The sequence below is a fragment of the Anomaloglossus baeobatrachus genome, chromosome 4 (assembly GCF_048569485.1).
Source record: "Anomaloglossus baeobatrachus isolate aAnoBae1 chromosome 4, aAnoBae1.hap1, whole genome shotgun sequence".
NCBI classification, from domain to species: domain Eukaryota; kingdom Metazoa; phylum Chordata; class Amphibia; order Anura; family Aromobatidae; genus Anomaloglossus; species Anomaloglossus baeobatrachus.
Genome location: NC_134356.1, coordinates 222,026,721 through 222,277,128, shown reverse-complemented (window position 1 = coordinate 222,277,128; position 250,408 = coordinate 222,026,721). Strand labels below are relative to the sequence as shown.

General features: G+C 45.7%; 3 protein-coding genes across 5 annotated transcripts in view; 2 read left to right on the top strand and 1 right to left on the bottom strand.

The window, feature by feature from the left end:
- LOC142301390 (T-complex protein 11-like protein 2) overlaps window positions 1-36,712 on the top strand; it is a 43,268-nt gene extending 6,556 nt beyond the window's left edge. For both annotated transcript variants that reach the window (XM_075342385.1, XM_075342384.1), the window contains exons 2-10: window positions 2,998-3,165; window positions 16,251-16,383; window positions 20,981-21,101; window positions 21,404-21,624; window positions 27,200-27,336; window positions 29,144-29,325; window positions 29,404-29,576; window positions 29,660-29,832; window positions 33,466-36,712. In XM_075342385.1, coding sequence (XP_075198500.1) covers window positions 3,006-3,165; window positions 16,251-16,383; window positions 20,981-21,101; window positions 21,404-21,624; window positions 27,200-27,336; window positions 29,144-29,325; window positions 29,404-29,576; window positions 29,660-29,832; window positions 33,466-33,698 — 1,533 coding nt within the window. In that variant the 5' untranslated portion in view covers window positions 2,998-3,005 and the 3' untranslated portion in view covers window positions 33,699-36,712. The remainder of the gene's footprint in view (window positions 1-2,997; window positions 3,166-16,250; window positions 16,384-20,980; window positions 21,102-21,403; window positions 21,625-27,199; window positions 27,337-29,143; window positions 29,326-29,403; window positions 29,577-29,659; window positions 29,833-33,465) is intronic.
- Window positions 36,713-131,933: 95,221 nt separating this feature from the next.
- CCDC87 (coiled-coil domain containing 87) lies at window positions 131,934-231,302 on the top strand. 2 transcript variants are annotated; one of them, XM_075344682.1, is made up of 21 exons: window positions 131,934-132,002; window positions 142,326-142,503; window positions 152,434-152,511; window positions 155,966-156,108; window positions 158,371-158,621; window positions 164,532-164,763; window positions 166,574-166,661; window positions 166,903-166,985; window positions 167,267-167,421; window positions 168,766-168,907; window positions 171,613-171,810; window positions 181,795-181,911; window positions 182,875-183,011; window positions 197,573-197,687; window positions 199,028-199,128; window positions 204,971-205,086; window positions 215,208-215,251; window positions 222,049-222,186; window positions 222,893-223,007; window positions 225,032-225,174; window positions 229,742-231,302. In XM_075344682.1, exons 2-21 carry the CDS (start codon window positions 142,335-142,337, stop codon window positions 229,871-229,873), a joined length of 2,697 nt encoding a protein of 898 aa, XP_075200797.1. In that variant the 5' UTR covers window positions 131,934-132,002; window positions 142,326-142,334; the 3' UTR covers window positions 229,874-231,302. The 2 variants fall into 2 exon arrangements, with proteins under 2 accessions (XP_075200797.1, XP_075200798.1); XM_075344683.1 differs by lacking the exon at window positions 131,934-132,002 and adding an exon at window positions 142,223-142,242 and having other exon boundaries at window positions 229,742-231,301.
- LOC142301389 (uncharacterized) lies at window positions 186,442-195,409 on the bottom strand. The gene is made up of 2 exons (XM_075342383.1): window positions 195,275-195,409; window positions 186,442-190,038 (listed from the first exon to the last, which is right to left on the bottom strand). The coding sequence occupies exon 2, from the start codon at window positions 190,030-190,032 to the stop codon at window positions 187,387-187,389; it is 2,646 nt and encodes an 881-aa protein (XP_075198498.1). The 5' UTR covers window positions 190,033-190,038; window positions 195,275-195,409; the 3' UTR covers window positions 186,442-187,386.
- Window positions 231,303-250,408: the final 19,106 nt, after the last annotated feature.

Sequence of the window (250,408 nt, the reverse complement as noted above, 5' to 3'; positions counted from 1 at the left end):
GGGCCGGCTTTCCCCAGCTCCTTTTCGGGTGACTGACAGGTCTCTTGCTAACTACACACATGGGGGAGACCTGTCAGTCATCAGGAGTGGTGTGGGGAGAGGACAGCACTGGATCAGTCTCCTCTTACTATGGTCACCGCTGTTTTCTCTGAGACGCTCCACAGAACATGTACCTATCTGCAATCGCACAGCCAGGCGCTGATTCAGGCTGTCCATGGTTCTGGCAGCACACACCCGCTGACAGGTCCCCCTAATCTGGATAGGTATGTGGAGAATCCAGCAGTGTGTGCGCAGACAATGTTCTTGTCTCTATGGAACAGCGTGACTATTTCTGAGCTCCGTCCAGTGTTCTGGTATTAATATTCTGTTAATGGAAAACGGCTAAAAACACAATTTGAATCGTTCATTAGTCATTTAGAAAGAGTTGTGCTGGTTTGGTGAGATTAATTGAGGATGTACAGACAGTGTATATTACTATTTATCTCAGACAGCTCTGTGTGCCTTGCTCATGCAGGCGTTGCCGACTTCACACCAGTATTTTAACTGGTGGTGGTCTCAGGACCTGGACCCCCACGGATTTAGCCGTACTGTAATAACTTTTCTATGGTTACAGTTACACTTTTCAAACTATTGATTGCATGAGACAAATCCCACGTCTCAGGGGTACAGTATAGACTTACAGGAGCCTATGGAAGCATATTCAAAATGCGTACAGCTTAGTTGGTCAGCCATGGGCACATATTCAGGATTTTGTTATGTTCTAAGACAAAATCCAAAATCTGTGAGGTGGAAGTGAGGCTTCAGTCGCCACAAGGTACTGCACCTCACTTAAGGTACAGTACTCATCCTGGATCCAGAGGAGGTCGGTACCGGTTCCACAACACACCAACTCATACACACAACCAGGTTGGCCTCCCCACTGGGGACCAGCTAGGGTTGGGTCTTAAGGCAGCCACTAAACATGTGGGACTGACACCCACTAGCAACAGGGAACCGGAGGAGGAACAGCCGCCAGGGGGAATTAGGAGCAACACAACACTTTGGAGTTCTCCAGCAGGAGAGGAAGAGAGCAGTCTGGTTTTACCAGTGGCTCCGGTAGGACGCAGGAGTCAATACAGTCGCCTCATTGCTCCCTCTGGACCGGCGCAGTGCAGGATGCAGAATCCTAGGGTGGATTATACTTCAAGTTGTCCACCAAAATATGCAGGCCAGGGGTATTGCATGTCCCTCCGGCCCCTACAGTTCCCAGAGCACAGTGCTATATAGGATCCGGGGTTGTTTTCCAAGGCAGTCCCCATAACGGACCTGATCTGATATTTATGGTCATCAAAGAGGTGGAACCCCCCTTGAATGGTATTAGTGACCTCTCTGCATGCAGCAGTATGATCTTGGCTTCATGAGTATGATCTTGTTTCCCTCGTCATATACACTGGCATGGTGACATTGTTAGTGCCGTTAGACTTGATTGAAGGCTGCCTTTTTATGTAAGTGATTCTATCTTCGCACTTATAATGTGCTTTTCTGACACCACCCTTCCTGAGTAGACCAAACACAGCAGAAGCCTCTTCCTTTTTAGTGCTATGAATCGCAGCTATAATAAGCCTGCAGTTTATTTTGCCCAGTATTGAATTCTCCGGGACCTTCTGTGACCTCATGACTCAATTTACTACTGACCATCAGAGTGAAGTGCGCACAATATCTTCTTCAGGCAGATTCTGCATCGGAAACATTCAAAACCTTGCTGACAAGAATAAACATATACACAGCAAGCTGTTTTTACATAGAAATGCATATGCTCGGGCTTTTGAAGATCTTTTAATGGCTTCAGGTTTTTAAAAATGCCAAGTGGTTAAAAGACGTGACCTGTCCATTCTTCAGGTGTTTTCCGCCCAGAAGACTGTTCTTTAGGCCAGAGTCACACTTGCGAGTCTCGCATTGCACGGCCGCATACTCTCCGGACATGAGCGTCTCAGCTGCATAGAAATACAAGCAGCTGAGCAGCTCCTGCCCGGAGAGCAGCAGGCCGTGCAGAGTGATGCTTTGTGAGACCCACAAGTGACTCCAGCCTTACTTTACAAGTCAATGGGAAAACTCAAGACTCCTATTTGTAGCGTTGTGCCATTGTTTTTGCTTTTAAAATCTGCAGTGATTATATCATTATTCAGTGGAGTGAAGAAGAGTAAAAATGTCCCGAAAATGACAGCAAAGGAACACTTTACAAAAACCACGGCAAACAGTTCAAAAGCCGATGGCAGACAAAATCGTAGGAAAAAACCCGCTCAAGAAAAGACACAAGATGCTTCAGAAAGCTCTGACTTTTTATAGATAGATCCATTTCCCTCCCCTCACTGAAGTGTCGTTGTCTTCAAAAACTCGGCAGGTTCTCTTGGGTTTAAAACACGTGATGTGCACATAACTTTACACTCAGATTTCAATACTATCTGAAAGCTTGGTTTTCTAGTTACCCCTCTGGAAGGAATACTCGCGCTCGTCATTAATTTTGACAAGCCAGGGTTGTCTCCCACCCCAGGCTCTCCCCACTTTATTGCAGTTGGGCAAAAAATGGCGTGAACACCAGAAGTCACAAAAAATGTTTACATCTGTTTTTGCTGATGTGTGCATACTGCAAATCAGAGATATTTTAGGGGTGTGTGTATATAAGGCCGAAGTCACACTTGCGTATGACTCAGAGTCGCACATCGGCATCACTAGACACGGCCGCACACTCTCGGACAGAAGCGGGTCAGCTGCATAGAAATACATGCAGTAGACTCTCTCTTGTCCAAGAGTGTGCGGCCGTGTCGGGTGATGCCTATGCGAGACTCTGTCATACGCAAGTGTGACTCTGGCCTAAATACCCATATCTGAAGACAAGTTTAACTTCCCACGGTGGAGGTGTTAAGACATTTGAGTATTAATCAATTGCTGGTATTAAACTTGAAGAGAGTATGTGTGAATTTTATGATTATTACTAGTAAAATCTACCATCTTCTGTAGATATTAAAATGCCTCTCAGCGATGATAAACCCTTTGGAAATGAGGACCGCCTCAGCGATTCTGATGGATCACGACTGTCGGAAAGCATGGCTTGCTCATCCAGCGACAGCGATTCTCCACGAGGAAGTTTTACCAGCAACTCGTCCAGCAAGCATGCTTCTCCAGTGTGTAAGTCGGCTGTGGATGATCTTTACCATGACGCATGATTAGATTATGTAGTCCGGTGTTAGATCTTGTTTTTGTATACAGCCGTTGATGAGCATAACTGCTTCCTGTATATTACCTGAAAGGAATGTGCACATGTTCTAGTAGCGTTTTAACCTTCGTCCGGCTGAATAGGTACAATTTGTAACTAGTCCCGTTTTAAAAAGGCAATAATTTTTTTTTTTTTTTTTTTTTTTTTTTTTTTTCGAAAAGCCGTAGAGGGCTGAAATTTCGTGACATCTCAGCAGTTTTGATCCAGAATATATTGGCCAAATTTCAATAAAATATCTCCACCCCCTTCCAAGATAAGGGGTCGAGAAATTTTGGCAAAATTATGCAGCCTGACGAAGGTTAACATGAAGCATTAATTCTATACTTCACCATGGCTGGCTGAATATGTCCAGGACCGTGTAATTATCTAAAGTCAATAAGAAGTGAAATGGTCACATTGTAGAATAGACCTGGTTAATTTTAGGAATCAAACGGGAAGTAGTTAGTTATAGCTATATACTAGTGCATCTCTATAAATTAGAATACCATCAAAAAAAGTTAATTATTTCAGTAATTCAATGCAAAAAGGGAAAGGCATATAGTCATTACAAATAGAGTGATCTATTTCAAGTGTTTATTTCTGTTAATGTTGATGATTATGGCTTACAGCCAATGAAAACCCAAAAGTCATTATCTCCAGAAAATTAGAATAATTACCACAAAACACCTGCAAAGGCTTTCCAAACATTTAAAATGGTCCCTTAGTCTTGTTCAGTAGGCTACACAATCGTGGGGAAGACTGCTGACTTGACCGATGTCCAGAAGGCAGTCATTGACACTCCACAAGGAGAAGGTAAGCCACAAAAGGTCATTGCTAAAGAAGCTGGCCATTCAGAGTGCTGTATCCAAGCATATTACTGGAAAGTCGAGTGGAAGCAAAAAGTGTGGTAGAAAAAGGTGCACAAGCAACCGGGATAGCCGCAGCCTTAATAGGATTGTTAAGAAAAGGCCATTCAAAAATTGGGGGAGATTCACAAGGAGTGGACGGCTGCTGGAGTAAGTGCTTCAAGAGACACCACACGCAGACGTATCCACGGTGGCGTAATTAGAGTTAAATGGTCCCCGGTGCAAAGTTGGAACCACACACCTCCCCCTCCATCCTCAGGGTACAGGAAAATTACACTGACACTTGGCTCTTTCCCTCAGCACCCATCTTTCCCATACTCCGATATCCCGTTGATATAATATCCAATATTTTATAATGCATCTCAGTCCTCCATATATTATAATAAATGTCCCATTGTTCTCCATATTATAATATATTGCTCATAGTCTTCTATACGTTATAATGCACCCCAAAATAGTATTATGTACCATCATGTAGTAACCTACAGCTCCCATATCACTTAACGGACCCCATAACCCTCTGGCCACATTGATTAGATACATACTCACTCCTCGTTCCCCGCTGCGCTGGCCTCATATTATAATAATAATATTATTATTATTTATTCACTTATATAGCGCTATTAATTCCACAGCGCTTTATATACAATGGCAACACTGTCCCCATTGGGGCTCACAATGTAAGTTTCCTAACAGTATGTGTTTGGAGTGTGGGAGGAAACCGGAGAACGTGGAGGAAACCCACGCAAACACTGGGAGAACATACAAACTCCTTGCAGATGGTGTCCTTGGTGGGATTTGAACCCAGAACCCAGTGCTGCAAGACTGCAGTGCTAACCACTGAGCCACCGTGCCGGCTATCAGCGCATCCACCGTTTTGCTGCTCTGCTCATCTCAGCACAGCAGTGATGACATCACTGCTGTGCTATCAGAGGCAGAGAGTAGACACACAGCAGGAGAATGATGAGAGGAAGCATCTGAGATGCTAATACAATTGAAAGTGTGGTCCTTGGCGGGGAACCCATGCCAGCACTGTCATCTGGCTCCCTGAGTCACAGGCCTTACAGCAGTCACGTGGCCTGCAGCCATTGCCGATACACCACAGGCTGAGGTCCTCTGTCGCAATGGCGACATTCCCCCCCCCCCCCCCGCAACAGCAGTTGTTCTGCTCCTGCATATCCAAGACATGCGCTACAATGGTCACATTCCTTGTGTCAAGCCACTCATGATAATAAGTTTTTTTACCTGGGCCAAGGAGAAAAAGAACTGGACTGTTGCTCAGTGGTCCAAGGTGTTGTTTTCAGATGAATGTACATTTTACATTTCATTTGGAAATCGCGGTCCCAGAGTCTGGAGGAAGAGTGGAGAGGTCACAATCCAAGCTGCTTGAGGTCTAGTGTGAAGTTTACACAATCAGTGATGGTTTGGGGGCCATGTCATCTGCTGGTGTAGGTCCACTGTGTTTTATCAAGACCAAAGTCAGCGCAGCCGTCTACCAGGAAATTTTAGAGCACTTCATGCTTCCCTCTGCCGACAAGCTTTTTGGAGGTGGAAATTTCATTATCCAGCAGGACTTGGCTCCTGTCCACACTGCCAAAACTACTCAATACCTGGTTAATAACCACAGTATCACTGTGCGTGATTGGCCAGCAAACTCACTTGACCTAAACCCCATAGAGAATCTATGGGGTATTGTCAAGAGGAAGATGAAACATCAGGCCCAACAACGCAGATGAGCTGAAGGCTGCTATCAGAGCAACCTGGGCTTCCATAACACCTCAGCAGTGCCACAGGCTGATCGCCTCCATACCACGCCGCAATGATGCAGTAATTCATGAACAGGAGCCCTGACCAAGTATTGAGGCTGTACAGTACAGACTTTTCAGTAGGCGCTAACATTTGCATTTTAAATCATTTTTTCAGTTGGTCTTATATAATATTCTAATTTTCTGAGATAATGACTTTTGGGTTTTCATTGGCTGTAAGCCATAATCATCAACATTAACAGAAATCTACACTTGAAATAGATCACTCTGTGTGTAATGACTCTATATCATGTGTTTCCCTTTTTTGTATTGAATTACTGAAATTAACTTTTTGATATTCCAATTTATTGATTGACTTGTATATCAATTTAGTCACAGTCCTAACAGAAGCTGTTCTGCATCCCTTATACATAAAATGGAACAGTGCAATTCAGCTTAGTTTTTCCAGTCAAATATAAACACAGCACTTCTGTTTTTTGGCTGTTTTGTTTTTACCGGTAGTGTAAAAAAAAAAGTCTTAGATTTTTTTTTTTTTTTTTTTTTTTTTTTTTTTTTTACACTACCGGTTTCTCTCAAATATTCACAAATTTGTATAATCTGCACTTCTCTGCCAAAATAATCCATCCACCTCACAGGTGTGGCATGTCAGGATGCTGATTAGACTGCATGATTATTGCACAGGTGTGCCTTAGGCCAGTGTGCCCTCAACTCCAGTCCTCAAGGCCCACTAACAGTACATGTTTTAAGGATTTTTGTAGTATTGCACAGGTTTTGGAATAATCACCTGTGCAGGAGATTAAATTATCACCTGTGTAATCCAAAGAAATCCTGAAAACATCCACTGTTGGTGGGCCTTGAGGACTGGAGTTGGGGAACACTGTCTTAGGCTGGCCAAAATAAAGGATCACTCTAAAACGTACTGTTTTGAGGATTCACGGGGGTCAAAAACACAATCTGGATCTGGTTTGATAAGTTTGCCTCACGCAGTGCTGCACGTCACCTTCATTTAGCATTGATTGTGGCATGTTGGTCCACTCCTCTTCAATTACTGTGCGAAGTTGCTAGATATTGGCAGGAACTTTAACACACTGTTGTATTAGCTGATCCAGAGCATCCCAAACATGCTCAATGGGAGACATGTCTGGTGAGTATGCTGGTCATGCAAGAACTGGGATGTTTTAATCTTCCAGGAATTATGTGCAGATCCTTGCGATATGGGGCGCCGTGCATTATCAGAATTGCTGAGCGCAGATGGAAGAAGTCTCATGCCACTGAGCACTTCGTTGCATACAAAGATCCCTCGCCACTTTCAAGTCTGCACTCACTGTTGCAAAACAAACCTACTTTTCATCTCTCATATCTTTTCTATCTCACAACCCTAAACAGCTATTCAACACTTTCAATTCTCTCCTCCGTCCCCCAGCACCCCCTCCCTCCCCTTTCAGCTGAAGACTGCCTCTTTCTTCACGCAGAAGATTGACAACATCAGAGAAAGCTTTGGCCCACAGCCCCTCAACATAGCTACTCGGCACTCTTCCTCCAAATCCAGCTTCTCCCCCATGACAGAAAATCATCTTTCCACTCTACTCTCAAGATCACGTCTAACCACCTGTGCACTTGACCCGCTCCCGTCGCACCTCATCCCCAACATCACTGCAGTCCTCATCCCAGCCCTAACCCATATCTTCAACCTATCACTATCAACTGGTGTATTCCCTTCATGCTTTAAACATGCTTTGATCACACCCATCCTTAAAAAGCCCTCTCTTCACCCATCCTCTGTGTCTAGCTACTGCCCCATATCCCTTCTCCCTTATGCCTCAAAACTACTGGAACAGCATATCCATCTTGAATTGTCCTCATACCTCTCCTCCTGCTCCCTCTTTGATCGGCTACAATCTGGCTTCCGACCGCATCACTCTACTGAAACTGCCCTAACCAAAGTCACCAATGACCTACTAACTGCCAAAGCCAAGCGACACTTCTCCCTCCCTCCCCTCCCTCCCTCCCTCCCTCCCTCCTCCCACCCTCCTCCCACAGGTTCTCTCCTCCCTCCTCCCACAGGTTCTCTCCTCCCTCCTCCCACAGGTTCTCTCCTCCCTCCTCCCACAGGTTCTCTCCTCCCTCCTCCCACAGGTTCTCTCCTCCCTCCTCCCACAGGTTCTCTCCTCCCTCCTCCCACAGGTTCTCTCCTCCCTCCTCCCACAGGTTCTCTCCTCCCTCCTCCCACAGGTTCTCTCCTCCCTCCTCCCACAGGTTCTCTCCTCCCTCCTCCCACAGGTTCTCTCCTCCCTCCTCCCACAGGTTCTCTCCTCCCTCCTCCCACAGGTTCTCTCCTCCCTCCTCCCACAGGTTCTCTCCTCCCTCCTCCCACAGGTTCTCTCCTCCCTCCTCCCACAGGTTCTCTCCTCCCTCCTCCCACAGGTTCTCTCCTCCCTCCTCCCACAGGTTCTCTCCTCCCTCCTCCCTCAGGTTCTCTCCTCCCTCCGCTCTCCTCCCTCCTCCCTCCTCCCACAGGTTCTCTCCTCCCTCCTCCCACAGGTTCTCTCCTCACCCCCTCTCTCTCCTCACCCCCTCTCTCTCCTCACCCCCTCTCTCTCCTTTACACCCCCCCTCTCTCCTTTACACCCCCCCCCCCTCTCCCCTCCCACAGATTTGGCCCTATCTTGGATCTCTTCATACCTAACCGACTGAACTTTCAGCGTCTCCCACTCACACACCACCTCCTCATCCCACACTTTATCCGTTGGTGCCCCCCAAGGTTCAGTACTTGGACCCCTGCTGTTCTCAATCTACACCTTTTGGCCTGGGACAGCTAATAGTCCCACGGCTTTCAGTATCATCTCTGACGACGATACTCAGAGCTACCTCTCTGGACCTGACATTACCTCCTTACTAACCAAAATCCCACAATGTCTCTCTGCTATTTCATCCTTCTTTTCTGCATGATTCCTAAAGCTTAACATGGACAAAACAGAATTCATTGTCTTTCCTCCTCCACCAAGCCTATCCATCAAAGTTGATGGCTGCTCACTCTCCCCAGTCTCGCAAGCTCGTTGCCTTAGAGCAGAGTCAAGGGTTACTCCATCTTTCAGCACATCCAAGCCCTCTTCACCTCATGCTGACTACAACTCAAAAATATCTCCCGGATCCGTCCCTTCCTTAACCAAGAATCAGCAAAAACTATTATTATTATTATTATTATTATTATTATTATTATTATTATTATTATTAAATGCACTAATGTTTTATTTCTATAGCGCCAACATATTTTGCAGCGCTTTACAATTTAGAGGGAACATGTACAGACAATGAGACCATACAAAATTAAGATACCAAGAGGAGTGAGGGCCCTGCTCGTAAGCTTACAGTCTGAGGAAATAGGGGAGGCACAAAAGGTGAATGGGGGGGAGAAAAGCTTGTCATATATGGTCCAGCCATCGATTTAATAGGGTATTCAAAACCAGCTGCGTGAATCTGTCATCGGCCAGAATTTATACAGGTACAGGGGACAAGATTTGGAAGTAATTTTTTTTTTTTTTTTTTTTTTGCAGCAAAAGCGGATCCATTGCAAAGACGTTTTAATTTCAATGCATTTGCAATGGATGCGTGTCAACATGCATTTGCGTGCGTTATAGTGAGGATCCAGCGACTTGCAGTATATTAACATTTTTCAAAAACGCTACTTGTAGCGTTTTTGAGCTGTGTCCAAATACTGTTTGCCACTGGATCCTGACTATACTGCACGCAGGCGCATGTGAACGCTGGCATGCTGAGACCGGATCCTGTTGGGCAGAAACCAGCCTGGTGTGATCGCAGGGTCTCTCGGTCTGTCTCCTTGCGTTTGCATGCGTTCACCAATTAATCAACATGATCCAGTCACATGCAGTTTGCGGGGTTTTTTTTTTTGACTTCCTTAAAAAAAAAAGATTTTTGTGTACTCACCGTAAAATCTCTTTCTCTGAGTCTTCATTGGGGGACACAGGACCATGGGTTATGCTGCTGTCACTAGGAGGCTGACACTAAGTAGACATAAAAAGTTAGCTCCTCCCCAGCAGTATAACCCCTGAGCCGGAGGCGGACTCAATCAGTTTTGTGCACAAGCAGTAGGAGGAGAACCAAACAATCTTAGATAAGACAAGGAAAAAACTATAACCAATTAGACGTGCGAACAATGGCCTGTGAATAAGGCCACTGAGGCAACAGACATGTAAAATGTAACCCAAAAAACACAAGTAGGGTGGGTGCTGTGTCCCCCAATGAAGACTCAGAGAAAGAGATTTTACGGTGAGTACACAAAAATCTATCTTTCTCCATCGTTTCATTGGGGGACACAGGACCATGGGACGTCCAAAAGCAGTCCGTGGGTGGGAAGAGAACCATCACCGTAGATCGGTAGGAAACCGCTTCCTCCTGTCGGGCTTGACCCAGACCTACAGATACCTACCTTGTTACAGGCGTGCTACTGCCGCCCACAAGGATAACGGCAAGACTGGCCTCTGCCAAGCTTGGGTGTGAACCTGCTAGGAACTAGTAAGGTCTGCCGACTAGACCAGGTGGTGGCCCGGCAGACATCGGACCATCGACGTCTGAAGTCCAATCATCCAGGAGACTCCCCTTGGACGGTAGAAAAAAACGGCGGAGGTCCGTCTTCCATGCGATAGACTTCACCTATGGCGGAAAGGATCCATGTGGAAATCTTAGCCCTGGGCGCCGGCATGCGCCTCCTGGGACCGGGTGAAAGGATGAACTGTCTTGAAAAGATGAACTGACTGTCGGTGAAAACCGAAAAGTACGGTCCAGAGGACACAACTACTGAGAGCTCGAACCAGCTCAGGAACGAATTAGGCCCTTTTCAGGATGAGAAGGTACTAGGACCGAACCCGAAAACCCAATCTCCTTATCTGGAAGGAAGGCGGGCTGCCTTGTACCGAAAGGAGGGTAGTGGCCGGAGCACCCCCCTTTGCCCTGCTGGAGGACCCGGAAAAAAAGGGGGGAACAAAGGCAACAAGAGAGAGCTGTCCGCCCTGATGCCCCTTGAAAAAAGGAGACGGCCACGACGAGCCCACCTATCCAAAACAGGTGGGAGTAAGAAGCACTCGGAAAGGTTCAAACCGAGAGCCGTGAAATGAACCCATCGCTAGATTAAGGTCCCACGTTCCTAGTGGACGGTGATGCCGCCGAGCCAGATGGACGCTTCTCTGCGTGAAACTCTTGATCGTGGAACGAGAAGTGATACGTCTCTGAAACCGGAATGACCGCGTCGACAGCTGGCCCCTAGAGGGACGCGCTAGAAGCCGCATCCCGCTCTGACTGCCAACCTGGCAGTAGTGCAGGAAGGAAGAGAGAGAGAGAGAAAAGAAGTGCTCTTTACACCCCGGAGGAACTCCACCCGTGTGGTAATACATCTTCGAGGGAACCGGCTTCCCGGTCTACACATTGTCTGCATCCTTTTTGCCAATCGGCCTGTGCAAGCTAGAACCCGGGATCCGCTATTAAGGTCGTCAAACCTAGGGCTTCTAAGTCCTGGTGGAAGAGAGGGCCACGACACGAAAGAACTGGACGGTCTGGAAAGCGCCACATGGCATCCGCGAGTGGATTGAGTGAGTTCTGTGAACTATGCTCGCCTGGGCCCCTCCATAGGCACCTTCTGCCTTGGTCCATCTTGAGAACGCTCGAGATCATGGGAAGCCGTGGGAAGATGCCGGAGAGAATGAACTGGCATCACGGCCGGCCGAGGGCGTCGTCACCTAGCGCAGAGAGGGGGGCACCCTAGACGCGCCGTTGACTAGAAAGCTGGATCGGGGGCCAATAGGACCACTACTGGACGTCTTCTTTCGTCGTAGATCTTGCTGGAGACCTCCCTGTTGAGGAGCCAATTGCCTAGGCGAGGCCCTTCCCCGTCTAAACGTCCACGGTAGGGATGTGTACTGCCAAGATTAGAGCGCGACAAGATCCGGCCGGAGCTAGAACTTCTTGACCTGTTCCTTTGCCATGACACTTCCTGCGCCTCCCTGGTGGATGATGCACGCCACCGCTGTGGCATGATTCGACTGGAACCTGATCGGGCAACCTCGCCCCAGTGAAGAAAAAACGTAACCAGTCTAACCGGATGGATCTGAATTCCGGAATGCTGAAGGGGAGACCACACTCAAGGGGTGTCCCTCGGGACCGAGCTGTGGAAAGGTGGACAAGCCCACCCTAGCATAGGAGACTGGTAACGGCTGATGCTATTCTCCGGAGGAGACGGAGAGGGGATCTTCCCAGGGAACGGTTACGAAGACTGGTCCACTAGGAAGGGAATGGCGGGTCCCCGGGACAAACGGAAGCTATTTATCTCCGTTCTTCCGTGGGGACCTCTGGAAGGGCAAGGATGTAAACTGGTAAGTGTACCGCCGCTATCACCTCCACCAACCACTGCGGACTCGCCTACCGAACCCGACCTGGTGCGGGAAAGAAAACTACTCCTGCGTGAAGAGTAACTTCCCTTGGGCGGTCTCGAATAACATGCCTAAAGGGATGATCTACCGGGCCGGTGTCTGAAAGGACTCCAACCGGTAGATCAACTACCCTAGTAGCGAAAAAGTGACGATGACGGGGTCTAAACCCCAAGACGAGGATCCTTGAAGGAAGAAGTCTGGACCCCCAGGTCGTTTATGGGCGGAGTGACCGTAACGGCCCTGCAGAGTAGGATGTGCAGGAACAGGCGCCCTGATCCCCGCAAGCGCTCTTAAAAACTGGAATTGGCCGCTGCAATGCAAGGCGGAGGGACTGTTTGAGAGATAGAGGCGCCCTGACGGTTGCGGGTCGAACGGACTGGACCGAGCGTGAGGCGACGATCCTGAGCGTCTGGGCCGATGCTGGGAAGAGAAGTGCTCTTCCCTCACGTAGCCTAGGGGAAGATGTACGCTTCCCTCACGTAGCCTAAGGGATCCACTGGACTAACCTATTTCCGAAGGGACGGTCACCTAAAGGCAGAAGGAAAGTCAGCGACTCCTTAGATGTCGTCTCCGCGTTCCAGCTCCTGAGTCAGAGGCCTCGACGGGAGTCACACTGCTGCTACAGGCTCAGGCCGTGCGGCTGGTAAAACGCCAGGGCTATGATGAGAAGGTACTTACCGCAGATGTCCACCAGTTCTGAATCGGCAGAGATGGAATGTAGTCCGCTGCGTAGGGTGTCCGTGTAGTCCCTGAGAGACGTCACGTTAGGGATGATAAGCTAAGAGGAAACCAGGCGGGTGGATCACAGGGGGGCATGCCCCTTCTCCCCGAAGCCCCTTGGAGAATGGATAAAGACAATAACAAAATTTACCGCTGGTAACGTCCTGTCTGGATGGTGTCTGTGAAGGAGCAGTAACTCTGCGAACTATTGGATGTCCACTGCAAACATCATGGGTCCGTTAGGAAAGTCTTAAAGGAGACCTGTGTGCTCAGAGAAGAGAAGAGAACTATCCGTGCTCTTATGGTCTGACTCACCGTTTCCTCCCAGCTAATCGCCATGCGTCGAACCTCGGCGCCTGCTCGGAATCCAGCAGAGGTGGTACGTCTGGGTCATCACCAGAGAGGTCGGAAAGCTCCTGGACGAGCGGGAATTTTTGACCTGGGAATGAAGGAAAAACCAGGGGGAGGCGCCGAAGGCGAGACCTGGCGGGTCCGCTTCGAGCAGTGGATGAGGTCCCTGGTACGGGACTCGCCTCCCCCGGTGCGTGCCGGAGAGAAAAGGACTGTCCGTACCTTTTTAAGGCTTGACTCACCATCCTTACCAGGCTATTAGTCCTGCCCCAAACATCCGGGTCCTCCTGCTCGAAGTCCAGCAGAGGTGGAACGCCTGGGCCATCCCCCAGAGGTCGAAAGGCTACCAGAGGAGAGGCAGTCTGGACCTGGGGATTAAGGTGAAAACTGGGGGCGCAGACGACGAGACCTGGCGGGTCCGCCTTGGGCAGAGGAAAAAGGTCCCTGGTACGGGACTCATCTCCCCGGTTGCGCCAGTCTTGCGGATGGTACGACAGAGCGTCGGCCGGGGACGCAGCGCATGCGCACCCACCCGAGGGACGTAGGCGAGGGGATGTAGGGCCTGAGACAGGGCGCTAACCCGCCGGCAGGGGCGGGATACAGGGGCGTGCAGTGCCAGGGGCTGCGGTAGCTGTAAAACACTAATGTAACATCATTTGGGTAATTCACAACAGAGGGAACAGCCCATACTAACTGTATCTCTGATGCTAACCAAGAACCCGAAGGAGTGCTTGTAAGAGTTAATAAATATATATATAAATCTACCTTTACGTATTGAAATAAACTGAGCCCAGGAAAAGAAAAACAACCACTATCGTTAAATGAAGGTGGCTAATTTTGGTCAACTTTTCCCCCAGATATGAGGGTTGCTGCAGCCTCAGCAATCCGCAGAACAGGGGACTGCTATAATCCCTCTTTTCTACTTTTTTTTTTTTTTGTTATATAAAATGGATGCTGAGGAGGCTGGAGGCGGGCCTAGGAGAGCGGGAAAAAACCCTCCACCGCCCCCCCTGTGATGCCTGGGGCTGGGAGGGGGGTGGCGACCGAGCGGCCGGCGGCCAATAGCGCTGCGGCAGGAGGCGGGCCTAGGACGCCGGGGACAGGGCCGAAGCCGGGACCTAAATTTTTGAGCTGCCCGTGCAGGGAAGATACCGACCGGCTGCCCTGCCAGCGAACGGTGGCGGCGGCGCAGCCGCGATGACCGGATGCCGGCCGGAAGCTCCGTGCACGCCGCTGCACTCTGTCGCCCGATGTGGATCGGGGCGTCCGGTGACTAGGCCCAGACCGGGGCCTAAATTTCGCCGCCGGCCGAGGAGGGGAAGGTAGGAGAGGGTGTCCTACCTGGTCGGCGGCGGCGCCCCTGTCCAGTGTGCAGGCGTGGAGCTCTGCACCTGTTCCTGTGTGCTCCGCACCCTGGAGGAAAGGCTGCGGCACCAGGGAGAAGAAATAGGAAGGCAGGGAGGTGGACGCCAGTGGGGGGTGGGAGCCCCCTGTAAACGTAGCAGCGCTGCGGGCCCCAGCATACATCCAGACGCGCTGCAGAGGTCCAGCCCCTTCTGTATGCCCCTTACACCCTTTGGGGTGATACCGCAGGGTGTATAGGGGGTGCCCCGGAAGGTTCTGCCCCGCGTGCCGACCCGGGAGTGGTACCACGGAAATTGGACGGGGGAGAGGGCCCGACGTCTCAAGCCTCTGCGACCCAGGGGAGTGGTACCCACACGGGCTGCGAGAGCTGAGGTAGAGAAACGATACCTGTAGAGACAGAAGTACCACAGATGAGATCGACGAGCGTCGCCGAGAAAAAATTTAAAAAATACGCAAAAAAATCAAGTGGCTGAAGAGGGCCCAGCCGGCCCACATCAGCCTCCTACGACACTAAGCAAAAACTGATTGAGTCCGCCTCCGGCTCAGGGGTTATACTGCTGGGGAGGAGCTAACTTTTTATGTCTACTTAGTGTCAGCCTCCTAGTGACAGCAGCATAACCCATGGTCCTGTGTCCCCCAATGAAACGATGGAGAAACGCTTATTTTGAAACCAGCCTAACTTGGAGGTGAAGATGCTGGATGTGAAGGTCCTGGGCTGTGCGGTTACACGTGCTCTGCGGTTATGAGACCCATTGACTGTACTGGCAAATTCTCTGAAACGCCTCTAGAAACGGCTTATGGAAGAGAAATTAACATTCAATTCACGGGTAACAGCTCCGGTGGACACTCCTGCAGTCAGCATGCCAATTGCACACTCCCTCAAGACTGGTGGGGTGTGTGTGTGTGACAAAACTGCACATTTTAGAGTAGCCTTTAATTATGGCCAGCCAAAGGCACACCTGTGCAATAATCATGCTGTCTAATCAGCATCCAGATATGCCACACCTGTGAGATTTATGATAGATGGAATATCTCTGCAAAGCAGAATGGCTCACTAACTCAGATTTTTAGACAAAATTGTGAATAATATTTGACAGAAGAAAGGCTTTGAGTACAAAGAGAAAGTCTTAGATATTCAGCTCATGACAAATGGGAGCAAAAACAAGTGTTTGGGTTTCTGTTTTTGTGGGGGGGGGTGTGTGGGTTGTTTTTGGTTTTTTGTTTTTTTTTTCCAGTGTATTTACTGCTCATTGGTGGGGGTGCTGGATCCTATTGACCTTTTCAATGGCTAGAACCTGAATATAAAATGCCTGGACAACCCTTGTAAATCTAACTTGCATGGCTTAGAAACAAGTCAGTGATATTTTGCCGATTAGTGATGTTACTACCAACAGCAGCAAATAAATTTAATGATAAATATTAGACTGTTTTTGCTCTTCCTCGGACGTTTTGTAATTGCACTTTGTTCATATTTTCTATATTATTATATAATATTTTTTTTTATCTTTAGCAAGTCCACCAAGAACATCAACCTTTGAAGATGTTATGTCTACCACAAGAAACTTATCCAACTTACTAATAGCCCACGAAATTGTTGCAAATGAAAACTTCCATCTTGATACTATAGAACCCCCGAAAAACAGGTATTTCTTTTTTTTGTGTATATATGTACATATATATATATATATATATATATATATATATATATATATATATATATATATATATATATATATATATATATATATATATATATATATATATATATATATATATATATATATTTTATTTTTTTTTAATTTTTGTAATGCTGATGGCCCTGGCTTAGTAGACTTAGGGCGGCTTTGCACGTTGCGACATCGCAAGCCGATGCTGAGATAGCCCCCGTCGCAGGTACGATATCGTGTGATAGCTGGCGTAGCGAACATTATCGCTACGCCAGCTTCACATGCACTCACCTGCCCTGCGACCGTCGCTCTGGGCGGCGACCCGCCTCCTTCCTAAGGAGGCGGGTCGTGCAGCGTCATAGCGACGTCACACGGCAGGCGGCCAATAGCGGCGGAGGGGCGGAGATGAGCAGGATGTAAACATCCCGCCCACCTCCTTCCTTACGCATATCCTACAGAAGCCGCAGTGACGCCGGTAGGAGATGTTCCTCGCTCCTGCGACTTCACACACAGCGATGTGTGCTGCTGCAGGAGCGAGGAACAACATCTGACCGTCGCGTCAGCATAATTATGGATTACGCCGACGCTGCACCGATGATACGATTACGACGATTTTGCGCTCGTTAATCGGATCATCTAGGCTTTACACACTACGATGTCGCATGCGATGCCGGATGTGCGTCACTTTCAATTTGACCCCACCGACATAGCACCTGCGATGTCGTAGTGTGCAAAGCCCACCTAAGACTATCTGGAGAATTAGACGTGAACCACACATCCAAAAACCATCACTTTATCTAATGCTACTAGGCAAACCACCACCTTCATTATGTAGTAGTGTTCCCCATCTTGGGCCACATCCTGGCATATATGTCCCTAATCCTGGTATATATGCCTCCTGTTATGCCACTCACATAAAAAACCCAACTATTGTTATCACCTTCCATCTGCTCCCCCAATGCGCAGTGTTTTCTTCTGATGCCAGCAACTGACCCCGGTGTGTAAGGTGGGCAGCACATTATGTCCATGCCATGTGTCCTCAGTTACACGCCAATGTCAGCTGCCAGATAATCCAAAATTAATATTCACTGCTCCTCATGCCCCATGATTCCTCCCACCTCTTGGATAAATTCATTGTTTCTTTAATAGATGGCACATGCCAGTGTCCTGCAATGCCGACCCTGTGAACTGCTCCACCACACCAGCTCTTACACACTCACTCACACTCTAACAGCCAGTCGTGCACATCTCTACTATATCCCTCCCTGGTGTCATGTGACTCATGAATGGGGAGCACATGCTCTCATACTAGTCACTGGAAGTTCAGCATGGCTCCTCATAGCAAAGAATTCTTTGGGGATCTTTTAAAAAAAAATTGTTGCTCTACATAAAGTTGGCCTAGGATATAAATTACCAGCACCCTGAAACTGAGGTGCAGCACAGTGGCCAAGACCATACAGTGGTTTAACAAGACATTTCACTCAGAACAGGCCTCGCTATGGTCAGCCAAAGAAGTTGAAGGCATGTGCTCCACGTCATAGCGAGAGGTTGTATTTTCAAAATGAACGCATGAGAGCTGCCAGCATTGCTGCAGAGGTTACAGGAGTGGAGGGGTCGGGGGGGTGTTCGGTCTGTCAGGGCTCAGGACTATACGCCCCACACTGCATCTAATTGCTCTGTATGGCTGTCATCGCAGAAGGAAGCCTCTTCTAAAGATGATTAACAAAGCCCACAAACATTTTGCTGAAGACAAATAGACATGGATTACTGGAGTCATGCCCTATGGTCTAATGAGGAGTATAAAGCTTATTTGGTTGCGAATGTGTCAAGTGTGTGTCATGGTTTGGGGCTGCATGAGTGCTGCCGGCTGTAGGACGTTACAATTCATTGCAGTAACCATGAATGTCAACATATACTGTGACACTAAAGCAGAGCATGATCCCCCTCCCTTCAGAAACTGGGCCACAGGACAGTATTCCAATATAACGACCCCAAACACACCTTCAAGACAATCACTGCCTTGCTAAAGAAACTGGGGGTAAAGGAGCTACATCAATGGGCATCTTCAACCGAAAGGCAGAGGAGCATAAGTTCTCTAACATCCACCAGTTTGGAGTGGAAGAGGATTCCAGTGGCTCCTGTGAGGTTTTGGTAACCTCCATGCCCTCAAAACTATCATAAATCCAGGGCCCAAATTATAAAAATTCTTTATTGGTTCTACAAAAATATAAAACACCCAATAACCTACAATTGACAAAACCTATACAAAAATATAATTTAAGATGCCTAATAATTAAGGTTAGGGTCTTACATCCCCTATTATAGCCCTTGTATCTCCCTATGATGCACCACTACCTAACCACGGAGACCTCCCTAATGTTAGATCGGAATCCCTGCTCCACGAAGGCTATCCCTCTAATTGCACCTACAACTCCCTAATCTTAGCATGACCATATCCTACAACGACAGGAGGATACAAAACAGAGGTACGGTAGTATAAGGAGACAGTTCAGGGTAAAATAAGTACACCATTCATTCAGGACAATCTTGGACCCTATAAATGAATATACAGACTTAAATCAATGAGAGGAGGGAGGGGATTCCCAATTTTCCTCAATTACTCATATGTCACTTTTTCCAGGATTAATGGACACTCTGGGTTCTCTGTACCTTTTTATAACTGGTCATTATATTTTTATATATATATATATATATATATATATATATATATATATATATTATAATATAATATATAATATATTATAGATATATGGCCGGGGTTCCTTAGGAGGCCATAGTCATCTGATGTGAGGACAGCTGCAGGATTGCTCAAGCGATATGCGTGTGGCATGGGAGCGTATAGGAGTTTCTTTGTAGCTCCTGAGTATCAAACCCTATATCAGAACGTTGTACAGATCCTGCATATGGAGGGTTGATATTTTGCACCCCAGCGTATCTGATTATATTGTGGATTGAATCTGGCTTTTGAATAGAAGGCCTCCTGAGGAACCCCAGCCATGGAAGGGGGGTAATGCGTCGAGGCAGAGGCGAAAAATGAAATTTAAGATGACTCCTCAATGGGAAGGACTGTTATCTGATAGGTGACTCCAGATCTGTAAGGTCTTCCAATTGTGGAAAGACAAGAGCACCAATGATTTGGTTATACGAATTCCTGAGGAGTATACATCAACACAAATAAGAAGAGATGCTTGTGTACCTTATTTCATATGATATCTTGATGAGGCCTCCATGGTTAGGTAGTGGTATATCATAGGGAGATAACAGGGCTATAATAGGTGATGTGAGACACTAACCTTATTAATTATTAGGCATCTTAAATTATATTTTTGTATGTTTTGTCAATTGTATGTTATTGGGTGTTTTTTTTTTTGGTTTTTTTTTCCTTTATATTTTTGTAGAACCAATAAAGAACTATTTTTATAATTTGGGCCCTAGATTTGATAGTTGGATGAAAAGACTTTGATTATCCTTTTGTGGAAATTAATTTCCATGCCCTTGCCCAAGAAAGTTATGGCAGTGCTTGAAAATAATGGTAGCCACACAAAATATAGACCATTTCAACACCATTTTATTCATTTTTCTTTTAGGGGTGTACACCCTTTTGTTGCCAACAGTGTAAACATTAATGCCTGTGTGAGTTAGGCTAGTTTCACACTTGGGTTGAATGGCATCCTTTGCATTGCGTTGTGTGACGGATGCGTTGCATATAATGGCACAACGGATACAACGGATCATACAAAACAACGGAGAGCCTTTTTTTTTTTTTTTTTTTTTTTTTCTTCTTTAGTTTTACCGGCAGCAGACTATTGTGAACGATCAGCTGATCACCCAGCTGCCAGGCGCTCAGCATAGCGCCCTCACATGCCGCCGGCCGCTCAACTGAGCGTTCGGCCACCGAGAAACAAAATAAAGTTTCTGTGATTTTAAAAAAATAAAAATAAAAAAAAGAGCATGCGCAGTGAAAAATAAAAAAAAAAGGTTTCGGCCGCTCAAAAAAAGTTATATGTTGTGTTCCCTCCGGCCGACGCAGCGTCAAAATAACGACGCTGCGCCGTCCAGCGGATGCAACGCTGACACTTGCGTTACAGTGCGTCGTCCATACAACTCTATGGAGAATAGCGCAGTGCGTTAACGGACTGCGCTAGTCTCCATAGTGACGGACTGCGCTGAACTAAAGTGTGAAAGTACCCTTATTTAGAGGTCACACCAAATTTACACTGTTATACAAGCTGTACACTGTACATTGTATCAAAGTGTTACATCAGTGTTTGTAGTACAATATTTCCAAAAATGTGAGGGATGTAGTCACTTTTGGAACATGCTGTCTGAGTCTAATAAATTTTAAATAAATCTATATCATGTATGGGTGTTTTTTGTTTGTGTGGGTTTTTTTTTTCTTTTTTTTTTTTTTTTTTTTTTTCCAAGCCTTGAATAGAGCCTGCAAGATGCAGAAATAGAACAGTTGAATATTTTTTTATTTTTTTTTTCTTCAATTGAATCATATTATTCAGAAATGCATACATGAATCTTTACGGTTATGGTTATATTACAGTTTGGAAGAACGAGTAAAGCAGATTGTCCACAAAGCTTTCTGGGATAGCTTGGAATCAGAACTTAAGGAAGATCCTCCGGAGTATGAACATGCTATCAAGCTATTTGATGAGATAAAAGAGGTAATTATATCTACTGTAACTCCTTCACGTCCCATGATGTGTTATGACTTCATGGAGCAGGCGTATGCAGTGGGCTTAGAAACTCAATGCATGTCTATGAGAGCTTCGTTCTGGCTCTCCTAGACTTTCAGTGAGCGCTTCCGGTCAGAAGATGGCACTGCAGGAGCGGAGCTAGGCAGATAAAAGTGCCGGAGGGAGAGTATGAGATCGGGGGGCAAAGACCTTAGATTAAAAGCACCACTCCAGCAGTGAAAAAAAACAACAAATTCTGGACACATTTAATTTCAATATCTGTATTGCAGATTCTACTTTCCTTCTTAACTCCTGGCACAAACAGACTTCGGACCCAAATCTGTGAAGTTCTAGACGTGGACCTAATAAGACAACAGGCAGAACACAATGCTGTTGATATTCCAAAGCTTGGAAGTTATATCATCAATCTAATGTCCAAGTTATGTGCCCCTGTTAGAGATGATGATGTGAAGAAGCTCAAGGCCAGTGGAGACATTGTACAAATGCTGCGGTTAGTGCACATTCTTCTTTTATAGTTATAAAAACGGCAAATAGTGTTTTCTGTCCTAAGCAACAACACTGACTATGGATTATACCAGTTTTGGTGTTTTAGGATTTGATTCTGCGGAGGGCTCCCTTCTGGTAGCCTTAGTTGCCTCTTGTACTAGTTGTTATATTTGTTATGTGAGAATTTAGTTATGGCTGTACAATGATTGATTTAGAATGTAATTTATAAGTTGTCAGTTTTGGTGTTCCTATAATTGACTCTTCAAGGGTTTGTTCCATTTGGACATCATGTAAATTCACACGATCGAATACTACATTTCTACATACAGTTTCCTTTAATAATGAGAGTTAGTTGATGGAAGCATTAATTAGCTAAAACGCTTGCAATTGGTCTTCGATTACTAAGGCTGCTTCCATACATCAGTTTTCTTTTGCCATCAGGCACAATCCGGCAAAAACATGAAAAAACGGATCCGGCGTCTGTTGCCGCCGGATCCATTTTTTTTTTTTTTCCCCCCCCCATAGACTTTCATTAGCGCCGGATAGCCTTGCGTTTCATCCGTTTTTTTTTTTTGCTGGATCCATCAAAATGTGCCCCTGAAAAAGGTACCCGAAACGCGCGTCGGGCGTGGACCCTGGACCGGCTCCCTTGCTTACCTCGACTTCCGGTATGTACTTTCAATACTGATAGACCCAGTCTGGCCTTTGAGCACCCTGGGTCATTATTTCTCTATTACCCGGTTTCGTAGCTAGGTGAAGGGAGTTTACCTGCTATGTTTGGGGATAACCTATGGGTTATTTGAGCGGTAATCAGCCTCACTTCTCCCCAAGCATGGTCTCTATACCTGCTGTCCGGCCCTGGTCCCCACGTTGGTGAGGTTATAATGTCCTCTTACTGATGATTACTTGAATCAGGAGTATGTGTGTGCACTCCTGTTTTATTTGTGTTTGTCTATTTAATGAATAAAAGATTTTGGATAACTATATTCCATTGTGTGGTTTCACATATTTTGAAGCGTTAGTTCCCTGGCTAGTCTGCCCACTTTGCATGTTAGCACACCCCTGTGGGCTGGATTACATGCTTTACAATGCCCAGTTTTATCTGCATCTTTATTCAAAGCCGCACGCCTCTCAGCTCTGAGCGTTTGACGCCAGGTATATGCACCCGGGCTTCAGAGAATCTTCCTGCGCATGCTTGGAAGTTGTCCGCACTTCCGGTCATGCGCACTACTCTGAAGCTGGGTGTACGCGTCCTGGCTTCAGAGAGGTATTGTGTACATGACTGGAATCATGGCGCCGTCTGATAATGCCCAGTGAGCCTGCATACATCTGGTGTCAGACGCCCAATGCTGAGAGATACAAAGCTGCTTGTACTTGAATAGAGATGCAGATGACACTGGGCATTGTAAAATATGTTGTCATGGCCGCGAGGGTGTGAGAACATGCTAAGGGGGCAGACTAGCCAGGGTACTAACGACCCTGCGACTAGTCCCTGCGCTCATTAGCACCTCAAACTGTCTTTAGAAATACTTTTTATCTAGTTATCTTTGCCACTAGATGCTGGGACAGTTAGGCAAGGGTTATAGATATGCATTCAGAACTGCTTGTGCTTCTGGGCTCATATTGCACCTGACAGGTTCCCTTTAAATTAGCCCCACCGTGATGCGCCTGTACCTGGCTTGAATAGTCTGTGGTGACAATCCTTTGAATAAAATCTTAGCTATAATACAAAGTACACTACATGGACTTGTGTGGTGCTGTTTTTGGAAGAAACAATCTGTTCTTCTGATGCCCTGATTTTTAGTAAGAAAACAGACTAAGTGCAAAGTCTTCAGTAAAAGTAAAGTGCTCTTTAGATGCAACTACACATTTTTGGCCTGTGTAAAAGAAACCAGCGAAACACTGACACTGCACCCCTGCCTCTTCTTAAAAGAAGTGTATTTTGATGTGTGTAATATGTTCCGATGGCTTTTTGACCTTTTTGTACCAGGATCCTATCGGCTCATATACTGAGCTCCCTCCAGTGATTCCAGTAGTTTTGTTGATACAAGGAGAGTAAGTTTTGCTTCTGGGTTAGTGACTCCATACATCTACAAGCTGAACTTTCCAGCTGCTTGAAGGTCAAATCTGGAAGCTTAAGTGCAGTTATTAATAGTGCTGCACTCATCAGTTTATAAAAGGAGTGCCAGAAGGGCTGGTATGGTATTTCTGTCTGAGGCACTGGCTGTGCCGGTCTCTATATCTGACTAGTATTTGGGACATTTTATCTTTACAATCTTCAGAATTTAAAGGGACAAACTGGAATTATTTACTGCTAAAGTATTGAAGTTATAAGACCCTGATGGCCGTATTCTCAGTTACTTGTAAAAAACAAAACAAAAAAACAGAACTGTAGGACTCTACCTGCCCTCTTTGGGGTCAGGTGCTATATCTCTACCTGTTTGACTTCACCGCTGTTGACGAAATGTCACTGCCGCAGCCAATTGCTGAGCTCAGCAGCTCGTGCCATCTATGGTACCTCTGGAGAGCCGCTGAGCTCAGTGATTGGCTGCAGCTGAAAGGTCACATGAGCCAGGGCCACACGGGACTACTGCGATCCTCGCATGACACTCGGCTCACGCTGGCAGCACAGCAGAGCTGAGTGTCCCTGCTACTGAGATCCAATCTTGCGATCAGACCACAGCTGCGAGGGGCGGGTCGGTGCTGAGGAGAGGGGGGCGCCAGGCGCAGAGGAGGGGAGGGAGAGATTTCTCACTCTCTCCTCCGTTGTCAGCTATTGCCATTCTTGCTCTGCACTCGCATTACACCGGTGTACTGCGAGTGCAGTGCAATTTTTATTTTTTTTTTTCCTTTCTTCTCTTTCATACCCTGCCATTTATCTCTTAAAGGGCATACTCTTTTCTTAGGCCTAGCTTCAAAGAGACATGTATAATGGAGTGATGTAACCTATTTCCTACTACCTCCAGTCGCCACCAAATTTATATTTGAAGCATTTGTTGCTGCAGTCAATAGAAGTGTTTTAGCTTCTGCCATCCGTGCATATCTAAGTTGGAGATACTGAAAAAAACTGTAGTTATTTTGCAGGTCAAATATCTGTTTTTGTTTTTTGAAAGACTTTAAAAAATCCTCCCGCATATAATTGCGTTACTCTATTAATGCCTTTTATGTTCCCATATTTCAAACCCCTTTGGTGTGTCAATCTCTGGGTATTTACTCCAAATTAGAAAATAGTTGGTAAACCTTATCATTTCAGTTATTTTATCTTCCGTATTTTATCCATATAGACCATTGTCTATACGGGAAGGGTTAGGGGATGACAAAAAAATCTCCCAGAATTGTGTTTTGAATTAGATGATCAATTTTTACATTTTACCTCCTCATTATTGTCGAGGACTGTGATTGCATAGTGTATAAATCAATTCTTTATACTTTTATCTTACAAAACTTTATACTTGGGGATGATCCTATAATACAGGATGGCGACGAGAATCAAATTGGCTAAACCTTCTGTGATTGTTCAGGCTTGACCAGGAGCCGTTATGACATTTAATGTATTCATGTAAGTTCTGCCTAATACTATTGTTGGAATCCCACTAGAAGCGGGTGACATAGCTGCCACCAGTGAGGCCGGAAGTCATTTCAAGAGCTAATAAAAGTATAACTGCGGCCTTCTTTTTTGTACATCGATTTCCAGACATAATGAATGGTAAAAGCACATAGGAGCCAATACTCTCTACATGTCAGCCATTTTCTGAACTGAAGGCTCAGATTTTGTTTCTATAAGCTTTAAAGGGAACCAAACATCAGGATTTTCATGTATAAGGTGCAGCCAGTGCAGTACTGGCACTATCAGGCACATTGTGTACATACCATCAGGGGGCAGCTCGGGTGTTTAGGCTGTGAAATTCTACTTTTATAAAGTTTGAAAAATCAAGCACTTTTTGATTGACGTGTGCACCTTGCTGCTAATGTCCGGGCGTGTTATGCACGTGTATCCCCGCCCCCCCTGCCGACTGTTCCTCCCTCTCTTTGGTTGTATTCAAATTTCTCTCTTCAGAAACATGGCGCCGGAGTTGGCACCTGCGCATAGCGCTTATCTCCGGCGCCATGTTTCTGAATCCCGCAGTAGCTAGTATTACCTGCAGCTAAGATATCGTACCGTGCCAGCACAGCAGCCGCCTAGGACACCGGGACGCCACAGGAAAAAGCCGGCAGCAGCCTGCCAGCGACATTGGGGGTCAGGTGAGGTCAGTTCACAAATGGACTCACATGACCCCGTGACGGCAGTGCTGCGAGACTCGGTCACGGTGTCCTGGGGCGGCACGATATCGTAGCTGCAGGTAATACTAGCTACTGCGGCCTTCAGAAACATGGCGCCGGAGATAAGCGCTATGCGCATGTGCCAACTCCGGCGCCATGTTTCTGAAGAGAGAAATTTGAATACAACCAGAAAGAGGGAGGAACAGTTGGCGGGGGGGGCGGGGATACACGTGCATAACACGCCCGGACATTAGGAGAGTGGTGCACACGTCAATCAAAAAGTGCTTCATTTTTCAAACTTTATAAAGTTGGATTTCACAGCCTAAACACTCGAGCTGCCCCCTGATGGTATGTACACACTGTGCCTCATAGTGCCAGTACTGCACTGGCTGCACCTTTATATAGGAAAATGCTGATTTTTTTTTTTTTTTTTTTTCCCTTTTTAAATTGATGGAAGGAGAGATCTAGTTTTTTGTGACCCGTTTAGGTGGTATACCTTCCTCATTGTGGAGAGTGCCAATGTACTGTAGAGACTTGTATGTCAGGCAGTGCTCTCTGGGGAAGAGGTATATAAATTTCTTGGCCTAGAAGTCTCCTTATGCCAGCCTGTCTTTCCACACACAGAAACCTGTACCTCCGTAGACATCTGTCAAAGACCTTTTATGCAGCAAACGAGCATATTCCTGTAGACTGCTGAGTAACAAGAATTCTGAAACCATTGTCTGCAGATGACGGTTACACTGGTTACTAAAAAAAAACAAAACAGGTCCATCAAGTTCATGATAAATTATACATCATCTATCCCGGCATGCCATTATTCTGAGAAAAGCATTCGTCTGCTTAAATGCGGATATGGTGTCTCATTACTACCGCTTGTGGTTGGGCACTTTCCTTTGGCTGAATATTCTAAGTCATGCAGCAAGGATTGTCATGGAATCAATATTGACCTGTTGGGTGGCTAGGTCCATTAGATGGCTTTAGAGAGCCAGCTTTCTAATTCTTAGGGAAGTGCTAATTTGCATTGGCTTTTCTAAGGGATTAAGGCTGCCATACACATTAGAAGAAAGTCATCCGCACCCGCTGATATCGGTGGGATACGCCAACGGTCTAATATGTATGGGAGCCTCATGACTATATATTGGGAGAGAAGGATCCGACTTGTATTTCCAGTGTCCGATATGTTAATTCTCCTCTGGCCAGGTAGTGTACCTGGTTTTCAAAGCTAGCCGTCAAATCCTGTGCCTCGTTCTTGATATCAGAAGATTGTACTCATTATCTTGCTCCATTTAACTAATTTTTTTACCTTTTTGCATCATCAGGGATGTCTTCCACGTACTAGACCTCATGAAAATGGATATGGTGAATTATACGATCTACAACATTAGACCACAGCTCCAACGGCAGTTAGCAGAATATGAGCGAGTAAAATTCCAGGAAATACTTGAAAAATCACCCGGTTTGTATGATCGACCATGGCGTAACATTTGTTTGCTTGTATTATATATCCTAAAAGGGGTTGATCATGTTGTTTTTTTATTTGAACAGATGTGTTGAGGACATGATTTTGTTTCACTTAGTACTAATATATAAGTATTACAGATTCTTCTCCTTTACTTATTACCTTCATCAGACTGCACAGTTCTCCTGTTCTAAAAAGAAAAAATGGCTGCTGGTGGACGGTCATGTGACCAGATCAGTCCATCTGCCTCCAATTAAGCACCTTACATGGGAAAGCTATTTTTCCATTGGCAGGGCTAATGGCCAGGTCTGGTCACATGCTTCTTCACCAGCAGCCATTTTTAGAAAAGTAGAACTGTGCAGTCTTTGAGAAATGCTCTACTGGAGGAAAATCTGTAATGCTTATATTTATAAAAAGCAACAAATTTAGTGTCTGCAACACATTTGTAAAAAAAAAAAGTCATACATATTGCTTTAAAGGCCACGTTTATAAAGGCTTCATAAACTTATCTTTTAGAGACTCCCAAAAATGAATGAATATTAAAATCAATCTAAAATGTTTTTTCAAGATATAATACATATTTTATATTTAAATAAGTTAATAAAATATATTAAACTCCAGATTAACTATTGAAATTAAAAAAATTTATTTTTATAGCGTTAATTCCACAGCACTTTAGAGACCTGATCATCACTGTCCCCATTGGGGCTGACAATCTAGAGTCCCTATCTGTATGTCTTTGGAGTGTGGGAGGAAACCAGAGGAAACCCACACAAACACAGGGGGAACATACAAACTCCTTGCAGATGTTGTCCTTAGTGGGACTAAAACCCAGGACCCCAGCGCTGGAAGGCAACAGTGCGAACCACTGAGCCCTCGTGCTGACATATATATAGTGGAACCTTTTGTTTACGAGCATAGTCCGTTCTGGGAGTGTGCTTGTAAACTAAGTTACTCATCTAGCAAAGCAAAATTTCCCATAGGAAATAATGCAAGCTCAGACAATTCGTTCCACAACTTGTGCAATGTCCCATCCTGGTCCCCCTATTGTGCCATTCCACACACAACACAAACACGCGCACACACACACACACACACACATTATGCTCACCTTACCTTCCGTTCCATCGCCGGCCTCCTGGCTCTTGTAGTCCGCCGGTACAGGATGTGTATCGGGTAACCATCGCGACCGATGCCCCGGAGCTTCCGCTGCCAGAGCACGGATGTCAAAGGCAGGAGCCGCTTGCCTCTGATTGGCCAGCGCGCTGCCTTTTGAGTAGCGGATGACAGCAGACGTTCCTCAATTGTCGTGATGGTTACCACACATCCTGTACTGGCGAACTAAAAGAACCATGAGGCCAGCGATGGAATGGAAGGTAAGGTGAACATATGTGTGTGTTTTGTGCAGAGTGCAATAGCGGGTCAGAGTGCGGTTAAAGTACGGAACCGGAAGTGTGTGCGGTGAGTATTTGCTCGTACAGCAAAGCTTGCTCGTAAAGTGAATTACAAATTTACAGCAAGCTTTGCTCGTATAGCGAGATACTCGCAAACCGGTTTACTCGTAAACCGAGGTTCCACTGTATTAATGAATAGTCACTTTGTAGTGTATACAAAGTATTATTCTGTACCAGTGTGGCATCAATTTTTCCTTTTGTATGCATTGTAAAATTTGTGTAGTAACAGGTTTGCATTGCACCGTAGATCAGTATGTTGCTGGAGGAACCACTATTCGATAGGGGACAGTTATATAGTTGGGTGTAGTGGCTTTAGCGTATCCCCTAATCCTAATCTATCGTAATTGTAGATGCACTGAATCAGACCACCAAATGGATAGAGCAGGCTCTTAAGGATGCAGTAAAGGCAAAAGCTGAGGAGAGCACATCCGGTGCAAATGGAGTATCTGTAGACCACCTGAGCCCTACTTTGGTGCTAAACAGTGGTTTTGTGAAACTTCTGCATATGGACTATGACAGTGTTGTGCCAGAGGTAGGTGGATAGTATAAAATCCTGCCTTTTCTACAAGAATACAGGCTGGTGACAGAGTATTGATTTTCTTCTTTGCAGACAGTCATCGCAGATGACCTGCGTATTGTGGACCTAAAGAACAAGCTGCATGAAGTTAAGCTGGTAGCGTGTGTATGTCTTATCACCCAGAATGCCCTGGGCCCTGTAAGCACTACTGGTTTTATTGAACAAGTCAAAGAAATGGCAACTATTCTCCTTCAAGGCCTAAACAAGTAAGTGCCTTATCTGTCACTCATACTAATGGTACATTTGTATTTAATAAAAATAACAAACCATTCCCCCTTCATGTATTTAGAACCTTAAACTTAAAAGATCCTCTTGCTTCACTGAGTACCAAAATATCATATGAGATGAGCAAATCGCTGGCAGACAGAGGATTACCTGCACTTGGCGCGGAGGCTAAAAGTATCCTGGAAGGACAGATCTGCAGCCTGACGGAGAAGAACCACCCAATCTACAACCTAATTGGTATGTATGCCCCAAAACCATCCTTGTCTGAACTCTTGTCATTTCATTGTGTTTCTACAGCATTCAAAGGGAATATTTATCTTTCATTTGACAGCAATTAATATGGAAGAGGCCGCAATCTGCATAACCAGAGCAGAAAACCATCTTTTATAGTGGTTGTAACTTGCCTAATGCATAGACAATTTCTGCGTATGTTATTTATGCTGTAAATCTCCAAGCATAAACAGAACCTGTTTAAAATTACAAAATCATGCAAAGTAAAGACCTGCCTGGAATACTAAGTAAATTGATACCTTTGTTGAAGAAAAACACTTTGTTGCTCTTCTTTAATCAGCATTTGAAGTTTTCTATTAATTTTGCTTTCGGTGCCTAGGGGCTGGACTATACACTGGGTCTCCTCCTCCCTGTCTGTGATTCCCTGGCCCCCCTGCCTCCTCTGTTTTTGAAATTTCAGCAAAAACCTTAATTCACAAACCAGAGGCTGGCGGAGGCGCTGGGAAATCAAAGACTGGGAGGAGAAGACCCAGTGTATAGTCCGGCCCCCATGCACCAAAATCTAGCAGTAGACTTCAAATGGTGGTTAAAGAAGAACCACAAGGTGGATTTCTTCACAAAAGGTATCAGTTTGATCAGTATTACAGCCATATCTGTACATTACAAAATTGTACTGACAGGTTCTCTTTAACCCCCTTACCAGCATATGACATTTATGTCATATACCAGCTCCCTGACTTTTATTTGCAAGCAGAGACCCCATCTTTCCTGGCAGATGATGGCTATGATATTCAGACATTTGCCTTTGATAGTGGCACTTGTATTCCATGTGCCCCATTGTTGGGCTTGTGACTTGTTCGTGTGGCATGGAGGGGGTCTGCTGAAGTGACTTAAGCTGGGTTCACACATAGCGACAGCGACAACGACTTCGCTGTTACGTCACCATTTTCTGTGACGCAACAGCGACCTTGTAAGTCGCTGTTATGATCGCTGCTTCGCTGCTGCTTCTGTGGTGTTTGACAGCTATCGTAACGACAAGCATCGCTGTGCTACATGTGCAGGGAGCCGCGCACATTGCTTAGCGCTGGCTCCCTGCACTCCTAGCTACAGTACACATCGGGTTAATTACCCGATGTGTACTGCAGCTACATGTGCAGGGAGCCGGCAGCACAGGCAGCGTGAGAGCGGCGGACGCTGGTAACGAAGGTAAATATCTGGTAACCAGAGAAAGGTCTTCCCTTGGTTACCTGATGTTTACCCTGGTTACAGCTTACCGCAGCTGCCAGACGCCGGCTCCTGCTCACTTAATTTCGTCGCTTCTCTCGCTGTCACACACAGCGATGTGTGCGTCACAGCGGGAGAGCAACGACCAAAAAATGAAGCTGGACATTCAGCAACCGGCGACCTCACAGCAGGGGCCAGGTCGCTGCTGGATGTCACACACAGCGACAGCATGGGACGTCGCTGCAACGTCACAGAAAATGGTGACGTAGCAGCGTCGTCGTCGTGTGTGACACCACCCTTAGTCTAGTCACTTCTGCTATTCTCTGCCCCGGGCTGCATGACTGATAAGTCTTTCCATGTGTGTAATTATGTCTCATGCCTTTTTTAACTTTTTAGTTTATCTCAATTACTTAGCCTTGTTATTACTCTTAGCACACCATTATCACTATTGATATATTTTCATTCTGTACCTCTTATTGAATAATGCCTTTTGAGATGTATCCGAGGTTTGAAGTGCAGGTTTTATCAATTATATTTTAGTAAACCTTGCATTGTACAGAAACTGCTTTGTTCCAAAAGCGGTGTTTGGCTCTGTTAGTGTAAACTGCAGTACCACACACAACCTCCGAGCAGATGTGACACTGTTATTGGAAGAATGTTTAGTCGTATATGGACTAATCCTACAGTTGTGCTCAGATTATATAACTCAACAGATTTTTTACTTTCTTGGCCTTTTTTTTTTTTTTTTTTTTTTTTTATACCCCCCCCACTCATGATTAATGGTTGGGTGCAGCCATTTATTATCAAGCTACTGTGTTTTCTCTTTTTAAATCATAATGACAACCAAAAACATCCAAATGACCCTGATCAAAAGTTTACATACCATGGTTATTTTGGCCTGATAACCTGCACAGCAGTTGACACTCATGGGTTTGAATGGCTAATAAAGGTAACAGGTGAGGATGTGACCTTTTTGCTTTAATCAGTGTGTGTGCATAAAAGCTGAGTGTGTTTCTGGGATCCAGACAGACTCTTGGACCTTTCATCCAGTCACTGACGTTTCTGGATTGAGTCATGGGGACAGCAAAAGAATTGTCAATAGATTTACGGGAAGAGATAGTTGAACTGTATAAGACAGGAAAGAGATACAAAAAGATATCCAAGGAATTGATCATGCCAGTCAGCAGCATTCAAACTGTGATTAACAAAAGGAAAATCAGGGGCTCTGTTAAAACCAAACCACAATCTGGTAGACCAACAAAAATTTCAGCCACAGCTGCCAGAAAAACCTTTTGGGATGCAAAGAAAAAACCCACAAATAACATCAGCTAGAATACAGGACTCACTGAAAACTAGTGGTGTGGCTGTTTCAAGATGCACAATAAGGAGAAAAATGGGCTGCATGGTCGAGTCGCCAGAAGAAAGTCATTACTGCGCAAATGCCACAAAGTATCTTGCCTACAATTTGCCAAACAGCATAGACAAGCCTCCAAACTTCTGGAAGAAGGTAATTTTGAGTGAGGAGACCAAAATTGAATCAAACTGTTTGGCCACAACCATAAACGTTACACTTAAAGAGGTGTCAACAAGAGCTATGATGAAAGGAACACCATTCCTACTGTAAAGCATGGAGGTAGAGCGCTGATGTGGGGATATGTGAGCTACAAAGGCACAGGAAACTTGGTCAAAGTTGAAGGAAAGCTGAATGAAAGCATATTAGTGCAAATTTGCTTCCAGTATTTGCTAATAATCAGCCCGGAAGCTGCACATGGGACGTACTTGGACGTTCCAACATGACAACGATCCAAACCACAAGGCCAAGTCGACCTGTCATTAGCTACAGCAGAATAAAGTGAAGGTTCTGGAGTGGCCATCTCAGTCTCCTGACCGCAATATCATTGAGCCACTCTGGGGAGAACTCAAGCACGTAGTTCATGTAAGAAATTTTCAGGAACTGGAGGCTTTTTGCCAAGAAGAATGGGCAGCTTTATCTGAGAAAATTAAGAGTCTCATTCACAACTACAGCAAAAGACTTCAAGCTGTCATTGATGTTAGAGTGGGCAATACACGGTATTAAGATCTGGGGTATGCGAACTTTTTCATCAGGGTCATTTGGATGTTTTGGGTTGTCATCATGATTTAAAGGAAACAAAGAGGAAACACAGTAGTTTGACAAAATGCTTCACACAACCATTAACCATGAGGGGGAAAAAGGTTTTTGTGTTTATCATTCATATGCTCTGAAAAAAAAGGCCAAGAAAGCAAAAAAATCTGCCAGGGTATGTGAACTTTTGAGCACAACTGTATACAACTACTTGAAATTAAATTATATTGACCAATAACAAAATATCGCTGCGTACAATAAGTGGTTTAAGATTAATCAGTTATTTTAGTTCAGTCTTTCTTGTTTTCTAGAAAAACGGATCCAAGAGTACTTGACCACATTCCTTTGTCTTCCCCAACCATACAAGCAAGTTCCTCTACTTCCTGGAGGTCTTACACCAGTCCAGAAGGAAATGGAGTTCATCGGATTTCAGTATGCAAACATTGTCAGTTTCAACAAGCAAGTGTACGGACCTTTCTATGCCCAGATCTTCCGGAAGCTGCTATTCAGCCCACCACAAGGAGACAAAGCAGAGGCACAGTAGTAGACCGGGTAGCCATTAAATCAGTGCACTCCCCTCATGTACATAGTGGTTTCTAAACGGAAGAGGAAATCTACTTTTATAAAGAATTTTAACATGCATTATTCAGTAGAACCTACTGAATGTTAAAGTTTTATGTTTTTAAGGAAAGCAAGGGCAGTATTTTTTAGACAAGTAAAAGGCTATAGATTAAAGACCGTGGAAGGAGCCTAAAAATTACACTTTTTATTCCATGTGCACACATTGCAGATTTGGTTGCAGATATTCTGCAACCAGATCTGCCTCTATGGGCAGGAAAAATGCTGCAGCAAAAAAAAGTGCATTTTTGCTTTTTTTTTTTTTTTTTTTTTTTTTTATCTGCACCCAAATCTGCAAGGAAATAAATCCTGAACATGTGCACAACACTTCAGGATTCTCATAGACTTTGCCATAAAGGCTTCTTTGCAGATTTTGTGAAAATCTGCAATCAAAATTGCAACGTGTGCATAATATTGGGGTAGGAAACGGTTATCCTACATATTGGCAGTTTCTCCATGGCAATATATATTTAAACCTTGGTATATATTACATACTTGTGTATGTTACTGAGGCTCTAATGACTGTAACGTTTGTCAAATTATAGATGCCATGTGCCATTCTAACTCTGCCCGCACTTGTACATGAGTATTTTACATGTCATATAGTAATCGCGTTTGAGATATTTCTTTAGTTTCTCTCTTGATAGGATAGTAATGTCCTACCTGGCATTTCATAAATTACGAGCTGACATCTGAGCTGTTTTCAGATTCTAAATTCATGAATTGTTTTATAGTCTGTTGCCTGGCACCCTGCAAGTAGATTCCAGCTTCATACATGATATGACTGGCTTCTCTGATTTGTCTGAGCACTAGCCAGTAGAAGGTTAAACCAAAAGTGCTGCAGCAAGTCTTTGGGTACAATCAGTAATGGCAGCGTGTTGGACTCTGCATGCTTTTTCTGCCTTCAAAATGCTTTGTTGCACAGTGGATGGGATTTATAGAAATCTTCTGCCCACTGTGCTTCTTTTCTCCGCAGCGTAAACTCGTCTGTGGCCCAGCTTTCCAAGCCGCAACATGTCTGTTTATGCTTGCGGGGACTCAAGTGTTCTTCGCAGGGAGAACAGCGCAAAACTCCGCAGTACCCTAAACCCTGATCATGGGCACGAGCAGCTCTGATCTCCTGCGGACAACACTCGCGTTTCCGCATGAGAAGATACGCTGCATCCAGGACTCAGCATGTCCATATCGTGGGCTCATAACCTTAGGATTGGTTCAGGAATTGTGATCCTTCCAAATGTCAAAGGACAACTGCTCCCCCTGTCTGTGCCGGAACAGACACCATGCTGTTGTCAGCCTGTAGGCACAATATCCATTTTGGTCCGATTTTTAAAGTTAACCAGGACCACTATGGCAGAAGAAAAAATAAAAAATGGGTCAAGAAGTCAATGATGAATCTGTATTTGCCAACATTTGAGTCTACTGTCTTTATTAGGACCATTGCTATGTATTGTAGTGCTAAACATAGATGATCACTATGTGTTTCAGACCCCTTCATCAGGCATTTACAAATACCGGTGTTCTGTCTCTTCATCGGCACGTTTTAACCCCTGATTTTTTACATTTATATTTTTTATTAATATATTTAATCTAGTAAATGGTTTCTTTATACCAGGTTGAGTCATATAATTGACACACTTTAGACCTATATATTAGCATGCAGAAAGTAGATTTATAATGGTGGGACCCATCTAACGCCATTACATCTTCATAGCAGTGGAGAATAGTAATCATTGTACAGTGGTTGAACCTTGGATTACGAGCATAATTTGTTCCGGGAGTGTGCTCTTAAACAAAGTTACTCTTTAATATCAAAGCGAATTTTCCCATAGGAAATAATTGAAACACAGACAATTCGTTCCACAACCCAGAAATATTTGCTGTATTTATACAAACTTATTACAGTAATACAATGTACTGTATTCATATAAAATTATTACCGTACACTAATACAAAATACTGTACAGTAAAGAACATATAAAGCAAAGTAATCTGCACTTTAGCTTACAATAAAATTGGTGTGCGGAGGTACAGTATAAGCAATGTGCTGCACTGGTTATCAATAAGAGTGCAATACTATATCCACAAATGCAAATTGATAGACATGCTATATAGTATATACTGTACAATGGTATACAGTACAGAAAGTTACCGTCAGAGCGCGGTGAAAGGACAGAACCGGAAGTGTTCGCGGTGAGGATTTGCTCTTATTGCAAAGCATTGCTCTTAAACAAAGTTACACATTTGTAAAAAGCTTTGCTTGTCTTGCAAAACGCTCTCAAACCAAGTTACTCTTAATCCAAGGTTCCACTGTATTTCCTATATATTTCTAGTCTGAATATATATCTCCTTTTTTCTTTCCCTCTCCATAGTGTATTTCATTAATCGACCTTTAGTAAATAAGTCCCTATCTGCTCCCTAGAAGTAGAGCACTGCCGTGCTATGGGTGATGAGATTGTAGCTGGGTAGGCTATGCTTGGTAATCTCGCTGGTGTAGCTACAACGCGTTACTTTCTTTATGTAGAGAAAGTACATAATGTCTTTGGTGTGACCATGCAGTAATCTGTGATGGCTCCACATACGTTCACTTTTACCGCTCCCTTATTAATCTCCATTACCAGCTATCTTGGAGAGACCCTCCTACATTTACAGCTTCTTTATTATAATCCTTAGTCTGGTTGCACAGTGTAGCCTGCATGAACGCTTGTGCACAAATATGTTATGCATTTGTCAATATCATTTGGCTTGGCTTGGTTTTGCAGTATTTTCTTTCGTATTGTGGGAACATATAGATGCTTAAGATTGCATGTTGTAAGAGTTGATGTGAAATTCCCTTAGCTGGTCACTATTAACAATTCGTAATGTAATCTTCTCAAATCAGTTTCCTTTTTTATTTGCAAAACTTAATGGGAATCTGTCACCAGGTTTTGCCGCCTAATCTGAGAGCATCATAATGTAGAGAGAGAGACCCTGATTCCAGCAATGTCACTTACTGGGCTGTTCTCTGCTGCAGATATAGCAGTTAGTCCAGCATATTAATGATCTCTGTATATCTGCAGTACGACAAGTAGTCCTCTAATGATAGAATCATTGTTTAATCATTAGAGGACTACTTGTCGTACTGCAGGTAGTCCAGCATATTAATGATCTCTGTATATCTGCAGCAGAGAACAGCTCAGTAAGTGACACATTGCTGGAATCAGGGTCTCTGTCTCTACATTATGCTGCTCTCAGATGAGGAAACAGAAATTTGGTGACAGATTCCCTTTAATTACAAAACTGGTGTCTTTTTGATTTTTTTTTTTTTTTTTTTTTTTCCCTTCTCAGTCCCTCTATTGTGTTGTATAAAAAAAGTTGTGTGGAGTAATGCCCAGGCCAAGAGTTGGGCTGCACACACTGTGAATCACGTTGTGTGTTTTGTTTTGTTTTTTTTTGTTTTTTCTTTTGTGCTTGGTTTTCTCGCACACAGAGTTGTTCTGTGGAAGGAAAAAAAAAAACAACAAAACACCCAAACCGCTTGTCTGCACTGCCCTATTAATAATGTGTGATCTCCTTTGACAGCCCTCGGACTGACAATATAGAGATGCTTTTACATCTCCTTGTGATTCTATAATTAAAATTTTGGCATAATTTAGGATTTCTCCCCATCTGTGTTGGTTAAACTGGTTGGTTGTGTGAAAGATATATATATATATATATATATATATATATATATATATATATATATATATATATATATATATATATATATATATATATATATATATTATATATATATATATATATATATATAATTATATTATATTATATTATATTATATTATATTATATTATATTATATTATATTATATTATATTATATTATATTATATTATATTATATTATATTATATTATATTATATTATATTATATTATATTATATTATATTATATTATATTATATTATATTATATTATATTATATTATATTATATTATATTATATTATATTATATTATATTATATTATATTATATTATATTATATTATATTATATTATATTATATTATATTATATTATATTATATTATATTATATTATATTATATTATATTATATTATATTATATTATATTATATTATATTATATTATATTATATTATATTATATTATATTATATTATATTATATTATATTATATTATATTATATTATATTATATTATATTATATTATATTATATTATATTATATTATATTATATTATATTATATTATATTATATTATATTATATTATATTATATTATATTATATTATATTATATTATATTATATTATATTATATTATATTATATTATATTATATTATATTATATTATATTATATTATATTATATTATATTATATTATATTATATTATATTATATTATATTATATTATATTATATTATATTATATTATATTATATTATATTATATTATATTATATTATATTATATTATATTATATTATATTATATTATATTATATTATATTATATTATATTATATTATATTATATTATATTATATTATATTATATTATATTATATTATATTATATTATATTATATTATATTATATTATATTATATTATATTATATTATATTATATTATATTATATTATATTATATTATATTATATTATATTATATTATATTATATTATATTATATTATATTATATTATATTATATTATATTATATTATATTATATTATATTATATTATATTATATTATATTATATTATATTATATTATATTTTTGTTTAAAAACCTGGGCAAAGGAAAAGTTATGAAATAAACATAAACAGTAATCACCCACTGCTCCAGTGCCTCCCGACAGTCTTTATTTTCCATGGGTGACGCTGTACCGGCATCCTTCCTGTATGCACGCACTAGTCTTGGCTGTCATGTGTGGTGCATGCTGGCATCATCGCTAAAAATAGTGATTTTGTGGCAGAGGGTCAAGTACTGGAACTGCAAGTAAACTAGTTGTGGGAGCAGGACACTGGAGTAAGAACACTAAACATTTCAAGAGGCAATGCCAGCGAAAAATGTATTCCCTAATCAATGTGAATGTAGAGTTAGGTTGTCCCCTACTTTTACATTGATGGCCTATCCTTATCTTCTAATAGTGGCCACGGCCAAGTAATGCACATCCGCCTACTATGCAGATCAATTGGAAACAGATGTGTAGTACCCGGCCACTATCAGAAGACGAGTAGATTTAGAACTGAGCATTTCCGGCTGGGACCGAGAACAAATGATCAGCGGGGGTGGGGGGTGTTGGACCCCAGCCGATCAGACATTGATGACCTATCCTAAGGACAGGCCATCAATGTCAAAGTAGTGGACAACTCCATTTAAAGTCTTACTGATCGCAGTCTTCTCCAAGTTTCAGCACTGTTCCTATAATCTTCTGAACCTCTGCCCACAAATTCATAATGGCTAACTCATACAGCATCATAACAGGAATGTCATCAGAAAATGACCTAGTGTTTAAATCGGGGTTTCAAGATAGTTATAATTTGATTTTTGTTCAAAACTAAATTAGTAGCCTTGTAATTTTCACACTGGCCACTGGAGCTATTCTATACTCTTCTGTCGTTTTCAGCAAGGCACCTTATGAGATACAGAATTAAACAAAGTTCACATGTCCAGTAATCACCCATTTAGAACGGTAAAAGCGGCGAACAGTTTGCAAAAAAGATGTGCAGACACAACTCTTTTTGTGACTTTTTTAAAGAACACTGGACAATGAAGATTTTTGCTTTCTGAACACTTTTGGGTGCACCTTGTGTAATTTGAGCTGCTGCTAATGAAAATCACCTTGAAATTTTCCTGTCACATACCATTTTTTTTTTCTAAATTCTTCTGTTTTGAGTTTTTGGTTTTATTTATTATTTTTTTTCCCCTTCATATTGTCAGGCTCTCAATGTATTGTCCACAGTATATGTACCTTTTGCATCTCATTGAAGTTGCAAAACTTCAGTGGCATTGTTAGACTAGACACACCTAGACGTGTCTCGACGCTGCCTCCAGAGGCTTGCAAAGATTCTGCAAGATATATCAAGCAGCTGTAAACTACTACAGTACAATATGATTATAGCTAAAATCTCTCACCAGTGTCGGAACAGTTGCGATACCTTCTGCTACATTTGTGGAGAGTGCACCGCTCTCATCATGAAAGCATATGAGCTGTACTTTGGCGGTACGATTGGTGATCAAGACAAATCCTGGGTCCTCACATCTGTTGTGCAAGATGTGCTGTTGATATTAGAGGTTGGCTGACAGGTTTTCGCAAGTCCATGCCGTTTATTGTACCCATGCTATCTATGGTGAGAACAGAAGAATCATGTGACCGACTTACTTCTCTCTAACCAATGGCTCTGGTTTCTCTAAGACTAACAAATCAATTGAATATCCCAAACTGCTTTCAGCTATGAGACTATTGCCAGATGATGCCACTCTTCCAGTACCAAAGCCACCAGAGAAATGGAGTCTAGAGGCGGCAGCCGATGAAGATAGTGCAGTCTATGGGTCAGATATGGGGAACAATAATTCAGGCTTAGAGCCATGTATCTCTGGTGAGCCTCCTCTTTTATAACGCAGTGAGAACAAAGTAACTTGGTCTGGTACTTTGAATTTGCTTTTGACAAAACACAAGTTACTGGCTTCAAACGTTTGTCTTTCGACGCCACCAAGATGACTTAACAGTTCTTTTGAACAGGTTGACAACCTGTGCCTCTGCACTGACACTGACAAGTTGTTTGCAGTTTTGTGTTGTGAGCTTGAGCTGAAGCAGTGGAGTCTCTCATCAGTGTTAAGCCTCAAGGCGGTCTTATTACACAATGGTAATATTCATCCTTCAATACCTGTTGGCTATTCTGCACACAAGTACGAGAACATGGAAATGTTGTTGAAACACATCAGGTACAGCAACTGGAACATCTTCCCAGCTCTCAGAGTACTGGGTCTTCTGGAGGCGCTCCTGAAGTCAACAGAGCAGACCCTTTTGTTCGGAGTCAAATATCTCCTCCACATGACTGGTCTCTTCCACTCGGGAAGTCTCTCAGGGTGGGTGGCAGTCTTCTATTTTTCAAGGATGTGTGGTTTTCCGTAATAGACATCGTTTGGGTGTGAGAAATCATCTCTTAAGATTGCCAAATAGAATTTTGCTCCCTCCACCGCGTTTTTTAATTTTTTTCCATCCCATCTTCCAAAGGACCCCAGGATTCTTCAGGGCTATTCCGGGATCATCACTCCTGTCCTCTTGCAGGAATGCTTCTCCGGTTTCTACTCAAACCTTTTCATTGTCCCCAATAAGGACTAGGCTGTCCGTCCCATCCAGGATCTGCAGCTTTTGAACATGCACATCCGTCTCCGCCACTTCCGCATGGAGTTTAGTAATTTCTTCCATGGAGCCCAGGGCGTTTCTCTGCTCCTTGGATATCCAGGATGCCTACCTGCACATTCCCATCTTCCCTCCTCATCAGAGGTTCTTACGGTTCACTTTTCAGGGCCACCAGTTTTAGTTCACAGCCCTGCCATTCGGTCTTTCCACTGCACCCCAGGTTTTCACAAAGGTTATGGCTGCAGTAATGGCCCTTCTTCAGTCCTAGGGCATTCTAGTCATCCCTTACCTTGACGATCTGTCGATCAAGTCGGCATTTTTTCTGGAATGCAGCGAGAGTTTGCAGATTATCCTGGACACCCTGAGTTCTCTCTGCTGGATAGTGAACAGGGAGAAGTAATCTGACTCCTTCCCAATGTTTCATGTTCCTGGGTTTGTCCTTCGACACCAGAAGCGCCAAAATCTCTCTTCCCTGTGAGAAGTACTTGTCTCTCCTGAAGGGAATTCAGGCTCTCTTGCGTCCCCCTCTGCGCTCATTCCAGTTCTGCATGAGCGTCCTGGGCAAGATGGTAGCCACAATAGACGTGGTTCCTTTTGCTCAGTTCCACACTGGCCGTCTTCAGTGCGTTCTCCTTTCAGCATGGACCAGTCCACCCGTTCACTGGACTGACCACTGATGCTCCCTGGTCCAGTCATGCGGTCCCTCATTTGGTAGAAGCATTTACCCCTTCATCTTCCAGGGAAAGTCCTTCTTGACCATGGACACCAGTCTTCTTGGCTGGGTAGCGGCATTTCAGAACTTCATGGTTCAGGGTCGGTGAAGCCTTCAGGACTCCTCAGTCCCCATCAACATTCTGTAGCTCAGGGTCATTCGTCTTGCCTTCCTGCATTGGCAGAACATCCTTCTCGGTTGCCCGATCCCCGTCCAGTCAGACAACACTATGGCCGTGGCCTACATCAACTGCCAGGGAGGAACTCCAAGCCGATCTGTGATGGAAGAAGTGTCCCTGATTCTCGCTTGGGCTGATTTTTACACGTGCCAGCTATTTCAGCAGTTCACATTCCAGGAGTGGACAACTGGGCTGCCGACTTTCTCAATCGCAAGGGCCTCAACGTGGGAGAGTGGTCCCTGAGTCCGTCAGTCTTCCAGCAGATCTGCACCATGGGGGACCCCCAACGTGGATATGATGGCATCCAGGGGCACACCAAGGTCCCTCTGTTCATGGCCAGGTCAAGTGTTATGAACTGGTAACCGTGGATGATGACAAAAAATCCCATTTAATCAGGAAAAAACAAACACCAGACTAGTTGGAAACTAAGCTGACTGCAATCCCCTATCTATTGGAAAACACTAAAAGTAGCAGTGGGATGTTCCTAACACTCCTAGACACCTCGTCACTGCCGGAGAAACATGCTTCACCTCAAAGATAGAAATGAGGAATCCTAACTAACTTGCCTCGCAGCAGTTCCCAAAGGAATAGCAAGCCCCCAACAGGTAATGACTGTGATGTAAGAAACCACAATACACAGAAAATATAGATTAGCAAAGGTGAGGCCTGACTTACTAGATACAACAGGACAGAAAAGATAACTGATTGAGGCCAGCAAAAAACCCTGCGAAAAAAATACCAAACTCCTGTTAGAAAAAAAAGGCCCTAAGACCACAGTCTTTTCCCCACTATATCAGCTACTCTTGTGCCAGACACTTTAAACAGAACTGCAGATATAATAGGAAGACACAAAATCACAGAACAAATAATATATTAAAGTGCAAATAATCCAAATCCGAACAGGGAGAAACTCACTTTCTTGCTGAAGGAACTGCACTCCCAAAATAGCAGAGAGCCAGATCCTCACATACAAGAAAACAAACACCGAACAAAATGGAGAAAAAAAACAAAACACACCCATAGGTGCAAAACCAGCAATTAAGCAAAAACCTGCAGTCTTATCTGGAATGAATTCTGGAGCAGGATAAATTGAGGAAACTGAAGGACAAATTCCAAGCCATCTTCAGAGGCAGAAGAAAACCTTTAATCACCGGCAACAGTTAAGCAGAAACTGCTCTCCTATATACACCAGGCTGGTCAGCAATAGGACTTCCTGGATTCCCAATTAATACCAACACCTGTTTGATTCACAAATTCAGACTCTGCGTCATTACCATTCCTGGCCACCAGTGGGAGCTCCAAGCCAGTACCCACTCTGCTGACATTCACAACAGTCAAGAGATCCTCTGGCAGTTGGAATGGATTCCCTGGCGATGTCCTGGTCGCAATTCTCCCTTTCCTATCTGTTCCCTCCACTTCCCCTCATCCTCAGACTAATCAAGTCAGAGGGGGTTACGGTCATTCTCATCTCGCTGGATTGGTCCAGGAGACCCTGGTACGCCGAGCTTCATCTTCTCAACAAAGTCCTGTGGAAGCTTCCAGATTTCCTGGACCTTCTCTCTCAGGGCCTGATCTGCCACCAGGATTTTCAGTTGCTTAATTTAACAGCAAATCTGTTGAGGCCACAGTTCTGAGCTGTTCCGGTTTTTTTTTTTGGATACGGTCATCCAGATCATGATCAGAGCTCGGAAGGCCTTGTTTTTTCCGCGTCTATCATCGGACCTAGAAGGCCTTCAGATAGACCCTATGACCTTTTCCTTGCCTGTCCTCTTGTCTTTTCTGCAGTCTTGACAACGGCCTAGCTCTCTGTTACCTCAAGGGACAGGTATCTGCGCACTCTAGTCTCTTTTCAGCGTCTACCGGATTCCCATTCTCAGGTCAGTACCTTCCTCTTGTGGGGGTTGGGGGAGGTCACTCGTTCCGCCCCCTTCTCCCCCGTCTCATCTTTTGCCAGTGGATTCTTGGGACCTCCAACCTTGTAGAAGGTTGCCTTACCTTTTTTTTTTTTTTTTTTTTTTTTTTTTTTTTAGCAAAACACCAAAAACGTTTGTATCTGGGTATTATAGTAATGACCCAAACCAGAAACCTACTACAAATTTATAATATTTATTAAATACTTTTAAAGATTTTATTTTGTGGAGGTTTCTTGTTTGGTTCATGCCTTTTTGGTAGCCATCACGTCCATCAGAATGGATTCTGAACCGGCGTCTCTCTCCTATTGTTCCCCATACCTAATCTTCCACCAAGATAAGGTCGTTCTGCGCCCTGTTCCTTCCTTCCGAAGGTGCTTTCCTCGTTTCACGTTAACCAGGACATTATTCTCCCTTCTTTTTGCCCATCTCCCGTCCATCCTCGTGAGAAGTCACTCCATAACCTGACCCAGGTCAGGGCCCTCAAGATTTAGGTGTCCAGGACTGCTCTGTTCCGGTGATCAGACTCCCTATTTGTGCTCCCAGCTGGTCATCGCGGGGATCTTCCGGTCTACCATTTCTCACTGGATTCATTATGCCATCCTGGAAGCCTATCTCATTAGGGACAGAACACGCCCTCACCGGCTTACGGCTCATTCCCCTCGAGCAGTGGGGGCATCCTGGGCATTTAGTCATCAGGCTCCAGCATTTCAGCTCTGCAAAGCTGCTACCTGGTCCTCCATTCATACTTTTACAAAGTTCTACAGGGGTCACATCTACGCCTTATTGGATGCGAGCCTTGGTAGACGAGTCCTGTAGGCTGCAGTGGTCTGAGGCCTGACTTGAAGGCGCTATTCTGTGCCCACCCCTAGGGACTGCTTTTGAACATTCCATGGTCTTCTGGGTTCCTCCATGAAGCAAGAAAGTAGATTTTGGGTACTCGCCGCAAAATCTCTTGGAGCAATCACTGGGGGACACAGCAGCTGCCCCCTTTTTTTTTTTTTTTGTTTTTCATTTTAATTTTTTTTTCTGTTTGCTCTTCCTACTGCTTTCTTGCTGACTGGAGTTCTGTCTTCCAGTTGGAGGGTGTATGCAACTTCAGAAAAGCTAATTTATTTTTTTATTTATTTTTATTTGCTTGATGTTAGCCTCCTAGTGGTAGCAGCATACAGCAAATTGTCTACTGTGTCCCCCATAATGAAGGCTCCAAGAAAGAGATTTTATGGTGAGTACCCTCCTTTTTCTTCTTTTTTTTTTTTTTTTTTTTTAATTTTCACTTTGCCACATTTTTGGAATTTATCCCCCCCCCATTTTTCCAGTACACAATATGCTACAATGTAATGGTGTCATTCAAAAGTACAACTCGTCACGCAAAAAGGTAAGCCCTCATGGCAATATTGACGGAATAAGAAAGTTATGCCATTCAGAAGGGGGAGGGGGGAACAAAAATGAAAACGGAAAATCGCACAACTTTTTTTGACAATAGATTGCTGCTGGATCCGTTCTAACATGATTACTGGACATGTGAACTTGGCATTACAATGACAGATAATGCCGCTATACTCAACTGTAACACAGGATCCACCATTCACAATAAGTTATGTCACACCTCATCTTGCTTCCCCTCCCTTCACAATGACCTTTGCACATGCTCCCTAGATACTATAGTACAAAAGATATGATCTGACTCAGTCCATTGAAGTAAATGTTCATGTAGATATTCGGAATGAACAGTAAACCTGATTTATGGCTAATTCTGATGACACCTTCCCTTTTAAATCTGAGAGCTTCCATTGAGTCTCAGACTTAATCTGGAGTCACACTTGCGTGTGACTCGTGCGAGTATCGGATCACACTGCCCGGAACCGGACATGGCTCTCCTGACAGGAGCGGGTCAGCATCATAGAAATACATATAGCAGAGCCACTCCTGGCAGAAGAGAAGCCAGCCGGTCCGAGCACTGCGAACCGATACTCGCACTAGTCACACGCAAGTGTGACTCCAGCCTTACATTGAGAAGGAAACTACTGGTCCACAGAGAAGATGCTGTGTTCAGAAGAAGATTGCAACAAGGCTGAAAATTGTACTGTTACTGGTAAGTATTTTAAAGGGATCCTGTCACCAGACTTGGTGACTATAAGCTGCGGCCACCACCAGTGGGCTCTTGTATACAGCATTCTAACATGCTGTGTATAAGAGCCCAGGCCACTGTGTAGAACGTAAAAATGACTTAAGCGGTCGGTATGGCGCAGACAGGTTGGATGGGTGTCTCAGTTCTCACTGGCGCACTACAGTACTTTTATCTGCCCTGTTTAGAGCAGATCAAAGTGCGCGTGCACAGGACCTCAATGCCGGCACGTGTGCATGACATAGGACGCGTCATACACCCCGACTTCAGAAGGACAAAGATGGCTGAAAGGAGGCACCGCACCAGGAGAATGGAGCCACCCATCTGACCTGTCTGCACCACACCGCCCCTTAGGTGAGTATTATAAAGTGATATATTTATTTATTTTTTTACGTTCTACACAGCAGTCTGGGCTTTTATGTACAGCATTCTAACATGCTGTATATGAGTCTACTGGTGGTTGCCGCAGCTTATAGTCACCAAATCTGGTGACAGGTTCCCTTTAAATACATTCACAACAGTAACTAATACATACATACTATTAGGGAATAGGATTTTGCTAGGAGGGATTCTTTAACAGAGGAGGAATGCTTTTATTTTAAATTTCCTGTAACTAGTTTTTCTTTGTTTTATTGAAATCTCTTCTAAATTGTTTTCACCAGATACCCTCTTACCACCGAGCTACAAAATAGGTGATAACTTGTAGATCTGTGTAGTTCTGATCGCCAGAACGGGGAATTTTTATCCTCAATAGACTTCTGAATCTTCACGGGGCGCAATGTAAACTTTGTCAGGATTCTCTGATGCCGACTCCAGGAGCTGGCAGGCACGTGACCGCAAGTACATGATTTTCATACATGTATTCACATGCTAACTAGACATCCGCGGCCTTTCTCAATACAAGTGAATTGAGCGAGACTGGATATGACTAGTCGAAATGTGACCGGAAGCATACAAATCACATGCTTGTGGTCACATGGCCGTCATTTCCTGGTCCTGGAGGATACTACTACTATATTTTTTTGTGTGTGTGTGTGTGTGTGTGTGTGTGTGTGTGTGTGTGTGTGTGTGTGTGTGTGTGTGTTCTCTATCTATCCCTCCCACTTCCTTGCATTGTGATATGTGAGCGAACTAGAAAGTAGTCTAACTTTTCATTACATAGTTAGTTATTTATATCAATCAGGAAACCCCTGCAACAACCAAACTTAGACTAGAAATTTCAATACATTTGTGGTGTTAACCATCTCTTCGATACATTTCAATGTCCTTCATGGGAAAACAACACGAACTGGACATCCTATCCATTTCTCTTCTAAGCCAACATTAGAAATTTCTTTATGGTGCTTTTGATCCCAGAGAGAACATGAAATATAATTTCCTTTTTTGTTCATGCAATGTTTTATGTTTGTATATTTAGAAATAATGATGAAATAAAATATTAATGACATGTCTTTGTGTGACCGATGTTCCGTAATAGGAGATCTCGCAAACCATACACCTGAAGAATAAATCTCTTTATCTCAGAAGTTTAAATTCATATTAGAAATCCTGAACCCTTTCATAATAAAACTTACACAAAGGAGGAAGATGTTAGTGTGCAACGGAAACATAGCAACATGTAGCACTGCCTTAAAGAGATCCTTTCACCAGTTTTTGCCTTTATAAACTGTACATTCCTGCACATACTAGCAGCATAGCAGGAATGCATAAAAACGTGTTGCTGGTTCCACCCTCTTCCCCTTTCTTTTTGTCTAGTTGTGGATGTACAAGGCATTGAAACTGATGCTGCCTAATGTATTTAAAGGGAACCAAGCATCAGGATTTTCGTGTATAAGCTGCAGCCAGTGCAGTGCTGGCACTATCATGCACAGTGTGTACATACCATCAGGGGGCAGCTCGGGTGTTTAGGCAGTGAAATTCATCTTTATAAAGTTTGAAATTTCGTGCACTTTTTGATTGACGTGTGCACCTCTGTGTTAATGTCCGGGCGGGTTATGCAGGAGTTCCCCGCCCCCCCGCTGCCTGTTCCTCCCTCCCTCCGGCTGTCTGTAAAATGCTAATCTTCAGAAACATGGCGCCGGAGTGGGCCTCAGCGCATAGCGCTTATCTCCGGCGCCATGTTTCTGAAGCCCGCATTACACAGCTTGGTGTCTGCAGAACAGCTGATCGGAGGACGCGATCAGCTGTAGCTATGACGACGTGCCGCCTCAGGACACCGGGCCAGGACAGCAGCCTGCCAGCGACATCGGGGGTCAGGTGAGGTAAGTTCACAATGGACTCACATGACCCCGTGACGGCAGTGCTGCGAGACCCGGTCACGGTAGTGATATCGGGCGGCACTGTCTTCACGGGGTCAGGTGAAAGAAATTACTAGCACCTGTGATGTCATTGCCCCAGCAGGCACGCACACATTATACACACACTATATATATATATATATATATATATATACACACACCCACACTGCTGTGTGTGCGCCCCTGCGTTTACCTGGGCTCACCTTCTGAGTTCCAGGTCACTGCAGGAAAGCACTCACAGCTGTGTGTGTGTATAATGTGTGTATGCGCATGTGTGTATAATGTGTGTATGCGCATGTGTGTATAATGTGTGTATGCGCATGTGTGTATAATGTGTGTATGCGCATGTGTGTATAATGTGTGTATGCGCATGTGTGTATAATGTGTGTATGCGCATGTGTGTATGCGCATGTGTGTATAATGTGTGTATGCGCATGTGTGTATAATGTGTGTATGCGCATGTGTGTATAATGTGTGTATGCGCATGTGTGTATAATGTGTGTATGCGCATGTGTGTATAATGTGTGTATGCGCATGTGTGTATAATGTGTGTATGCGCATGTGTGTATAATGTGTGTATGCGCATGTGTGTATAATGTGTGTATGCGCGTGTGTATAATGTGTTTATGCGCGTGTGTATAATGTGTATGCGCGTGTGTATAATGTGTGTATGCGCATGTGTGTATAATGTGTTTATGCGCATGTGTGTATAATGTGTTTATGCGCGTGTGTATAATGTGTGTATGCGCGCGTGTATAATGTGTGTGCGCGCACGCGTGTATAATGTGTGTGCGTGCACGCGTGTATAATGTGTGTGCGCGCACGCGTGTATGTGTGTGCGCGCACGCGTGTATAATGTGTGTGTGTGTGTATAGTGTGTGTGTGTATATAGTGTGTGTATGTAGTGTATAGTGTGTGTGTATAGTGTGTGTGTGTATATAGTGTGTAGTGTGTGTATATAATGTGTGTGCGCGCGTGTGTGTATAATGTGTGTGTGCGCGCGTGTGTGTATAATGTGTGTGCGCGCGTATAATATGTGTGTGTGTGTGTGTGTGTGTGTGCGCGCGCGTATAATATGTGTGTGTGTGCGCGCGCGCGCCTCTCTGCTGGGGCAATGACGTCACAGGTGGAAGTGAGGGGCTGCTCTCACAATCAATGGGGGACTTTTAGTTCTGCTTTAAAGGGGTGGTTCACCCATTTTTTTTTTCTTTCCCCCAATGATCAGATGATATTGGATCCGGATTGGACGGCGCGGGACCCTAACCCAGGATTACTGCGGAGGGGGGTTTATTTCAATAAAGATGGAGTCACTAATTGTGTTGTGTTTTATTTCTAATAAAAATATTTTTCTGTGTGTTGTGTATTTTTTTTTTTTTTATCATTACTAGAAATTCATGGTGGCCATGTCTAATATTGGCGTGACACCATGAATTTCGGGCTTAGGGCTAGCTGATAATATACAGCTAGCCCTAACTCCATTATTACCCGGCTAGCCACCCGGCATCAGGGCAGCTGGAAGAGTTGGATACAGCGCCAGAAGATGGCGCTTCTATGAAAGCGCCATTTTCTGGGGTGGCTGCGGACTGCAATTCGCAGTGGGGGTGCCCAGAAAGCTTGGGCACCCTTCACTGTGGATTCCAATCCCCAGCTGCCTAGTTGTACCCGGCTGGACACCAAAATTAGGCGAAGCTCACGTCATTTTTTTTTTAAATTATTTCATGAAATTCATGAAATAAAAAAAAAAAGGGCTTCTCTATATTTTTGGTTCCCAGCCGGGTACAAATAGGCAGCTGGGGGTTTGGGGCAGCCCGTACCTGCCTGCTGTACCCGGCTAGCATACAAAAATATGGCGAGGCCCATGTCATTTTTTTTTCTTTTTGGGTAAAAAACTGCATACAGTCCTGGATGGAGGATGCTGAGCCTTGTAGTCCCATGCATGACAAGTAACAGTGTGGATTTTGGCTAAGTTCACACACTGCGTCGTTTTATTTAAGCGGTGTTTTTGTGCGTTTTTTTGCTTCAAAAAACCCCAAAATAACCATACGTGGCAAACAACAGACGCGTTTTTACCGGGTTTTGGTGCGTTTTTTGCTCTGTGTTTTTATGCTTTTTTTTATCAGAGAAAGATTGTTGAAAGAAAAAAAAAAAATAAAAAAGGTCTGAAGTAATTTCCTTCTTCAATATGTTCTTCATTCTCCACTAGTGTATGCAGGAGAGCATACAGCTGCAGAAGTACAGGGCTCAGCATGCTCTATCCAGGACTGTATGCTGGAGGGAGAGGCAGGGGGAGCAGAACTACAAGGCTCAGCATCCTCCATTCACTAGTGTATGCAGGAGAGCAGACAGCAGCTGCAGAACTACAAGCCTCAGTATCCTCCATTCACTAGTGTAAGCAGGAGAGAAGACAGCAGCTGCAGAACTACAAGGCTCAGCATACTCCATCCCGGACTGTATGCAGTTTTTTGCCAAAAAAGAAAAAAAAAATGACGTGGGCTTCGCCATATTTTTGTATGCTAGCCGGGTACAGCAGGCAGGTACGGGCTGCCCCCAACCCCTAGCTGCCTATTTGTACCCAGCTAGGAACCAAAAATATAGAGAAGCCCTTTTTTTTTTTTTTAATTATTTCATGAATTTCATGAAATAATAAATAAAAAAATGACGTGCGCTTCGCCTAATTTTGGTGTCCAGCCGGGTACAACTAGGCAGCTGGGGATTGGAATCCACAGTGCAGGGTGCCCATGCTTTCTGGGCACCCCCACTGCGAATTGCAGTCCGCAGCCACCCCAGAAAATGGCGCTTTCATAGAAGCGCCATCTTCTGGCGCTGTATCCAACTCTTCCAGCTGCCCTGATGCCGGGTGGCTAGCCGGGTAATAATGGAGTTAGGGCTAGCTGTATATTATCAGCTAGCCCTGAGCCCGAAATTCATGGTGTCACGCCAATATTAGACATGGCCACCATGAATTTCTAGTAATGATAAAAAAAAAAAAAAAAAAATGGGTGAACCACCCCTTTAAAGCAGAACTAAAAGTCCCCCATTGATTGTGAGAGCAGCCCCTCACTTCCACCTGTGACGTCATTGCCCCAGCAGAGAGGCGCGCGCGCACACACACACACATATTATACGCGCGCACACACATTATACACACACACGCGCGCACACATACACATTATACACACACACGCGCGCACACACACACACATACACACACGCGCGCACACACACACACACACGCGCATACACACACGCGCGCACACACATTATATACACACACTATACACACACTATACACTATACACACACACACTATACACACACACACTATACACACACACACACTATACACCCTATACACTATACACACACACACACACACTATACACACTATACACACACACTATACACACACACACACATACACGCGTGCGCACACATACACGTGTGCGCGCACACACACACATACACGTGTGTGCGCGCACACACATTATACACGCGTGCGCGCACACACATTATACACGCGCGCGCGCACACACATTATACACACGCGCATACACACATTATACACACACGCATACACACATTATACACACACACAGCTGTGAGTGCTTTCCTGCAGTGACCTGGAACTCAGAAGGTGAGCCCAGGTAAACGCAGGGGCGCACACACAGCAGTGTGGGTGTGTGTATATATATATATATATATATATATATAGTGTGTGTATAATGTGTGCGTGCCTGCTGGGGCAATGACATCACAGGTGCTAGTAATTTCTTTCACCTGACCCCGTGAAGACAGTGCCGCCCGATATCACTACCGTGACCGGGTCTCGCAGCACTGCCGTCACGGGGTCATGTGAGTCCATTGTGAACTTACCTCACCTGACCCCCGATGTCGCTGGCAGGCTGCTGTCCTGGCCCGGTGTCCTGAGGCGGCACGTCGTCATAGCTACAGCTGATCGCGTCCTCCGATCAGCTGTTCTGCAGACACCAAGCTGTGTAATGCGGGCTTCAGAAACATGGCGCCGGAGATAAGCGCTATGCGCTGAGGCCCACTCCGGCGCCATGTTTCTGAAGATTAGCATTTTACAGACAGCCGGAGCGAGGGAGGAACAGGCAGCGGGGGGGCGGGGAACACGTGCATAACCCGCCCGGACATCAGGAGAGAGGGAGGAACAGGCTGGTGGGGGGGCGGGGAACTCCTGCATAACCCGCCCGGACATTAACACAGAGGTGCACACGTCAATCAAAAAGTGCACGAAATTTCAAACTTTATAAAGATGAATTTCACTGCCTAAACACCCGAGCTGCCCCCTGATGGTATGTACACACTGTGCATGATAGTGCCAGCACTGCACTGGCTGCAGCTTATACACGAAAATCCTGATGCTTGGTTCCCTTTAATTATTTTATTTATATTTTTATTCAACTGGGTGGTTCATTTTGTTCAGCACTCTGGGCGTAAACTTTCATACTACTACGTCGCTGCACACAATCCTAAAAAACGGTAGTAAAAAGTAGAAACCGTTCTGACCTTTAAGGAACAACCATTGATGTCAGGAATTGTGCCAGTGTACCGCCCCAGCACCAGCAGCCAGGCTGTTCCTCGGATCTGCATCCGCAGTCGCTCGAGGGGTCTCTGGACCCGAGAGGGGAGGTTTGCAGGGACACCCGAAATAAAAGTGAGCATTTACAGGGGAGTTTGTGATTTGTAGTTCCTGACGCCAGCCATGGTATGTGGTAAGGTGAGAGACTACCGCTGCCCTTAAGGGCGCCCGGTGGCGGCGGAATGGCAGCTGGATATTTAACCCCTCCGTGGGTAGGGGGATGATACCTCGGGGCTTGGCGAATGTGAGCTGGGAGTTTCCTTGGGGAGGAAAGGGGTCACTGCGTACTCACTCAGTCCAATAATGCTGACACCGACAACTTGTAAACCAGAATTCGTAGCACCTCTTTAGCCAGGAGGGAGCACACCGGGATCCCGTGCCCGATGGTGTTGCCTGTTAGCCTGTGACCTTGACCTTTTGGCACCTTGTTCTACAGTTGGTCCCTTTTAGCTTGGAACTGAACGGGTCCCGCTCACCCGTATGGCTAACGGAGTGAGCTTGCTCTCAGGGTTCATGCTTGGGATTTTCTGGCTGTATAGTGGGAAAGTCCTATCCCACTCGTTGCGCTAGTACCCCGATTTTTAGAGCGGGTGGAGGGCAAGTCTTGAAGGCCTCATCCTCGTCAGGTAAATTACCAGGACGCGTGAAGCTACTTCCCGGCCTAGGGTCCACGTACGCTGTCATGCACTGGCCCCAGCCCGGAGAAAGCTCAAGGCCACCGGCTGCCCTGCTTGGCAGTTCCGTGCCCCTTGACACAGTTCCCTGCGACCGGGGTTCCAGCTCCTACCAGGCCCAGACCAACGTCTGCCACCTAGTAACTGAGGAGCCCAGCTCCCTGACCTCTCCACACGAGAGTCACCACTCAACACTCACTGCAACTGTCTCCTAACACTCCTGACCTCCCCTTACCAACCCCCTAAGTGGCCAGCCCTATTCCCTTCAGGCTATGCACTGGTGTGTCTGGTGGGTGTGGTGCAGAATGTTTCTAGGAATTTGATTAGCTTGTTCTTGGCAACACCACAGGCTAGGGATCCGTAACCAAGGAGGATTGGATACTGTGCTGAAGGGCAGATTGCACAATACCCTGTGACTACCTGATAGGCCAGGACGTCACATTCCCCCTTGGTTAAACATAGCTCGTCCCTGAGCTACAGGACACCAGAGGTTTATTTTTTTTTTTTTTTTTTTTATTTTTATTAACAGGTTCCATCCCACACAGGGGAGGCACTTCACTTAAACGTTACCAAACATTAATTGAATTTGTCTCTCAACGGCGGGACGCTACCAGTTTTGGTGGCAGCGGAGACCCAACCTACTCCGTTGCAGCCCCTTCCTGTGACAGTCCAGTCCCAATGTCCCGGATCCCAATAACGCGCCACCCAAACAAGCTGACCCCCTGGGAACCTATCCGCGGGTCCGTGACCAGTTTAAGGTCCCGGGTGTTGTCTTTGGACGACTCTGGTTGGCACATGTGTGTACAATACACACGTTCGTGTTGGTCACGCCAGTCCTATGACCATGGTCCATATTTTACTTATATCTATAAAAACAACAGAGTCCATGTACCGGTTGTACACTCTGAAAAGGAATCTAGTGGTTAATCAAGTAACTTCTTCGTTCATTTGAAATTATTCAGCATTCATTTACTAACATTTTCTACATAGAAAATAACAAACTGTGAAAAACAATAAACGAAAGCACCGATAACTAACAATTCTATGGCATCGTTAAACTACTGGCATTATAACATTTTTAACACTAGTGCCGCTCACTGGGAGGCTGGTAGTCGACGGCGGCGGCTGGTACTACTCGCTCATCAACTATAGCGAGCCGCTTCACATCTAGGGCATACCAGCCCCGCTCACCCCAATGTCGGGTGTAACTGGCCACCTCTCCCGCCTCCAGGTTGCGGCCTGGATGGCCACTCGGGAGATGTTGCCCAATATCTCTCCGAGCGACAAACACCTCTTCTGAGAGATCTGCTTCCCAGAGGAAACCCCACCCTTTCTCGGGGTTAAACCGCCTGACTTACCCTCTGCGCTGCGGCCCTCGGACACGGAAGGTAGCTTTTCTCAAGTGCTCCTTCTCTCTCTCTTAGCTCAGGCAAGCATCTCTCGTCGTTGTTGGGCTGGCGTCGTCATCTGTCGCTGGTTTCGTTCCCAGTAGGGGGCGTTAACGGCCAGCTTCAGGTCCGTAACTGGCTCTGGCTTTAGGTGAACTCTTGCGGCCCTAACAGCCGTCGTGATGCCGTGCGGCAGTGGAACCGGTGGTGCTGTAGGTTCCACTTCTGTAGCTTTAAGTAGAAAGACCGACTGCTCCGCAGCTGGGATTGCAGGGTCCGGGTGTTCCACCTATGAGGACTGGCCCAGTGATGTGGCCGGGTCTGGTCTGGCCGAGCACAGGACGACCGCTGTCATGACTGGGATGATGGTCGAGATCACGGTCTCTGTAACTGGATCTTCATACTTAAGTACTGCAGGTTCCGCTGCCGGGATTGGTGTGGGCAGCTCGGCGTCCGCCGAGGACTGGGTAGCGACGGTGGAATGCTCGCCGAGAATGGGGGCGGTCCGGATCCCTCAGCCGCAGTGGCCGGATTAGGGTAATCCCAACAGTGACTGGGTAACCGCTTACCCTCTCTTCTCATGGGACTTCCATCTCACGGACTCGCACCACCATCGCCAGGCCCCTAATCTATTGCCTCCAGTGATTCAATATGAAGAGGAACTGCGTCCGCATTCTCCTGCACAATTGTTCCGTCTCTTCCTCTATCCATGTCGCGGTCCCGGGAACAGCACGTTCCAGTGACAAGTCTCGCTCTGCCATCTTGCCTCTGCGTTGTCCAGGAAGGTTATGGCAGAGTCCTGGCGTCCCTGCTTCACTTCCGCTCTTGTTACATTCCGGCACGCCCCCACGGTTTTCACTTTGCACTCTTTCGCGCGCTGTGGCCCTCTGGGAACTTCCAGTTCTAGCCTGACAAGCAAGACGAAGGGCGGTGCTTAGGCTTCACGCGCTTTCTCGGGAAACTGCGTTTTGGCGCGAAAAGATTGCGGAAAATGGCGGAATTGGCGGGAAACAGAATCTTGACTCGCGGTTTTCGGCTTTCAAGTCACACGTCACTCAGGTAAGTGGGTCCTGCTCGTATCCTGTTGGTGACGCCAGGTTTTTCAAGGTGTATCTCCCCAGCGCCAGCAGCCAGCTTGCTGCTCCGATCCGGATCCGCGGTGGCTTGAGGGGTCTCCAGATCAGAGAGGGGGGGTTGCATGGACACCCGAAATGAAAGAGGGTATTTACAGGGTGTTTTTGATTGTAGTTTGTAACGCCACCCATAGTATGTGGTAAGGTGAGATACCACCGCTGCTGTTAAGGGCACCCGGTGGCGGTGGAATGGCAGCTGAATGGTTAACCCCTCTGTGGGTAGGGGGATGATGCCCTGGGGCTTGGAGATGGTGAGCTGGGAGTTCCGATGGGGAGGAAAGGGGTCACTACATACTCACTCAGTCCAATAATGCTGACACCGACAACTTGTAAACCAGAATTCGTAGCACCTCTGTAGCCAGGAGGGAGTACGCCGGGATCCCGTGCCCGATGGTGTTGCTTGTGACCTTGACCTTGGCACCTTGTTCTACAGTTGGTCCCTTTTCAGCTTGGAACTAAACGGGTTCCGCTCACCCGTATGGCTAACGGAGTGAGCTTGCTCTCAGGGTTCATTATTGGGATTTTTTGGACTGTATAGTGGGAAAGTCCTATCCCTCTCGTTGCGCTAGTACCCCAATTTTTGGAGCGGGTGGAGGGCGAGTCTTGAAGGCCTCGTCTTCGTCTGGTAATTTACCAGGACGCGTAAAGCTACTTCCCATCCTAGTGTCCACGTACCCCGTCGTGCCCTGGCCACTGCCCGGAGAAAGCTCAAGGCTGCCCTGCTCGGCAGTTCCGTGCCCCTTGACACAGTCCCCTGCGACCGGGGTTCCAGCTCCTACCAGGCCCAGACCAACGTCTGCCACCTAATAACTGAGGAGCCCAGCTCCCTGACCTCTCCACACGAGAGTCACCACTCAACACTCACTGCAACTGTCTCCTAACACTCCTGTCCTCCCCTTACAAACTCCCCAAGTGGCCAGCCCTATTCCCTTCAGGCTGTCCACTGGTGTGTCTGGTGGGTGTGGTGCAGAATATTTCTAGGATTTTGATTAGCTTGTTCTTGTCAATACCACAGGCTAGGGATCCGTAACCAAGGAGGACTGGATACTGTGCTGAAGGGCAGATTGCACAATACCCTGTGACGACCTGATAGGCCAGGGCGTCACACCAGCATGGCCTCTCACACCAGGTGCTCATTCACATGTCCGTTTTTTTTCTCGTATGAATAAATGCGATCAATGGTTCTTAGAGTCCATATAACAGTGGTGTCCATTTTGGAATGTAACCCTGCATTAATTTTGTCTCCTTTTTATAGTGTTATGGTTTGTATTTGAAGATACATTTTCCAACACTAGCTGAAATTCCAGCTATCTCTGGCGGAGCACTCTATGGTTTCCAAGCTTCCTACTGAGAAGAAATGCAATGTCCATTTCCCCCACTCTTCTCCCCCCGGCAGTATGCCACACTATTTTAATCAAAAGCTCAAGATATATAAACACATTAGTTTAAATTTAATATCCAATTTTATATAGTTGATTGGTTGCATTTCAATCAGTTGTAAAATGCTAATTTGGCCAATAAGATGTTTGTTTTGTACACTATCTTTTTGCTACACCTTTAAAAAAAGGTTAATGTATAAATGTTTTTACTTTTGTCATACTTGCATCTCTGCTGGTATGTGTGACTATTCCCTCCGTCGACCGTATTCATCTGAGACACGAGGCGGACCCCTCTTCAGTTGGTCCCCATAGCTGACTGCTGTGACCTACTCGTACCTGTGATAGCCTATGAGGCCATTCACATATTTGTGATTATTTTGCTAGAAGTCCTTGGACTATCGTAGAGACGTGTGGTTTTGATCTTTTGGGTTGGATTAAAAATCTGCAATGCCAGGCTATGGGTCCCTTGGATGACATCGGAGTGCAGTTTGATTTCCGCAGCCTGTCAGAGGAGAAGGGGGAGAAATATAGTTTTGGGGTTTTTTTTTTTTTTTTGTAAACCTCTTCCTCCCCAACGTACAAGAAGAACTGACGCTCAGACAAAAAAATGTGTCCGTTTTTCCGTATATGGAAAATATTGCCATATTCACATGGCAGTATGCAGTTAGTATTTCAGGGCTCATTCAGACCCTTTGCTCAGACACTCATATATTTAAGTCACATTCTGGCCGTAGCCTTGTGATCCTCCTTTAGATGGTTCTACTCCTTCATTGGCACCAACACATTATGGGTGTCGGGTCCGAGCATTCCTACATGAACAGTGTCCTGAAAAGTAGATTGGTCATCGTGGGCCAGTTGAATGGCCACCAAGGTCTCCTGATGTGACCCCCTTAGACTTTTATCTTGGGGTTTTCTGAAGGCAATTGTCTATGCTGTGAAGACACAAGATGTGCAGCATCTGAAACAACGGATACTGGAAGCCTGTGCTAGCATTTCTTCTGCGGTGTTGCTATTAGTGTGTCAAGAGTGGGAGAAGAGGGTTGCATTGACAAGCCAAAACAATGGGCAGCACTTTGAACACATTTAATAAGTGGTCATAAAATTTGTAAATCACTAATGAACGAATAAAATTACATTAAAACCAAGCACACCATTGTTTTACTTGTGAAATTCTCAATAAGCTTGATGTGTTACATGACCTTCTTCCCATTGGGGGGAAAAAAAAAGTTGTATCCAAAATGGCTGACTTCAAAATAGCTGCCATGGTCACCCATCTTGAAATATTTCGCCCCTCCCATATACTAATCAGCCACAAACAGGAAGTTGATATCACCAACTTACATCATCCCATTTTATTTAGGTGTATCCATATAAATTGCCCACACTGGACATATAGGCACATATACTATTTATGCACAGATACACATATACTATATACACGCATCATATGTACAGTGGGGAAAAAAAGTATTTAGTAAGCCACCAGTTGTGCAAGTTCTTCCACTTAAAAGATGAGGCCTGTAATTGACATCATAGGTAGACCACAACTATGAAGGACAAAATGAGAAAACAAATCCAGAAAATCACCTGTCTGATTTGGCAAGATTTGATGTTTTGCAAATTAAGGTGGAAAATAAGTATTTAGTCACCTAAAAACATGCAAGATTTTTGGCTCTCACAGACCTGTAACTACTCCTTTAAAAGGCCCCTCTGTCCTCCACTCATTACCTGTAGTAATGGCACCTGTTTGAACTTATCAGTATAAAAGATACCTGTCCACAACCTCAGTCACACTCCAAACTCCACTATGGTGAAGACCAAAGAGTTGTCAAAAGACACCAGAAACAAAATTGTAGCCCTGCACCATGCTGGGAAGACTGAATCTGCAATAGGCAAGCAGCTTGGTGTGATGACATCAACTGTGGGAGCAATAATAAGAAAATGGAAGACATACAAGACCACTGATAATCTCCCTTGATCTGGGGCTTCATGCAAGATCTCACCCCGTGGGGTCAAAATGATCACAAGAACGGTGAGCAAAAATTCCAGAACCACACGGGGGGACCTAGTGAATGACCTGCATAGAGCTGGGACCACCGTAACAAAGGCTACCATCAGTAACACACTATATCGTCAGGGACTTAGATCCTGCAGTGACAGACGTGTTCCACTGCTTAAGCCAATACATGTCCGGGCCCGTCTGAAGTTTGCTAGAGAGCATTTGGATTATCCAAAAGAGTATTGGGAGAATGTCATATGGTCTGATGAAACCAAAGTAAAACTGTTTGGTAGAAACACAACTCGTCGTGTTTGGAGGAGACAAAATGCTGAGTTGCATCCAAAGAACACCATACATACTGTGAAGCATGGGGGTGGCAACATCATGCTTTGGGGCTGTTTCTCTGCAAAGGTACCAGGACGACTGATCCGTGTTCATGAAAGAATGAATGGGGCCATGAATCGTGAGATTTTGAGTGCAAACCTCCTTCCATCAGTAAGGGCACTGAAGATGAAGCGTGGCTGGGTCTTTCAGCATGATAATGATCCCAAGCACACCACCTGGGCAACGAAGTAGTGGATTTGTAAGAAGCATATGATGGTCCTGGAGTGGCCTAGCCAGTTTCCAGATCTCAACCCCATAGAAAACCTTTGGAGGGATTTAAAAGTCAATGTTGCCCAGCGACAGGCCCAAAACATCACTGCTCTAGAGGAGATCTGCATGGAGGAATGGGCCAACATACCATCAACAGTGTGTGCCATCCTTATGAAGACTTACAGAAAGTGTTTGACTTCTGTCATTGTCAACAAAACCTATACCTATAGATAACAAAACATTGAGATGAAGTTTTGTTATTGACTAGTGACGGGCGAACCCAAACTAATGTTTGGGGTCCGTACCGAACACATAGTGTTTGCATGCGGTCCCGAACACGAGTTTTCCTGGGAAACTTGTGTTACAGTTCAGATCCAGTCCAGGTGCTATAAAAAAAAAGCACATTATATAAAAACATTATGATTATACTTAACAGTCCCACGACGTGTCCTGCAGACCCGCTATCACTCGGCCGCTTCTGCTTCCGATCATTTAACTTCCGGCGGTATTCACTTCACTGCTAGTCACTCGGCAGTTTTTGGATTTTTTCCACTGTGTTCGCGGTGATGTCAGAGTTCACCCTAGTCTATGAGCCATGGAGTTGATTGAACTTTGACTGTCATGTGCGGGTCTCATATCGGTATCACACGGCACGGCGCACTCTCTCCTGACAGGAGCTGGTCAGCTGCATGTATTTCCATGCAGCTGAGGCGCTCCTGTCAGGAGAGTGTGTGCCGTCCCGGGTGATACCAATGTGAGATTCGCAGAAGTCATACGCAAGTGGAATCATATCCTCCCTGTTAGCCTGCTTCTCGCTCTTTAGAGATGCTTGTCTGTACAGAGTGATGAAGCAGAGCTGACATTGCTCTCCCTGTGGACTACGTCAGACTATGGATTTTTTAATAATAAAAATCGAGTCTCAATGTTTTGGGGTTTTTTTTTGTTTCTAATAAATGTGTTTTTTGTTTTGTTTACTGTTTATTAGAAATTCATGGTGGCCAAGTCAAATTTGGCATGACACCATGAATTTCGGGCTTAGTACCGGCTGAGAATACAAAGCTATTAACCCCTTTTATTACCCAGCGTGCTACCGCCACCAGGGCCACAGGACGAGTCGGATAAATGCCTGGAAAAGGCGCTAAGAAATAATGCGCCATTTCTAGGGTATACTGCAGGCTACCATAACTGATTTAATGAGCCATTTGAAGTTTCATTGTACTGTCTGTGTGTACTTACATGTGCAATGCTTGGGCCGTACCACGCTGAGAATCCCAGCCCCCAGCTGCCTGGTTTTACCTGACTGACGATCAAAATATGGTGGGAGCCTATGCATTTTTTTTTTGTTTTTTTTTAATAATGGGCTTCTCTGTATTTTGATTGCCAGCCAAGGTAAAGCCAGGCAGATGGGAGTGGCAGCTCGTAGCCATCCGCTTTATCTGTGCTGAGCAAAAATACTGCGGAGTGCTACGTCACTTTTTTAAATTATATATTTATTTTTACACTACTATATGTGTGAGGGACCCAACAGCCAATCTCAGACGCTGTCACGCAGAATGGGCATCTGTGATTGGCTGTTAGAGTAACCTGGAATCTGCCCAGACATTCTACTGTGGATACTATAATGTGTGGGCTGGTTTCAGGTTACTCCAGCATCTAATTTCTAGTAAACAGTGAAAAAAACCCACAACACAATTTTTTTTATATTAGAAATAAAACAAAAAAGCAAAACATTTAGACTTATATAATAAAAGAAATCCTTAGCGCGACGTAGTCCACAGGGAGAGCAATGTCAGCTCTGCTTCTTTGCTTTGTACAGACAGGCGTCTGTACAGAGCGAGAAGCTGGCTGATAGTGATAGTGACAGCTAAGCCATGGACTCGGGTGAACCCTGACGTCCCCACGAACATGGCCGAAAAAAAATCAAAGACTGCTGGGTGACAAGCAGTGGAGTGAATACCCCTGTAAGTTAATGATTGGACCCGGAAACAGAAGCAGCTGGAAGACAGTCTGCAGGATGCGTCACGAGACCTGTAAATATAATGACAATGTTTATTATTAACGATATTCTTTATCTTACAGCCCAGGCCCCTCCCCCCGCCCCATCCCATAACTGTAAAGTCTAAGCTTGGGGTTTGGACACAAGGTCGTGTTATCTCCGACCCCGAAGTCGACTTTACAAAAAGTGGGCGAGGACCGATCACGAACACTGGGGGGGGGGGGGGGGGGGTTCGCCCATCACTATTATTGACCAAATGCTTATTTTCCACCATAGTTTTCAAAAAAAATCTTGCCAAATCAGACAAGGTGATTTTCTGGATTTGTTTTCTCATATTGTCCCTCTTAGTTGTGGTCTACCTATGATGTCAATTACAGGCCTCTCACATCTTTTTACATGGGAGAACTTGCACAATTAGTGGTTGACTGAATACAGTCATATGAAAAAGTTTGGGCACCCCTATTAATGTTAACCTTTTTTCTTTATAACAATTTGGGTTTTTGCAACAGCTATTTCAGTTTCATATATAATAACTGATGGACTGAGTAATATTTCTGGATTGAAATGAGGTTTATTGTACTAACAGAAAATGTGCAATCCGCATTTAAACAAAATTTGACCGGTGCAAAAGTATGGGCACCTCAACATAAAAGTGACAGTAATATTTTGTAGATCCTCCTTTTGCAAAAATAACAGCCTCTAGTCACTTCCTGTAGCTTTTAATGAGTTCCTGGATCCTGGATGAAGGTATATTTGACCATTCCTGTTTACAAAACAATTCCAGTTCAGTTAAGTTTGATGGTCGCCGAGTATGGACAGTACGCTTCAAATCATCCCACATGATATTCAGGTCTGGGGACTGGGGTGGCCATTCCAGAACATTGTAATTGTTCCTCTGCATGAATGCCTGAGTAGATTAGGAGCGGTGTTTTGGATCATTGTCTTGCTGAAATATCCATCCCCTGCGTAACTTCAACTTCGTAACTGCTTCTTGCACATTTATTGTCAAGAATCTGCTGATACTGAGTTGAATCCATGCGACCCTCAACTTTAACAAGATTCCCGGTGCCGGCATTGGTCACACAGCCCCAAAGCATGATAGAACCTCCACCAAATTTTACTGTGGGTAGCAAGTGCTTTTCTTGGAATGCCGTGTTTTTTTGCCTCCATGCATAATGCCTTTTTGTATGACCAAACAACTCAATCTTTGTTTCATCAGTCCACAGGACCTTCTTCCAAAATGGAACTGGCTTGTCCAAATGTGCTTTTGCATACCTCAGGCGACTCTGTTTGTGGCGTGCTTGCAGAAACTGCTTCTTTCGCATCACTCTCCCATACAGCTTCTCCTTGTGCAACGTGCGCTGTATTGTTGACCGATGCACATTGACACCATCTGCAGCAAGATGATGCTGCAGGTCTTTGGAGGTGGTCTGTGGATTTTCCTTGACTGTTCTCACCATTCTTCTTCTCTGCCTTTCTAATATTTTTCTTGGCCTGCCACTTCTGGGCTTAACAAGAACTTTGTTAACTTGTTAAGTTAACAAGAACCTGTGTTCTTCCATTTCCTTACTATGTTCCTCACAGTGGAAACTGACAGTTTAAATCTCTGAGACAATTTTTTGTATCCTTCCCCTGAACAACTATGTTGAATAATCTCTGTTTTCAGATCATTTGAGAGTTGTTTTGAGGAGCCCATTATGCCACTCTTCATAGGAGATTCACATAGGAGACCAACTTGCAAGTGGCCACCTTAAATACCTTTTCTCATGATTGGGTACACCTGCCTGTGAAGTTCAAAGCTCAATGAGGTTACAAAACCAATTTAGTGCTTTAGTAAGTCAGTAAAAAGTAGTTAGGAGTGTTCAAATCAAGAAATTGATAAGGGTGCCCATACTTTTGCACCGGTCAAATTTAGTTTAAATGCGGATTGCACATTTTCTGTTAGTACAATAAACCTCATTTCAATCCAGAAATATTACGGAGTCCATCAGTTATTAGATATATGAAACTGAAATAGCTGTTGCAAAAGCACAAATTGTTATAAAGAAAAAAGGTTAACATTAATAGGGGTGCCCAAACTTTTTCATATGACTGTACTTTTTTTTTCCCCGCTGTATATTCACATATACACATACTATTGTGAAAATATAAAATATTTTTCTATATGCTTCTCTACTGTGAGAGTACTATATATAATATAATTTCTTTGTTTTTTTTTTTATATAACCACTATATACCTTTCTATAACCAAGTTTTCTTTTGTATATGAGAAGCATGATGGAGTTTTAAAGCCTGCAGCTGATGTCTGATATATATTTCAGTCTGTTTTCTGGTTACTGCAGCATATCAGGAAAAGTATGTGTACGTCAAGGTCACCAGCTGAAGACTGATCTAATGCAACGGAATACAGACGTGATGAGAGACTGGCTATCTTGTGCAAGTTCAAATTCATGGCTGAGATGTTATGTGCCAGAAAAATTGCAAGAGATGGAGTCGGGCAAAATGGAGGTGCTGCAGAGGAAGTTCCAAAATGGATACACGTCACAGACTTTTTGCATATTTTTAATATAGCCAATGCCATACTTAGGAATTTTACTAAAAAATGAACCCATAACTGTTCTCTATAAAAGGCTTGTGTAATAAAAAAAATAATAAAGCACTCGGATGTACACCTCCTCATACCACTGAACGGGGAGCTTATACCAGCGATATGTTGTTTCTTCTATTTCCTCCTAGCTAGCATTCAGTAATGCTTGATTTGAGATTTCAGCAGACATTCGCTGTTAAGAAGATGATTTCCAAAACTATGGAATTTCTCCTTGACACTAAATATATACATACACATGCACAATTATATAAAGCAACATAAGTATGAAAAAACAAACCGACACATCCAACAAGTATATACTCCCCTCTCTGTTAATTCATAAGTTGGTGATGACCCGAGGAGTTATTCCTGCTTTTTCTCTCCTGCTGTGGATGTGCAGCCTCCATCTTCCTGCTATCCCCTCAGCTTTGCCCTCAACTCCCGCAGAAATCAGCTCCTCTTTGGCTGCGGCCTCCATCCTCTCCTGAGTAGTGAGTCCCGACATTTTCTCCCCGCACTGTTACCCATGGGAGGGGCAGACTGTACTGCAGAGTGCTGAGCAGAGCTGAAAGTTGCAGGGTGCTTTCCATAAGAACGGTCTCTTCCTGGTTCAGGGGCCCATCAGGTTCACCAGTTTTGTGGTGAGTCCGTCAGAACCCGAGTTCTACAATATTCCTTTACTTTTGAGTGGTCCCTTCCCCTCTGGGCTCTGCACCAGCTATATGTCCGCCACTGGGTCACAGAGTGATGACCTCCTCACACTGCTGCACTCTGGGCCAGATGATGCGCCGTCGCTCTGCTCTGCTCCACTCACCTTGCCTGCAGCACACATGACTAATTTGCTTGCGATGAATTTGAAGTGCTTCGCCTGCAACTTAGTGATGTGTTGTAGTGGCCAAAGCGACACTGTTGGGCCCCTCTGCTGTAGCTGTGACTGGGGCCTGTGCATAAATAGTATGTGTATATGTGCCTGTGTGTATACATAGTATATGTGCTTGTGTGTGTGTATACAGGGTAGCCCATTTATATGGATACACTTAAATAACATGGGAATAGCTGGTGATATCAACTTCCTAATTGTGGCTCATTAGTATATGGGAGGGGGGAACTTTTCAAGATGGGTGATGACCATGGTGGCCATTTTGAAGTTGGCCATTTTGGATCCAACTTTATTTTTTCCAGACATGTAACACATCAAACTTATTGAAAATCTCACAATGAAAACAATGGTATGCTTGGTTTTAATGTAACTTTATTCGTTCATTAGTTATTTACAATTTAAAATGTGTTCAAAGTGCTGCCCATTGTGTTGGATTGTCAAGCAACCCTCTTCTCCCACTCTTGACACACTGATAGCAACACCGCAGAAGAAATGCAAGCACAGGCTTCCAGTATCCGTTGTTTCAGATGCTGCACATCTTGTGTCTTCACAGCATAGACAATTGCCTTCAAATGACCCCAAAGATGAAAATCTATGTGGGTCAGATCGGGAGACCTTGGTGGCCATTCAGCTGGCCCACGATGACTAATGCACTTTTCAGGACACTGTTCATGTAGGAATGCCCGGACCTGACACCCATATTATACAGAGGGGCAGTGTGTGTGGAGTATTATATAGAGGGGCAGTGTGTGTGGGAGGATATTATAAAGAGAGGCTGCTTGTGTGAGGGCATACTATGCAGAGGGGCAGCGTATGTAAGGTAAATTATAGGGGGCAGTGTGTGTGTGTGGGACATTATACAGAGGAGCAGTGTTTGTGGAGTGGATATTATACAGAGGAGCAGTGTTTGTGGAGGGGATATTATACAGAGGAGCAGTGTTTGTGGAGGGGATATTATACAGAGGGGCAGTGTGTGGGGAGGATATTATACAGAGGGGCAGTGTGTGTGGGGGGATATACAGAGGTGCAGTGTGTGTGTGAGGTATACACAGGGACAGTGTGGGGAGGATATTATACAAAAGGGTACTGTGTGGGGAGGATATTATACAGAGGGGCAGTGTGTGGGGGTATTATACACGGAGGCTGTGTGCATGGGAGAGATATACAGAGGGGCATTTTGTGGGGGGTATATTATACATAGGGGCAGTGTGGGAGAGATATTATGGAGAAGGGCGGTGTAGGGGGTGTATTAATTTTCTGAGGGAAGTACTTCACTCTCTGGAATAACTTCAAAAAGTGCTGACATTTTTGGCTATCGCTCTGTGTGTGTGTGTGTGTGTGTGTGTGTGTGTGTGTGTATGTAATATATATATTGTAAATATGTACACTGTACACTGTAAATATGTTTTTCCAAGAGCGGCAGTGAGACTGTGGAAGGTATGAAGGGTGGAGGTGGAGCTGGGATGGAGGCTCAAGGAAGCCACAAAATTTTAACAGTATGGGGCCCTGAAATTCCTAGTGGCGGCCCTGGTCACAATACTTTGCCAAATATTTGAGGGGGGTTCCTGTAGGGTCATCATTCTGGGCAAGTCGAAGATACTGCGAAATAAGTCACTGTGGGGTATCATAGTGTTTGTGGGGCAATTTTATTGGCATCATTCTTTATGGGTGCAATGAAAGGGAAATCTAGGAGCTTCAATAGAAAGAGAATTCATTAGTAAAGTTGGGAGATACAGTGCCTACAAGTAGTCTTCAACCCCCTGCAGATTTAGCAGGTTTGATAAGATGCAAATAAGTTAGAGCCTGCAAACTTCAAACAAGAGCAGGATTTATTAACAGATGCATAAATCTTACAAACCAACAAGTTATGTTGCTCAGTTAAATTTTAATAAATTTTCAACATAAAAGTGTGGGTCAATTATTATTCAACCCCTAGGTTTAATATTTTGTGGAATAACCCTTGTTTGCAATTACAGCTAATAATCATCTTTTATAAGACCTGATCAGGCCGGCACAGGTCTCTGGAGTTATCTTGGCCCACTCCTCCATGCAGATCTTCTCCAAGTTATCTAGGTTCTTTGGGTGTCTCATGTGGACTTTAATCTTGAGCTCCTTCCACAAGTTTTCAATTGGGTTAAGGTCAGGAGAATGACTAGGCCACTGCAACCCCTTGATTTTTTCCCTCTTGAACCAGGCCTTGGTTTTCTTGGCTGTGTGCTTTGGGTCGTTGTCTTGTTGGAAGATGAAATGACGACCCATCTTAAGATCCTTGATGGAGGAGCGGAGGTTCTTGGCCAAAATCTCCAGGTAGGCCGTGCTATCCATCTTCCCATGGATGCGGACCAGATGGCCAGGCCCCTTGGCTGAGAAACAGCCCCACAGCATGATGCTGCCACCACCATGCTTGACTGTAGGGATGGTATTCTTGGGGTCGTATGCAGTGCCATCCAGTCTCCAAATGTCACGTGTGTGGTTGGCACCAAAGATCTCGATCTTGGTCTCATCAGACCAGAGAACCTTGAACCAGTCTGTCTCAGAGTCCTCCAAGTGATCATAAGCAAACTGTAGACGAGCCTTGACATGACGCTTTGAAAGTAAAGGTACCTTACGGGCTCGTCTGGAACGGAGACCATTGCGGTGGAGTACGTTACTTATGGTATTGACTGAAACCAATGTCCCCACTGCCATGAGATCTTCCCGGAGCTCCTTCCTTGTTGTCCTTGGGTTAGCCTTGATTCTTCAGACAAGCCTGGCCTCGACACGGGTGGAAACTTTCAAAGGCTGTCCAGGCCATGGAAGGCTAACAGTAGTTCCATAAGCCTTCCACTTCCGGATGATGCTCCCAACAGTGGAGACAGGTAGGCCCAACTCCTTGGAAAGGGTTTTGTACCCCTTGCCAGCCTTGTGACCCTCCACGATCTTGTCTCTGATGGCCTTGGAATGCTCCTTTGTCTTTCCCATATTGACCAAGTATGAGTGCTGTTCACGAGTTTGGGGAGGGTCTTAATTAGTCAAAAAAGGCTGGAAAAAGAGATAATTAATCCAAACATGTGAAGCTCATTGTTCTTTGTGCCTGAAATACTTCTTAATACTTTAGGGGAACCAAACAGAATTCTTGTGGTTTGAGGGGTTGAATAATAAATGACCCTCTGAATAAACTTTTCACAATTTAAAAAAAAAAAGAAATAACATTCTTTTTTGCTGCAGTGCATTTCACACTTCCAGGCTGATCTACAGTCCAAATGTCACAATGCCAAGTTAATTCCGAATGTGTAAACCTGCTAAATCTGCAGGGGGTTGAATACTACTTGTAGGCACTGTATGTTCTTATGTGACCCAGTCGAATATTACTTTGGTTTTTTTTGGGGGGGAGGGGGGAAGAATTAGGGCTTTTGTTATGGGGCCCCATGATTTCAGTGCACGCCCCTGCTATCTTTCTATTGTGTCTCTCTGTCTGTCTGTCTGTCTATCTACACTATGTTCCAAATTATTATGCAAATTAGATTTAAATGTCATATCGAATAATTTTTTTTTCAATGAAACTCATTGATGGTATTGTGTCTCAGGGATCACTGAACTCAAACTCAGATACCTGTTATAATTAGTTTGCCAGGTGAGCCCAATAAAAAGAAAACTGGATGTTCCACAATATTAAGCAGGCCACAGTTTTCAAGTAACATGGGAATGGAAAATGATCTCTCTGCTGCTGAAAAGCACCAAATAGTGCAATGCTTTCGACAAGGGATGAAAACATTAGATATTTCATGAAAACTTAAAGCGTGATCATTGTACTGTGAAGAGATTTGTGGCTGATTCTGAGCACATACGTGTTCATGCTGATAAAGGCAGAATGAGGAAGGTTTCTGCCAGGCAAGTTCATCGGATTAAGAGAGCAGCTGCTAAAAAGCCATTACAAACCAGCAAACAGATCGTTGAAGCTGCTGGTGCCTCTGGAGACCCTCGAACCTCAAGGTGTAGGATCCTTCAAAGGCTTGCTGTGGTGCATAAACCTACTATTCAGCCACCCCTAACTGGTGTTCACAAGCAGAAACGGTTGCAGTGGGCCCAGACATACATGAAGACTAATTTTCAAACAGTCTTGTTTACTGATGAGTGTCGAGCAACCCTGGATGGTCCAGATGGATGGAGTAGTGGATGGTTGGTGGATGGCCACCATGTCCCAACAAGGCTGCGACGTCAGCAAGGAGGTGGAAGAGTCATGTTTTGGGCCGGAATCATGGGGAGACATCTGGTAGGCCACTTTAGTGTTCTTGAAGGTGTGAAAATGACCTCTGCTAAGTATATAGAGTTTCTGACTGACAACTTTCTTCCATGGTACAAAAAGCAGAAGCAAAATCATCTTCATGCATAAGAATGCACCATCTCATGCTGCAAAGAATACCTCTGTGTCATGTGTCATTGGCTGCTATGGGCATAAAAAGAGATAAACTCATGGTGTGGCCACTATCTTCCACTGACCTCAATGCTATAGAGAACCTTTGGAGTATCATCAAGCAAAAGATCTATGAGGGTGGGAGGCGGTTCACATCAATACAGCAGCTCTGGGAGGCTATTCTGACATCATGCAAAGAAATTCAAGCGGAAATTCCCCAAAAACTCACAAGTTCAATGGATGCAAGAATTGTGAAGGTGATATCAATGAAGGGTTCCTATGTTAACATGTAATTTGGCCTATTAGGATGTTTTGGATTTAAATAGCTTTTTATTTCAGTGAATGTGACCTCCTAATACTGCAAATTCAACAAATGAGCATTTTCAGTTCTTTAAAATATATAAAATGTTTAGAAACTCTGCTGTGCCTAATAATTTGGAACAGTGCATTTTGAGGTTTTTTTTTTAATTCTGAAGATTATACTGTTATCATTGGGAGGTTTCTTCAAAAAAATTCAATGTATACTCTAACGGGTGATGACTTTTATTAGACTGACTGTCATTTGCACCGACCATTTAGGAAAATCAGTGAAAAATATAATTTGCATAATAATTTGGAACATGGTGTATCTATCTATCTATAGCTTGAATGTTTGTGAATCCTGCAGAATCTATATATATATAATTGCCTTATTAAATTGTGTCACGTGACAGTGTCACCGTAAGTGTCATAAAAGTGACAACTGTCGGATTGGCCGTTGGGCTCGGCCTGGCCCCGCCCCCCCACGGATTGGCAGCTCGCCTCGGCCTGGCCCCGCCCCCACATGGATTAGCCGCTCGCCCTGGACCTCCGCACGCATCGCCCGCTCCAGCGTACACCGGCTCCCGGTACACATGTGCAGGTAGCCGGAATACGCTGACGCCTCGCCCGCTCAGCCCCGCTCCAGCGTACACCGGCTCCCGGGACACATGTGCAGGGAACCGGCATATGCTGCAGTCAATAATGAAGTGTCATGCAGTGGTGAAAGAGTTAAAGACACTGCAAGACACTTCATTATAGGCAGCGGGCACCCCCAGAAGAGGGAAGACAGAAGAAAGAAGACCCCGCAGTCATACTCACCAGACGCCGACCGGGAGCAGGTGAGCGCATCAAGGTCCTGCAGCGGCGGAACACACACACACGCATACACACACACACACATAAGAACAGACACACACACATCAGATCACACTCACTCTCACACACACCTCACACACATCAGATCGCATCCACACACAACAACATCCAGTGATATCGCTTACTTCTCGGCGGCGATACTGTGCGTGCAGTGACCTTCCAGGACCTGCCGGAGGATCACATGGCCGGAAGCATGTGGTATCTCCGGAGGTTGTGAGTGTGTGAGCGTGTATGTGCGATATCGTCAGTGTGTGTGTGCGTGTATGCGATCGGGTGTGTGCATGTGTTCTGATGTGTGAGTGTCGGCAGAGGAGCACGGCGTGCAGCACAGCTGCTGGGACCGCCCACCGGAGGGCACAGGGAGAAGTGGGGTGTGAGTGTATGCGATCAGATGTGTGCGTGTATACTGTCTGATGTGTGACTGTGGAGCACGATGTGGAGTGCGCAGCATGGGGGATGGAGCACAATGGGGGGTGCGCAGCATGGGGGATGGAGCACGATAGGGGGTGCGCAGCATGGGGGATGGAGCACGATGGGGGGTGCGCAGCATGGGGGATGGAGCACGATGGGGAGTGCGCAGCATGGGGGATGGAGCACGATGGGAGTGCGCAGCATGGGGGATGGAGCACGATGGGGGGTGCGCAGCATGGGGGATGGAGCACGATAGGGGATGGAGCACGATGGGGGGTGCGCAACATGGGGGACGGAGCACGATGGGGGGTGCGCTGCATGGGGGATGGAGCACGATGGGGGGTGCGCAGCATGGGGGATGGAGCACGATGGGGATGCGCAGCATGGGGGATGGAGCACGATGGGGAGTGTGCAGCATGGGGGATGGAGCACGATGAGGGGTGCGCAGCATGGGGGATGGAGCACGATGGGGAGTGCGCAGCATGGGGGATGGAGCACAATGGGGAGTGCGGAGCATGGGGGATGGAACACGATGGGGAGTGCGCAGCATGGGGGATGGAGCACGATGGGGGGTGCGCAGCATGGGGGATGGAGCACGATGGGGGGTGCGCAGCATGGGGGATGGAGCACGATGGGAGTGCGCAGCATGGGGGATGGAGCACGAAGGGGGGTGCGCAGCATGGGGGATGGAGCACGATGGGGAGTGCGCAGCATGGGGGATGGAGCACGATGGGGGGTGCGCAGCATGGGGGATGGAGCACGATGGGGGGTGCGCAGCATGGGGGATGGAGCACGATGGGGGGTGCGCAGCATGGGGGATGGAGCACGATGGGGGGTGTGCAGTATGGGGGATGGAGAACGATGGGGGTGCACACTTCCCCCCCAAAACACACACACAGCGCCACACGCGCACCGCACAACACACCACACACACACACTGGGAACCACAAACACCGCCCTACACAGACAACGCTGCACACACACAACACCCAACACACAAACACCGCGGCATGCACAAATATACGCACATACCGCGCAACACACACACTGCACAAAACATACCTCCCCCAAAACACACACACGCACTGCACACCCACACAAACCGCGCAACACACACAGCACCACACACACAGAATGCTGTAGACACACAGCGCTCCACAAACAACGCAACACACACAACGCAACACACATACAACACCGCTCTCACACACACACCCACCCAGAACATTTACAGTGCCCTACACAAACACTGGCAACTACACACAACGATATCGATATATATAACAAAAAACATACATTAACTACACAATAAATTCTAGAATACCCGATGCGTTAGAATCGGGCCACCTTCTAGTATTCCATATTTCTGCATAAATTAAACTAGAGTTGAATATCACATACGTCTTAACCCCTTTGCAACATTGGACTTACTGGTGCGTCCAGGGGCGGAACAATCGCAGTCACAGGGGTCGCCACTGCGACCGAGCCAGGGGCTCATGGGGCCCCAGAAACTCAGCACTTCTTTCAGCATAATGTGCGTCCAAGTGCACAGATCCAGCTGAAATAAATTGCAGCATTGACTGTCTGGTCAATGCGCTGCAAATTGCAGCGTCACAAGAGGCAGCAGCCATCCTGGAGCTCACTCATATCCCGGCTACTAAAGCAATTGTATATTCACTGCTCTCCCCCCAATAATCCCGCCCACCTCTTTACAGTGAAGCTGATGCTGAGAAGTGGGCGGGCTTATGGGCGGGGAGAGCAGTAATAGCAGCACAGTGATCACCGGGCTGCAAGCTTTGTACATCTACTGGACAATGGATGTCCCACTGGGCCCCTGACAGTCTCTCCTCCACCATACAGTGCATATGCTGCATGTTCCATCCATCATAGGAGGGGAAAAATGCTGAGCCATCCCCTATCTACACTCACTTCTCTGGAGCCTCACAGGAGTAAGCCCCGCCTACTCGGAGTAAGCCTCGCCCACCGGCACGGAGCTGCTGTGGAATCTCAGGCCTGTGCAGGGAGTGCTGCAAAAATATGAGACTTTTGAGATTATATCCCGCTCTCCTGTGCTGCCATTGCTCTAGACAGGAGTAGTAGGAGGGGAGGCTCCAGAGGAACACAATGTGACTAGAAGTGTGTACTGGAGCTCCCTGAATGATGAATCTAGCCTCACTGCTCTCTTCTATCCTCCTATTTGCCTCTCACAGCTGCACTCTTCAGCCCCCTCCCATACAGCTACACTCTCCTACCACCCCTCCCCAACAGCTGCACTCTCCTGCCCCCCCTCCCCCACAGCTGCACTCTCCTGCCCCCCCTCCCCCACAGCTGCACTCTCCTGCCCCCTCCCCCACAGCTGCACTCTCCTTCCCCCTCCCCCACAGCTGCACTCTCCTGCCCCCCTCCCCCACAGCTACACTCTCCTGTCCCCCTCCACCACTACCCTCTTCTATCATCCTATTTGCCTCTCACAGCTGCAGTGTCCTGCCCCCCTCCCCTACAGCTGAACTCTCCTGCCCCTTCCCCACTGCCCTGTAACTTATGATATGCCTCACTGCTGTCCTGTGATGGCGGTCGGGTATCCTCATCTTCATGTTTTGCTGTCACACATCCGGTTTTCTTATTTCTTTGTATATACAGTGTGTACAAAATGCTCACATATACAGTATATAAAAGTCTAGTGTATATAGCTGCATTTGTGTGAAGGTGTACATGTGTGGCATTTTTAAAATTCAGATACTAAAAAAGAATTAATACTAAAAGGGCCAAAAACCCTCTTAAAAATATCAAAACTTGTGTATCATTAAAAAAACTACCATTTTTAGATGCAACATGAATAAATCTATAATGTTATTTATAGCACAAATATAATGTACAGAAAAAGAAGATGGATAGGGCTATATACCAGGATGTGGGACAAAGAAACAAGAATGGGATGGGAAAGCTGAGTGCTGAGGGAAAGAGGCTCTTTCCCTCAGCACCCAGCTTTCCCATGCTCTGCTATACATTCAGCACCCAGCTTCCCATGCTCTGATATCCCTCAGAACCCAGATTTAATATATTCTGATATCTATCCTGTCCTCAGCGCCCAGCTGATGCTGGGTGCTGGGTCACCCACCCATGCTTTGCTATACATCTTTCTCTTAACACTCAACTTTCCCATATTTTGCTATACATCTTTCCCTCACCACCGATTTCCCATGCTCTGATATCAAGGGCAAGCTGAGTGCTGAGGAAAAGTTGTATAGCAGAGGATTGGAAACCTGGGTGCTGAGGACAAGATGGATATCAGAACATGGAAAGCTGGGTACTGAGGGGAAAAAGGGATATCGGAGCATGGGAAAGCTGGGTGCTGAGGGAAAGAGCCAAGTGTCAGCGTAATCATCCTGTACTCTGAGAGGGGGCCCTAGTCCTAATTTTGCACGGGGCTCATCGAACTCTAGTTACGCCAATGTCCGATCTATCAAAATATAAAATAAATTAATCCGATCGGGGAACAGCGTAACGGAAAAAAACAAATCAGAACACCAGAATTATGGTTTTTTTTGGCAGCTGCTACATTACAATAAAATGCAATAAGAGGCGGAAAAATCGCATCTACCCAAAAATGGTATCAGGAGGAACGCCAGCTCAGGGCAAAAAGAATACGCTCTAACACAGCCCCAGATACCAAAAAATGAGAACGCTTCGAGTCTCAGGAAACTAGTGCCAGAAGGAAAAAAAATGTGGTTTTTTTTTACAAACTTCTGATTTTTTTTTTCACCAATTAACTAAAAGAAAAACTATACATGTTTGGTATCTATTATATATTATACTGCACATAATAGTCCTCCAAATAGTATAATACCCCCCAGAGTCCTCCATATATTATACTGAATCCCCCATAGTCCTCCATGTATTATAATGCATCCATAATCCGCCATATATTATAATGCACCCCATAGTCCTCCATATATTATAATGCACCCCCCATAGTCCTCCATATATTATAATGCACCCCCCATAGTCCTCCATATATTATAATGTACCCCCATAGTCCTCCATATATTGTAATACAACCCCATAGTCCTCCATATATTATAATGTACCCCCATAGTCCTCCATATATTGTAATACAACCCCATAGTGCTCTGTAAATTATAATGCAACCCCCATAGTCCTCTGTATATTATACTGCAGCCCCTATAGTCCTCCATATATTATAATTCAGCCCCCATAATCCTCCATATATTATAATGCAACCCTCATAGTCCTTTATATATTATAATGCAGCCCCCATAGTCCTCCATATATTATAATGCACCCTTCATAGTCCTTTATATATTATAATGCAGCCCCCATAATCCTCCATATATTATAATGCACCCATAATCCTCCATATATTATAATGTACCCCCATAGTCCTCCATATATTGTAATACAACCCCATAGTCCTCCATATATTATAATGCACCCCCCATAGTCCTCCATATATTATAATGCACCCCCCATAGTCCTCCATATATTATAATGTACCCCCATAGTCCTCCATATATTGTAATACAACCCCATAGTCCTCCATATATTATAATGTACCCCCATAGTCCTCCATATATTGTAATACAACCCCATAGTGCTCTGTAAATTATAATGCAACCCCCATAGTCCTCTGTATATTATACTGCAGCCCCTATAGTCCTCCATATATTATAATTCAGCCCCCATAATCCTCCATATATTATAATGCAACCCTCATAGTCCTTTATATATTATAATGCAGCCCCCATAGTCCTCCATATATTATAATGCACCCTTCATAGTCCTTTATATATTATAATGCAGCCCCCATAATCCTCCATATATTATAATGCACCCATAATCCTCCATATATTATAATGTACCCATAGTCCTCCAAATATTATAATGCACACCCCATAGTCCTCCATATAGTATAAAAAAAACAACTTTAAAAAGGAATTTGAAACAATAATCAAATCTGGTGATCCACTTATGGAAGTATATTAGAGGAAACATACACCATCTTGGATGCAGTACTTGTCTACAACAGGTAAATGTTTTCTTAGTATTAGGCAGTTATGATACATCACAGGGCACATGACATCATAGACATCGAATGACATCACAATGGGTATAGAATGTACAAAGTTCTGCACCGGAGCCATCTTTTGCCATTAGGACCTGACAGCCAGGAGGGGACAAGTGCAGGTAGGTGGCTCTTTACTAATTGGGGGAGGTGGCAGCTAAAACCTATTGTAATCAGTTGTTATTGCTCTGGGAAGTAGCAACCCCTATAGGACACATGCGGTATTACGGCCCCTAATAGAAGAGTGATTGCAATAAAACAGGTTTATGAGGTATTCCAAAACATGACTTACTAATTACACTGGCTCCCCACTATGAAGCCCACGCTCCATGACATCCATGCATATGTACATATGTATATACAAACAGATATAATACACGTGTCTCCATTTTTGGGTAGCATTGCCATCTTACGTGGACCAATTATAGCATTTTGGAACAGAAATCGAGTAGCAAATGCTATTACTCTTTGGTGTCAGCTCTTTTGTCCCTATTGAATGAGTGGTTGATCTGGGAGTTGTTGTTTACACTGGTCAGGAGCAGCAATATGGTGTCCTGAGTTTTCCTTTAGTACATAGGGCACGAGATAATATGGATTAATATAGAAGGGTCCCTTTAAATGTGTGGCTCATGATTTTAAAATGAGGCAGGGATTTTTGTCTGTTTATTAAATTAACTGTTTCTTGATGTTGTAAACTTGATCTATTTAACAGCAGTGATGGCTCTGATGAAATCACAGGTCACATGACATCACCGACATTCCGTGACATCACAATTGCAATAGAATGTACAGAGTTCTAATCCAGAGTCACTTTGTGTTTCTAGACCCTGACGGCACGAAGGTGACAAGTCCAGGGAAGTATGTCGTTTCAGTTTTGGGGGCCTGTTCACATATTATGTAGCGGGGGGAGGAGGTTGTTCACAATTGAACCATTTACCCCTCAAAAATCTCAGCTGACACCTCTGTGATGTGCTCCTTGCTGTCATTGTCGAGATGAAGCCTTCACAGATAAACATTTCTAAGAAATATCTCTTAGGCTTCACTCCGACGTCCCTGTTTGTTTTTTTTGCATCTGAGAAAAAAAAATGAAAAAAATTGGGCCGTGTTGGGTACAATTTTTAACCATTTTTTGTTTTGGTCAGAGCGTCCGCCTGTACCATCAGTGTAACCTCTTTATTTTATTATATGCAAAAAAGTGATTGGGAAGCTAAGACCCAGCAGAGCCTAACCGGTTGGGCAGCTAGGACCCGGCAGAGCTGAACTGGATGGGTAGCTGGGAGCCGGCAGAGCATAACTAGTTGGGCAGCTGAGACCCGGCAGAGCCTAACTGGTTGGGCAGCTGGGACCCGGCAGAGCCTAACTGGTTAGGCAGCTGGGACCTGGCAGAGCCTAACTGGTTGGGCAGCTGGGACCCGGTAGAGCCTAACTGGTTGGGCAGCTGGGACCCGGCAGAGCCTAATTGGTTGGGCAGCAGGGACCCGGCAGAGCCTAACTGGTTGGGCAGCTGGGACCTGGCAGAGCCTAACTGGTTGGGCCGCTGGAACCCGGCAGAGCCTAACTGGTTGGGCCGCTGGAACCCGGCAGAGCCTAACTCGTTGGGCAGAAGGGACCCGGAGAAGCCTAACTGGTTGGGCAGCTGGTACCCGGCAGAGCCTAACTGGTTTGGCTGCTGAAACTTGCAGAACCTAACTGGTTGGGCAGCAGAGACTCGGCAAAGCCTAACTGGTTGAGCAGCTGGTACCCACCAGAGCCTAACTGGTTGGGCAGCTGGGACCCGGCAGAGCCTAACTAGTTGGGAAGCTGGGACCCGGCAGAGCCTAACTGGTTGGGCAGCTGGAACCTGGCAGAGCCTAACTGGTTAGGTAGCTGGGACCCGGCAGAGCCTAACTGGTTGGACAGCTGGGACCTCGCAGAGCCTAACTGGTTGGGCAGCAGGGACCCGGCAAAGCCTAACTGGTTGGTCAGCTGGTACCCGCCAAAGCCTAACTGGTTGGGCAGCTGGTACCCGCGAGAGCCTAACTGGTTGGGCAGCTGGGACCCGGCAGAGCCTAAAGCGGGCTTTACACGCTACAATATTTCTAGCAATTGCTAGCGATATCGTACGCAAAATCACTCACCCCCGTCGTGCATGCGATATCGTGTGATCGCTACCGCAGCGAACATTATCGCTACGGCAGCGTAACACGCACTTACCTGGTCGGCGGCGTCTGACTGCCGAACAATTCCTCCCTCAAGGTGTCACGGCGACGTCACTAAGCGGCCGGCCAATCAAAGCGGAGGGACGGAGATGAGCGGGACGAACATCCCGCCCACCTCCTTCCTTCCTCATTGTGAGCGGGACACAAGTAAGGTGAGGTTCCTCGCTCCTGCAGTGTCACACACAGCGATGTGTGCTGCCACAGGAACGAGGAACAACATTTATAAACAACCATTAACAATTTTTGGTTTTAGGACGACTTCTCCATGGCGAACGATTTTCACCACTTTGTAGGACGTTTAAGGTCGCTGATAAGTGTTACACGCTGCGATACCGTTAATAACGCTGGATGTGCGTCACTAATGACGTGACCCCGACGATAAAACATTAACGATATCGTAGCGTGTAAAGCCCCCTTAACAGGTTGGGCAGCTGGGACCCGGCAGAGCCTATCTGGTTGGGCAGCTGGGAGCCGGCATAGCCTAACTGGTTGGGCAGCTGGGACTCGGGCAGAGCCTAACTGGTTGGGCAGCTGGGACCTGGAAGAGCCTAACTGGTTGGGTAACTGGGAACCGGCAAAGCCTAACTGGTTGGGCAGCTGGGACCCGGCAGAGCCTAACGGGTTGGGCAGCTGGGACCCGGCAGAGCCTAACTGGTTGGGCAGCCTGGACCCGCCAGAGCCTAACTGGTTGGGCAGCTGGGACCCGGCAGAGCCTAACTGGTTGGGCATCTGGGACCTGGTAGAGCCTAACTGGTTGGGCAGCTGGGACCCGACAGAGCCTAACTGGTTGGGCAGAAGGAACCCGGCAAATCCTAACTCGTTGGGCAGCTGGTACCTGCCACAGCCTAACTGGTTGGGCAGCTGGGACCTGCAGAGCCTAACTGGTTGGGCAGCTGGGACCCGGCAAAGCCTAACTGTTTGGGCAGCTGGGACCCGGCAGAGCCTAACTGGTTGGGAAGCTGGGACCCGGCAGAGCTTAACTGGTTGGGCAGCTGGGACTCGGTAGAGCCTAACTGGTTGGGCAGAAGGGACCCGGAAAAGCCTAACTGGTTGGGCAGCTGGTACCCACGAGAGCCTAACTGGTTGGGCAGCTGGGACCCGGCAGAGCCTAAAGCGGGCTTAACACGCTACGATATTTCTAGCAATTGCTAGCGATATCGTACGCAAAAGCACCTACCCCCGTCGTGCATGCGATATTATGTGATCGCTGCCGCAGCGAACATTATCGCTACGGCAGTGTCACACGCACTTACCTGGTGGGCGTCGTCGCTGTGACTGCTGAACAATCCCTCCCTCAAGGGGGTGGTGCGTTCGGCGTCACGGCAACGTCACGGCGACATCAATAAGCGACCGGCCAATCAAAGCGGAGGGGCGGAGATGAGTGGGAAAGAACATCCCGCCCACCTTCTTCCTACCTCATTGCGGGCGGGACGCAGGTCCTGCGGTGTCACACACAGCGATGTGTGCTGCCGCAGGAACGAGGAACAACATCTATAAACAACCATTAACAATTTTTGGTTTTAGGACGACCTCTCCATGGTGAACGATTTTCACCACTTTAGAGCTGGTTAAAAATATGAAAACTCCCCCACCCACAAAAGTTCAAATCACTCCACTTTTGCTCCATTAAAAAGAAAACAATGCAAAAAATACACATATTTTATATCACTACGTTCAGAAATGTCCAATCTATCAAAATATAAAATAAATTAATCCGATCGGTGAACAGCGTACCAAAAAAAACCAAATCAGAACACCAGAATTATGGGGTTTTTTGGCAGCTGCTACATTAAAATAAAATGCAATAAGAGGCGGAAAAATCGGATCTACCCAAAAATGGTATCAGGAGGAACGCCAGCTCAGGGCAAAAAGAATACGCTCTAACACAGCCCAAGATACCAAAAAATGAGAACGATTCGAGTCTCGGGAAAATAGCGCCAGAAGGAAAAAAATGTGTTTTTTTTACAAACTTCTGATTTTTTTTTCACCAATTAACTGAAAGAAAAACTATACATGTTTGGTATCTATTATATATTATACTGCACACCATAGTCCTCCAAATAGTATAATACCCCCCAGAGTCCTCCATATATTATACTGAATCCCCTATAGTCCTCCATGCATTATAATGCATCCATAATCCGCCATATATTATAATGCACCCCCCATAGTCCTCTATATATTATAATGCACCCCCCATAGTCCTTCATATATTATAATGTACCCCCAAAGTCCTCCATATATTGCCATACAACCCCATAGTGCTCTGAATATTATAATGCACCCCCCATAGTCCTCTGTATATTATACTGCAGCCCCCATAGTCCTCCATATATTATAATTCAGCCCCCATAATCCTCCATATATTATAATGCACCCCTCATAGTCCTTTATATATTATAATGCAGCCCCCATAGTCCTCCATATATTATAATGCACCCATAATCCTCCATATATTATAATGTACCCATAGTCCTCCAAATATTATAATGCACACCCCATAGTCCTCCATATAGTATAAAAAAAAACAACTTTAAAAAGGAATTTGACACAATAATCAAATCTGGTGATCCACTTATAGAAGTATATTAGAGGAAACATACACCATCTTGGATACAGTACTTGTCTACAACAGGTAAATGTTTTCTTAGTATTAGGCAGTTATGATACATCACAGGGCACATGACATCATAGACATCGAATGACATCACAATGGGTATGGAATGTACAAAGTTCTGCACCGGAGCCATCTTTTGCCATTAGGACCTGACAGCCAGGAGGGGACAAGTGCAGGTAGGTGGCTCTTTACTAATTGGGGGAGGTGGCAGCTAAAACCTATTGTAATCAGTTGTTATTGCTCTGGGAAGTAGCAACCCCTATAGGACACATGCGGTATTACGGCCCCTAATAGAAGAGTGATTGCAGTAAAACAGGTTTATGGGGTCTTCCAAAACACGACTTGCCAATTACACTGGCTCCCCACTATGAAGCCCACGCTCCATGACATCCATGCATATGTACATATATATATATATATATATATATATACACAGATATAATACACGTGTCTCCATTTTTGGGTAGCTTTGCCATCTTACGTGGACCAATTATAGCATTTTGGAACAGAAATCGAGTAGCAAATGCTATTACTCTTTGGTGTCAGCTCTTTTGTCCCTATTGAATGAGTGGTTGATCTGGGAGTTGTTGTTTACACTGGTCAGGTGCAGCAATATGGTGTCCTCAGTTTTCCTTTATATCATAGGGCATGATATAATGTGGATTAATATAGAAGGGTCCCTTTAAATGTGTGGCTCATGATTTTAAAATGAGGCAGGGATTTTTGTCTGTTTATTAAATTAACTCTTTCTTGATGTTGTAAACTTGATCTATTTAACAGCAGTGATGGCTCTGATGACATCACAGGTCACATGACATCACCGACATTCCGTGACATCACAATTGTAATAGAATGTACAGAGTTCTAATCCAGAGTCACTTTGTGTTTCTAGACCCTGATGGCACGAAGGTGACAAGTCCAGGGAAGTATCTCGTTTCAGTTTTGGAGGCCTGTTCACATATTATGTAGCGGGGGGAGGGGGTTGTTCACAATTGAACCATTTACCCCTCAAATATCTCAGATGACACCTCTGTGATGTGCTCCTTGCTGTCATTGTCGAGATGAAGCCTTCACAGAAAAACATTTCTAAGAAATATCTCTTAAGCCTGCTTTACACCAGACAATCTATCGTGCGAGAGATCGTCGGGGTCACGGTTTTTGTGATGCACATCCGGCATCGCTGGCGATGCCGGCCTGTGTGACACCTCCTAGCGACGCAGTATCGCTCACAAATCGTGAGTCGTGTACTGCTCGCTAGGTTCCATAATATCGTTTAATTTAGTAATTCATCGTTTCCGGGGTAGCACACGCCGCTCCGTGTGACACCCCGGGAACGATGAACAGCAGCTCACCTGCGTCACGCGGCCGCAGCCGGCTATGTGAAGGAAGGAGGTGGGCGGGATATTTATGTCCCGCTCATCTCCGCCCCTCCACTTCCATTGGCCGGCGGCCGTTTGACGTCGCTGTGACGCCGAACGTCCCTCCCACTCCAGGAAGTGGACGTTCGCCGCCCACAGCGAGGTCGCACGAGAGGTAAGTATGTGTGACGGGGGTTACTGACCTTGTGCGACTCGGGCAGCGATTTGCCCTAGACGCAAAAAGGACGGGGGCGGGTACGATCGATTGTGAAATTGCACAATCGGTCGTACCGTGTAAAGCAGCCTTTAGGCTTCACTCCGACGTCCCTGTTTGGTTTTTTGCATCTGAGAAAAAAAAAAAAAAAATTGGGCCGTGTTGGGTACAATTTTTAACCATTTTTTGTTTTGGTCTGAGCGGCCACCTGTACCATCAGTGTAACCTCTTTATTTTCTCATATGCAAAAAAGTGATTGGGAAGCTAGGACCCAGCAGAGCCGAACCGGTTGGGCAGCTAGAACCCAGCAGAGCTGAACTGGATAGGCAGCTGGGACCCGGCAGAGCCTAACTGGTTGGGCAGCAGGGACCCGGCAGAGCCTAACTGATTGGGCAGCTGGGACCCGGCAGAGCCTAACTGATTGGGCAGCTGGGACCCGGCAGAGCCTAACTGGTTGGGCAGCTGGGACCCGGCAGAGCCTAACTGGTTGGGCAGCTGGGACCCGGCAGAGCCTAACTGGTTGGGCAGCTGGGACCCGGCAGAGTCTAACTGGTTGAGCAGCTGGGACCCGGCAGAGCCTAACTGGTTGGGCAGCTGGGACCCGGCAGACCCTAACTGGTTGGGCAGCTGGGACCTGGTAGAGCCTAACTGGTTGGGCAGCTGGGACCCGGCAGAGCCTAACTGGTTGGGCAGAAGGAACCCGGCAAAGCCTAACTCATTGGGCAGCTGGTACCTGCCAGAGCCTAACTGGTTGGGCAGCGGGGACCCGACAGAACCTAACTGGTTGGGCAGCTGGGACCCGGCAGAGCCTAACTGGTTGGGCAGCTGGGACCCGGCAGAGCCTAACTGGTTGGGCAGCTGGGACCCGGCAGAGCCTAACTGGTTGGGCAGAAGGAACCCGGCAAAGCCTAACTCGTTGGGCAGCTGGTACCTGCCAGAGCCTAACTGGTTGGGCAGCTGGGACCCGACAGAGCCTAACTGGTTGGACAGCTGGGACCCGCCAGAGCCTAACTGGTTGGGCAGCTGGGACCCGGCAGAGCCAAACTGGTTGGGCAGCTGGGACCCGGCAGAGCCTAACTGGTTGGGCAGAAGGAACCCGGCAAAGCCTAACTCGTTGGGCAGCTGGTACCTGCCAGAGCCTAACTGGTTGGGCAGCAGGGACCCGGCAAAGCCTAACTGGTTGGGCAGCTGGGACCCGGCAGATCCTATCTGGTTGGGAAGCTGGGACCCGGCAGAGCCTAACTGGTTGGGCAGCTGGGACCCGGCAGAGCTTAACTGGTTGGGTAGCTGGGACTCGGTAGAGCCTAACTCGTTCGGCAGCTGGTACCTGCCAGAGCCTAACTGGTTGGGCAGCTGGGACCTGCAGAGCCTAACTGGTTAGGCAGCAGGGACCCGGCAAAGCCTAACTGGTTGGGCAGCTGGGACCCGGCAGATCCTATCTGGTTGGGAAGCTGGGACCCGGCAGAGCCTAACTGGTTGGGCAGCTGGAACCCGGCAGAGCTTAACTGGTTGGGTAGCTGGGACTCGGTAGAGCCTAACTGGTTGGGCAGAAGGGACCCAGAAAAGCCTAACTGGTTGGGCAGCTGGTACCCGCCAGAGCCTAACTAGTTGGGCAGCTGGGACCCGGCAGAGCCTAACTGGTTGGGCAGCTGGGACCTGGCAGAGCCTAACTGGTTGGGCCGCTGGGACCTGGCAGAGCCTAACTGGTTGGGCCGCTGGGACCCAGCAGAGCCTAAAGCGGGATTTAGACGCTACGATATTTCTAGCAATTGGTGGAGATATCGTACGCAAAAGCACCTACCCCCGTCGTGCATGCGATATTGTGTGATTGCTGCCACAGCGAACATTATCGCTACGGCAGCGTCACACGCACTTACCTGGTCAGCATCGTCGCTGTGAGTGCCGAACAATCCCTCCCTCAAGGGGGTGGTACGTTCGGCGTCACGGCGACGTCACCGCGACGTCACTAAGCGGCCGGCCTATCAAAGCGGAGGGGCGGAGATGAGCGGGACGAACATCCCGCCCACCTTCTTCCTTCCTCATTGCGGGCGGGACGCAGGTAAGGTGAGGTTCCTCGCTCCTGCGGTGTCACACACAGCGATGTGTGCTGCCGCAAAAACGAGGAACAACATCTTTAATCAACCATTAACAATTTTTGGTTTTAGGACGACCTCTCCATGGTGAACGATTTTCACCACTTTAGAGCTGGTTAAAAATATGAAAACTCCCCTACCCACAAAAGTTCAAATCACTCCACTTTTGCTCCATTAAAAAGAAAACAATACAAAATATACACATATTTGGTATCACTGCGTTCAGAAATGTCCAATCTATCAAAATATAAAATAAATTAATCCGATCGGTGAACAGCGTAACAAAAAAAACCAAATCAGAACACCAGAATTATGGGTTTTTTTGGCAGCTGCTACATTACAATAAAATACAATAAAAGGCGGAAAAATCGCATCTACCCAAAAATGGTATCAGGAGGAACGCCAGCTCAGGGCAAAAAAATACGCTCTAACACAGCCCAAGATACCAAAAAATGAGAACGATTCGAGTCTCGGGAAAATAGCGCCAGAAGGAAAAAAATGTGTTTTTTTTTACAAACTTCTGATTTTTTTTTCACCAATTAACTGAAAGAAAAACTATACATGTTTGGTATCTATTATATATTATACTGCACACCATAGTCCTCCAAATAGTATAATACCCCCCAGAGTCCTCCATATATTATACTGAATCCCCCATAGTCCTCTATATATTATAATGCATCCATAATCCGCCATATATTATAATGCACTCCATAGTCCTCTATATACAGTCATATGAAAAAGTTTGGGCACCCCTATTAATGTTAACCTTTTTTCTTTATAACAATTTGGGTTTTTGCAACAGCTATTTCAGTTTCATATATCTAATAACTGATGGACTATGTAATATTTCTGGATTGAAATGAGGTTTATTGTACTAACAGAAAATGTGCAATCCGCATTTAACCCCTTTAGCCCAAAGCCTATTTTGACCCTAAAGACCAGGACATTTTTTGCAATTTTGACCAGTGTCACTTTATGAGGTTATAACTCTGGAACGCTTCAACGGATCCCGGTGATTCTGACATTGTTTTCTCGTGTCATATTGGGCTTCATGTTAGTGGTAAATTTAGACCGATATTTTTTTGCGTTTCTTTGTTAAAAAAACGGAAATTTCGCGAAAAGTTTAAAAATTTTGTAATTTTCAAACTTTTAATTTTTATGCTCTAAAACCAACGAGACATATGACACAAAATAATTGATAAATAACATTTCCCACATGTCTACTTTACATCAGAACAATTTTGGGAAAAAAAAAATAAAAATTTAAGGAAGTTATAGGGGTTCAAAGTTTATGAGCAATTTCTCATTTTTACAACAAAATTTACAAAGCCACTTTTTTTAGGGACCACATCACATTTGAAGCGATTTTGAAAGGTCTACATGACACAAAACACCCAAAAGTGACACCATTCCAAAAACGGCACCCCTCAGGCTACTCAAAACCACATTCAAGAAGGTTATTAACCCTTCAGGTGCTTCACAGTAACTAAAGCAATGTGGAAGGAAAAAATTAACATTTTACTTTTTACAACAAAAATGTTAGTTTAGCCTCAAATATTGCATATTCACAAGGGTAGCAGGATTAAATGAACCCCCAAAGTTTGTTGGGCAATTTCTTCTGAGCACGCAGATACCTCATATGTGGCGAAAAACCACTGTTTGGGCGCACGGCAGGACTCGGAAGGGAAGGAGCGCCATTTGACTTTTTTAACAGAAAATTAGCTAGAATCATTAACCGCACCATGTTGCGTTTGGAGAGCCCCTGAGGTACCGAAACAGTGGAGCTCCCCCACACGTGACCCCATTTTGGAAACTAGACACCTCATGGAATTTATCTAGATGTTTATTGAGCACTTTGAACCTCTCGGGGCTTCACAAAAGTTAATAGAGTTGAACCGTGAAAATAAAAAAAAAATTTTTTACCACAAAATTGTTACTTCAACCAGGTAGCTTTTTTTTCACAAGGGTATCAGGAAAAATTGCACCATACAATGTATTGTGCAATTTCTCCTGAGTACACAGACACCTCATATGTGGTGGAAATCAAATGTTTGGGTGCACAGCAGGGCTCAGAATGCAAGGAGCGTCATTTGACGTTTCAAACGCAAAATTGTCTGGGATAATTAGCCTATTCCATGTTGTGTTTGGAGACCCCCTGAGGTGCCGAAACGGTGGAGCTCCCCCACATGTGACCCCATTTTGGAAACTAGACCCCCATGGCATAGAAAAAAAAATAGGGCGCATGCACAAATGTTCTGCAAAAAAGGGGGGGCACTAGGTGGGATGGAAAAAAGAAGTCCTGTCCAAAGTCGAGTACGACTGCAGGACGATTGCTGATCAGGTACCTAATTGTTCAAGTTTTGTTTTGTTTTTTTTTATTTGGGGAGCACAAAAAAAAGCAAAAACTAGAGCAACAATTACATACCTGATCAGCCAATCACGTACCTGATCAGCACTTGGCGGAAAGCAGGTGGGGGAGGAGGGGGGGAGAGGGAGTGGGAGATGTGATTGGGGATAGTTAGAAAAGAGCCACGAACAATACTTACAGGATGGATCAGAACTGCGGCAGATGGGGGGGGGGGCGGCAGATGGGGGGGCAGCGGCATATAAAGGGAGCATCTGTGAATGTGAGACGGCGGCGGCTGGGATAGGATGGGGGTGGATGGGAGAGGGCGCAATGGATGCAGGATCGGCAGAGGATGGGGGGGAAGGGGGTATGGGGGGATAGGAGGGAAGGGGTGTGGGAGGTGAGATTGGGGATAGTTACCCTACAGGATGGATCTAGGCAGCAGGATCACAGGAGATGAAGGAGGCAGCAGATCGGGGAGGGTGAGAGGTTGGAGAGGGAGCGCAGCGCAGATCACGGAGGAGACAGGTGAGCAGAGCACAGATCACGGGGGTGAGAGGTGAGGGAGCACAGATCACGGGGGTGAGAGGGGAGGGAGCACAGATCACGGGGGTGACGGGGAGGGAGCACACATCACGGGGGTGACAGGGGAGGGAGCACACATCACGGGGGTGACAGGGGAGGGAGCACACATCACGGGGGTGACAGGGGAGGGAGCACACATCACGGGGGTGACAGGGGAGGGAGCACACATCACGGGGGTGACAGGGGAGGGAGCACACATCACGGGGGTGACAAGGGAGGGAGCACACATCACGGGGGTGACAGGTGAGGGAGCACACATCACGGGGGTGACAGGGGAGGGAGCACACATCATGAAGGTGACAGGGGAGGGAGCACACATCACGGGGGTGACAGGGGAGGGAGCACACATCACGGGGGTGACAGGGGAGGGAGCACACATCACGGGGGTGACAGGGGAGGGAGCACACATCACGGGGGTGACAGGGGAGGGAGCAAACATCACAGGGGTGACAGGTGAGGGAGCACAGATCACGAGGGTGACAGGTGAGGGAGCACAGATCACGGGGGTGAAAGGGGAGGGAGCACAGATCACGGGGGTGACAGGGGAGGGAGCGTACATCACGGGGGTGACAGGGAAGGGAGCACACATCACGGGGGTGACAGGTGAGGGAGCACAGATCACGGGGGTGACAGGGGAGGGAGCGCACATCACGGGGGTGACAGGTGAGGGAGCACAGACCACGGGGGTGACAGGTGAGGGAGCACAGATCACGGGGGTTACAGGGGAGGGAGGACAGATCACGGGGGTGACAGGGGAGGGAGCACACATCACGGGGGTGACAGGGGAGGGAGCACACATCACGGGGGTGACAGGGGAGGGAGCGCACATCACAGGGGTGACAGGTGAGGGAGCGCACATCACGGGGGTGACAGGGGAGGGAGCGCACATCACGGGGTGACAGGGGAGGGAGCACAGATCACGGGGGTGACAGGGGAGAGAGCGCACATCACAGGGGTGACAGGGGAGGGAGCGCACATCACGGGGGTGACAGGGGAGGGAGCGCACATCACGGGGGTGACAGGGGAGGGAGCGCACATCATGGGGGTGAGAGGTGGGGGGTAGCGGGCAGCACATCACGGAGGGGAGGGGGCGAGCAGCACATTACAGAGGGGGTGAGCAGCACATAACGGAGGGGAGGGGGCGGGCATCACATAACGGAGGAGAGGGGGCGGGCAGCACATAACGGAGGAGAGGGGGCGGGGCCGGGCAGCACATAACGGAGGAGCGGGGGCGGGGCCGGGCAGCACATAATGGAGAGGGGGCGGGGGCGGGCAGCACATAACGGAGGAGAGGGGGCAGGGCCGGGCAGCACATAACAGAGGTGAGGAACGCGCAGCACATAACCAAGGAGAGGGGGCGGGGCCGGGCAGCACATAAGGAAGGAGAGGGGGGCGGGCAGCCGATCACGAGTGGCGGGGGCTGGCAGCACATCACGGAGGTGAGGGGGCGGGCAGACGATCACGAGGGGGAGGGGCCGGGCAGCAGATCGGGGGGAGCGGTGGCACTGTGGTAGATGGAGGGCGGCGGCGGCGGACCGGGAGGCTTTTCGCCGGTTTCATACAGTGCAATGGCAGCGCGGCAACTTCCGGGTCCCATGCTCCGGTCACATAACAGCATGGGACCGGAGCTTGTCGCACTGCCATTGCACTGTATACACTCACTGTGCTGGTGTGCTGCTGGGACCGACAAGTGAAGCTGATGGGGGCGGTCACCGGCAACAGGTCCACTGTGATTGGAGAGATCGGTCACAAGGCCGATCTCTCCAATCAGAGCTACTGGAGCTGGGGGCAGGTGATCCAGTGAGGTCACCTAACTCCAGCCAATGGCCAGTGCTACAGCTGCACTGACCGTGGCTGGATTTCAATGTTTCAGTCACTTTAAATGGCTGGAACATTACAGTGGCTGTGATTGGTTGAGCGGCGTTCGTCAGCCAATCACAGCCTCCGTAGGTCCGGGGAGGAGGCACCACCCCTCCTGAGGTCAAGTACAGGTCCCCTCCTCCCCGAATCTGTGGTTTTTGTTAGCCGATAGCAGTCACCGGAGGCTCCGGTGCCACGATTCCGCCATGACGGAAAGATCCGTCCTTGGTCGTTAAGGCCCAGGGCACCATGACGGAAAGATCCGTCCATGGTCGTGAAGGAGTTAAACAAAATTTGAACGGTGCAAAAGTATGGGCACCTCAACATAAAAGTGACATTAATATTTTGTAGATCCTCCTTTTGCAAAAATAACAGCCTCTAGTTGCTTCCTGTAGCTTTTAATAAGTTTCTGGATCCTGGATGAAGGTATATTTGGCCATTCCTGTTTACAAAACAATTCCAGTTCAGTTAAGTTTGATGGTCGCCGAGCATTGACAGCACGCTTCAAATCATCCCACAGATGTTCAATGATATTCAGGTCTGGGGACTGGGATGGCCATTCCAGAACATTGTAATTGTTCCTCTGCATGAATGCCTGAGTAGATTTGGAGCGGTGTTTTGGATCATTGTCTTGCTGAAATATCCATCCCCTGCGTAACTTCAACTTCGTCACTGATTCTTGCACATTATTGTCAAGAATCTGCTGATACTGAGTTAAATCCATGCGACACTCAACTTTAACAAGATTCCCGATGCCGGCATTGGCCACACAGCCCCAAAGCATGATGGAACCTCCACCAAATTTTACTGTGGGTAGCAAGTGCTTTTTTTGGAATGCCATGTTTTTTTGCCTCCATGCATAACGCCTTTTTGTATGACCAAACAACTCAATCTTTGTTTCATCAGTCCACAGGACCTTCTTCCAAAATGTAACTGGCTTGTCCAAATGTGCTTTTGCATACCTCAGGCGACTCTGTGGCGTGCTTGCAGAAACGGCTTCTCTCGCATCACTCTCCCATACAGCTTCTCCTTGTGCAAAATGCGCTGTATTGTTGACCGATGCACATTGACACCATCTGCAGCAAGATGATGCTGCAGGTCTTTGGAGGTAGTCTGTGGATTGTCCTTGACTGTTCTCACCATTCTTCTCTGCCTTTCTGATATTTTTCTTGGCCTGCCACTTCTGGGCTTAACAAGAACTGTACCTGTGTTCTTCCATTTCCTTACTATGTTCCTCACAGTGGAAACTGACAGTTTAAATCTCTGAGACAACTTTTTGTATCCTTCCCCTGAACAACTATATTGAATAATCTTTGTTTTAAGATCATTTGAGAGTTGTTTTGAGGAGCCCATGATGCCACTCTTCATAGGAGATTCAAATAGGAGAACAACTTACAAGTGGCCACCTTAAATACCTTTTCTCATGATTGGATACACCTGCCTATGAAGTTCAAAGATCAGTGAGGTTACAAAACCAATTTAGTGCTTTAGTAAGTCAGTAAAAAGTAGTTAGGAGTGTTCAAATCAAGAAATTGATAAGGGTGCCCATACTTTTGCACCGGTCAAATTTAGTTTAAATGCGGATTGCACATTTTTCTGTTAGTACAATAAACCTCATTTCAATCCAGAAATATTACTCAGTCCATCAGTTATTAGATATATGAAACTGAAATAGCTGTTGCAAAAACCCAAATTGTTATAAAGAAAAAAGGTTAACATTATTAGGGGTGCCCAAACTTTTTCATATGACTGTTTTATAATGCACCCTCCATAGTCCTCCATATATTATAATGCACCCCCCATAGTCGTCTATATATTATAATGCACCCTCCATAGTCCTCCATATATTATAATGCACCCCCCATAGTCCTTCATATATTATAATGTACCACCATAGTCCTCCATATATTGTAATACAACCCCATAGTGCTCTGTATATTATAATGCACCCCCCATAGTCCTCTGTATATTATACTGCAGCCCCCATAGTCCTCCATATATTATAATTCAGCCCCCATAATCCTCCATATATTATAATGCACCCATAATCCTCCTTATATTATAATGTACCGATAGTCCTCCAAATATTATAATGCACACCCCATAGTCCTCCATATAGTATAAAAAAAACAACTTTAAAAAGGAATTTGACACAATAATCAAATCTGGTGATCCACTTATGGAAGTATATTAAAGGAAACATACACCATCTTGGATACAGTACTTGTCTACAACAGGTAATTGTTTTCTTAGTATTAGGCAGTTATGATACATCACAGGGCACATGACATCATAGACATCGAATGACATCACAATGGGTATAGAATGTACAAAGTTCTGCACCGGAGCCATCTTTTGCCATTAGGACCTGACAGCCAGGAGGGGACAAGTGCAGGTAGGTGGCTCTTTACTAATTGGGGGAGGTGGCAGCTAAAACCTATTGTAATCAGTTGTTATTGCTCTGGGAAGTAGCAACCCCTATAGGACACATGCGGTATTACGGCCCCTAATAGAAGAGTGATTGCAGTAAAACAGGTTTATGGGGTCTTCCAAAACACGACTTGCCAATTACACTGGCTCCCCACTATGAAGCCCACGCTCCATGAAATCCATGCATATGTACATATGTATATACAGTTAGGTCCAGAAATATTTGGACAGTGACAAAAGTTTTGTTATTTTAGCTGTTTACAAAAACATGACATCCATGCATATGTACATATATATATATACACAGATATAATACACGTGTCTCCATTTTTGGGTAGCTTTGCCATCTTACGTGGACCAATTATAGCATTTTGGAACAGAAATCGAGTAGCAAATGCTATTACTCTTTGGTGTCAGCTCTTTTGTCCCTATTGAATGAGTGGTTGATCTGGGAGTTGTTGTTTACACTGGTCAGGTGCAGCAATATGGTGTCCTCAGTTTTCCTTTATATCATAGGGCATGATATAATGTGGATTAATATAGAAGGGTCCCTTTAAATGTGTGGCTCATGATTTTAAAATGAGGCAGGGATTTTTGTCTGTTTATTAAATCAACTCTTTCTTGATGTTGTAAACTTGATCTATTTAACAGCAGTGATGGCTCTGATGACATCACAGGTCACATGACATCACCGACATTCCGTGACATCACAATTGTAATAGAATGTACAGAGTTCTAATCCAGAGTCACTTTGTGTTTCTAGACCCTGATGGCACGAAGGTGACAAGTCCAGGGAAGTATCTCGTTTCAGTTTTGGGGGCCTGTTCACATATTATGTAGCGGGGGGAGGGGGTTGTTCACAATTGAACCATTTACCCCTCAAAAATCTCAGCTGACACCTCTGTGATGTGCTCCTTGCTGTCATTGTCGAGATGAAGCCTTCACAGAAAAACATTTCTAAGAAATATCTCTTAGGCTTCACTCCGATGTCCCTGTTTGGTTTTTTTGCATCTAAGAAAAAAAATGAAAAAAATTGAGCCGTTGTGGGTACAGTTTTTAACCATTTTTTGTTTTGGTCTGAGCGGCCACCTGTACCATCAGTGTAACCTCTTTATTTTCTCATATGCAAAAAAGTGATTGGGAAGATAGGACCCAACAGAGCCGAACCAGTTGCGCAGCTAGGACCCGGCAGAGCCTAACTGGTTGGGCAGCTGGGACTCGGCAGAGCCTAACTGGTTGGGCAGCTGGGACCCGGCAGAGCCTAACTGGTTGGGCAGCTGGGACCCGGCAGAGCCTAACTGGTTGGGTAGCTGGGACCCGGAAGAGCCTAACTGGTTGGGTAGGTGGGACCCGGCAGAGCCTAACTGGTTGGACAGCTGGGACCTGGCAGAGCCTAACTGGTTGGGCAGCAGGGACCCAGCAAAGCCTAAATGGTTGGGCAGCTGGGACCCGCCAGAGCCTAACTGGTTGGGCAGCTGGGACCTGCAGAGCCTAACTGGTTGGGCAGCTGGTACCCGCGAGAGCCTAACTGGTTGGGCAGCTGGGACCCGGCAGAGCCTAAAGCGGGCTTTACACGCTACGATATTTCTAGCAATTGCTAGCGATATCGTACGCAAAGCACCCGCCCCCGTCGTACATGCGATATCGTGTAATGGCTGCTGCAGCAAACATTATCGCTACGGCCGCGTCACACGCACTTACCTAGTCGGCGTCGGCGCTCTGACTGCCGAACAATCCCTCCCTCAAGGGGGTGGTGCGTTCGGCGTCACGGCAACGTCACTAAGCGGCCGGCCAATCAAAGCGGAGGGGCAGAGATGAGCGGGACAAACATCCCGCCCACCCCCTTCCTTCCACATTGCGAGCGGGACGCAGGTAACGTGAGGTTCCTCGCTCCTGCAGTGTCACACAGAGCGATGTGTGCTGCCGCAGGAACGAGGAACAACATTTATAAACAACCATTAAAAATTTTTGGTTTTAGGACGACCTCTCCATGGTGAGCAATTTTCACCACTTTGGAGGACGTTTAAGGTCGCTGATAAGTGTTACACGCTGCGATACCGTTAATGACGCCGGATGTGCGTCACTAACGACGTGACCCCGACGATAAAACATTAACGACATCGTAGCGTGTAAAGCCCCCTTAACAGGTTGGGCAGCTGAGACCTGGCATAGCCTAACTGGTTGGGCAGCTGGGACCCGGCATAGCCTAACTGGTTGGGCAGCTGGGACTCGGGCAGAGCCTAACTGGTTGGGCAGCTGGGACCTGGAAGAGCCTAACTGGTTGGGTAGCTGGGACCCGGCAGAGCCTAACTAGTTGAGCAGCTGGGACCCGGCAGAGCCTAACTGGTTGGGCAGCTGGGACCCACCAGAGCCTAACTGGTTGGGCAGCTGGGACCCGGCAGAGCCTAACTGGTTGGGCAGCTGGGACTCGGTAGAGCCTAACTGGTTGGGCAGAAGAAACCCGGCAAAGCCTAACTCGTTGGGCAGCTGGGACCTGGCAGAGCCTAACTGGTTGGGCAGCTGGGACCCGGCAGAAACTAAAGCGGGCTTTACACACTACGATATTTCTAGCAATTGCTAGCGATATCGTACGCAAAAGCACCCACCCCCGTCGTGCATGCGATATTGTGTGATCGCTGCCGCAGCGAACATTATCGCTTTGGCAGCGTCACACGCACTTACCTGGTCGGCATCGTCGCTGTGAGTGCTGAACAATCCCTCCCTCAAGGGGATGGTGTGTTCGGCGTCACGGCGACGTCACCTCGACGTCACTAAGCGGCCGGACAATCAAAGCGGAGGGGCAGAGATGAGCGGGACGAACATCCCGCCCACCTCCTTCCTTCCTCATTGCAGGTGGGACGCAGGTAAGGTGAGGTTCCTCGCTCCTGCGGTGTAACACACAGCGATGTGTGCTGCCGCAGGAACGAGGAACAACATCTTTAATCAACCATTAACAATTTTTGGTTTTAGGACGACCTCTCCATGGTGAACGATTTTCACCACTTTAGAGCTGGTTAAAAATATGAAAACTCCCCCACCCACAAAAGTTCAAATCACTCCACTTTTGCTCCATTAAAAAGAAAACAATGCAAAAAATACACATATTTGGTATCACTGCGTTCAGAAATGTCCAATCTATCAAAATATAAAATAAATTAATCCGATCGGTGAACAGCGTAACAAAAAAAAAACAACAAATCAGAACACCAGAATTCTGGGTTCTTTTGGCAGCTGCTACATCACAATAAAATACAATAAGAGGCGGAAAAATCGCATCTACCCAAAAATGGTAACAGGAGAAACGCCAGCTCAGGGCAAAAAGAATACGCTGTAACACAGCCCAAGATACCAAAAAATGAGAACGCTTCGAGTCTCGGGAAAATAGCGCCAGAAGGAAACAAATGTGTTTTTTTACAAACTTCTGATTTTTTTTTCACCAGTTAACTAAAAGAAAAACTATACATGTTTGGTATCTATTATATATTATACTGCACACCATAGTCCTCCAAATAGTATAATACTCCCCAGAGTCCTCCATATATTATACTGAATCCCCTATAGTCCTCTATATATTATAATGCATCCATAATCCGCCATATATTATAGTGCACCCCATAGTCCTCCATATATTATAATGCACCCTCCATAGTCCTGAATATATTATAATGCACCCCCCATAGTCCTTCATATATTATAATGTACCCCCATAGTCCTTCATATATTATAATGTACCCCCATAGTCCTCCATATATTGTAATGCAACCCCATAGTGCTCTGTATATTATAATGCAACCCCCATAGTCCTCTGTATATTATACTGCAGCCCCCATAGTCCTCCATATATTATAATTCAGCCCCCATAATCCTCCATATATTATAATGCACCCCTCATAGTCCTTTATATATTATAAAGCAGCCCCCATAGTCCTCCATATATTATAATGCACCCATAATCCTCCATATATTATAATGTACCCATAGTCCTCCAAATATTATAATGCACACCCCATAGTCCTCCATATAGTAGAAGAAAAACAACTTTAAAAAGCAATTTGACACAATAATCAAATCTGGTGATCCACTTATGGAAGTATATTAGAGGAAACATACACCATCTTGGATACAGTACTTGTCTACAACAGGTAAATGTTTTCTTAGTATTAGGCAGTTATGATACATTACAGGGCACATGACATCATAGACATCGAATGACATCACAATGGGTATGGAATGTACAAAGTTCTGCACCGGAGCCATCTTTTGCCATTAGGACCTGACAGCCAGGAGGGGACAAGTGCAGGTAGGTGGCTCTTTACTAATTGGGGGAGGTGGCAGCTAAAACCTATTGTAATCAGTTGTTATTGCTCTGGGAAGTAGCAACCCCTATAGGACACATGCGGTATTACGGCCCCTAATAGAAGAGTGATTGCAGTAAAACAGGTTTATGGGGTCTTCCAAAACACGACTTGCCAATTACACTGGCTCCCCACTATGAAGCCCACGCTCCATGAAATCCATGCATATGTACATATGTATATACAGTTAGGTCCAGAAATATTTGGACAGTGACAAAAGTTTTGTTATTTTAGCTGTTTACAAAAACATGTTCAGAAATACAATTATATATATAATATGGGCTGAAAGTGCACACTCCCAGCTGCAATATGAGAGTTTTCACATCCAAATCGGAGAAAGGGTTTAGGAATCATAGCTCTGTAATGCATAGCCTCCTCTTTTTCAAGGGACCAAAAGTAATTGGACAAGGGACTCTAAGGGCTGCAATTAACTCTGAAGGCGTCTCCCTCGTTAACCTGTAATCAATGAAGTAGTTAAAAGGTCTGGGGTTGATTACAGGTGTGTGGTTTTGCATTTGGAAGCTGTTGCTGTGACCAGACAACATGCGGTTTAAGGAACTCTCAATTGAGGTGAAGCAGAACATCCTGAGGCTGAAAAAAAAGAAAAAATCCATCAGAGAGATAGCAGACATGCTTGGAGTAGCAAAATCAACAGTCGGGTACATTCTGAGAAAAAATGAATTGACTGGTGAGCTTGGGAACTCAAAAAGGCCTGGGCGTCCACGGATGACAACAGTGGTGGATGATCGCTGCATACTTTCTAAGAAATATCTTTTAGGCTTCACTCCGACGTCCCTGTTTGGCTTTTTTGCATCTGAGAAAAAAAATGAAAAAAATTGGGCCGTGCTGGGTACAATTTTTAACCATTTTTTGTTTTGGTCTGAGCGGCCACCTGTACCATCAGTGTAACCTCTTTATTTTCTCATATGCAAAAAAGTGATTGGGAAGCTAGAACCCAGCAGAGCCGAACTCGATGGGCAGCTGGGACCCGGCAGAGCCGAACTGGATGGGCAGCTGGGAGTCGGCAGAGCCTAACTAGTTGAGCAGCTGGGACCCGGCAGAGCCTAACTGGTTGGGCAGCTGGGATCTGGCAGAGCCTACTGGTTGGGCAGCTGGGACCCGGCAGAGCCTAACTGGTTGGGCAGCTGGGACCCGGCAGAGCCTAACTGGTTTGGCAGCTGCGACCCGGCAGAGCCTAACTGGTTGGACAGCTGGGACCCAGCAGAATCTAACTGGTTGGGCAGCTGGGACCCGGCAAAGCCTAACTGGTTTGGCAGAAGGGACCCGGCAAAGCCTAACTGGTTGGGCAGCTGGTACCCGCCAGAGCCTAAGTGGTTGGGCAGCTGGAACCCTGCAGAGCCTAACTGGTTGGGCTACTGGGACCCGGCAGAGCCTAACTAGTTGGGCAGCTGGGACCCGGCAGAGCCTAACTGGATTGGTAGCTGGGACCCGGCAGAGCCTAACTGGTTGGACAGCTGGGACCCAGTAGAGCCTAACTGGTTGGGCTCTGGGACCCGGCAAAGCCTAACTGGTTGGGCAGAAGGGACCCGGCAAAGCCTAACTGGTTGGGCAGCTGGTAACTGCCAGAGCCTAACTGGTTGGGCAGCTGGGACCTGCAGAGCCTAACTTGTTGGGCAGCTGGGACTCGGCAGAGCCTAACTGGTTGGGCAGAAGGGACCCGGAAAAGCCTAACTGGTTGGGCAGCTGGTACCCACCAGAGCCTAACTGGTTGGGCAGCTGGGACCTGCAGAGCCTAACTGGTTGGGTCGCAGGGACCCGGCAAAGCCTAACTGGTTGGGCAGCTGGTACCCGGCAGAGCCTAACTGGTTGGGCAGCTGGAACCCGGCAGAGCCTAACTGGTTGGGCAGCTGGGACCCGGCAGAGCTTAACTGGTTGGGCAGCTGGGACTCGGTAGAGCCTAACTGGTTGGACAGCTGGGACCTGGCAGAGCCTAACCGGTTGGGCAGCAGGGACCCGGCAAAGCCTAACTGGTTTGGCAGCTGGTACCCACCAGAGCCTAACTGGTTGGGCAGCTGGGACCAGCGAGAGCCTAACTGGTTGGGCAGCTGGGACCCGGCAGAGCCTAATTGGTTTGGTAGCTGGAACCCGGCAGAGCCTAACTGGTTGGACAGCTGGGACCCAGTAGAGCCTAACTGGTTGGGCAGCTGGGACCCGGCAAAGCCTAACTGGTTGGGCAGAAGGGACCCGGCAAAGCCTAACTGGTTGGGCAGCTGGTACCTGCCAGAGCCTAACTGGTTGGGCAGCTGGGACCTGCAGAGCCTAACTTGTTGGGCAGCTGGGACTCGGCAGAGCCTAACTGGTTGGGCAGAAGGGACCCGGAAAAGCCTAACTGGTTGGGCAGCTGGTACCCACCAGAGCCTAACTGGTTGGGCAGCTGGGACCTGCAGAGCCTAACTGGTTGGGTCGCAGGGACCCGGCAAAGCCTAACTGGTTGGGCAGCTGGTACCCGGCAGAGCCTAACTGGTTGGGCAGCTGGAACCTGGCAGAGCCTAACTGGTTGGGCAGCTGGGACCCGGTAGAGCTTAACTGGTTGGGCAGCTGGGACTCGGTAGAGCCTAACTGGTTGGACAGCTGGGACCTGGCAGAGCCTAACCGGTTGGGCAGCAGGGACCCGGCAAAGCCTAACTGGTTGGGCAGCTGGTACCCGCCAGAGCCTAACTGGTTGGGCAGCTGGGACCAGCGAGAGCCTAACTGGTTGGGCAGCTGGGACCTGGCAGAGCCTATTGCGGGCTTTACACGCTAAGATATTTCTAGCAATTGCTAGCGATATCGTACGCAAAAGCACCCGCCCCCGTCGTGCATGCAATATCGTGTGATCGCTGCCGCAGCGAACATTATCGCTACGGCAGCGTCACACGCACTTACCTGGTCGGCGGCGTAGTTGTGACTGCCGAACAATCCCTCCCTCAAGGGGGTGTTGCGTTCGGCGTGACGGCGACGTCACTGCGACGTCACTAAGCGGCTGGCCAATCAAAGCGGAGGGGCGGAGATGAGCGGGACGAACATCCCGCCCACCTCCTTCCTTCCTCATTGCGGGCGGGACGCAGGTAAGGTGAGGCTCCTTGCTCCTGCGGTGTCACACACAGCGATGGTTGCTGCTGCAGGAACGAGGAACAACATCTATAAACAACCATTAACAATTTTTGCATTTAGGACGACCTCTCCATGGTGAACGATTTTCACCACTTTGGAGGACGTTTAAGGTCGCTGATAAGTGTTACACACTGCGATACCGTTAATGCCTAACTGGTTTGGCATCTGGGACCCGGCAGAGCCTAACTGGTTGGGCAGCTGGGACCCGGCAGAGCCTAACTTGTTGGGCAGCTGGGACCTGGCAGAGCCTAACTGGTTGGGCAGCTGGGACCCGGCAGAGCCTAACTGGTTTGGCAGCTGGTACCCGCCAGAGCCTAACTGGTTGGGCAGCTGGGACCTGCAAAGCGTAACTTGTTCGGCAGCAGGAACCCGGCAGAGCCTAACTGGTTGGGCAGCTGGGACCCGGCAGAGCCTAACTGGTTGGGCAGCTGGGACCCGGCAGAGCCTAACTGGTTGGGCAGCTGGTACCCACCAGAGCCTAACTGGTTGGGCAGCTGGGACCTGCAGAGCCTAACTGGTTGGGCAGCAGGAACCCGGCAAAGCCTAACTGGTTGAGCAGCTGGGACCTGGCAGAGCCTAACTGGTTGGGCAGCTGGGACCCGGCAAAGCCTAACTGGTTGGGCAGCTGGGACCCGGCAGAGCCTAACTGGTTGGGCAGCAGGGACCCGGCAGAGCCTAAGTGGTTGGGCAGCTGGGACCTGCAGAGCCTAACTGGTTGGGCAGCTGGGACCCGACAGAGCCTAACTGGTTCGGCAGCTGGGACCCGGCAGAGCTTAACTGGTTGGGCAGCTGGGACCCGGCAGAGCCTAACTGGTTGGGCAGCTGGGACCCGGCAGAGCCTAAGTGGTTGGGCAGCTGGGACCCGGCAGAGCCTAACTGGTTGGGCAGCTGAGACCTGCAGAGCCTAACTGGTTGGGCAGCAGGGACCCGGCAGAGCCTAACTGGTTGGGCAGCTGGGACCCGGCAGAGCCTAACTGGTTGGGCAGCAGGGACCCGGCAGAGCCTAACTGGTTGGGCAGCAGGGACCCGGCAGAGCCTAACTGGTTGGGCAGCAGGGACCCGGCAGAGCCTAACTGGTTGGGCAGCTGGGACCCGGCAGAGCCTAACTGGTTGGGCAGCTGGTACCCGCCAGAGCCTAACTGGTTGGGCAGCTGGGACCTGCAGAGCCTAACTGGTTGGGCAGCAGGGACCAAGCAGAACTTAACTGGTTGGGCAGCTGGGACCCAGCAGAGCCTAACTGGTTGGGCAGCTGGGACCCGGCAGAGCTGGTTGGGCAGCTGGGACCCGGCAGAGCCGAACTGGATGGGCTGCTGGGATCCGGCAGAGCATAACTAGTTGGGCAGCTGGGACCCAGCAGAACTGAACTGATTGGATTTAGAAGAGCCTCAAAATTCGGACAGTCTTACTGTATCTGGGATAGTGGGAATATCCATTACCATATCCAAAGCAGGTGGAATTGTACATTACGAGGGGATATTGGACTGCACAGGGCCCATATATTGTTCTGACACAGGGACCATTTCCTGTCTGTGTCCTGTCTGTGTCCTTTTCCTGTCTGTGTCCTTTTCCAGTCTGTGTCCACTCCTGATGTACAGATATACAGCAATATGCAGCAGGACAGATGAAATCCAGGGAAATATCCGATCGCCAGAACTGGGGTCAGGAAGGAATTTTTTTCCCCCCTGAGGTAGAACTCTCCGGGGGGTTTCTTCGCCTTCCTCTGGATCTTTGGGTCCGGTGGCTCGCTTCAGGTCTGCAATGTCCACAGCAAGTTCTGTGGTCTCCATCAGGGTCAGACCTGAGAGTCACTGAGACCCTTGTGTAATTTATTAAAGGCCCGGTAATATTTTCATTACAATGTTGCTTATTGCTATTCTAATAAAAAAAATATATTTGACAGATAATATATTGTGTTGTGTGTTTTATTTGGCTGCACTTAACCCTACACAGTGACAATCGCACAAAACTCCACAGCCAGAACCAGATATGGCTGCCGATCCGCCATCTAATAAAGTGTCTTATCTGCAGGTGGGGTACAAAGAAATGGGGCCCCATTGTAGAAATTCTATTGCCCCTCCCCAAGGAAAAAAAATATATGTATCCACCTGGGTCACAGAAAAACATATTTCACAACTTTATAGCCCTTACAAAGTAATGTGCCCCCTATTGAAGCCCCTAGATTCCCCTCTCATTTTACCCATGAGGTATGATTCCAACAAAAGTGCCCCACAAAACAGTGTGTGTTCCCCCACAGTGAATGCCGCCACATGCCCATTATAATTACCCTATTGTGGACCCGTTAACTATCTGGCAAAGTATGGTGACCCCAACACAGAATGATCCCACAAGTGACGACCCCCCCCCCCCAAACAGCTCTCCATGCAGTATAGTGGGCTTACATATAGTTAAGGTCCAGTCACACTAAGCAACTTACCAGCGATCCCAACAACGATAGGGATCACTGGTAAGTTGCTAGGAGGTTGCTGGTGAGATGTCACACTGCGACGCTCCAGCGATCCCACCAGCAACCTGACCTGGCAGGGATCGCTGGAGCGTCGCTACACGAGTTGCTGGTGAGCTCACCAGCAACCAGTGACCAGCCCCCAGCGCCGCGTGGAAGATGCTGCGCTTGGTAACTAAGGTAAATATTGGGTAACCAACCCGATATTTACCTTGGTTACCAGCGCACGGAGCTACACGTGCAGAGAGCAGGGAGCAGCGCACACTGAGCGCTGGCTCCCTGCTCTCCTAGTTACAGCACACATCGGGTTAATTACCCGATGTGTACTGCAGCTAAATGTGCACAGAGCAGGGAGCAGCGCACAATGCTTAGCGCTGGCTCCCTGCTCTCCTAGCTACAGCACACATCGGGTTAATTAACCCGATGTGTGCTGCAGCTACATGTGCACAGAGCAGGAGCCGGCAGCACAGGCAGTGAGAGCGGCGGAGGCTGGTAACAAAGGTAAATATCGGGTAACCAAGGACAGGGCTTCTTGGTTACCCGATGTTAACTGTGGTTACCAGCCTCCGCAGAAGCCGGCTCCTGCTGCCTGCACATTTAGTTGTTGCTGTCACACACAGCGATCTTCGCTTCACAGCGGGACAGCAACAACTAAAAAATGGCCCAGGACATTCAGCAACAACCAACGACCTCACAGCAGGGGCCAGGTTGTTGCTGGATGTCACACACAGCAACATCGCTAGCAACGTCACAAAAGTTGTTCGTTAGCAGCGATGTTGCTAGCGATGTTGCTTAGTGTGACGGGGCCTTTAGTCACAAAAAACACCTTAACAATGTCATTTTATTTCCCCACTCAAGGTGAAGCTTCAAATAACTATAAGTCTCACCATAGTCTGAATATAGGTGTTCAGACAATTGAAGCTTGTAAATCACAGTGTGTCATCATAATCCATGCACATATAAATAACTAGATGAATATAAGGTGCCCCATGCTGAATGATAATAGTACCAATTTATATGAATCACTAAAAAGCACAATGATTATGTCTATTAATGCTCCAAATTTGTGGCCAAATATGTTAGGTCACCCAAGACCTTACAGATATAGGAGTCACATAAACAAAATCAGTACATACTTGTGATAGCTGGCAGCTTGAGCCATGTCCCTCTACCCCAATGTACGTTTCGCCTCTTCCTCTTCGGGGGCATCAGTAAAAGGGTTATGATGTTTTGAACTTTTGACTTTCAGGCTCCATATCTCACTGACTACTACAGTTTTGAATGTGAGATGGCCTTCATTTTATAGACAATCATCTTGGCCAACTCATACATAAATTTGAGTACTTGCAACTATTTTGCATATGATTAGTTATGCAGATTCTTGTCATGTCACTGCATTGTTACTATTTTGCTCCTAGTGGTGAATTTTTGTTTTTTTCTGTATACTACAAATTACAATCTGTTCTCATATTCCCTAATAGCTCAGTGCGTTATTAGGTTGACTCCCAGGTGAAAGGTCACTGGTTCGAATTGAGGAGCAGCAATGAAGATTTCCCAATAAATGAGAATCAGCATCATCTAGCTCATCAATAGCGATCTCTCAGCCAAGAAAATTGCCAAACTGCATCATGTGAGTGCCATGACAGTTGGAAGAATATGAAATGAAGTCTATCCATCCATTCAAAAGCCAAGAGGTGGACGTCCAGGCAACATATCGGAGTCAACAAGTCGGCTCATCACAAGGTCTATCAGTTCTGGTGGGACAAATATGGGCATGGAGGAAGCTTTGTATGCTTCATAATAGTGAGATTACAGACGTCCTTGCAAGCACCGTGCGATGTACGTTACATAAGTCTGGGATGGTGGCCTTAAAAAAAAGGAATTCGAAGCCTTGGCTTCAGTATTGTCATAAGAAACATTGGCTCAAGTAAAATAAAAATTAAAATTTAGATTTTTAGGAGCAAAACAGTAACAATGCAGCGACATGACAAAAACCTACATAACTAATCTTATACTAAATACTTGCAAGTCAAATTTATATATGAGATAGCCAAGATGATTGGCTATAAAATGAAGGTTGTCTCGCGCTGAAAGCTGCAGTGGATAGCGAGATATGGAGCCAGAAAGTCAAAAGTTCAAATCATTGTTACTAGTGATGAGAGAGCACTATGATGCTCAGGTGCTCAATACTCGTAATGAGCAGTTGGACGCTCGGACGGTCTTGACTCGTGTACAGAGTATGATAGAAGTCAATGGGATACTCAAGCATTTTTCTGCAAGATATTTAGGAGAAATGCTAGTGTTCCCTACTTACTTTATGCTCGGTAGACGAGTTGAGACCGTTCGAGCGTCCGATGGTAGTGCCCAGTCATCACTAGTTACGAGTCCCGAGCAAGGTAGTGCTCGCTCGTCACTAGATATGAGTACAGAGCACCCGCATGGCAGTGGTCGCTCATCACTAGTTATGAGTACCGAGCACCCATGCATGATAGTGCTCACTTATCACTAGTTATGAGTATTGGGCACCCGAGCAAGGTAGTTCCCGCTCATCACTAGTTATCAGTGTGCCGCCCCCGTGCCAGCAGCCGGGCTGCTCGGATCCGGATCCACGGTGGCTCGAGGGGTCTCCATTCCCGGGGGTCATGCGGCCACTCAAATGAAGGGGGTATTTACAGGGGATTGTGTTAAAGTTCGTGGTGACTCCACCCGTGGTATGTGGTAATGTGGAGTACCACCGCTGCAGTTGGGAGTACCAGTGTGCGATGGAATGGGACAGCCAGGTGTTAGAACCCTCTACGGGTAGGGGGAATGCCCGGGACTCGGTGATGGGATTCGAGGAGTGCCATTGGGTGTGAAAGGGGCAGTGGCGTAGCAAATTTGTTGCCCCCCTCCGTTGGCCGTCGATAATCCAGAAACCTTCAAAAATCTGGAAAGCCATTAAAATATTTATTTTTCATCGAACTACAATCAAAGATCTAATTGTAGACTGCTGCTATTAGTCCTAGACTTTCACCTTTTTACACACATATGTAGGCCTATTATACACACACAGCTCTGCTGCATACATACAGACACACACACACACACACACAGCTCTGTTGCATACATACAGTCACACACACAGCTGTTATGATCCGGAACCATGGAAGACAACCATAAATCATTGGTAAAAGGTGACAAGAGCATTGGCAACTAATCAACTAATCTGGCCGCCATCCCCTTACTAACCATCACAACTAGAAGTAGCCGAGGGGTGAACTAACATCCTGTGCACCGCAAACCCAGCTGGAGAACTAGCTATCCTAAAGGAAGGAAAGATGAATAACTCTCTGCCTCAGAAAATAGATAAAGAATAGCAAGCCCCCCACATTCAAAGACTGCGGTGATATAGGAAAACACAATACACAGATAGATGATAGGCTTAGCAAAAGATGAGGCCCTACCGACTAAATAGGACAGGACAGGAAAGGGACTGATGGTGGCCAGAGAAAAACCCTGCAAAAATCCAACAACCTGATAGTACAAAAAAGCCCTCAGATCGCTAGATCTGAACCCGGTCCTATACCAGGCGCTCTTGTCATACCAATGAACAAAAAGCAGGAACCATTACAAATTCAAGAAGCAACAAACACATGGACTTATAGGAGCAATACTCCAAACATAGCTGCAGGGAGCTTTCCAGCTAAGCAACTGAGAGGAAAGATCCCTGCATGCAAATAAACTGAAAACAACCACAGCAAATGACAAACTCAGATAAGAACAAAAAGAACCAAACAAAAATAAAGAGCCAAGCACTTATCTGGGGTAGATGTGGTCTGGAGCAGGATGAAGCAGGCTGGTGAACAAAGAACAACTGACATCCGGCATAGCCTGCTATCAGACCAGGGTTTAAATAAGCAGAGAGTTAGCAATGGAAACGCCCATTGCTCAACACACCTGGTCTCTGTCCAAACCATTCCTGGCCACAAGAGGGAGCCTCACAGCAGCCAAAGCATAACTGACATTCACAACAGTACCCCCCCCCTTGAGGAGGGGTCACCGAACCCTCACCAATGCCACCGGGTCGCTCAGGATGAGCATGATGGAAGGCGCGAACCAACCTGTCCGCATGAATGTCAGAAGCCACAACCCAAGAGTTATCCTCCTGCCCATAACTCTTCCATTTCACAAGGTACTGAAGCTGTCGCCTACTGCGACGGGAATCCAGAATTGTTTCAACCTCATACTCCAGATCCCCTTGTACCAAAACAGGGTCAGGAGGCGCTGCTGCAGGAACTGTTGGCTCCACATGTTTCTTCAACAAGGACTTATGGAAGACATTGTGAATCTTAAATGACACAGGCAGAGTCAAACGGAAAGATACGAGGTTGATAATCTCCGAAATCTTATAAGGTCCAATAAATCTGGGCTTAAATTTAGGAGATGGAACTCTCATAGGAATATTTTTAGAGGACAACCACACCATGTCCTCCACTTTAAACCGGGGACCAACAGTCCGACGCCGGTTGGCAAACTTTTGGGCAGTTTCTTGGGACTGAAACAATTTATCCACTACCTGCCCCCAAATCTAAATTAAACAAGAAAAGAACTGGAGCTTACAAGGGCTGTTCATATAAAACATCAAAAAGCTTTATTATATACATTTTTTTTAAAAATTGGGTTTCAATTATTTCAGAAAAAGTACATATGTAGTGCTAATAGCGGACAAGGTGAAATACCACATATAAGTGGGGGAGCAAAGGTGAAAAACACCCCAAATAGGGAGGTAATCTCAGCAGGGACAAAGGATCATAAATAGTCACAAGTGGCTGGCTAGAAAATATGGCGCCTCTGTCCTGATGAGGTACATGAAGACGTATAGCCAAGTCGGCATAAATCCATTGGACAGGGCAGAGGCACCAGAGACCAGACCAGTCATATAAAGAAGATCCAAAAACAATCCCACAACTTACACATAGTCAAGAGGGTGATCACCAGAGCGTCCCACACCAGTGAGAGGAGCCTTCTACGCGCGTTTCGCACGAGTTACATCTGCTGGCTTCATCAGGGAAGGTGTACGGCAATTGCCGTTCAAGGACCTTAAATTAGAGGTCACATGACCTCATTGGGCAGACCAGGACCTGGAAAATGTGTCCCAGCCAATCGGATCCCCGTTGCCTTCATAGGACCTTCTTACAGTAATAATCCATTGTGGTTTGCTTGTCGGACCTGGACCTGACATCGGTTCTGGAAAATTGTTCACACATGATTCCCCTATGATATGGACGTACTGTCACTTTAAGAAGATCTCCTCATAATAATTCCTTTGTTCTTTTATGTATTGTTGTTTTTGATGCTAATGTTATTTATGCCATTGCAGTCTTATTTATGGGATAGCATGGATATTTATTTATTGTCCACTCTGACTTTTTTCAATTTTCCAGCCATCCGCCCGTCCCGCCCTCTGGTTGCTGTGCGCGCTCCCATCGCGCGGTGATTTGTCCCCACTGCCTGCCCGGCGTCCTTTGGGGTGGGGGGGGATGCTGTGGACCCCTGGGCCCGGGGGCCCGCCACGTCCCCCCTCGCCGGACTGCCGGGGATTGTTTGCGCGCCATCATGGCAACCCGACTGGCTGATTGACGGGCTCTGGCTGGGAGCTGTGTCCCGCCCTCTGATCACCGTGCCCCGTGCGCGCCGCTCGCCTGCCTTGCCCGCCCCTTGGCCGTCCTTGTTTGGTGGGGGTGGCCTTGGGGCACGGATTTACTGTGCTCCGGGCCTCCTCTCCCATTGGGCGGCTGTGGGGCGTGTGACGCTGGGCGCGCGGCGCGCGTGTGCGCGCCAACGGGGATCCGATTGGCTGGGACACATTTTCCAGGTCCTGGTCTGCCCAATGAGGTCATGTGACCTCTAATTTAAGGTCCTTGAACGGCAATTGCCGTACACCTTCCCTGATGAAGCCAGCAGATGTAACTCGTGCGAAACGCGCGTAGGAAGGCTCCTCTCACTGGTGTGGGACGCTCTGGTGATCACCCTCTTGACTATGTGTAAGTTGTGGGATTGTTTTTGGATCTTCTTTATATGACTGGTCTGGTCTCTGGTGCCTCTGCCCTGTCCAATGGATTTATGCCGACTTGGCTATACGTCTTCATGTACCTCATCAGGACAGAGGCGCCATATTTTCTAGCCAGCCACTTGTGACTATTTATGATCCTTTGTCCCTGCTGAGATTACCTCCCTATTTGGGGTGTTTTTCACCTTTGCTCCCCCACTTATATGTGGTATTTCACCTTGTCCGCTATTAGCACTACATATGTACTTTTTCTGAAATAATTGAAACCCAATTTTTTAAAAAAATTTATATAATAAAGCTTTTTGATGTTTTATACGAACAGCCCTTGTAAGCTCCAGTTCTTTTCTTGTTTAATCATGTGCCTTATGGAGTGGCGTTTATTTTGACGCGAGATGTGCTTTGGTTCAATGTTTTTGTGTCTCATGCTCTTTCTTGTGTTATTCACAGCACAGTCTCGAACAATGATGAACTTCAAAGCCCGCGAGGAGGCGTGGCTTAGTAAAATTAACGAAGTGCTAAAAGGTGAACCCACAGGGGTTTTGGAAAGTAATGGTGCATGTACTAGGGATTTGTGCAATAAGATGACAGAGTTACTCAAGAAACGGATTAGGATTTGGCTAAATTGTACGTTTTTAGAGAGATATGTGGATATGTGGAACTCGGTTTAATTCCGAGGGGACTACGAGTTCAAGTCTTTCCCTCCTTCCCTATTCAGAATGATGAGTTTAAAAGTAAATGGGAGAATGCTGCCTCCGATTGTTCCAGGCAATTTCTTCAACTCTTAATTGGGCTGAATAAGGAGACCCTTACTACCCTGGAAGGTGATATTAATTCACTGCAGGCCGACATAGAAAAAAATATGACAACAGTGGCGATCAATAAGTTTAATGAAGGTCTTGATTTGGAAATTGAGAAATTGAGCAAAGAGGTTCAAGATACTAAGATCCGTAAATTACAAAGAGACCTGGATGACAGACGTCAGAATAAGATGTATAAATGGAGGGGCGGTGGAGACAGATTTAAACCGTATCAACGCCCACGTTTTGGGGGATCAAGATCTGGCTCCATCTCATCCTGTACGTCAGGTGAAGAAAGTGGTCTTTCCAGCAGCATTACTGTACCTGGAAGGGGTAATCAGAGCCAAATGTCTTGGGATAACCGACTGCGTCAACCCAAAAAGAGGGGTGCTGGCAGACCTAAAGATATTGGTTTGGCCGAAGGCCCCCAGGTAATAAACCTGTCCAAACATATTTTGTCAACGGCACAATTGCAGGTTTTGAGCAAGGGTTTAACATTCTCCCCCACTAACACCTTTGATTTGTTTACAGCCCTGAAGGATCTTCACCTTTTCTCCCGGAAGCTGATCCTTCATAAGCTACATTCCAAGTCACCGACAGGAGACACCGATCTTGCTATGGGGCAGAGTGCAACACAGATTTTGGAGGATCTCTCAGAAGAACCACCATCTCAGCTGCCAGGTGAGTTTCCCACCTCATTGGGGCCTAGATCCACGACTTTCCCCCCCTTGTCTCTGTGCCCGGCGGTGGAGATTTTTACTCGCCTCGTTACTGAAAACTTGCGGGGTATCTCCACCCGCCGATCACGGGACAATTTAACTGCAGTCCAGAGGAAAGCCTTGAGAGAACTGGGCAATATGAATGATGTCATATTCAAGGCCGCAGACAAGGGGGGTAATATCGTGGTTTGGCCAGTGGATCTTTACGAGAGGGAGGCCCACAGGCAGCTGAGAGATAGAGAGACATATGGTAGATTGGACTCCTCACCTTTGATTTCATTCTCTGCCCAATTATACCTCATCCTCAATGATGCCCTAGACCAAGGAATTATAACCAAGAGGGTCTTTGATGGGTTATTTGTGAAGTATCCTAAAATTCCAACCTTTTACCTGTTACCCAAGGTCCACAAGGACCCCATCAATCCACCCGGTCGGCCCATCGTTTCAGGGATGGAGGGGTTATGCAGTCCCATCTGTCAATTTATTGACTATTATTTAAAACCCTTGGTGGAGACCCTTCCATCCTACGTTAGGGACACGACCGAGGTTCTTAATAGACTTGATGGGGTTCATGTGGACCCAGGGACCCTCTTGGTGGTGGCTGATATAGAGTCTTTATATACGTGTATCAGCCACGACGATGGCCTGAGAGCAGCTCGTTTCTTTTTGGGAATGAGCAATTGGGATGGACGCATCTGTGAGCTGGTCCTTGAACTTCTTGACTATGTACTCACCCACAACTTCTTCGTCTTTAAAGATAGATTCTATCTGCAGAGGCGGGGGACCGCTATGGGCGCGGCCTGTGCACCTTCGTACGCAAACCTCTTTCTCGGTTTCTGGGAGAGGGGTTTGTTTGTTGACGGAGGTGCATGGGCCGCCCCCATGGTGTCTATGTGGGTGAGGTACATTGATGATCTACTGATCATCTGGCAGGGTACCATCTCTCAACTCAGGCTTTTCATGGACCAGCTCAATACAAACAATTATAACATCAAATTGACATATAGTTTCAGTGACAGTGGAGTTGAGTTTTTGGATATCAAGATTACTGCAGATGAGTTTGGGGCTTTACAGACGGATGTGTATAGAAAACCGACGTCTGTGAATGCCCTACTCCATGCCACCTCTGCTCATACCAACTCCACTGTACGCGCCATCCCAATCGGTCAGTATCTCAGGGTGAGACGACTCTGCTCTCAGGACAACGTTTTTAAACAGCAGGCAGATGATTTGAGGATGAGGTTTAAAAACAGAGGTTATGGAAATCGGGCTTTGAAACATGCCTACCAGAGAGCAAGATCGGTGTCTAGGGATGATTTGCTACACGGGAGGAAGGGTGAAACCAGGCCTGTGGAAAATATAAGGTTCATCTCCACATTTAATGCCAAATGGCAGGAGATGAGGGGAATCCTGACCAAATTTTGGCCGATCCTCCAATCGGATCCCTCCTTGAAGTCACGGCTACCCCCTGTACCCCTGATGACTGCCAGACGATGTAGAAATCTTAAGGACTACTTGGTCAAAAGCCATTATATACCACCTGTGACCAGTAGTCCATTTGGCTCGTCTGGACCTATTAAAGGTTGCTTCCCTTGTGGCCGTTGTGTTTCCTGCCCGAATGTCTCCCGCTGCTCCTCTTTTCATGCCAGTGATGGGATGAAAAACTTCTCTATAAAAGAACATATTTCTTGTACTACCATCAACGTCATCTATTATGCAACATGCGATTGTAATAAGATCTATATAGGTATGACGTCAAGGGAATTAAGAGTAAGAGTAAGGGAGCATGTGAGGGACATTCGGGCGGCAACCACAGTGACCAATGTGGCAGAATTAAAAACTATACCGCGCCACTTTAAGTTGGTTCATGGATGCAACCCTAGATCTTTCATGGTCAGGGGTATAGACGTGATTCATTGTGGGATAAGGGGGGGGAATGTTAAAAAACTTTTGGCCCAACGTGAACTAAAATGGATCACCATTTTGGACACAGTAACACCCAAGGGCCTTAATGAGGCTCTAAACTTTGCCCCCTTTTTTATGAGGAATCCTTTCCATGTACTGCACCATTCCTTTTCTTTTTTAATTTAGGGAATTTTTTTAATTACATTTTTTAATTGGTTTCTTTTGTCCCCATTGCTCATTTTCAGTGTTCTAAATTCATCCTTTTGCCTTCATAGGACCTTCTTACAGTAATAATCCATTGTGGTTTGCTTGTCGGACCTGGACCTGACATCGGTTCTGGAAAATTGTTCACACATGATTCCCCTATGATATGGACGTACTGTCACTTTAAGAAGATCTCCTCATAATAATTCCTTTGTTCTTTTATTTTATGTATTGTTGTTTTTGATGCTAATGTTATTTATGCCATTGCAGTCTTATTTATGGGATAGCATGGATATTTATTTATTGTCCACTCTGACTTTTTTCAATTTTCCAGCCATCCGCCCGTCCCGCCCTCTGGTTGCTGTGCGCGCTCCCATCGCGCGGTGATTTGTCCCCACTGCCTGCCCGGCGTCCTTTGGGGTGGGGGGGGATGCTGTGGACCCCTGGGCCCGGGGGCCCGCCGCGTCCCCCCTCGCCGGACTGCCGGGGATTTGGTGCGGATTGTCGCCGCGCGTTGTTTGCGCGCCGTCATGGCAACCCGACTGGCTGATTGACGGGCTCTGGCTGGGAGCTGTGTCCCGCCCTCTGATCACCGTGCCCCGTGCGCGCCGCTCGCCTGCCTTGCCCGCCCCTTGGCCGTCCTTGTTTGGTGGGGGTGGCCTTGGGGCACGGATTTACTGTGCTCCGGGCCTCCTCTCCCATTGGGCGGCTGTGGGGCGTGTGACGCTGGGCGCGCGGCGCGCGTGCGCGCCAACGGGGATCCGATTGGCTGGGACACATTTTCCAGGTCCTGGTCTGCCCAATGAGGTCATGTGACCTCTAATTTAAGGTCCTTGAACGGCAATTGCCGTACACCTTCCCTGATGAAGCCAGCAGATGTAACTCGTGCGAAACGCGCGTAGGAAGGCTCCTCTCACTGGTGTGGGACGCTCTGGTGATCACCCTCTTGACTATGTGTAAGTTGTGGGATTGTTTTTGGATCTTCTTTATATGACTGGTCTGGTCTCTGGTGCCTCTGCCCTGTCCAATGGATTTATGCCGACTTGGCTATACGTCTTCATGTACCTCATCAGGACAGAGGCGCCATATTTTCTAGCCAGCCACTTGTGACTATTTATGATCCTTTGTCCCTGCTGAGATTACCTCCCTATTTGGGGTGTTTTTCACCTTTGCTCCCCCACTTATATGTGGTATTTCACCTTGTCCGCTATTAGCACTACATATGTACTTTTTCTGAAATAATTGAAACCCAATTTTTTAAAAAAATTTATATAATAAAGCTTTTTGATGTTTTATACGAACAGCCCTTGTAAGCTCCAGTTCTTTTCTTGTTTAATCATGTGCCTTATGGAGTGGCGTTTATTTTGACGCGAGATGTGCTTTGGTTCAATGTTTTTGTGTCTCCTGCCCCCAAATCTGTTGCATTCTGTGTACCACCGAATCCACCCCTGGACAGTCAGATGCCTCCAGCTGCCCCGAGAGGAACCTGAGGTGATACCCAAAATTGCAGAAAAAGGGGGACACCAATGTGGTAGAGCTAGCTCTATTGTTAAGGGCAAATTCAGCCAAAGGCAAAAACGAAACCCAGTCATCCTGATCCGCAGAAACAAAACACCGTAAATAGGTCTCCAGGGTCTGGTTAGCCCTTGCAGTCTGACCGTTGGTCTGAGGATGAAACGCCGAGGAGAAAGACAGCTGAACACCCAATTTGTAACAAAAAAATCCTCCAAAACCTGGATACAAACTGCACCCCTCTGTCAGAAACAATGTTTTCGTGAATACCATGCAAACGAACAACATGTTGGAAAAACAAAGGCACCAACTCTGATGAAGACGGCAACTTAGATAGGGGAACCAAGTGGACCATCCTGGAGAATCTATCACAGATCACCCAAATCACAGTCATTTTCTGAGAGACGGGAAGCTCTGAAATAAAATCCATAGAGATGTGGGTCCAAGGTTTCTTAGGTACCGACAAAGGCAATAAAAGCCCACTAGAATGTGAACAACAGGGCTTGGACCTAGAACAAACTCCACACGACTGCACAAAACGACGGACATCCCGGGACAGGGAAGGCCACCAAAAAGAGCATCTCACAAGATCCCGAGTACCAAAAATGCCAGGATGACCCGCCAAAACAGAGCAATGAACCTCAGAGACAACTCGGTTTCTCCATTGGTCCGGGACAAACAGTTTCCCCGTAAGACATCTCTCAGGTTTATATCCCTGAAATTTCGCCAGTACCAACCGCAGATCAGGCGAAATGGCCGAGAAAACTACACCATCATTCAGGATAGTAGACGGCTCGACAACCTCCAAAGAATCAGCACAAAAACTCCTGGAAAGGGCATCGGCCTTAACATTCTTGGTGCCTGGCAAAAAAGAGACCACAAAATTAAACCGGGTAAAAAACAAAGCCCACCTGGCCTGCCGAGGATTCAACCTCTTGGCAGATTCCAGATAGGTAACATTCTTGTGGTCCGTAAGCACCACAACTTGATGTCTAGCTCCCTCCAACCAATGTCTCCACTCTTCAAATGCCCACTTCATAGCCAACAATTCCCGGTTCCCCACATCATAATTCCGTTCAGAAGGAGCAAACTTTCGAGAGAAAAAGGCACAGGGCTTAAGTTTACCCGAAGTAGCGTCTCGTTGAGACAGAACAACTCCTGCTCCGATCTCTGAGGCATCGATCTCAACCTGAAATGGGCGAGACACATCAGGTTGCTGCAGGACTGGGGCAGAAGTGAATCGCCTTTTAAGCTCCTGGAAGGCCACAATCGCCTCTGGGGTCCAGTGCTCAGCATCAGCTCCCTTCTTGGTCAAATCTGTCAGAGGTTTGACAATGGCAGAAAAATTGGCTATCAATTTACGGTAAAAATTAGCAAACCCCAAAAACTGCTGCAGGGATTTTAGAGAAGTCGGTTGTACCCAGTCGTAAATAGCCTGAACCTTAACCGGGTCCATTTCGATAGCGGAGGGAGACAAGATGAAACCCAAAAAGGAAATCCTTTGCACCCCAAAGAGGCACTTTGACCCCTTAACGTACAGTGCATGATCCTTAAGTATCTGAAAAACAGCCCGTACTTGCCCAACATGAGAGTCCCAATCATCAGAAAAAATCAAGATGTCATCCAAATATACAATCAAAAACTACCGATAAGGTCCCGAAAAATATCATTCATGAAGGCCTGGAAGACGGAGGGTGCATTAGTGAGCCCAAAAGGCATCACTAGGTACTCAAAATGCCCCTCAAGAGTATTAAAAGCCGTCTTCCATTCATCACCCTGCTTAATACGGATGAGATTATATGCACTCTTGAGATCCAGTTTCGTAAACCATTTGGCACTCTTCACTCTAGAGAAAAGATCAGACATCAGAGGCAAAGGGTACTGATATTTGATCGTAATTTTATTAAGAAGACAGTAATCAATACAAGGCCTCAATGACCCATCTTTCTTAGCAACAAAGAAAAAGCCAGCACCCAAAGGAGAAGAAGAGGGCCGAATGTGACCCTTCTCCAATGATTCCCTGATGTATGACCGCATGGCATCATGTTCGGGCACAGACAAGTTGAAAATCCGCCCCTTGGGAAATTTACAACCCGGCACCAGCTCAATGGCACAGTCACAGTCCCGGTGTGGGGGCAGAGAATCAGATTCCTGGTCATTAAATACATCACGGAAATCAGACAGGAAGGCCGGAACATCAACTGCCTGAGCAGACGTGGATGACACAGAAAGGTGATATAGGAAAACACAATACACAGATAGATGATAGGATTAGCAAAAGGTGAGGCCCTACTGACTAAATAGGACAGGACAGGAAAGGGACTGATGGTGGCCAGAGAAAAACCCTGCAAAAATCCAACAACCTGATAGTACAAAAAAGCCCTCAGATCGCTAGATCTGAACTCCGTCCTATACCAGACGCTCTTGTCATACCAATGAACAGAAAGCAGGAACCATTACAAATTCAAGAAGCAACAAACACATGGACTTATAGGAGCAATACTCCAAGCATAGCTGCAGGGATCTTTCCAGCTAAGCAACTGAGAGGGAAGATCCCTGCATGCAAATAAACTGAAAACAACCACAGCAAATGACAAACTCAGATAAGAACAAAAAGAACCAAACAAAAATAAAGAGCCAAGCACTTATCTGGGGTAGATGTGGTCTGGAGCAGGATGAAGCAGGCTGGTGAACAAAGGACAACTGACATCCGGCATAGCCTGCTATCAGACCAGGGTTTAAATAAGCAGAGAGTTAGCAATGGAAACGCCCATTGCTCAACACACCTGGTCTCTGTCCAAACCATTCCTGGCCACAAGAGGGAGCCTCACAGCAGCCAAAGCATAACTGACATTCACAACACACAGCTCTGCTACATACATACAGACAGACATACAGCTCTGCTGCATACATACAGACACACACAGCTCTGCTACATACACACACACACAGCTCTACTGCATACATACAGACAGACACACAACTCTGCTGCATACATACAGACGCACACAACTCTGCTGCATACATACATAGACAGAAACACGCAACTCAGGATTGGAGGATTGCTGATGTGGTACTGATATTTAAGAAAGGTAAGAGGGTAGATCCAGGCAACTACCGTCCAGTAAGCCTGACATCAGTAGTATGCAAAGTTTTTGAGGGCATTTTAAGGGATGACATGCAAAAATATATTGCAGAAAATAATATGATAACTGACAAACAGCATGGATTCATGAAAGATAAGTCGTGTCTAACCAACCTGTTGGGGTTCTATGAGGGGGTAAGTTCAAACCTGGATATTGGTAATGCAGCTGATGTGATTTATTTGGACTTTGCAAAGGCATTTGATACTGTACCACATAATAGCCTTATACTAAAGCTCCAGAAGCAAGGACTAGGGGACACAATATGCAACTGGGTAAGGAATTGGCTAAAAGATAGGAAACAAAGAGTAGTCATAAATGGTACATTCTCTAAATGGGCTGTAGTCAGCAGTGGGGTGCCGCAGGGATCTGTGCTTGGACCGATTCTTTTTACTCTCTTTATTAATGACCTTGTGGATGGGATTGATAGTACAGTGTCAGTCTTTGCCGATGACACCAAACTATGTAGGATATTAAAAACTGACCTGGATAGTACAATATTACAAAAAGATCTGGATAAGATGTCAGAATGGGCAGATACTTGGCAAATGAGATTTAATGTTGATAAATGTAAAGTAATGCACCTAGGACGGAGTAATCCTATAGCTGCATATACATTAAATGGAAGTAAACTCGGGACTACAGAACAGGAGAAGGACTTGGGTATTCTCATTACAAATAAGCTGAGCAGCAGCACTCAATGTCAAGCAGCAGCTGCTAAAGCAAACAAGATTTTAGGGTGTATAAAAAGAGAGATTAGATCCCGTGATCTCAACGTATTGTTACCCCTCTATAAATCACTTGTAAGGCCACATCTGGAATACGGGATCCAGTTTTGGGCTCCACATTTTAAAAAGGACATTCAGAAGTTAGAGTCAGTTCAAAGGCGGGCAACTAGACTATTACAAGGAATGGAAGGCCTCCCATATGATGACAGGTTGAAAAAGTTAGATATGTTTAGCTTAGAAAAAAGACGTCTCAGAGGAGATCTCATTTATATGTATAAATACATGTGTGGTCAATATAAAGGACTGGCACATGACTTATTCCTTCCAAAGACAGTACTAAGGACTAGGGGGCACTCACTGCGAGTGGAAGAAAAGCGATTCCGAAACTTAAATAGGAAAGGGTTCTTTACAGTTAGAGCGGTCAGACTGTGGAATGCCCTACCACAAGAGGTAGTAATGGCAGATACTATAACAGCTTTTAAAAAAGGGCTGGATGATTTCCTCAGTACACAAAACATTGTTGGTTATAAATGACTTAGTGACTAAATGTAGAACTGGTGGAGGAAGGTTGAACTAGATGGACCTAGGTCTTTTTTCAACCTAAGTAACTATAGAACTATGTAACTATGTAACTCTGCTGCATACATACAGACACACACAGCTCTACTGCATACAGACATACAGACACACAACTCTGCTGCATACAGACACACACAACTCTGCTGCATACATACAGACACACACAACTCTGTTGCATACATACAGATACACACAACTCTGCTGCATACATACAGACACACACAACTCTGCTGCATACATACAGATGGACACACACAACTCTGCTGCATACATACAGACAGACACACACAACTCTGCTGCATACAGACGGACACACACAATTCTGCTGCATACATACACACACAACACCGCTGCATACATACATACATACATACAGACACACACAACTCTGCTGCATACATACATACACACACAACTCTGCTGCATACATACAGACACACACAACTCTGCTGCATATATACAGACACACACAACTCTGCTGCATACATACAGACACACACAACTCTGCTGCATACATACAGAGAAACACACACAACTCTGCTGCATACATACAGACAGACACACACAACTCTGCTGCATACATACAGACAGACACACACAACTCTGCTGCATACATAGACAAACACACACAACTGCTGCATACATACATACAGAGACACGAAACTCTGCTGCACATATAGACACACACTCGGCTCTTGGGGGCCCACACACGTGGCTCTTGGGGGCCCGCACACGCGGCTCCGGGGGGCAGGGCATACACCTGGGGGGAGAAGCCCATACAGCTCACTGGAACCCATAAACCGGGTGGCTGAGAGGGAACATACAGATCGAGGGGGCGGGGTGTAGCACTTACCGCTCGGTCACGGAAGAGAGGGGGCCCACACAGCACCGGAGGTCGCTGGCTGGCACTGCGCCTCATTCATCTGTGGGACTGAGCAGGCCGCACGGTAGCTCCGCCCACAGATGAAGCTCAAACCAGGAGGACGCTCTGGTCTGCGCGCCTTAAAGGGATGGCAGCCACAGTTTCCTGCCAAGGACTGTGGTCCCCGGAACTCGGCACGAGGGCAGCAGAACTGAAGGCGAGTGGCCAAAATGCCGCCCCCCTGACATGTGCCGCCCGGGGTGGACCATCCCCTCCGCCCCCCCTTTGCTACCCCACTGGAAGGAGGTCACATTCGTACTCACTCAGTCCATTAAACCAACAACTGGGTAAACCAAAGTTCTGTATACCGCTGCCGCTGAGGGGAGCTAGTTCGGGTCCCGTCCCCAATGGTGCTGCCTGGTGATCCGTGACCTTCCTCCTGGCACTAAGTTTACTTCTCTGTTGGTCCTGGTAGTATGGAACTAGTCGGGTCCCGCTCCCCACTATGGCTAAGTGTGGGAGCTTGCTCTCAGGGTTCATGCTTGGGATTTTCTGGACCGTTTTGGTGGAAAGTCATGTCCCTCTCATTGCACTAGTACCCTGATTTTGGAGCAGGTGGAGAGCGGATCTTGAAGGCTCCATTCTCGTCGGGTAAATTGTCAGGTTGCCTGAAGGTGCTCGCTGACCTAGGGTCCACGTACCCCGTCGTGCCCTGGTCGAAGCTCGGTGATGGTGCAAGGCCACCGGCTGTCCTCCTTGACAGTTCCATGCCCCTTGCCATGATCCCCTGCGACCGGGGGTCCAGCTCCTGTAGGCCCAGACCACCGTCTGCTACGTAGATGGCTTCTTAGAAGCCCGGCTCCTGACCTCCTCTCTCCTTCACTTCGAACACTTCACTCTCGACTTTCTCTCCTGACGTCCCCTTACCAACCCCCCAAGTGGGCGACCCTATTCCACTCAGGCCGTCCACTGGTGTGTCTGGTGGGTGGGTGTGGTGCAGAGTGTACCAAGGATTTTAATTAGCTGATGTAGTTTTGGACCCATAACCAAGAAGGATGTGGATATTGCACGGGAGGGCAGATTGTACAATACCCTGTGACGACTTGATAGTCCAGGGGCGTCACACCAGTATCAAGCATGGTAGTGCCCACTCATCACTAGTTACGAGTACCGAGCACCTGAGCATGGTAGTGCTCGATCATCACTAGTTATGAGTACTGAGCACCCAAGTATGCTAGTGCTCGCTCATTACTAGTTGTTATCCTTTTGCTTGTCAGTTTAACCCTCATATCATTTAGTTTTTTTCCTCTCAGTGTGGTTTTGATTTTTGAAGCCTCAGAATAATCCATGTGACAAATGGGAATATATTAAATCCCATAGCTGGAGGGTATAGGGAACTATGAGAAATAGGACAAAAACTAAGTGCTAATATGAGCAAACCTTTATATTAAGGTGTAGGAACCATAACAGAGGATTTCATATATGTACTTAACCCCTCTAAAGGGAACCTGTCAGCAGAAATTTTGCACTAAATCTAAAAGATTCCCTTTCTGCAGCTCCTGGGTTCATCTGGCCAGCGCTTGCGCAGAACGGTAGAGGCAGAGGGGAAAGCGCGGGCACGAGATTATGGGTGGGTACTTGCTGATGAAAATCACAGCGCCGCCCATAATCTCATGCCTGCGCAACACGTCACCAGCGGTCACACTGTGCACAGTGCACAGTCCCGCTGTAATGTCCTGGTGGTGGATTCACTAGATCGTGCACCGGACTCCCCCAGTGAGGCAACCCGGAGCTAACCCCTATACAGGGACTGTCCGATCACCCCACCAGAGGGCCTAGGTGCACGCCAGCCGGAACACTAGGGGTACGAGTCCTTCAGGGATTTGCAGGAAATGTCTCTGGGTCCAAAGGCACCGTGGGCAGGATGGATGGTGGGAACCGGGTTCAGGTGCTGGGTAGGAACAGCAGACGGGGTCCGGGTCCAGTGAGCCGTGCAGGTGGATGTACCAGGTGGAGCCGGTGATCGGTGACGGAAATGGGCCGATGGAAGATAACGGGATCCTCAGCAGACGGTCACCGGGACACTTCCTGGAGAACCGGTAGTCAGGCCCAGCGGACGGAGTCTGTGGACGAGACAGGGTTAAGGGAGAGACAAAGCACAAGGGGACCTGAGCACCTAGCTTGGGGAACACGTTGATCAGGAACCGCCCACCAGAAAAGGGAAGTCTTACATACCCTGTACCTGTATCTTGTCATATCCTGTTTCCAGGATGCTGGCCCTTTAATACAAGGTGAGTAAGCGAGCGAGCGCCCTAATGCGCATGCGCGAGGCTCAGGTGTCGGAGGCCAGTACAGGACGCTGTGAAGGAGATGCAGGGGAGCCAGACAGCGTGTTCTGGATCGCAGGAGGACGCCAGAGCCGGCGGGCGGGAGGCATGGAGGACGCAGAGGAGGGGGAGTGAGAGGAGCAGCCGCAGGCAGAGGGACTGGGGGCCGGAGCGGTGAGTGGCAGGTGGTTCCGGGGACCGGGAAGTGTGACACCCGCTAGAGTGGCACAGCGCATGTGCGAGACCTCGGGCGCACTGAGCGACGTCCTGAGGTATGAAATTGAGCGATGGGGAACAGCGTAAAGCAGCAGGAGACAGAATAACGGACAACAGACAGCCCGCCCCCGTGTACAATTAACAAGATTTGCATACAAAAAGGTACCACTTTATAAAGTATTTATTTTGGGCTAAAAGGGGGCACAAAAACTATAGGAATCTTGCTAGAATGCAGCCCAGGAGCTGCAGAAGGGGAAACTTTTAGGTTTAGTGCAAAATTTCTGCTGACAGGTTCCCTTTAAGACCAAGCCAATCTGACATTTATTTATTTTTTTTCCATCTACCATTAAAGGTAATTCAGCTCACGAGGAAGATATATATATATCTATATAAATAAAAAATACAGACCAAAAGTTTGGACACACCTTCTCATTCAAAGAGTTTTCTTTATTTTCATGACTCTGAAAATTGTAGATTCACATTGAAGGCATCAAAACTATGAATTAACACACGTGGAATGAAATACTTAACAAAAAAGTATGAAACAACTGAAAATATGTCTTATATTCTAGGTTCTTCAAAGAAGCCATCGATTACTGCTTTGCACACTCTTGGCATTCTCTTGATGAGTTTCAAGAGGTAGTCACCGGAAATGGTTTTCACTTCACAGGTGTGCCCTGTCAGGTTTAATAAGTGGGATTTCTTGCCTTATAAATGGGGTTGTGATCATCAGTTGTGTTGTGCAGAAGTCTGGTGGATGCACAGCTGATAGTCGTACTGAATAGACTGTTAGAATTTATATTATGGCAAGAAAAAGCAGCTAAGTAAAGAAAAACGAGTGGCTATCATTACTTTAAGAAATGAAGGTCAGTCAGTGTGAAAAATTGGGAAAACTTTGAAAGTGTCCCCAAATGCAGTGGCAAAAACCATCAAACATTACAAAGAAACTGGCTCACATGAGGACCACCCCAGGAAAGGAAGACCAAGAGTCACCTCTGCTGCGGAGGATAAGTTTATTCGAGTCAACAGCCTCAGAAATCGCAAGTTAACAGCAGCTCAGAGTAGACACCAGGTCAACGCCACACAGAGTTCTAGCAGCAGACACATCTCTAGAACAACTGTTAAGAGGAGACTTTGTGCAGCAGGCCTTCATGGTAAAATAGCTGCTAGGAAACCACTGCTAAGGACAGGCAACAAGCAGAAGAGACTTGTTTGGGCTAAAGAACACAAGGAATAGACATTAGACCAGTGGAAATCTGTGCTGTGGTCTGATGAGTCCAAATTTGAGATCTTTGAATCCAATCACCTTGTCTTTGTGTGCGACACAGAAAAGGTGAATGGATGGACTCTACATGCCTGGTTCCCACCGTGAAGCATGGAGGAGGAGGTGTGATGGTGTGGGGGTGCTTTGCTGGTGACACTGTTGGGGATTTATTCAAAACTGAAGGCATACTGAACCAGCATGGCTACCAGAGCATCTTGCAGCGGCATGCTATTCCATCCGAATTGCATTTAGTTGGACCATCATTTATTTTTCAACAGGACAATGACCACAAACACACCTCTTGGCTGTGTAAGGGCTATTTGACTAAGAAGGAGAGTGATGGGGTGTTACGCCAGATGACCTGGTCTCCACAGTCACCCGACCTGAACCCAATCGAGATGGTTTGGGGTGAGCTGGACCGCAGAGTGAAGGCAAAAGGGCCAACAAGTGCTAAGCATCTCTGGGAACTCCTTCAAGACTGTTGGAAGACCATTTCCAGTGACTACCTCTTGAAGCTCATCAAGAAAATGCCAAGAGTGTGCAAAGCAGTAATCAAAGCAAAAGGTGGCTACTTTGAAGAACCTAGAATATAAGACATATTTTCAGTTGTTTCACACTTTTTTTGTTAAGTATTTCATTCCACGTGTGTTAATTCAAAGTTTTGATGCCTTCAATGTGAATCTACAATTTTCAGAGTCATGAAAATAAAGAAAACTCTTTGAATGAGAAGGTGTGTCCAAACGTTTGGTCTATACTGTATACCAGAAAGGGTCTAGTATAAGGACATGTATACCATGATGGGGAAATACCAGGATGGGACACGTATTTACCAGGAAGCGCCCAGGATGGGGACCAGAATGAGGACATATGTGACGCCCTGGCCTATCAGGTCGTCACAAGGGTGCCGTGCAATCTGCCTTTCTGCATGGTACCCGCTACTCTTTGGTTACGGGTCCTGTCACTTTGGTGTTGCTATCAACAGGTGTACACAAATCCTGAGGAACACTCTGTACCACACCCACCAAACACCCATTGGGCAGCTTGAGGGGAATAGGGCCACACAGATGGAGGTCTGGTAGAAGGAGGGCAGAAGTGAGTGCAGAGAGTGAGTTGTAGAGAGTGGAGGTGGAAGGAGAGACAGTGGTGACAGTCCAGGTCACGCTGTGGAGCTGGGTACAGGAGACCCGTCCCAGGTGCCAGACGTTGGCCTGGCCAGAAGGAGCTGGAACCCCGGTCGCAAGGGGTAGTAGCAGGGAGTGCGGTGCTGCTACAGAGAGCAGGCTGGCTGCCTTGTGCTAGAACCGGGCAGGAACCAGGGCACGACGGAATACGCAGACCCTAGGCTGGGAAGTAGCTTCACGCAGCCCAGTAATTCACCCGACGGGAACGGAATCTTCAGGAACCGTTCCCCACCCGCTCCAGAATTGGGGTACTAGCGCAAGGAGGGGGATAGGACTTCCCACAACTGTCCAGAAAATCCCAAGGGTGAACCCTGAGAGCAAGCTCACCCTGCTAGCCACGCAGGTGAGCGGGACCCGAAACGCTTCAAGTGTAAGGGATCCACACGTAGGACACACAGTGCCAAGGGACAAGGCTTCAGGTCAACAAGCAGCACCAAGAGGACACGGACCCAGCGTGCCTGTACAAGGACCACAGAGTGCCCAAGAGTTTGGTTTACCTGGTGTCAGCGTCAGTGACTTTGGACTGTGTGACTACACGTTACCCCCCTTGCACCCGATAGATTCCCAACGCCATCCATCATGTGCCCCGGGACACCACTCCCCTGCCCACGGAGGGGTTAACAACTTCTGCTGCCACGCACCAGTGTTCCTGGGCTCCCCAAATCAGCAGCGGTGGTCTCTCACATTACCACACACCGTGGGTGGCGTCACGAACACTATCCCAAGATACAAAAACTCCCCCTTTTTATTTCGAGAGGCAGCGCGACCCTGCCTCGGGTCCGGAGACCCCTTGAGCCACTGCGGATCCGGGTCCGAGCAGCCCGTCGGCTGTCGCGGGGGCGGCACACATATATATTAAGATGGAGATATATATACCAAGAAAGGGGTCAAGGATAAGGACATGTATACCAGGATGCGGGAAGGATGAGGACATATATACGAGGATGGTGGACATATATACCAGGATAGACTCCATAATGAGAACATATATACCAAGATGGATTTATGTATACCAGGATGGGGACATAAACTGACCCTTAGGCTAGGGGACCCTATGCTATCCCTAATGTCAGGGATACATCTAAAAGTGGGGATGCCTGAGTCTCCTTACTGGCCCTGCTCCTGAGCAGCCCTGATCAGATACCCCATACCCCCGGGCGGAACCGGGACAGGAGGGAGAATAAACCTACAAAAATAGACTGTTCGAGCTAACCACAACTCTCTCACACAGCACGTGCTCACAGAAGTAGTCAATAAAACACACAGAACAACACAGTGTAACCTATAGCTATCATAGGTAGAAGATTTCTTCCAGCTTAAATATGAGAGAAGCAGATGTGATTGGCTTCCTCACAACATGTGATGAAAAGAGCCTAATAATCAGGCTAGAAAAGGTTAACTCTTGCTAGCCTGACCATGACTGAGTATACACAGCAGGTCGATGCGCAAGTCTGCCTGTGTTGATCAGAGACACAAGAGAAACCATCGGCAGAGCGTTAGAATCTCCACTGTGTTCACATATCCGTGTATTCTTGTCTACCGAGTGTCTACACAAAATCACAGTGACATGATCTGAGTCACAGATCAAACTCAACAATTGTGGTCTATGGGTCCGTCTGCAAAAGTGGATCACACTTGGACACTTGTGTGTTGTCCATTTTTCACATTAATGGCTGTATGTTGAGTTAAGGCTACTTTACACACTGCGATATCGGTCCCGATATCGCTAGTGTGGGTAGCCGCCCCCATCTGTTGCGCGACACGGGCAAATCGCTGCCCGTGCCGCACAACATCGCCCAGACCGGTCACACATACATACCTGTCCGGCGACGTCGCTGTGACGGGCGAACCGCCTCCTTTCTAAGGGGGCGGTCCGTGCGGTGTCACAGCGACGTCACTGAACCGCCGCCCAATAGCAGCGGAGGGGCGGAGCTGAGCGGGACGTAACATCCCGCCCACCTCCTTCCTTCCTCACAGCGGCCGGGAGGCAGGTAAGGGGAGCTTCCTCGTTCCTGCGGCGTCACACGCAGCGATGTGTGCTGCCGCAGGAACGAGGAACAACCTCGTTACTGCTGCAGTAACGAGATTTGAGAATGGACCCCCGTGTCGCCGATTAGCGATTTTGCACGTTTTTGCAACGATGCAAAATCGCTTATCGGTGTTACACGCAACGGCATCGCTAATGCGGCCGGATGTGCGTCACGAATTCCGTGACCCCAACGAGTTCGCATTAGCGATGTCGCAGCGTGTAAAGCCCGCTTAAGGCTACTTTCACACTTGCGTTGAACGGCATCCGTTGCATTGTGTTGTGTGACGGATGCGTTTCATATAATGGCACAACGGATGCAACGGATAGTACAAAACAACGGAAAGCTTTTTTTTTTTATTTATTTTTTTTTATTTTTTTTTTCTTCTTCACAGTTTTACCGGCAGCAGACTATTGCGAACGATCATCTAATCACCCGGCGGCCGGGCGCTCAGCTGATCGCTCTCAATAGCCGGCTGCCGGGCGCTCAGCAGAGCGCTCTCAATAGCCGGCAGTCGGGGGCGCTCAGCTGAGAGCTCTCACATGCCGGCGGCCGGGGGCGCTCAGCTGAGCGCTCTCACATGTCGGCGGCCGGGCGCTCAGCTGAGCGCTCTCACATGTCGGAGGCCGGGCGCTCAGCTGACAGCTCTCACATGCCCGCAGCCGGGCACTCAGCTGAACGTTCGGCCACCGAGAAACAAAATAAAGTTTCTGTGATTTAAAAAAAAAAAAAAATGAGCATGCGCAGTGAAAAATAAAGAATTCCGCCGCTCAAAAAAAGTTACATGCTGCGTTCATTCCGCCCGACGCAGCGTCAAAATAACGACGCTGCGTCGTCCAGCGGATGCAATGCTGACACTTGCGTTACAGTGCGTCCTCCATACAAGTCTATGGAGAATAGCGCAGTGCGTTAACGGACTGCGCTATTCTCCATAGTGATGGACTGCGCTGAACGCAAGTGTGAAAGTACCCTTTTTTAGAGGACACACCAAATTTACACTGTTATACAAGCTGTACACTGTACATTGTATCAATGTGTTATATCTTCAGTGCTGTACCATGAAAAGATGTAATAAAATATTTACAAACGTGTGGGGTGTACTCACTTTTGTGCTATACTGTATATCCAAGGGATGTTGTCGTATACAGCGACATCTATCGCCTACACACCCATTGTAAAAAAAACCTGGAAACAGTGGGGTACATGTTAATTACCTTATGTATCTGCCTATACCACACAGCAAAAAAAGGTATACCAACGAAGGACATTGATAGGTGACTGGGGCGTATGAAGGCATTTGATGTATCCGCCATGCTTTCCCGCTGCATACGCCAAACCCACACTACAGACGCAAAGGGACAGGGCCGCTAGCCCCGAGCCTTTATTACATGGCGATCAGAGCTGTCCCCCGTCATTGGCGCTTGTATGTGGTGAGGGCACGCCCTTGGCACTGGCATGGCTTATGCTGACTGGTGGTGGCACTGGCATGGCTTATGCTGATTGGGGGTAGCACTGGCATTGCGTATGCTGATTGGGGGTGGCACTGGCATGGCTTATGCTTATTGGGGGTAGCACTGGCATGGCTTATGCTGACAGGCGGTGGCACTGGCATGGCTTATGCTGACTGGCGGTGGCACTGGCATGGCTTATGCTGATTGGGGGTAGCACTGGCATGGCTTATGCTGACTGGCGGTGGCACTGGCATGGCTTATGCTGACTGGCGGTGGCACTGGCATGGCTTATGCTGATTGGGGTGGCGCTGGCATGGTTTATGCTGATTGGGGGTGGTACTGGCATGGCTTATGCTGACTGGGGGTGGCACTGGCATGGCTTATGCTGACTGGCAGTGGCACTGGCATGGCTTATGCTGATTGGGGTGGCACTGGCATGGTTTATACTGATTGGGGGTGGTACTGGCATGGCTTATGCTGACTGGGGGTGGCACTGGCATGGCTTATGCTGACTGGGGGTGGCACTGGCATGGCTTATGCTCATTGGGAGTGCCGCAATTCGTACAAAACTCTGTGTGACACACATATATACCAGGATGGGCCCAGGATTTGGGCATGTATACCAGGATGGGGACATACATACCAGGATAGGGACATATAAACTCAGATGGGGGACATATATATCAGGATTGGGACATATATATAGTACCAGGAAGGTCACAGGATGCGGACATCTATACCAGGAGAGGAGCAGGATGGGGACATATATACCAGGAAGGGGACATATATGGAAGGCACATATAACACAATAGACTTGTAAATATTTCCCCCATCCTGGTATATAAGGATGGGGGAAATATACCAGGATGGGGACATATATACCTGGATGGGGACATATGTACCAGAATTGTAAACATTTACATTCCAAGATGGTGCCTATAATGTGAGACATGTATAACAAGCTAGGAAACTTACATACCATCATGGGGGAAATACAGTGCCTTGCGAAAGTATTCAGCCACCTTGAATTTTTCAACCTTTTCTCACATTTCAGGCTTCAAACATAAAGATAAAAATTTTAAATTAATGGTGAAGAATCAACAAGTGGGACACAATTGTGAAGGTGAACGATATTTATTGCTTATTTTAAATTTTTGTAAAAAAAACAAATTGAAAATTGGGGCGTGCAATATTATTCGTCCCCTGAAAATTAATACTTTGTAGCGCCACCTTTTGCTGTGATTACAGCTGCAAGTCGCTTGGGGTATGTGTCTATCAGTTTTGCACATCGAGAAACTGAAATTCTTGCCCATTCTTCCTTTGTAAACAGCTGGAGCTGAGTGAGGTTGGATGGAGAGCGTTTGTGAACAGCAGTTTTCAGCTCTTTCCACAGATTCTCGACTGGATTCAGGTCTGGACTTTGACTTGGCCATTCTAACACCTGGATACATTTATTTGTGAGCCATTCCATTGTAGATTTTGCTTCATGTTTTGGATCATTGTCTTGTTGAAAGACAAATCTCCATCCCAGCCTCAGGTCTTTTGCAGACTCCAACAGGTTTTCTTCAAGAATGGTCCTGTATTTGGCTTCATCTATCTTCCCATCAATTTTAATCATCTTCCCTGTCCCTGCTAAAGGAAAGCAGGCCCAAAACCCAGGGCTGTGGAGTCGGAGTCGGAGTCGTGGAGTCGGAGTCGGAGCTCATTTTGGTGGAGTCGGAGTCGGTATAAAATGCACCGACTCCGACTCCTAAAATATATAATAAATTGGGGACAGGAGTGCAATGCAGAATGTGCTGAATATTTTACTAAATAATAACATTTAGTATAATGCTTATATTTAAGTGAAAAATTTATTGTAGTACAATGTGAACATCAGACATTTAATTGTTTTTATGATACAATAATCAAGATATTTGGATAGAACATAAAATATTTATTGGAATACAACTTTAGAACACAAAAAACTAATAAATTGTAAATATGTAAAATATATATATATATATATATATATATATACAGTGTATATACACACACAAGATATATATGTAATCTACTGTATATTACATAGTGTATTACATATTTACAATTTATTACAGTTTTTTGTGTTCTAAAGTTGTATTCCAATAAATATATTTTATGTTCTATCCAAATATCTTGATTATTGTATCATAAAAATTATTAAATGTCTGATGTTCACATACACATATTCATGTACTACAATAAATTTTTCACCTAACTATAAGCAATATATGTAGGAGTCGGAGTCGGAGCCGGAGTCGGAGTCGGAGCCGGAGTCGGAGTCGGTGCAAGAGAATTTGAGGAGTCGGAGTCGGAGTCGAAGGTTTGGCTTACCGACTCCACAGCCCTGCCAAAACCATGATGCTGCCACCACCATGTTGGACAGTGGGGATGGTGTGTTCAGGGTGATGATCTGTGTTGCTTTTACGCCAAACATATCGTTTAGCATTGTGCCCAAAAAGTTCTATTTTGGTTTCATCTGACCAGAGCATCTTCTTCCACATGTTTGGTGTGTGTCCCAGGTGGCTTTTGGCAAACTTTAAACAACACTTTTTATGGATATCTTTGAGAAAAGGCTTTCTTCTTGCCATTCTTCCATAAAGGCCAGATTTGTGCAGTGTACGACTGATTGTTGTCCAATGGACAGACTCTCCCACCTCAGCTGTAGATCTCTGCAGTTCATCCAGAGTGATCATGGGCCTCTTGGCTGCATCTGATCAGTCTTCTTCTTGTTTGAGATGAATGTTTGGATGGACGACAAGGGCTTGGTAGATTTGCAGTGGTATGATATTCCTTCCATTTCAATATGATTGCTAGCACAGTGCTCCTTGCTATGTTTAAAGTTTTGGAAATCTTTTTGTAACCAAATCCAGCTTTAAACTTTTCCACAACAGTATCACGGGCCTGCCTGTTGTGTTCCTTGGTCTTCATGATGCTCTCACACTGAGACTATCACAGAGCAGGTGCACTTATACGGAGACTTGATTACACACAGGTGGCTTATATTTATCATCATCAGTCATTTAGGACAACACTGGATCATTCAGAGATCCTCAATGAACTTCTGGAGTGAGTTTGCTGCAGTGAAAGTAAAGGGGATGAATAATATTGAACGCCCCGATTTTCAGTTTTTTATAAAAATTTTAAATAAGCAATAAATATCATTCAATTTCACAATTGTGTCCCACTTGTTGTTGATTCTTCACCATTAATTTAACATTTTTATCTTTATGTTTGAAGCCTGAAATGTGGGAAAAGGTTTAAAAATTCAAGGGGGCTGACTACTTTCGCAAGGCACTGTGTATATATATATATATATATATATATATATATATACATATATATATATATATATAAAGTTATATACTGTATATACCAGACCAGGGTGGGGGACAAATGTACCAGGATGGGGAACATATATCAGGATGGGGACATATATACTAGGACAGATCTACCAGGAAGGGGCCCAGGATGTTACTAGATAATGAAGGGGGGGGGGGGAGGTGCAACTTGCTTGTCTTTACAGGATTAAAGGCTGCTTTACACGGTACAACCGATTGTGCAATTTCACAATCGATCGTACCCGCCCCCGTCCTTTTTGCGTCACGGGCAAATCGCTGCCCATGTCGCACAATGTCAGTAACCCCCGTCACACATACTTACCTCTCGTGCGACCACGCTGTGGGCAGAGAACGTCCACTTCCTGGAGTGGGAGGGACGTTCGGCGTCACAGCGACGTCACACGGCCGCCGGCCAATGGAAGCGGAGGGGCGGAGATGAGCGGGACGTAAACATCCCACCCACCTCCTTCCTTCCACATAGAGCCGGCGGCGGCCGCGTGACGCAGGTGAGCTGCTGTTCATCGTTCCCGGGGTGTCACACGGAGCGGCGTGTGCTACCCCGGAAACGATGAACTACTAAATTAAACGATATTATGGAACCTAGCGAGCAGTACACGACTCACGATTTGTGAGCGATACTGCGTCGCTAGGAGGTGTCACACAGCCCGGCATCGCCAGCGATGCCGGATGTGCGTCACAAAAACCGTGACCCCGACGATCTATCGCACGATAGATTGCCTGGTGTAAAGCAGCCTTTAGAATGCTACATTCACCTATACATCTGACGAGAATGGGGGCCCCAAACTTTTCATCGGGGCCCATCAGGCTGTAATTATGTTACTGGTTCAGCCTCTCCCTGTGAAACTATGGCGGCACTGGTGGGGACCATACTGTAACTCTTTCTATTCTGCCAATGCTGAACAGTCAGGGCTGTGTGTAATGTTTTATATTACAAAAAGTGCTAATAAAAATGCATGTTTTATTAATAACAAAAATAAATTAATTTTGCTGAATTTATTAGCCATATAGAAATTCAAAACATTTTTTTTTAAAAAAAGTACAATTTTTGATATTTGCTTCATTAAAAACTATTAAAAAAAAGCATTAAAAAGCCATGAAATCATCACCCACATATACATATCCAGCGCCGTTCTGTGTGGAGTGGAGGTCCTCACTCCTGTCTCCTCACCAGTGGGCTGTCCACAGTGCAGGTGCTGGGAGGAGACCCTCACCGTGCAGCTCCAGTCTAGACGCTGCCCCCCGGTATGGCGCCGTCCCGTTCACTCCCGTCACTCGGCACCTCCCTCCTCCTCCTCCCCCTCTCCAGCGCTGTGTTAGTCGTCTCATAGCAACAAGCCCCGGCGAGTCTGGATGGCAGCTCTGTGCCCGCACAATACCGCAGGTACGTGTATGAACGGCTCCCTACAGGGAGGGTCACAGAGGGAGCGTTATCTGCGGTGGTGACATATCTGTACTGGGGACAGTGGCCTCATATGGGCACAGTCCTTACATTTTGCCAATGCTCCTCTGTCTGCTATATAGAAATTCTGATTATTGTGAATATTTTTTAGGCTTACACTCGATACATCTGGGGCGGCTACCTACACCCATGCATTAGCATGAAAGATGGCACATTCTTCCACCATGCATCCTTCAAAAGCAGTGTCATTAAACATGGGCAGATGTTTTCCACATGTAAGAGGCAGTCAGTGCCCACAGGTGCCACCCCCAGTCAGCATAAGCCATGCCAGTGCCACCCCCAGTCAGCATAAGCCATGCCAGTGCCACCCCCAGTCAGCATAAGCCATGCCAGTGCTACCCCCAATCAGCATAAGCCATGCCAGTGCCACCGCCAGTCAGCATAAGCCATGCCAGTGCCACCGCCTGTCAGCATAAGCCATGCCAGTGCTACCCCCAATAAGCATAAGCCATGCCAGTGCCACCCCCAATCAGCATACGCAATGCCAGTGCTACCCCCAATCAGCATAAGCCATGCCAGTGCCACCGCCAGTCAGCATAAGCCATGCCAGTGCCACTCTCAGTCAGCATAAGCCATGCCAGTGCTACCACCAGTCAGCATAAGCCATGCCAGTGCCACTCTCAGTCAGCATAAGCCATGCCAGTGCCACCCCCAGTCAGCATAAGCCATGCCAGTGCCACTCTCAGTCAGCATAAGCCATGCCAGTGCCACCCCCAGTCAGCATAAGCCATGCCAGTGCCACCCCCAGTCAGCATAAGCCATGCCAGTGCCACCCTCAGTCAGCATAAGCCATGCCAGTGCCACCCTCAGTCAGCATAAGTCATACCAGTGCCACCCTCAGTCAGCATAAGCCATGCCAGTGCCACCCCCAGTCAGGATAAGCCATGCCAGTGCCACCCTCAGTCAGCATAAGTCATACCAGTGCCACCCCCAGTCAGCATAAGCCATGCAGTGCCACCCTCAGTCAGCATAAGCCATGCCAGTGCCACCCCCTGTCAGCATAAGCCATGCCAGTGCCACCCCCAGTCAGCATAAGCCATGCCAGTGCTACCAACCGTCAGCATAAGCCATGCCAGTGCCACCCTCAGTCAGCATAAGCCATGCCAGTGCCAATCCCAGTCAGCATAAGCCATGCCAGTGCTACCACCAGTCAGCATAAGCCATGCAGTGCCACCCCCAGTCAGCATAAGCCATGCAGTGCTACCACCAGTCAGCATAAGCCATACCAGTGCAACCACCAGTTAGCATAAGCCATGCCAGTGCCACCCCCAGTCAGCATAAGCCATGCCAGTGCCACCCCCAGTCAGCATAAGCCATGCCAGTGCCACCCCCAGTCAGCATAAGCCATACCAGTGCTACCACCAGTCAGCATAAGCCATACCAGTGCTACCACCAGTCAGCATAAGCCATGCCAGTGCCACCCCCAGTCAGCATAAGCCATGCCAGTGCCACCCCCAGTCAGCATAAGCCATGCCAGTGCTACCCCCAATCAGCATAAGCCATGCCAGTGCCACCGCCAGTCAGCATAAGCCATGCCAGTGCCACCGCCTGTCAGCATAAGCCATGCCAGTGCTACCCCCAATAAGCATAAGCCATGCCAGTGCCACCCCCAATCAGCATACGCAATGCCAGTGCTACCCCCAATCAGCATAAGCCATGCCAGTGCCACCGCCAGTCAGCATAAGCCATGCCAGTGCCACTCTCAGTCAGCATAAGCCATGCCAGTGCTACCACCAGTCAGCATAAGCCATGCCAGTGCCACTCTCAGTCAGCATAAGCCATGCCAGTGCCACCCCCAGTCAGCATAAGCCATGCCAGTGCCACTCTCAGTCAGCATAAGCCATGCCAGTGCCACCCCCAGTCAGCATAAGCCATGCCAGTGCCACCCCCAGTCAGCATAAGCCATGCCAGTGCCACCCTCAGTCAGCATAAGCCATGCCAGTGCCACCCTCAGTCAGCATAAGTCATACCAGTGCCACCCTCAGTCAGCATAAGCCATGCCAGTGCCACCCCCAGTCAGGATAAGCCATGCCAGTGCCACCCTCAGTCAGCATAAGTCATACCAGTGCCACCCCCAGTCAGCATAAGCCATGCAGTGCCACCCTCAGTCAGCATAAGCCATGCCAGTGCCACCCCCTGTCAGCATAAGCCATGCCAGTGCCACCCCCAGTCAGCATAAGCCATGCCAGTGCTACCAACCGTCAGCATAAGCCATGCCAGTGCCACCCTCAGTCAGCATAAGCCATGCCAGTGCCAATCCCAGTCAGCATAAGCCATGCCAGTGCTACCACCAGTCAGCATAAGCCATGCAGTGCCACCCCCAGTCAGCATAAGCCATGCAGTGTTACCACCAGTCAGCATAAGCCATACCAGTGCAACCACCAGTTAGCATAAGCCATGCCAGTGCCACCCCCAGTCAGCATAAGCCATGCCAGTGCCACCCCCAGTCAGCATAAGCCATGCCAGTGCCACCCCCAGTCAGCATAAGCCATACCAGTGCTACCACCAGTCAGCATAAGCCATACCAGTGCTACCACCAGTCAGCATAAGCCATGCCAGTGCCACCCCCAGTCAGCATAAGCCATGCCAGTGCCACCTTCAGTCAGCATAAGCCATGCCAGTGCCACCCTCAGTCAGCATGTCATACCAGCACCACCCCCAGTCAGCATAAGCCATGCCAGTGCCCACAGGTGCCACCCCCAGTCAGCATAAGCCATGCCAGTGCTACCACCAGTCAGCATAAGCCATGCAGTGCTACCACCAGTCAGCATAAGCCATACCAGTGCAACCACCAGTCAGCATAAGCCATGCCAGTGCCACTCTCAGTCAGCATAAGCCATGCCAGTGCCACCCCCAGTCAGCATAAGCCATGCCAGTGCCACCCCCAGTCAGCATAAGCCATGCCAGTGCCACCCCCAGTCAGCATAAGCCATGCCAGTGCCACCCCCAGTCAGCATAAGCCATGCCAGTGCTACCACCAGTCAGCATAAGCCATGCAGTGCTACCACCAGTCAGCATAAGCCATACCAGTGCAACCACCAGTCAGCATAAGCCATGCCAGTGCCACTCTCAGTCAGCATAAGCCATGCCAGTGCTACCACCAGTCAGCATAAGCCATGCCAGTGCCACTCTCAGTCAGCATAAGCCATGCCAGTGCCACCCCCAGTCAGCATAAGCCATGCCAGTGCCACCCCCAGTCAGCATAAGCCATGCCAGTGCCACCCTCAGTCAGCATAAGCCATGCCAGTGCCACCCTCAGTCAGCATAAGTCATACCAGTGCCACCCTCAGTCAGCATAAGCCATGCCAGTGCCACCCCCAGTCAGGATAAGCCATGCCAGTGCCACCCTCAGTCAGCATAAGTCATACCAGTGCCACCCCCAGTCAGCATAAGCCATGCAGTGCCACCCTCAGTCAGCATAAGCCATGCCAGTGCCACCCCCTGTCAGCATAAGCCATGCCAGTGCCACCCCCAGTCAGCATAAGCCATGCCAGTGCTACCAACCGTCAGCATAAGCCATGCCAGTGCCACCCTCAGTCAGCATAAGCCATGCCAGTGCCAATCCCAGTCAGCATAAGCCATGCCAGTGCTACCACCAGTCAGCATAAGCCATGCAGTGCCACCCCCAGTCAGCATAAGCCATGCAGTGCTACCACCAGTCAGCATAAGCCATGCAGTGCTACCACCAGTCAGCATAAGCCATGCAGTGCCACCCCCAGTCAGCATAAGCCATGCCAGTGCCACCCCCTGTCAGCATAAGCCATGCCAGTGCCACCCCCAGTCAGCATAAGCCATGCCAGTGCTACCAACCGTCAGCATAAGCCATGCCAGTGCCACCCTCAGTCAGCATAAGCCATGCCAGTGCCAATCCCAGTCAGCATAAGCCATGCCAGTGCTACCACCAGTCAGCATAAGCCATGCAGTGCCACCCCCAGTCAGCATAAGCCATGCAGTGCTACCACCAGTCAGCATAAGCCATGCAGTGCCACCCCCAGTCAGCATAAGCCATGCAGTGCCACCCCCAGTCAGCATAAGCCATGCAGTGCAACCACCAGTTAGCATAAGCCATGCCAGTGCCACCCCCAGTCAGCATAAGCCATACCAGTGCTACCACCAGTCAGCATAAGCCATACCAGTGCTACCACCAGTCAGCATAAGCCATGCCAGTGCCACCCCCAGTCAGCATAAGCCATGCCAGTGCCACCTTCAGTCAGCATAAGCCATGCCAGTGCCACCCTCAGTCAGCATGTCATACCAGCGCCACCCCCAGTCAGCATAAGCCATGCCAGTGCCCACAGGTGCCACCCCCAGTCAGCATAAGCCATGCCAGTGCTACCACCAGTCAGCATAAGCCATGCAGTGCTACCACCAGTCAGCATAAGCCATACCAGTGCAACCACCAGTCAGCATAAGCCATGCCAGTGCCACTCTCAGTCAGCATAAGCCATGCCAGTGCCACCCCCAGTCAGCATAAGCCATGCCAGTGCCACCCCCAGTCAGCATAAGCCATGCCAGTGCCACCCCAAGTCAGCATAAGCCATGCCAGTGCTACCACCAGTCAGCATAAGCCATACCAGTGCAACCACCAGTCAGCATAAGCCATGCCAGTGCCACTCTCAGTCAGCATAAGCCATGCCAGTGCTACCACCAGTCAGCATAAGCCATGCCAGTGCCACTCTCAGTCAGCATAAGCCATGCCAGTGCCACCCCCAGTCAGCATAAGCCATGCCAGTGCCACTCTCAGTCAGCATAAGCCATGCCAGTGCCACCCCCAGTCAGCATAAGCCATGCCAGTGCCACCCCCAGTCAGCATAAGCCATGCCAGTGCCACCCCCAGTCAGCATAAGCCATGCCAGTGCCACCCCCAGTCAGCATAAGCCATGCCAGTGCTACCCCCAGTCAGCATAAGCCATGCCAGTGCTACCCCCAGTCAGCATAAGCCATGCCAGTGCTACCCCCAGTCAGCATAAGCCATGCCAGTGCTACCCCCAGTCAGCATAAGCCATGCCAGTGCTACCACCAGTCAGCATAAGCCATGCCAGTGCCACTCTCAGTCAGCATAAGCCATGCCAGTGCCACCCCCAGTCAGCATAAGCCATGCCAGTGCCACTCTCAGTCAGCATAAGCCATGCCAGTGCCACCCCCAGTCAGCATAAGCCATGCCAGTGCCACCCCCAGTCAGCATAAGCCATGCCAGTGCCACCCCCAGTCAGCATAAGCCATGCCAGTGCCACCCCCAGTCAGCATAAGCCATGCCAGTGCCACTCTCAGTCAGCATAACCCATACCAGTGTCACCCCTGTCAGTATAAGCCATACCATTGCCAGGCGTGCCCTCACTACATACAAGCGCCAATGACATGGCACAGCTCTGATCGCCATGTAATAAAGGCTCGGGGCTAGCGGCCCTGTCCCTTTGCGTCTGTAGTGTGGGTTTGCCGTATGCAGCGGGAAAGCATGGAGGATACATCTAATGCCTTCGTACGCCTGAGTCCTTCATTGGTAAGCTTTTTTGGCTTTGTGGGACAGACAGAGGTATAAAGTAATATAATATTTACCTGCTAGTTTCCTTTTTTTACGATGGGTATGTAAGCGATAGATGCTGCTGTATACGATAACTTCCCTTGGATATACAGTATAACTCAAAAGTGAGTACACCCCGCACATTGTTGTAAATATTTTATTATATCTTTTGATGGGACAGCACTGAATATATGACACTCTGATACAATGGGAAGTAGTCAGTGTACAGCTTGTATAACAGTGTATATAACACAACACAAAGCCATGAATGTGTAAAGTGGAGAACACATGGATGTATCCGAGTGCCATCCACTTTTGTTCATAGACCCATAGACCAGCATTGTTTAGTTTGATCTGTGACTCGGATCAAAATCAGACAGACACTCGATCACCAGCAGCACACGGATATGTGAACAGGACCGTACACTATAATGTGTGCGGATTTCTGTTTTACACGTTGCGTTGTTAGTTGCGGTTTTATGGGTTTTTTTGTATGGAAAAATCAATGGCACCAGATGGAAGCTGTAAGGAGTACATAATACTATTCACACCAACGCTTATTTTTTTGTAATACCTATTTACACAACAAAGCTGCAATTTTTGGTGTTTTAAGCTTGTTCAGCCACTTTTATAAAATATGGGTCCAACAAATTCACCAGAAAGTTAAATTATCACTTAAATTATTAGGCCGGTTTCACACTTGTGTTCAATGCTATCCGCCGCTATGGAGAATAGCGCAGTCCGTTAACGCACTGCGCTATTCTCGATAGACTTGTATGGATGACGCACTGTAACGCAAGTATCTGCGTTGCATCCGCTGCACGACGCAGCGTCGTTATTTTAACACTGCGTCGGGCAGAAGGAACGCTGCATGTAGCGTTTTTTGTTTTGTTAAAATATCGCACCTTGACGGATTCCGTTAGTATCCGCCAAGGTGTGTAATGATTGTCTATGGCAGCGGATATCGCCGCAATGCGGTAAGCGTCACGTTCTACTGAGCATGCTCAGCATGTCCAGCAGAACGATCTAGATCGTTTAAAATCACTCCTGGTCTCTCTCCCCCCTCTCTCATACTCACCGGTCACTAGCACGGTGCTGCACGGCTGTCACAAAGCTCCGGCGGCTTTTCCTCTTTTGAAAATGCCTGAAGGCTGGTATTCTCAGGATGGGGAGCCCCACGTTATGGGGAGCCCGCCAGCCTAACAATATCAGCCAGCAGCCGCCTGGAATTGCCGCATCCATTAGATGCGACAGTCCCGGGACTCTACCTGGCTCATCCCGAATTGCCCTGGTGCGGTGGCAATCGGAGTAATAAGGAATTAAATGTCAGCTTATAGCTGCCACTAAGTCCTAGCTTAATCATGGCAGGCGTCTTCCCCAGATACCTTCCATGATTAACCTGTAAGTGAAAGTAAATAAACACAAACACCCGAAAAAATCGTTTATTTGGAATAAAAGACAAAAAAACACCCTCTTTCCCCTCTTTATTAATCCACAAATACCCCTCCAGGTCCGGCGTAATCCACACGAGGTCCTGCGACGCTTTCAGCACTGCTACATGAAGCTGACAGGAGCGGCAGTAGAACACGACCGCTCTGTGTCAGCTCCACGCAGCAACTGAAGTGAGCCACGCGATCAGCTGTACCCTCATTCAGGTGACCCGCGGACACAGCTCTCGGGTGGAGGACTGCAGCTGTGGCCGCTGGTCACCTGAATTACGGCACAGCTGATCGCGCGGCTCACTGCAGTCACACAGGGGATTTGCGGTTACCTCTCTCTCTCTCCTCCCGACCGCAAATCCCCTGAGTGTCTTCAGTGAGCCGCGCGATCAGCTGTGCCCTCATTCAGGTGACCCGTGGACACAGATCTCGGGTGGAGGACTTCAGCTGTGGCCGCGGGTCACCTGAGTTACAGCACAGCTGATCGCGCGGCTCACTGAGGTCACTCAGGGGATTTGCGGTCACTTCTCTCTCTCCTCCCGACCGCAAATCTCCTTTCCCGGCGAAACATTAAAAAAGAAACAAAACGCAAAACGTTCTTTTAAAGGAATCCGTTACCTTTATTAGTACACTATTTGCAACGCATCCGTCACATGCGTCACACAACGCACTGTGACGGATGCCTCACAACGCAAATGTGAAACCGGCATTATGTCTCTGGTGCACAGCATTCAGAACACTGCTTGAACCGACTTTTAATCAAGACTGGTATATTAAAGGAAATCTGTCATCAAATTTTTGCCACCTAATCTGAGAGCAGCGTAATGTGGGGCAGAGACCCTGATTCCAGCGATGTGTCACTTACTGGGCTGCTTACTGTAGTTTTGATATAATCACTTATTAATCAGCAGTAGATTATCATTAGAGGACTACTTGGCCTGCAGAATATATTCATGAGCTTTGTATAACTGCTAGATCTGCAGCAGAGAAAACATTGATTTTATCAAAATAACAGGAAACAGCTCAGTAAGTGACACATCACTGGAATCAGGGTCTCTGTCTCTATATTATACTGCTCTCAGATGACAGGTAGCAAAAAGCTGTTGGCAAATTCCCTTTAAATTTCAGTCTTTTTGCAATACCCTCAATATGATTTTTAGCCGCCGCTGCTGTCGCTGTCCTCCAGGGCGGATGGTTGTAGCAGCTATTTCTGCTCCTCACAGGTGGAGCGAGCCCCGGGGAGGATGATTAAGGAAGTAGTATTGGCGGGCACCAAAGCGCGGGGCGCCGGGAAGGACAAGCGGACACAGTCTCTGCGGGTTCAAGGTTTCTTTTACTCACAGTTCCAGTTCGCCCAGGAGATACCAGTCACCGCCGTGATGTGCCCCAGTCGATCCCGAGCAATTTGAGGTCACCACCGGTATTCCCACAGTGTGTCCTTTCTGGTCAGGGTCCCTCCAATCCCGGTGTAGGTGGAATGTGGAATGGGCTGCGGGTGTTTCCTGCACTCTCAGCAGACCCTGGAATCCCATGTAGCTGTGAGAACCCGGGCCGAGCAGCTGGCACCAAGCCACGGGTCTTGCAGTGCTCCTAGAAGTGTGAAGGTAGAAAGAATATTACTGGACCAAAGTCCCGACTGTGCTCCTCATCCCAAGCTGTGCCCGGGGCTAACTGACTATGTGTGTAAATGCTCCTTTCCTTTTCCCCATGTGGTGCCCGCCCTCCAGGTGTCTGTTGTACTGCCCCCGTAGCAGCAGCCGAGCCGCTCGGATCCGGAGCTGCGGTGGCTCAAAGGGTCCCCGGACCCGGGGGTCCACGCGGACACTCGAATCAAAAAGGAGTGGGGGAGTATATACACGGGATTAGGAAAGTTCGTGACGCCACCCACGGTGCGTGGTAAGTTAGGGTACCACCGCTGCTGTTGGGGACGCCCGATGGCGATGGTATGGCAGCAAGGTGTTTTAAACCCCTCCATGGTAGGGTTTTTTTGTCCCGGGAGCCCGGTGATGGTGATGTAGGGGTGCCGTTGGGGTAGGAAAAAGGTTTTTCAGGGTACTTACTCAGTCCAGAAATAATCACACCGACAGCTTGTAAACCAGAGTTCTGAGCACCACTGCAGCTGGGAGTGAGCACTCTTGGGTCCGTGCCCTTGCTGTAGCGGTTAGTCTGTGACCCTTTCCTTGGCACCTGTGTTTTTTTCTTTGGACCCTCAAGCCTGAAACTTTTTGGGTCCCGCTCACCCGTATGGCTAATAGAGTGAGCTTGCTCTCAGGGTTCACACGTAGGATTTCTTTGGACTGTATTGGGAAAGTCCTATTCCATCGGTGCGCTAGTACCCCGATTTTGGAGCAGGTTGGGGATGACACTTGAAGTCTTCACCCCCATCTGGTAAATTGCCAGGACGCGTGAAGCTACTTCCTGTCCTAGGGTCCACGTATCCCGTCGTGCCCTGGCCCCTGCCAGGTGATAGCTCAAGGCCGTTCTCCTCGGCAGTCCGTTCCCCCTGACACTATTGCCTGCGACCGGGATTCCAGCTCCTACCAGGCCCAGACCAACGTATGCCACCGAGTTCTAAAGAGCCCTGCTCCGTGACCTCTCCTCCCGAGAGTCACTGCACCTCCTTCCACTACCACTTCACTTCTCTTCACTTTCCAACCCCCCATGTGGGCAGCCCTATTCCCTTCAGGCCCCCCAATGGTGTGTCTGGTGGGTACAGTGTAAAGTGTTCCTAGGGTTTTGATTGGCTCAGCTGTTAGCAACACCAAAGGACCAGGACCCGTCCCGTAACCAAGGACGGTCGATACTGTGCTGAAGGGCTCATTGCACAATACCCTGTGACAACCTGATAGGCCAGGGCGTCACACTGTCCTAGTGACCGGGAAAGTCCCATGCTTTATGATGGACATCCCCCTATCTATCCCAGGCCAACCCCTGGTGGGAAAGCACCTAACTGTGTTTTGTGTGTGAATGTGAGAAACACCAGTGATTAACCTCTCCTTACCTGGGATCAGTACCACATCTTAAGGGAGATGCAGTACCCTGTGGCGACTGAAGCCTCAGGGGTGCCACACTCACCTGGTACAGGAGACAAAAAACTGGAATAAAGACTGTGATGAATTCCAATCTAAGTAGATTACAAATGAATGATCAGTTGACTTATGTAAGAAAAAAAAAGAAACCAACCTTTTTGATCTTATCAGTGGTACAGTCATCAGAGCTATTTTTTTTTACCCAGAAAAGGCATAAGACCTTTATATATTAAACTTTATCCTTTGTTGTACATAGATCTGTAAGATGATAAAAGATGCAGGAAATCTCAGATCTCTCTGGACGAAGCCAAAACACAGCTCAGACAGACACGAGAACCTCGATAGCAAGAAACTATATCAGCTGTACAATGACGTCCTGCAGCCTCTCTCCCTATTCTCCAACCCAACAGAGCAGACGGGATCTGAGCGGAAAGGTTAGTACTGTCACATTTTACCATTCTGACCCTTTACCCTATGTGGTTTATGTTGATGAAAAAACACGTATGCTCTAGCATTCCTGTAAATCCTTTCATTTCTTGCTTTTGCTGAGTATACAGCAGAAATAGTGCCATTCGCTGACAGCGATCAGTTTTGGGTTCATGAATGGTATTAGTCCAATTACACACTTTGAGTATTTGGTGGTCACAATGTGACTGCAGAATAGCGAGGGACCGGGGCTCCTATGCTGTCCCTCACACTAGGGGAACCTACGCTATTCCTAACCTCAGAATTATCCCTTTTGATGTAAATGCCTGAGTCTTGTGCCTGGGTATTCTCCTGACCAGATCTAATCTGTTAAACCCCCCCCAGGGAAGGAAGGGGCAGAAGTGTGATGCCAACACAGATTAAGTCAGGCAGGGAATATCCAAGACTCAAACACACTGCAACCACACAGGAAGAAACAATAAGGAGAAAAGCAAAAGCAGGAGGGCAGAAACAAAAGGACAGCAAGGGTTAACACCACAATTGCTCACAGCAATAAAGTACAACAACCACCAGTAAGTCTGGATCACAACACCTCACCAGACCAGTATAGGTTAACTATAGCTGGCATTAGTGGAATAGTCCAGCCAGTATAATTAGGAGGGAAGCAAATGTGACTGGTTCCACCACAGCATGTGATCAAAGAAGACAAACAAGCAGCCCAGCAGAGATTAAGGGGTACTTTGCACGCTGGGTCATTCCACATCAAGTGGACCAGTTTTAAAAATCGTCCCCACTCGACCTGCTCCGATTTTGCTGAAAATTTATAAGGATGTACATGTATGTTTGAAAAGAGGTTCTGTAAATTTTTAGGGCCAGATCTCAAATACATTGGGCACTGTTGACCTTTCACTGGAGGCCCCCCCAAGCCTGCGGCTTCAGCTAAGAGGATTTTGCAAACTTTGGCACATAGCCATTAGAGTTCTATACTGGCTATGATGCTGAAATTTGGCATACTACCTCAACTTTTGCTGCTAAACGCGATAAAATTATTACCGGCTATGACAAAACAATATTTCGGCCGCAATTTTGTGTCAAAGTAGCTTGTAAAACGCCTCGCAAAAAATGCATGCCTAACTTTGCCCATATATAACTCAAGACCAAAAACCAATAGTAACTGGTGCTTTGCCCTGTACAACAAACATCTTCATGACTTTGCATTGCTGCAATATCACGGTCAAAGCATATGTATTTGTGGAAATATTCACACCCACATATGATGAAAAACTTAAAAAACCTGAATTTTACCTATTTTTAGGTCAAATTTCTCAAAAAGGGTACCCCTAAAATATATTAATTCTGTTATCATTTGAAAGAGCACATTTTTCTCTACAAGGATCATTGGGGGTTTTTTTGGAGTCTCTCAGTTTAAGAAAAGAAAAATGCTACTGAACATGGTGTTATGTATGCACGTAATGCATTGATTTTGTGTTAGATTTTCAGATTCTTATCACATGTTACAGAGTTGTATTGTTGCTAGCAATGTCTATTATAATCAAAAACCTATAAACCTTTTTATTTCTGAAAAGTTATTGACTAATAATAATAACTAATAATAACTAATCAGTGATTGCTCACAACATGACACACAGCGACCTGTATAACGATGAGCGACCTGTATAGGAGGTCATTGTTAGGTGTCAAACAAAGCGATGTGTCCTGCCCGGCAGGACATCACCTTTGAGTTTCAATAATTTTTATTGTACTTTAAATTTAAACATATATTACATAGTGCGCTGCATTTATAAATTTGTTTAAATACGTTATGAATAGGTATACATACATTTAGCATTTAGTATTTTTATGGGGTAAGGAATGAGAAGTTGGGGAGGGTAAATTAGGGAAGAAGAACTTTATTGGGGGCAGACTTGGAAGGACCAAGGAAAATAATAGAAGGGTAAGTGGTAAAGGGAGACTTAACCTTAATAAAAAAGATTATAAAAGTAAAAAAAAAGAAAAAAAGAATGAAATAAAGAAGAGACAGAAAAAGAGGGAAAAGGTTGGGTAAGTGAGACAGAAGTGTTTTTTTGTTTTGTATCTTTGGAGTAGTGTCTTTGAGAAATCTATAAATTTAATTAGATTGTCAAAGAGTAGTAGATATCGCCCTATATAGTTTAGGATTCAATAGTCATCCAGTATCTATTACATTTTTTAACCAAACTCCCCATCTTTTATGGTAAAAGCCAAATGAATTATTAAATATACCATGTTTCCTTTCAAATTTGTGGTGTAATATGAGCTTGTTGTTAATTTCCATTATATTTAGTATATTGTCACTATTCCAATTAGCTGCAATGGAATTTTTTATTAGGAGGAGAATATGAATAATAATCGGAATATGACATGGGTTAATGGATTCTAGGTCTAGGTTGAGAGTAGAGCCATTTGAGGTGTTATTTTAATTTTAGAATGTGTCATTTTATTTATCAAATTAGTAGCTTCTGTCCAAGTGCTTCATATTTTTGGGCATTCTCAGAATATGCGTATGAGCGTGCCTTTTGTCTTTACATCCTCTCCAGCAAAGGGGGAAAATTTTATTATTAATTTTATTAAGTCTTGCCGGGGTGTAATACCAGCGAGTCAGTAGCTTATAAAACGATTTGTGCAATAAGGAACAAATGTTAGAAGAATATATCGCTTTTAAAGAGAAAATCCATTTCTCCTCAGGAATTTCTATATTTAAGTTCTTCTCCCATTTTACCATATAACGTAGCTTTTCAAATTTTAAATCTTTATTGAAAAATGTTAAAGTTGTCTGGTGTTCCAAATGTCATTTAGATCGCAAAAAAGAGCACTAACTATTTCTGGGATGTGAGAATTGTTTTTTTTTAAAGTTTTGAGAGGGAATATCTCAAAGTTAACAGAAGTTTAAAGTCTGGGTCTAGTAGTTTATATTTTAATTTTAGGTCCAGAAATGAAACTAAGTCTGAATCATTATGTAGATCCTGGATAAATTTTATACCTTGTTTAGTCCATTATTTTGGAATTTCTGTTTTTGATAAATATGCCAAGAATTGTATAGGAAAATTTTTTATTTGATTATATTTTTGGATTTTTTTTTCTCGTTTTACAAAGGTTTTTCCATATTAATAGTGTGGATGATATAGTTGAGAAAGGAGGTAGGGGTAGATTGGGATTTTGAATATGGAGTAGGATGAGTTGGCCTAAAGGGGAGTAGTTATTCAAAGATAATTCTAAGCCCATCCACGGAACTGAATAATTATTGATGATCCAATCACGACTTTGTTTAATTATATTAGTTTCATAGTATCCAACTAGGCTAGGTAAACTATAGCCACCTCTTTCTTTGTCGCTCCATTGGGAGACCCAGACAATTGGGTGTATAGCTTCTGCCTCCGGAGGCCACACAAAGTATTACACTGAAAAGTGTAACCCCTCCCCTCTGCCTATACACCATCCCGTGCATCACGGGCTCCTCAGTTTTATGCTTTGTGTGGAAGGAGGCACACATCCACTCATGCATCCCATTTTAGTCAGCAGCAGCTGCTGATTTTATCGGTTGGAAGAAAAGAGGGCCCCCACAGGGCCCCCGGCATGCTCCCTTCTCACCCCACTACGTCGGCGGTGCTGTTAAGGTTGAGGTACCCATTGCGGGTACAGAGGCTGGAGCCACATGCCGTTTTCCTTCACCATCCCTTAGAGGCTCTGGGAGAAGTGGGATCCTGACCGGTCATCCATTCACTGGGACCGGGCTCCCTCCGCAGCCCCTGTGGGAATCTGCCGGACAGGAGTCTATGTATCCTCAGGGACAGGGCCCTGCATCTTAAGGTACTCTGTGTCCCCATGGGGACTGTGCATGAAGCGCTTGTTTCACAGACGCTGCAGCAGCTGCTAGTTTGTGAAGACCGGGACTTCCGCGCCGACCGAGCCTGTTTGTCGGCCGCAGTATTAAATTTAGTCCCCGGCTTCATTGCGGCCTAGTACCATAACTCCCGCCCCCGGGCCTGCCAGTCAGGGGTAAGGGCAGGATGGTCGACCTGACGTCGGCAGTGAGGGCTGGAGCATACTTTAGGTTTCCTCCCCCCCCTTCACTGATCACTGTGGGGCCCCAGATTCCCGCACTTTATTAGTCGCCGCCCACGGCTCCCTCCTCCCCTGAGAGCTCCGGCAGCCATTTTTACACATTCTGCCGGTGGAGGATTTCAGGAACGAGCTCTGCAGCTCTGGGAGACCTAAGGCAGGGAATCTGGTGGACACACACTCCGCTTTGGGCGGTCGGTAAGCCACACCGGTCACCCGGTGCTGGTCCCCCTAGGGTGCCGGAGTATATATATATATATTTGTATATATTTTCTCTGTTCGGCCGGGTTGTTTACTTTTGGCTATATACCCTCAGTGATCACTCTCCTAGGAGACAACAGCATGTCGTCCACAAGGAGCAAGGGCGCTAAGGCAAAGGGTTTTTTTGCAACCTGTACTTCTTGTGGGGCTATGTTACCTGCGGGTTCCACCTACCCTCACTGTGAGCAATGCTCGACCCCTGTTGCACTTGCTCAGCCGGAGCCTCGGTCACTAGTGGGCCCCTCGGATCAGGCAGACCCTCCTGCTTCCACTGTCCAGGCGGCAGGGACAGAGTTTGCAGTTTTTGCTAAGAAACTCTCTGAGTTGCTTTCACAATCCATGGCTCAGTCTATGGACAAATGGTCTGCCAAGCTACTAGAAGCCTTGCAGTCCAGACCGGTCCTTACACAGGCCCCAGGCACTGTTGGATCATCGCCTCCAGGCCCCTCTCGGTCTGCGGCGCAGCGTGCTCCTGGGGAGGCCCCTAGGTCTCACGTGGAGGACTCCTGCACGGACCACAGTCCCAGACCGGCTAAGCGGGCTCGCTGGGAATCTTCCCCGACTTCCTCACGCTGCTCGGGGTCTCAGCTTGAGGACTCTCTGGAGGACGAGGCGGACGTCGCAACTCAGGGCTCTGACCCTGACGTTGCCCTCAATCTTGATACACCTGAGGGGGACGCCTTAGTAAATGATCTTATATCGTCCATCAACCAGGTGCTAGATCTTTCTCCCCCACCTCCACCTATAGAGGAGTCGGCTTCGCAGCAGGAGAAACACCAGTTTAGGTTTCCCAAACGTACACGGAGTGCGTTTTTCGATCACTCTAACTTCAGAGATGCTGTCCAGAAGCACAGAGCATTTCCGGACAAGCGCTTTACTAAGCGCCTTAATGACACACGTTACCCCTTCCCCTCTGACGTAGTTAAGGGTTGGGCTCAGTGTCCCAAGGTGGATCCTCCAGTCTCTAGACTGGCGGCTAGATCTGTAGTATCAGTTGCAGATGGCTCATCGCTCAAGGATGCCACTGACAGGCAGATAGAGCTCCTGGTGAAATCCATCTATGAAGCCACAGGCGCGTCTTTTGCCCCGGCCTTTGCAGCCGTGTGGGCACTCCAAGCTATCTCAGCTTGTCTGTCTGAGATTAATGCGGTCACACGTACCTCTGCTCCGCAAGTTGCGTCTTTGACTTCTCAGGCGTCGGCTTTTTCGTCCTACGCCATGAACGCCGTCCTGGACTCTGCTAGCCGTACAGCGGTAGCATCCGCTAATTCGGTGGCAGTCCGCAGGGCCATGTGGCTACATGAATGGAAGGCAGACTCTGCTTCCAAGAAGTTCTTAACCGGTTTGCCGTTTTCTGGCGACCGATTGTTTGGCGAACGATTGGATGAAATTATTAAGGAATCCAAGGGAAAGGACTCGTCCTTACCCCAGTCCAAACCGAAGAGACCTCAGCAATGTGCCGATCGCACCCGAACATCAACGCTTCCTGCGTTTCGCCATCGGGGACGAACACCTTCAGTTCGTGGCACTGCCTTTCGGCCTGGCGACAGCCCCACGGGTCTTCACCAAGGTCATGGCATCCGTTGTGGCGGTCCTACACTCTCAGGGACACTCGGTGATCCCTTACTTAGACAATCTCCTAGTCAGGGCACCCTCCCGGGTGGCGTGTCAACACAGCCTGACCGTCGCTCTGGCGACTCTCCAGCAGTTCGGGTGGCTCATCAACTTCCCAAAGTCCAAGTTGACACCGACCCAATCACTGACTTACCTCGGGATGGAGTTTCATACTCACTCAGCGGTACTCAAGCTACCGCTGGACAAACAGCTTTCGCTGCAGACAGGGGTACAATCTCTTCTTCGGGGTCAGTCACACCCCTTGAGGCGCCTCATGCACTTCCTGGGGAAGATGGTGGCAGCAATGGAGGCAGTGCCCTTCGCGCAGTTCCATCTGCGCCCACTCCAATGGGACATTCTCCGCAAATGGGACAGGAGGTCGACGTCCCTCGACAGGAACGTCTCTCTTTCCCTTGCAGCCAAAACCTCTCTTCAGTGGTGGCTTCTTCCCACTTCTCTATCACAGGGAAAATCCTTCCTGCCCCCATCCTGGGCTGTGGTCACGACGGACGCGAGCCTGTCAGGGTGGGGAGCGGTTTTTCTCCACCACAGGGCTCAGGGAACCTGGACTCCGAAAGAGTCTTCCCTTCAGATCAATGTTCTGGAGATAAGGGCAGTGTACCTAGCCCTAAAGGCGTTCCATCGGTGGCTGGAGGGCAGGCAGATCCGCATACAGTCGGACAACGCCACGGCGGTCGCGTACATCAACCACCAGGGCGGCACGCGCAGCCGTCAAGCCTTCCAGGAAGTCCGGCGGATTCTGCTGTGGGCGGAAGCCACAGCCTCCACCATCTCCGCAGTTCACATCCCGGGCGTAGAAAACTGGGAAGCAGTTTTTCTCAGTCGTCAGGGCATGGATGCGGGGGAATGGTCTCTTCACCCAGACGTGTTTCGAGAGATCTGTCGCCGCTGGGGAACGCCGGACGTCGATCTCATGGCGTCACGGCACAACAACAAGGTCCCGGCCTTCATGGCACGGTCTCAAGATCACAGAGCTCTGGCGGCGGACGCGTTAGTTCAGGATTGGTCGCAGTTTCGACTCCCTTATGTGTTTCCTCCTCTGGCGATGTTGCCCAGAGTGTTACGCAAGATCAGATCCGACTGTCGTCGCGCCATTCTCGTCGCTCCAGATTGGCCGAGGCGGTCGTGGTACCCGGATCTGTGGCATCTCACGGTGGGTCAGCCGTGGGTGCTTCCAGACCGCACAGACCTGCTGTCACAAGGGCCGTTTTTCCATCTGAATTCTGCGGCCCTCAACCTGACTGTGTGGCCATTGAGTCCTGGCTCCTAGCGTCGTCGGGTTTATCTCAGGATGTCATTGCCACCATGAGACAGGCCAGAAAACCAACGTCTGCCAAGATCTATTACAGGTCGTGGTGGATCTTCTTGTCCTGGTGCTCTGATAAGGGTTTTACTCCCTGGCCTTTTGCCTTACCTATTTTTCTTTCATTCCTTCAATCCGGAATGGACAAGGGTTTATCACTCGGCTCTCTCAAGGGACAAGTATCGGCGCTCTCAATATTTTTTCAAAAGCGCCTGGCAAGGCTTCCGCAGGTCCGCACGTTCCTGCAGGGAGTTTGCCACATAGTTCCACCGTACAAGCGTCCGCTGGAACCCTGGGACCTTAACAGGGTGTTAATGGCTCTTCAAAACCACCTTTCGAGCCGCTGAGGGATGTCTCTTTATCACGTCTTTCGCAGAAGGTGGCATTTCTTGTGGCAATTACCTCACTCCGAAGAGTGTCGGAGCTTGCAGCGCTGTCATGCAAATCCCCTTTCCTGGTTTTTCACCAGGATAAGGTGGTTCTGCGTCCTGTCCCGGAGTTTCTCCCTAAGGTGGTATCTCCTTGTCATCTCAATCAGGATATCTCCTTACCGTCATTTTGCCCTCATCCAGTTCACCAGTGTGAAAAGGATTTGCATTCATTAGATCTAGTGAGAGCACTCCGGCTCTACGTGTCTCGCACGGCGCCCCTGCGCCGTTCAGATGCGCTCTTTGTCCTGGTCGCTGGCCAGCGTAAGGGTTCGCAGGCTTCCAAGTCAACTTTGGCTCGGTGGATCAAGGAACCGATTCTTGAAGCCTACCATTCTTCGGGGCTTCCTCTTCCTTCGGGCCTGAAAGCCCATTCTACCAGAGCCGTGGGTGCGTCCTGGGCATTGCGACACCGGGCTACGGCTCAGCAGGTGTGTCAGGCAGCTACCTGGTCTAGTCTGCACACCTTCACAAAACACTATCAAGTGCATACCTATGCTTCGGCAGATGCCAGTCTAGGTAGGCGAGTCCTTCAGGCGGTGGTTGCCCACCTGTAGGAAGGGGTCGTTTTCGGCTCTCTTTTATTGAGGTATTCTTTTACCCACCCAGGGACTGCTTTTGGACGTCCCAATTGTCTGGGTCTCCCAATGGAGCGACAAAGAAGAAGGGAATTTTGTTTACTTACCGTAAATTCCTTTTCTTCTAGCTCCTATTGGGAGACCCAGCACCCGCCCCTGTTCCCTTCGGGCTGGTTGTTCTTTTGTTCATGTTGAATTGTTCTTTTGGTTATGGTTTCAGTTCTCCGAACATCCTTCGGATTGAATTTACCCCAGACCAATTTATAAGTTTCCTCCTTCCTGCTTTTGCACCAAAACTGAGGAGCCCGTGATGCACGGGAGGGTGTATAGGCAGAGGGGAGGGGTTACACTTTTCAGTGTAATACTTTGTGTGGCCTCCGGAGGCAGAAGCTATACACCCAATTGTCTGGGTCTCCCAATAGGAGCTAGAAGAAAAGGAATTTACGGTAAGTAAACAAAATTCCCTTCTTTTTTATCTTTCATTAAAACATTGTTGCTAATTCTAGGTTTCTTTTTATTCCAGATCAAATTACTTAGTATGCCTTGTAGATTACTTAAGTGTTTGGTTGGGATGGTTAAAGGGATTGCTCTGAAGTAATAAAGAATTTTTGGTAATATTATCATTTTTAGGGATATGATTTTACCTAGCCATGTAATTTTATTTTTAATAATGTTGGAAAAATTATTTTTTATTATATGTGTAAGGTTTCTCATGTGTGCCTCAATGAGAGTTTCCACAGGACATCACCTTTGAAAAAATGGTCCGGACCCTTCTGCAAGGACTAGCGATCTCACAGCAGGGGCCTGATCGCTGGTAGGTGTCACACATAACAAGATCGCTGCTGCGTCACAGAAACCGTGACGAAACAACGATCTCGTTAGTGATCTCGTTAGCGGTATTGTTGTGTGTGATGGGGACTTAAGTGTCTATTGTTCTCCACAGAGCGTGTCTCGTTTACACAGGGTGATGCACGGTTAAGAATGCTGTGCTAGAGTTAATTTAACTGAATAAACGAGACATCGGGTGAGCAGCAGCCTGTTTACACACCTAGATAGTCGTGAAACGAACGTTTTTAACAATGCTTGCTCGCGATTATCTTGTACTGTAAATATTCATTTAGTCACAATGCCCCTGTGCAGAAGCGAGGGTTCTGGGGAACATATAGTCCTGTTTGTTACCAGGGACACAGTCTGACTGTCTTCTTTCTTCACAAGCGCGTCGTTGCCTTCGCTCCTGCACAGCGCTCCTGCACAGCTCTCTCACTGTGACTCGCAGGAGTGAGGGGACCAAAGCACTGCGTAGATCTGTACTTAAGATATGGTGTACAAAGCTATGCAATTGATAAAGCACACTTTACGACCTTTGGCCTGCATGAAGGCAGCAAAATAACGTAATTAAACCTAATACAAAATTAATAAATTGGAAAAAAATGTAGTTACTCTTTAAGAACAACCTGAAATTTGAATATAATACAAATAAAATCTTATTAGGTGCCAAATTATACATTTCCAGAATGACAATGCAAATGTATTTTTATATATAGTAGCTGTTATCCAATCCAAAATGTGTTTTATCCTTAGGTTGTGTAACTGATAATATCTGATTTATCTAATATGTTGTTTTTCCGATTACAGACACCAATCAGGAAAAGAAACAATTAATAGAAAAGAAGATTAACCTAAAAGAGAAAGTCATCCACAGTGTTTGTAGTGGTAAGTTTTATATAGATGTGGTGGAGAGCACGGGGCAGGTAGTATGTAGTAGTCGTGGTAGCAGGGGAACAACAGGTCGCAGCACAACCTGTCATTAACCCCTCACCTCCCCGTCGCGGCACCACACACAGGAGGACACAGTAACAGTCTCTGGCACTTTTCTGCTTCAGACAATAAAGTTCACGCTCAGTTCTTTCTTAAACACTTCCAACTTTATTTCTGGGATACAGCTTCGGTCTGAATCTTGCCGACACCGGTATACGTCTCACAGGGGTTTCTTCTATTCACATGAAACAGTTGCAGCAATCGGTCTTCTGGCACCTGGGCACCATCTACAGTCTAAAGCCCTTCATTTCCCTCACTCCACTTCATGCCAACTGTCAGACTAAACCCCTCTCCGTGGGGGACGCGGTTCCGCCATCTGTCCAGGATCCCGCATGTCGCAGCCGTGGGGGTGACCCATAGGGTCAGGATCTGTTGCTTGGGACATCTTACATCTACATCTCCCTGGTCCCTCTCCTCCTGTCCACTATCCACTCTTCCTTAAATACCCTTAATTCTACTCCTCCTGCCTACCAGGGTGCCAGGACATGTCCAAAGCAACACTACCACCTGGTGGCGAAATCACACAAGCAAGGCATTTACTGTTATTACACAGGACAGTGGTGTGCCGGGTACAGATGCATGGGTGCACTTAAACCTTAACCCCCCTACATAGATGCCAGTGTTCAGCTAAACCAATCTAAGGGTATGTTCACACAAAGGCTTTTCAGGCAAATTTCACCTGAATGCGCCTGAAAAAAAACCCCACTGAAAAACATACCAAAAAGAATGTATGGCTGCACAGTAATGTCAAACCGACTTGCTGTGTATAAGTTCCATCTTTTGTAACTTCTTTTAACCCCTTCAAAAGCCATGAAGCGTCTTATAAGAAGTGATGAGTCCATTCTTCAGATGACTTGGAAGCCGCCATTATCCTATATATGAAATAATAAAAAAAAGCTGTTGCAAAGACGGCACAAAAGATGTCAAAGAACACACCTCAAGAAAGACACTGCTGGCGTTTTCTTGAAATATCTTCTTCAAAAAGGATACGTGTATGCTGGCATGTAAAAGACGTTGTGTGAACATACCCTAACTACCCTAACTCTTTAAACAGCAATTAAATGATTAAATTATTGATTACCAAGAACAATAAACCTCTAGTCTCCTGTACACTGAACCATTAATGATAAAAGCCCAGTATGTGATGTCAGAATAGTACATCATCGACTGGGTCAAGATATTATTAGTTGGATGGGCCCCTCCGTTTGTCCAGGGCCCCGACACTTGCCCAGGTGCGCAAGGTGGTGACATCTGCACTGGTTGGATCATTAGAGGCAGGAATTAACACTATTACTGTGGGCTAATATGAGTATATCCACATGTACCCTTCAAATATATATGAAACATATACAGAAACAGTACACATACAAATACAGTATGTATCATTCATATACTTTTATTCAATATTATTAGCTAAAATACATAAGTGAGGGTTAATAAAAGGTACATAAACAAAGCAAAAAAAGACACATGAAAGGCAAAAGCCCGTTCCTGTGGTAGTAAATACAACAGTCACAGCAAGTTGTATGTATAATGCATTTCAGTATGAAGTGATCAATAATTTTAACTGTTTGATATATACAACAATGCAATATAGTAAGTACAGGTAAAAAATAATACACAATACGGCAAAAATCCAATAAGTAGAATAAAAGACTCCTGTGCATCTTATAGATGAGGTCATGCACACTATCAGGGCAGAAGAGCAATCACTTCCACCTTGCAGAAATTGCAGATAGGAACGCCATTAGGTTTCACCACTGACACTTGTTCTTCGGCCTCCCTCGACATGCACAGTGCTTAGGGGATTTATGAGCTGCAATCATTATATACCACTGGATTACCAATAACTTGCCTGTGCTGGTAAAGATTTGCCAAATAATAGTTTACTGAATGGGCGCACATTCTGGTATAGGTGGTAGATATTTTCATGGGATGGGGGATAACACAGATATGCAAAGAGCAGCAGGAAGAAAAGTTGTGGTCTGCATCACATACATAATTCTAAGGGGTACTTTGCACACTACGACATCGCAAGCCGATGCTTGCGATGCCGAGCGCGATAGTCCCCGCCCACGTCGCAGCTGCAATGTCGTAGTGTGCAAAGTACCCCTTACTCTAAGGGCTCTTCTCCACTTGCAATTTCTATGTGCGAGTGCGATCAGATCAGAAAATCGGATCGCACTCGCACCAGTGTTAATCAATGAGGCCGTGTCCTCTTGCTAAATGTTTTACGGCATGTCTCGTGCTCTCGGCGAAATCGCAGCATGCTGCGATTTCACCGAGTCTCAGCTTCGCACCCCCATGCAATCCTATGGGAGCGAGAAAAAAATCAGAATCCGGGTGGCATGCGCATGTCATACAGATGGCATACGCATGTCAAATGGATCCTTGACACTTGCATACTGCGTCAGACTGGCTACCGGAGGAATCTCCAGTAATACCAGGCCTGGCAGCGGTTACATGCACTGAACTCTGGAGCTGTCACCTGAGCTCCAGAGTGCAGCCAGAACAGCGAGCGCTGAGTGATTGATTCCCCGGTGATTGCTGTTCAGCTCAGCACAGCTGCAGACAGACCGGGCTGATCTCTGGAGCTCAGGTGACAGCTCTGGAGTTCAGTGCAGATAACCGCGGCCAGGACTGGTAATACTGGAGATTCCTCCGGTAGCCAGTCTGATGCAGAATGCATAAACACTCACATAGCACTTGCATGACGCTCGCATGTCATACGGATGCTATGTGAGGAAAAAAACACACACCGTACGCAGACCACACGCAGGACACTCGACTCACTCGAGTGTCGCTGTGAATTTGTAAACGCAAGTGGAGAAGAGCCCTACAAGTAACTCACTTTCACTAGAAAAATTAGAATTAAGGGATACTTGCTGCAGTTTTGATAAAATACCTGTTTTCTCTGCTGCAGATCTAGCAGTTCTCTGAATACTGCACTCTGTATAAAAGCCCCCACACCACTGATTGGCAGCTTTCTGTGTACACATAAGCAGAAAGCTGCCAATCAGTGATGGGGCAGGGTTACTAAGAGCAGCAGGACTATGGTATGAGACAACTAGTTCTCTAGTGATAATATCTTGCTGATAAAACATTGATTTTATTGAAACTACAACAAACTGTCCAGTAAGTGACTGATCACTAAAATCAGGGTCTCTGCCATTACTGCTGCTCTAAGATTAAACAGCTAAAATCCTGCTGATAGGATTCCATTTAAATAAAGGAACACTGTATATATAGCTTAGTAGTATTAATAGAAAGTTAGCTTACTTTTAAATTGTATAAATACATAACAATTAAAAATATATGTAATAAATTAATGACATGTCTATTTCTGTAGATGAGATATATGGACCCCCAGTGGCCCCATTCATGAAGGATGTGTGTGCCGTTTCTGCAGATGTTCTGTGCAACATTATTAGAAGGCGGCTACATCATATCTCAGAAGTGAACGCCATCTCCACAGAGATACATCAGATATTTGTATGTACTGTACTATGTGTGTCATTGGATTTAATCCCTGTGCTTGTATGCTACGTGCGATAGTTCTACAAATATCAACACATTTGTGTACAAAGTCTTGAGCCCCATCCCCACAAAAGGGAGAAATCAGCAAGTTAACGCATTTCCCTCTCATGTCAAACTGTTTCACACATTATGTTTTGAAACACCAGTCATAATTAGAGATGGGTGAACCCACAAATGCTTGTGTTCGGTCGGATTTAACAAAAAAAAGTCCGGTTCGGGACGGGACTTGATCCAAACGACCCTGGATGCCGAACCCCATATAAGTCTAAGGGACCCAAACTTAAGTGTTATAAAATTGTGTTAGTAAGGTCTAGGGGGCTATAAAGGAAAGCAAAACGAAGATTAAAGCAGGACAATTATACTTACTGAGTTTCTGTGTGACTGTCAGACTGTTTCCAGGTCCACTCATTAAATCTCATGAATATTCACTGATTATCCCTCCCACCCTTTGTCACAGTATCTGTGATTGGTTGCAGTGAGACTGTCGGCGTCTCTGAATGGTTGCCCTCACAGTAGCCCTCATACATCTGCATCTCCTAGTAGAAAAACGCTGTAAAACACGTGATGCGTTTTTGACTCGTTTTTTGATGCGTTTTTCTGCCAGGAGATGCAGAAATGCTGTCTGGGCATCAAAATACAGGGGACTCTGCGCCATTTTTTCCAATAATTTATTTATATTCATACTCGCCTTCGAGGATTAAGACAGTTAGTAGTAGGGCAATCATATTTTTTTTTACCTAGGTGGCCATACTCGCACAGTAACATGGACTTCCCTGAGAAGTCCATGTTTGGGGTTCGTGTATGGACACTAGATCTGTCAGATTTACCTTTTTCTATAGTACTATAAGTGTTGGATGCCACGTCTTTTTAAAACCATTCAATCAACGTAAATATATGCATATATGTCTGCATGCAGCTGCCTACTGTTTTTCAGTTACATACTTTTAGGTGCCTATACTCCATCAATAGCTTAACTTTTGTCTGACAGCCATTTTTTCCCACCCAATACTTATGTGGTCTTTGTGGCCTAATATACAGTGTGTCCACCCATATCCTGTCCACCGCCATTAACTTGAGAACGTCAGCAGCTATAGGCATAGAAGTGGTGTCTAGGTTTAGTAAAGTAGCCATGCGCTACGCAATGAAACCTCCTAAAGCACCACCTGGTGGAAAACAACGGAGTTAGCATTTTTATCTCGAGACGGAACGAGATAGAGAAAAAAAAGTGAATTACAAAGTTGTAGGGCATCATCAATTCAATACGAATCGACACCTTGCATACAGAAATGCTATGATTAGAACGTGTAAAACTCACAAGGCTGTGGACGTGAAGCGATACCTCATGGAGACCTTCCTACAAGTCATTGGGTATGGTGGCTGTGTGGAGTGGCCTCCACGCTCACCTGACCTGACCCCACTGGACTTCTTTCTGTGAGGTCACATCAAACAGCAGGAGTAATCGAACCCTCCATCAACATTGCAGGACCTACGACGACGTATCACAGAAGCTTGTGCAAACGTGTCACCTACCATATTGCACATCGTGCAGCAAGATACAGTAGGCTGTCCAGAGTCCAGAGGTGCATTGCAGCTGACGGTGGCCACTTTTAGCATCAGAGTTAAATGAGCGCCATATGCGTGACCAGCATTCAATGTTTTGGGGGTGGGGTCAAGGGTTTCATATCATAACAATTCTGTATGCAAGGTGTCGATTCGTATTGAATTGATGATGCCCTACAATTTTTTAATTTACTTTTTTTCTCTATCTCGTTCCGTTTTCAAGATAAAAATGCTAACTCTGTTGTTTTCCACCAGGTGGCGCAATAGGTGGTTTAATTGCGTAGCGAATGGCTACTTTACTATACCTAGACACCACTTCTATGCCTATAGCTGCCGCCGTTATCAAGTTAATGGCGGTGGACAGGATATGGGTGGACACACTGTATATGTGTTTTGATTTGGGACATAAGCTCTTTTTGATTGACAGTTCAATTATGAGCTTGTAAGTGCTGCACAGATTTGGCAACTGCCATAACAGTGACCAATCCCATAGGCAGTAAGCTGTATACATTAAAATTATAAAATTCTAATGGAGGGGAATTTTAAAAACGTAGTAAATAACAAAAATGCCTGTTTTCACAATCACTTTCCAACAACAGCTATCAGTGAAGATGGGAATAACTCTTTGACTATGTGCTCCGTTTTCGTCACCTACAGGAGGAGGTCATTCTCAGTGAGGTAAAGGCGGCCTGGGTCAACATTCCAGATGTTCTGTGCACCGGAGTAATAACAAAAAATGAGAAGCGGCGACTTCACAAGCGTCTCATCACCCACATCATGATTGTCTCCGAGGAGCTGTTCTTGTACTACTTGCACAAAATGGAGAAGGACGATTCGCACTCTGTGTTTTCTGAAGAAGCCAATCTGACACGGTTCAAAGCGCAACTGTTACTTGACTGCTCCAAATTGTGCGTCCAACCAGTCATCTATATCCTATTGTAAAATTGAAAAGTTGAATTGAATGAGGAATTCAAAGAGTTCAGGTTACTTAAATGATGTAGTTATTCTTCAAGATAGTCCAGTCTTCACATGCCAAGGTGGTCATACACAATAGATGTATGTGGGCCAACTTAACAATAATCTCATGTGTATGCTGGTGTCCAAGCTTTTAAATCATAGGAACTCCCATGTCTACCATTGTGGAAAATAAGGATTAGGCATGTTATATACTAGTATGCCTGATCTATTGTACTCAAAGTAGAGAAGCCATTTTCTGAGGTGTCTTGTAGTGGCAATGTAATGCTTTTAAAGGGGTTGTCCCATGAACAAATTCAATTTTAACCAATAGACCTTGTAATTAAAATAAGTTCCATAATTGGATGTGTTTAAAAAAATGTTCCTCTGCTGAGATAATCTTATAAATGTGCCCCTGCTTTGTACACTGGATATCAAAATTAGAGAACAACATACAATTTCCTAAATGTTAAGGTCATTGTGTCGTCCAAAGTGATTATGTCCTAACATGAGGAAACTCGCAGTATTTTAAGCTTATTTCATAAATTGAATTTATTCTAAAGCACAAAATTAAAATGTAAATGAAAAAGAACACTGAGCAAAATTAGAGAACACTTTCAGATACCTGCAGGTTATTGGTGTTAATCTGGCACGTGGTGCTAATATTCGTAATATCTGACAGACCCTATTTAACTGGCAGCCTAACTTTCCAGTTTGCATTGACTTTGCAAAAATGGTGTGCCACTCCAAAGTGACTGAAATCCTTCAGCAGCAGGTTGTCCAGATGAAGGCCAAAGGTGTCACCCTATCAGCCACAGCAAGAGAAGTTGGTCATTCCAAGTCTGTGATTTTGAGAATATTCCATCTGTACAACATCACAAACTCTTTCAAGTCTCTCAAGAAGGCTGGTCGCCTCCGAAAGACAAATGTGAAATGACAGGATAATGTTGAGAATCTTCATGATTAATCATTTCAACATTGCAGCTGGAATTGCTGGCTAGTTCAGCATTGAACAGGGTAAGGATCTGTCTCATCATGCAGTGTCATAACGTTTAAAAGCATTGGGACTGAAAGCCCACTCTGCAGTGACCAACCCTCTCATTAGCAGAAAGAATCAAAAGGCTAGACTCACCTTTGGTGAGGAACATGTTGTGTGGACAGAGGAGGAGTGGTCCACAGTTCATTTTAGTGATGAAAGCAAGTTTAATATATTTGGGTCTGATGGGAAACATTATGTTCGTCAACAAACTAGGGAAAGATTGAACCCAAAGTGTGTTAAGAAGTCAGTGGAAGGTGGTGGAGGAAGTGTCATGGTTTGGGGAATGTTTTCTGCAGCAGGAGGTGGACCTCTCATACAGCTACATGACAGAGTGAAAGCAAGTGTGTATCAGAACCCTCTTCAATAACACGTGGTTCCTTACTTGGGTTCATCACTCAATCAGCCAGCAATTTTCATGCAGGACAATGTCCCCTGTCACACTGCAAAGCGGGTAAAGCAGTTCCTTGAAACAGAAAATATCAAAACAATGAAATGGCCAGCCCAGAGTCCTGATCTAAACCCAATAGAAAACATCTGGAAAAACCTTGGTGACAAAGTTATGCCCAAGAAACCCACAACAGTCAAAGAACTGTGGAAGAGACTGGTAGAAGAGTGGACCAAAATCACACCAGAGCAGTGTGAGAGGCTAGTGATGTCCTGTGGCTGGCAGATGTGCTGAAGTCATTCACAGCAACATCCTGCACTCGTCCTACTGATTGGTGACTGTTGTTACTTTCAGAAAATGTACTTATTTTTCTGTGCTTGTTGTTTTCTAATTATGATCATCACGTTTTGGGCAAAATAAAGGTTTATGTTGATAAACTTTGGATCTTTTGTAAAACACTGTTCTAGTGGCATGGTGTACCCCTTACAAAAAATCCTTCAAATGTTGATCAATGTAGATTATTTCTGCAAGTGATCATAAATTGTTCTCTAATTTTGATCTCTAGTGTACTGTGTAATGGCTGTGTCTGACCTTGGCATGGGAGGAAGCAAAAGATTATTCAGAGAGGACAACATGGGATCTCAGATTACTGTTTCTTTGAGGTAAAATATAGTTCTTTCTTCCTCCCCGACCCAGGAGATGTGGGATGATCAGAGCATGTCCCTGTACGGTCAGACACGACCATTACACAGTACACAGCAGGGGCATAGATATAAGATTATCTCAGCACAGGGACGTTTTTTTTAAACACATCCAATTGTGGAAATTATTATTGTTCCAAGCTCTATTGATTAAAATATAGTAGTTTGTTTTGAAAAAGGGTTCGGTCCAAACCTGAAACGCTTCAATAAAAACTACTTGAACTTTTCCAAGAATAGAGATCTACTCTTCAACAGCAGCACAGTCAGTATTATAAAACTATACCTCTATCATTTATGGTTTCACATACAGAAGAGGCTCTTCCTTCTGTCGGCATGACTGCAGCAACTAATTATAACAGCATTTAATGTAGTAGTGCCAGCAACAACCCCATCAGGTGAGTGTGACGCACTGGGCAAGCCAGGGGTCACAGGTCATGACACCACCACACACACCCCACATTCCCTGCAGGAACACCAAGGTCAAAACACAAAATCCTTGTTGCCTTCCTCCAGGGGCTGATGTCCACACCAGGGGGTGGGCCAGGCGGTTGGCTCCGCCCACCGAGGAGTTCACAGTCCTGGAGGCGGGCAAACCAGGAGTTGAAGTTTAGAGTTTGAAGTGAGAGGGAGGTGGTAGAGGAGCTAGAGAGAGGAGTTTGAAGTGAGGGAGAAGGTGACAGCAACAGAACCTGAAGTTGGTCCGGCTGTGTGCCCCGGGCTGAGACAGCAAGGTTGGCAGACGGCGGTGACCGTCTGCAGGAGAGGCTGATCGGAGGTTGCCGAAAGGACCGTGGACGGGTGGTGGCCCGGCGGTACCGGAGCGGTATACGAAGAGAAGCCAGCACCATTGGCAGGGGCCTTTCGGATCCCGGCAAGGCTAGGAGTCGCCGTGAATTTGCCAAATCCGTCAGTGAAGGGGACCTCCTGGGTCTCCCAACAGCCAAAGTCCCGATTGAAGGCAACCGTCCAACCATATTAGAGAGACACTGCCACCGCCAAGGCACCAGTTTCTCAGGGCCAGCGCCCTGGGGAGCGGGTTACCGGTGGGAATCCATCGCTACCAACAACCGTATTTAGGTGCAGGAAAGAGACAGTCACCGCTAACTTGCAGGGAACATCAACACCGCAGCCGTCCGAGGGAGCCGTCCAACCAGCCGCTTCTTTACCGTGAACTGTGTCATCATCCTTGGGCTGAGTGAGTACCTCCGTGCCATGCGGCACAGTGCTGCCCCTGCGCCCCTGCACCTCAACAGGCCCCATAACCCGCCTGTCAACCACTCTAACTCTCCATCATCGGGCCCCGGGACAACCAACCCCTACCCACGGAGGGGAGAACTAACAACTCTGCTGCTCCCTGTCACCGCTCCCGGGATCCCCATACAGAGCAGCGGTAGTGTCCACACAATCACCACAACCGTGGGTGGCGTCACGGACAATAAATCCCCAAAACCAATCCCCTTTTCACTCACGGGCGAGGAGCGTCGCTCGAGTCCCCGGGATCCGGCCCATCGCTCGAGCCACCGAGCAGCGGAGGCCGCAGCGGCAGCCGGACCCGAGCAGTGGGAGAGCGCAGCGTCCCCTCCTCCGCCCGCGACATGAGCACTTCCTCACCCCTTATTCCCATTTATCGCACAGAGTTATCCTATGTGCTCTTTTTTTGCTTTTTCACAATTTTGCATAGACTGCTTATCAGAATCTTATCGGCACTCTCCGTTGCCAGCGGTGGCAGCAGGCAGGCGTAAATACTAAATTCTGAGCTGCTGGGTCTTCTGATATTGGCTGGGTAATGCACATCCGCCTTCTATTGATTTGAATGGGAGTCGGATGTGCAGTACCAGGCCACAGCTGCTATCAGAAGATGGGCGGCTCTGAAACTGAACATTTCCGGCCACCTGCTGTCGCCTCTGGCACTGATACCAGCTGATCGGCGGGTGTGCGGGGTGTCAGACCCCGGCCGATCAGACATTGATGAGCTATCCTAAGGATAGGCCATCAATGTAAACGTAGTGGATAAACTCTTTAAAAGTTCAATCCTCACTACTGCCCAGTTTTGACTATAGCATTTTGTTCAGATTTCTATCAAGTTTAATATTGTCATGGAGATATTATATGGCTTAAATGTACAATATATGCCATCTATAGAACTGTAAGGCTGTGTGTGCATGTTACGTTTTTTTCATGCGTTTACGCAGTGTTTTAAACTGCAGCGTAAATATATGCGTTGTGCGTCCCCAACAAAATCTATGAGAATTAAGCAAAGTCCATGCGCACGTTGCGTTTTAAAACACAGCATTTTGGATGCCAAATTTTTGATAAAATCGATGCGTTCTAAAAAGCAACATGTCACTTCTTTTGTGCGTTTTGGATGCTTTCCCACTCTGTCTGTGGAACAGCAAGCATCCAGAACGCATCCAATCTGCATTCAAAATGCATTCAAGATTCAACATCCAAAACGCAGCGTTTTGACTGCGTTTTGAAACGCACATGCAGTGACAAAACGCTGCAGATTATTTGTCAAGCTAGAACGCAACATGTGCACATACCCTAACTGTAAAGCTCCAAATTGCTGTTGTTCAAACAAAAGTTGGCCAATTGTTTGGCCAGCTGCTGTATCGCCCAACTCACCCATCTGTGTTCTCTATGAGAGAGCCACACGAAGACATCAATGGCAGTGGTTTATATCTTAGAGAAGAAGAGGATTAGGCCCCTTTCACACATCAGTTTTTTCTCATCAGTCACAATCTATTTTGTGACTGATGTGACGGATCCAGTGCAGATTGTGGTGAAACTGATGCGATGGATTCAGTAAAAAAAACGGATCCGTCGTACCACTTTTTTTCATGCCAAAGGTTATTTGCTGATGAAAACCTATAAGATAGAGAGAGAGGGATAGAAGGAGGGAGAGAGACAGAGAGAGAGAGGGATAGAGGGAGGGAGAGAGACAGAGAGAGAGAGGGGGGGATAGAGGGAGAGAGACAGAGAGAGAGGGATAGAGGGAGGGAGGGAGAGAGAGAGACTTTTTCTGATCAGATTGGAATTTACACATCTAAGCATGCTCAGTTACAAAAAGACGGATTCGGCGCCGGAATCCGTCATTTGATGGATTGCGACAGATCCTGTGCCCATAGGCTTCCATTATAACAAATGATGGACGACGACTGTTTTGTCGCTGTCCGTTTTTTTGACGCACACAAAAACATTCCTATGGACGTCGGTTACGTCGGCGAGATAAACTTCTTTGGACTGATACGTCGCACGATGGATGAAACGTTAGGCCATCCGTCGCAATCTGTCGCTAATACAAGTTAATGGGAAAAAAACAGATCCAACTCTGGATCCGTTTTTTTTCACAAAACGACGGATTGTGACCGATGGCAAAAAAAATGATGTGTGAAAGGGGCCTTAAAGGCCACTTTACACACAGAGATAAATCTGCGGCAGATCTGTGGTTGCAGTGAAATTGTGGACAGTCAGTGCCAGGTTTGTGGCTGTGTACAAATGGAACAATATGTCCATGATTTCACTGCAACCACAGATCTGCCAAAGATTTATCTCTGTGTGTAAAGTGGCCTTAACAGTCTGAAATAGGATATCCTGGGTTCTTCTGTTTCACCATCGGGGAAAAATTGCAATGGTGAGTTTATCAAGTCTAATATGCACCCATGGGGGCCTTAAGCCTTTAGTAGTCATTAGTTCAAGTTACCACTAAGATACTTATCCAAATTTCATTTTCTTTTAGTATGAATGTGTTTTCTGTTAGACATTACCTGATTACCGAGATAAAGGAACTGGAGGAGAAACAGCTATTGCACGTTGACACCCAAGAGGCCTTCTACAATCATGAGTATGCTCATATGGAGAAAGGTCAATATAAAAAGTGCAGTCCCAATTTGACTATGGAATATTTTGTAAGATTGGGCAGACCTGAGATTGTAGTGCACAAAGAGAAAAGGGAAACAGATCTTATGCAGGTAACATCCAATCTATCTGTCTATCGAATTGTCTATGTCAGATCTATCTTCTGACAATGAGAGCTTTTCATGATTTTAGGCCCAGTATCATGTAACCATTTATTCTGGAAAGCCTTTTTGTGACTTGTATGATCCACCGGAGACAGAGACATTTCTTAATTTCAATGGCCATAACAAATTAGTATGCTATAGTTCAGTAGCACAATAAAATTCATTGATGATTATTGGGATAACAAAGCTGAGCTTAGACCTCATTCAGATGTTTAAAGGGCATCTGTCAGTAGTGAATAAAATTATATTTTGTTATCTGCGATCTTCGGTCTTATTATAGAAGAATCTATTTTTTTCTTATATTCAAATAACATGTTACGATCTATGAGCCAGACAAGAGATATGCATGACTGTCTGCCTTCAGAGCTTATTTTACATAAAAGGGGCAGTACCAGTGTGAGACATGTAATGACTGATACTTTGCTCTCATAATCACACACAGCTCTTCAGTGAGATCAAAACTAAAACAGAACAGCAGAAGTGAAATTTTCCTATTATAAAAACATTTGCAGCTTCAGTCATCCTCTCATAGTGCTGTCAGCTCTGACGCAGACCTGTGTCTGATTATAACCAACACAGTACAGCAGAGTTGAACTCTGTCTCATTACAAATACAACAAACAAAGACATTGTCATGTTTCTGCAATGGTCACAATTTCAGTATTAACGCCTGAGTAACCAATTCAAAAGCAAATTGAATTCTCCAATGCTGGCTGCTGCTTTAACTTTAGATTTACTACTGTATGGGCAGTTTTACATTATAATTTATAAATGTTAAAAGTATAACATTAGTAGAATGTTCACTCCCATTGAAAAGTACAGGTAAAATATATCGTTGTACCGTGTTAGCCAGTAGAGATAAAAAATTGTTTAAAAGAACTGAACTCCTCAGTGGTTGATACCTTTTAATGGCTAACTGAAGAGATGGTAATAATAGCAAGCTTTCAAGACTACTCAGGTCTCTTCATCAGGCATGGTATAACACAAAATATGAAGAGTCACATATTTATACACAACAGGACATAGAATGGAGCAGTAAATAAAACAAGTTATGTGAAGCAGAACGATCAGTATGGCAAGAGAACAAACTGTGTGAAAGCAGTGTGAAAGTTTTATTATCCTCTGATTGGGGTCTGGTCTGGGCTGTCAAGCCCCCAGATACTCTGAGGTGCACATTTCTTAATTGATGCAAAAAGACATAAATCCATGTAACACATTCATTCCTGTTCTGAATGTGTCAAAGGTCATCATTGAAAGGAAATTTCAAGTCCCAGAGAGACAGAAGAGTCTGGGAGTACAAACTTATGATGACCTTTGACACATTCAGAGCAGCAATGAATGTGTCACATGGATTTATGTCTTCTTACATCAATTAAGAAATGTGCTCCTCAGAGCATCTGGGGGCATCCCAGCTCTGGACCAGACCCCAATCAGAGGACAATAAAACTTTCACACTGCTTATCTATGAACTGCTGCAATATTTATGGTCACAACAGTTTGTCCTCTTCCCATACTGATAGTTCTGCTTCACATAGCTTGTCTTCTTTCCTGCTCCATTCTATGTCCTGTTGTGTATAAATATGTGACTCTTCAGATTTTGTGTTATATTGAGCCTGATGAAGGGACTTGTGTAGTCTCGAAAGCTTGCTATTATTACCATCTTTTCCAGTTAGCCATTAAAAGGTATCAACCACTGAGGACTTCAGTTCTTTTAAACAATTTTTTATTGAAAAGTACAAAATATGTTTGAATCTTTGCAGCTTAATAACATAAAGCGATTGGATATAGAAAAGGTGCATATGCTAATTCCCAAACAAGAAGACCGCCGATTTCTTAAAAATATCCAATGTAAGTATTACTAACTTTGTCCTGTGTACACATAGCATTACATCTAGTGTTATAATATGGCCTCACTGTTATATATGGAATGTTTGGTCTTGGCTTTTGGTAGTACAGTAATCTGGACATACATTTCTATATCTCCATATCTTACATATTTATACTGGAACAATGTACAATAATTAAACCTCATTGTAATGGCAAAATGTACATTATGGTAACAACACCTTGTCTGCTGGTTTCCTCACAGGTGAAGCAGTAACCACACCATGTCCAACTCTACATGAAGTAGACCATGAAACCGAACACAGCCACAGTCATCCAAGTCTAAAGGTTCTTCTCTTTTTTTGGGGTTTGTTCCCCTGTGTTTTACATTACATGTCTGATGCTTTTGTGCATGAGATGGCTTTTATGGAACCCCTGGATTTTTTCACATTTTCTGAAATTACACTTGCTTAAGGCCACTTTACACACAGAGTTAAATCTGCGGCAGATCTGTGGTTGCAGTGAAATTGTGGACTGCATTATTGCTCTGCACTCGCAGATTGTACAGAAACATAATACAGTAATACGAAAAAATGGCAAATGTTACATTATAAAACTTTGTATTATAGAAATCAGTATCCTGCCCTAATTTGAGGACTGGTGACCTCCTGGTGGATGAATTGAGGATAACTTTTAAGCATCGTGCAGCTGAATGTCCGGGCATTATTGTTGCAGTAGAAGTAGCAGACATCAAGGGCAATCCCTTAAAAGAAGATCTCCGAAGGTACCAGTGTTTTTACATTAGTGATCATCCCAAAGATAAATATGGTTGAAGTCATCAAATCTTGAACCTATTGTCGTCACTCCATCTTCCTAAAATCAATACTTTATTGCAAATCTATGAGCAACTATGACAATTAAATCAGCAAATCACTGCACTGACGTGTTTCGGAAGACAACTCCTTAATCATGGATGATTCTATGGCTAAGGCTGTATTCCTTATTTTAAAGCCATGGCGTGGTGCTTTTAAAAGGTAAAGCACCACTCCATGGTTGTTGTTTTTTTTTTTTCAGCACTATAGTGGTGCTTTAAATCTAAGATCCCTGCCCCTGAATTTATTCTTACCCTCTGGCATTTTCTTTTCATCTTTTTTCGGCGGCACTCTAGTGTCACAGTGCCATTTTATGCCCTTAATGTCTGACTGTCTCGAAGTCAGTAGTTATATTAGAAGTGTTCAATGCAACTCTATGAGAGCCAGAGTGAGGCCAGAATGAGGTTCTCATAGAGTTGTGTTAAATTGTGACCTCTGGCACACAAAATGAAACACTGTAGTTCCTGGAAGATCAAAAACTGCTTGACACCGACGGGAGCGATGTTGATAACAGATGAAGACGCTGGAGGGTGAATAGAGGAAAGGGGGAAGGGAACCTAGATTTAAGTATCACTCCAGCGGTGAAATATAAAAAAAAATGCTGAATTGGTGCTTTAAATATTTTTATTTTCATTATATTTCTCAAGTAACTGATATATTATCCCCAGTTACAGGGGAAATGTGGCAGATCTTTGATTGTGTTGTGATTTTTGCACATGGATTTCCAATAAATTATTGATCTTATTAAGACGGAGTGCTGTTATTTTTTTATTATTTTTGACTTTTCCTATGTTTGCTCATGCTGCCATGCACCCAGGATGTTATAGATGTATGTGGTGAGACGACATTTTTGGTTTGAAACTGAAAACTAATTCTCAGCATTATTACTAAGTTTTATTTGGGGATTATTCTAAAATTCATATTATTTAAGCTTCGTACTGCTGAATAGGTACAATTGTAACTATTCCCTTTTTAAATTGCAATAATTTTTTTTTTTCGAAAAGCCGTAGAGGGCTGATATTTCGGGACATCTCAGCAGTTTTGGTCCAGAATATATTGGCCAAATTTCAATAAAATATCTCCACCCCCTTCCGAGATAAGGGGTCGAGAAATTTTGGCAAAATTATGCAGCCTGACAAAGGTTAAAATGAATAAATTACAATAAATTTGATGTAGAAACCGTAAGACTCATTTTATCTATAGCTGGCTCAATGCTGAAGTGTTCTAGTGTTATTGCTGACATTCATGTCTTTAAGGTTATTAGAAGACTCCATATTGGAGATGAATGACCAAGAAAAAAGCTTCTGTAGTGAAGAGGAGATTCCTCCGTTAATTAGAGCTATAGCTCCTGGAAACACAAATACGGCGAAACGACAGAAGATGGAAGCTTTACTACAGGTGGATTCACAATTTTCATTCAGCTTCATAACATAATTAAGAGCTGTATGCTTTGTTTTCTGGCACAATTCGCTAAAACGTGTGAACTTGTGGCAGGAGATTAATAATGTACCCCTATGTATGGGCACTAGTTCCAACGCATTAGGGCGTACCTTGGTCCAGATGGCATGGCACTGCATCTCTGAATGACAAGGAGGAACATTGTTTAACCAGTTTAAGACTGGGCCATTTACCTCTATTTCTCACCAGGCAAACCTGGAAAATAAATGGCCTTCCTTTGCAGGGAAACAGGATACTCAGTCCTAGCAAAGAGAATACAGTGGTAATCCAGCATGGAGATTTTACACAGGAGGACACCTTACCTCCACACACAGACAGCTAATGAATTCACCTAAACTTTCTCATGTCTACCATACCACATCCTGTGGTGCAGATATGTGAGCAGCCAGTCCCACCCATCTCGCTGACCGCTCATAAACCTGGCTCTTGTCAGCCCCATTAACTCTCTCAGTACTATAAGCACTAGAGCTAGCTTCCAGGTTTACATCACAGAGGATAACCACCTCTGTGATACATATATCCCTCCATGACATGTCCGGCGACCATAATACAGGTGATATTGGTTTGAAAATATGGGAAATAATTGTATGTTTTTCCCATTTCGTTTAGGACCACAAAAGATCACTAAAATACTTTTTTAAAAAATGCTCCCATTTTGTAACAATTATTATTCTTATATATCGAACTTTTAAAAATATGAGGGCATAGGTTTTTACAGCATTTTGGAATGGCAGCCTACTGCTGTCTACATAGCAGAGGTGTCTTGGTCTACTATGACCCAGCAGCTGCTGCTCCCTCTTATATACAGTGATTACAGGACTGCTGAGTATGGAGGATAAAGTGCTGCCAGCACTTCTTATTAGGTCCCCTTCACACATCCATACAAAAAACGAACGTTTTGCACGATCCGTGGTATATGTGCGTATATATGTGTCCCTGTGTGCTATTTGTGTGACACACGGACACCATGATTTGGTATACTTACCTGTTTCCAGTGCAGGTGTCACACTTGCTTCCGAGTCCGCAGTGAGTGCAGTGAATATTGATGAGCACAATGAGCGGGCCCAAAAGCAAGTGTTACAGCAGAGCTGGAGACAGGTAAGTATAATTTATTTATTTATTTAAAATGACATGGTTTTCTCTGGTACGTGTCACACTGATGTAAAATGGATCACATCAGTATGCGGTCCGTGTGACACCCGTGCTGCCGGCAGAAAACAGACATGTCGACGTGTGGACCACACGCGTGTCCGTGTGAAAACATTGACATGTGCGCAAACCCATTGAACTTAATTGTGGAGACACGGGGCTCAGTTAGTGCTTTTGTCCGCTGCCCAGCTGCCTTTAGAAAGACAGCATGGCCCAGGGCTCATCCCAATGGAACGCACGACCTCCTTAACCGTGGGCGGAACACTACTCAGACAACACAGGGTGAGGGAATCACAATATTAAGACTTTATTGGATCCCCAAACAATTAACGGCACATAGCACATAACCAGCAAAACACACAAATGTAACAGGCAACAGTGTCTCACCCTTCCGCTGGCTCACCAGGGATTTAGAATGTCCATTCCTCAGAGGTTCCAGGGCTACTTACTCCAATCCAGCAGCACCCCGCTTTTGGCAGGCACCCACCGAGACTGGAATAACGCCAGATTTAGGAAGCTGGCAGAGGTCTGCAAAGTCTGTAGCCAGGTGACCAAATTGTCCCAACCTGGGTTTCTTCCTTAAGTAGTCCTTGGTATGATTATACAATCCTGGCAGCTGGAGTCGAAATTCCTAGACTGTGGTTATGGTCTCCAACCGGAATCGGAGTCCCTAGGTTGAAGTCATGTAGCCAAGTGTTCCTCTAGTCGGAGCCAAAGTCCCTAGACCGAGTCCACAAGGTATCCTGGTTCTGATCCTTTAGTCAGCTCCTAAGAGCTTAGACTGGATCATGCGACATCCAACAACCACTGGTGACTTAAGGAAGTCCCCTTTTTATAGCCATAGCCTTCCCTTTGGATATAATGTGACCTTATCGGATTGGTTGTACAAGGTTGCTTCTCTTATTGGATGAATTTCAAGCTGCATGGATAATGTTCATTTAAATGATGTGGATAGCAAGACTGAGGATATCTACATGAAGTCTGCAAGTCAGAGACTAGACAATGGCTACTAAGGTAATTTACATTAGATTAGCAATACACAACTACATTACAATGATTGGTCAGAAGGGTCTGGTCCCAAACAATAGTTTAGCAAACATGAGTTAACACACAGAAGAACAATACGTCTGGCTGAATTTTAAAAAACTTTAACCCATGCTAGGCATTGGGTGTCCATGTCGTCACATTAATGGGTCTACTTGTGTCTGTGTCGCTCGTACGTGCGGATACAAACGTCACACGTACCGGAAACACGGACGTGTGAAGGGGCCTTACTGTGTACAAAATCATTTCACCCGAAGAACAAGCATTTTGCTCATTCATCGGCTTATCAGCATCCTGTTTATGTATGACGAAAATCTGAATTGAGCGTTTTTATCAACATTTGTCTGCGATCTTGCAATGTAAATGCCTCTTTAGTCAATATACATGTTGCATTGTAAAAAAAAGGTGATCCCCCTCCTATATTAATATGTATGAATTTTTCTTCCCACTAGGATTTAAACAAGGGCCCAGGACAACGTAAAGAGAGACAGACAGAAACCTGTGTCCATCCGCAGCCTTTCACAATTGATGTGCAGCTTAATAACAGGCCACTAGTCAGAAAAGCAGATGTGCAGGCCTCCGACAGAATATATACAGGTGTAACCGAAATTCAGAAATACCCCCCACTGTACAATGACTTTGCATCAGAAGTAAGTATTCTAGACTAGAAGGTGGCCCGATTCTAACGCATCGGGTATTCTAGAATTTATTGTGTAGTTAATGTATGTTTTTTGTTATATATATAGATGTTGTTGTGTGTAGTTGCCAGTGTTTGTGTAGGGCACTGTAAATGTTCTGGGTGTTGTCTGGGTGTGGGGGTGTGTGAGAGCGGTGTTGTATGTGTGTTGCGTTGTGTGTGTTGCGTTGTTTGTGGAGCGCTGTGTGTCTGCAGCGTTCTGTGTGTGTGGTCCTGTGTGTGTTGCGCGGTTTGTGTGGGTATGGAGTGCGTGTGTGTGTTTTGGGGGAGGTATGTTTTGTGCAGTGTGTGTGTTGCGTGGTATGTGCGTATATTTGTGTATGCCGCGGTGTTTGTGTGTTGGGTGTTGTGTGTGTGCGGCGTTGTCTGTGTGTGGGTGTCTGTGTAGGTCGGTGTTTGTGGTTCCCAGTGTGTGTGTGTGGTGTGTTGTGCGGTGCGCGTGTGGCGCTGTGTGTGTGTTTTGTGGGGAGGTGTGCACCCCCATCGTGCTCCATCCCCCATGCTGCGCACCCCCCATCGTGCTCCATCCCCCATGCTGCGCACCCCCCATTGTGCTCCATCCCCCATGCTGCGCACCCCCCATCATGCTCCATCCCCCATGCTGCGCACCCCCACCGTGCTCCATCCCCCATGCTGCGCACTCCCCATCATGCTCCATCCCCCATGCTGCGCACTCCCCATCGTGCTCCATCCCTCATGCTGCGCACCCTCCATCGTGCTCCATCCCCCATGCTGCGCACCCCCCATCGTGCTCCATGCCCCATGCTGCGCACCCCCCATCGTGCTCCATCCCCCTTGCTGTGCACCCCCCATGCTGCTCACCCCCATCGTGCTCCATCCCCCATGCTGCGCACCCCCCATCGTGCTCCATCCCCCATGCTGCGCACCCCCCATCGTGCTCCATCCCCCATGCTGCGCACCCCCATCGTGCTGCATCCCCCATGCTGCGCACTCCCCATCGTGCTCCACAGTCACACATCAGACAGTAGACACGCACACATCTGATCGCATACACTCACACCCCACTTCTCCCTGTGCCCTCCAGTGGGCGGTCCCAGCAGCTGTGCTGCACGCCGTGCTCCTCTGCCGACACTCACAGATCCGATCGCATACACTTACACATCAGAACACACGCACACATCCGATCGCATACACTCAGACATCCGATCGCATACACGCACACATCCGATCGCATACACGCACACACACTGACGATATCGCACATACGCGCTCACACACTCACAACATCCGGAGATACCACATGCTTCCGGCCATGTGATCCTCCGGCAGGTCCTGGAAGGTCACTGCACGCACAGTATCGCCGCCGAGAAGTAAGCGATATCACTGGATGTTGTGAGTGTGTGGATGCGATCTGATGTGTGTGTGAGGTGTGTGTGAGAGTGAGTGAGTGTGATCTGATGTGTGTGTGTCTGTTCTTATGTGTGTGTGTGTGTGTGTTCCGCCGCTGCAGGACCTTGATGCGCTCACCTGCTCCCGGTCGGCGTCTGGTGAGTATGACTGCGGGGTCTTCTTTCTTCTGTCTTCTCTCTTCTGGGGGTGCCCGCTGCCTATAATGAAGTGTCTTGCAGTGTCTTTAACTCTTTCACCCCTGCATGACACTTCATTATTGACCGCAGCGTATGCCGGCTCCCTGCATATGTGTACCGGGAGCCGGTGTACGCTGGAGCGGGCGATGCGTGCGGAGGGCCAGGGCGAGCGCGGGGCCAGGCCAAGGCGAGCGGCCAATCCGTGGGGGGGGGGGCCAGGCCGAGCCTAGCGGCCAATCCGACAGTTGTCATGCTAACGACACTGTCACGGTGACACAATTTTGGAGCAAGACAGACAGACAAACAGAGAGACAGACAGAATAAGGCAATTATATATATAGATACGAAGGGAAGATCTGCAGTACGTGGTATTCTGGACGAGAAAAAATGATTTTATTTTCTGAATGTAAATCTTGATAAAAAGCTAGTTATGTTTTCATTATAAAATATTCATGTGATATAACCTTTGGACAAAGTGGTATTCTGCAATGGCTTAGTATGGGGGGCTGCAGTTGTTATTGCTAAGGGCACAAAATTCTTAGGGGCAAGTATTCAAATTGTCTCTTCAGGGAGGAAGGAGACAAACTCTGCTGCCACCTATTGGAAGTAGCAATCTTAAAAGTCGAAAGGGGCAAGTACAAATTTATATTTTTTTCTTTTTAACGTTTACGAGTATGTGCACACAGTTCGTTTCCTTATGCAGTTTTTGATGCACTTTTATTAAAATCTGCACCAAAATCTGCATGGCTATCCACAAGTCAGCAAAGTGTATGAGATTTCTGAATTCTGTGCACACATTGCTTTTTTTTTTCCCTTGCAGATTTGGTGCAGCATGTCAATTGTTGGGGCGATTTTTCCTATGGTTTTTAGCCCTTCGAGCCATTTACTTCACTGAAAAAAACACACCAAGACTGGACCAAAACCACATGCATTATTTTAGTGCGTTTTTCTGCCACAAAGTGCAGATTTGATGCAGAAAATTTCTGCACCAAATCTGCAGGATGTGCACATAGCCTAAACCTTTCAGAAGCGGTATCACTAGCACAAAAGATCCAGGGCAGTATACATGCCCAAGAATTGTGTCCTGGTGCACTGGATGAAGCAGATACTGCTAAATACTTTGGTATATTACAGATGTAACTGCACCCCACCACGCAAAAATGCAGCAAAAATGCAACAAAAAAAGCAGCAAAAAATGCACTCAAATGGCATTTTTACTGGGTTAGGGAACGTAATACTTGACCTTCCCTGGGCCCAGGCAACTCATGCCACATCACTAGTATATTGGATCTGTTTTTGTGGCATGTGAGTTTCTACTGTACGTCCATATGCCTTCAGTTTACATGGAGTTTTTGCTGTTAAATATTGTATACATGTGACTGCAAATAAATCATCGGAAGCTATAGTGTCCCCTAGAAGCAATGTGGATTGGCACGGTTTCAAAAAAATATATGGCTTTTATTTTATTTTAAAAATATGGAGACCATAGTGCCTTATTTGTCATCTCCAAATAATATATTTTAATATTATAATTCCCTAAAAAGTATGTGTGATTGAAGAAATCACATACCACTACTCAACCTTATTATAAAGCCTGTGTATTACTTACTGGGCTGCTTGCTGCAGTTTTTATAAAATTACTGTTTTATCTGCTGCAGATCTACCAGATCTCTGAGTGCTGACCTCTGTATAACCCCACCCACACCACTGATTGGCAGTGTTCTGTGTACACTGTGCATAGGCAGAAAGCTACCTATCAGTGATGGGATGGGGTTATACAGAGTTCATGAATATAGAAAGTTACATGGCAGCAAGTTTTTATAGTCCTCTAATGATAATCTTCTGATAAAACAGTGATTTTATTAAATCTACAGCAAGCAGCCCAATAAGTGACACATCGCTGGAATCAGGGTCTATATCTACACTGCTCTCAGATTAGGTGGCAAATTCCTTTTAAGACATTTTTATGAATACAATAAATGAGCATTAGAAAATTCACGTTATACCACAATATATTATCAAAATACACATTTGTAATTCTAACATATACCTGTAGGTGGCAGTAGTAAGACACTAAACAGTAGTGTGAATTAATTGCTGATCTAAAAGTGGGAATCATAATTAAATAAATAAATAAATCTTTATTTTTATATAGCGCTAACATATTCTGCAGCGCTTTACATTCATCAGGAACACTGTCCCCATTGGGACTCACAATCTAAGGTCCCTATCTGTATGTCTTTGGAGTGTGGGAGGAAACCGGAGAACCCAGAGGAAACCCACACAAACATGTGGAGAACATACAAACTCCTTGCAGATGGTGTCCTTAGTGGGACTTGAACCCAGGACCCAGCGCTGCAAGACTTCAGTGCTAACCACTGAGCCACCGTGCCTCCTGATGATAATTGAAAACTAGTGTAAAACCATTAGTGGTGACATTAACAACAAATAATAGGCCTGTGTTACTTTCTGTTTATGATGCAGTGCAAAAAATTAACAATTCACAGCTTTCTTGTGGTACTTTCTGCTTAGACCCCTTATCAGAGGACTCTCACCTAGACAAATCCTATCTCCTGCTTTACAATGATGAGGGGCAAACACCTAGGAACACGTGTTTGTAAATAGAATATCTGGTTTGTGATTAGGCCTTTCAAGGGTTGATAATGACTTTTAGGATTGCTATATCCAATAGGTGGCACTAGAGTTCCTGACCTTCCTCTTTGAAAAGGATATTTGCAAGTTTCATTATGTAATATGATACAACTGTAACCAAAACCTCTGAATTAGCTAAAGGAGACAACTTTGCAAGTTCTCTTAGGCTGCTTTCACACCTCCGGTTTTAGCAGAGCTGGCCAATCCGGCTCTAACACCTATGCAACGGATGCGGCGACAATACCGCATCTTTTGCATACGTTTTTGACATGCGGCCCGTCCGGTTTTTGCCGCTTGCGGCACGCTACTGATCATGCGCAGTGGAAAAAATCCGCATGCGGCGTCCATAGGCATGCATTGCAAATCGCGCCGCATCGACCGGATTCGGCGCGATGCGGGGTTTTTTTGCCGGACAAAAAACGTGCCAGGCAGCGTTCCATCCGGCCGCCGCATCGGGTAAATCTGCCGCATGCGGCAAAAACCGGACCGAACGCAAGCCCATGCGGCACAATACGGCACTAATGTAAGTCTATGCAACCGGCGGCAAAAAAGAACGGTTGCGTTTTTTCTACAAAGCGCCAGATTGTGCCGCACAGGAAAAAACGGAGGTGTGAAAGCAGCCTTAGGAGTCAACAGTTTTTATAAAAGACCTACATGTTTCCATGTTAATGACGACAAACAAAATCTGATTCTGCAGCTGTGAATTCAGTGAGTTATCATGCAGAGGACAGATAAGAGAGTATGTCAGGTGCCACAGGGATTGTTTGTTGTGTGTCACCATGCAGATTTATAGACCAACATAGACACAAAACTGTAGGGATTTTTGTTTAGGGCTATCTGCAAATTTGCTTCAGTTTTGAATTTAAATGCATTGATGCGAATTTAAATGCATTGAGGGTATTGAAAAAGTGGTAGGTCGTGGTGGAAGTTGTTTATATCAGCAAGAGCATTGGGAGCATCAGCTTACTACGATAGATGCAGTGCCTTCCCTTAAAATGTGGCACTGGACCCAACTGGCCAACCGGAATTTCCCTTGGTAGAGCCAATGCCCAATCTGAACCTGCACTGGTTCAAAATAAAGCAAGCAGAATTAAAGCACCACTCCACCATTTTTTTTTCTTTGCACCTCTGGAGTGGTGCTTTAAATCTGTCGTATGCCCTCTTTCTTATACTCCCCTTCCATCTGCTTCATCTTTTTCCAGTGCTACTCTTGTTGGTCTCCTGTTATTTGTCAACTGCTGGCAGCTCCAGTGTTTGCTGGGAGTCACAACTCAATAATAGTCTATGAGAGCCTCGTTCTTGTCCCTTTCTGGCTCTCATAGACTTGCATTGGGAAGTTGTGACGTAACTTCTGACTTTCAGTCAGTCAGAAGTTATGGGCACAAGATAGCCGTATTCTGGCAGGAGAATGCACATCATATACTCGGAGCCACGTGACCGTCATTCCCAGCTCTGACACCGCAGAGTGCGTGCGATGTGAGGATTCATAGTCACATAGAGTGACTGCTGACTTATGGATTTAGACTGGACAACCCCTTTAACTGTATGTTCCAGGAAGTATTAGAATAAAACAGTAGCCGCGGATGATTGACACATTTGTATAGGAAGTGCCCTGAGCAATCGTTAGTTCAGTTTGCAGCCGGTTGGACATTATACTATGATCTGGCACATTCCTGACTCTATGCAGTTTTCCTGGTAAGGGAGCGGTAGCTGATTCACAGCTAGGTTACTGATGAATTGTACTTATGTACATATTTTTTTTTTATTTTCTCCAGACAACTTTGAACACCATATTCTTGTTTATATAGCAATAACCTTCATTAAATGGTTAAGTCCAGATATGACAGATATCTTCACCACTGATTTTGCTGTATATTTGCGGGGTTCACATGGCACAATCTCAGATAGATGACCAGAGATCAGCTACATGTAAGCCAATTGGCAGCCATTTAATGGCCCGTTTAGCCAAGCTGATCTCCCTTCTATGAACACACAGCGATTGTTAATAGGAAAAACAAAGTGCTGCCGTGTACAATGATTTTTAAGCCTGCTTAAAATTATTGCATCTGATGAACAAGCATTTTGCTCATTTGTCTAGTGATTGCTGTCTTGTTTATATGGGCCAATAATTGGGGAACAAGCAATTTGGGAGAGGAGAATTCATAAAATCATCAGTCTGGGACATAGTGAAATGTCACAGATTTTACATATTGTAATGCGTAAAGGGGTTTTCCACTACTAATGTGACCCCATTTATTTTATCCTAACTATTCCTAATTAACGCTTTCCTAATATACTTCTGCTACCTATGTTGCTCCTGGAAACTGCTCTCTGCAGCTACTATATTCCTATCTTGATGTTCTGGTTTTGATCCTTTTGGTCGGGAGACCGGAATTGGACCAAAGCAGCACATCACTGGCGGGGGCAGGGCTGCCTCTCTGTGAGTGACAGTAGTCTGAGCACACATGCCCAGATCACATTTCACTCTCCTCTCAGTGCCCACTAGTGTTGTGCCCTTCTCAATTGGTCTGATTCCAGTGTGCAGTTGGAAGGATCAAAGGTAAAACAACAATAAAGGTTTTTACCAGCCTGTTAGAGATAAGATTACAAGAGCAGAATAGATAGCAGAAGTATATTGGAAAACTGTTAGTTAAGGTGCTGTCACACATAGCGACGCAGCAGCGATCATGACCAGTGATCTGACCTTATCAGGATCGCTGCTGCGTCGTTACATGGTCGCTGGTGAGCTGTCAAACAGGCAGATCTCACCAGCGACCAGTGACCAGCCCCCAGCCAGCAGCGACGCGTGGAAGCGTAACTAAGGTAAATATCGGGTAACCAAGGAAAGCACTTCTCTTGGTTACCCGATATTTACCTTAGTTACTAGCTTCCGCCGCTCTCACGCTGCCAGTGCCGGCTCCCTGTTCCCTGCACTCCTAGCCAGAGTACACATCGGCTTAATTACCCGATGTGTACTCCAGCTACGTATGCAGGGAGCCGGCACTGGCAGCGTGAGAGCGGCGGACGCTAGTAACTAAGGTAAATATCGGGTAACCAAGGAAAGGGCTTCTTGGTTACCCGATGTTTACCGTGGTTACAGCTTACCACATGCTGCCAGATGCCGGCTCCCTGCTCCCTGCTCGCTTCAGTTCGTCGCTCTCTCGCTGTCACACACAGCGATGTGTGCTTCACAGCGGGAGAGCAATGTCCAAAAAATGAAGCAGGACATTCAGCAACAACCAGCGATCTCACATCAGGGGCCAGGCCGTTGCTGGATGTCACACACAGCGACAGCAACGGGACGTTGCTGCTACGTCACAGAAAATGTTGACTTAGCAGCGACGCCGTTGTCGTCGTTGCTGTGTGTGACACAACCATAAGGCCCCCTTCACACGCACATGTCTCCTGTACGTGTTAGGTCAGTTCCTGCACGTACCGGAGACACGGGCACACGTAGACCCATTCAAATCAATGGGTCTGCGCACACGTGCGTGTTTTGCCATGGAACGTGTGTTGTTTTGCCATGGAACGTGTGTACGTGTGGAGCAGATGTGAAGCCCCACAGGTGTAGTGTCGGTGCATTACCTTCAGGGACTCCACTCGGCTGGATCTCGTCACAGGTAGGGAATCTTCTATTTGTCGTGACGCCACTCTCAGTATTGCGGTCAGTGGGGACCGCCACTGCAGGTTCAGGGACGCCTGGGGCTGATGGTGGGTGCAGTTAGTTGGAATAGCCTCCTGAGAGTGAGGCAAGCCCCAGGGCCCGGTGTGGGTGCGTAGTACCACAAGGCGCAGAATAACTCCACACACGCAGAGTGTCTTTCAGGGTTTTTACTCACTTCAGATGGCAGGGTGAGTAACCCGGGCGTAGCTGGGATGAACCAGGCTGGAACCAGGTATCCTTCAGGCTGACTTCTGATGGTGACTACCAACTCGCCTTCCTTAGCCCTTGGTGGTTTGGGGTAACCCCGACTTTTAGTCCCTATGGGGGTCACCCAGGGAAGTTGCTGAAGCCTCACTCCCCTTCGTTTGCCGTATGCTTGTTGCCTGGGCCAGATCACTCCAGCTGCTTGCCTCCTGTGAGCTATGGGCCCTAACTGTGGCTACGTGGCTGCGGCTTTTGTGGTGTTGTGGCGTGGGCTTTGAGAGCCCCACACCGGCAGGTTTAGCAAAAGAAAGCTGGATCTATCTCCGCTTCGGGATCTGCCGCCCGTTTGGGCCTGGTACTCCCTAGCAGTCTCCTTACTTCCCACTCCGTGCTCTCTCTCTAGCTGAGATGGGTTTCGGGTAGCACTCCTAGTTGACCGTTCTCCCCCGTCGGTAGCCACTGCGCGGACGCTGTCAGACTACAGCAGCCCAGGGGAAGGGGTCAGCTCTCCTCGGAGCTCCCTGGACTCTGCACTGAACCGGCTCACATCTGGGACCTTCACTGCTGCTCCTGTCAGAGCTTCACTTTCCTGCTCCTCACTCCTCCACACTCTGCTGCAGACTCCTTACTCCTCCTTCTCTTTTCCCTTTTGTGCCTGCCTACGCCACCTAGCAACCAGACTCTCTTACCACACCCCTTGAGAGGAGATGGAGGCTTTTGGCCCCCTCCACTATTCCAGTGAAGGTGAAGGCTTTTCCCCCTCCTGGGATCCCCAGGGGTCCTCTCATGGGTACATGTGTGAGACCTGATCACTATGCGCCTGTGTACCACACCCCGGTCAGCCTTCTGGATTACCTGTATTGTACTGTCCCCAGCATGGGTGCAGTACTCAGTGGTGCCTGACCAGGTCAGGGGCGCCACACATACTCGTGTTCGTGTGTTCCACACATAGACATGTCCACGTTTTCTCCGGCATCACGGGTGTCACACGGCCCGCATATGGACCACACGGATGTAGTGTGGATGCGGTCCCGTGTTACACGCACTGGCAAAAACTCACGTGTCAGAGAAAAAAATAACAAATCTTTACTCACCTTCTCCAGCCCTCCTGTCTCTGCCGCTGCTGTCACTTGCTGCCGACCGCCGCTCATTATGCTCATTTAATATTCACTTCACTGCGGCCGGAAGCAGCAGCAGCGGGGAGTCGGCAGGACCACAGACAGTAACACCAGGGACAGGTGAGTTGAAAGTTCCCGTTCTCTGTGTGTTATCACGGATAACACACGGAGAACACACGTGTGCCATAAACACGGCACACGGAGGGGAAAACGCACCTTTGACACGTCCGTGAAACACGTGCGTGATTTTCACGGATGTGTGAAGGGGGCCTTAGGAAGAGTTAGGATAAAAGAAAGGAGATCACATTAGTAGTGGGAAAACCTCTTTAAGACCCATTCGACAGTCCGATAATTGGGGAATAAGTGGTGATTAGCATTCTTGTTTCTAATTATCGGTCAGTTTAAATAGGCCTTTAGCATCACAATGTGTAAAATCTATGACAATTCATCACTTCCCAGATTTCATATTAGTAGGTAAAGCTCTGTGCAAACATTGAGATAGGAAAAAATGCTGAGAGCCTCTTGAATTGTTAGTGTTAGAGGAGTACTCAAGTATAAAACACTAGGCCTGATGAATTCCCCCCATAGTATCTTGTGGGTGTTAGTCGGTGAGAAAAATGGAAATGTTCAAACTGGTTTCCTTACATACTGATTTTACGAGGCAGAAAAACATTACTGAGTACTATTAGAAAAGAGAGAACTAAAACATTTTGTGATTTTTTTAAAGCTGAAAAAGTAGTTTTTCATTACAGATTGAGGTTGCTACTGTGAGGAAATTGGACAGAAACCTATACGTTGGACAAGAACTTCAAGAAGTTTATACAGAACTCACACAGAATATTTCCACTGACCACTTGAGGTTTGATCAGGTATTTCATTCACGTTATGTGACTACATAAACATCAGAGTATTAATGGAATTTATCCATGTTGCTAAGCATTTAAGTCTGGGGCCACATGAGCGTATGGCATGCGATGCAAGTGCCTTAGATGCGATATACTAGTTCCTGCTCTGCTGCTAGTGTAAGTTGAGTGTCATGCCACTGTCATCTGATCCTACGATCGGATCACTACTGCGGAGGAGAGGGCGGGCGCTGCGGAGGAGAGAGAGGGATTAATCTTCTATCTGCTCCATTGCCAGCTAATGCTATTATCGCACTGCACTCTGGTATCATCCGAGTGCAATGCAATGTTTCACTCGAACCCATAGACTTTTATGGGTGCGAGTGAATACGGATCGGATTCCACCTGCAGCATGCTGGTTTTCTTGGTCTGATTAGGGCTGAGAAAATAATCGTAGATGGGAACAGCCCCATAGAGTAACATGAGTCCGGGTGGAATGCAATTTTATTTATCACATTCCACTTGTTCCGTTTTATTCACCGTATATCCTAGCCCTAATTCTCAAACTGAGGGATATTTACAACCTTTCCCTCAATACACCTGATCAGAACAGCACAAAAATCCTCCCATGTTCACTTCCACGCTCTACTTATTTTTGTTGTCCAGATGATTTTGTGAACAAGTGGAAGTGTTTGCTGGTATGACTTGCCATTTCTTTGAATCAAATAAGAAAAGCAAAGCCAATTGTTATAGTTTAGAATGCATAGCGAATACTGTGCAAATTGATAATACAATGTTACAGTATATAGTTATAGCAACTGTAAAATGGTCTTTTGTGCCTTAATATTGAACTTCAAAGATTATTATTATTTCTATTATAAGAGTATTTAGCATCTCATAAAAAGAATTGCCAAAATGTCCACTGCCTCCAGATTGATGTATTTTTTGGATGCTATCCCGGCCTGACTTGTCCTATTTTTCATGTTTAAGGATTTAGACTTTGAACCATATGCAACAAAAGTGAATATTTCCTCATGTGCAGCTTCCTCAACGCTGACAAAGAAGATAGGTCAGCGTGTAATTAACAAGGAACTGAACTCTCTTGGTTCCAGTGATAAGTGTGAAAGGTAAAGTCTTAAAGTGCTCTTTTTTAGCTGCCGCTGCTATACCTTCCTATGTGCCGTATACATGCACACTCTATATTGCAGTAAGTTACCTCCAGACAACTCTACTGGCAGTTTTTCTCTCGATAATAAAAGGATTAGGCATTTAAATTCAACAGGTATAAGCCTTTTTTTACTGGCATAAAGTACTGTGCAAATGTTTTAGGCAGGTGCGGAAAAAATGGCTGCAAAGTAGAAATGCTTTAAAAAAATGTGTTTATATTTTTTCTTTACAAAAGGCAAAGTGGATGAACAAAAGAGAAATCTAAATTAATTCAGTATTTGATGTGACTATCCGTGGCCTTCAAAATAACATTAATTCTTCTATACGCTGCATACGCTGAGTTTGAAAGAACTTATCAGGGAGGTTATTCCAAACATCATGGTTGAACTAACCACTTATCTTCTGTGGATGTAGGTTGTGCAGATCTTCTGTCTCTTCATTTAAATGGAACCTGTCTCTAGGCTTTTCCCCTTTAGGCTGTACCCACCACCAGTCAGCCCATATATATTGCATTCTACAATACTGTATATAAGAGCCCAGGCCGCTCTGTAGAACGTAAAAAAGACCTTTTTTATACTCACCTAGGGGGCGGTCGGGTCCGATGGGCGTCTCTGGTCTGTCAGGTACCTCCTCTATCCCTTCTATCACCATCCTCCTTCCATGCTCTGTGTGGATGACGCATCCTACCTCATCCATACAGAGTCCACCATTGCGCTCCTGCGCTCTTTGATCAGACCTGCTGAGGGAAGAGCAAAGTACTGTAATGCGCAGGTGCAGGGAAAGGTCAAAGACCGCCTGCGAATGCTTACTACAATACTTTGATCTGCAGGGCAGATCAAAATATGTGTACTCAGGAGCACAATAGCAGATGGCAGACTCTGTGTGGATGACGTAGGACGCGTTATCGACGTAGAGCAACGAAGGAGGACGCCAATGCAAGGAAGAGAGGAGGTTCTGGACTGAGACCAGCAAAGCCCATCAGACGCAACCGCCCCGCAGGTAAGTATAATAAAAGCTGTTTTGTATGTTATACAGAATGGCCTGGGTACTTATATACAGTATTCTATAATGCTGTATGTAAGTAAGATCTGACTGGTGATGGTTGCAGCTTATAGGGGGCAAATCTTGTGACAGGTTCCTTTTAATCTCAGACTCAATGATGTTGAGATCATGGCTCAGTGGGGACCACATGATCACTTCCAGGACTCCTTGTTCTGTAAGCTGAAGATGTGACGCCCTGGCCTATCAGGTCGTCACAGGGTATTGTGCAATCTGCTCTTCTGCACAGTATCCACATCCTCCTTGGTTACGGGTCCCTGGCCTTTGGTATTGCTAAGAACAAGCTAATCAAAATCCTAGAAACACTCTGCACCACACCCACCAGACACACCAATGGGTAGCCTGAAGGGAATAGGGCTGCCCACTTGGGAGGTTGGTTAGGGAGGGTCAGGAGCAGACAGTTGAGAGAGGTGTAGCGTTGGAGGAGGTTGGGAGCAGGGCTCCTTGAGAATACTAGGTGGCAGACGTTGGTCTGGGCCTGGTAGAAGCTGGAACCCCAGTCGCAGGGGATCGTGACAAGGGGCACGGAACTGCCAAAGAGGGCAACCGGCGGCCTTGTGCCATCTCAGGGCAGCGGCCAGGGCACGACGGGGTACATGGACTCTAGGCCGGGAAGTAGCTTCAAGTGTCCTGGTAATTCACCCGACGAGGACGGAGCCTTCAAGATTCGTTCTCCACCCGATCCTAAATCGGGGTACTAGCACAACGAGGGGAATAGGACTTTCCCAATACACAGTCCAGAAAATCCCAAGCGAGAACCCTGAGAGCAAGCTCACTCCATTAGCCATACGGGTGAGCGGGACCAGACAAGTTCTATACTTCAGGGGCCAAACAGTAGAAAGGTGCCAAGGCAAAGGTCACAGGCTAACAAGCAACACCAACGGGCACGGGATCCAGTCGTGCTCCCTCCCTGCTGCAGCGATGCTGAGAACTTTGGTTTACAAGTTGTCGGTGTCAGCGTCATTGGACTGAGTGAGTACGCAGTGACCCTTACCTCCCCAATGGTATCCCTTTGTCAGCTTCACCGAGGCCCGGGACATTCCCCCCTACCCACGGAGGGGTTAAACACCTGGCTTCCATCCCATCGCCACTAGGTGCTCCCAAAGGCAGTGGTGGTACTCCACCTTACCACACACTGTGGGTGGCGTCACAAACTTTAAACACACAACCCCCTGTAAATACCCCCTTTTTATTTCGAGTGACTGCACGACCCCTCCCGGGTCCGGAGACCCCTCGAGCCACTGCGGATCCGGATCCGAGCAGTTCTGGCTGCTGATGCTGGGGCGGCACAAAGACGGTTCTCAATGACATTGGCTTTATTTTTGGGATCATTGTCATGCTCCAGGACAAATTTGGAGCCAATCAGACACCTCCCTGATATCACATGAAAAATAAGTGTTTGCTTGTATTTTTCAACATTGAGGACATCATTTAATCTGGAGCAAATCCCCAACTCCATTTACTGAATTGCAGCCCCAAATTTACAAGGACCCTACACCATGCTTCACTATTGCCTGTAGACCCTTATTATACCACCACTCTAACAATTTGGCGGACAAACTGCCTTACTTTACAGCCAAGTATTTCTTATTTTGACTCATCTGTTCAGAGCAACTGCTGTAATTTTTCTGCACCCAAGTTCCTTTTTTCATGAATAGTTGAGTCACTTAGTCTTATTTCCATGTCAAAGGTATGGGTTTTTGACCGTTATTCCGTCAGGAAAACCACTTCTGGCCAAACTCCTCCAAATAGCAGGTGTGTGGGGCTTGGTCCCTCTGGTTGCTGTCATTTCTGAGTTGATGGCACTGCTGGGCATCTTCTGGTATCAAATGGAGAATAAGCATGATGCATTTTTCATCTACTACACTAAATTTTTTTGACCAACTACTGAGTGTAGGGTTTTCAACATTACCCTTTTTCTTGGTTCAGGAAAAATACAGGCAAATACTTATCAACCATGCAATATCATCAGAAGGATTTATGCAAGCCTACATCTACAGAAGATCCCTGGTTAGTTCTCTAAGATATTTGGAACAATCTCCCTGATAAATTTATTCAAAAACTGAGTGCAAGTGTGGCACCCCTGGGCTTCAGGCGCCACCGGGTATTCCACCACTTTTCAGGGGTAATATCTATCCCGGGTCAGGAGGGGGTTAACCTGCCGGTGCCTTCACAAAACACACAAACAACAGTAAGGTGCTTACTCACAGGGTATTGGACTAGGGCAGACAGGATAGTTAGCCATCAAGAAGCATGGAACTTTCCCAGTCACTGGGACAACCACTGGGGGTAGAAGTAGGCGCAACCAATACACTGACAGGAGAACTGTTAAATAATGGGTTTACGGCGACAACTGCATAGCCAGTATATAATGATTGGAGCGAAGATAGGTCAAAAACATATTATGGATTTATTCAGATAAGAATTGGAGGGTTACAGTCATTAGAGAAAAATAACTGTCTTGGCTTGAGTTAATAGATGGAGACAGATAGAAAAAAATAACAGTTCATATATCTTACATCGTTGTGTGTGTAAGTCGTCTCGGGATGGTCTGTAGATGGTCTGGTCGGATGGGTCCGTCTTTCTCCTGTCACCTTCTGCCTCTCCCTCCTTCTCCCCCTACCTTTGAAGTGTGGGCTTCTTTTATAACCCAAAACCCCTCCTCTGGATTGTCCTTATCTCTTTACATGGTAACACAAAAACTGACTATCCTTAATTTAGGTTTAGCATTACATCATGTCACGTGGTACATTTTACCCGCGAAATAAGTGTACTTGCGCACTAGAGACCTGTAACAAAACCTACTTCAATCTATATATATATATATAGAAACCCTTTGAGGCTCGCTGAGCTTTGACCTCAGTGTAACAGTAACTTACAGTAAAACGTTTCTCATAGCTATTTCAGTTCTTAGCCCAACATTCTAAACAATATATAGCACTACTTTGACAACTTTGACAAACAATGTCAGATGGCTTTGATGGACGACTAACAGATGAGTTTGGTTCTTACCATCTCAAACTCTTGGTTTAGCATTTTCCAACACACAGGCATCCTTAAAGGGATGGGCGATAATATACATATATTTATGAATATATGTAATCCAGTCTATGAATCAATCTCCATAAACTCACTATTTTACAGTCCCCCCTTATATGGAAGTTTGATGAACCCCGGGAAACCCTAACTCAATCGTGTCATCATTCGTATCACATACATTCTTGTTGGAAATTCTAGACCAATATTTGACTTGATAAACCAATCTGCAACTTTCTGTCAAAAAGTCATCTTGCGATTTAACATTCCTCTAAGAATGTTATCTTCCTTTTTCATTCCTATTTTTATGTTCCTATATATCTTCTGAATTCTACACATCACAAAAACTTGATATATAATACACATCAAAACTAATAAAAATATGATTATGATGGGATTAAATAAAACATTACCAACCGCTGACTGAAAAGATGACTTAGACCAGGAATGTACAGATTTACTAAAACTCTTCCACCAAGTTCTACCTGACATTCCATTCCATTCGTGTTCAATATCACTTAATTCACCTTGTTCATGCCTGAATATAATTTCTGCTTCCTTTAACTGTTTCGTTAATAAATCTAACAAACCCTTATCCTTCTTTATTTCACTTGTCCACATATCCCAAGGAAAATCATTTATCTGTGATAAATTGAATTGTATCGGAAATGCCGTTAAGTTTCTCTTTCCTATAGAAGTGATATTAAAACTTCCTTCCTTCTTTGAAAGAGATCTCACATCTCCTTCTATACAATACAAACCCATAGGTAGGTTTTCCTTATGTACACAAGTAGAATAGTAAACAGAAACCTTCTCTGTCTCAGACATGACCTGAAAACATATCTTAGTTGGACTTACTGGAGTCACCAGATCATGTAATGTCTGTACAGTCTCTATTCTCGCATGACAAGAAGAATGATTATGAAAACATGAATGATAAATCACCTTATCCTGTCCAGGTAAACACATCACCTTAGAAACAAAATGCAAACATGAAGAAATGTCTACTTGTTCAGTGTTCACTCCATCAAATGCAAAATCTGTGTACTGCAGTTGATAGAACACTTGTTGTGTGTTGCTCACAGGTATACCCAAAACTGTAACAGGAACAATAGTCCCCTCTCTTCCAATCACCGGGATTAGCGATGTGCCAACACAAATGTTTCGTTCACATCCTAACCACTTATTTACCCACAAATCCGTATGATTCAATGCAAAATCATACTCTACAGGTAAATTTCGCAGTATTCCCAGTGGAGTAATTCCACTCTGTAAAGCTTGTGCAATCAACTTTAAATTAGAAGAGTACTCTACCTGTATCTCCAGGCACGCTTTAGCCACTTGTGTTTCGTGTGTGCTTTCCACGAGAGCTAATGTAGCATCCTGTAGATGTGACACGGTAGAGCCTAGTACAGCAGCTGTATTCATTACCATCTTTTCAAGAAGTTGATTCAGACTCTTCTGAACCTTTACACCTTTTCCTCCAATAAAACCAATATTATCCAAATCTGACTTAAGTGTCTGTATATTCATGGCATTAGTCAGACTTCCCACTGTCCCAATTCCTCCCAGAATTCCTTCTAACACTCCTCTCTTACTCCTAGTCTGAGCTGTTCTTTTCCCAAACCACTGTTCTATCCCCATCTCCATGTTTATGAGATGTGATTGACACTGAGGAAACCTGGTAGAGATCTTCCAATGAGACATATTGAAAGTCCACACCATTGTCATAAATTCTCCATCCCTTAATAAGGACTTGGACTGAAATTGATTAATTTGGAAAGGAGAAGACGGCATGAACCTCGTGTCTGTGCATGCACTATCTGCTGCTGACCAAATATTCACACTAACGTCTTTACAATGTCTGTAATGTGTCTTTGTTTCAACGCAACACTGGTAAACTCCAGAGTCCCTGGAAGATGGATTTTCTATGGAAAAAATGAACGTATCATCCATCCACCTGATATTACCAATCTGACCTCTGTGAATGACATTAGTTGGACTGTTTAAAAAACTTCCCAAAAATGATGAATTTTTGGTCCATGTCAACAAAGACTCAGAAGGCAATTTCAACCTTGTGTTACATTTTAACATTATGGGTAATGTATTTACTTTATTATGTACTGTCTGTGGTGAAACCCTTATTTCCGGAACTATAGTGTTAGTAGCGGTAAACACTACAGATACCTGAACTTGCACAGGTTCCCGTGTTATCTGGAAATTCCATGTTTTGACCCAATCTTTATCTCCTTCTGTGATGGAGAGTAAAGAAGGATCCAGAATTTTCCCAAAAACCTGAGTTTTTAACAAAATTTCTGTTTTGGATCTTCCAAACTTTCCCTTTGCAATCATGTCATTTGTAATATCACCGGACCATACAGCAGGTTCATCACCTCTGATCTCTATGTTCCAGTATAGTACATCTGTAGGAGAACATTCCCATGTACCAGTTTTATTATTGTGTACATATTCTCCTTGTAATTGTGTGAATCTAGTTTTAGGTCCTGCAATAGCATGTAATATTATGTCTGTGTCGTGTATGAAATGTAATTCAATGCAACATTTTGTTCCATATCCCATGCAGATATTTCCTGTTATCTCCACAGAATTGTCCGTGATGTCCTCTGTCAGTAAGTTCCGTGTATCTGATCCTCTTGGTCTTCGAGAATGTTGAATCTCTCTAGTCCGTTCATTCACATCATTGGCGATTGTTCCTTGATGTAACATGTAAACAATGACGAAAATAAAGCAAAGCAGCAGGAACGTAGATCCCATCACGTAGAAGCTTGTCTTGAGCTTGGGAAGATGTTCTTTCTCCAGAAGGCTTGATGTCATCTTTCCTTCACAGTCTTTAGGTTCTTTATTCCAGTTCGTATAGGAATCCATTTCTTCCTGGAAAGAAATGCAGTATCATTATTTTGTCACAAATATTTTGCACTGGTCAACGTGAACCCACACTTTTTGTGTTTTCCGGGTCTTTTTTACCACATTTGACACTCGGTGCACAAGAATCATGACTTGTCCCATAGTCTCAAGGACTTCAAAAGGACCTTCCCAATTACACTCCCATGGTCCACTCTTGCGAAAGGTTTTGATCATCACTAGAGCACCTTTCTTGAATTTGGACTCATAGGGTGGCTCCTTTTTCTGCATTCTCGATGCCGCATATGGCAGAATCGCTTTCAGGTTCTCCTGTAGCGATCTCAACCATTGGGACCTTGAGATAGCATCTTTTTGTGGAGTGGATAAAAATGGCTCATGTGGGAACCACAATGGCATTTTTCTTCCCGTCATCAACTCAAACGGAGTGAATTGAGTTGTAGAAGAGATTGAACCTCTTATACTCATCAGTATGAAAGGAACCTTGTCAACCCAAGTGTTACCTTTGTCCAAAAGCATCTTTGCAATTCTGGACTTGATTGTCCTATTCATTCTTTCCACAATTCCCGCAGATTGTGGATGATAGGGGACATGAAATTGCTGTCGCGCCCCTAGAATAGCACAAGCAGTTTGCATGATTTTACCTGTGAAGTGGCTACCTCGATCGGAGGTAATCATCCTTGGGATCCCCCAAGTACAAAAGACATGTTGTACCAATTCCCTTGCTGTGGACAAAGCATCATCTTTCCTAACAGGTAATATTTCTACCCATTTTGAGAACACATCTACCACAATCAATGCATACCTGAGACCATGTTTACCTGAGGGTAAAGGACCAATATAGTCTATCTGCAGTGTAGACCATGGACCATCTGCAGGTGCGATCCGTAGAAGTGGTGGCTTCTGTCCTTTAGGTCTTGGATTTATTTGGGCACAAATGAGACATGATAGTACAACACTTTGAACTGTTTCGTCCATTTTTTCCCAATAAAATTTCTCCTTGAGAATGACTAACAACTTCTGTTGTCCCAAGTGACCTAAACTCTCATGGTTGTATCGAGTGAATTCTACCTGTAGATGTTTTGGTACAACTGGACGCAATTCTTCATTTGAACTGTGACACAAAACCCCATTTTCACAGATGAAAGGAGGTTTTGGATCATCCAGAAAAATAACAAGAGAAGGATCTTTTCTCTGTTCCTCTGCAAATGAAGGTATGTACGTGTCTGCTCTCTGAACCGCTGAATTCTCAGAGGGTTCAGAGTCAAACACTTCCTCTCCTGTCAGGGCAGCTTCTTTGGCTAGAGCATCTGCGGTTGCATTTCCTACAGATAACTCATCATCAGATCTTTGATGTGCAGCGACTTTCACTATAGCAAATCTATTTGGGGCCCTAGATGCCATCTCAAAAATTGATTCTAGAGTTTCGCGGTGCAGCAAGGCTTTGTTGGACGAGTCCACGTAGCCTCTCCTTTCCCAAACAGGCAGGTAATCGGTTAGGGATCTGACAACATAGGAGCTATCACTGTAGATTACCATTGGAGTTTGATCATCAGCTTCATTCAGCTGTAGGACCATTCTTACCGCTTCTATCTCTGCCCTTTGAGCTGAGAAATGACTCGGTAACTTGTGTTTTACCACTTGTCCTCGCTTGGAATAGAAAATTCCATATCCTGTGTGATAGTGTCCTTCCAGAAAAAATCTAGAACCGTCTACAAACACAGGTTCATCTCCGTCTTCCGACTGTCGTCTGAAGAGAGATGGACTTGGTTCATGGAACGTTTCTATGCAATCATGGGTTTGTCCTTCATACTGCATCAATTGAGGAAGAACATACTTGGCCTTATAATCTACCTCAATTTGATTTGGAGACAATGAGAGCAACCAATGGGCAAATCTCTGATTTGACACACCTGGGATGTTTTTCTCAAAGAGAAGTTTCAGTGTGGAATGTGGCGTTTGGAGAATAACCTTTTGGAACCCGATGATGTGTTGAGTGATTTTTATCGCAAAATACACTCCCACCAGGTGTCTTGCGCACACCTCAAACCCCCTCTCAACAGGTGAGAGAAGCTTAGAGAAGTACCCCAAGATTCTCCATTCCCCCCCTTGCAGCTGCAGCAAAACCACAGAGATACTTGTCTCTGAAGTGTGTGCTTGAAGCGCAAAAGGTGCGTTCTTTTCCACCATACTTAACGCAGGTGCGTGTTGTAGATCATGTTTCAATTGTGTGAAGGCTTTTTCCTGTTCAACACTCCAGGGACCAAAATAATCATCATTGTCACCTTTTAAAAGATCATACAAAGGTCTGGCTTTGTCAGCAAAATTTTCAATGAAATCCCTTGAGTAATTTACAAGTCCTAAAAAATGTCTTAGTGCCTTGTGTGATGTTGGAATTGGAAGAGATGCAATTGCCTCTATTCTGTCCTGTAGGGGTCGCCGTGTACCTGGACTTAGCAGAACTCCTAAAAACCTGACCTCAGTCTGCATCAGCTTGACCTTTTTGGTATTCAGTTTTAAACCTGCATCATGCAGCAGCTCAAACAATTCTGCAAGCAAGATCACGTGCATCTCCTCATTCTCCGTGCTCAACAAGATATCGTCCACATATTGCAATAAACATTCCGGACGAGAAAATTTCGACAAAACGTTCGCTAGCGCCTGATGAAAAATGCTTGGCGACATACTTGCCCCCTGAGGAAGCCTACAGCATACATATTGCTGATCGAGGTGGTTGAATGCAAATCGATATTGGCAACTTTGCTCAATCGGTATACTGAAAAAACCATTACTGATATCCAATACTGAGAAATACCTTGCCTTAGCATCCAATCTCGACATCATGTCATGTGTATCAGCTACAATCGGTGCTACATTGGGAGTACACTTATTGAACATCCTCAAGTCCAACAACATCCTATAGCTACCATCGCTTTTCAGAACACACCACAATGGATTGTTACAAACCGAATTTGCCTTTCGTATGACACCTTGAGCCAACAATTCCTGTATAATCTTCGACATCGGAGCAACTGACTCCGGAGGCAACTTATACTGACGCTGAGGAGGTGGGTCTCGGCCTTCAATTTTGACAATTACATCCTTCATTGTTCCAACCTCATTCCTGTACTGAGCCCATAAAGAAGGAAACCGCTGTACTAACTCAGTCAATACTTCGTCACCACCAGTTTCAGGCCACAAATGATCTGCTGACACTACATCGGTCAAACAAATGGTCCCGACATGACTATATTCATCTGGATCAATAACTACCGCCTTACAACCGCTAGAATCTTTCCATACTGTTTTGTTACCCAAATCAATAATCCAGCCATGCTTTTCCATAAAATCAGTGCCAATTATATTCTCAGTATCCTGACAACACCAAATATCCATTTTCGTTTTCAAAAAACCAGGTATTTCCAAAGAAACATCCTGCGCTAAAGTCACCTTTGTTCCATTTTTACCACTGAAACCAACAATTGTGCATACAGGGGAATCTGGCTTTAAATGTAAATCAACATTTGTGACACTCAATTGCGCACCTGTATCAAGGAGAAATGTTACTTCCTGACCTTCAAGATTTACCTTTAAAAATGGTCGACCACAGCTATCCATTGAAACTCGAGTGACGAATTCCAGTGGATGCAGCCTGGGGACCGGCTTTGCCAGTCAGGATGATGGAGAAGGGAGAAGAGCAGCAGGTGTCTTGCCCCTTCCATCCAATCCCTGTATGGACATTTCCCTTATCTGTCTGGTCAGAGGTGCATATGGTGATTGGTTATTTCTGTTGTCAGTATGAGTGGGCGTGTATGGTGATTGGTTATTTCTGTTGTCAGTACGAGTGGGCGTGTATGAAGGTGGAGGTGCTGAAGATGGGGGAGGTGCACTGGATGTGTTTGGCATCAGTCCATTTTCCTTACCCAGCCTTTCCTCAACTCCCGCCCTCAGGAATTTCTTGCATTCCCACTTCAGGTGTCCGGGTAGGCCGCAAAAAAAGCAGTGAATTGTGCTTTTCCTGTTACCCCCCCCTGAATTCTTGTTTTTAGAATTCAACACCGGTCTTTTGTTGTTTTTGATCTGTTTTTCCTGGGATACTAATGTGTCAGTGTTCCCTTCTATCATGGCTATTTTTGATTTTACCTGATTTTGCTTCATTCGTCTACGTATTCTATCAATAAATGACGTGACCTCTTGTAGACTTTCCATTCTAGAAGCTATTTCGAATGAAGCAGGGTCCAAATATTTAAACTTTTTAACAAAGGCCTTGATCATGGAAGGCGGTTCTTGATCAGATCCGATTTCCATTATCATTTTGTAGGCCTGTTCAAATTTAACGACAAAGACAAATGGATCCTCCTGTATGTGTGTCTTAAGGTTTTCTAACAATTCGACTGTTGGGGTAGACTCTCCTGTGGTAAAGAGAATCAACTGTCTCAGCCTATCTTCCTTTGTGTCATGGATCAGGTCATTGTGTTCGTCAGTCCTAGGTGTTGCTTGTAACCTTTTTGCCATGTGGGAGGGAAGCCATACCCTGTAAATCTTGTTTCTCTGTTCATTTGTTAGATTATATTTATCGGAATGTGACTCAAAAATGTCCGCATTATGGAAGGCGTCCATTTTATCATCATATTTCGGTATGTCCTTAATGATTTTCATTAATTGGTCATGGATTTTAATGTTAAGACGGGCGGCCTTATCATGTAACTTCTTTTTCCGAAGTTCCTCCTCATTCAGACTCTCGTCCTCGGCCGTATCCAGCCTGTCCGGGATGTCTGAACCTGAAGCTTCTGTCTTGTTCTGTCTCGTATTAACAGATACATATTTAATATCTTTCCGTAGTTTTGATATTAAATCTGCTCTTGTTTCCAACTGATCCTCCAGATGTTCGATATGTTCTGCTAATATCGAACAATTTGGACAATCTGTTGTTTCTGAATCTGTGACGTGTGTGTCTGTTGTATTGGACGTGCCTGTTGTTATGGGTGTGTCAGTCACCATACAGATAGTGTGTGCATATGGCTGTGCCCCACCCACCATGGAATTGTAAGTGTATACCATACCCAATACATTCTGTATCTTTTTCTGTAACCGATTCACAATAAAAAACTTTTTATCTAGCTTAGTATTTTCAAGTTCACATTGCCGGTACAGATTTGACCATAACTGTGCGTCACTATGTGTATGATCAAATGAATACTCTACATGACAGTTACTAGAATAATCATGAATAAAATCCATTTCTCACCAGTATGTGATGCTTGTCCTTGAATGGCTTCAACCGTCTTATGGATGGATGGTCCTCGGATGGCTTCAACCGACTTATGGATGGATGGTCCTGGAATGGCTTTGACACATACGACCTCCGAGCAGCTTGTCACGTTAACCCTGTCTTAGGTTCTGATGTGGACACAGTGTATCGTCGTTCGCCTGCAGCTTGGACAGAAAGTTTTACTCACTGACCCCCCTCACGGACAAAGGGCAGGGAATGACGTGAGAAAAAAAAAAAAAAAAAAAAAAAAAAAAAAGAGTCCTTATCGCTGTGAATAGGCAGCGTGAAAAAAATCACCTTGCACAGAAAACAGCTGTGTTTCACAATCATTCAGGCTGGTGCTCGCCAAATGTTAAATAATGGGTTTACGGCGACAACTGCATAGCCAGTATATAATGATTGGAGCGAAGATAGGTCAAAAACATATTATGGATTTATTCAGATAAGAATTGGAGGGTTACAGTCATTAGAGAAAAATAACTGTCTTGGCTTGAGTTAATAGATGGAGACAGATAGAAAAAAATAACAGTTCATATATCTTACATCGTTGTGTGTGTAAGTCGTCTCGGGATGGTCTGTAGATGGTCTGGTCGGATGGGTCCGTCTTTCTCCTGTCACCTTCTGCCTCTCCCTCCTTCTCCCCCTACCTTTGAAGTGTGGGCTTCTTTTATAACCCAAAACCCCTCCTCTGGATTGTCCTTATCTCTTTACATGGTAACACAAAAACTGACTATCCTTAATTTAGGTTTAGCATTACATCATGTCACGTGGTACATTTTACCCGCGAAATAAGTGTACTTGCGCACTAGAGACCTGTAACAAAACCTACTTCAATCTATATATATATATATAGAAACCCTTTGAGGCTCGCTGAGCTTTGACCTCAGTGTAACAGTAACTTACAGTAAAACGTTTCTCATAGCTATTTCAGTTCTTAGCCCAACATTCTAAACAATATATAGCACTACTTTGACAACTTTGACAAACAATGTCAGATGGCTTTGATGGACGACTAACAGATGAGTTTGGTTCTTACCATCTCAAACTCTTGGTTTAGCATTTTCCAACACACAGGCATCCTTAAAGGGATGGGCGATAATATACATATATTTATGAATATATGTAATCCAGTCTATGAATCAATCTCCATAAACTCACTATTTTACAAGAACCTTCCTGGGCACAGCTTGGGATAACATCTAGCATTGACAACGGGAGTTAGTGTTTCTCTCTTCGTGGGCCCATGGCTTGGAGCAGGAGGATTGCCCCGGGTTTCGGACAGCAACCGAGGGACACTTCACTAAAAGACTTTAACGGGCACCGGCGTTGACTGCCGACTATCCGGGATCGGCTGGAGCCCATCGTGGCAGAGATCGGTACTCTGGGGAAGCGCCTAGACTATTTGTGAGTAAAAGACTTGGAACCGCAGCCCCGTCTCTGCCCCTCCTTTACCGGCGCCGGCGCCGGCGCCCATGGGCACTACCATCACCCCCGTCCTCCTCCATCATCCTCCCGGGGGTACTCCCACTCCACCTGGGGGAGCGACACCATCCCGGCTGCGACCCTCACCATCAGCCCCGGAGAGCAGCACTTGCAGCGGAGGCCTCCATCCCTGGTTGCGTACCACAGGTGGCGTCACGATCTAAAAAGACTTTACTAACCGTCACTACCAGCCCTATCCTCCATCCTGCCTCTCGTCCACCTCCTTTCCTCCCCTCCTATATGCCTCAGGGTAACAGACCACCCTGTGACATCGCAGAGGATCTCCATCCCTGGCCCAGCAACGAGTAGGTTAAAACACCTGCCCCGTGGGGCGCTACACAAGTATACCTAAAATAATAGTAATTATTATTTATTTTAGAGCACCATTGATCCCACTGTGCTGTACGTGAGAAGGGGTTAAGTATGAATTGATGCTGTTTTGAAGGCAAAGTGTGGTCATGCCAAATATTGATTTGATTTTAGGTTTTCTTTTATTCATTCACTTTGCATTTTGTTAACTGATAAGAATAAACTGTTAACATTTCTATTTTTTAGAACGTTATTGCTTTTCAGCATTTTCTTTAACATATGTCGGGAAAAGTCAGGAGGCTCCTTACTCAAACATTAGGTGGCCAGTCCCACTCAAGCTCAATTGGATTTGCAGGCCTATTACAAATCAAATACCTATGTATGTTGAGTAGAGATGTATGCTTGCTTTTAATAGTTTGTCTATGCTGTTAAAAAATAGAAAAGTAACAGTTACGTCTAATATTGTTCCTTTCCCTTTGGTAGTGTGGTCCAGCATATACCTTCTGATAAAGATGCTTCCAGAATTTGCAATTCCTGGCTTGTTTGGTGGAAGTCCATTATTAACACTGATGACTACATGAAGTATATATCCACACAGGTATGTGAAATGTGTCAAAAAAGATTTCAAGGGAACCTGCTACCATGACGCTGCATTCAATCTGCAGGCATCATGTTGTAGAGCAGGATGAAGCTCAGTATATTAATACATAGAAAGGATTCATAATAATCTGTGATTTAACCTTTAGTGACTGCCAATATGTATTTTTACTGACCTGAGATATATAAGAGAATACAGAAATTTCAGCCCTACGTGTCTTATCTCACAGTTTGTTTTTGTTTACCTGCAGTGTTGGTATAAGCCTTTTATCGTTATCATTAATGGGTCTCAGCTGACTCCGCCCTTTCTGTGATTAGCAGCTTCTGTCTATGGATATGTACACTGACAGCTGATGTGGGAGGGGGCAGCTCTCTCATCATACATCGTTGAACTCAGGATCCTTTTGCCTACATTATGCTGCTCTTAGATGGGGTAGCAAAAACCTGCTGACAGATTCCCTTTAACCCTCCGTCCCATACAATATCGGTTCTAACGAGTTCACATACAATGTGACTGTCAGGCTAGAAAAATACCTATAATATCTAATGTTTGCAATTTCAGTGCTCTAAAAGTGATCAGTGACCTTCATAGGGATGTAATAAAAGAGACTACACATAATCAGGTGCAAAAAAACCCATTTACTTAACATAAAACTAATAACTCTGAAATACAAACATTTCAAAACTCCCGCCAAATAGTCCCCAGTTCGACTACCTTAAGTACTATTAAACACATATTCAATCAGAATTAGATCCTGAAGTTTCCCCAGAAAAATTACACTTGCAGAGCATGTGATGAATAAAAACATAAACTACCAACCTTATTGAGTGTGACGTGTTCACATACAATGAGCCTGAGAGATTAGCGCAGTTATATTTGTCCTCCTGAAGCTCTGCAATCCAACTGTGGTATGAGGTTTCACAGAGCTGCTAGAGACAGGAGACTACCTGGAGGGAGGGGATTTCCTCACAATCTGGTGAGGAAGGAGAAATGAAAGTAAAAGACATGTGCCTGTCAGGCCTATTGTATGTGATGGAGGGTTAAAGCAAAGTGCCACACATTTTGTAGATTTAGGGCTCGGGAATAGGACCCGTACAACAATACCTGGAGCTTGCACCTTGAGCTTCCATGCAGAGCCATACAATCTCATCAGGAAAACAATATTAAGTGGCCAAACAACTTTATTCTGCGGTCGCAGACAAGCTCAGGAACAGTGGGGAGAGGAGGGGTGCAGGGAAAGGGAGCGGACGACTTTCCTTCTCTACATTACCGAAAACAATATTTTGTCAATGAGATTCTGGTCAAATTTTGTTTTAATGAGTTTGTGTGTTCCTTTTCAGGATCTGGATTACTTAAAGGTAATATACCATCTATACAACAGCGATTCTGAGGATGAAGAGGAAAACATGGCAGCCAAGGTGAAGAGAGAAGAACAGAAAAGGTCTGAAAAGTGTGGATGTCACCTGTTATAATGCCCCTAAAAGAAATCCTTATTACCCTGAATGGAAAAGAACCAAAATCTAAATTAAAAAGTCTTGGGGAATAATATAGCCAGTTAGTTCTCTCTAATTATGATTACAGTCAAGCAGAATTGTATCCTTTAAAAGGAATTTGTCACCAACTTAGTCTGAGAGCAGCATAATGTAGAGACAAAGACCATGATTCCAGTGATATGTCACTTATTGTTCTGCTTGCTGTACGTTTGATAAAATCACTATTTTATCAGCATGAGATTATCATCTTTGGACTAGTAAACTTGCTGCCTGGTAGTCAAGCATATTCATAAGGTCTATATAACCCCCTCCCACCACCACCACCGATTGGCAAATTACTGTGTACACTACATGGGCAGAAAACTGCTAATCAGTGGTGGCGGGGTGGAGTTACACAGAGCTCAGCATTCAGATAACTGCTATGTAAGCAGCTATTCCTTGCACCACTGGTTGTGGTACTTGGTACTGTGACGCCCTGGACCCCAGGGGTCACAGTTAATTACACCAGCCGCATACACACACACCCCCACCCCCCTGTGAGGTCACACACATGTCACCCGATTGGGAGACCTGATGCCTCCCCCAGGGCAGGTAGAGCACACCAGGTGGGCGGAGTCAGGCGGAAAGACACGCCCACCGAGGAGACTACTGTCCTGGGGTAGGAAGTTCAAAGAAAGCAAGTTTAGAGTTGACAGTGACAGGAGGTGAAAAAGGAGAGAGACTGTCAGGGACCTGGGTAGGAGCCTGGGCCCCTTGGAAAACGTCAGGCAGGCAGGCGGTGGTGGCCTTCTGCAGGAGTACCGGTACCGCAACCGGTGGAACCGTACGGACCGGGCTTGGGTTGGAGCCCGCCGGTCCTGAACCGGGGAGTCAAACGTGTACCGGAGCACCAACAGAAGGGTACTCAGACCCCGTCCTAGCTTAGAAGCCACTGAGTATAGGCAAATTGACTGATTGCTGGCCGGACCTCATGGGTTCATCCACAACCAAAATCCCGAAAGAAGGCAAAAGCCCACCGAGACCGGGTGAGCACCACCGCCAAGGGCCAGACACCCGACGGGCCAGCGCCTGCGGGCAACCGAGGGCTCCTCCGGCAGCTCAACGCTCAACCACTGCTTAGGCAGGGGGGCCGAAACACAAACATCCAGAGGTGCACGGGAAAAGGGGTCACCATCAGCAGCCGGCCGCGGGGACCGACCACTACCGAACTTTGGTTTACCACTGACTCAGTGTGAATTAATCGTGAGTACACCAGTGTCATCCCGGCACGACACACTGCACCGCAGCACGGCGCCCTGCACCCCGACTACAACAACCACCAAACCTTACAGTCCCCCACCGGGCCCCGGGACACACCGCCCCTACCCACGGAGGGGCTAACATCTCGGCTGCAGCCGCAACACCGATCCCGGACGAGCCCGCCATTACCTAAGCCACAGCGGTGGTGCTTCTCCCGTCACCACGACCCGTGGGTGGCGTCACGACCCGTTACACGACCACCATCCTCCCACCGAGAGTGACGTGGCCCCTGGTCCGGAGGCGCTCGTGCCACCGACAACCCGAGCACGGACCTCGAGCGGCTCGGCCCGAGCAAGCGGAGGAAGCGGCCGGGCCCCTCTCAGGACGGTACAGTACAGCCTTCCATTGGTTGTAAGCTTGCAATAAGTACCATAGATTCCAAGGCACAGAAACTCCTTCTCTATTTAGAAAATATCTTTATTGGACCCAGCATACGCTGAAGAGAAATACAAAAATTTGCAACGTTTCAGCCAACACAGGGCCTTTATCAAGCCATTAAAAGGTGCACATACTGCCCCTACATTATGTTGCTCTCAGACGGGGTAGCAAATACCTGGTGACAGATTCCCATTAATTTTATGTCTCTGTGCAGATTTCATGTTCTGTATTTGATTAATGTAAAAACTGATAATATATATATATTTTTTTTTTTTTAAATCAGATCTTTTTTTATTAAATCATTAGGGATCAATACAGAGAGTATTTCACTTTTCATATAACTGATAACAATAAACAGATAAACACATGTGATTTATAAATCAGGTTCTTTCTCTGCATATATGTAAATATAATAGAGTTCTCAAATCATAATTATATTATATAGCTTGAGACTACAAACCTCGTGGCTCTACAAATAAACAAAACTTAAATTATGCAATAATGCCGCAGACTAACAGGAACACCTCCTCCATCAGCCGTGTCGCTCCACATCATATTGCTATACTCTCCCGCCCCTCCCTCTCCGTGCAGTCATCCATGAAACCATTCCAGTCCTCTCTCACCTCTTGATAATATATATATTTATTAAAGTTTTAGCCCGTAATTTGGACATAGTAAAAAATGTGATGAGCATTTTAAGCTTTTTTTAGATGGTGGTTGATGTGCAGAAGTATAGGAGTGCAGTATAGAAAAGTAATAGAAGAAGGATGTTAAGTTGTACAAGGAAGCCACATTATTAGTTTCACAACAAAATAACAGACCTTGTGGGTTTCCTGTCTAAATTATTTTAAAAGGGCTGTTGGGACTTTGATGGCACATCCTTAAGATAGGTCATTAAATATCTGATCAGGGGTGGTGTGACAACTGGCACCCCCTCCAATTAGATGACCATGGTGCCAATGGAGGTCAGACGTGCTCAGTTACGGAGCTGCACAACACAGCCAAATTAGCAGACAGAGTGTCCTGGAGGAATCTGATGCTGTTCACACTGCAGAATGACACTCCATATTATGCCTTTTCTGGTGCGTGTAAGTTGCACAGACCGGCTCAGGCGTCGACAAGCTGTGTGCTCATTAGTGATCGGGCTTGCAGGAGTTAATCTCTGCTAGCTTGCTGGATACTTCTTGGATCACATGTTGTGGGAGACTTATCACAGTTACTCCCTGCCTTTTTAAGATGGTGGAGCCTGTCTTCCCACGCCGACTATAGCCTTTGCTAAACTGGTCAGTGTGCTGATGTGTTCCAGTGTGCTGTAGAAATCATCTCGTCGTCTGGTTATTTCTTCCCTGCTTTTTATTTCCTCCTTATCATATATTGTTTTTAATCTCCGTGTGTGCTAGCTGTGTGATGCAGTTTTTAGTTTTCCCATTTGTCTATGTCTGTGAGTTCAGCCACTCCTGTCCCAGTTCATTCCCGGAGTGGGGGAATGGGTGTATAAGATCAGGGCTTGCTAGGAGTAAGGTAAGGAAGGCGGACCAGACATCTTCACCATTAGAGGTATCTCTGGTATTGGGGACAGCTAGGGACCCCTATCCTGTTGGCCAGTCAAGGTGGCCCAGTCCCCTGTTAACTCCTTACACCCAGTGACATTATAATCAGCCAAAACATTTAATTCCAGCATAGACCGGGTTGCTGAACTAGTGAGATGGTTGCAGACCATGTCTCTTCAGGTGGCTGAATTAAGGGAGTAAGTATAGCAGCATGCACAGCCTGTCACACTTGAGCAATCTGTCCGGTCACTGGACCATCTGAACCTAAACTGCCTCTTCATGAGAGATTTTCAGGGGAGCGTAGACAGTTTGTTGCTTTTAGGGAGGCATATAAGTGGTATTTTTGGTTACGTCCCCAAGCCTCTGTGGGTGATATACAGCGGGAGGGGGATTATGTCTCACTTTTGAGTGGGGACCTACAGGCATAGGCCTTTTCCCTACCCACTGATTCCCCTGTTTTTCTTACGGTGGATGGGTTTTTCTCAGCACTTGGTCTCATTTATGATGATCCGGATAAAACATCTTTTGCTGAGGCAAAAATCTGTTCACTGTAACAGTGGAATCGACCTGTAAAGGATTATTGCTCTGAGATCCGGCTCTGGTCTGTGGAATAACCCTGCGCTTAAAAGCCAATTTATTTCAGGGTGTATCTGGGAGGATCAAAGAGGCGTTGGTCATGTATGAAACTCCTCCATCCCTTGAGTCTGTTATGTAGCTATTAATCCGGATTGATCGCCGTTTCAGGCAAAGATCACATAATACCAGGACTCTCTGGGAAGGGGTATCGGTATTGTTTTACCTCCAGAGACCACACTCGAGCCTTTGCAGCATAGAGGGACATCCCATGTGAGGATAGGCTTTTCCTCAGCTAAAATTGAGGTAGCTTGTTTTTGTTATGGCAAAATGGGTCAGTTTGTTGGTGTTTGCCCCTCTGTGCCCAATGTCTACGCATTTCCTCCACCATGGTGTCTCAGTGTTTCTTACCTGCCAGGGTTAAGCTAAGGGGCTAGGAAGTCCCTATTAAGGTTTTTCTAGATAGTGGTTCTGGGTTCAACATAATCAATGAACAGTTTGCTCCCTCTTCCAGGTAAGGAGTGAACGAGTTATCTAGTCCTGTCTGGATTTTTGACATTGACTCGTCACCTATCTCCCAAGGGGTTTATTAGGGAGTGTTTAGAGGAGTTGGAACTCCGCATAGGGGTACTGAAGTAGGAACACATTACATGCTATGTTCTCAAAGATCTTCTGAAAAAAATTGTGTTAGGCTCCCCTTGGTTTACATTACATAACTCTGTTGTTGACTAGAAGACCCAGTACATAATTAAATGGAGCTCTTACTGTAACAAACACCATCTAGGGACCTGTATATCAGCAATAACCACTAGTACCCCGGATCCGTTCTAAAAAAAAATGCTGTCAGGTAGCTTATTAACCCTTCAGCTTCTTTTCAGGAAATAATGCATGGTGGCTTGAGCGGAAAGATATATGTTCTTATACCAACTAAATGTTGCTAAGTTCTGAACAGGTCACTATAGCAGGCAGATTCTAAGGCCGTTATTTGGCCCTGATTTGCCTTGGAAACCATCAGGACCACACAATCTTGATCTCAGGATGCCAATGGGGTTAAAGAGAGGCTTTATTATTTTTTTTAACGGCCTTCAGCTTGATCTTGAGCCATGGTGATTTGATGGATGAACGCTTTGTAGGAAGACCGATCTTGTACAACCCTAGATAGGGCCACCAGGGTCTTCTTTGACATTATCTTGATAGTATCATGCCATTGGGTTGCTGGTCTTCCTCTTTGCCTTGTTCCTCCTATTTTTCTGACCATTATGTACTTCTGTGATTGCTCTCTTCATATGAGGTGTTCGAAGTAGGCAAGTTTTAGCTTGTTGATCCTTGCTTCGAGGGACATGTGTGGTTTGTTTGGTCCAAAATTGATTTGTTTGTTCTTCTTGCCATCCGTGGTATAGATAACATCTTTCTCCAGCACCACATTTCAAAGGCGTAATTTCGAGGTTGAAGTGATATCTACATCTGATTATTGTTACGACTCGCCTTTTGGTTCGGAATAAAGAAATATCTGTATGGAAAAACTATGGATAGCATGTGAGGCCCCGAATCATTATTTCTTATTCCTTGTCTTATCCAGACTATAGTAAAGTCGTTGGTTGTTGGCTCTTGGGATCCTGATTTGTAATGCTTAGCTTTCACACATAGATTGCTTTATCCTGCTGGAGTAATATTATTTATACCACCGAGTCTTTACTAATCAGATGGGAACACTTTACCAGCAGCAGCTGAAAGGTTTTTATTTTTTAATACATCCACGGGGCTGAGATTGTTCAGAACATTTGTACTTTGTGTTAATTAAAAACCCCCGTGGAACAAGGGAAAGCTTTTAGATTGTAGCGTTCTTATTGTTTTCTCTTCTGCATTGCCCCTGCCAAATTAATTTGTCAGATACAGCGGGGGGTTCATAACAGGGCTGCATTTATTTTATTCATAGTCAAATAATTGTGTGCTTGGTGCTAATAACAAATATTCAACTTATTTTCTACAGGCAACGTGACAAAAAGCTCGCTGATCTTAGAGAACAGAAGCAACGCTATTTACCGGGCATGTGGAATGTCAACAGTGTCATGCTTGGGGGTCTCGGATCAGAACCACCTTTACAGGGTAATCTCTTCTTTTCATTACAATTTACCTATGAGTCACCACAGTTAATTTCTATTGCGTTTTATAGAGATTGTTTAGTTTAGAAAACCCATTTTCAAGTAATCTATTGCGGATTTCTGAGTTACGAAAGTCCGCCATTCTCCAATGTGGAGAACAACTGCAAAGGGGAGAACACAAGGCACATAAAACTTTAGTATTTGGATATATGTGATACATTAGGAAAAAAATACTTGTCATAAGGACACTTAATATAGACAAGTGTTATATGTGGTTCTTTACATATTGCCACAGTGCGTCAAGTCAACTTCTGTTTTTTAAACCATCCGTGTTCCATTGGCCCTACCAGCACATGTAGGGTCACTGTCACGGACGTATTACGTGTGACAGACAGTCATTTGGCCATAGAAGGTCACAGCGTCTGACTGCGCAGAATGCTCCCTGACTTTCCATTATTCCTCATGTCAGTATTCATTGGTATAAGTAGCTTTCCTGCTGGATTCATCCCTCTCCCTTTTGGACCCAGCTGGAGCTCGATTTCCACCCAGCTGTTGATTGTCAGTATTCCCTTGGTGTTTAAATACCCCTTCCTTCCTTTGGACTGTGCTAGTGATATTTTCAGTTCCTTCAAGCCGAGGTTGGAAGCTGGTGGTCTGTTCTCCTTTGTGGTATAATTGCTGAAAGCTCTGCTGAACTTCTATCTGAGTCATCTAATGATAAGTAGATGATGCTTTTCCCCGTGTGTCCCACTTGTGTCTTCTATAGTGTTTAGTGGGGTTGACGAAGAGCTCATCCCATCCGTTCCCTATTTAGGGTGCAGCATTAGGTCAGGTATCCAGCTCGGCACATAAGTGTGGAACCTATCTAGGATGGTGAGAGACCCCAGGGACCAGCAGTAGGTTTGGTCAGGGGTCACCGTCTTCCCTCTCCCTAGACACAGGGTTTCCCTTCCCTTCCCTTTCGCTGTGACAGTCACATTTCTTATTGAAGACTGCAAAATAGTAGAGATTTGTCAGCATGCTAAGGCTAAGTACACACGACCATATAAAAAAATCATCTGATTTTCATCCCAAAAAATGCACATTTTCATCTGTATTGTCATCGATATTGCATTTGTTTTTTTTCTACATCAGCAGTGAATAAAATTTACAAGACCACATACAATTTCCCATGTTAAGAATTGCAATACAGCCATAAAAAGTGTATGCAAATCAGGTGATCCGTATGAGATCCATTTTTTTTGGCCATCCATAGACTTGAATAGGTGAGTCTTCTCTCAAATACTGATGAGACTAGTACATTCTGCAGTTCTTTTTTCATGCGGACACGCTGTTCATGTAAGAAAAGAACAAAATGATCATCTGAACAGCCCAATTGAATCAGATAGATCCTAGTACTGTACGTGTGATGACGTTTTTTTCCAGCAAGCACTCAACACAGCAAAAATACAGCCTAACATTTGAGCTTTTTGCATCAATAGCTAACCATACCAAACATTAATATGCACCCAATATTTAATGAACTTAATGTCCGAGGCTAAAGTTTCTTTCTCGTACTCAAAGCTCAAACATTAAGTTTTGCAAGTTATACCCTATCTCCATGAAATTTCCTGATTGCTGGAGGTCTGATCAATAGAGCCCTCATTGATCCTAAGAACAGGGCTATCTATTCATTCTCTTTGGGACTATAAGAGCCTAAACATTGCTTGGATTTCTCTGGCAGTCCCATAAAGAATGAAAAGAAGGAAGATGTCAATATTCCACTTCCTCTTCATTCAGATTGAGCTCTGCAGAGCCCTGTTCTCAGGATCGGTGGGATTCCTAGCTATCAGGATAAGGGAATTATTTCCAAAACTGGTACAATAACTTTAATGCTGTATTTTAACTAAAAAGTTCTAAGGACTGCTTTCAAAGAAAACTGCTATTCAGTAATACAACCCCTAGCAAAATTTATAGACTCACTTGGTTCATTCAGTTGTTTACTTTTGTTTAAAAAAAAGCAGATCACAGACATGGCACAAAACTAAAGTCACTTCAAATGGCAACTTTCTGGCTTTAAGAAACACTAAAAAAATCATGAAAACATAATGTGCTAGCCAGTAACTGTTACTTTTCAAGACCAAACAGGGGGGAAAAATTATGGAATCACTCAATTATAAGGAAAAAATTATGGAATCATGAAAAAAAAACAAACAAAAGAACACTCCAATACATCATTAGTATTTTGTTGTACCACCTCTGGCTTTTATACCAGCTTGCAGTCTCTGAGGCATGGATTTAATGAGTGACAAACAGTACTCTTCATCAATCTGGCTCCAACTTTCTCTGATTGCTGTTGCCAGATCAGCTTTACAGGTTGGAGCCTTGTCATGGACCATTTTCTTCAACTTCCACCAAAGATTTTCAATTAGATTGAGATCCGGACTATTTGCAGGCCATGTCATTGACCTTATGCGTCTTCTTTCAAGGAATGTTTTCACAGTTTTTTCTCTATGGCAGGATGCATTATCATCTTGATAAATGATTTCATCATCCCCAAACATCCTTTCAATTGATGGGATAAGAAAAGTGTCCAAAATTTCAATGTAAACTTGGGCATTTATTGACGATGTAATGACAGCCATCTCCCCAGTGCCTTTACCTCACATGCAGCCCCATATCATCAATGACTGTGGAAATTTACATGTTCTCTTCAGGCAGTCATCTTTTTATTGTTTAGCTTTTTTGTATGTAAATTCTATTTCCTTTAGGAGATTTCTTACAGTTCAGTCACAGACATTGATAGTTTCCTCCCATTCGTTCCTCATTTGTTTTGTTGTGCATTTCCTTTTTTTTGAGACATATTGCTTTCATTTTCCTGTCTTGACGCTTTGATGTCTTCCTTGGTCTACCAGTATGTTTGCCTTTAACAACCTTCCCATGTTGTTTGTATTTGGTCCAGATTTTAGACACAGCTGACTGTGAACAACCAATATCTTTTGCAACATTGCATGATGATTTACACTCTTTTAAGAGTTTGATAATCATCTCCTTTGTTTCAATTGACATCTCTTGTGTTGGAGCCATGATTCATGTCAGTGCACTCAGTGCAACAGCTCTCCAAGGTGTGATCACTCCTTTTTAGATGCAGACTAACGAGCAGATCTTATTTGATGCAGGTGTTAGTTTTGGGAATGAAAATTTACAGTGTGATTCCATAATTTTTTCCTCATAATTGAGTGATTCCATAATTTCCCCCCCTGTTTGGTCTTGAAAAGTACCCGTTACTGGCTAGCACATTATGCTTTCATGATTGTTTTTTTAGTGTTTCTTAAAGCCAGAAAGTTGCCTTTGAAATGACTTTAGTTTTGTGCCATGTTTGTGATCTGCTTTTTTTAAACAAAAGTAAACAACTGAATGAACTTCATCAGAGCCAGGTGATTCCATAATTTTTGCCAGGGGTTGTATATGTGAAAGACAAGTCTGCAAATAGCATTATGAACCTTCCCAGCACCTGCAAATCAAACCTCGCTGCCCGGAGGAAAAGAAATATGGTTTTCACAAAAAATTCTCATTCATTTTATAGCAAGATCTGGATTCTGTGAAATTTCCCTACAAAGGAAAGCAGCATGAACGTCAGAGACCTGTTCTTCAAAGCAAACAAACTTACACCCCCACCACCCACTATAGGAATTAAAGCCTGTCAAACCTGCCAGAAGGAGTGGAATCAGCTACCTCTCAATTTTATATGGGGGCCTCCCAATCCTCAAAAAAAAAAGTTTAGGTAATTGAAACTGTAGCACCCATGGGGCAGGGGTTCAATACTCCTCGCTGGGCCGGTGATGTCGGTTCCAGTGATGTCACTGGTGGTCCTGCCCGGTTTGTGCCCCGAGGTGTCCACAATAAAAGGTGCGATAGGTTGGGAATGTTTGTCGTGACGCCACCTGCAGTACACGGCCAGAGATTAGCCACTGTTGCTGTCCTCCGGGGCGGATGGTAGCAGCAGCAAAGATGGTTTCGTTCTGCACAGGTGGAGCGAGCCCCGTGGAGGTGATGGGGAGATAGTGGCCATTGGCGCCGAAGCGCGGGGTGCTTGCAATAAAGTAGTTACACGGCAATTGTGGTTCCAGGTCTTTTACTCACATTTCTTAGATTGCCCGGAGACACCGATCTCCGCTGCGAATAAGCTCCAGCCGATCCAGTGTAAGTCAAAGGTCAGAACCCGTATGGTAGTCTGTGGGCCCTTCCTCCTTGTGCTTTTTAGTGTGGATCCCTGTGACCTGAAGTACCTGGGGACCTCGGTGTAGTGTTAAAGTTCCTGTCCCGTCTGCAGGTGCCGCGGGTCCGTGGTGGGACCTGACTGTAATCACGACTCCGGACCCTATGTAGCACTGTACTCTGGGAACTGTGGTGGCCAGAGGGACATGCAATCCCCCTGTCCTGCAGATTCTGGTGATCCAACGTGAAGTCTGTTCCACTCTAGGGCTCTGCACCCTGAATAGCGCCGGTTCCAAGGCAGCAATTACGCTCTCCCCTCGGCAACCGTGTTTCTCCTGTGTCCCATAGGAGCTACCGGTCAGCCAGCTCCACCACTGTCCATCAAACTTAGATAATGGTATAATGCCTCAAGCATATGGAAAAATATTGGAATATACAATGAAAAATGCTACTTGCTAATTTGAACATGTGAATAATGAATTGCATACCTGCCATGAATATTAGGAAAAAGGAGATATTTAGCAATCGCATTGATCAATGTAACTGAGCCCCAAGACCTCGTCAAGGTATATCTCTATATTGGGGTCCCTAGCTCTGTGACCCTGTGTGTCATCTCATTGCAATTAAAAACTGCTGTGGGTGGAGAGGGGTAACTAAGGACTTTCTTATATAGGAGATGGAAAAAACATGGCCGAAAGGGGCGGAGCTGTGTTCACATTCAGAAAAAAAAAACTACATATAACTGAATAGGATAACTGAAGTGAGCACTAATATATATATATATATATATATATATATTATGAGTGCAAGCCAAACAATACATACTATACAAGGATAAGGCTGCACGTCAAACTTAGATAATGGTATAATGCCTCAAGCATATGGAAAAATATTGGAATATACAATGAAAAATGCTACTTGCTAATTTGAACATGTGAATAATGAATTGCATACCTGCCATGAATATTAGGAAAAAGGAGATATTTAGCAATCGCATTGATCAATGTAACTGAGCCCCAAGACCTCGTCAAGGTATATCTCTATATTGGGGTCCCTAGCTCTGTGACCCTAACTGTGTGTCATCTCATTGCAATTAAAAACTGCTGTGGGTGGAGAGGGGTAACTAAAGACTTTCTTATATAGGAGATGGAAAAAACATGGCCGAAAGGGGTGGAGCTGGGTTCACATTCAGAAAAAAAAAAAAACTACATATAACTGAATAGGATAACTGAAGTGAGCACTAATATATATATACTAGAAGGTGGCCCGATTCTACGCATCGGGTATTCTAGAATTTACGTATTGTGTAGTTCATGTATGATTTTTGTTATATATATATAGAGAGATGTTGTTGTCTGTAGTTACCAAGTGTTTGTGTAGGCGCTGTACATGTTCTGGGTGTTGTCTGGGTGTGACGGGGGGTGAGAGCGGTGTTGTATGTGTGTTGCGTGTGTTGCGTTGTTTGTGGAGCGCTGTGTGTCTGTAGCGTTGTGTGTGTGTTGCGCGGTTTGTGTGTGTGTGGTGTGTTTTGGGGGGAGGTATGTTTTGTGCAATGTGTGTGTTGTGCGTTATGTGCGTATATTTGTGTGTGCCGCGGTGTTTGTGTGTTGGGTGTTGTGTGTGTGCAGCGTTGTCTGTGTGTGTGGGTGTCTGTGTAGGGCAGTTGTTTGTGGTTCCCAGTGTGTGTGTGTGTGTGTGGTGTGTTGTGCAGTGCGCGCGCGTGTGTGTGTGTGTGCATCAGCCTCTTTTCTCTCAGCCTACCTCTCCCAGCCTCCCTCCTCCCAGCCTCCCTCAGCATCAGCCTCCCTCTCCCAGCCTCCCCAGCATCAGCCTCCGCCAGCATCAGCCTCTCTCCTTCCAGCCTCCTCCAGCATCAGCCTCCCTCTCCCAGCCTTCCCCAGGATCAGCCTCTCTCCTCCCAGCCTCCGTCCTCCCAGCCTTCCCCAGCATCAGCTTTCCCCTCCCAGCCTCCCTCAGCATCAGCCTTCCCCAGCATCAGCCTCTCTCCTCCCAGCCTCAGCCTCTCTCCTTCCAGCCTCCCCCAGCATCAGCCTCTCTCCTTCCAGCTTCCCTCAGCATCAGCCTCCCCTTCCCAGCCTTCCCCAGGATCAGCCTCTCTCCTCCCAGCCTCCTTCCTCCCAGCCTCCTTCCTCCCAGCCTCCCTCAGCATCAGCCTTCTGCTCCCAGTCTCCCCCAGCATCAGCCTCCCCATGCATCAGCCTCCACCAGCATCAGCCTCTCTCCTTCCAGCCTCTCTCCTTCCAGCCTCCCCCAGCATCAGCCTCCCCTTCCCAGCCTTCCCCAGGATCAGCCTCTCTCCTCCCAGCCTCCTTCCTCCCAGCCTCCCTCTCCCAGCCTCCCTCAGCATCAGCCTTCCGCTCCCAGTCTCCCCCAGCATCAGCCTCCCCAAGCATCAGCCTCCACCAGCATCAGCCTCTCTCCTTCCAGCCTCCCCCAGCATCAGCCTCTCTCCTTCCAGCCTCCCTCAGCATCAGCCTCCCGTTCCCAGCCTTCCCCAGGATCAGCCTCTCTCCTCCCAGCCTCCTTCCTCCCAGCCTCCCTCAGCATCAGCCTTCCCCTCCCAGTCTCCCCCAGCATCAGCCTCCCCAAGCATCAGCCTCCACCAGCATTAGCCTCTCTCCTTCCAGCCTCCCCCAGCATCAGCCTCCCCAAGCATCAGCCTCCACCAGCATCAGCCTCCCTCGTCCCAGCCTCCCACTCCCAGCCTCCCCCAGCATCAGCCTCTCTCCTCCCAGCCTTCCCCATGATCAGCCTCTCTGCTCCCAGCCTCCTCCAGCACGCCGTGCTCCTCTGCCGACACTCACACACCCGATCGCACCCACTCACACACACCCGATCGCATCCACTCACACACACCCGATCGCATCCACTCACACACACCCGATCGCATCCACTCACACACACCCGATCGCATCCACTCACACACACCCGATCGCATCCACTCACACACACCCGATCGCATACACTCACACACACAGACACTGACGATATCGCACATACACGCTTATACTCACAACATCCAGGGATATCACATGCTTCTGGCCATGTGATCCTCCGGCAGGTCCTGGAAGATCACAACAGCACAGTATCGCCGCCGAGAAGCAAGCGATATCCCAGGATGTTGTGAGTATGTGGATGCGATGTGATGTGTGTGTGTGAGTGAGTGTGATCTGATTTGTGTGTGTGTATGTGTGTGCTGTTATGTGTGTGCTGTTATGTGTCTCTATTTTCCGCCGCTGCAGGACCTTGATGTGTGGATGCGATGTGATGTGTGTGTGAGGTGTGTATGAGAGTGAGTGTGAGCCGGTGTACACTGGTAACTATGATACACATCGGGTAACTAAGGGACCTTAGTTACCCGATGTGTATAATGGTTACCAGCTTTCACGGCCTCCGTGAAGATCCCAGCATCGCAAGGTTATGTGTGGCGCTGCTGGGATCCTGACGGAGCCGGTGTAGAAGCAAGCGATATCCCAGCATGTTGTGATGTGTGAGGTGTGTGTGAGAGTGAGTGTGAGAGTGAGTGTGATCTGATGTGTGTGTGTGTACTCACCTGGGAATCGGGGCTCCGTGTCAGTTGGGCCAGAGCGAGCGTGCATTGCGTGAGGGGGGCGGGGCCTGCAGAGAGCCGGGGCGAGAGGCCAATCCGTGTGGGGGGGGCGGGGCCATGGCGAGCCCAGCGGCCAATCAGCTTTGTGTCACCGTAAGGACACAATTTCGGAGCATGACAGACAGACAGATAGACAGACAGATAGACAGACAGACAGACAGACAGACAGAATAAGGCAATTATATATATAGATATATATATATATATTATGAGTGCAAGCCAAACAATACATACTATACAAGGATAAGGCTGCACATCAAACTTAGATAATGGTATAATGCCTCAAGCATATGGAAAAATATTGGAATATACAATGAAAAATGCTACTTGCTAATTTGAACATGTGAATAATGAATTGCATACCTGCCATGAATATTAGGAAAAAGGAGATATTTAGCAATCGCATTGATCAATGTAACTGAGCCCCAAGACCTCGTCAAGGTATATCTCTATATTGGGGTCCCTAGCTCTGTGACCCTAACTGTGTGTCATCTCATTGCAATTAAAAACTGCTGTGGGTGGAGAGGGGTAACTAAAGACTTTCTTATATAGGAGATGGAAAAAACATGGCCGAAAGGGGCGGAGCTGTGTTCACATTCAGAAAAAAAAAAAACTACATATAACTGAATAGGATAACTGAAGTGAGCACTAATATATATATATATATATTATGAGTGCAAGCCAAACAATACATACTATACAAGGATAAGGCTGCACATCAAACTTAGATAATGGTATAATGCCTCAAGCATATGGAAAAATATTGGAATATACAATGAAAAATGCTACTTGCTAATTTGAACATGTGAATAATGAATTGCATACCTGCCATGAATATTAGGAAAAAGGAGATATTTAGCAATCGCATTGATCAATGTAACTGAGCCCCAAGACCTCGTCAAGGTATATCTCTATATTGGGGTCCCTAGCTCTGTGACCCTAACTGTGTGTCATCTCATTGCAATTAAAAACTGCTGTGGGTGGAGCAGTTTTTAATTGCAATGAGATGACACACAGTTAGGGTCACAGAGCTAGGGACCCCAATATAGAGATATACCTTGACGAGGTCTTGGGGCTCAGTTACATTGATCAATGCGATTGCTAAATATCTCCTTTTTCCTAATATTCATGGCAGGTATGCAATTCATTATTCACATGTTCAAATTAGCAAGTAGCATTTTTCATTGTATATTCCAATATTTTTCCATATGCTTGAGACATTATACCATTATCTAAGTTTGATGTGCAGCCTTATCCTTGTATAGTATGTATTGTTTGGCTTGCACTCATAATATATATATATATTAGTGCTCACTTCAGTTATCCTATTCAGTTATATGTAGTTTTTTTTTTTTCTGAATGTGAACACAGCTCCGCCCCTTTCGGCCATGTTTTTTCCATCTCCTATATAAGAAAGTCTTTAGTTACCCCTCTCCACCCACAGCAGTTTTTAATTGCAATGAGATGACACACAGGGTCACAGAGCTAGGGACCCCAATATAGAGATATACCTTGACGAGGTCTTGGGGCTCAGTTACATTGATCAATGCGATTGCTAAATATCTCCTTTTTCCTAATATTCATGGCAGGTATGCAATTCATTATTCACATGTTCAAATTAGCAAGTAGCATTTTTCATTGTATATTCCAATATTTTTCCATATGCTTGAGGCATTATACCATTATCTACGTTTGATGTGCAGCCTTATCCTTGTATAGTATGTATTGTTTGGCTTGCACTCATAATATATATATATATTAGTGCTCACTTCAGTTATCCTATTCAGCTCCACCACTGTCGTCTCCTGCTCCTTCCAGTCTGCCCAGTCCTAACTATAGAAGCTCTTAAGCACTCTCTATAACGACCATGTTGTTCTGAGTCTCAGACTATTCTAAAGTGAAAATGTCTGTGTGTTCCCTACTCCCTCAGTGCGGCCCCCACCTTCCTGATGACTCACTAGTGGTTGTCCCACCAACTGGGAATTTTTCAGGCTGGCTGACTTCCTGAGTTGTGTAACTGGCTGGGTGTCTATGTGAATATTGTATAAGTGAAAACCAGTGGTTAACCTCTTCCTTACCCAGGATGAGCATTGCACCTTAAGTCAGATGCAATACCCTGTGGCGACTGAGCCTCAGGGGCGCCACAAAACATTTGTGCTTGGCAGATTGAAAACAAAGAATTCAATATTTTTTATTATTACAGCTAGAAACTACAAAATGTACTCTTTCTTCTAATTATACCTATTAGTCTTGTAATTCACCTTTGAAGGCAAACTGTCTTCCTCTTTTTCTTGCAGATGTGGAATGTGAAATAAAGGAATCAATAGATACCCTAAAAGAGGTAATAGTGAAATAAGTTGTGAAATAAGTTAATTGGTAAGTGTGACACCCACGTGTTAGAAGGATCACACTATTTTTGTTTTAGGCTGATTACAGAAGTGCTCATGAAAAAAAAAACATTTCTATTCGTGGCACAGATATTGATGCAGCTGTAATTTTTGCAACAAAACTGAGGTTCTTGTGGACAGTCAAAGGTTGTCCCACACCCCGTACCTAATTTCTGACCAGGGTCTCAACTTCTCTGGTATTTGCATCATTGGGATGTAGGGACAAGTGAATAAAATGACGGAACAGGGATCCGTCAACGTCTTTTTCCACCATTGAGCCTGTGCATCTGAGAGGGCAGCAGGTGCGATTTCACTACATCATGCCAGCTGTACCTCCATACACTACACAGACAGGAGCAGTGATGGAACAGGGATAGGTGAGTAGTATAATGATTTTTTTATTTAAACTGTCAGCACGTGTGAAACTGTTGGGAGATCATACTGTATGAGGGGCTTTGTGGGGAACACCATACTGCATGAGGGGCTTTGTGGGCAATATCATACAGTGTGAGGGGCCTTGTGGGGACATCATACTGTGTGAGTGGCTTTGTGGGGAACATCATAAGTGTGAGGAGCTTTGTGGTGAACATCATACTGTGTGTGGGGCTTTGTAGGCAATATCATAATGTGTGAGGGGCTTTATGTGGAACATCATACTTTGTGAGGGGCTTTATAGGCAATATCATACTGTATGAGGGGCTTTGTGGGGAACATCATACTGTGTGAAGAGCTTTGTGGTGAACATCATACTGTGCAAGGTGCTTTGTGGGGAACATCATAATGTGTGAGAGGAATTCTGGGTGTTACTACTGTTGGCAGGTGCGGGTGTGTTGAATGTGACTCGTGACCATCCCTCAGAACTCTCAAGGAAGGAAAGGTTGGGGGACAGTGATATAGAGTATAGACATGTACTTAATGCTTCAGTCTGGGTGTAAGTCCCTTTCTGGAAAAAGTTGGTACACATATACACTGAGGAGCAAAAGGGTAACAATGTTTTGAACTTTTGACTTTCAGGCTCCATGTCTCATCACCCACTACAGTTTCGAATCTGAGACTACCTTCATTTTATAGACAATAATCTTGGCTATCTTATACATAAATTTGATTTACAACTGTTTAGCATATGATTAGTAATGTAGATTCTGGTCATGTCACTGTATTGTTACTGTTTTTTGCTCCTGGTGGTGTAAAAGTCTTTTTCTTCCTGTATACTACAAATTACAACCTGTCCTCACATACCTTAATAGCTCAGTGTGTTATTAGGTTGATTCCCATGTGAAAGGTCACTGATTTGAATCGAGGAGCAGCATGAAGATTTTACCAAGAAAAGAGATACAGCATCATCCAACTCATCGATAGCGGTCTCTTGGCCAAGAAAATTGCCAAACTGCATCATGTGAGTGCCATGACAGTTGGAAGAATATGAAATTAAGTCCGTCCATCCATTCAAAAGCCAAGAGGTGTACATCCAGGCAAAATATTGCAGTCAACAAGTTGGCTTATCACAAGGCCTATCAGTTCTGGCTCGACAAACACTGCAGTTGAGGTTGCTCAAATGCTTTGTAATAGTGGGATCACGAACGTCGATGCAAGCACCGTGCGCCGCACGTTACACAAGTCTTGAATGGTGGCCCAAAATAGGGGAAGAAGCCTCGACTTCAATAATATCATAAAAAGCGTCAGGTCCAGTTTGTAAAAAAGTATGGAATGTGGACAGTAGGAGATTGGAAACTGGTGATTTGGAGAGATGAGACATAAGTCAATAGACTTGGCTCTGATGGGTGCAAATGGGTCTTGAAGAAAGAAGGGAAAAAGGGGTAACTGATCGAAAAATTGAAGGGACTTTTAAGTACGGTGGAGGTGTCATGATAGTCTATTGTTTTTGGAGACTTGTGACAGCCTCTCATCTCTATGGGGTTATTCACATTTAAATGTGGTTTAGTTTCCTTCAGTACCTAAATGGTTAATGTCAGTTTTTCTACTGGTAGCTTCTCCAGCAGTCTCTAGCTGAGTGTGTCAGCTGCAGTAGATTTGTAGTCATGCCCTTCAGGTTTAAATAGTGGTGGTACCCAGCAATCCCTGCTGAAGATACAAAGCCATTTGTTCTTTGGCCACATTGGTGTAAGGACCTGTGAAGGTTTGTTCCTGAATTTGGACTTTATTCTTTGTTGTTTTCCCCTGTTCGTCTTTCCTTTCTCTGTGTGGATTACTACAGTAGTGGAGCTAGCGTCTGCCACCAACTAACGCACTAGTCAGGGCCTCTACATGGTTTTTCTTAGGATCTCAGATTCTTGTTCGGCGACAGTTGAGGAGACAGTATAGGGCCTGGTTAGGAGCGTAGGGTCAGCGGCAGGTGAGTGCAGGATGTGTCCATCTACCCAACTCACTAGAGCTAGGGTCCACCCTTGTTATTGTGTCCCCGGTTTTTCCCCCAACCTGTTGTACTGTTGTTTGTATTTTTGTCTGAACACGTCCACCACGTGTCAAAGTGTCACAAGAGGAAGCCTGAAGATATGGGGTTATTTAACAGCAAAAGGCGTTGGATACTTGACCAGGATTAATAGTGGTCTGAATGCTGAGCTATAAGTGAGTATCCTACAACATGAGTTACTTCATAGACTCGAGTACTATGGGTATAAATGAGAACATAGTGTTCTAGCAGGACAATTACCTGAGAATGGAGAAGAAATGGTTCAATGACAATGAAGTAGAGGTGCTGGATTGCCCCCACAGTCCCCAGACCTCAACTCAATTGAACAATTGTGGGGATAGTAGAAAACAAATCTGTATACATACCCAAGTGAGTCGACCAGTATATACCAACACTGGGAACGTGAAGGAGAGGCTTGGGATCAGATTTCAGTTGAGACATGCCTGAATCTCATCAAGAGCATGCCCTAAAGGATTCAGGCACTGTTGACAGCCAAAAATAGATTTACAAAATATTAATAATAAAAATTTAGATTTTTATGAGCAAAACAGTAACAATGCAGTGACATGACAAGAATCTGCATAACTAATCATATGCTAAATAGTTGCAAGTCAAATTTATGTATGAGATAGCCAATATGATTGTCTATAAAATAAAGCGGTCTCATGCTCAAAGCTGTAGTGGATGGTGAGATATGGTGGCTGAAATTCAAAAGTTCAAAACCCTTTTGGTAATCAGTGTATGTCACTTTAGAGGCAGTTTCTTCCATCTGGAGTACAGCTAGCATTTCCACCATTCTCTACCATTCTTTTGGATTTCCCTAAGCAGTCAGTATTTCATTTTCATGGACTCTTACTATAACAATATAAAGGAAATTACTTTTTCAGGGCCGTGATTCCCCATCCCCACCCCTCACCTTCCATGAATGCTTTGTCGGTTTGGGTTTCATTTAGTGCACATAAAAATTTTAGTGTAGCAGTAGCCTTTTGTCTAATGCGTAGCTTAAAAGTCGTGTACTTTTTTTGCTCTTATGCTATGAATGAAGAATTAAAGTGGATCTGTCATAAGATTTCACCAGACAAACTGTAAACAGTGTTCAGTAGCTTACTTGGACTCAATGAGAAGGATGTACTTACTTTGAAAATCAGGGACAGAATGAATGTATAATCCTGGTATTGAGAGGAACATTTTCAGTTATAAAATGAAACAGCTCATTATTTCATGTGTATTCATTCTCCATCACCCAGCCTGACTGACAGCTGTAGACTCTACTGAGCAATGTGAGGTGACACCGCGGAGGAGCCTTCAATCAGGAGAAGACTGAGTGTAACATTCATAAAGCCAATCTGACATAGGGATCTATTTTATAATGCATGCAGTTAGAGCAAAACAAGCTCCACATCCCCCAATTATACAAATACCATCCCACAGTTATAGAGTTTTATTAAAAATACTTTTTAATACTATATATGTTAAAAATAGGCGAATCTAGGTTTTCCGATACCCGGGGTAAGAATTATTTTTGCCCCCACACCACCACTTGCGGTTTGTGTAGTCATCATGTTACAAGCTCATTCATATGCGATTTGTACACTTACAGTCACGTGCCAACGAGCTGTTCTTCATAATTCTCTCAATGTTCAGTGGAAAAGTACAGCTTCTGCTTTATTGAGAGAAGCAGGAGGAAAAGCTAGATATCACGTGACAGTAAGTATGAAAATCGCATCTGAGTGGAGTGGCCATGTGATGACTGCTGGAACAGCTGAATCCTTACAGTGAGTATATTACTCTGTTAGAATTAGGCATGTTACAGTGCATAATTTTATAATTAAAGTGCTTGTCCAGGTTTGTGATGAAAATCTGCAGTGTCTCTAGATGATTGCACACTTCTGAATTCTCACAGCACGTGCACTGCATACTTTTCAGATTCTCCCATGCTTGGCAGCAAGAATGGACGGTCATGTGAGCATTGCATAATCCCGACCACAGTCAGAATAGACATGTCCGGCCTCACTTAATTCACTTGTATTGTGCAAGACCAGGCATGTATCATAGGTGTCTAGTTGCATAGATGTGGTTTCCTGACTTCCCACTCTCACTGCCTGCACCAGAAAATTCTGATTTTGTGCACTTGAGAATTCAGAGGTCTGCAGTCACATAGAGTGACTGCAGACTTTCATCAAAAACTTAGACAACTCCTTTAATGCTCCTAACATAAATACAAACATATTAACCTTTAACTTGTCAGTAGGCACAATACTTCTTACATACAGTATGTACAGGATCAGAACTAATAACAGCAGAAGAATACATCACGAAAAACACAGCATCACAACACTGATCATTACAGAAGTACATCACCAGAACCACCATCAGTACATGGTACATTAATTGTAATGTCTGGTCAGACCCAAATATATTTGTATCACATGACTCCCAGTATGTCCTTAACAAAGGTAAGGAGAAACTGAGAGTTGTAGTTATCAGTCATCATCAGACTGCAGACCATAAAGGAACCACAGTACTGATGAGAATTAGTCAGTATCACAAATAAACATTTACATAGATGACATTTTCTCTTATCTTAGTTGTTCTCTTTCTTTTCTTCATCTTGTCCAGGCGCCATGATGACTTTTTACATCCACAGTTTGTCTCTGCAAACTTCCATCCTTTCTAGTCTTCTGCAGCCCATCACAACATGGTGCCCTTAAAAATCGCAGAATGATTATTATGTTCTTAAATAAAAAAAAATCTACCCTACGCTGTGTGCCTGAATAAATAATTACTCCTCATTGTGTTCCCTGTACAAAATATGACCCACACAGTGTTCCTCTTAGGGTACTATTTTCTCCCCTGCGCCCACCTCTTCACACAGTCCTCTACACTGTGCCCGCCTATACTGCCCAGTCTCTATACTGTGTCCCCTCATCACACACCTCCTCCTTCTCATATCTCCCCCACCTGGCTGTGCTCTTACACTGTGCCCCCATGCTATTCGTCCTTCATACTGCCCCCCACACACACACACTTTCCAGTTTCTATTCTGTGACACTCACACTTTTCTCCTCCTATATTGTCTCCTCACTCTCACACTATTCCCTTCAAAAGGCTCCTCACACATTCCCCCCTCCCACATACTGTATCCTTTCATATATTCCCCTGGTAGCCATGCTGTTACCTCACATATTTACTCCCTCACGCCCCATACTGTCTCCTCACACATACCCCTCACTCCCCATACTGTGTCCACATCCATTCCCCTCGCTCTCCATACTGTGTACACATACATCCCCACTCTCAGACTGTTTACTCATACATGTCCCTCCTCGCTCGCCATACTGTGTCTGCACCCATCCCATCCTTGCTTGCTCTTCAACCTGTGTGCTCAAAATTCTCCCATCCCCCTCATTCTGTCTGCACCCATCCCATCCCTCTTCCTCCTGTGTTTGCATACATTCCCCCTCTCATACGAGTGCCCCTTGTTCCCCATAGTACATCCCCCTATACTGTTTCATCATACATCCCCCCTCACTCCTTATACTGTCCTCAAATTTCTCCCCCTTCACCAACCATACTGTGTCCACATCCATGCCCCTTGCTCCCAATATTTTGTTTTCATAATCCCCTATTGCTCACCATACTGCGTCCACACCCATCCTTCCTCATTCCCCATACTATGTTTTCATACATCCCCCCTCCTCGCTCCCCATACTGTCCCCACTCTTACCCCTCACTCCCCATACTATCTGACTCATTCCCTCCCTTGCTTGCTAAACTGTGTCCTCAGCACTCATTTTTCTCTCACTTCTCATAATATGTCAGCAGACATCCCCCCATGCTCTACAAACTATATCCTCAAATAAACCCCCCACCTAATTACAATAAATCTTTAGTGTCTTCATCTCCACTAGAGCACTTAACACCATCGCTGTCTGAAGCTACGAGAAGTGATGTCAGTAGCATGATCACCTGACCTGATCATGCTACTGACATTGCCCTCACCTGGAAGTGCCGGTGGTCAGGGATTCACTTGAACTCACGTCTGAAAGGTGGAAGTATAATTGGTCACTGGGAGTCAGCACATTGTACCTTTTTCTGAGCTGGCTATCAGCTTGACAGCCAGCGCAGACAGCAGCGGACTCCCACTATGGTGAGGTGGCAAAATGCAGCCACCGGGGTGATACTTTGGATCCCCGCATCAGGTGGCCTGACGGCTGTGCTCGGAGCAGATGCCCCACCTGCCCCACCGGATATGCAGCTGCTAAAAACAATAGTTATGTGACAAAGTCTAATGTCCTTTTTTGTGTGTCATATTTATAGGCAGAACCAACACCTTGCCACGATGATATCCAGAAAAAATTAAATGCTATATGGACTGTACTTCATGTTCCAGAAAGCCAGAGACTGGACATGGCAATTAAATATAGTTCCTATGAGTACCGAGACCGACTACAAGAGGTAATGTGTACATATAGTCAGAGTGTAGCATAATAAACAATATTTGGACCTACTCTCCAAAGACTATAAGAGGGATGCAGTGTAGCATCTGTATTACTACCGAGAGCAATACCACAGAAGAAATGCTACCGCAGGCCTCCTGTATCCATTGTTGCAGGTGTCCCACATCCTGGATCCTGGATCTGCAGTATTGCTCTCGGTGTGTCAAGAGTGGGAGAAGAGAATCGCGTTGACAATTCAACACAATGGGCAGCACTTTGAGCACATCCTTTAGTGGGTTACTGTCGTTGCTCCATGTCACAAACGTGTCAATAGCTCGATAATGAATAAAGATACGTTAAAAATGAGCGCACTATTGTTTATCTTGTGCAATTCTTTGTGTGTGAAGTGTCACATGAACCCCTTCACATTGAAAAAAATTAAAGTTGAATTCAAAATGGCAGCTTTGCAGATGGCCGCCATGTGCGTCACCCGGCCTAAAATGTTTGGCCCCTCCCATGTACTAATATGCCACAAACAGTAAGGTGATATCGGCAACCACTTCCATTTTATCAGGGTGTATCCATACTTATGGCCCATCCTGTATTATACATATACTGTAACACGAAAATCTGATTTAAACAATAGATCATTTTCTGATGATGCATTTTCTTTCAATAAAATGTATGAATAACAAAAAAAAAATAATTACAAATGCATTTCATAGGCCATCAAAATGTGGGACAGAGCCATCACACTTATTAAGAAAAGAGAGAAGATCTTAGCTGACCTGGAGACATTCGAGACAGTGGCATCTGATCCTAACAGATTCTTCCACAAAGGTAAGTCTCATGTCAAATGGTGTAATAAATGGTTAAAGGGATCCTGTCACCAGATTTGGCGACTATAAGCTGCGGCCACCACCATTGGGCTCTTATACACAGCATTCAAACATGCTATATATAAAAGCTCAGGCCACTGTATAGAACTTAAAAATCACTTTATAATACTCACCTAAGGGGCTTTGCGGTGCAGACTGATTGGATGGGTGTCTCCGTTCTCCGGTACCGGCGCCTTCTCTTTCGGCCATCTTTGCCTTTCTCCTTCTCAAGCCTGGGTGCATGACGCGTCCTTCGTCATGCACACAAGTCAACACTAGGATGCTGCACAGGCGCACTTTGATCTGTCCTGAGTGCGCCTGCGCGGGACCTCAATGCCGGCTGATGTGCATGACGTAGGACGCGTCATGCACCCAGCTTCAGAAGAAGGAGGACAAAGATGGCTGAAAGAGGAGGCTCCGGTACCGGAGAACGGAAACACTCATCTGATCAGTCTGCACCGCAATGACCCTTAGGTGAGTATTATAAAGTGATTTTTATGTTCTACACAGTGGCCTGGGCTCTTATATACACATTGTTAGAATGCTGTATATAAGAGCCCACTGGTGGTGGCCGCAGCTTATAGTCACCAAATCTGGTGACAGGTTCCCTTTAAGGGGAGCTAGAAGAAGCACGGAGGTTCTTTACTGCAGCCACTTCTGTTTCCAAATACTGAAGAAACTACCACTTACAATTTTGGAATAATTTGCATCGTATGATTACTGTTATGTGTTTTCTCAGCCTTTGTTCTATGCATCATTCCTACATTCTTTGTTCATTCCCACGATATGGTGCACATTTATGGAGGAAGGAAATTCCCATACAGCACTGTTGTGAATATCAGTTATACTTTAGCTGCTGTGAGGCTCCCTCTTGTGGCCAGGAATGGTTTGGACAGAGACCTGGTGTGCTGGAGCAATGGGCGTTTCCATTGCTAACTGTCTGCCTATTTAAACCTTGCTCTGCTAGCAGGCTGAGCCGGTTCTCATTTGTTCTTCAGTTTACCAGCCTTCTCATCTTGCCCCAGACCACATCTACCCCAGATAAGTGCTTGGTTCTTTCTTATGTTGTTTTGTTCTTTTTGTTCTTATCTGGGTTTGTCATTTACTGTGGTTATTGTCAGTTCATTGGCTTGCAGGAATCTTCCCTCTCTGTGCTTGGCTGGGAAGCTCCCTGCACCTATGTTTGGAGTATTGCTCCTATAACTCCATGTGTTTGTTGCTTCTTGAATTTGTAATTGTTCCTGCTTTCTGTTCATTGGTTTGACAAGAGCGCCTGATATAGGACGGAGTTCAGATCGTGCGATCTGAGGATTTTTTGTACTATCAGGTATTTGGATTTTTGTAGGGTTTTTCTCTGGCCACAATCAGCCCCTTTCCTATCCTTTCCTATTTAGTCAATGGGGCCTCACCTTTGCTAATCCTAGCATCCATCTGTGTATTGTGTTTTCCTATATCACCGTAGTCTTTGAATGTGGGGGGCTTGCTATACCTTTGCGGTCTATTTCTGAGGCAGAGAGCTATTCATCCTTCCTTCCTTTAGGATAGCTAGTTCTCCAGCTGGGTTCGCGGTGCATAGGATGTTAGTTCACCCCTAAGCTACTTCTAGTGTTGATGGTTAGTAAGGGGATGGCGGGCAGATTAGTTGCCAATGCTCTTGTCACCTTTTTTGCCAATGATCTATTGTGATCTTCCATGGTTCCGGATCATAACACAGCACTATAAGTGTATGACACTGACTCAGGAGCTATAGTCACACCTTTGGATTGTTCATGTGGGATGCACTTTTTTCATTATTTGTGATTCCTGGTGGCAAACTATTAGAAGGGATCCCACAAATAGTGGCTAGATTTCCCTGTAGCCAAGTGAAGCATTATAATAAAACCAATGGATACCAGCAATCCCATGAGACAGAAAATATATAATGGTAAACACCATGCTTATTAACGTGACAAAATATATATCTATAAAGTAATATTTTTTATTCAGGGTATGAAGGAACGGCCATGGCAAGAATGGATGAGAGTAGGAAAAGAAAAGAGTTATACAAGCAAATGGCAGATTTAGAACCTGCAATCTATAAAGTATTACACGTTATAAAGAAGAAGTTTAATGACACAGTCAGCTACAAGGTGAGTTTTATATAAATAGGCAATGAAGAGCTGAGTATGTCTTCGTTACCGACTACTTATTTGTAGTCTGTAATCATGAGAACGCATAAGTCTGCACACAAATAAAAATGGTAGTACATATACTGTAGCTTTCAATCCTCCACAGTGGCGGTCTATAATCTAGACTAAAGCCAAATTATTATTTTTTTTGTAAATTATAAGGTTATTGGGACCCCGCAAGCTAAGAATAGCAGCCTGCAACTGCCCTGGAGTTGTCACATCCATTAGATGTGACAATGCCAGTGTTTTACCTGGCTTTATCTGATTGCCCTAGTGCGGTGACAAACAGGGTAATAAGGCTTAATGACAGCGAACAGCTGTCACTAAGCCCAGAATTAGTGATGAGTAGAGGTCTATTAGACCCACCATCACTAATCCTGTAAGTCAAAAGAAATAAACACTGAGAAAAATCCTTTATTTTAGTTCTTATTTTATTACCACAACATACCCAGATCTGGCGTAAATTCACAAACACGACATCCCACGACGATCCCAACACTGCTACATAGATACTGGAATGACAGCAGGGCAGAACATGATTGTTCTGTTGCAACTACAGGCAGATACTGACTGAGCCACAGCTGAGAGCTGTGACGTCGCAGGCTTTGAACTCTGGTAAAACCTCCAGGTGTCTCCACACCTGTGAACTCAAATAACCTGACCTGAGATGAACTTAGTGAACTCAGTGACCTTACCTCATTCACCTCATTGTCAGATGCAGCAGAGCTGAGAGTGTTAGATGCAGCAGAGCTCTGAGTGTCAGATCACATGCGCTGTTAAACATGGTGCGGGCGTGGTCTACCGGCAGCCAATCAGAGCTGCTGGTGGTCAGGGAAAGCAGTGAATATGTATGAGCACTGATGAGCCAACCCGGAAGTAGCGTTACCACCGCAGGGAGGCTCGGTAAGTATATTGCTCCTGCTTTATCCCTTTTTTTTAATTATTATTATCCAGGTGGCTGAACCCGAACTGTAACACGTACTTCCCAGAGAAGTCTGTGTCCAGGTCTGGGACCTGAACACCTACTGTTCAGTACGAATGCCAAGCTTTACAGTTCGGGTTCGGTCATCACTTATGAAGATACTACAGCTAGCACTTGCGATAACTGTCAGAAATTTGTTGGGCAGTCAGCTCCCACTCATTGCTGCCCCATACACGAGAGCTCATTTATGTGTTTTCAACAGAGAGGCGAAAGCCAGTGCTAGTCTCCTTTGTAAGTGGCTAAAAAAAGGATCAGCTGTTAAAATTCCTACAAACTGGTCCTTCTCTCCTGTCTTGTTGAAATAGTCAGGTTCAGCAGACATTAGTCTAGTGTCTATGGAACCTTTAGTTACAAAATCATATTACAGGCATGGATGACATCAGACCACAGGGCGTTTACATTAATGCTTGAGATCATGGTGAGATAGGTTTATATACAGCAGGTATAATAAGTATTGAACATGTCACCAATTTTCTAAGTAAATCTATTTCTACAGGTGCTATTGACGTGTAATTCTCACCAGATGTCAGTAACAATCCGTCCAATCCACACCGGCAAATAAATAAAACCATAGATGTCCATAAATGTAGTGATATGTAATAATGAGGAGTGACAGGGAAAAAATATTGAACATGTTTACTGAAATTTACGTAATACTTTGTATAAAAGCCTTTGATGGTGATGACAGCTTCAAGACGCCTTCTGTATGGAGAAACTAGTGGCATGCATTGCTCAGGTGTGATTATGACCCATTCTTTCACACAAACACTCTTCAGATCCTGAAGTTTCCGTGGGCTCCTTTTATGAATCTGAGCTTTAGTTCCTTCCATACATTTTCAGGAGGATTCAGGTCAGGTGACTGGCTAGGCCATTCTAGCAGAATTATTTTCTCTCTCTGAACCAACTGAGATTTTATTGGCTATGTGTTTTGGAACATTGACTTGTTTAAATGTCCTCCCTCATTTCATCCTCATCATCCTGGTAGATGGCAGCAGATTTTTATCAAGAACGTCTCAGTACTTTTGTCCATTCTTCCTTTCTTCAGTTATATGAAGATTGTCAGTGCCTATGCTGAAAAACAGCCCCACAAAATAATGTTCCCACCAACAGACTTCACTGTTGGTATGTTATTTTTGGGGAGATATACAGTGTATTTTGGCCTCCAAACATGGTGGGTATTATGGCATCAAAAGAGTTCAATTTTGGTCTCATCTGACCAAAGTATATTCTCCAGTATTTCACAGGGTTATTAAAATTTTAGTCAGCAAACCTTAAACGCACTTGAACATGCTTTTTGCTCAGAAATGGAGTTTGGCGTGGTGAGCATGCATACAGGCCAGGGAGGTTGGGATTGGGTTCATTATTTATTTATTGTTTTATTTTAAACATTTTTACCTGATGATTCCAGGTCTCTCTGCAGATGGTCCTTGGCTCTTGGACAACCCTTCTTATAATTCTTTTTACTCCTCTGTCTGAAATCTTGCGAGGAGCACTTGGTTGTGGCTGTTTATGGATAAATGATTGTCTTTCTATTTCCAGATTATGGCCCCAATAGTGCTCACTGGCACCCTCAGCAGTTTAGAAATTCTTCTGTAACTAAAGCAATCAGTATGTTTTACAACATTAACCCCTTAACGACCGCGGGCCGTAAAATTACGTCCTAAATGACATAATGTTACTGCCCGCGGTCCTCCGGCGGCAGCATGCCGCGATCGGCACACATCTCAGCTGATTTTCACAGCTGAGATGTGTGCCTGCTAGGCACGAGCAGAATCGTTATCTGCTCGTGCCGATTAACCCCTTATAATGGCGCTGTCAATACATGACAGCGCCATTATAAGCGCAATCGCGGTAAAGTTTTACTTACCGCCGAAACCGGAAGTCACGTGACGCGATCACGTGACTCCCGATAGTTGCCATGGTAGTACAGGGTCATGTGATGACTCCTGTACTACACATGAATTGGTTTCACTTTCGCTGTGCCCGGAGCACAGCAAAAGAGAAAGACAGCGTATCTGCTGTTTACAGCCTTCCAGCTGTGATCAGCAGATACTGCAGAGCGATCGGAATGCTGATCGCAATAGCCCCCTAGGGGGACTAGTAAAATAAAAAAAAAAAGTAAAAAAATAAGTTTTAAAAAATTAAAAAAAAACAAAAAAACCTAAAAGTTCAAATCACCCCCCATTCGCCCCATTAAAAATTAAAGGGTTAAAAAAATAAAAAATATACACACATTTGGTATCGCCGCGTTCAGAAACGCCCGATCTATCAAAATATAAAATCAATTAATCTGATCAGTAAACGGCGTAGCGGCAAAAAAATTCCAAACGCCAAAACGACGTTTTTTTGTCGCCACAACTTTTGCGCAAAATGCAATAAGAGGCGATCAAAACGTAGCATCTGCGCAAAAATGGTACCGTTAAAAACGTCAGCTCGAGACGGAAAAAATAAGCCGTCATTGAGCCTAAGATCCCGAAAAATGAGAACGCTACGGGTCACGGAATATGGCGTAAAATGTGCGCCACTTTTTTCGGACAAACTTCCGATTTTTTTTTAACCCCTTATATAAAAGTAAACCTATACATGTTTGGTGTCTACGAACTCGCACTGACCTGAGGCATCACACCCACACATCAGTTTTACCATATAGTGAACACAGTGAATAAAATATCTCAAAAACCATAGTGCTATCGCACTTTTTTTGCAATTTTTCAGCATTTGGAATTTTTTTGCCATTTTCTAGTACATAATATGGTAAAACTGATGGTTTCATTTAAAAGTACAGCTCGTTCCGCAAAAAATGAGCCCTCACATGACCATATTGACTGAAAAATAAAAAAGTTACGTCTCTCAGAAAAAGAATGGCGAAAAAAAAAAACGGAAAGCGAAAAATCGGCCGGTCGTGAAAGGGTTAAAGTTGTGAAGGTCTTCAGACAGCACACTGGTTTTACACATCATGAGTTGTTTCATGTGTTTCACCTTGATAATGAGACACCTTTTCATAGGCCATCAGTTAAACCAGCTGATATTATATTTCACTAAGTGGCGGGATTTCTTTCCAATTACTGATACATTTCATCTGGTATCTCTTTTTGTACCTCTCTTTATTCATGTGTTCAATAAGTTTTCCTTGTATAAATTCTCATTGTTACACATACCTTAATTTCTGGCCATCTATGGTTTGATTTCTTTGCTTGTGTGGATTGGATGGGTTGTTACTAACATCTGGTGAGAAATTCATGTCAATAGCACCTTTAGAAATATATTTACTTAAAAAATTGGTGAAGTGTTAATGCTTATTTCATCTGCTGTATTTTGTTTTGGTCCTTTATGTTAGAAAGTTTTACGCAATTTGCTAGATTTAGTTAATATCATGTCTTTTATCTGTTTACTGTGTTTTTCCTTTCTTCAGACACAAGTACTTTAATGTATCGCCATTCCTTTGGTGGTCACCATTTTTCCATACCGATACCAGTTAGTAGTGTCTCATATCTCTTGTACTTAACTAATATTTATTTTTTGCACTTACATTTTTTTGTATTACAGGGCAGACCATATGCTGACAAGATAAAATGGGACAAAACAGAAATGCTCTATTGGCTGCAGCAAGATAGACGCAAAAACCTAATGGAAAGTAATATTAGAAAATCTCTGTGTAAATTGGAATCCAACAACTGAGACACATAAACTGAATCTGTCCGTAGGATCAACTCTCATGCAGGTCATGGAAAGTTGAATTAAATTCATGGTTTCCATACTTTAGCATTATCAGAGTGCAAACTGTTTTTTTGTATTTTATGTCATGTTCAGTTATGCACCTGTTCACACATCAGGTCGAGGAGTGCAGTCAGTCTTTTTTGTCTACATAAACTGAATCTGTCCGTAGGATCAACTCTCATGCAGGTCATGGAAAGTTGAATTAAAGACTACCTTTAAATCTGCGATCCGGTGTCTTATTCCAGAGAAATCCACATTTTTCTTATATGTATTGTGCTGTTAAGAGATATGGGCCAGACATAGATCTCCCTGAGAATCTGCCTCCCAAACATATGTTATATGAAAGGGGCATTACCAGTGTGAGACATGTAATGACTGACAGTCTTCTCTCCTTAGCTATCTGTCTTACACTGGTAATCACCCCATTAATTTAAAATAAGCTAAGGATGACTCTCAGCGAGATCTGTGTGCGGCTCATAGATCTGAACAGCTTATTTACATATTAAGAAAATTTAGATTTCTTTGGAATAAGAATTCCGATCACAGATCAAGATCAAGGTATCATTTTATTCAACGTTCTTTGACATCTATGCTCATATAGATGGCTTAAAAGGGTTGATCCTACCGACCAATTGCCTTTAAAGGGGTATTCCCAGCTCAAACAGCTCTGTTCTTGTTTTCTCCACTGACTAATATAAAAGTTCTGAAAACAGACAAGCAAGTAAATTCAGCTATTTTTGTAAATCTGTTAGAAATGAATGGAAAGAGCCATATATACACAGCCACCTCATCCTTCACATTGACGCATGAGAGGCTTGTTTTTGAAATCCAGGTCCCAAATTTAGTACTTACATCTCTTTATGGCATATCCTGCTGATAAGCCTTGAATGGAATATCTGTGGTGGGAATACCCCTATAAGAAAGGTGTTTGTAAACGTATTGGATTAAAATGAGTGAGAAATAAGATGTAAATTAATATCTTTAAAAAGTAAAAAAAAAAAATCTGTCGATGTGAACAGCATGTACTTGAGCCATGCTAATAGATCCAAAACAGTAGAGCAGTAGGTAAAGTAGAGCAGTAGGTCCAGAACAACTAGCACACTATCAGTACTACTTTCTGCTGCAACTTTTGCTGTAATGTTAACCTAGGTATAGGACAAAATCTATTTGTACTCTTTTAAGGGGAAGAAGGAAATAAAGTAAATCTATAAATAAATTAAGCTTTTATTCTAAGTGTTTCTCCTTCATGTTTTATGATAGTATATTATACCTTCATAAAAACATTATGTGTGCACATTCAAGCAACTCACGCCTCTGAATATATTCCCATGAAATGCCATTTTATACGATTATAGTTATTATCACAACATTTAAAGTCTGCATATAGTCGCAACCTTCACTTCTTCATACTGGGCGATTTTCCATTTTTGTGTTAAAAGATTCGAAGAAAAAATCCCAGAGTCATTACTTTTGATTATTTCCTCACTTTTTTTTTTGCAGGATGTGTTTTAGTTTAAGTTAACCATTTATTTTACCAAATATATACTGAAAAACTGAACAAAAATTTGCAGTATGAAACATTAAAAAATACACAATGTTACCATTTTTAGGGGGATTTTGCTTTTACAGTTTTCATTGTGGCAAATAATTTTCCCAAGGGGCCACATGAGAGACTAACTATTGTGGAGGGCCAAAAAATAGGCTGAAATTAAATTCTTCTGTATATTATTTTCAAATATCGTGTTAAATTTTGTTCTGTACAAACTCCTTCCCAACATTGGATGTAGTGGTACGTCCTATATTGCCATTCGTTTCCACAAGTGGACATACTGGTATGTCCTGGCAATCGGGTGTGCACAGGAGCTGCACTGGAAAAAAAAGGGAATAAAACGCGATCAAAAAGTCATATCTAAATAAATATGGTATAGCTGAAGAAGTCATCTAGTCCCACAAAAATAAGCTTCCACAAAGTTCCATCAGCTGAAAAAAAATAAAAAAAGCTATAGCTGTCAGAATATAGCAATGCAATAATGATATGTATGCAGCCCCCCAGTCGTGTATGCAGCCCCCCAGTCGTGTATGCAGCCCCCCAGTCGTGTGTGCAGCCCCCCAGTCGTGTGTGCAGCCCCCCAGTCCTGTGTGCAACCCTCCCAGTCCTGTGTGCAGCCCCCTTAGTCCTGTGTGCAGCCCCCCAGTTCTGTATGCAGTCCCCCAGTTCTGTATGCAGCACCCCAGTCCTGTGTGCAACCCCCCCAGTCCTGTGTGCAAACCCCCCCCAGTCCTGTGTGCAGCCCCCCCAGTCCTGTGTGCAGCTCCCCAGTCCTGTGTGCAGCCCCCCTAGTCCTGTGTGCAACCTTAGTCCTGTGTGCAGCCCCCCAGTCCTGAGTGCTGCCCCACAGTCCTGTGTGCAGCACCTCCAGTTCTGTGTGCTCCCCCGTGATGTATGTGCCTCCCCCAGTGATGTCTGTGCCTCCCCCCAGTGTGATGTCTGTGCTCCCTCCAGTGATGTCTATGCGCCCTCCAGTGATGTCTGTTGATGTCTGCGCTCCTCCCAGTGATGTCTGTGTACCCCCCATTGAGCAATTAACTTGTGAAGGAGGCAAAACATAAAAAAATATAAATGTGGTATCTCTGTAATTGTACTGACCCAAGGAATAAAGCCATCATCACTTTAACCAAACAGTGAATGACATACAAAAAAAAAATCGCCCCCAAAAATTTCAGAATTGTTGGTTTTTGTTCATACTGCCTCCCAAAAAGTAATCAGAATTAAAAGTGATCAAAAAAAGTTATGTGCCTAGAAAAGATACCAATAAAAAGGTAAACTCATCCCGCAAAAAAAACAAGCCTTGACGGAACTCTGTGGGTAGAAATCTAGAAAAATTATAGCTCTCAAAATATAGTGATGCAAAACCTTTTTTTTGTAGAAAAAAAAGCATCTTCTAGTGTGTGATTGATAATCGCCAAACATAAAAACCCTGTATAAACCTGGTATAGCTGTAATCGCACTGACCCAAAGAATAAAACAGTCTTAAAACGTATACCGCACAGTGAATGGCATAGAAGGAAATAAAATAAATTCTTGATCTGCAGTTAATTTGTTTATTCTGCCTCCCTAAGATTGCAGTAAGGCTCAGCTCATATTTATCCTGCATTCTACGCTGAGGACTTACATTTCAATGTATAACTCTGAAATATGTGATTCAGATGTAACCCACGACAGAACATTCACTATAATGAGGAAGAGGGAGTAATTTTGGACTCCCTCTGGCCTACAATCCAGCGGTAGGATAGGAGTGGCGAGCACACTGAACAAGTATTTGTAGGTGCTCAGTCGAAGATACAATCCATTGAAAATCAGTATACCACAACACACGATTTGTTTGCAGTTAAATAAGAAGACATTTATTTTGTAGAAATGCAGCAACACATCTGTATTGTAAAGAGACCAACAATTTGGTACACAGACTGATCATGGCCTAGAATATAGATAAAGAGGCTGAAATAAGTATACAAATGAACAAATAATGAATAACAAATACAATTTGAAGATTTGAAATCTAATATATAAAGCTGAGTGTATCTACAGTATGTGTGTGTGTGTGTGTGTGTGTGTGTGTGTGTGTCCTGTGGCGCCCTGGACAAGCCAGGTCGTCACAGGTACTGAAACAACACACCCCACACCCCGGCTAGGCACACCAAAGTCAGACAAAAGTCCTTGTTGCCTCCCTCCAGGGGCTGATGTCCACACCAAGGGGTGGAGCCAGGCGGTTGGCCCCACCCACCGAGGAGTACACAGTCCTGGAGGCGGGAAAAGGAAGTTAGTTAAGTGGAGTAGTTTTGGAGAGTGAAGTGGTAGTGGAGCAGACTGACCGTGTCCAGGTGCGTGGCCCGGGCACATACAGCAAGGTTGGCAGACGGTGGTGACCGTCTGCAGGAGAGGCTCATTGACGTGAACCGTAAGGACCGGGGACGGGCGGTGGCCCTCCAGTACCGGATCGGGGAGCGAAGAGAAGCCAGCACCATTCGGCAGGGCCTACGGACCCTGACCAGGCTTGGAGTCGCCGTAAAACCGGTCAAATCCGTTAGCGAAGGAAACCTCCGGGGTTTCCCAGCAGTCAAGACCCGATTGAAGGCAACCGCTCAAACCGTGAAGGGAAATACAGTCACCGCCAAGGCTACAGTTCCCAGGGTCAGAGCCTGCGGGCAAAAGGGGCTCCCTCAGCATTCATCCAAGCTGGGGAGCAGGTTACCGGTGGGAAGCCACCAGAACCGAGAACATAACACAGGTGCAGGGAAAGGCAGTCACCGCCAACCTACCGGGAGAAAAACCACCGCAGCCGTCTGTGGGACCCGTCCATCCAGCCGTTTGTTTTACCGGAGACTTTGCATTCATCATTGGCTGAGTGAGTACCACCGTGCCGTGCGGCACCGCGCTGTCCCCGCGACCCTGCACCTCACCAGGCCCCGTAACCCACCTGCCATTCCTCCCTCACCGGGCCCCGGGACAACCAACCCCCTACCCACGGAGGGGGAAAACAATATCCAAGCTGCTCCCTGTCATCGCTCCCGGGATCCCCGTCCAGAGTAGCGGTGGTGTCACAACCTCACCACAACCGTGGGTGGCGTCACGGACCATAAATCCCCGAAACCATTCCCCTTTTCACTCACGGGCGAGGAGCGCCGCTCGAGTCCCCGGATCCGGCCCACCGCTCGAGCCACCGAGCAGCAAGCGAAGCAGCAGCAGTGCCGGACCCGAGCGTGGTGAGCGCAGCGTCCCCTCCTCCGCCCGCGACAACTTGGTGTCACGAACAGGATCTTACCGCTCTGCCGTCTGGTAGAGGTGCGCCTTGTGGCCGCCATTTTGGGCGCGAAAAGTCCCCGCTCGAGCGTCTCCTTGAGCAGTGGAGGCGTGAAAGCCGAAACCCCGCCCCTGTAGAGGAGGAGCCGGAAAAAGACTAAGGGGGACGGATGGCGTCTGGCTGCATGTAGCCCGCGGCTATAAAGGCAGGGACGCCAGGACTCTGCGATCTGCTGGTTCCTGGAAAGTACCGCTACCAACATGTCCGCCCCGTCCAGCTACGCAGAGGTTACGGAGCCGGTGCCCGGAACAGCGGCGTGGCTCAGGGCCCGAACGGCGGGGATCTGCCGGCGCTACCGGAGTCAGATATGTCTGCTGATGGAGCAGTGGACCGTGGAGGTGGAGGAGGTAGCTGCGGTCGCCCGGGTGTACGGAATGGAGGCCATGATGGAGGAGCTGGTGGGTGACCCACGCCCCTGTGTCCCCAAGGGACCGGCCGTTGCGGCTCAGGGACCCGGTCTACCCCTGGCCCCCATGCCGCCTCCGTCTTCCCTGCCCGTGCACCCCGCTGCTGCTGGTCCGTCTGACGTACACCCCCTCGTAACGGTAGCCGAAAGAGTGGTGAGCCCGGAGACTGCGGCAGCTGGCGGCAACCCGCCTGGTGCAGGGACAGGTGATAGTGACTCCGGACCTGACACTTATGTACACCACTAAAAAACATAGTAAATCCTGGCTCAGCGTTTATGGTTCTTATAGATGTGGGTCTAGCCGATGTGGTCTTTGTAAATTCATGCATAATACCAAGTCAATTGTGAGGAATCATGGGGAGAATTTTTCTATTAACTCCTTTATTAACTGCTCCTCAACGCATATTATCTATGTAGCCACATGTACGGCATGCCACAGGGACTACGTCGGCTGCACTTCCAGAGCCCTTAGAACCAGAATCTCAGAACACACCCGAATACCATCAACCGCTTCAGATCCTACTACTGTGAATTATGCCATATCGGTTAGGAAACGCTCCTTATCTGGCCTGACCAGACATTTTATCGAGCACCACTTGGCAGATTTTTCCACATTGGTTGTTACCGGGATTGAATATGTACCCAAACCCCCCCGAGGGGGGGACTGGTTTCAGGCTCTTCTTCTTGCAGAAGCAAAATGGATTTTAAAACTTAATTCCAGGTACCCCGATGGTCTGAACTATTGAACTATCGCTCAGACTTACGTTACATTTTCTGAGTAATCGAATTCCCTGTTTACACTAAAGAAAATATCATCCCGTTTATTTATGCCGGGTTTTTTTTTTTTTCCCTCTTCATTAGAAATTAAAAAACTCACGATAATATAAAATAAAAAATTTGAAGAGATCCCCTTAAATAACATTCATTATGACATTTTTACATATAGATTATTACTCTAAAAAAAAGATTTTTTGATATTTCTGATGTCATTTTTGTAAATTATTACCAATAACACTGTTCACATGTGGTATTTTATATACATTTTTATTGTGGCATTTATGGTGACATTTTTGCAATAAGTGTTTGATATCATTCACATTATATGATTATTTGATTTCATATGTTTCTATGTGATCCCTTTTACCCACCTGGTTTCTCTTTCAATCAAGGAATCCTTGCTCCTCCTCTCCCCCCTTTGTTCACCTAATGGAGTAACATATTTCAGTAGTCTTGTGTCACAGAGAAAATGCTTATGATTAAGGACTCTCTTGTTTTTACCGCAGTCCGAAACGCGTTAAGTCTCTTGTGAGGTACACCGCTTGGTCTCCACAGGTACTTTTTTAACCATGGAAATAAAGATTTTTGATGTTTTTATAATATAATCGTGCCGGATCCTTTCTTCCATTACTCCTGGACCTGACACAGAGCCTGTTTCGGAGGAGGACGAGGGAGTCATCGCCCTGTATGGCACGGAGGCCACTTACATCCCCCGGAGCGGAAATAATGGATACCGGGCGGCCCTTCCTCGTCACGCCTGCTATGCGCTGGAGGGGCTGGTACCTGTGTTCTTCCACCCAGGGCCGGGTGAGGAGGACGAAAGTGAGCAGTAATGGCAGCGGAGCCCCGCTGCAAGTTGTCCCCGTTGGGACCACCAGTACCGTTAAAAGTGTTTGAATGATAAGATTGAATCAACCGAAGAAGTTATCTGATTGGAACCGTGATTGAACCGGCCGTTGGCGGCAACTAGTCCTCGTAGGGACTTTCTGCAACCGTTGCATAAGGAACTGCTTATGGACAAGCCCGGGAACTTGCAGGGCAACCACAAACTTGTGGGATGTAAATAATATTTGGCTTAAACCGTTCCCGTCTCCGGAGAGGCAGGTTTGGAGGATGGGCCTGGAGGAAAGGGATGGCCCAGGCCCGCCACTACCGTAACCGGTGGCGATCCTCCGGGGTTTCAGGGGTCCCCATGGATGCGGGTCCCCTGAAAGAGACCATACCCGCTCGGGCAACTTGGTTCTGGACTGGAGTCAAGGGGTGCTGCCCACCTCTTAGGGGCAGCATCAGGGCCAGGTTGTTTGGGTGGGAGAAGAGCGGAAGCCGTACCGTTTAATGAACATATACCGTTAGCAACGTTTAAGAATGTGCCTCCCGTTGTGGGAAGTTGGACTAAAAATGTTTGTGTTTTAAATGTTGTTTTTACTCTTTTGCAGTTAACAAAAAAATAAAACCGGTGATGGACGGGCAGCCCGCGGACGGTCTGCATTTTACTAAGGGGGAATGTGGCGCCCTGGACAAGCCAGGTCGTGACAGGTACTGCAACAACACACCCACACCCCGACTAGGCACACCAAAGTCAGACAAAAATCCTTGTTGCCTCCCTCCAGGGGCTGATGTCCACACCAGGGGGTGGAGCCAGGCGGTTGGCCCCACCCACCGAGGAGTACACAGTCCTGGAGGCGGGAAAAGGAAGTTAGTTAAGTGGAGTAGTTTTGGAGAGTGGAGAGTGAAGTGGTAGTGGAGCAGACTGACCGTGTCCGGGTGCGTGGCCCGGGCACATACAGCAAGGTTGGCAGACGGTGGTGACCCTCTGCAGGAGAGGCTGATTGACGTGAACCGTAAGGAGCGGGGACGGGCGGTGGCCTGCCGGTACCGGATCGGGGAGCGAAGAGAAGCCAGCACCATTCGGCAGGGCCTACGGACCCCGACCAGGCTTGGAGTCGCCGTAAAACCGGTCAAATCTGTTAGCGAAGGAAACCTCCGGGGTTTCCCAGCAGTCAAGACCCGATTGAAGGCAACCGCTCAAACCGTGAAGGGAAATACAGTCACCGCCAAGGCTACAGTTCCCAGGGCCAGAGCCTGTGGGCAAAAGGGGCTCCCTCAGCATCCATCCAAGCTGGGGAGCGGGTTACCGGTGGGAAGCCACCAGAACCGAGAACATAACACAGGTGCAGGGAAAGGCAGTCACCGCCAACCTACCGGGAGAAGAACCACTGCAGCCGTCTGTGGGACCCGTCCATCCAGCCGTTTGTTTTACCGTAGACTTTGCATTCATCATTGGCCGAGTGAGTACCACCGTGCCGTGCGGCACCGCGCTGCCCCCGCAACCCTGCACCTCACCAGGCCCCGTAACCCACCTGCCATTCCTCCCTCACCCCCGGGACAACCAACCCCCTACCCACAGAGGGGGAAAACAAAATCCAAGCTGCTCCCTGTCATCGCTCCCGGGATCCCCGTCCAGAGCAGCGGTGGTGTCACAACCTCACCACAACCGTGGGTGGCGTCACGAACAATAAATCCCCGAAACCATTCCCCTTTTCACTCACGGGCGAGGAGCGCCGCTCGAGTCCCCGGATCCGGCCCACCGCTCGAGCCACCGAGCAGCAAGCGAAGCAGCAGCAGTGCCGGACCCGAGCGTGGTGAGCGCAGCGTCCCCTCCTCCGCCCGCGACATGTCTGCTAAAGGAATCCGCACCGTCGCATTTACAATCACGAAATTTTGCACAGATGCCTCATGTGACTTAGGGAACGTCATAGACTATGTTTGAATGGGAAAATGTAACCCCGCACTTTACAGTTAGTCTCCAAAATCCTGCCTCCATTAATCTGAATGGCGGGCTATTAATAGCAACTGTCAGTGGTTGCTCTAAGAACAAAATAAACTGTTAGTTTAAGAAGCTTATGTGTGAGGTAATAAGATGTTGGTGAGGAGACGGTTAGAGACAGAGAGAAAAAGAGACAGACAGAGACAGACGGGGAAAGAGACAGAGAGACAGAGACAGACGGGCAAAGAGACAGACCTGGAAAGAGACAGACGGGAAAAGAGACAGACGGGCAAAGAGACAGATGGGCAAAGAGACAGCCCTGGAAGAGACAGAAGGGCAAAGAGACAGACCTGGAAAGAGACAGACGGGGAAAGAGACAGCTCTGGAAAGAGACAGCCCTGGAAAGAGACAGCCCTGGAAAGAGACAGCCGGGCAAAGAGACACCCGGGCAAAGAGACACCAGGGCAAAGAGGCAGCCTGGGAAAGAGACAGACTAGGAAAGAGACAGACTGGGAAAGAGACAGGCTGGGAAAGAGACAGACGGGGAAAGAGACAGACGGGCAAAGAGACAGCCGGGCAAAGAGACAGCCGGGCAAAGAGACAGCCGGGCAGAGACAGACTGGGAAAGAGACAGACTGGGAAAGAGACAGACTGGGAAAGAGACAGAAGGGGAAAGAGACAGAAGGGGAAAGAGACAGACCTGGAAAGAGACAAATGGGGAAAGAGACAGCCCTGGAAAGAGACAGCCCTGGAAAGAGACAGACGGGCAAAGAGACAGCCCTGGAAGGAGACGGACAGGGAATGAGACAGACGGGGAACGAGACAGACGGGGAACGATACAGACGGGGAACGAGACAGACAGGGAACGAGACAGACGGGGAACGAGACAGACAGACAGATAGAGAGAGACAGACAGACACAGACAGACACAGAGAAAGAGAGAGACACAGAGATAGAGACACAGAGATAGAGAGAGACAGACAGAGAGACTGATACAGAGACAGACAGAGAAACTGATACAGACAGAGACAGACACACAGAGACAGACAGACAGAGACAGACAGAAACTCAAAGAGAGATAGTTACTATCAACTACTGTTGAAAAACAAGAAATAAAAATAAAAGTAGCTGACAGTATAAGATTAAAGCTCTCAAAATATGGTGATGCAAAAACTTTTTTTTTTTTTTGTAGAAAGATAAAGCATCTTTTAAGTGTGTGATAGTAACCATCATGAGGTCAGTATACATCCACATATAATGGCACGTATAAATGACACATGTGCTTTATATTTCAGGCAAAATAAAATATATTTTCATCATCTACATTTGAAAAATTACAAAAAGGAAAATGAGCCAATGCAAACGTTTGGGCACCCTTGGAGATTTGTGTGCTCAAATAACTTTGACCAAAGTTTCAGACCTTAATTAGCTTGTTGTGGTTATGGTTTGCTCACTGTCATTGTAAGTAAAGGCCAGGTGATGCAAAATTCACAGCTTTATAAAATTCCAGCCCCCTCTAACCTTGAGACAAAAACAGCAGCCATGAGTTCTTCTAAGCAGCTGCCTAGCACTCTGAAAATGAATATGGTGAAGTCCCACAAAGCAGGAGAATTTTTTTTGCCTCCATTTATTCCATTCTGCTACATACCACTTTTTCTGACATCCACTATATCTCTATGCCCCATTATGTCGCTATTTCCAGCTCCCTTTCTGCTTTCTCTCCATGCCACACATTTGGTGGCTTGCCACACTTCCGACACACCAACATACCCACCGACCACGTCACTTCCTGCTCGCATGGCGTATATTTATGATATCTAAAAGGCTAAAAGTTAAAGATGACACACTTCCTTTTTATCTTAGGCAAAAAATATATATATTTTCAACTTTTATATTTTTAAATTAACAAAAAAGGAAAATGGACTGATGCAAGAGTTGAGGACCCCGCATGGTTAGTACCTAGTACTACCCCCTTTGGCAAGTATCACAGCTTGTAAATGCTTTGAATAGCCAGCCAAAAGTCTTTCAATTCTTATTTGAGGGATTTTCATCCATTCTTCCTTGGAAACGTTTTCCAGTTCTGTGAGATTTCTGAGTCGTCTTCCATGCACTACTCTTTTGAGGTCTAGCTGCAGATTTTCAAAGATGATCAGGTCAGGGGACTGTGAGGGCCATTGTTAAATCTTTAGCTTGTGCCTTTTGAGTTGGTCTATTGTGGATTTTGTCATGTATTTAGGATGATTATCCACTTGTAGAAGCCATCCTCTTTTCAACTTTAGCTTTATTACCGATGTTGTTATGTTTTGCATCAAGCATTTTGAAGTTATTTTATTGAATCCATTCTTCCCTCTACTCTCGAAATGTTCCGGCTGCCATTGGAAATGTTTTCGATGCCATTGGAAGCATTACAATCCCCAAAGCACCCCGGTACTCGATCAAGCATTGGGTACTCGCGGTGCTCAACCGAGTATCGCGAGTGTTCGGATGTGTCATTCGTGAAACAACGACCACAAAGCACAGGCTTTATTCATCGTTCGTGAAACGACCACAAAGCACAGGCTTGATTCATTACATGATGTGTGCAGGCACCCCAGTGAGAGTCATTCGTAGTCTCTGAATGGTTCTCACTGGAGTTAAAACAACATTTTTGGATGTAGTGTGTCAATAGCAAAAAAATCTGCCCAATCATTGACTTAAAAAATGCAAAAAAACGAGAATCCACAAAGTATGACACAAAGAGAGAAAAATATAGTATGTGACAAATTATATTAATAATAAACATAGACTACTAAAGTGCCAAATGTACAAATACCACAAATGTTGAATCACATGTAAAAAATTGTCTTGCATAATAGACCCATCCTGTATGGGGGTGTACAATGCGATCCCTTTTAATACATTTTGAATACTGGCTACATCCAATACATGGATATGTGCTGTGTTTCACTGAGGTGAGAGTAAGCTGTTTTGATGTAGGTGTCAATGGCCTAATGTTGGCTTTAACCAATGCTTAACTTCCAGTGTTTAACTTTAACTTGTTTATAACAGATTAATGGTGGTAATTGAAATTTAGGAACTTGAAGGTAAGTCAGAGTCAATATAGACCAGTATTTACATAAAATAGTGAATCTTGGGCAACAGATGATGATAGGTATTAACAAATGGCAATCGGGGTGTAGAGAGTTGATGATACCATGCATTGGGAGTGTTCCTCAAAATATGATGTAAAATTGACAGGGGATATCTCCAATGGTGAAATTGGGTACTCATTTCATGTAGACATACTTATTTGATAGATGGCTCTCTAACAATCCTATCAATCATACAAAAATTAGTTTTGGGAAGGGACTACTTGACCAATTTGGTGATTGCTATTTTACATTAATAAGCTATTGCAGAAAATGGGCTTTCTAAATATGTCAGTGGAAAGTGTTGTGAATGTCGTCTGTGTGGGTGCTGTTTTGGAGCTCCCTCTGGTGGCCAGGAATGGTAGTGGAGCTAAGTCTGAGCCTGTGACTCAGACAGGTGTCAGCGTTAATTGGGAATTAAGGAAGTCCTATTGCAGACAAGCCTGGTGTATATAGGAGAGCACTTTTTGCCTTGCTGGTTCTGGTTATAATTGAATTTTCCTCAGTCTCTGAACCTGGCTTGGAGTTCTGTCCTTCCCTGTTTGACTGAGCAAGACTTCTGCAGATAAGTGTGTTAGTTTTTTTGTTTACACCTTTGGGTGTTTGTTTTTCTTGGTTTTGTATTTTTTTCTTGCAAACGAAGTTTTGTTTCTCTTGTGTGGTGAGCATGGGGGTTCCCCCTTTGCTAGCTCGGCTGCAAGAAAAGGGAGTCCCTCCCTGTCTAACTTGATTATTTGCACTTTTTTATTTTTGTGATCTTTTTGGTATTTTGTTCTCCCATTATTTACAAGAGTATATGATATAGTGGGGGTGAGATCATTCGACCTCCAGGGACATTTTTACTATCAGGAGATTGGTATTTTTATGTAGGGATTTTGTACTGACCACAATTAGTTTCCTTTCCTTTCCTTTGTATCTAGTTAGTCGGGCCTCGCTTTTGCTAAATCTATTTTTCCTATCTGTGTATCATGTTTTCCTACATCACCGTAATCTTTATATGTCGGGGGCTGTCTACTTCTTTGGGGACTTTTCTGAGGCAAGGTAGATTTCCTTATTTCTATCTGTGAGGCGTAGCTAGTTTCTCAGGCTGTGACGATGCGTCTAGGTGTTTAGGAACGATCCACGGCTACTTATAATGTGGTCTGATAGTTAGGGGATTGCGGTCAGCCCAGGTTCCAACTACTCTTGTTGTTCTTGGTGTTTTTCCACTAATGGGAGTTTTTTGTAATCTTCCACGGTTACTGGATCATAATAGAAAAGATTGCCAGTGGGAGTTTTGGTAATTAGTACATCCAGGAAGTTAACCTCATTCCTGTCAACATGTGAGGAAATGGAAATATCAGGGTTCCTAGAGTTAATACATGGAAAAACAAAATCATGAAAATATTTAGAATCACCCTTCCAGATCTATCTTTATAACGGAGCCATATCAAGGTATTTTTCAAGTGAGGATGGCTATAGACCTTTTGATCTTCAAAATGTGACAGAAAATAGTTTGCATAGGGAGGGCTACATTTGACCCCATAGCAGTCCCCTTCAGCTGTAAATAGAATGAATCACCAAACATGAAATAATTTTTATGTAAAATGAAACTTAACCCTAGAACCTATTAATGGGGTCTGGGACACCCCACGCTGTCTTCATATCTATTTTGCATGATCCATAGCACAAGGCTGGTTTCTTGGGGTAATTTATTTGAAGATTTATCGTTGAAGTGTGTGGTGTTTATAATTTTTTGCTATATAGTTTTCCTGAAATCTAATGCAGTTTATAAGACCCTCGAAACTGATTATAGGTGTTGTGGGTGACGGATTGCAAATATTTTAAATAATAATGTTTGCAACCGTAACCCGGGGTCCACGATGCAGTGAAGTAGAGCTGCGGCTAAGTTACCCACAGGACTAAGCAGAAGTAAAATAATAATAATGTTCCACTCTGACTTGTGTTAATGCACACACTATAGTATACCGGAACAGCAGTACTCCCTGTTTACGTCGCAGGGAATATTATTATTATTATTTATTATTATAGCGGCATTTATTCTATGGCGCTTTACAAGTGAAAGAGGGTATACGTACAACAATCATTAACAATACAAAACAGACTGGTATAGGAGGAGAGAGGACCCTGCCCGCGAGGGCTCACAGTCTACAGGGAATGGGTGATGGTACAATAGGTGAGGACAGAGCTGGTTGCGCAATGATGTATTGGACTGCGGGTTATTGTAGGTTTGTTGGGAGATGGGTCTTGAGGTTCGTTTTGAAGCTTTCCACGGTAGTGGAGAGTCTGATGTGCTGAGGTAGGGCGTTCCAGAGTATGGGAGAGGCTTGGGAGAAATCTTGTACGCGATTGTGGGAAGAGGAGATAAGAGAGGAGTAGAGAAGGAGATCTTGTGAGGATCTGAGGTTGCATGCAGGTAGGTACCGGGAGACTAAATCACAGGTGTAAGGAGGAGACAGGTTGTGGATGGCTTTGTATGTCATGGTTAATGTTTTGAACTGGAGTGGTTGGGTGATGGAAAGCCAGTGAGGGGATTGGCAGAGTGGTGACGCTGGGGAATAGCGAGGGGAGAGGTGGATTAAGCGGGCCGCAATGTTTAGGATAGATTGGAGGGGTGCAAGAGTGTTGGGAATATGCAAATAAATAATATAGTCGCGGTAACCTCTGTTGACTGCACAGAGGATACTCTCTAGGAAGAGAACTAAAATGTAAAGAGGTATATACACTGTGTAACTAGCATGCCTGACCTGTTTGCTAAGTCCCTTGAGCAGACCTGAGCTTACCCAGGCCGTGCACGAAATTACTTGCCTGAGTCACCGGACCAGCACATGGAGTAACTGTCATGGATGTGTCTGGACCTTCAGGTACTGCTACTGGGACCAGGTGCAGAACGGCCCGGCGATCGTCCAGACATTAATGGATGCTGTCCCTTTAAGGGCTGGATTTAGGTTTCTTTTCTGTTCATTGCCAGATTTGAAGAGTCTTTCCGCCAGCTGGTAATTAAGGGCCTTTATAAGGTTGGGCCTCTCAATTCTCCAGTGCAGGTTATACTCTTCACTTGGAGTAGTTGATTTCTCTGGTGTGCATGTTGCTTCAGACTACTGTAGCTGTGTTTTTTGAAGATTTCATCTCAAGGATAAGTTGTTGTTTTTCACTGTTTCCCCTTTTGCTGGTTATTTTTGTGTTTGTTTTCTCCCCTGTGGATTGGTGGGAGGTGGGATTTAGTCCTAAGGTCTGGCTAGGAGACAGGGGCACGTTGGTGGGCCACAACTCCTAACCATTATAGGTACCTGTGGTTTGAGAGTAACCGCAGGGCCCCCCAGTATCAGGGTCAGCGCAGGAGCCCTTGGTCCCCCCCTCTTTGCGTTATAGCTTTCTGTATTCCCCGGAGTGCACTTGCTGGGTGTCTCTCCCCACACCCAGCATGACAGTAACCCTCTCACGATACTGGAGCTACCTAGGACTTTTACCTAAGCAGTCTATACTAATGTGGAGTAGACTCTCACTGGAACAAGACTGCAGTATAGCAGTAACAGCTAAAGGGCATTAGCATATGACACTGTAATGGTGCACAGCCACACACACACACCAACATATAATGATCAGCGGGCGCTGCCATGCTCCTGGACGCAGCTTAAAAGATTAAGCCATGCCCCCAAATGTCACGCCCAGTCAGCGGTGACATCACCCGCCAGCCAATCTGGTGAGGACACGTCATCAGGTCTGCTGACACTGGACCACCAATAGGGAGCTGCCGTGTCATGGACATGCTCATTGTGGCAGATTCTGGACTTAAGCGGGCTTTACACGCTACGAGATCGCTACAGCGATCTCGTTGGGGTCACGGATTTTGTGACGCACATCCGGCCGCTGTAGGGATGCAGTTGCGTGTGACACCTATGAGTGATTTTGCATCGTCGCAAAAACGTGCAAAATCGCTCATCGGTGACATGGGGGTCCATTCTCAAATATCGTTACTGCAGCAGTAACGAAGTTGTTCCTCGTTCCTGCGGCAGCACACATCGCTCCGTGTGACACCGCAGGAACGAGGAAGCTCTCCTTACCTGCCTCCCGGCCACAGTGCGGAAGGAAGGAGGTGGGTGGGATGTTCGTCCCACTCATCTCCGCCCCTCCGCTTCTATTGGGTGGCGGTTCAGTGACGCTGCTGTGACGTCGCTTAGAAAGGAGGCGGTTCGCCGGTCACAGCGACGTCGCAGGGAAGGTAAGTCTGTGTGATGGGTCTGGGCGATGTTGTGCGACACGAGCAGAGATTTGCCCGTGTCACACAACCGATGAGGGCGGGTACGCACGATGGCGATATCGGTACCGATATCGCAGTGTGTAAAGAGGCCTTTAGTCTTTGAAGGCAAAGTCTTTTCATCTGAATTACGTCATTTGGAGATTTAGATGAAAACCCCAAAGTAAGTGCTCAGCCTAGAAAACAGGATAAATGTGATTCAAAATGCCATGTAAAATGGTCCCAATAAAAGCTTCAACTCATTCCACAAAAAAAATTAAGCCTCCACTTAGGTCTATCTTCTGTCAATCATTTGCCAATGGAAATATAGGGGGCTTCAACATTACTGGTAACCCAAAGGCTCTAGAAAAGAGCTATGGCTTCCCCCAAAAATTAAAACTCAGCAAAATCTGTGCTCCAAAATCCAAATGCCTATCTCCTTTCTGAGCCACACAGTGTGCCTAAACCACATCTAGAGTCCACATGTTTCACATTTCTGTAGTGAGAAAAGCCTCCTTAATTTACCAAATTTGTGTCTCCTGAAGCACCAGCTGGGCACAATCTATGGACACTACAATGTACGGAAACTGTAATGGCAGATTTTCAATTTTTCCTTAGCAACATCCATTGCTGCTTGTTTCTGGAAAACACCCATGGAAGCAAAATAGTCACCACACCCATGGATAAATTCACAAATTTCTGTCAATTCCAAAATGAGGGGATTTCTGCTCTTCTGGCATTTAGGGGCTCTGCATATGGAGTCTGCAAACTATTTAAGGAAAATTTGTGCTTCAAGGGTCAAATAGCGCTCCTTCCCTCCCTCGCAAGTCTCGCCAAGTGGCTAAACAGTACTCCTCAGCCACATATAGGGGTATTGCTACGCTTATCTGAAATTTTGTGATACATTTTGGTGCCATTGTTCCCCATTTTCTTGTATGGAACTGTAAAATTTGGGGTTAAAACTAAATTTTAGAGATAAAAATAGTATTAAATTCTGTGACACACCTGTGATGTCAATATGATCACTGCACCCATGGATGAATTTGTTCAGAGGTGTATTTTGAAAAATGAAGTTACTTATGGAGGGGGGGGGGGGTTCTACTGTTCTGGCACCTCAGGGGCTCTGCCAATGTGACATGGCACCCACAAACCATAACAGCAACTTCAAACAGGCTTGGACATGTAGTAGCGTGAGCAGGGGGACCTTGCGTGTCTTGCAGGATTTTAATCCCTGACGGTGTAGTGTGTAACTAACTAACTAACTAATCTTTGAGACTGTGGTACCCGCGCTATTAACACCTTCACCCCCGAACGATTTTATGTTGTCATTTTCGTTTTTTCCTCCCCTTCTTCCGAGAGCCATAACTTTTTTTTTGTGTCAATATTGCTATATGAGAGCTTTTTTTTGTGGGACGAGTTGTACTTTTGAATGACATAATTCATTTTATCATAAAACGGGAAAAAAATTCCAAATGTAGAGAACTTGTGAGAAAAGTGAAATTCCACAATGATTTTTGTTTTTTTTATTTACCAAGTTCACTATTTGATAAAACTAACATGTCAGTATGATCCCCAGGTCGGTACAAGTTTGTAGATACCAAACATATATAGTTTTACTCTTATCTAAGTGGTATAATAAATTTCAGAAGCTTGTAGAAAATAAGAATTGAGCTTTTGTCGCCATTTTCCGAAACTTGTAGCGTTATCATTTTTGTGGGCTCTAGGGCTCAACGATCGCTTATATTTTGCATCTTGAGCTGGCAGTTTTAATTGTACAATTTTTGGGCAGATGTGACATTTTGATGACATGTTAGTGCATCTTATTGCAATGTTGCGGTGACCAAAAAAAACATAATTTTGGAGTTTGTAATTTTTTTTAGCTCTTTGTCGTATACCGATCTGATTAATTGATTTTATATTTTGATAGATTGGGCATTTCTGAACTCAGAGATACCAAATATGTGTATTTTTTTTTTTATTTAATTGTTTTAGGTTTAATGGGGCAAAAGGTGGGTGATTTGAACTTTTAAGTTTTTTTTATTTTTAAAACTTTGTTTTTACTTTTTCTATTTTACTAGTCCCTCTAGGGGAATTTATCACTGCACAGTCCAATCGCTTGTCCTGATGAGAGTGATGCTTCAGCATCACTCTGATCAAGAGAAATGCTGACCTCTTGTGAGTGCCGGCCCTTTTCGTGTGCCCAACTCATGACAGCGTCAGGGTTCATCATCTGACTCCACGCTGTCATTGTAACATATTGGGGCCCCATGATCATGGGGCTGCCGATGGCGGCAGGAAGTAGTGCAATCCCTGCCGCAGCGCTTTGAATCACGCTGTCAGCGTTTGACAGCGTAATCTAAGGGGTTAAAAGTCGCCGGTGGATTGGAGATCAACCCGCACCTGTTAGTCACGCATGTCTGCTAATACGATTAACAGACATGTGCGGGATTACCGCAAGCTAGCTGCTGGAGCCCGCGTAACCAGGGGGACATGACCAATGACGTAATAGTACGTCAATGGTTGTGAAGGTGTTAAGGTAATTGACCAGCTCCTCCCATGTAGTTCTGGACTGATTGCTGATTTTTTCTCAGAATCAGCCTTACACCATGAGGCAAGATCTTGCATGGAGTCCCAGACCAAATAACATTGACAGTCATCTTATGTTTCTTCCATTTTTTAATAATTGTACTAACACTTGTTGCCTTCTCACCAAGCTGCTTGCATATTGTCCTGTAGCCCATCCCAGCCTTGTGCAGGCCAACAATTTTGGCACTGATGTCCTTAGAACAGCGGTCCCCAACCTGTGGCTCAGGAGCCACATGTGATTCGCGGGCCTGTGATTTGTGGCTCGCAGCTGTCTTCCAGCTTAGTGCATAAGCACTAGGTCTAGCAAACAGCTATGAATAGAAGGTCTCCAAATGGTGACTTTTGTTAGTAGACCCACACAGAAGAGCAGATCTGGATGGGGTAAGGTAGGAACCCCTGGATCTTAGTGTGCTACCTTGGTGTGATTTCTGTAGAAAAGCTTTGGCTGTCATTATTCCAGGCTCTGGGTGCCAGTACTGTGAGGGGGCGGTGGCTGGATGTGGCTCACGAACTTCTCTCAGAGCTGAATGTGACTCCTGACCCTCTCTGAGCTGAATATGGCTCTCCAGGTCACAGCGACGTCGCAGAGCAGGTATGTGCGTGTGACGCTGCCGTAGCGATAATGTTCGCTACGGCAGCGATCACCACATATCGTGCCACCGACGGGGGCGTGTGCTATCGTGCTCGACATCGCTAGCCGATGCTAGTGATGTCGCAGCATGTAAAGCCCGCCTAAGTGAAAATAACACATATATTAGATATACCAATCTAATGTACAGCAGTGATATGTGTCAACAGAGTCATCCCTTCTGACAAGACCTATGAAGATGTGGAGCCCCTAAACCCTGACACGCGTTCCTGGTCAGCGCTGAGGCCAGTACTTGAATTCAGCAGTCATGTGAATGGTGCACGTCATCTCTGCAGGACCAGAGGGGACCACTGGAGCGCATGGGGAATGGGTACGTAATAGTTATTGTATTATTTTATCATATATACTGCAATCAGACCATTTTGAAAATCCAAGACACATCCTTTGAACAATAACCATCATTTTAATTTTTTTTTTTTCATACATCAGTTACACACATGAAAATAAGAAACTTTTTAGTACATCTTATCAGAGAAATCTGCTTCTTTCTCCTCAAGGAATGATTTTTTTATTCTCAATGTGTAAAATCTAACTTCAGTGAATACAAACTTCCCTTTTACTGCGATAGCAGTTGACAGTTGCCACCCATAAAATTCTATGGAAAGGGGAGGAGGATGAAAAAGGAGACGCTGGCGTCAGACACAGACATTCTGCAGCAAGATCACCTGAAAGGATGTTCCCCTTGGTTTATATTCTATAAGGAGCTGTAACTAAATATAAACCAACCAGACAGGGCTGCAATAACATGTATTACGCAATATTTCTCATTTAGCTTAGAGAAGCATAGTCACCTCATGGTACCGCATGACAATTTCTTATCTGCTAGTCAAAACAACTCAAGAAGCTAAGGTCAGCTGAAGACATATCAGAAGGGAACGTCTCTATAACCTACAGTAGAACAACATGGCTTATCCCACTGATCCTGGAGAGTAAGGATTCAATATGAATGTATGCCACATTTGTGTGGGTAAATATATATATATATATATTTACACACACAAATGTGGCATACATTCATATATATATAAGGTGGTCCAAAATAGGTGGACAGAAAATAATGTTTAATTTGATTTATATATAAAAT

Bases quoted from the DNA above. Each gene is read 5' to 3' on its own strand.
- CCDC87 (XM_075344682.1), top strand. From the start codon at position 142,335: ATGATAAAAGATGCAGGAAATCTCAGATCTCTCTGGACGAAGCCAAAA. The intron at 168,908-171,612 runs GTGGATTCACAA...TCTTCCCACTAG, and splicing joins AGATGGAAGCTTTACTACAG to GATTTAAACAAGGGCCCAGG. The intron at 199,129-204,970 runs GTCTGAAAAGTG...TATTTTCTACAG, and splicing joins AAGAGAGAAGAACAGAAAAG to GCAACGTGACAAAAAGCTCG.
- LOC142301389 (XM_075342383.1), bottom strand. From the start codon at position 190,032: ATGGATTCCTATACGAACTGGAATAAAGAACCTAAAGACTGTGAAGGA.